Source organism: Macrosteles quadrilineatus, unplaced genomic scaffold (genome assembly GCF_028750875.1).
Source record: "Macrosteles quadrilineatus isolate MER2022 unplaced genomic scaffold, UCM_ALF_1.0 Scaffold_2__2_contigs__length_208266976, whole genome shotgun sequence".
Classification (NCBI taxonomy): Eukaryota; Metazoa; Arthropoda; class Insecta; order Hemiptera; family Cicadellidae; genus Macrosteles; species Macrosteles quadrilineatus.
The window spans coordinates 175,403,284-175,624,948 of record NW_026542595.1 but is presented as its reverse complement, the minus strand read 5'-3'; the positions used below and the strand labels follow the sequence as shown (position 1 = coordinate 175,624,948).

At 35.8% G+C, this 221,665-nt stretch overlaps 5 protein-coding genes and 1 long non-coding RNA gene across 8 annotated transcripts; 2 read left to right on the top strand and 4 right to left on the bottom strand.

Annotated features, from left to right (window-relative positions):
* Positions 1 to 4,150: 4,150 nt before the first annotated feature.
* On the top strand, positions 4,151 to 6,937 carry LOC128983915 (uncharacterized). Its single transcript, XR_008489971.1, has 3 exons — positions 4,151 to 4,301; positions 4,868 to 4,927; positions 6,773 to 6,937. It is a non-coding gene; the product is annotated as an uncharacterized LOC128983915 (long non-coding RNA).
* Positions 6,938 to 8,381: 1,444 nt separating this feature from the next.
* Positions 8,382 to 179,731, top strand: LOC128985917 (protein PALS1-like). 3 transcript variants are annotated; one of them, XM_054405902.1, is made up of 19 exons: positions 8,382 to 8,512; positions 21,288 to 21,893; positions 33,731 to 33,840; positions 43,554 to 43,611; positions 85,527 to 85,663; positions 105,730 to 106,076; positions 127,453 to 127,684; positions 137,117 to 137,350; positions 150,127 to 150,343; positions 159,825 to 160,048; positions 164,479 to 164,724; positions 166,884 to 166,982; positions 172,057 to 172,206; positions 172,729 to 172,928; positions 173,455 to 173,630; positions 175,718 to 175,882; positions 176,911 to 177,224; positions 177,420 to 177,611; positions 177,929 to 179,731. In XM_054405902.1, the coding sequence occupies exons 2-18, from the start codon at positions 21,800 to 21,802 to the stop codon at positions 177,600 to 177,602; spliced, it is 3,186 nt and encodes a 1,061-aa protein (XP_054261877.1). In that variant the 5' UTR covers positions 8,382 to 8,512; positions 21,288 to 21,799; the 3' UTR covers positions 177,603 to 177,611; positions 177,929 to 179,731. The 3 variants fall into 3 exon arrangements, with proteins under 3 accessions (XP_054261877.1, XP_054261878.1, XP_054261879.1); XM_054405903.1 differs by lacking the exons at positions 8,382 to 8,512; positions 21,288 to 21,893; positions 33,731 to 33,840; positions 43,554 to 43,611 and adding an exon at positions 45,179 to 45,316; XM_054405904.1 differs by lacking the exons at positions 8,382 to 8,512; positions 21,288 to 21,893; positions 33,731 to 33,840; positions 43,554 to 43,611 and adding an exon at positions 45,179 to 45,320.
* LOC128985926 (ras-like GTP-binding protein Rho1) lies at positions 35,647 to 39,547 on the bottom strand. Its single transcript, XM_054405916.1, has one exon. The coding sequence runs from the start codon at positions 39,265 to 39,267 to the stop codon at positions 38,686 to 38,688; it is 582 nt and encodes a 193-aa protein (XP_054261891.1). The 5' UTR covers positions 39,268 to 39,547; the 3' UTR covers positions 35,647 to 38,685.
* An 856-nt stretch (positions 179,732 to 180,587) lies between the features above and the next one.
* Positions 180,588 to 202,166, bottom strand: LOC128985918 (uncharacterized). The gene is made up of 9 exons (XM_054405905.1): positions 202,048 to 202,166; positions 200,709 to 200,823; positions 199,867 to 199,946; positions 197,570 to 197,626; positions 196,708 to 196,856; positions 194,898 to 195,060; positions 184,199 to 184,388; positions 183,659 to 183,722; positions 180,588 to 183,086 (listed from the first exon to the last, which is right to left on the bottom strand). The coding sequence occupies exons 5-9, from the start codon at positions 196,786 to 196,788 to the stop codon at positions 180,855 to 180,857; spliced, it is 2,730 nt and encodes a 909-aa protein (XP_054261880.1). The 5' UTR covers positions 196,789 to 196,856; positions 197,570 to 197,626; positions 199,867 to 199,946; positions 200,709 to 200,823; positions 202,048 to 202,166; the 3' UTR covers positions 180,588 to 180,854.
* Positions 202,089 to 212,226, bottom strand: LOC128985921 (uncharacterized). Its single transcript, XM_054405911.1, has 8 exons — positions 212,072 to 212,226; positions 210,935 to 211,189; positions 210,541 to 210,582; positions 209,633 to 209,785; positions 208,672 to 208,944; positions 208,006 to 208,240; positions 207,318 to 207,425; positions 202,089 to 202,213 (listed from the first exon to the last, which is right to left on the bottom strand). The coding sequence occupies exons 1-8, from the start codon at positions 212,147 to 212,149 to the stop codon at positions 202,173 to 202,175; spliced, it is 1,185 nt and encodes a 394-aa protein (XP_054261886.1). The 5' UTR covers positions 212,150 to 212,226; the 3' UTR covers positions 202,089 to 202,172.
* A 4,442-nt stretch (positions 212,227 to 216,668) lies between these two features.
* Positions 216,669 to 219,557, bottom strand: LOC128985162 (uncharacterized protein K02A2.6-like). Its single transcript, XM_054404544.1, has one exon. The coding sequence runs from the start codon at positions 219,555 to 219,557 to the stop codon at positions 216,669 to 216,671; it is 2,889 nt and encodes a 962-aa protein (XP_054260519.1).
* Positions 219,558 to 221,665: the final 2,108 nt, after the last annotated feature.

Below are 221,665 nucleotides of genomic sequence, written 5' to 3'. Positions count from 1 at the left end.
CCATACTTGCTGATAATGACAAAATCGAGTCAAAAAGTTAATGCCTCCGGTAGGTTACGAACCGGCTACCTCTGTTAACCCGGTGCGCTATCCACTACACCGAGACTGTTCACCGGTTGTTCACCACTCCGGCTGTTCACCGTATCGTTGCGGTAATGGTGTTCGCTCGAGCACGAGCAGTGGTGGAACAGGTGGGCGGTGGCGGTCGGTCGGCAAGGGTTAATCTCAGCTGAGACTGCCGTAGGAGAAAGGAGTGATTGGGGTAGAGGGGTGGCTCCCAAGGTCAACCGTCGGCCGGTCGGGCGAAATATAAATAGAATACGGCAGCTACGTGTACAGAGCAACACCGCGAACCGCAACATTGTAATATTAAGATAATTAAGACATTGCAATATAAAGATAATTAATTTGGGACAGAGCCTTCAAATCAACAGTGGAGTTGATTGTTTAGGCTATTATTACTAAATTTAATTCAATATTATATTGATATTTAATTTGAAAAACATTGCAAATTATAAAGTGATTGGTACCTATCAAATAATATTTATTTGTTCAATAAAGGCATACAACGTAATATTCAACATTCAGTTACACACACAAATAATAGAACTAGTATTTGTGGTTATACATAACTTTCCAAAATACGTTATGTGCATCTAACTTTTTTTTAATTTGTTGCATTACTTTTGCCGCGGCGCCCCCCTGACCGCGGTCGCCCTGGTCGCCCCACCCACGCGACGGCCCTGTTCCTGTGGCTCGGTCCCGCACGATGGATTGATTCAAAGTCATACTCCTGTAACCTGTAACCTTTCTATCCATCTTGCAACCTGTCCTTCAGGAGACTTAAATCTTAGCAACCACATCAGTGCGGCATGGTCCATTCTCAAGAGAAACCTTCCATACAAATACTTATGAAAGTGTTCTATGGAGGTTCTGGGCCCCTATTGATGTAGTCCGTTGACATGGATCTATTGTCTATCACTGGTGCGCTCGTAGAAACCGGTGTTGACAAACAATCCTTTGAGACGGTGCCTGGCTATTGTTGCGCGGGGCTCCTGACTTGTAACAATATCAACAGGTAGGGGAAGGTATTGGGGGAATGGAATCCCCCAAGTAAACAGTGATGCCAACATGCGTTTGTGAAAATTACCGTGGGCCTGTCAGACCGGGGTTTCGGTAATAGTGTTAAAACCAAGTAGCAGTTATATCTTGTTACTATGATTTTTTTATGATTTGGCTATTTACTGACTTTATTATGTACACATTTTGAAAGAAACTTAACTCTCATTTATGTTTTTGTGTATCAAATACTTGCACACCTATGGATGTTGTGTGAACGTACGTAAGCTCGTGGAGACAAAGTATCTTTACTAGGATTTGTGGTTTTGCTGGTGCTGTTTGGTCAGAGAAGGCTCCGATTTCTAATTTGTATTACAACAAATCGGGTTTTAGGAAGTGTAAAAAATGTATGACCTGTTGTTTTTACCATGTTTGTTGTTTTTAGATTTTGTTTTCTATGTTGCTGTTACATTATATTACATTTTTATGTACTACTTAGCTATTTATTTTTTACAATTTGTACAGTAGGCTCTCGAAAACTGGACTAAAAAGATGGAGAGCTGATTTCCCAAAGCCAGTCCCAAGAGAGTAGCATAGTAATGAAGCCAGTAGAATCTATGGCCCTTTTTGGCACCTTTTTTTGTTAACGAGGTCTATTGTAACATCTGTTATTTAATGACCAATAAAGATTTATGACTTATTGTACATGTTAAAAACTCTGATATATTAACTTGAGATATAGTCCAGTTAGTACTTTAATACACGTTGTAGATACAAAATCCTCATTATAACTCCCGGGGACATTTCCACTTCCCAGTATTAATACTAGGGGTACAATGCAGTTGTCGGCTTGCAATATTGAGCGGGGAGAACATATTTATCCAATACTCAATAAGTCAATGCTACATCTGGTTCAAACAAATGAGATGTCTGCTTGTAGTATGCAAAGTCAATGTGTGTATGACCCCCAGTCTATGTGAGATGAATCCTTGCAGTATCCAAAGTAATCGATTAAATTAGCATAGGGAAAGCCCTGTAGTCCGGTTTGAACCATTTAGGATTTATACCTTCCCATGCTTGGATGACTGCTAAATCGTGTGGATTGCTTCAGTCATTCAGGAAGAGTATTTGTAAAACAAAAGCAGGAGTGTAGTAAAGGAGCTTTGCTCGCTCCGCTCAATAACCCACACCTTTTATAACATTACGTAATGTGTAATACTAGAATCAACGTGTCTTTGCAATGAGGAAAATAGCTTGGCACAAAAGTTCCAAGTATTATCTTAAAGATTTTTTTATCATAACATTTCCTTGATTGGTCCTGATTAATGAGAGTCTACTGTATAAAAAATAAACTGACTAACAGACTATTTCTCTACTTATCAATAAATGTGTGTCATTTAGTTTTACCACTTTAAAAAAACTATCTATCGGGAAATTCTCATTCATGTAAACTGTATAGTTATTTTAATAAATTTTTATTTCCACCGACTAATCGACCCCAACATTTGATCAAGTCAAACATAGTAAAACTCATTGAAATTCATTTTACAAGCCATTGCCATTAAAAATTTTATTCACTTATACATGTAAAATTATTTTTGTTGAGTTAAATAATTGATAGGAAACCATTGGAGGCAGTATATAATTTATTTGCTGCGAAGAAAGGAAATTTTTACTGTACCTTATAAACCAATTATCAAGCATAATAATAGTTTTAATTAGTTCATTTAATAATTAATTTGTAATGAATAATGATTATTTTTTTAGATTTAAATTTAGTTTAATCATAGATAAAACATACTCCCTTAGTAGATTTTTCATCCTTATGGAACAGCTGAAGACAATATTATTGTTAGTTCATGTACGGTTTATGTAGAGGTCGTGTTTTGTTTACAATTTGTTTCCCGTTATTACAGCCATTTAAAACCTCGTTTAACCAAATAATACGATCTAATCATAAACAATAACTTGCCCCCTGGTTATATAACCAAACAGTAAAGCACAAATCAAGAAATTAACCCTAAAATAATGGAAACAAAGTTTCATCGACACTGGCGCCTTTGTGTCACGTACATGAACTAGACAAAATTTACAATGGGATGAGAAGTCTACTTGTGTTTAATGCATAATAAAATTATCAATCCCCTTTGATTTTAGCCAAAAATTAAAATCACATGTTGGCTGTAGGATACTTTATTGATTGCTGCCTTATATATTTTTTTACTTTTATTGTTAAGTGCATACATACATTAGTTAGTTGTACTTAATTGTGTAATATTTTAGTTGATCTCAGTATGTATAGTTTATTGTATATCACAGATTGTTTAGCCTCATCTCGGACCATACATTTAGTGTCGTTCCTTTAAACTAAGTAAATCATTTCTCTCTTTTTAAAGTTCCTTGTTACGAATAAATCAATTTCTTATTACTAGTATATCGATGTTATTGGGTTAGCTAAATGTTTACTGTTATTATAAATGGTTTGTAATTATGTTGATTGATGTATTTAAAGTTTTATCTAATAAAATACAGTTTGTCATCAAAGTCTGAATGTATTGTTTCCCGATGGTATTTTAAACGGAGAGGAATGAGGTGGCCTTCATCAGGACTATTCAACATTACAATTATCGAGGAAAGCTGGGTCCAGTAATGTACTAGGCCACAAGCTACCAGGCTTTTCTCAGGATCAAACCGTCAACCCTGTGAGCAGTATAACCACTCAGCTGCCCAGATTAGGCTATGCTAGGGGATGAATGTTTAGTAATCAGTAATATTTTCTAGGGTGTTTTCAATACAATTTTCTCAGTTATTTTAATAAAGATAAAACAAAATATAATCCGGAATATTTTGATATAAGTACCAAAGTTAGTATTTGGCATCGGTTTTTAAGTTAGTATTTGGTTTATGAAAGAAAAATTCCATTGACGTTTTAAAATTATTAACAAGTGTACTTTATTTGCATTCCTTTTACCTTCCGTCAAACTAACATTGGCTTAACAGCAAAAAATACAGTTCTTTGCAAGATGTTTATTTAAACACCTCGCTGTTAATGTTTGCATAGGTGATCCAACTATTGAAACTTACGTAAGCCCCAATTGTCAATTCTTGAGCAACTCAAGTATTTTTTGTAAGTTTTGCCAACATTATGGTGTGGTGTAAGTAAAACACTATAAAACAACAAGAACATCTGGGTTTAGGTAGGTGGTGAGTCAATACAGTAGCTACAAGTCAACTTTACGCAGGTAAGTGATGGAATTTTATTCACATTACAAATAAATTGTATCCAGGCTATTTCAAACAATATTTTATTAGATCCATTTTTTACCATAATTATAAGGTAAATTTATTTTGACTACCAAATCTGCTTGAAAAGCTGAACAAGGCAAAAAAAACCTCAAATGAAGACCGTACGTATCCTCTTTGCTCAAGGAAAGGAGTGCGTCTGGTCAGCCCTACTCACACACATGAGGGACTTTCAAACACAGGCACAAGGGATTAGGAGTGTGTGTAGGTCCCTTGCAGGTAGTTGTCCACTTTCCCTGAACAATCAGAATCAGAATATAAGCTTAAAGTTAAGAAGTTCTAAAGTCTGGTTCCTTCTTAAGAAACATTACAAATGAAAGCAAGAAAAAATTAGATTTGTTTAAAGTCAAGTAATTCCTTTTTTAATTGAATTGGGAAAATAGTTTTTTTTGATTGTACGCTCTTGGGAATTGTATAACAAAAAAATTTCAACTAATTCCTCACTTTACTAATTTAATTTTGTTCCAAAGTAAAACTATTGTATTGTTCTCTATTTTAATTTCAGACAGTATGAAGAAGATCTATGACACCTATCTTTTTGCCCTTGTTCTAACTTTGATCTCAGGTAAAGTTATAGTGTTGCATGACTTCTTAAAAGTTAAAGAAAATAATGTGTTGTTTAAAGTCGAATACACAAAAATATTTAAAATATTCAATTTGTTTCTAACTTGTAGAAACTTGTATTAAACCGATGAAATAAAGATTATATTAAACAAAAAACGTTGGCCTATTTGATAAAAATCTTAGTAAGTTAAATCGTTATATTAACAATAATATGAAAGTACAGTAACTAAATATTCCGGGGCAAAATTTGAATCACTGATTGACATTAAATAGATAAAGCCAACGACGCATTTTTATTTTAGAAAAACCACTAACCAGAACGAAAATAACTAAAACCATTGCCTAAGGAAAACTGAAGTTGTATTATTTAGTCAAAGAGTATCCAATAGTCAATGGTCAACGCTAAAACTGCCAAAACTAAACTTTTAGCAAGCTAGGAAACAATATTGGACTTTTACCGTTGACTATATTTGCATACTGTAATAGTCAATGCTTTTACCCACCCCTTCGTCGACCGTCGCGTCGTAGGTCGTAGCCTACTACCGAAGAAACGTAGCCTGTAGAATAAACATGTAAATATTTATTTTTCAATCAATTACAATACATTTCGGTAGATTTGGTTAACCCCTACCAGTATTTTCGTAAATACATTATTATTCGAGAAATTTGTTGAATTATAATGTGAAAACAGTATAACCATACATTAAACATGCTCACAGTATGTTTAATCTATGGTATAACTGTTACTCTATGGATGAAAGAGTTAAGGAGCTAAGTCGTTCTCTTTGTCTCTAGTAAACAACAAAATTGTAGGTCTTAAAACGTAAACAAATAAAAAGAAGAAGAAGGTAGCTCTTAATGTTAATCTTATGGGACGAAATTATAAATGTTTTTTTAAGATTTCGTAATAATTACGGAACAAATATTTTTCAACAACGAAAGGTCGCAAGATATTGTGGTATAGAATCTTTGTGCAAAACATCAAGTTCATAACTTTAGTCATTCTCGAGTTTTCGGACAACAGAAAGATGCATCTCACTCTCGCACCAGTATGAGAATTCACTTCGTTCATTCAAAGAAATCACTTCGTTCATTCAATTAATATTAATAAAAGTCTACCTACATACAGCAGATCTAGGGACACATAATAATTGTTCTCTTTAGCATTCTCAAGCTGCTTGCCATTATTTTCAAGGAACCAAAATTGTCTCTTCTCTTCTGCATCTTGACCCTGTTACAAGGCACGGGTATAGTGGCTAGTTCCTTTTCAATATGAATAATCATAAGGTTAACATGGGGAATTCCAGAGCCACTGGGGCGGAGCCCGAAAGAGTTTTTGAGATAAGGATAGGCTAAAATCATAGACAAAATTATACACAAGTAGACTTTCCGTCCCATTGTAAATTTTGAAGATCGTATTTCGTGTCGAGTTCATGTCCGGCGACACTGGTGGCTATAGTGTCGATGAAATTTTGTTTCTATTATTTTAGAATTAATTTCATTGTTTGTGCTTTACTGTTTGGTTACATAACAAGAGGGTGAATTATTGTTTATGATTACCTATATCGTTTTATTTGGTTGTTTTAAATTACTGAAATAAGAAACAAATTGTGAACAAAACACGACATCTACAGTGCACCGGACAGAACTAACAAAAAAATTGGCTTCAGCTGTTCCATAAGGATGGGAAATCTACTGAGGGAAAAGAGGGAGTATGTTTTATCTATGCTTAATAGTCAAAGCTTATATTTAGAATTTATTGATCATCGTAAAAATTTGGGAAAAAATTTCAAAATTTATTTACAAAATAAGGTGTGTTATTTAATAGGATTACTATGTGTTTTAGTGATCTTCATATCACTGGCAAATGGACAAGATCAAGACTCAGTAGACTCAGGCTCTGTGGATGTTCCTGACGATTCGGAATCACAACCTATAACACTAGACTACATTTATACCCAGGGTAAAAATTCATAAAATGAATACTTAAATAAAGTGCAATATACTGGTTTTTAATTATTTAATTCCATAACCCACGTTTGGATAGGCTCAAGATAAAAAAATTGTCATGAAGATAGGGCCGTTGGTGGACAGCACAGTTAGTTGTCTCCAAGATTATGAAAACCTCGAAGATGAAAAAAGAGTGAGTACACAATGATTTTGATCTTAATGATACTTTTTTAACCTTTGATAGAAAAAATCAAGGGTTTTAACCATTTCACCGTTCCCTCATAACATATTGTGAATACAGTATTTCCATTGGCTAGAAAACACTCAAGTAAAAAATAAACATACTTCTCTAAGGTCTAGGTATAGCCTACATTTCCCAGTGCTTTATGCACAGTTGCATCACACTCTCAGACATGTCTCGATTGATACATAAATTATTATTCGTGATAACAACTAGAAATCACTTGTAATACCCCCGTTACAGCAGAACTGGAAACTCAATGAGTTTAGAACTGATTCCTTGATTATTTTTATTTTTATAAAAACCCAAAATATTTTTTGGAACTTGGTACCATACTTTTTTCCTGGGCTAAAACACGCGATATTATCGCGGAAGCGGAAGAAGTCTGCGAAGTTTGTGCGATATCACATGAGCCCGGCAGTTGATTGATTACGATGTCGCTGCGATCACGGTTGTATTCATGACGTCACTTTACATTCCCGTATCGTGCAATCCACTTGCACATAATTAAATGCGTTCTCGATTGTTGTTGGCACTTGATTGTGATGATTGCACCGATTGCACTTGACTTATGATGGACATAACCAGTTTAGATTATGGTTAGTATTATTCAGCAAATATAATATGGTTATAACACGTGAAAACTACAAAAAAATTCTTATTGGCTTAGTCCTTTAACTATCCTTGAATTTTTATACTGTAATTCTTGAATTTTGTTACTCCAAAAACCAGACCAGCTGATTATTGATTTGAATTGCACAACCCGTATCCAGAAAACACTGTATGATTTTAATTTTTTTTCTATTTAAATTAACTATTGTTTTGTTTGCTCCTGTTAGGTAAGGTCAACAGTTTCATATAGGATAAAATATTACATAATAAACAATTCCTAGTGATCTAAATAACAATAAAAAAAACAAGTTTGAGAGGCAACGCCATTTTTTGGTCCGTTACCTTACAAAAACGTACCCTAAATTATTTGACTTAAAACTAGGTAAACATTACCTAACCTGTCCAATGGTCAAGCCACATCAATATAATTCAAACTATGAATTGGGCTCAAAAACAAAAATAATTTACTAGATAGTCGAGAGCAAAGATCAATGAAAAATACCAAAACTTACAACTTGAATCACAAAACGCCAAATAGGAAAAAATTGGCGGGAGTCGAGATTGAGGTTATGCGATCAGCTGGAGGGCGGGTGATCACTGATCAGCTGGTACATACAGCGGCAGGGAGGCTGCTGTATTGATCAGCACGAGACCAAGCCCCAAGTCCCAGTCAGTCAGTGTGTAGTGCGGCTCGCGTTAACACCCTATATTATCCGTCTCGCGGTTATCCGTACTTCCGGTCATGTAGTGAGCGAGTGTACACCCGACTCCTGCTGGATAGATGTGAGTAAAATGTCTTGTAAATTATAAGACGGAAAGAGTGGAGATGAGAAGTTATAAGCAGCACCGCCCCAGAAAAGCGTGCTTAAACACATGTCGGGGAGTTGTGCGAGAGATTTGTGGCAAATCGTCTACTATCGGTTCTAAAATTAATCAAATGTTTTAGAATATTACAGATGATTCAGGGATAATCAATCAAATTTCTTAAGGTTCCGCAATGAGTTGTGATAAATTCATTGATATTGAAATGGTCCAGTAAAACAATCAGAAACATTGTATCATAGTTAGGGTACACTTCTGTTTGAGGGTGTTCGCGTCCAACAAATTAATTCGAAAATTTTGGTTTTCATTAGATTAGGTACTAAATTAGAAATTGAAATGTGTGGTTGGTAACTATTTCTGACGACGAATGCAGCGTAATTTACATGCGAGATAAAATTGTGTAGGGATTTATTACAAAATGTTTTGTTTTGCTGTAATTTCTTCACTATAATAGAAGTGTTTTTTATGGAAGGTTCCTGCTATCACTAAAGATTCTTTTTGAACTTAAGATGCATTGGAGATAGATAGCTAAATCAAATCGTCAAATGAATGTTTTGACGAGTCTTGGTCTAGTATACCTATTTCAAAAACTATTTTTTACAAAATAACACTAACAAATTATGAAAACTGAGATGAAGTATTTAAGATCTGCTAAACGCTAACTTAGAGTCGAAGAAAGTTGTATTTGGGCGAGTATACCTCGTGTAGGTACTAATAACAACTTGAGAACTAAGATTGTCATAATAGCCTATCACGTTGTCCACATTTTTTTAGACTGTGTTGTATTTTATTTTATTAAAATTGCAAGTAAAAACCAAATAAAATTAAATCTAGAGAGTAAAAATGCTACGTTAGACCCGAAACGCATGCATTAAAAACGGTTATTCGCTGCAGTATGACGAAAAATCCTTTTAGCAAATTTCCCATATAGGGAATAAGCTATTAGCTATTTTTCATTTTATGTTGTTTGTTGTTGTTCCGGATCGGTATGACATTCAATAAAAGGTTAAATTACCTGTGTCCGCCGGTCGATCCTAACAAAGCTGTGTCCTATGACAGGAGATGCATTTCGGCAGAATAAATTGCCATCATCAGTCCTAATATAAGTTCTTGATCTTCCCCATTGGGTGCGTCTTGAAGTTTTGAAACACGTACACGAACATTACACTTAGATACATCATGATTAAAACATAAAAATACACGGACTACATGTCCGTCAAGCTCAAATAAAAGTAGGCCTACCGTGTATTTTTATGTTTTAATCGTGATGTATCTAAGTGTAATGTTCGTGTACGTGTTTCAAAACATCAAGACGCACCCAATGGGGAAGATCAAGAACTTATATTAGGACTGATGATGGCAATTTATTCTGCCGAAATGCATCTCCTGTCATAGGACACAGCTTTATTAGGATCGACCGGCGGACATTTAACCTTTTATTGACTATTAGCTATTACCGTAGGTCTCATGGTAAGACCTGGACCCGGGGCAGATTTACTTTTTAGTTTTGGGATCCCCAGATCCAATTTTGAAGAAATTTGGTATAAACGCGTAAACCTACATTTATTCGAACGAGTTCGCGAACCAGCATGATCGGACTATGAGAACAGAGGTTTATGGGGGGTTTTTGGGGTAAAAATTGATTTTTACCATTTTCACCCTATAAACATAAGGTTTTGCAGTTTCTTTCCAAACCATTTTGTAGAGCTCAAAAACATATAATTTAGAATACTAGGAGCATTGTTGTACTGTATGTCTAACGGTTACGGAAGAAAAACCCAAAAAAGTCTAAATTTAAAATTACCATGTTATTCTTGTGGAGAATAAATTAACTGTTGTAGCTTGCTTGTCTATGGACATATTTGTAATGAAGTTTTGTTTACTTTATACTAAGCTATCAATATTTCAATAATCACCCCCCCCCCCTATTTTCTTCCCTGTAGCAGCAAATCTAAATACTCATCAAAATTAATGATATTTAAATAGAAAATAAATCTGACAATTTTAAGGGAATAATTTAGTGGTATTCCAGACAGGTAGATGGAAATTCGCTTAGTCTGCAGGTTTGCTGCGGCGGGGGTATTTATAGTCCATAGGGAGTAATAATCAACTATTGTTAACTTCGATTGTAAGCAATCGCAAGTATTGAACTTATTAATCGATTGATTTAATAGGTTCGCTCATTGTTGCGTTCGTCTTGTCAATAGTTTGATATAGTGGTTTGATACATCGATAGTAGCCTTAAACTACAGTACTACTTCTAATAATCACTTACGAAATCAGCTGATTAATAATGCATTAGCAAAATTGAACACATGGTGGAAATCGATTTTCGTTTTCTAAATAGTCTGTTAAATAATGTTGCAAAATGGCGAAAAATATAGTTCAACCACCTGAGCTCAGTTTCACTGAGGCAATAGTGATGAAATACTATTGAAGAGTTGTGTCTGAGCTCTTTAACGGGACTTAAAGTACTTCAATGAAACCCCGTTAGATTTTACAGCAATTCAAAATAATATTGTAAGTATTCCAATTAGCTGCTTGGTGACTCATATCATATTCATATGGGACGCCACTTATGTGCGCATTTTAACCCAAATATGAGTGAATGATGAGTGTGAAAATGGAGTGTGGTGCCTTGTGTAGCTTTTTGACTGACTAAGGCCAGTTTTTTAAATAGTCAGGACCATTATTGAAAACATAATGATCAAGAACAGCTGGATTCAGTTTCGAACTTTAAAAAAGCTACGCACTTTTCTAATGCCCCCAGTACACTCTCGCCGAGGCGCCTCGCCGAAACGCTCGCCGAGAAATTCGGGCGAGGGCTTAGCCCCCCAGTACACTCTCGCCGAGGCAAGGCGAGCGTTGGCGAGTGCGAGAGTGTACTCGGTGCGTTCGTCTTCTCTCGCCTTGACTCGGGTCGCCTCGCCTCGCCTAGCCTCGCGCTCGCAGGCGCTCCGTCTGGAGTCGGTTTTTTGACACGAGTCAAAGGACCCGAGACTGCACGAGAGCCGAGCACTACTTCCACATCGAAGTTTGCCTCCATTTCGACTGCGAGACAAAGCGAGGGTGTACACGGCTACCTCGCATAAGCCCTCGCCCGAATTTCTCGGCGAGCGTTTCGGCGAGGCGCCTCGGCGAGAGTGTACTGGGGGCTGCGAGGTAGCCGTGTACACCCTCGCTTTGTCTCGCAGTCGAAATGGAGGCAAACTTCGATGTGGAAGTAGTGCTCGGCTCTCGTGCAGTCTCGGGTCCTTTGACTCGTGTCAAAAAACCGACTCCAGACGGAGCGCCTGCGAGCGCGAGGCTAGGCGAGGCGAGGCGACCCGAGTCAAGGCGAGAGAAGACGAGCGCACCGAGTACACTCTCGCACTCGCCAACGCTCGCCTTGCCTCGGCGAGAGTGTACTGGGGGCATCATGCCCCCAGTACACTCTCGCCGAGGCAGAGTGTACAGGATCGAACCAGCGACCTTTGGATTACTATGTTAGACAGAGTTTTCAATACAAATGAAGTAGATCCTTTAGAGCTTCCTGGAGAACTATGGAGTAAACAACCTCTCATACGCCATATAACCATTGAGTATTGGATATACGTAGAAGTAGAAATCCCATCTATATGGCTCGATCAGCTGTCGACAATTTTTATAAAAAAGAACATGTGAGACAGTGCCAGTCAGAGAATGCGTTAGTGTCTAAAATCAAAATGTCATTTTCTACCATATTCTTTTGTTTCTGACCAAGTTGATAAGTAATTACAAGTTATAGCCATATGCAAATAGTAGGCTATTTAATACTTTAGTCTATGCTAACACAAGAGCGTAAGTTTTCCGCAAGAGCTACGTGGTGCATATCCCTAAATAATTTGTTTCAAGACTTAAATAGTCAACAATTCAATCAATAATTGTATTTGATTATTGTAATAAATTGTTATGTTAACCATACTGTACAAATACCTACCACATTGGTTTTACCTTGTATATTCGATGATAAATCAATCAATCATGTACCTATATTTAATCTAACACAGTATTTAACTTATTAAAAATCTAAAACATGAAGTTATTCCTCATCTGCAGGATGGTAATGTAAATAGGAGAGGTAGAAATAAGAAACAGCTGCTCAACATTGCAATATTTAGTAGAGTACAAATTATAAATCACATCTGTCTTGGGACGAGGAAGGAAGATCAGTCAGTGTCGAGACGAGTTGGAGTTTGAAACTGATAAAAATGGCGGAAACACAACTTTGATGGGTGACATATCGTGTACAAGAAACCAATATTGATCCAATAGTGATCTACGTCCTTTTATCAGTATACATTTATTATTTATGAACCTAAGTCTTAAGTTAAGAATGGGGATTATGTCGATCTCCACCTTAGCAATTACTGAATTTCATTACAACAACGAAAACAGCTGATTAAGTTTCGTGTATCTTTGTTTGAATTAATTTACTGTTCTCAGCATGGTACTATTTGAAAGATTTTTTCGCCACACTATACTGTTTTTTTAATCACGAATATTATGAATATTATAACAGAACTCTGTATGAATGATAAACATAAACAAATTACGTAACTGGTCCGAATCCTACTAATAACATTAACATTTTTGGCTTAGATAGTTCCATTTGACCATAACACCCGATGAGTTTTCTTTGGATGTATAAAAACTCTAAAAGCCAAGCAAGTATAAGTTTTGAATTAACACAAAATTAAAGATTTTAAACATATTGTTTCTACATTACACTATATTTATCAATGGCGGTTTTGGTTAATCTAAAAATATATAAATCAAGCTGTAAACATTTATCATTTGAAGTAAAGTTTGTCCTGTTGGAAAGTAGGGTTGCAATATCGTATCTAAAAGCTATAAAATGTGTTACAATGCCTCGGACACGCCCCTGGGTTGTAAGAGGCTACCTTTGTTGTCCCCCATATCCTCCCTGCTAAGTTGATTGGTAAACATTCTAAAAGTTGTTTAACTAACTTATTACTTTATTTTCCACCGACTCTTAAAATTAAACACATACAAATTTTGTAGCGTGTAGATTATAGACTTTTTCATCACTGATTTTAAAACCATAAAGTGTCTGAAATACGAAAAAAAATCTTTGATAAAACACCCAAATATTGACAATATCAACGTGAATGATTTTATTTACAGTAAATAACCAATTTGTAAAATTACAAAGAACATTCATACAATAATTAGATTGAAATAGAAATGGTAAAGCCTACAAACTGTTATTGGCAATACCCGCAATACATAAACGAGTTGAAAATGCAGATAGGCTCTCCAAGGCGCTTATCTAGAGTACCCTTGAATTACCAGCTGTTTAAATCCATTCAAGATCGGAAAAGAGTTTCTTTTAACGCAAATCTAAAATTAGCTCAATAGATTTCACAAAAAATATAATACCCCCGCCGCAGCAAACCTGCAGACTAAGCGAATTTCCATTTGACTGATTGGATTTACACTGAAATGTCTACTTAAAATATAACATTTATTCCCTATTTAAATAGAATTAGTTTAACAAGTACTTAGGTTTGCTGCATCAGGGAGGGTAAAACTGTTCTTTTTTTTGTAAAATGTTAATAGTTAGTAAGAAATAAAAATATTTTTCAAATTTGATCAAAATATGTTCATAAACAAGCAAACTACAACAGTTTACTTATTCTCCATAAGAATAACATTGGAATTTTAAATTTAAAATTTTTTGGAATTTTCTCCGTAACCATTAGGCGCATAATAACGCTTCAATATACTAAATTATTTGTTTTTTTAAGCTCTACAAAATGGTTTGAAAAGAAATTGCTAAATTTTATGTTTTTTGGGTAAAAAATAGGAAAAACCTATTTTTACCCCATAAAACCCCCCGTAAACCCCCGTTCCCATGGTCCGATCATGCTGGATTGCGAACTCGTTCGAATAAACGTAGGTTTACACGTTTGTACCAAATTTAATCAAAATCGGATCATTTTTGCTCGAGTTATCGTGCTAACGGACACATATATATATATATATAAATATATAAATATATAAATATATATATATATATATATATGAATTTGAACGGATGGTGTTTTTGGCCTCTAGGGACCTCAAAACGAAAAAAAAAATCGGTCCCGCGTCCAGGTCTTACCATGAGTACTACGGTAATAGCTTATTCCCTATATGGGAAATTCGCTAAAAACTATTTTGATTTGTTTGTTATTATTGTAGGTTTTTTTGTTGTTTATTTTTATAATGCTGTTTGGTCAAAAATTAATTTCCAAAATGTGATGGTAAATCTTTTGTTTTAAGTTTTTCTTTTTCTAAGTTTATTGTATTTTTTTAATCAATAGTTTTTGAGTTATTTAAGAAACAACATTTTAAATGGCCGTATTTTCGTTATATGAATTTAACATTTTTCATATTTTTTTTTAGCTTTATCTAGTTGTCATAAATGTTTGTGTAATGTTTCAATTTAGCCCTGGCAAATTAGTCCAAAAAATTGGGGGAAAGCTGGGAATCATTTTAATCTGCTCTGGAGATCCTAAATAAGCTAAAAATGAGTTTGCGACGGATTCTGAAATGAGCTAAGGATATGGGGGGCAAAAACTAGACTGATTTTGCTCATTTTTTTAGTTTTTCGCTTATAACCAAGAAACAGTGCATCCCACAAAAAAGTGAAAGAACATTAAATTCCGCGTAGAATGACGTTAAAATCATTAAAATCGGTCAGGCGTTCAATTACGACAGGTCGTCAAAGTTCAGTAATTTTAACATTCTCCTTGTCATCCTATTCTAGATGATTACAGCGTGTTCTGCCAGATGGCAGTGTATGCTATAGTTTTCGGTTAAAATCACTGAATTTTTGAAGACTTGTTATAGCAGAACGACTGAACCCGGAACAGATTTTAAAGATTTTATCCTCATTCGACGCGGAATTTCATGTTCTTAAGAATAGTATGTAAACACCTTTTTGTGGGATGCACTTTTTTTGCTTTATAAGCTAAATACCCCCGCCGCAGCAAACCTGCAGACTTAGCGAATTTCCATTTGCCTGATTGGATTTAAACTAAAATGCCTCCTTAAAAATATCACATTTATTACCTATCTGAACAGAATTAGTTTAATGAGTACTTAGGTTTGCTGCAACAGGGAGGGTAAAAAAGTTTTTTTTTATGTAAAATGTTAAAAGGTACTGTGGTTTAGTAAGAAATTAATGTATTTTCAAAATTTGATCAAAATATGTTCATAAACAAACAAACTACAACAGTTGACTTATTCTCCATAAGAATAACATGGGAATTTTAAAATTACTATTTTTTTTTTTTTTTTTTTTGTAACAATTAGGCGCATAATAACGCTTCAATATACTAAATTATTTTATTTTTAAGCTCTACAAAATGGTTTGAAAAGAAATTGTGAAATTTTGTGTTTTTAGGGTCAAAATGGGAAAAACCTATTTTTACCCCATAAAACCCCCCATAAACCCCCGTTCCCATAGTCCGATCATTCTGGTTCGCGAACTCATTCAAGTTTATCCCGCCTTACACCTTCAAACCAAATTTTATCAAAATCGGACAAAAATTACTCAAGTTATCGTGCGGATGGACACACACACACACATATATTCAATCAGTTATATTAGTTGTAAAAGACCTATATTACAACCTATACTAGTAGTACGCTTATTCTGCACGTAACAGGATGAGTGAACATGAGCGCAATACTGAAAGAGTTTACCCACACCTAGCACACTTACCGGTGTCACTGGTGTACACAATAATGTTATTTGTATGGGCAAATCAACCCATGAGTCGGGGCAAATAATGGTGAGTCGGTGACTCAAGTCGGTAGCGTCACGCGAACTTCGGGCCCAAGGCAGCGATGTCGTGAGTTCGGATCCTGGTCACTGCCACTAAATTTTATCAGTACAGTTCACCTTTGTACTGTACCGACTCACCAATTGCTTTGCTGTAAACGATCCACGCACGGGCGAGGTTAAAAGAGGCTGGACCAACCTCTTAAAAAAAACAAATCTCAACCAACAACAATCCTAACTTCTCGTCCATTAATTAACCAAAGTCATTGGTAATATACGTAACGTATTTCCTGTTTCCCTCCCTTCTCATAGCATTTTATTATTGCAGATACGTTAATCTAACTGTCACAAAGAGTTCCCACACTCTGGACTGTTCACCTTGACTACTTCCTTTACCACTTCCTACGTCGTGGACCTGTTTCCCTCTCTTCTCATAGCATTTTATTATTGCAGATACATTAATCTAACTGTCACAAAGGATTCCCACACTCCGGACTCATCGCCTCGACTACTCCCTTCACCACTTCCTACGTCGTGGACCTGTTTCCCTCCCTTCCCATAGCATTTTTAGAATTGCAGATACTGTACATTATTCTAATTATCACAAAGGGTTTCTACACTCCGGAATGCTCGCCTCAACTATTTCCTTCACCACTTCCTACGTCGTAGACCTGTTTCCCTCCCTTCCTATAGCATTTTAGAATTTCAAATAGATTAATTTAACTTTCACAAAGGGTTCCCACACTCCGGACTGTTCACCTTGACTACATCCTTCACCACTTCCTACGTCGTGGACCTGTTTCCCTCTCTTCTCATAGCATTTTATTATTGCGGATACATTAATCTAACTGTCACAAAGGGTTCCCACACTCCGGACTCCTCGCCTCGACTACTCCCTTCACCACTTCCTACGTCGTGGACCTGTTTCCCTCCCTTCCCATAGCATTTTTAGAATTGCAGATACTGTACATTATTCTAATTATCACAAAGGGTTTCTACACTCCGGAATGCTCGCCTCAACTATTTCCTTCACCACTTCCTACGTCGTAGACCTGTTTCCCTCCCTTCCTACAGCATTTTAGAATTTCAAATAGATTAATTTAACTTTCACAAAGGGTTCCCACACTCCGGACTGCTCACCTTGACTACATCCTTCACCGCTTTCTACGTCATGGACCTGTTTCCCTCCCTTCCCATAGCATTTTAGAATTGCAGTTACATTAGTCTAACTATCACAAAGGGTTTTTACACTCCAGAATGCTCGCCTCGACTACTTCCATTACCACTTCCTACGTCGTGGACCTGTTTCCCTCCCCTCCAATAGCATTTTAGTATTGCAGGTATATTAATCTAACTGTCAAAAGGGTTTCTACACTCCGGACTGCTCGCCTCGACTACTTCCATTACCACTTCCTACGTCGTGGACCTGTTTCCCTCCCTTCCCATAGCATTTTTAGAATTGCAGATACATTATTCTAATTGTCACAAAGGCTTCCGACACTCCGGACTGCTCACATTGACTACTTCCTTCACCACTTCCTACGTCGTGGACCTGTTTCCCTCCCTTCCTATAGCATTTTAGTATTGCAGGTATATTAATCTAACTGTCACAAAGGGTTTCTACTCTCCGGACTGCTCGCCTTGACTACTTCCATCACCGCTTCCTTCGTCATGGACCTGTTTCCCTCCCTTCCCATAGCATTTTCGAATTGCAGTTACACTAATCTAACTGTCACAAAGGGTTTCTACACTCCAGAATGCTCACCTCGACTACTTCCATTACCACTTCCAACGTCGAGGACCTGTTTCCCTCCCTTCCTATAGCATTTTAGTATTGCAGGTATATTAATCTAACTGTCACAAAGGGTTTCTACACTCCGGACTGCTCACCTTGACTACTTCCATCACCGCTTCCTACGTCATGGAACTGTTTCCCTCCCTTCCCATAGCATTTTAGAATTGCAGTTACACTAATCTAACTGCCACAAAGGGTTTCTACACTCCAGAATGCTCGCCTCGACTACTTCCATTACCACTTCCTACGTCGTGGACCTGTTTCCCTCCCTTCCTATGGCATTTTAGTATTGCAGGTATATTAATCTAACTGTCACAAAGGGTTTCTACACTCCGGACTGCTCGCCTTGACTACTTCCATCACCGCTTCCGACGTCGTGGACCTGTTTCCTTCCTTTCCTATTGGAATTTAGAATTGCAGTTATATTAATCAAACTGCCACAAAGGGTTTCTACACTCCGGACTGCTCGCCTTGACTACTTCCTTTACCGCTTCTTACGTCGTGGACCTGTTTCCCTCCCTTCCTATAGCATTTTATTATGGTAGATACATTAATCTAACTGCCACAAAGGGTTTCTACACTCCGGACTGCTCGCCTTGACTACTTCCTTTATCGCTTCTTACGTCGTGGACCTGTTTCCCTCCCTTCCTATAGCATTTTATTATGGTAGATACATTAATCTAATTGTCACAAAGGCTTCCCACACTCCGGACTGCTCACTTTGACTACTTCCTTCACCACTTCCTACATCGTGGACCTGTTTCTCTCCCTTCCCATAGCATTTTTAGAATTGCAGATACATTATTCTAACTGTCATAAAGGCCCCCCACACTCCGCAGCGCTCGCCTTGACTACTTCCTTCACCATTTCCTTCACTACTTCCTACATCGTAGACCTGTTTCCCTATCTTTCCATAGCATTTAAGTATTACAGATACGTTAATTTAACAGTCATAAAGGGTTTCCGTACTCCTTTCTTTTCACTGCTCACCTTTCCGCTTTCTTTACTACTCTCTACGTCGGGGACCTCTCCCCCCCCCTTCGCATAGCATTTTAGTATAAAAATATACCAACATTTTTGAATATTTAATATTCAATGCCAACATTAAATTGAATAATGTAAAAAGCTGCTTTGTTCTAAATACATACATACCTATATACTTTTAATTAAAAGGCGAAATTTTAATACTGAACATAAACGGTATATAACTGCCGACTAATATTGTTAAGTTCAATTTATTATTATGAAAGTTGTAGGATTTAATTAGCTTAAATAACATTATTCTGAAAGCTGTGAAATTATAATGATATATATATATTCATAGACGCCAACTGTTTACTCCATGAATGAAAGAGCTTAGAGTAAAAGTCGTTCTCTCTGTCTTAAGTAGACAACAAAATTGTTGGTCGCAAAACGTAAACAAATAAAAAGAAGAAGAAGGTAGCTCCTAATGTTATTCTTATGGGACAATTTTAAAAATGTTTTTTAAGTATTTTATAATTACTACTGAGCGGAATCGTCTAGAATTTTAATGGTGTCTTTACACTGGTGTCATAACTATTTGTGCAAAATTTGAACGCTATAAGTGCAACGGTTCTTGAGTTTTAGGTGCGAACACACACACACACATACTCCAGCGGACAACTTTTCTCCGACTCCGCTATACACGATACATAGATTCGTTCACTTCGTTCACTCATCTATTATAGATATTATTATTATTATAGACCTATATTATAGATATTAGTTGTTGTTATTGTATATTAGTTGACCTGTTGTAGTTAGTTATATTAGTTGAATTTTTAAATTGAACTTCTCCCTAATAATTAGAAACAAATTAGGTTACTTAACTTACCAAAAATTAAATTCCACCTTTATTACCACACTTATTTACGACTTAGGTAAGGGATTTTCTAACAGATTATTTTTTCAATTAAACATCCAATGTTGATTTAGATTCAAAGTGGGGAGGGAAATAAACAAATGGGAAACAGTCACGCCAAATTAAATCATTAGTGATGGGTCATAAGCTGAACACCAGATGATCTTGGGGGATGGGAGGGAACAGAGGGGGGTCAGGTGGGAGTCATTACATTTTTCATCCAAACAATGCTCAATCAGGTATTGCTCATCACTACTGGACCCTTTATTGCAGCCATAGTAAATGTTTACTGTTGTTCCTCTTTTCCCAGTTAAATTTTAACCGTTTTAAATAACTGACCGAGGTTGTTTTAAGTATTCAATTATAATTTAGTTGTTTCTTTTTATTGGGAAAGTTAATAAAAATTTACCATTTCTTAATAAGGATTAATTGCTCCAATAATGTGATTTTATCCTCACATGTGTATAAAACACACACACCCCAACTCGATTGATTCAGTATTGTAGCGTCACGACTTCAGGCCCAAGGCAGCGCGTGGGTTCAGATCCTGGTCACTGTGGCAAACATTTTATTAGTACAGTTCACGTTTGTACTGTACCGGCTCACCCCTGCTTTGCTGGATATGTTCCACGCACAGGTGAAAAGTCTATGTGGACAGGAAAATGCTAGGTTAAAAGAGGTCGCCAATGTCTTCTCTACCATTATTTTTAAAAAATAATCAAAACAATTTCCACAAGCTATAAATGTTAAATCTCATTTTAGAATACTGATATCAATTTTGTTCTATGTTTTTGCCATCCATTTAATTGAACTTTTTTAGGGTCTACCCTAACATAGCAATAACCCTAACTATGCATAAATAAGAACCGAATACTTTAAGGATAAGATGTTCAATCCCCTCAAATTGTCTTAGTTTGCTGTGGATCGGATCCGTCACTATCAGCAGCTAACCACTAGGATAGCAACACATCCATCTGCTTTGAGTTATCTCACAAATTTATAGTTGACAAGCAATATAAATATAATATTCAATATTCAATCCACTGTCCACTTCTTAGATAGAAGAAAAATTACTCCATGTTTAAATGAAATGAAATAAAATATGTTTATTGTCTGATGAATTAAAAAAAATTATTGACAATGTCATAAAACAGCTAAAATTATAGCATAGTCTGTAAACAACTAAAATCGGTAAATAGGCAAAAAATAGGGAAATTTGCTAATACAAAAACTTGATTTGTTTCAGGTGCAAACTTGAGGTGGAGAGCGATGTAGTGAGTGAGCCAGTTGCGATGGAGAGCCCCCACGTGACGGGGACCAGTGAGGACTGTGCGACAGACGAAGACGAAGACGACCCCAGTAGTCGATGGTAGACTGGCGTGCTTTGTGAGACGACCCTAGTGGTCTTCGGTGGACTGCCGTGTTTCGTGGGACAACCGCAGTGGTTGACGGTAGACTACCATTCTTTGTGAGACGACCCTAGTGGTCTACGGTAGACTGCCGTGCTTTGTGAGACGACCCTATTGGTCTACGGTAGACTGCCGTGCTTTGTGAGACGACCCTAGTGGTCGACGGTATAGACTGCCGTGCTTTGTGAGACGACCCTTGTGGTCGACGGTAGACTGCCGTGCTTTGTGGGACGACCCTAGCGGTCGACGTTAGACTGCCGTGCTTTGTGGGACGACCCTAGTGGTCGACGTTAGACTGCCGTGCATCGTGCGTGATGTGGGCGCTGAAACATGCCTCGGGACTGATGGAATGGAGATAGCATGTCCAGAAAATATAATGGTGGACCTCAGCGGTTATGTCATTATCATCGTAGAAACCAAGGACAAGAAAATTCGACTTTATGGTGAGTACGAATAGTTTGTAAGTATTTTATTTGGAAAACTTATCTTTTAAACTTTGCTGTCATTAATAGTTTTTAATAATTTTGTCTGATTTAAAAACCTGGCAAAATGGCCAGGTACTCATTTAGTTGATATTTAGTTTGTGGGGGTGATTCTTTTATAACCTGAGTTGGGAGATATCTATTCTTGTTTCCCAGATAGGTAACCCTAACCCTCCAGGTAGGTCACATAGGGACATTGTTATGTGGTATCACGTGGATATATACAATATTTAGCCAGGAGGATCTGAAACTGTACCTTATGATCAGATGTGAAACAAATGAAACAATTGATGGTTTATTAACATGGTTGAGAACAAAAACTGATAAAATGTAAACAAGTAAGTAAATAGATCATAACAATTAATGTTAATGATAGATAGTATGATTGATTAGATTTTACAAAATAAAAGAGATGAAAAACAATTTACTTATTATTCTAGTATAGAATAGATTGTAAATAAATACTTGTTAAAAAAAAAATGAAAAACAATTGATGGTTTATTAACATGGTTGAGAACAAAAACTGATAAAATGTAAACAAGTAAGTAAATAGATCATAACAATTAATAAAACATGTGATTTTATCCTCAAATGGCAGGCAGTAGAGAGTATACATAGAGTACTTCTAACACCGGTTATCATTCAATAATTTGAGTAATCCATATTTTAAATGGCTTTAAAAAACAAACAAAATATTGTCTTCCTCTTTAACTAATAGTCCAGTCAAGGAATGAGGTGTAGAGTGCGTGTGCAGGTAACTAAGCGATTCCTTCAGAAACTTGTTCAGGGGGCTTAGGGTGTTAACATACCAAAAGTCCTGACTCCTAGGTGGTGAGCCAGGGGGTGGAGGGGGGAAAAAGGGGGGGGAGAAAGGTACGCATTTTGGGTTTTTTTATTATATCTCGAAAACTATCAACTTTTTGTATACTATAGTACATTATAAAATTGAAAAAAATTAAATTTTCTACAAGAAAAGTATATAATGTGTTTATTTTGGTTCAACAGATTACGAGTTATAACTTATTTAATTGATATCTTATTAAAATACTCCTTCCATAAGAAATACATGTAAATTAGTATGCGAAATGGGGCGAATCCTATCCGCCCAAAGGAAATATAAATGATATTCTGGAAATCTTGACAAAATTTCCAGTAATTTGACACTTTAATCATTAAAATTGATCCAAAATTAAGGCGCGGGCGAGGTAACAAAATGTCGAGTTTTGGTGTTTTTTTATTGGAAATATAAAAAAACCCTTAAATCATCTCATTTTCAAACGCTCACCCTCGCTTTAATTTTTGACAAAATTTCATGATTTAAGTGTCAAATTACTGGAAATTTGGTCAAGATTTCCAGAATATCAGTTATATTTCCTTTGGGCGGATAGGATTCGCCCCATTTCGCATACTAATTTACATGTATTTCTTATGGAAGGAGTATTTTAATAAGATATCAATTAAATAAGTTATAACTCGTAATCTGTTGAACCAAAATAAACACATTATATACTTTTCTTGTAGAAAATTTAATCTTCTTCAATTTTATAATTTACTATAGTATACAAAAAGTTGATAGTTTTCGAGATATAATAAAAAAACCCAAAATGCGTACCTTTTTCCCCCCCTTCCCCCCCCCCCTCCACCCACTGGCTCACCACCTAGGAGTCAGGACTTTTGGTATGTTAACACCCTAAGCCCCCTGAACAAGTTTCTGAAGGAATCGCTTAGTTACATGCTCACGCACTCTACACCTACTTTTGGATCATTCATTGACTGGACTATAAGGGGTGGTTGCATTAGTGGATCAGTGGAATTTCACCACAACAAATTATCTGCAATTTTTGTAGCTTATTTATTGCAATTGAACAATCCCTTTAGTTTCAGAGTGCATTGTTTAGTAAAAATTAATTAAAAAATACTGTTCCTTTTATGTTTTAAGTTTATACATACTATATCTTTTATGGTATGCTAAGCATTTTTTACCTAAAAACTTTTGATATATTACTTAGGAAAAGAGTAATTTATGGAAAGGGGACAAACAATTTAATACGGATCAAACCAAATTCCTTCCTCTTCCTTTAAAATTGCTTATTTATTATAAAAACCAAGGATAAAAACGAAATTTCATCAAAATCGAGTGAAGATCAACAGAATTGAACAAACCGTTTCATCAACGGCAACTTTAAAGCTTTTCATTCTTTTTCGCAGTCGGGTTGTAAAACAAATGGTGGCTTGGCAGACTTAACTACTGTCATCAGCACTTTGCTACCCTCCAAATTGTTGAATTTCCACAAAACATTTCTTTCAGAGCAAATTAAGTTATGAGTAGTATTAAGTTAGTTGTAGTAGTAGTATTAAGTTAGTAGAATTCTTTTGGGTCTCATCAAGGGAATTTTTGAAAATAAACGTAACAAATATATATTTTGACCTAAGCAAATGAAATGTATGTATTTTTTTAAGTTGAGCTTTAGTTTCTCAACTAGTATTTTTTTGTCAATTAAGATATTCAGGCAAATATATTATTTAACTATTCTAAGTCCATCTATGGAACAAAAACAAATTTAGCCTACTACAAATATAAAAAGAATTTTGACATTTTTCACAAAAACAAAAAAATTATAAGACTAAATCATTAAAGCTTGTCAATCCTTCAGCTCATCATTAGCTAAAATTCAAACAATGAGGTTTTATATAGAACAGTAATTTTAATTGGTAACGTACTGAATCGTTAATGTAAGAAAAACTAGTAAAAACTTTAATTATTTTTACAAATAAAAAAAATTATAAAGGTTAGTATTTCCTTAGAATAAACAAAAACTGGTGTTTCATTTGAAGGCATTAGTGTTTATTTATTCTATTCCGGTAACACCCAGTTGGTGACAGATTTTCTTTTTATATGATTAACTTGAATTTAATTTACTTAGTGACAGTATTAACTCATCTTCCCATCAATTTTTCATTCAGTTTCACACAATTAACTTTTTAAAAAATCAGAGTAGCGGTCTTCATTTATAATCCATCTCTATTTTACCATTTGCATAGTTTAAGCTTGTCTTGAGTCAAATTAACTCGTAAAAAGAGACCAGGACTTCAGTAATGAACCTCGAACCTCGGAGTCCGTTCACCAATGGCTCGGTAATATGTTGTGCCTCAAGTGCCTCAATGGCTTATGATTCGCCTAAAGAGACAATGTACCCACATAAAGAATTTCATTAACATCGAACAACTAGTGTAAAATGTAGCTCTGTACACATTCACATACACAAACATCACTTTTTTGGGTTTTAGGAGACTCAAAACATAATACATTAGTTTAGTCCATATCTCATGTCTAAAGTATCTACTTTGTAGGATCGTTATTCTACTTTAAAGCACTACAGTATAGCGTCGTAGTTGCATCACTATGGCATTATAATACCCTGTGTATGCATCACAGTACATTATCCGAGCCCTGTTCCATTAACCTCGCCATTATTGTTATTCAAGCATAGCCGTGAACACATTCAAATTAACGGCCCTTGTTATTATTATCTCAGCAATATATCCTTTAGAATAGTTGATGGCAGTGTTAATGATTACAAATGTTAAACATTCTTTGAAATTTATTTTAGGCATTACATCATTTTGATATTTGATAATTGTATTTTTTTTGTATTAATTTATCTAGTCCTTAATGGTTTGTTCAAATATTTTAAAGGTATATTTAGTTATTTTAGTCTCGCTCACTCAAATTAAAAGAATTCAGGATTAGTCGCTGCAGCAAACCTGCTTACTTTGAGAATTTCCATTTGCCTGGTCAGATTTTCAGTAAAATATTCCCTTGATCAAGTTAGATTTTTTGCCAATTCAAGTAAAATTAGGTTTAGTGAGTACTTAAGTCTGCTGCTACAAGGAATGTCATAATTTTTTTTGTTAATTTTAATAGCTTGGTAAAAAAAAACATTTGCCACATATTAATCAAGAGTAACCTACAACAGTTTACTTATTCTCCATAAGATTAACAAGGGAAATTTAAATTGATATTTTTTAGAATTTTCAATTATCAATTAATTATCAATTATCAATTATTTAAGATGGGGACGCCACTATGTGCGTATTTTAACCCAAATATGAGTGAAGGATGAGTGTAGGATGAGTGGCGCGATCTTGTAGTCTTGTTAGTGACTAAGGCCGACATGTTCCTTAGACACACAGCTGTTAATTAATAGCCCATACAGCTAATGGCAACTAAGGGACCTACAGTTTATAGTGGAATCCGAACCACATTTTTCCTTGTAATTTACGAATTGGTCTAATTATCAGGATAGTACTGCGGATAGTCGTAGTACTCACTAGTGCGGACGTTAATCCACACCAGGGAGCATCGCATCCACAGTGCATTCCTATAAATATCCACAATTCTACTACATAATTTTCTCTACAACTATTTCACGTAGGCCTACAATAACACTTCAGTTAACTAAATTATTCATTTTTGCGCTCTACAAAATGGTTTGAAAAGAAACTGTGAAATTTTATATGTAGAGGGTCAAAATTGGGAAAACCCCTGTTTACATTGTCTGATAGTTCAGGTTTGCAAACTCGTTCAAATAGCCGTAGATAAAATCGGATAATTTTTATTTGAGTTATCGTGCTAAACTCAACCTCTGGAAACATAAAAAAAAGTAAATGGCCCAGGGTCTAGATCTTACCATGAAACATAGGGTTATAGCTTATTCCCTAAATAGGAAATTTGCTCTTCCTTGCACCCCCAAGAAACTTGAAACCTCGAATGCCTGTGGGCCCGAGCCAATTTACTAAAGCTAGCATCATAGAACAATCTGACAATAAATCAAAGGCCCTATGGCAAGTCATAAGCAATGGAAAAGAATGTAATATGTGAAGAAACACCTGAGAATAGTTATTTTCCTTTTCCTACAGTTACCTAACAATGTACATGTTCTCTCACTGATTTGAGAAAGCAAAGTGGCCAATTCGCTCATCAGTGAGACAATGTTAACATTGTCTCACTCTAATTACTTTGTCTCACTCCAGATTTGCAACGTGACGGCACGAAATAGTGAGCGCGTAACATGCAGGCAATGTCGTATGCGCGCGAAATACGTTGGCAGCACTGGCTGTAAATCAGCTGGTCAGCTGTTGTACTGTTGTATTTGTCACTTCACATTAAATATTATATTAAAAGTTCACTTCTGTGTAAGAATAGGTTATGTTTCTTCACAAATTATTTGTTTTATGGTAACTGTAGGAAAAGTATAATGTGCAACTCGAGTTCAAAGTACAATTGACTCACTCGAGAAACCATTCCTCACTCGCCTACGGCTCGTGAGTAAGGATTTCTCTCGAGTGAGTCAATTGCTCACTTTTCTCACTAGTTGCACAAATAACCAAGTTTTCCTAAAGAAAAAACAGAGCAATGACTAAAGACCCAGGAACTACACTCAGCACAGAAGAACCCATCTATCTAGCACTCCTCATCTTAACTCCATTATCCTATAAGAAAGTTAAAACCATTGTAAATTCCCTCGATACTAAAATACCAAGTGGAGTAGATGAGTTTCCCTCAAAGATGATAAAATATTGCTCTCAAGAACTCATCTTGCCTCTATTTACCATACTATTATAAGTAAAAATTGTTTAGAGAAGGTGAACTTGGAATTCCTGTTTGGTTTGTAAATGTAACAAAAGTCAGCAATGTATAACCCACACACAAAAAATACCAGCTAAAGATACTTAAAATAACAGACCCATCTTCCTCATTTCCATTGTCTCTAAAATATTATAAGAAATTGTTTTGACTAGATTAATGCACATCTTGCTCATTACAATACAGTAGAACCCCGGTTAACCGAAACAGTTCCATAAAATGGTACAGGGCTAAAATATAAGTATAGTATGTAACCTCAGTTGTTTAGTTTAAAGTACTGTATTGTCTAGCTCATTGTAACATTTTTGTAGCTGAAATAAAGTGTGCTATACGGCAGTTTTCAAATTTTAAAACAATTTAAAAACATTGCCAGGCCAAATTTATATACAAAAATGTGTAATATGAACAATTTTGTAACTAAAAAATGTTTTAACACCTTTATTGAGGGTTATTCCATACTGCCCCAGACCCATTATGGTCCTTATTATGTATCCTTATGGTCTTATGGAAAAGTTAGAAGGACGCTTATGCTTGCAGACAAGCTTTCTTCAACATTGAAATACTTACAGTGGTGGCTCTACATTTTCAAAAACAAAAGCATTTAAAAAAACAACCCTCTAAAAAACCACGAACTACACCACTTTAAAGCTTGTCATGGCTTGTCCTTCTAATACACTGAACTAATCCTTCTTACAGCAGCTGTAATCTGAAGAACCACCTCAGACTGCTTGAGAGATGTGATTGGCAAAAAGGTGTATCAGGAGCCAAGGAAGTGGTTGATCAAAGACCCGCCTATTCACTTTTTTTTAGGGAGAGGAGGGAAAATGCTTTTAACACATAGGTAGCCAGCCTGTAGTGTAAGACTACTAAAATTATCATACTACTCACTAAAAAATCCCCTCTACTCTCTGTTGGACCTGGAATTGTTTGTCACATTACTTCAAGCTTCAAGTCAGGCCAACATGTGAACTAAGCCCTCAGGGCTCGCACCGTTTCTGGCATTTGGATTCTTTATGACCTACACCGCATCATGGTCAAGGTCGAGCTTCTTGGCGCGGAGAATACACTGGATGTAATGTGACACACAGGTCCAATTGTTCTCAACCTCCGTCATCATCGCTATGACCGTGTCCACCGACAGCAGTCCTACAAACTGTTGAGCCTCCAGACGGGGCCTTTCCCAATGCTGGCAGTGGAAAAACGTATGTTCCACTTCATCGGGAGTGCCTGGACAGTATATGCGATCGGGTGACACGGCTTTGCCCATCCTGAACAGGTAAGACCGAAAAAAGCCGTGACCCGTCAGGAATTGGGTGATGTAGAAATTCACCTCTCCGCACTGCCGACTAACCCAAGGTTGGACTTGCCGTATCAGTCGCCTGGTCAAGCGTCCCCGTGTCTCCTATTCCCAGCTCTCCTGCCACAGCTGGTAGATGCCGGAGCGTTTCTCTGTTCGTGCCTGGTCCTCCCCACGGCTCTGGTAAATTGCCTTTCTCTCCGCTGCTAAAAGTTTGACGGGGATGACTCCAGCAACCACCAGGATGGCGGGCTCGGACACTGTTCGGTAGGCAGATGCCGCATCCTGTACACCTCCTTATTGAGAGCATCTGCCCACACCTCCGCACCACTGTACAAGAGTACGGACTGGACCGAAGACATTAATAGCCTTCTACTAGAAAAAAAACTTAAATACGTAAAATGTTTGTTAAAAAAGGACCTTTCACGTGGTATGAAATTTGTTATACCTTGCTATTTAAGAATTTTTAAGTTTTCAATTTGATTTTTTAAAATTAGAACATAGGTAACATGGAAAATGCCCTTACTACAAGTTATCTTTAAGAGTAGCTCAAGAATAAGCTTCGAAAGAAATTTGGCGCTGTTCTGTTCAGTAGTTAGGGTAATACAGTACTTAACTTCAAAGTCCTTTTTTAAAACGTTTTGACCCACCCTGTAAATACGGTTAAAGATAATTAAAATTTGTTTGCACCAAAATGATTGGGGTGATTAGACCTTTAAATTGATGTATCACACAATCCATTTTTACGTTTTAAAATATCTAAAAAAAGCACTCCTGCCCTTGGGTATCTCAAATTGGGCCCTTTTGGGGCATTTTTCAAAATTGAAAATAATTTTATTGGATTTGGCAGGTACAAATTAGGGGGAAATGAAAACAAACAAGTGTTAAAAGCCTTACCTTTGCACACAACAGATATGGAAAGTTTTCAAATGACCACCCTATTTGAATTACAATCACTTTTGACAAAAATAATTTTATATGGTAAATAACACTCTTCAGGACTGTTTGACATTAATCCAAGATGGCCGCCAGCCTGTATGGACTTTAACTTTTAGTAAAAATTTAAATATTTTGTGTAAAATTACAAATTTAAACTAATAGAAACAGCTAAAACGAAACAAATAGCATAATCTACCCAATTACAAGTTGTAAAAAAATATGCCCTTTAAAATTAAAACAGATAATTTAATGATTTGTCTATACAGGAACCATGGGGACATGAAAATGCTATACATAATATAATAAAGACCATATAAGTTAATCATCAAATTTATTACTTTTATTCTTCAGTTTACAGAAAATTTTGACATAGTTACAGAAGCTGATTTGGACATTTATTGACTTAAAAGAAGTTAGGTATCAAATGATGTTCACTAATATTAATATAAATACCTTTCTGTGGTGTCAAGTCCCAAAAGGAACCTTTACTTCAGGCCTGGTCACAAAATTTTTCTTCATCTGCATGATCAAATTTGGAACTATTTCGAGCCTTATTTCTTAATGCCTCAATTTTACGGTTTTTTCTAGAGTTGCTCATTTCGTTGTTTGTTAACATGTTGGTTAAAAACTGTTTATTTACTCTTAAAAGTGGCTTGCTCCCAAGACCGTTTTTTGACAAAAATTCCGATTTTTCAGCTTCCATTATAAATTCCTTTTCTGCAAGTGTTTCCAATTCTATAGATTCATTTCTTGACATGACTAAATTTCACAGAAAGTAAAAAAAATAGTAGTAGTAGCATGAATTGAGGTTAACTTTAAGGTGGATGGCCCCAGCTGTCTTTTGTCATTAGTCAGTAGGCTTTTGATAAATAATAATGGTCCTGAGTAAAGAAACCATAGAGATGAATCAATGAATAGATTATAACTGAACTGGAGCACAGAAAACATACTAGCCTACTATAACCTTTGGCTTAATAGTACGTTTTCTGTGACTGGAGTCACTACTCTACTCTCTGGTTCCTGGTAGAAAAAAAGCGTGCCATCAAGATGGCCGCTTGTTACCTTGTTTTGTTGGTCACACTGTCTCCTTTGGTTAAACTTTTCAAATTAGAGGCAAGATGGTGTCATCATGTTGTTGATAGTAAACAAATATGTCGACATTGTTATACAAATACATCGACTTGACAATAGGAAAATAAGTTAGTATTTAGTATTAAAAACAAATTGATAATGTTTCAAAATTCACACTGGTTTTAATGTGCAATATAGTTGTTGATAAATGTCCATCAAGTAACCCCAATTAAATAGCATGGTTGGAATGAATTGAATTTGACAGCATTCCTACCAGCCAAAAATATGGTCAACATAACATAACAACACGAAAAACAGAAAAAACAGCAAAAATGGTGGCAGTGGCATGCTTTTTAAACACCAGTGGTGACTGCATTCTATTCATCTCTATGAGAGAACCAGGTGATCTTAGTCAATAACAAAGCTGTCATCTCAGATGAAACCATAGGGGAGTATGTTTTATCTCAGATGAAACTGAAATTTTTGTATTCTTCTTTTCAAATTGTGATAACTCTTTGATATTAGTTTTAGGCTAATCAACTAAAAAGGTATTTATTTAAAGAATTCAATATGCATTTTAACATTATTTTCAATTTGAAAACAACTGCTCTGCAAGCAAAATGTTGACTCCCACAATACATTGTAAAATATGCCTTCAGCACAATATCTTTGCAGACAAAACTGAACTTACAGTACAATCTTACAATCTATAATCTTGTCAAACAAGATTTATCAATTTTAGTATGCTTCTACTATATCATATTAGCAAAGGGTTTAATGTTGTTGCGTTTCTGTTCTTCTTTTTCAAATATTAGCGAATTTCCCATATAGGGAATAAGCTATTACTGTAGGTCTCATGGTAAGACCTGGACCCGGGACGGGACTGATCTACTTTTTTGTTTTGATGTCACAAGTGGCCAAGAACACCATCCGTTCAAATTCGTATATGTGAGTCCGTTAGCACGATAACTCGAGGAAAAATTATCCGATTTCGATGAAATTTGGTACAAACATGAAAACCTACCTTTATTCAAACGAGTTCACAAACCAGCGTGCTCGGACCATAGGATTGTGGTTTTATGGGGTAAAAATATGTTTTTATAATTTTTTACCCTCAAATATAAAATTTCCCGATTTCTCTCTAAACCATTTTAAAGAGCTTAAACAAATAATTTAGTATCAGCGTTTTTGTTCGGACTTGTTACGGATAAAATTAAAAAATTGTAAATATTTAAAATTCCCATCTCATTAATATGGAGAATAAGTAAATTGTTGTTGGTATGCTTGTTTATGGATATAATTTGATTAAACTTGGCAAATTGATTTATTTATTTTATACCAAGCCATTCATATTTTCTATAAGACACACTTTATTTCATTCCTTGCAGCAGCAAACCTGGGTGCTCGTTAAACTTAATGTTATTAAAATGGATTTAATTGAAAATCAAATCAGGCAAATGGAAATTGCAGGTTTTCTGCGGCGGGGGTATTCTATAACTGTCATGTAGTCACTATGTTCATATTGTAAAAATGGTGTACCAGTTTACCGTGCGATAAATAAATCTTTCAACCGCTAGTATGAGAATGCGAACATTGCGTTTCTTTTCTCATATTCCTGATTAAAAACAATGTTTAAAATCGAATGGTCAAAAAAGCGCTTTCAAAGGACAAAGGTCAGTCATAGAGGAGTTAGCCCGAAGACAGGCCATGGAGTAATGGACTCTTCATCTGCGACTCGTTTATTCTTCCGCCTCACAATACCTCTTCACTCAACGCCACTTTAATTAGACACCCACTCACTAACTGTGTTTGGACTGTTGCTTTTGTGTTCTCAATTTTCTATACTGTAGTTAAATTTCAGTATCAAACATTATGTTTATTCATACAATACATAGGACCTCTTCACTCAACGCTACTTTAATTTAACCCACTCAATGTGTCCGGAACAATCCGGACACATTGAGTGGGTTAATGTGACCGTAGGTGGGTTTTGGATGGGTTTGGTAGTTAATGTGTGGGAAACAATTCTTAACTTTTAGTTCCCAATTTTCTATACTGGGTGTTAAAAAATTGTCCAAATCACCAATGGACAAGCGATAATGCCGCAACCCCTGGGTCCAGCCTGAAGTAATGTGAAAAACAATCCCAGGCAAGTACCTAACATAGGAGAAAGAAAGGGGTTGTCTCTTAGCCAGTTGATATTCACTAGTGGGAGGGTTATAATTTTTTCTCATGACTCACAGATTAACGTGTATCTTATGAGGAGTTCACCCATATCTAGAAGAGCTTTGTGAATCTGGCGCACCTAAAATAAACGTTGGATGGCTAATAGATTTGTGATTTCCACCTCAAATGAGATATTTTTCCACCACTTACATACTTACAATTCCTTTTCTGTGTGTCATTTAAAAACTTGTTTTCAAAATGAGTTACTTTTGTTCACAAGATAAATTATGATATACTTAATTAAATTAATCAATTTATAGTGGCTCAAAGGGTTTCCTAAGTCTCTTGCTCAAACTTTACCCTATCCACTGTATTTTGTTCTTTATTTTGATGAAATATCTGAAAAAATTGAGTTTAAAAAAATATTAAATAAGGGAGTGCTTGTAGCCTGTTGAACTATGACTTGTTTAACTATATTTTAACTTACTACTTATCAAAAGTGTTGTCCCATGTACCCTCCTCAGCTCCTGAAGCACACTCATCCCAAGCCCTTGATCGGCTCTTAGGTTCTCATCCCCTCTCCTGCCTCATCGAACTGATCCAGGTGGCGCTCATGTGTGAATTTTAAGTTTGAGCGACATATCGGCTGGTCGCTTCTAAACTGTGGTGGTTTTGCAGGATCGCCCGCAGACAGAGCAGAACTAGAGGTGGCCGACGAGATCTTGGAGGTGAACGGCACCACTCTCGAAGGCTCGTCACACACTCAAGTTATCGCTCACTTATACGAGGTGAGACATTAAAGATACCCTAACCTAACCAAATTTGTGCCCAACATTCACTTCCACATTCACTGTGTAGTACGGAGTGTCTATAAGCCATGTATATCAAATGGCAATTTCAGCAACACTAACCATTCTAAAAAAAACAGGATCAGCAAAACACTTACAGGAGTCCCACTGTTTCTTACACTTTATACTACTGGGCTAATTTTTACTATACCAAAATGTCAATCTATAAAAAGAATCAAACAAGTCAAATGCCCATCCCTTCACATGAGTCATTGGATAGTTGACAGAACTTACTAGATGTTTCCAGTAATGTTGATAGCAAGATTATGGAGTAAGACCTGTATTGTACATTGATCATTTGATTAGGCATTATAGTCCATAATATTTATACTAACAAAGGACCTTTAACAGTTTTGCCCCAAAAAGGCTAGCATTTCTTTTTGAGATCAGTAGGTGTGTTATAAGAATAAATCATAGGATTCATTTAATACTTTAGTTTAAAGCTGAGTAAAACATTTTAAAACCTTTTAGGAGCAAATGTGATAACTCTAGCCTCTCCTCCTAATTCTTGAGCATGTACTTGAACCAAAAACCTCTGTGTAAGTTTGGTTATAAAAAAAAGTCAGTATGACACACTCTTTGTCTGAAAACATTGTCTAGTATGCCCAAGAAATAGTAAACAGTAGGCTACTCTTATCTGGCCTTTGCATAAAAGTAAAAATTTTGTCCGGTTAGTGCCCATCTGTTTTTAAAACACAACACCATGTAAATTTCCTTTTAGCGAATTTCCCGTATAGGGAATAAGCTATTATCTTAGTACTCATGGTAAGACCTGGACCCAGGACCAATTTACTTTTTTGTTTTGAGGTCCCTAGAGGCCAAAAACACCAACAAAAAATAAATAAATCCGTCCTGGGTCTAGGTCTTACCATGAGTACTACGGTAATAGCTTGCTTATTCCCTATAAGGGAAATTGGCTAAAAAAACCTTTTTGACTGTAAAGTGTCTTTAATTACTTATTACGAACCTATTGTCTAAGGCTAAAGAACTCAGAAACAATAGTGAGTCAAATAAAGTTGAAAGTTTTACACCATTAACAAAATTTAGGCGGTTTTAGGGGAAGAAATTTACCCCCTCCACTTGATCTTACCAAAGTAATAGCTCAACAGCTGGATGTCAATTAACTGCAACATATATAATAAGAAACATAAGTAGCGGGGAAACTTCCCCTCAAACTGCCTAAATTTTATTAACAAACTATAGTTTATGACAAAATAGGAGGTTTGTAACTTTTTTCTATAATTCACCTAGTTGAGGAAACGCAAAAAAATGGTGCAGTTTTTGGGTTATCAGACAAATCGTCAAATAACACAGTACCGTAAGTCAGATAAGATGTTGATAACATCAGGTACGGTAGTTAGAAATCCACTGCACAATCAGAAATACCATGAAACTGAATCATCTGAACTAAAGTGATAGCGTGTAACTTATGAATCACTCATTGTAGGTGAAGGTAACTATAGCGTATAAAACTGTATAATTATAGTGTTAGAAGACTTTTTTTACAAAATTTTATAGGTAGGCCTATCTTATCACAGTTTCCATTAGTCTTATACAAAAATCAAATAGATGACACGACCATTGTTTTATCCGAGGTTTTGTATAATTATTCAAAATCTGTTCTTCTGCTAAAGACTAATTTTGATATTAGGCTATACTCTTTAATTTTGAATCGTTATATGGGCAAAACTGATTCTATAATCAAATAAGATTTGATGAGAAGGTTTTTAAAATAAATAAACTATGTAATATGTAAAATTTATATTATAACAAATATTCATATACATCTTCAATGATTTAAAAATCCTTTAAATCAACACTTCTAAAATGCAGCATGATTCATTCCTTGGGTTTTAAATATCCATCTCTATCCATCGTTTGTGCAATAATCACATAGGGCTATAATAAATACATATTTCTACAGTTAGGTTAATACATAAATATGGTAGCCTAATTACAAAAAAACTAATAGGCCTACAGTTAAAATAAAGTGCTAAATATGCGCTCGAGAAAATAATAAACTTTTGTTAATATACAACAAAAATATTCACATATAAAAATATAGAAAAAATAAATATTGCTCATCGTAAACTATAAGTGTAGGCAATTTTTACATTGAGCAAAAAATTAGGCCAAAGGTTTGGATTTGATTTAGTTTACAAAATAATTGACTGCCAAGTTTGCCTGTTTCCCAGAAAATAAGTGTACATCACTCCTCGAAAACCATATGGCTTGTTTTCTTTTTAGATTCAAGCTTACCAACGTATTACTGTATTGTTAATTAGTTGAAAGGCGTATTCCATGATCCCAGCTAGATTTGAAAAAATAAATTTTACCTTTTGGTGGATTTGCAATTTTTGTATCAATGAGGCGATGGAAATATATATCCATAAAACTGTGGTAATTTGTAAAATGCATGAACTTCTCTGTTGGTACAAAACAAGAGATGTTTTGAAAGTTAAATTGAAAGGAACAAGACAGTTTCGGTTTTTTACCTAAGTGTTTTCCTTGAGTTTTTTGCAAGCTGAATCTAAAATACCATGTTAGTTTATTGGTTGTTTTTGTTGGGAACAACTCAATGAGTTCAAAAACTAGTTAAGTTTAGGAATCCATCCACATGGAGAGTTTAGATGAGTCTAAGTTGTATGGAGAAGTATGAGAAGAGTAAAAAGTTAAATGATAAACTACTAGTAACAAATCAATATTTAAACAACAAAAACTAGGTTTAATAGACTCGGTCAACTTAATAGGACAGATTAGACTCACAGTAGAACCTCAATATCTCTTAACTGAGGGGGCTGAATGGCAAGAATTCAAGTTAGCCTATTGAGTTTTTCTCCTAGTACTAAGCAAAGTTCGATTTACCAAAAGGTTTAACAAAAAATTCAAGATACAGAGGTGTATGTATATCATGTTAGGTAGAACTGGACTTTTAAACGCTAAACCTTAATTCGACTTCAAGCTATTTCTACGTAATGAAGGGTAACTGTAGAAGCAAGATAAACCGTTTTTTGTCCATACAGGGTACAGAATTTAGGTACTATGGAGCCATGGACATAGGCCTAAGTTTTTAGTAGGCTACCGTAGGTATGGAATAAATGTAAGGAAGTAGGAATATATTTTTTGTAGGTACTGTTTAGGCTAAACAAAGTTAACAACAAAAACATTGGTTCAGAATGTGAAAAATAAAATACGAGAACACAGAACAGTTAGATGTAGAAATAAAATTCTGTTACTTATGTAAAATAAACAACAATAAGTAGCCTAAACATAGGCATCCGCAATACTGTATTTATCCACAATACTGTATTTATTATAGCAGTGGTGTAATTTAGGTTAAACATAAGTCTAAATCGTTTGACTTAAGTCTTTGAACGTCCATGTCTGTAAACTCAAAGTTTTTACATCGCTTAACTATAACAATCGAACTTCAGCCTCTTAACGGTTTTCAAAATCGTTGATAAGATTTAATCCAGAATTCCACATTCCACAAAAAAACTAATAATGCTGAGATTAAGTTGTACGGTACCTACCTACTTAACATGTTCGCTTTCAGGTGGCCACGAGTGGCGTACCAATAAAAATTAAAGTCAAAAGTAAATTTGTGTACGAAATACAATAATTTTCATAAAATACAAGTGTGTTTATAGGAATATTTCTAGATAGCCTATATAATTAAAATTATTTATCATCTGAACACTGAGCCTAGGCCTCCTTGCACAGTTTCAGTAACAAAATGAGAGAGGCCTAATAAAATTATGCTAATTAAAGCATTTATCAACCCGTTGAAAATAAGTTACATGCTATGAACTTACAAACAGACTTTGAGCAGTAAAAATGACTTTTTAGTTCAATTTTTAAAATTTAAAACTAGGCAGTTAGTTTTTGTTGTTGAAACAAGTTAAAATAAAAACACATTTTTTTTAACTTGGTGTTTGATTATTAATGTAGGCTAACTTGAATTCGGTTGTTCATGTAGGTTACCACCCATGGACACATTTCAAGTGGCTTCTACAAACACGAATGCATAGTAAAAACACTCACAAAGACACGAAATGTCGTTTTGTTGCGTACAATTACCGTAGGAACAGTGCCCACTGGTGGGGCACGTCGGAGTTTTGGGGGCCACTGCGTGTACCACCGGCACACGTCAGTTTTTTTAAAACTTAATAAATCAGTAAACAAGTTATTGGAGCGAACGATAAGATTTATGACTAGCCTATAAAAGCATAGATATCTTATGGCAGTTGTTATCAATAAGGTAGACAATTCCGAGTCTGATCTAAGGAAATTATTGGGACTAGGGTGACCAAGCGTACTGTAGTAATTTATAGGCTATAGGCTATCATTAGAAACTAGATTTTTACCTGAAAACAATGGTGCAAAGATTTTTCTGCAGTCACAAAAACTGAATAAAATACGATCGTTTGGATTTTATTAAGTTACTGTAATGCCTCTTGTCTGCTGGTCTCTGTCACCATCTTTACTTTGAATTGACTAACACAAACATGAACGATTGAAAGGTCACCCTAATTGCAATAATTACCAAGCATATCATGGCAGTTGTTATCAATAAGGTAGACAATTCCGAGTCTGATCTAATGAATAAGCATTTGTTTGGATTTATAAAGAATAGTTTCATTTCAAAAAAGGCCTAAGCTAACTTACGGTTTCTGTAAGTACTTAGACAAATAGGCTAGGTTGTAAAACTTTACAGGTTTTCGGGGTTTTACCAACCTACACTTCGTGAGAAAGTTTCTAGCCTATAGGCTATAAGTTACAGTCTTAAAAGATCCTACATTTTCCCTTCCTCTTCTTTTTCTTCTGTTGTAATGCCGCCCTTGTTGCAGTTTCGAATACTTGTCGTACGCCTTCCTTGCTCTTGGCCGAACACTCGAGATAAGCGTAAGCATTTATTTTGTCAGCCATGGCACGTCCCTCCTCAGGCTTCACAGGTTCTTGTTTCATTTTGGCTAGTTCTTTAATGGTGTTCGGATCGTTTCGCAAATCTTTCTTATTACCAACCAAAATTATGGGTACATTAGGACAAAAGTGTTTTACCTCTGGGGTCCATTTTTCTGGGATGTTCTCCAGTGAATCTGGGGAATCGATGGAGAAACTCATCAAAATAACATCAGTATCAGGATATGACAAAGGGCGGAGCCGATCATAATCCTCCTGACCAGCAGTATCCCATAGAGCCAGTTCCACTTGCCTGTTGTCTACTTCAATGTCAGCTACGTAGTTTTCGAAAACTGTAGGAACATACACTTCAGGAAATTGGTCTTTACTGAACACTATTAGTAAACAAGTCTTACCACAAGCACCATCACCTACAATAACCAATTTCTTTCTAATTGCAGCCATTTTGAAAACGAAACTAACTGACAGCGATTTTCTCTAACCCTACTTTTGAGGGAGGAGGAACTGAAAGCGTCCTGAAAACTTCACAGTGAAGGTGAAAACCACATTCGAATTATACAGTACTCTGGAGAACACTTAATAATATATTGTTTTTGTATTAAAACACTAAAACTGCATTGACACAACACCGAAAAGAACAAAACACGTATCACTAATCAGTTTCTGCAGAATGAATCATCATCAACATAGTCACGGCGAGTGATTCCACATACCGCCGCGCCGATCACAATAGCGCTAGAAGTACACAAACGCAAACTGCAACTCTCCGAGCGATCGATAGAGTGCGCAGGTTTCTACATAAAATTTTCAGCATTTCAGCTTTCAGACAGCTTTGAAAAATCAAAAATGTGGTTGTATGATAATACGAAATCATTATCAAGGGGTTTAACATTATGTGAAAACTAAATTTCATTGACTGTAAAGTTTATTTGCAGACAATTTAATGCATAGTGTAAAACAAAATGTTCACACTCCACCAAGAGAAGTAGTAAAGTAGCAAAAACCTTTTTGTTTTGGCTATATCCTAAAATAGATTACAGGTTCTTGTTTTCTCTGGATAAAACATAATCTTTGTTTGTAACTCAAAAACCGAAATCGATAAGGACAGAGATTAAAATAAATTGTAAGTTGCTTGGAATTGCTTTACCTTTTGAATTATCAATGATGAGCTGTTTGACATATTAGGTTATTTGTAATGTTTGTGTTTTCACTATAACTATTAAAAAAACGGTGTCTTATTACTGAATTCTATACAAACAAGTAAACCTGGGTTTTAAAAGGCATGATTGAAATTTGGGGACGGGGGCTTTCTGAGGTAAAACTTGAGATTCCCATTATTTGACTATCAGAATATAAAATTTTTAATTTCTTCCCAAACTATTTTGTAATTCAAATTTGGATTACTTAACAAGATAAATTGCACCATAATATTTTTAGTAATTTATAATATAAAAAATATTTTATAAAATACTAGCTGCACCCGAGGGCTTTGCCCCGTTTTACTTCATAAGTGAGCTCGTTCGCATGGCTCAATCACGTCCTGGTTGAAGTTCCCGCTCACTCACCTTTAGCTTTAGGTTAGAGCTCGTTCGCTGCGCTCACTTGCCTTCAGGTTAGCTTGTTCTCTATGCTAACTCGCCTCCAGGTTGAAGTTTGTTCGCTACGCTCACTCACCTTTTGGTTTCAAATTAGCTGTTGTCATAAATTAAAAAAAAAAAATAGTGCTGCACCCTGTTGGTAATCCTTGTAACTTTAATGCTATTGAACATCATAGAACAGAACCAACTTGTTTAATTGAAACAGCTGTTAAGATTCATTAATTCCATTTAAATATGAGTACTCATAAGGTTAACATGGGAAATTCCAGAGCCACTGGGGCGGAGCCCGAGAGTCCGATCAGAATAAAAACAACTTAGTTTTCCTATTTAATGCCTAAAGAATCAGTGTACCAAATTTCAGCCTCCTAGGTAAATGGGAAGTGGGAGAATTAGTGATGAGTGAGTGAGTGAGTGAGTCAGTCAGTGAGGGCTTTGCCTTTTATATATATAGATAGGTCTATTTATAAAAAACCCCGCCGCAGAAAACCTGCAGAGTGCAGACTAAGCAATTTTCCATTTGCCTCATAGGATTTACACTAAAATGTCTCCTTAAAAATATCACATCTATTCCATATTTAAATAACATTAGTTTAACATTAGGTTTGCTGCAACAGGGAGGATACAAAGGTGTTTTTTTGTAAAATGTTAATAGTTTAGTATGAAATGAATGCATTTTCCAAATTTGATCAAAATATTACCATAAACAAGCAAACTACAACAGTTTACCTATTATCCATGAGAATAACATGGGAATTTTAAATTACAGTTATTTGGAATTTTCTAGCTGCATAATAACGCTTCAATATACTAAATTATATTTGTTTTTTTAAGCTCTACAAAATGGTTTGGAAAGAAAATGCTAAATTTTAAGTTTTTAGGGTAAAAATGGGAAAACCCAATTTTTCCCCTAAAACCCCCCATAAACCCCTGTTCATAAAATATATGAATTTGAACGGATGGTGTTTTTGGTCTCTATGGACCTCAAAACGAAAAAGTAAATCGGTCCCGGGTCCAGGTCTTACCAAGAGTACTACGGTAATAGCTTATTCCCTATAGGGGAAATTCGCTAAAAAGTAATATTTATAGTAAATCCATAGGCCATTAACATGGGATTTAATAAATAAACTGCAGTTGTAGTTTCCTTGTTTATCTAAATACTAGCTGTACCCGCGGGCTTTGCCCCGTTTAACTTCATAAGTGAGCTCGGTCGCATGGCTCAATCACGTCCTGGTTGAAGTTCGTTCGCTACGCTCACTCACTTTTAGATTGGAGCTCGTTCGCTGCGCTCACTTGCCTTCAGGTTAGCTTGTTCGCTACGCTAACTCGCCTCCACGTTGAAGTTCGTTCGCTACGCTCACTCACCTTTTGGTTGCAAATTAGCCGTTGTCATAAATGTGAAAGAAATAATAGTGCTGCACCCTGTTGGTAATCCTTGTAACTTAAATGCTATTGAACATCATAGAACAGAACCAACTTGTTTAATTGAAACAGCTGTTAAGATTCATTAATTCCATTTAAATATGAGTACTCATAAGGTTAACATGGGAAACTCCACAGCGGAGCCCGAGAGTCCGATCAGAATAAAAACAGCTTAGTTTTCCTATTTAATGCCTAAAGAATCAGTGTACCAAATTTCAGCATCCTAGGTAAATGGGAAGTAAGAGAATTAGTGATGAGTGAGTGAGTCAGTCAGTGAGTCAGTGAGGGCTTTGCCTTTTATATATATAGATTGTTTTGATAAAATTCGGGAGATTTGTTTTATTTTGTTATTCAAATTTCTATTATTTGACGGCGTAAATTCTGCCATAATATTTATAGTCAATTTATAGTTTACTTCAGCGGATTATTAATTTAAAATTTACGATTTCGTCTTTACTTTTTTAACGAACAACAGTAAGAAATCTGAATTTTCGCAATATAATATATAATATATAATATATATCCTTCTTGAGATATATCTCAGTGTTTTTTTTTATTTGTAAATTCATTCAGCATTAGTGGCAATGTCATCAATGGAGCATTGGTTGGAAAATTGCGCCAATACGCCGACAAGGGGTTCCGCATCTCTTGAGATAATTGGTTTCAAATGGCTGCGATCTCGGATTGAGATAAACAGATGAGATGGATCTCAAATTTATTTAGACGCAGTGTCTTTTCCTTGTAGCTTATACCTACTTGCAAAGTGAATATTAGGGATTGCATTTTATTCTTGATAATAATACTTTATACTTTTCAATGAAATGGTGACCATACCATTGGAGATGAGTGTATGAGTGGCGCGATCTTTAGTCTTGTTAGTGACTAAGGCCGACATATTCCTTAGACACAACTGTTAATTAATAGCCCATACAGCTACAGTTAATGGCAACTTAACTAAGGGACCTACCGTTTATAGTGGAATCGGAACCACGTTTTTGCCTTATACGAATTGGTCTAATTATCAGGATAGTGCCATTGACTATATACTGTACTGCAGATAGTCGTAGCACTCACTCGTGCGGACGTTAATTCACACCAGGGAGTATTGCATCCACAGTGTATCTATATAAATATCCACAATTCCTGTTCTCCTAGTAGCTGGATAATAATAAACATCTATAAGTATTCACTTGTTGGTAACTATCGGGCGCAATTATTTTATTTCCTCTATTCTTCATTTTTAATAGCCTACTGCGTAAATTTCTTTTTACTTTCTCCCCCTATACCTTAGTATATGGAAAATGTATTGTTCTCGTCAAAATTGTATAAAGTGCCATCATAAGTTACACATAACATTTGTATTGCAGCTTAATTATTATTTCATGGGGTTCGCTCTTTTTCTATAAATCCAGATCTTACTTAAGGTGTGTTAGGGTTTACCTGATGGATTTGCAGTTTAACCAATGTACAAATCCAATACCTCTGAATAAAAAGTGAGAGAGGGCATAGAAACAATTTACACAACCTAATATCATTTCACTTACATAGCGATAGCCAGTAATGTTACCTAGGCATACCTATAGGAATGGTGTTCAGTCAATAATATTCTTTGAAGAGTAGATCGATTGGTTATCGATGTTGAAAGTAAACTAAAAGATGTTTCACACTATAGTGTGTTTCTTCTGGAGACTCATGTTTTATATCCTGTTTCAGGCAATACAATCAAGGACAGTATGTCTTCGAGTACGACGTCGGACCGGCAACCGCCTTGGTAAGAAAACATTGTCTCGAATGCAGTATAATGAATAAGGCATGATATAGTTTTAGACTAATTCGGTAGTAAAAAGGTTCAAATATCCGCTATTTAGGCAATCCAAATGTTGTTGTAACACAACTAGTTTCGGCTCCTTAAAGGCTCCATCATCAGGTTGTACAAGGAAGATTTCTATCTTCATACGAAGAGCGTCACATTGTTTAACACGAAAAAATAAAAGAACATTTAAACATTACACAAACACGAATACGAAACATTAAGTTAATGGTCAGTTAAGAAAAGAAACAACGCTAACCCGAAAACTTCGGGTTAGGCGTTAGTGTCGTCTGTTTGATTGGAAAAGCAATTGATACGATTAGACGAAATCGCAATGATCTTCCGAGATCGCAGCAGCATCCGCGATCACCCAGTGTAGTTGTTTAGTTATTTGTAGTGTGGTGATTTTTTACTTGACACAACAGCATTCGAAACGCCTTCAGTGAGTGGCTTTTGGTGCCGATGATTTAAAAAATAAAAAAGTCGCTTAATTCAAATAAATTCAATCTTTAAGTCTGAAACTCATGACTAGTTCGTTTTCGTAGAATGTTTGGTAGATCTAGATGTCACTCCAGTTCCAGGTTCCAGTACGTGCAGATATTGTAGTCCTGCCAGAGGCAGTTTGGTTGTGGTTGTAGTGTAGTGTGTAGAGTGGTAGAGTGTAGGAGAGTGTGGAGTTGTAGGCCATGAGGTCCTGGCCGCCATCATGGACCGGTTCCACCTTTCCAAGTTCCACGTGCCCCACTCTCAACCCCGTTCTTGGTCTTGGACATTCCACGACCGGCACACTTACACATACACATGCATATGGTGAGGATTCGGAAAGTGGATGCGATCGACTTTATGTGGTGTGAACTGCCCGACTTGTCAAATGTGTATTGACGAGTCCGGTTACGCTCCTTCTTAGTATCTTGATCTGAGTACAGTACGGTACACAGTACAGCGTGCTCTTCATTCTATGGTGTCTATAAAGCTAACAAGGAATACGAAGCTTTGAGAAAACCGTAAGCCACGCTCTCATCATCTGCAAACCTTAATGAAAGACCTTGATGATACACTTCCCCGAAAGAAATATTAGTTTTTCGATGAACTAACCCTTAAGGACATGAACATCTAAGAGTTGTATTTAAGGAATGCACGATACAAAAGTTGTATTTAAGAGACAGCATTAGGCCTACCTCATATCTAATATTACAATAATTATTCTCTGTACTCATGTCATTATTATGCCTATTCGTAGTCATAATACATTCAATTTGTGTCTAGATAAAGCAAATTTAAAATAATACATATTACAATGTAAATACTACAAATTTGGTTACTCAACGGGATCGGTAGCAAAATAGTAACGCCGGTTTCACGTTTTAAATTCAATTATGGTTCAATTTAATTACCAACATTACCGCATTCTGTTTGCGAATTCCCCCGAACCAGTCGGCGTGGCTCGGCTACCTTCGGGAATGTTCGGCCAACCTCGTGTGCCATCGTGGCTCCGCTCAGGTCGTCAGGTGAGTAATACAATCGCAATCGCGCCGAGGTGTTTTCGTAGTGCGCATGTGCAGTTGTGTGTTTTTCTTGTAATTTGTGGTGCAAATCAGTGCTGTGTTGTGATTAAACCTCTCACCTGGTGGATATTGATTTGATCTTCGAGCGGATTTTGGAAAAAGTGAGTAAGTATTGTTAGTAATCTGGAGATAAAGGTCAACGGGAGGTTATCGTGTGGATAACCTCGGAACGGAACTTTCTGAGGTAAATTAGGTTACCGGTACGAGTCGCGTAGTTTTCGTTTGTTAACATTATTCAAATTCATTTCTGTATGAGTACAAAATTGTGGTAGTCAAGAACTGCTCGAGGATGTCTGTAAACTCCTAATTAAAAGTCATATGTATGCATATTCTGTTTACGAGAAAATAATTGTCTGTGCCAACCAACGAACCAACACTTGCAGTATCATTCGGATAAATTATCTACATAGGTCTGGAATATCTGTGAATGATAATAATCCACATATCGGACTAATTCACCAAATTTGCGATTGTTTGACAAGAACGATGGTGAAATTATAAATCTTTGTAACACAAGTGTTATTTGTACTCAGAAACAATAGCACTACGCAGTTTTTACAAATAAATTCAAATTGAAATATTGGAATTTATTGGTATTTTAGAAAGCGTGATTTTCCAAGTCGTAGGTATTAAGCTCAAACTCAGAGGTGTTGTTAGTGTAAACCAGGTGACACATGCTCGCTAAACAGCTGACTAAGACAACGGTGTAGGCAAAACAAACATCAAACATGTGTCATCATTACTAAACATTGGCTTGCTACAATACGTAAACTAAAGTGGGATTTAGGACATCTTTAACATCACATCTTGATGCACACCTGAAGCTTTAGTGAGTTATTTGTCATTCCTTAACATTTCTTCGTTACAGTAGGTACCTATACATACATAGACCTACTGCATTATGTGAATTTTTTATTTAAAAAGCTTTTTAAACGATTTGGTCTTTTAAAATGTTCTGCAAGCTTCGAAAGGCTGCACTTTAGTTTATGTCCTGCATTTACTAACACTAATTACTTTAAATGAAATATGACGTTTTAGCTAATTCGAATCAAACAATTGACGTGGAATTCAAAACATTATCATCAGACACACAGTTCACAGCATGTAACCTCGCGTGGTATTTGATTCTATTTAGCTTTGATAATTAGTTTTGTACATCAATTAAGATTGAATTACTTAACATGTCAACAACGTTTTCCTGTAATAACCACACGGATATTACGACACTGTAGGCACGTAGTACTGTCTCATAATGGGGAATGTACCTTTCAGGTAATTTCCCGGACATATTAACATTGCAAAATAAAACATATTTGTATAATGCTCTATTCTATCTGCATAAAGTTGTAAAATAGTACAAGCATTCTACCCATATTTAAATATATATTCTGGACAACAATTATTTTCGCGAATGAGAAGTTCGAATATATAACAGTCTATATAATCTATTATGTCCGTATTTAATCTCATAAGTAGTCAGTGGATTACTTGTTTCCATTATGACACAAGTAGCCCAATCCGTTAATGACTCATAAAACTGAAGAAAGACTTAGGTGTGTTAACCTCGATGTTTAACTTTAGCCTTTATGCCTTTATATTACATAATATTATTCGGAACTGTATCGAAACAAGTTTAATATTGGAAGGTATCTCAATTTGAATTTCAAATGTGTCTGAAAGTAAATTAAAGTTTGTTCAGCAAAGAAGGTATCATGCTACAGCGATGCTACAGTCAGGAAGCCAATGTTGACATACAAATTTCTTCTTTTTACACATCTATTCTTGTCTTGAAGCATATTTTTGTTTTTCCCTGTATATTAAATTGAATAAACAATTTTACTAAGTGCTACCATAGATTAAAAGAAGTAGACACTCTACTCCTTTTATCTAAACACAATGAGTGAAAGACAATTATAAACCAAACAAAATCACCGTGTAATTAAATACTGGTATTTTTGCGGGGGCACGATAACTCTAGCAATTTTGGACTGATTTTCATGAAATTCGGCATGAGTGTGTAGGACTGGGTTCGCGATTAAGCAAGATCGAGTCATGAGAAAATTGTTTTTTGTTTGAACAAGAATATTTGTTGTAAACCCGCGTGCAAATTCCGCCGGTTTACACATTGTCCGAAAATGTTTTTTCTTTTTCAAAAATATATCGGTCCCTAAACATGAAACTGCAAAATTGTCATTACAACCATCGTCTAGTTAGAGACTAGAGCTTAGAAAAATAATTTAGTAGGCAATTGCGTTGTTGTATAAATTATTATGAAAAAAATTCCAAACAGACTTTTTTAACTGAAAATTTTTAATTCCCATGTTATTCTTAGGGAGAAAAAATAAACTGTTCTAGTTTGCTTGTTTATGGATAGTTTGTGATTGAATTTGGCAAATGTATTTATTTTATACCATGGTAGAACTCATCAACATTTTTAAAAGCACTTTTTTCCTCCCCCATAGCAGCAAACCAAGGTGCTCGTTAAACCCAATGTCATTCAAATGGGAAAATCTGTCAAGTATAAATAAGAAATATTTTTAGTAAAAATCCAACCAGACAATATCCAATAGAAATTCGCCTAAGATCGCAGGTTTGCAGCGGCAGGGGTATTATTTACCATGTGGTATTCTCATCAGTTTGTTCTGTAGCACGGCCCCTATGTGGTAAACCCTTACACAAGGAACTATTTGCTGTTCCCCATCATAAAGCACATACGTTATGTGGCTACTTTGAGTTGAGCATAATGATAATACTATACTATATTTGTATAATAAATAATTGAACTGTTGATTTTGTATCAATAATGCAATCGTTCTACTGCTCATTATATCGTTAGTGTTTTGAATAGCTATTTTGTATATTTTGTATATCATGTGGCATTAATTACATCCATTTTTAATCACCCAAGTAAGAGGTAAAAATACCTAAATAAATAGGTATTTAACCCTTCCAGGGCTAAATTAAATGAAGGGCTGGAGCTTAATTATTTTTTGCCAAAAATGAAAAACTAAAGTGGTTGTGTTTTGTATTTATTTCACTTGAAATAATTCATGGATCATAAAAAGATTTTCCTTAGGGCTGAACTAATTTTTGTACAAAAGTTATGAAGAAAATAAAATTTGATTTGACGGATATATCCGTCTTTGGCCCACAAAAAACATAAGGTGGACGGATATATCCGTCTGCCGCCCTCAGTGATAATCACAAAATATGAACACTGCCAATAATCTTGAGTATTCTTGTGGGCGGTAGACGGATATATCCGTCAACCTTAGGCTATTCCTTCCCTTGTTTTATTTTTATCCATAAAAATGTATCTATCATTCTGAAGTAAATCTAAACCACTCAGTTTTGCTCCCATGTCCTCAACCCATTCCCCGCCAAGACTTCCACTACGTAAAGACTGTTCTTCAGGTGCATCATATCCATCACATTCCATATTATTATTTTCCCTGCCAAGTATAAAACCCCTCTCAGACATACTTTTATTAAGCATCTCAATAACATCTTCAATTTTCAGATTGTTTGCATTAGTAACTTTAGCTCAATAACATAAAAATAAAGTACAAAACACAAAATGTAATCATCACTCACTTACAACCATGTGTGAAGTGACAGCAATATTTACTTACGCACACTCTATGGTGCAAAATAGCCGAAACAGCTGCGGCAATTGTTATTGCCAACCACAAAAACAAAATAACCCATTTATAATGCAGTGTAATGTTTATTACCGTATTATAAACATTGTGTATCAATTCGCTTTTTGGACGGATATATCCGTCTTTATCCCAGAAAAGAAATTTCTCGGGACGGATATATCCGTTTTCAGCCCGGAAAGTAAACAAAGATTGACGGATATATCCGTCCATAGCCCTGGAAGGGTTAAAAGTGGCTGTTTTTGCTTCAGTATGGCGAAAAATGTTGTTTAAGTAGAAGTAGTTGGCCAAAATGTTAAAACATTTGTGAAGACATTAGACATAAATTATAAACATTAGATGTTAGAAATGGTTTTTATAGTGCTCGCCTGGTGAAAGGTTATCAGAAAATCACCATTTCGAACGTTCAAAAGTCACTAGCCTTTTCAATGAATGGATGATAGATAAATGATCCTTTACCGAAACAGGCAAAGTAACACTCACGTGCCTCTTTCTTGCACTTAACCTGAAAAGTGTAAACCAATACCCAAGTTCCCTGTCTTTTATAGTTCTAAGAGGGCCTTTTCCGTTTAATTTGAGCTACTAAGATAATGTTTGATGTGGTAAGATGCTACAGTTTACTTTAAACCATCTTAACAAATTGGCTTGGTTAAAAGTAGGCTATGATGTGTATTTAACAGAAAATATTAATAACGTCTTTTTAGCATCGTACGTGTTGTTAAATTACCTGAAAGCACAAAAGATAGGCCTACGTCAAATAACACTCGTAATAATATATTTACACTTATACTGTTTACTCACAAAGACGGTCAATACATATTAAAGATGGTGATCGATTTCGATTGGACTCTCCAATCATCATCAGACCCAATAGGCGAATGACATGACAACATGAAAATTAGGCTAAATGACAACATTCACCTATTGGGTCTGATGATGATTGGAATGTCCAATTGAAATCGATCACCACATATTTGATATGTATTGACTGTCTTGTGAGTAAACAGTATAAAGTGTAAATATATTATTACAAGTGTTTTTTTACTATTTTTTGTGCTTTCAGAAAATAAAAATCTATAAATTACAGCGCAACCTGTCCCCTTCTACCTGAGACTAATAAATAGGTAGTTAAAATTTACTACACTGTCTGTAATACACGATGTCTACTTCTACCAATCTGAAAATTATAGTACCAATACTATACCTCAAGATATTCTGACTAATCTGTCTGCCAGAAGAGATCGCCTTACCTCTTGTTGGCCGAACCGGTTGTCATGAGGCAGAAGGCAAAAGGAGGCCGAGCAGGCAAGTGTGAGCGGGGAAATTCCTGTCTGAGGAAAGTTATTTGGAAATAACTCAGTGACTCGCGAGTCGACGTTCCAGACGATCCGAGGCCGACGGACCGAGGCGGGGAATTAGAAGAAATAACTGCCTTTTGTTGGGTAATTGCGTCGGTGGTTTTGTCTTCTGTAGATACATATAGTGTAACTTTTTCTATTGGCTTAGCCATCAAAGAAGTAGCTGAGGAATTGCTGGGTAGCTGGTGGCAACAGTGGCTACATGAACAAGATTGCCCCTACGATCCTAAGAAAAGTCAGGAACCTTTTGATGGTTCTAAACTGTTCCCTAGTGTTCTTGATTGTTGAGCTTTTGATTGGTTCTGGCTTAAGAAACAGCTGATTGTCTGTAAAAAAGGCACACCTTTCCTCACTGATTAAAATACGCAAGTTGAGTCCGCATCTTGATAGTAAACCTGGAATGTGAATCAAGTATTTATCGATTTTAAACCAAAATAATAAAGACACTGTTAATACTACACTATTCAAGGCCCTAAACAGGGTTTCCTCGCTTATGCTGTGCAGACCATCTAGGAAAAAAACTGCAAGACAGTAATGATCATATTCAGATAATTATGCTTCTCTATAGTTTGAGACTGCTCTGCAACCAAAAGACCTATCATGTGTTTTTATTTAAACTTCGAAACTTTTATAATACCTGTACAGTCCCGCACAGAAGCGTACCTGACGCGTCATAGTTATGTCCACTGATTCCGAGTAATGTTTATTCCTACTTCCTGATGTGGCTGTACCGAAACTGCCACGACGTTTTATGATCATAATCCATACCGAAACTGCCACGCCAATTAGTGAGGATTATAAGGGTGTTTTTGAGAATGCTAGAAACACTGAAACTGCCACGGCGGATTCCTCAGGAAGGGGAGGTTGGTTTGGCAACGTGCAGGGAGAAACGGGAATGAGAATATCCCTCACTCATCACAGTGACGATTTTGAAACACAACACTTTACGTTGCTCATAACTTAGTTAAATGCTTTTCATGTCGCTACTTAAAAGAGGCCATACTAACTTTGTACTTATTTAAATCACGTATCAATAGAACAAGTCATTTAACTACCGATGAAGTCAGAAATAATTAAATAATATGTTCTAAAGGATTAAAATTGCAATGGAATGTAAAATGTTTCTTACTAAATGTATTATATGAATGCTCTTAACCCGTTATAGTGAATTACTGGCGTTAAAGAACTCGATAAACACATATTTTATCATTAGATTTGAAGTTTTAAGTTTATAAATATACCAAGGTGTAGGTAGGCATCGTCAAAATTGCACAAGAAGAAACATAATCCAATGCAAATAATAGCACAACAGGATATGTGTCGGAAGTATAAATAAAACACAATTGTGATAAATATGTTGAACATATATGGAAAATTTTAGTAAGAATCCAATCAAACAAATTGAAATTCACTTAGTGTGCAGGTTTGCTGGGGCTGCGGTGGAGGTAATATATTTAGAAATGAGCTGGGAATACCATGAAAACATGCTTTTCAGCAATGAGTTGGAAATACTGAGCGCACTGCGTTCCAATTGTCTTAGGAATTGGCGTCGAAGTATGAGATCCTTTGTGATGACTACAATACACAGAATTGAGTTCGAGTCTGTCCAGATTTTGTTTAGTACGAAATACAAATAAAATACAAGACTAGGCCAAGAAATATACAGATACCATTATACTTGTATACATAAGGCGAATAATGTGCAGGTTTACATTAATAATACCAGATAAAAACTTCATAATTGATAAGTATACATTTTAGATACGGTTGATAGGCTACTTGTAGTGATAATTCAGGGTCACCTAATTCTGCCAACCTAGAAACCGGGAATAGCACGTGAATTTTAACTATCAGGAAAAAGTCCATGAGTTGTAATTTAATTTAGTAAGAAACCGGGAAATAAAAATGGTCAAATATTTTCCGTAAAATCCACCCGAGAACACAGAGTTTACACGTTTTGCGTAATCGAAAAACGCCATTGCGAGAAACTACTGTAGAAATGACCACGAATATTGGCGCAATATCGATAGATCACTAAGCCGCAAGTGCAAGATGATCATTAATTTTTCGTCGATCGCGAAAAATAGTTACGGGTGTTAAAATAATCGCTGGAGATGAATGCGAATGTTGCCGCAATTGTGAAATCATCACCGGTCATCATCATTGCTGTCGTAGTTTACCATCACAGTTATTTCTGTGTTTGATCATGTTTGATGGCGAGAAATTATCACGGATTTGGCCACGATCGCAACATACGATCACGGATGTTCGTTAAAGTTTCTTACGACGATTCTCCATTTTTAGGCGTTTCCGTGATCGCAAGTAATAATCTCGGTCGTTTCTATGATCACAGAAAATTGTCACGGATGTTACGTCTGGTGGGAAATCAACACGAATTTGCTTCCCATTTTCTCATGTTTAATTATAATGAAATGAGACTCGGTGTATGTTTTTGCATATTTATTTAGTAATATACCTCAATTATAAATTTTGTTTATTCACATATACAGGGCTGGGCAAAAGTATGGACATCACCAGTTAACTTTTTAATGGGTTACGCCAAGAAAACAAAACTCTGTACACGTCTCTATATCACGCAAGTGAACTTTTTGTTGTATTCAAATTTTGTTATTAAACCCAAAAATGGGTTATTTTGGTCGTGTAGTCCTATTCCGCCCGAGTTTTATTTCGCCCGGAGCCTAATTACTCCCAATTCGCCCGCGGTCCCAGATTAACCCCTATAATCCTCAGCTCTACCTGCATCAGGAGTCCTATTCCATCCACGGAGGCGAAGCCCCGCCTCCTAGGACCCCACCCACCCCCAGATAATGTAGCTATATAAAAGCCCTCCCCTACCCATCACCCCTACCACTTTATAATCTGGAACTTTCCTTTGGGTTGAAACGATTCAACAGTAATCTATATTGATAAATGCTTACGACATAACAGATTAATAAAATTGACTGTCCATGAACTGTTAGTTACTGTACGGCAACTGTATGTTTCTGTACGGCAAACAGAAACATATGAACACTGCAATCCAAGACATGGCCAAACAAAGGCCACTAGTTAGCTGCTTCTAGTGTTAAATACCCAACTGCACACCTTTGAGTTTTCTTTATTATACAATGTAAATAATTCGCCTATTGGGTTTGATGATGATTGGAGTGTCGAATCAAACTCGATCACTATTTGCCATCTTTTATGTATATTTATCGTCTGGTGAGATAACAGTAAATTGTTTGACAAGGAAAATGTTATTCAAGATATTGTTTACATACCTTTGCCACGGTTATGTTGTCTTCTTGTCGAACCCTCTTCTTTGCGTTAGCAATAGCTTTTTTCACTTCCAACTTTGCAACGTCCGGAATACACTCATGAGCTTCTTCCCTCAACACTACTTCTTCCTTAACAATCACCTTTCCAAGACAACCTCCGTTATACGATTTACTACGCCACCAGATCACTTCACCTGATTTATTCTCGCGTTTTTATAATAGCCATACCCGTTGTAAATAAGACTAAGCTCACCTCTATTAGTAGTTGTGTACTCCATCGCGATGTGTAACAGTCAACGGCACATATGGAAATGAGATTTAGCTCTCATCTCCCCAAAAAGAAGCATACCGATGACGAATCCATGATGACCACCCCTCTTGGAAAAATGCGAAACTCTGCTATTTCTCCCCTGTTATTTCTCACGGACAACGCTTGGACATTCCAAGTCAACATCTCTCGCGCTTCATTCTCATCCAGTCTGGTTATTAATAAGAAAATATTGTCGTAGGTAAAGTAGTGTACGCAACTCGCGTAAAAAGAGTAAACGACACTCTTCTTAACGCATCTTAACGCATTCCTTGCATAAACTACTATATTAAATTGTATATTAAAAGTAAAAAAAGATAGCCTAATAACACTTAAAACTTTTGTGCTCTCATGCTGTTATCTCACCAGACGATAAATTTACATAAAAGATAGCAAATGGTGATCGAGTTCGATTCGACACTCCAATCATCATCAAACCCAATAGGTGAATTATATACATTGCATAATAAAGAAAACTCAAAGGTGTGCAGCTGGGTATTTAACACTAGAAGCCGCTAACTAGTGGCCTTTGTTTGGCCATGTCTTGGATTGCAGCGTTATCTATCATATGTTTCTGTTTGTCGTTAAACGCAATATTAGCGAAATTTCCCTATAGGGAAGTAGCTATTACCGTAGGTCTCATGGTACCACTTAGGCTCGGGACCGATTTACTTTTTCATTTTGATGTCCCCAGAGGCCAAAAACACCATTCGTTCAAATTTTTATATATGTATATATACATATATGTATATATATATATGTATATATATATATATATATATGTGTGTGTGTGTGTGTCCGTGAACACGATAACTTGAGTAATTTTTATCCGATTTTGATGAAATTTGGTTTAAAGGTGTAAGGCGGGATAAACTTGAATGAGTTCGCGATCCAGCATGATCGGACCATGGGAACAGGGTTTTATGGGGGGTTTTATGGGGTAAAAATTGGTTTTTCTCACTTTTGACCCTCAAAACACAAAATTTCCCAATTTTCCTCTAAACCTTCTTAAGGAGCTTAAAAAAACAAACAATTCAGTATTTCAAAAAGTTTTTGTATGGTTATTGGTTACGGAGAAAACTAAACAAATGGCCAATTTAAAATTCCCATGTTATTCTTATGGAGAATATTGTAAAATGTTGTAGTTTGCTTGTTTATTGATATCTTTTGATCAAACTTGGCAAATATATTCATTTTATACTAAACAATAATTATTTTACTTAAAACACACACTTCATTAGTTTCCTTGTAGCAGCGAACCTAGGTACTCGTTAAACCTAATGTTATTTAAATAGATCAATTGAAAATCAATTCAGCCAAATGGAAATTCGCTAAGACGGCAGGTTTGCTGCGGCGGGGGTATTTTAAATAATTAATTGCTTATTTGCACATTTTGGATAGGGAGACAAACATACAGTAACTAACAGCATATAGGTAGCAAATTTTATTAATCTGTTATGTCGTAAACATGTATCAATATCACTGTTGAAGCGTTTCAACGCAAAGGAAAGTTCCAGATTATAAAGATTTAACATATCTTTACAACGGCTACGTCAATAAGGGCACATGCCCCTTTATATTTTAGTGCATAAAACTTCGTCTTTAAACTTTACATTAATATAAAGGAAATTCGCTTGGTTTGTCTGGTTTGTCAAATAAATATTTTAAGCTTAAATAACCGTGTAGTCGGAGGTGGATAACGGGGTAATGGGTAGGGGAGGGCTTTCACATAGTTGGGGGTGGGTGGGGTCCTAGGAGGCAGGGCTTCGCCACCGTGGATGGAATAGGACTTCGGGCGTAGGTAAGCTGCTCCCCCGTGCCTGGGACGCCAGCGAGTGCGTCGTGCAAAATGCTTGTCTTGACTGTACTCTTCCATTCCTGACCTAATCTCTCCCTTCCTTGCGGGTGTGAGTAAACTGAATTCTCCCTTAGCTGTTGCATACATTTGATTTATGTTCACTAAACTATTGAGTTACAGACTAGTTAGTGTTTAATTGTGTAATATAATGTAAGTAATAAGTTGAGGTAACAAATAAATTACAGCAACCCGTTCTAGCTTCCAAACACTATGGCCCAATGATAGTCTTTAGAAAGTAAAAAAATTGAACACTGCTTAAAATTGTATAACTACTGAAATAACAAATATTGAATAATCAAATTTGTGTTGCTCTTGAATAATGCACAAATTAGCATTCCACTTATAATACTTACGTTCAAAAGTTTACGAGTTTTAGGGATATATTAAACTAGCTGTACCCGCGGGCTTCGCCCCGTTTAACTTCATAAGTATTCGCATGGCTCATTCACGTCCTGATTGAAGTTCGTTCGCTACGCTCACTCCCCTTTAGGTTGGAGCTCGTTCGCTGCGCTCACTTGCCTTCAGGTTAGCTCGTTCGCTACGCTAACTCGCCTCCAGGTTGAAGTTCGTTCGCTACGCTCACTCACCTTTTGGTTGCAAATTAGCTGTTGTCATACATTTAAAAAAAAATTAATATTGCTGCACCCTGTTGGTAATCCTTGTAACTTTTATGCTATTGAACATCATAGAACAGAACCAACTTGTTTAATTGAAACAGCTGTTAAGATTCATTAATTCCTTTTAAATAAATATGAAAAATCATAAGATTAACATGGGGAACTTCAGAGCCACTGGGGCGGAGCCCGAAAGGGTTTTTGAGATAAGAATATGCTTTAATGTTAATCGGGAATATGAGCTATCATCATGCCAAATTTCAGCCCAATCCGTCCAGTAGTTTATGCGTGATTGAGCACCAAACATGCACACAAACATTCACACAAACTCACAAACTTACAGATTTATAATATTAGTAAGATAAGATAATTGAAAACGTTTTTAAATGGTAAAATGTTGTATTTCCTTGTCTTGTGAAATATTAATGAATAGTTCACACCAATCATAAATGTAATCAAACGATCTTTATGATCAATAAAGATCCAATCTATAGAAAAGCTCAAACTTAAAAAAAAAAAATTGATTTCTTATCAATAAAAACATCAATGATGTTATGTAAGTAAACAATGCTGTTTTGTGAAACTTTTCAATTTTAAGAACTGAACTGTAACGGCATTAAAAAAAAAACGGTCGTAGGTAAAATATCAAAATAAACTCTTGAAAATGATTAAGGTTTATCACATGAACGAAGCATGAACGAAGTCAGTCATTTTTTTGCGAATCGCTTACTAGCGATTTGAACGAAGTATTTCCACGAAATCGCTCCACTCAAATAACGTTCTCTTGCAAGGTTTACTTAGTTTTTTCTCTTCCTGTACTGTTTCCCTCCATTCTCCCGTGGCTTGTCTTGTACACTATTGATCTTAACATACTTGGAATGACACCAGCTCACTCACAAAGGGTAAACACATATAAATATTCTATAACAAAATACCGAGTATATCATAATAGTATGCTCATTATCTTGTAGGTATAAAAATCAATAGTGTTTATCAATGTTATTAATAATTTTGCATTTAAGGATACCGAAATTAAAGGTTATACACGCGTACTTACAGTAACTGTTAACACAGCATCTACGGTCCTACTACCGTTGGTACGGTCATAATACTTTAGATCCATTAAGGAAATTTGTAAACAACTTACCAACTCTGGGTCAGATGAAATCTGCAACCAAAGATAAGTACAGTGGTCACCCATTGCAGATCGAATCTTCTTAAAAAGAACTTCATAATGTTGTTTCCTTCTTATCAGAAAGTAGGGTAAACAGAAGTGGATGTAGTGTCCATTCTTCACAGCAAAAATGGTAAACATCTGCTTGAAATTGTCACAGCAATAGTCGAAGGTTCCATCCATTAGCAAAGTCACTGTCTTTTAGCATTTCTAAATATCTCTCTGTTCCAAATATCACAATTTTATTTTCCTTATCGTTGTCTAAAGAAAGTTCTCTCCCCGGCCGGTTTCAATGTTCATGCTATCCAGCGCCAGTTGAGTTTGAAGTAAAGTTTTAGGTAGAGGTGGCAAAGATTTTCTTCTCGCATTGTAAATATTCTTCCTGACCTTCGAGATATCTTTTTCAGTGACTGTTTCCTTTCCACTACTTAATTCTACCAATTTAATGATTTTCTCAAACAACTGTTCTGATGCTTTTCTTTTGCAGCTATTTGATATCGCTTGGACTGAATATTTGCTTTCGTCGGGGTCATGATTATGCTGTAGATTGTGCTCTAATACTGTATGTCAGTTGTTTCCGCGGGAGTACCGCGCACGGACGTTTTACCTCAAGACATACCACACAAAATCAATTGTTTTCGTATTATGTTATCACCAGAAATATGCATGATTGTTTTCCATGCGAAAAGAATGTTAACGGTGCAAATTTAATGTTTCCTATCATATTTTTTATGTTGTCGACGTAAACAAACAAACATTATTTGTAATTGTTTGATAAACAGTTTCAATTTGCAACAACCAAAACTGTACAATCAATGTAAATTTAGACTTGTTATATAAGGCCAAGGTAAAAAATGTCTTTAGTTTTGAAGCTTTCGTAACTGGATTAAAGAAATTCAGTATTCCAATGAATGTTTTTATTTAACAAGTAATTAGTCTTTGTAGTGTACCGAAAAATAACGTTGAAAACAAAAGTGAAAGTGGATAGTTTATTCTCAACCCTATTAAAAAAAATAAATTACTTCGAAAAACAGTTTGCTACAGAAACTTAACTGGCCTAGGTAAGATGTAATTATTATGTCAAACAAATTGTGATGAAAATCACTCCAAAACTCCCGCCGCGGGCATGGTACTTTCGGTGTGGCATGGCACAAAAACCAAATTTGATAACGCACTATATTTGCGTAGTGGTACGACAATCATTGTAGCATAGTGTTTGGAAGCCAGAATGGGTTGCTGTAATTTATTTGTTACCTCAACTTATTACTTACATTCTATTACACAATTGAACTCTAACTATTCGGTAACTCAATAGTTTAGTGAACATAAATCAAATGTATGCAACAGCCAAGGGAGAACAGTTTACTCACACCCGCAAGGAAGGGATTAAGAGATTAGGTCAGGAATGGAAGAGTACAGTCAAGACAAGCATTTTGCACGACGCACTCGCTGGCGTACCAGGCACGGGGGAGCAGCTTACCACCTCCCAGGACTTCTGACGCAGGTAGAGCTGAGGATTATAGGGGTTAATCTGGGACCGCGGGCGAATTGGGAGTAATTAGGCTCCGGGCGAAATAAAACTCGGGCGGAATAGGACATAACCTATTTTGGTGACCCCATCGAGTGGGTTACCTCCCGCTATCTCCGCGTCCCGCTATCTCCGTGTACCGCTATCTCCGAATTTCAGAGTGACCCCTATAATCCTCGGTTACTTCCTGCGTTAAGACTTTCCGTTCAAACCTAACCTAACATAACTTAACTTAACTTAACTTAACTTAACCTAACCTAACCTAACCTAACCTGACCTGACCTAACCTAACCCACGGGTTAAATTTTCATCAAATCTTCCATCCACGGGGCTTCGCAGCCGTGGATGCAATGACAGCTAACAACACAGTCAGTGACTGGATTATAAGGGTCACTAAAGAATTCGGAGATATCGGGACAGATTTGGGTTCGGAGATAGCGGAACGCGGAGATAGTGGGAGCACACGATCGAGTGACACCTCATATTAATAGGCCATTAGTCGAAGAAAGAAATATATATCGAAGAAAGAATATCGACAAAAGCTAGAGGTCTCTATTTAAACTCAACCCACTACAGTGACTGAAGAATGGTACGCGTTAAAATCGTTTCAGTTACTGTTACTCGTTGTTATATATAATCTGTGAAGCATTTTGCTCGACATCCTCCCCGATTTTTTCTCTAACAATACCACTTATTAACACCACACTTTGTATAACAAAACGGTAGCCGTCTACTAACAACGCCGCACCCCTTCTCTTCGTTTCAAATATCTTATTCTCCATCGAAAGACTATCAACTAAGTATAACTAACACACCAACACCCTTACTACTAACTCTCTGAAGGATGGCACAAAACTGTTGAGAAATACCGAATTTGAAAAATATTACATGAGTCAAGCTAATAGGAGGGCATTCCACTGAGATTCCACGTGAACGCCCCTCTGCAGACCATGGAGGTTGGTACAGCATTTGTAGGTTCTGCAACCTAGCGTCTTGGGCGAATAAAACTATTTTTGAATATTACAGTTTTACAGTATTATATTAGTATTTGATCACCTCTAGTGTAATTAAAAGCGTCGATCAGATCATATAAAATACAGTGTTATATAAGTGGTAAGTGAACATAAAACTTGTTTCTTAGTGGTAAATAATTATTCGTTAAAGTAAATAATATTCTCAAGAGACGGAATAAATACTTATAAAGTAAATACTCTAACAGTCGCAACACTAAAAACTTAAATAAACATAAAAATAACTCCTAAAATATAAATACGAAAGGGCAAATCAATCACTTATTTTTCCAATCAACGTATTATTGTGAAAGAAATTAAAAGGTTAAGACAGAAATGGGAATTTTAAGTCTCCCGTTTCTCCCCGTCTATCTGGGGAATCCGCCGTGGCAGTTTCAGTGTTTCTAGCCCTCTCAAAAACACCCTTATAATCCTCACTAATTGGCGTGGCAGTTTCAGTATGGAGCATGATCGTAAAACGTCGTGGCAGTTTCGGTGTCCCCTCCTGATGTAGGGTTAGAGTAGAGACCTACTAAGAAGGTAATTCCAGATTACGACCTCAAAAAGAGTCCCATGACTAGTCTCAAATCCATGATTATCTCAAGGAGAGCTATCACAGGGGGAATTATAATGTTACCGCAGATGAAGGATTGATTATTTATGTTATGGGATCTTAATTGACTACCTCGACAAGTAGAATGTGTAGGATTTGTGAGTTGATAAAATCTTAGTGTGCAATCCTGGAAGTAGCCTCTAGTCTTATATCAGTTAGTGAGGAAGAATATTGCAAAGACCTAGATTCTGTGCAATGTGGCAATTTCTGCTTTCTCGATTGTAATAATTACAATTACATACATCACATAGCACGTGGATAATATTACACATCTTGTTTTATCAATCATTTCGAATATGGCTTTGATGATAACAATCTATTCATTTTGTGCACGGTAGGTTGGCGTCACAATTTGCATCAGTCTGCTTTGGTGATCACGGCATCAAACATGGCGGAGAGAGGAGTTATCAGAACAAAGACGGCGAGAGCGCGGTAATGGATGTGTGTTTAGGCTCGACAGATATCAGGTGCAGCCGTAGCAACACTCCTCGTGTCTTCATCCTCAGACCTCAGTCAGTCTGTTAGTTCCTGTAGTACAAATTCCTCCTGTTGTGTATAGTGTTTGTGTTCACCTATATTGGCAGTTTCACGTATCTAAGGAGACATTTAAACCCAAGTCTTGGTAATATAACGTCGAACGTTTGCTCATTGGTCGTGCATTTTGCGCCAGAGTTCCTTTATTGCGCAAAGCCCTCTAATGGTCCCAAAAATGTCTTTAGTTGCGCCAAGCTCAAGTCAGGTAGGGGTGAGTTGCCGGCAGAAAGAATAACTTGTTTTCGTGTCATCCTAATCTATCCTAACCTAACCTAACTTAACCCAACCTCACCAATTATAGTCAAACTTGCCATTTGCGACCCCGATGAACTTATCGGGTGGTTTTTTGGGAGTAGTTGATGCAATTCAGGAATACCCGAATACCTGACTCAGAACAATCTGAATACCGAATACCTGAATAAACTGACCAAACCCTAGTCTTGGTAATGAACTTTTGCTCATTGGTTAATTGCATCAACAACAAATTACTTGAGTCCAATCGATCTCGAAATCAAATGTCAAGAGTAAATCCAATGCTTACATACACGTGAACGTGTGAAATTGAAAAGATTTTCAGATTTACTGAATCCAGAATGAGTCTAGGTCTAGACCCTAGTTTGAGTAACCCACAGACATGAAGAGGAAACCTCTAAACTAGGCCACCCTTACAATTTATACAATTTAAAGTTAAGTATCGTTGCATAACGAAGTTGTGTTTGAAGTTTATCCATCGGATAACGCCAAACATGCCCCTCTTGCTGTAAGGAACTAAAAATAGCACGAAGAAACAACTGTTTACGAAAGTTACCAGAATTTCTTCAAAAGTTTTTAATAATTGAGCCTGGTTACCTTGGGTGATGACGTATGAGATGTGGAATTCATCGCGATGACTTCACTTGCACAAGTCAACCTTGGAGACACGGGGACTGTGACTGCACAGTATCACTAATGCTGTACACGTATGTGCATTGCATGTAGACTACCGAGTGTCGAGTGTCGAGACACAGTGACCCATAGTCTGGACAATCGTAAACATCAAGACCATCTGCTGGTAACTTTGATAATGGTTGAAACTGTAGGTCGGGCATTAATTGCGCCAAACCCTCAAATGGTCGAAAAAATGTACCTTGTTGCGCCAAGTCCAAGGCAGATAGGGATGAGTAGTGATGGGGCAAAAGAAATGTCCTTGTTTACGTTCCATCAACCTAATCTAACCTAATGTTAACCTAACCTAACCTACTCAATTATACAGTCAAAGAGGGCCGCGACTTGGTGTAGTTAGGGAACGTATCGGGTGGCTGTGGCTCCCTGGAGTATTTGGCGCAATTCAGGAATACCCGACCTGACTCAGGTCAGTTGGCGCAATTAATGTCCTCACAAACTGTAGAATAGTCGTAATCTTGCTATCAACATACAGAAGTTGCGAATCGCGCATAGTTTGAAAGTATCATTAAATTTGTGATAATATTTAAATCAGGTTAGGATTAGTGTAACTTTCCCTATATAGTTTTCTGACAAATCGATGGAACAAGATTGTCAGATAATATGGATTATAACCGTCTGCCTCTACACGTGAAAGTCGGTACCATGACTGCTACTGATAGTGAGACATTGACATAGATCCAATTAGATTTCTCTGTTTATTGATTCTATTAGCGTGACAGTTAATTGTGATAAGAAGTTTAATCGAGTTGATCGTAAAGTAAAAGTACCTGGTGAAGCTTAGTACCTACTATCACAGACAATAGACAATTCATTGGTTCATTGGTTAAATATTTTGGTATACTGAGGCGTAGTTGTATGCCTAACGGTTACGGAGAAAATCGTGTAAAATTAAAATTCTTACGTTATGTATTTGGAGAATAAACTAGGGTGGTCTGCCGTTACACTTTAGACGCATAAATGAGCGAAGCATTATTTAAAGATTGTCAATGGCTAAAGCAGCTAACACCCTACAATATGTTCCCATTCAACAGATTCACCGTTTGTTTGCCCGATATTATTTAAGTTCTAAAGAATGACAAATTTATCTGACAGTTCATACTGTACCTTTGTAGTGAAACTGGCCATCCTGACTATTTGCTTGTACTGTACTTTGTAAATGGGCATAGCAGGATGTACTCGTGCAATCAACATTTGTTCTATTATTGTTTTGGTCAGTTAATTCGTTCGAGACATTTGACTCATCCATATTATTTAACGCCGTGAATATAGTTGCATTTTAACGACTCCATTCTACACTCATACTTCACTCATATTTGGGTTAAAATACGCACCTAAGTGGCGTCCCCATCTTAATGATTGATAATTGATAATTGATAATTGACAACGCGAACAAATCGGTGATTGGTTTGAAGCTGTTAGTTGTTGGCGATTACAGTTAGTGCAAGTATAAAATTGTAGTGCATCTAATTCATGTTGGAATTGATTAGCTAACTGCCTATCATTATTAGCTTCTTCCGCCACTGCTTCATCTGGTTCTTCTTGTTCACGACGCCACTTATCTTACAATATTTGCATTATTGGTGCGACGACCAATATTACGACGTGGTCTTTGAGCCATGCTCAAAACAAATATAGCAATTACTGTTACTTCCATTGATAAACTAACTTTAACCTAGGATGAAAGTAAACATTGAAATGTAAACAAAACAGTTACAAACAATTAACATATGTTTATCTTAATTAAATAAAACAAGATAAACCCATATGTCATAAACTGCATAAACCCAATATAATTTTTCTTTCAACTTACATTAAAATAACAAGCGAAATTGCGTGACCCGTATAATAAAATCCAGAAGGAAATTTGCAAATATTTTTTACCAAAACATTGTGCTCAGTATTCTTTAGCTTTTGGCCAAATTTCATATCAATTGGTCAAGCCATTACATTCTGATGCTCTTACAAAGAAGTTACAAAGTGAGGGAAAGTGAGCTACGCTCGCTCCGCTCGCTTCGTTCAATAAACTCTTATTATAGTTTGATACAATGGATATATTTCAATTGAATTTTGTTAATTTGTTCATTTCATAATAACCTATCAAATTTTCAATAAAACCCATTCTACCTTCCTTGTAACAGCAAACCTAAGTACTCAATAAAATAATGCTCAATAATGCTATTTATATATGTAATTAATCCGAACATTTTAAGGGGATATGTTAGTGGAAATATAGCCATGCAAATGGATATTCACTTAGTCTGCAGGTTTGCTGAGGCGGGGTTATTTGACTGTTCTCAATACCGATATAGGTTTCACTACAGTGGATGGAATCTATAGTTCCTCTAGCTTAATTAATCATCCGTGGACCTATAGATTGATCCATATGATTAAACGGTTGGGCATTCATTGCGCCAACTGACCTGCGTCAGGTAGTCGGAAATTCCAGAATTGCGCCAACTACTCCAGGGAGCCACCCGATACGTTCCTTGACTAAGCCAAGTGGCGACCACCTTTGACTGTATAATTGAGTAGGTTAGGTTAGGTTAGATTAGGTTAGGATAGGTTAGATTAGGTTATATTAGATTAGGTTAGGTTATGCTAGGTTATAGGTTGGGTTAGATTAGGTTAGGTTAGGATGACACGTAAATAAGGGCATTCCTTCTGCCGGCAACTCACCCCTACTTGGCTTGGGCTTGGCGCAACTAAGGCAGATTTTTTGGGACTCTTTGAGGGCTTGGCGCAATTAATGCACGACCGATTTAACAGTTTGTGCTCCGTGCACTATGGACTATTGGGCCCCAGGCAATAGAAAGGAAGACCCCGCCAAGCCAAGGTTGCAGTGTTTAGATTCGCTACAACCACAAGACCATGGATGTCTTTCATATCATGGCCACTGGAATTGAACGTCTCTTGTATTGTAATCGGTGATACTACAATTATCCACCTCTACCTTAAATCATAACATTAAGCTACAGTATACGTTTTAAAGCAGATTAACATTTAATACTACAGTAATATTCGTGTGTGTGTTAAATGTCATGAGTTTTAACGGCATTGGATTTTTTACTTTTCAAGGGAATGGTCCAAATCCTACTAACTTCGAACTTTTGCTACATAACATCATTAATTGATGTTCAATATGCGTCCAAGTCTAGAAGCGACTTCGCTTGGAATCGAAACAGCAACCTTTGGATTAGAAGCCGAGTGTAACACCTGGGCAGTATTATTTATTGTTTTATTCAAGATATATTGTCTACTGAGAAAAATATCGATTCTTTAAAAACAGCGAGGTTGTTTTGTAGGTGAAAATAAACTTCAACGATGGGTGGAACTGATGATGTTTGTTAAAACGTTAGAGTTTCAATAGGAAAAGTTGTAGGTGCAATAAGACGGGGTTTTAGACAATTCTAAATTCAAGGGGGGTTTAGGAGGGTTGTTTTCGGTGACATTCGACTAAATTTAAATCTAAACTTTAAATTTTGGTCGTGTATAACATGAACCAAAGCATTGATATAAATATCTGATAGAAAATCGTTGGTGCGGAGTCAAATTAGCCTATATACAACCATTATACAACTTAAGTGTACATTTTCCCCTCATGTTATGCCTCAAAACAATATAGTTCCCATTTAACCACGATTACCAAACTTTCTTTAACTAGATGGGCAGAGGTTTTGATAGGTAAACTAGCAGTAATCCGTGGCGGTCCGGGCACACCGTTAGACGACGCCGGGTACTGTTACAACTACAGTGAGAGAACCTCACTAGTCTGCGGCACTTTCTATATACAATCAATATCTACCAATATACAAACACAATATCACGGCGGGTTGAACAAATCGAATGGTCAAGTGGAAGTTTGCAAGAGTTTTGCATTTTGTTGGATCCCACCTATCCGGCCCGAAGGACCAAAATCGTTTTCTGACACTCAAAGCATTAAACATTTTTAAATATCTCCGACATTGTTATTTTACCAATAACGAGTTCAATGGACTAAAAGAATACAAATGAACTAAAATATGTTAAATACAAATTTTACTGTTTCTCAGCATATTGGTTATTTATTTTTATCCAGTAACCAATACAAAATGAAGGGTTTTATCGCGCCCCTGTATTTATTAACTATGATGATAAGCTACAATGTGAATGTATAGTTTCGAAGATCGGTTGTTTATCTTGTGCCGGGTTTGGGATGACACGGGGATACAGAAAATCTGCCATTTGAAATGAAAGAACCGCGGCACAGCATCACATCCGGTCCACTTCCACCTGTTCACTTCCGGCGCGGATATGTCGTTACCGCCCAATCACACTGACCAACAACGCAACAAAGTTACCAGCTACAGTACTACGCACCTGGCGAAACTAAATGGTCAATTGATATGTAAACTATTGCCCAATTGTTCTAATTTGGAATGATCAGTACGGATCTTTGTAGTAAAAAGTTCTCTTTATCAGTAATCGATTTATCCATCGTTATTTATACGGTAGAATCGCTCAAGATTGCACATTTCTGCACTGCTGACGCTAAAGTAAACAGATCGCGTATTCAGCAAGGAAAGGCCATCTGATGCGCCCCAAGGTCAGGTGGCCGCGCGACTGAAGGTTTGTTGTGCAAGAAACTGTGTTTAGAAAGGTCACCACAGCTCAGTGGGAGATTTACTTTCAATTACCTAACCCTATCGTCCCGTCCCTAACTGATATGTTTATGTATTTAGTTGTTGTGTTTATACATTGCCTTAATTCGTCAGAAGATTCTACAATCCCGTTGATCTAATGTTTATTGTTTACAAGAGCTAATGTTGGTTACGTGCAAGGTTTTAAACAGGACAATTATTGGAAGTGAAAATATAGGTTTGGAAATATGTATTTTCATAATATTATTTTAAAGATTTGAAATATTTGAAAGCTCGGACCAATCCTTCTGCTCTATACACAGTTGTTTCTTGAATAACTGGAGAGACCCACTGAAGAAACCGATTGTAGGTGTTTAGGGTATTTCCAAAATCGGTTGAGGGGTTTTATTGCTGGTTTCTCAGCAAATCTACAGAGTAGAACTCCACTTTTTTCTAGAGTTTTTATTCAAAAAAATGTTTACAATACGGTAAAAGCAATGTACTTAGGTCCTCGATCTAAATGAATAAAATTGGTTAAAATGAATACGTATGGATACGTACGCTTCTATGTATAGGCAATACTAATTCTTGTTCTAAGTGGATATTGAAATCTGAACACAACGAAATCCATTTAAGTAACCAATAGCAGAAAAAAGTTAAATGTATTAAACTATTTTTTCCAGACTATTTGTGATGGTAAAATATGTTTAATACTTTTGGTTTTGTTTAACGCACTACCCCGTCAAACCGAGCTTTAGGTGTTTGTATAATTGTATATTCTAAAACGAGAATAAAGTACGCTATAGTAGTCCCATTTTGGATTTTCCACGAAGACTATGGTAACAAATACTTTCCAAGAGGGAAATTTGCTGAATTTGATTCAACCATCGGTAATTATAGGTTGACTGCGTATGTTCAGAAATACGTAAAGGGTTATTCCGAAGACGTTTCGTATTATCATAACCCGAATTGCCCACATGTCCTAACGTGGTCCTAACTATTTCCTATATGTGTGTTGAGGAATTGATGATGCTATATGCTATTTCCATTCAATTTCCATTGCCAATTATGATAGAGACGCAAGTAGCACATTTTAACTCAGATAGGGCGGGCATTGATTGCGCCAACTAATCATAGTCATGTAGTCGGGTACACGATAATCACTTAGATAATGAGAGATGAAAGTGAATATTCAGGAAACCGTGCAAAGTTCTTCCAAAGAAGCCGATTATCGTAAACCAACCGAATAGAAATATCGAAATAGCTATCGGTGAGTGTATTGAGTAAGCTGCAGTTTATACATGCTTGGTGTTCCAATTGATTGTCTTCAGAAGACCTACCATCTAGTTATACATTTTAATACTTGAAGTTTAAATAGTAATTTTTCATGGATCACTATACTGGTGGTGGTTTTGACTGTGATAGCAACACCGGTATCGGCGGGAGTGGCTGTGTCAGTTACCGAGAGGTCATTACACCGCAGCGCAGCCTCGCCTCCGCTGGAGCCCTGAGCCCAGAGGTTGGCGGAGCCCGGGGCTCACCTGGCACACATCATTACTATGTAATTCCCCCGGCGATGTTGGATCTGTAATTGCTTTTTGGCTCTTTGTTTGGGTCTAAGGGACCATTATTTTACAATGAGTTTACCAATGTCTGCGTTGAACAAATTTGAGCATCTTTGGGGAACTTCTCCCCAGCCCAGGGAACTTCCATGGAACGTTCTCTAAACTGTACTTGATACTCGAGAATTTATATTCCAGTTACTTTTCATAGTGAAATTACCGCTAGAAATAATTTTAACAATGAACTTAACCAACACTTCTTACACAGATCGTCTAAACTGCATTTCATTCTCAAGAGGGCATATTTTGCAGAAAATCCTCATTCCTCAAATTGTAATTGTGAAGTTAATATTAAAAGTAAGCGAATGCCAAGTTTAAATTTACATGACAAAAGAGAGTGCGAAATGTACGGATTAAGAACTCCCATAAATTAAGCATGTAAATTTGCAGGTGTCTAGATAAAGTGCCTCTACCACGATCATAACAGCTTTTACAAAATCGCGAGTCTCTCATCGCAAAACGTGACAAAGTTCAATTACCGTAGCCTAATACAACCGTTCGTTTATACAACCGTACATACAAACACCAAGCAACGATTCTTCTGGACCAGTTACTGGAACTGGATCATCCTGGATTCTTCACCGTCTGCACGACGCCATTGTGCAGCCAGAGTCCAGTTGTCTGTGAAATCGCTAATGTGCAACGTCAACATTGTGATAATTGTGTCCGCCCTACACCCGTCAGTCAATCCAGTCGCTTCTAGTTCTACTGGATTAGACTGAGTAGAGGAAGCAGAAATCAACAATTATTATTACCAACTAAAATTGATAACGGTACAGCGTTTTACAATGAGATGAAAGGTAAAGAATGAAGGTTTTAATGTACAACTTTAACCTAGCCATTGCTTTGTACAATGGTTGTCTTATACTTGCGTACACTTTATAAGACTTTCCCCCCGTGAAAGTCGTACGTGTGAAGTGTGACTGTAGACTGAAGCAACCACGACTGCTACTGATAGTGAGACATTGACATAGATCCAATTAGATTTCTCTGTTTATTGATTCTATTAGCGTGACAGTTAATTGTGATAGGTTTAATTGAGTTGATCGTAAAGTAAAAGTACCTGGTGAAGCTTAGTACGTACTACCAGTCGCGTCTAATTCATTGCTACTGGATGCGACTTCGTTTACAAACTGGGGGTTTCTTTAAGAAATTTTATTGCTGGGTGTTTTATTTTTTGGGGTCCCTGCAGAGATCTTGTTTCTGATTGCCTGGTAGCTGAGTGATAAACACATTTTGGTCGAGTGACGTACGACATTTTACGCCATACCTCTAAGCTAACTTAACAATCAAAATATGTACAAATCCTTATAAATTCCCGCTTGAAGGTAATGTTTTTGTTTATAACCACTCATTGACAAACATAATCAGCTGGTGTCCGGTAAAAACTCATTACAGTACAGTACTACGTAATGAACCTCCGTTTGATTAAGCTGGTGGCAAAAAGGTGTTTCCTGGACTAAATCCTAAATCCTTGCGTGGGAAGTTTGTTACAACAGTGTAGTGTGGTTTAAACCAAGTTTTGCTGTCTGAAGAGTCGCCGCCGACTGGTAGAGGACACTCCCTGGAGATATTTACCAAGATATCAGGTTTCTCAGTCACAGCTGATTGTCTTCAGAGAACGGTGTTGTTGTCCTTGGTGACTACGGAGTGACCTCGCCGTATGAGATATCTAGGGTACTTGCCACACTGGACCTACTGTCACAGCGCTTACACCTAGAAATTGATTGTTTACATGTCCCCCTCTTATTTCATAAGAAAAGTGTATGATGTTGTGTAGTGCCGTTAGTTGGTCCTAGTTTAGGTATCGAGCCAAGGTTAATTTTTAATTCGAATGCCATGCAGTTAAAACTTAAAATCTGTAATCGCTGAGGATGATTCAATACCGTAGAGTCCGTCTTGAAAATTGACCTTTAGAGCTGAAACCATGGGTGGGCATTAATTGCGCAAACTGAACTGAGTCTGGTAGTCGGGTATTCCTGAATTGCGCTGTATAAATTAGTAGGTTAGGCTAGGTTAGGTTAGGTTAGGTTAGGATGACACGTAAACAAGAACGTTCCTTCCAGAGAGCACTGGTTCCTTCAGCCGGCAACTCACCCCTACCCGGCTTGGACTTGGCGCAACTAAGGATAATTTGTTGGGTCCCGTTGAGGGTTTGGCGCAGTTAATGCACGACCTTTTCTTATACTTGCATACACTTTATAAGACTTTCCTGTGTGTTGCATGACCGAAACCATAGTTAATCCAAAATGATTGTCACCTTTAGCTAGTTAAAATATGCATTGGACATAGGTGGGGGAAATTTGTCTCCTTTATCGCATTGTTGAATTATTATGTATACCAACTAAATTTAGAAAATACAATCCATTTAGAGTCTTTTGCAAAAGAGGACCACAATCTTGTAACTTTCAGGGCCCTAAAATGAATGTTAACTTATACGAACAAAAGGCTTAGTCTATTTTAAAATAAAATAACCTGACCCAGCCTATCTAAACTGAAAAAGGTATTTTAATTACAAAACTTATTAAAAAGGATTATTCAAAATTGTGGATATTACACTACAACATATTATAGTAATTATTTAAAAATATTTAGTTAAAAATGTAAGGTATTTATTACAAAAATAACTAAAAAATAATAATACAAGTAATACACTGGCAAAAGCCTTTGATACTATATACAATTTGAAAGAAATCTGCAGATATTTTACATTAATGAATTAATAACTGTTGCAGTTTAAAAATATGGGATGTATCAATAGCTTCTTTAATTTCTCTTTAGCTTGTTTATATATTTCAATTCCCTTATGGTAGTTCTGTATTAGAGTATTTTCTTGAAGTTGAACACACAATTTATTTTATCTCAACTCCATGGATATTTTCATGGTGTGAAACGTCTTTAAACAAACCTCCCGTTAAGTACAGAAAAATGGAATGTTACATGCAGAACGTTCTCAAACCACCCATTTGCATGTGTTAAATACCAACAACAATGGTTAATGCCTTCACCTGGCACTTGGAAACGTGCTTAGGCGAGTCGTGCCATAAACTTTACTTACTGAAGTAGACATAATACATAATATGTCCACATAATGTGGCATAACATAACATAGCCACTACCACTACCATTGATAAAACCCTCCTAGTTATGCAACCAAACAGTAAAGCACAAATAATGAAAATAACCCTAAAATAATATAATAAAAATTTCGTATACACTAGCGTTCAGTGTCGGTGTCGACGTACATGGACTAGACACGAAAAACAAGCTTCAAAATTTACAATGTGATGAGAAGTCTACTTGTATTGCTTAGTCTATGATAAAATATACTCCCTTAGTAGATTTCTCATCCATGGTACAGCTGAAGCCGATTTCATTGTCAGTTCTGTCCGGTGCACTGTAGGGGTTGTGTTTTGTTTAAAATTTGTTTATGGCTATTTCAGTAAATCAAATAAACTATGTAATCATAGTGTGGTATTAGTAAAAAAATAATACCGGTAGCTTAAAAGAAGATAAGTTAATTCGCTAAGTTTGAATAAAATATCATATACTCTTATATGATCATTTTTTGCTCGTGTATGCTTCCTTGCTCGCACAAAGATCTTGAAAACGGTTGCAGCAGTTTCCTTCGAAGGTTGTAAATCATTTATTTCTGACCATAAAACGTGTTTAAAGGCCAGGGGGCTTGGTCTCCAGGTACAACATAAACAAGCAAACCATAAGAGTTTACCTTTCTTCAATTTCCCGGGGGCTTATGGGGGGCCTCTAAATTTCTGTCCAAACCATTTTGCTTATCGTATCAAACCCAAGTGATGGGTCATTAATTACTGTGGTTACCCCGCACCCTTTAAATACAAAAATATACAGCTTATCCTTGGCCCATATTTGTCTTAACCCACGGATACAATACTTTAGTCTCTCGATTGTATTGAATAAAACCAATTCTCTCTGTAGAATATTATGTTTCCTGTTCAAGATATCCTTACTGATTTAACCTGACATGCATCGCGTTTAAAGGCGCCAAATACATGATGCCGTAAATGTAAAACATTTTACTCATAAACGGCGCAAACACAGAGTTAATCACAACATGTTCGATACCCGCATGATCGGTTGATTTATTGATCAAATTCTTACAAAAATCAGAGATAAATAAGTTATTTCATGTTTATATTGTTATTTTTGGTGGTCGTGATCCACTGTTTTCGCCGAGTTACCTTAACAAACGTCAACAACATATCAGCTGATAAGGCTAATGACTTCGTTGGAGTTTCACCCAGATAAACAAAATGTGTTTTCAGCTAATTAATCCGATTTATATAGGCCTACATCCGATTAAGATTATATCCTATTGGAAATTTTCCAACTCTAGAATAGACTATCTTAATGTTGTTTAAAAGTTTGAAAAAAGTAACATTGCCAAACTTATAGTGTAAACAAACATGTATAAATAGATGGTAATAAAACAAAAATATCTAAAATTAAATGCCCATGAGAATAATATGGAAAGTTTTATGGATTACTAGCTGCTGTACCTGTGCTTCGCAATGGTAAGATGTACTATACCGCCTAATCCAAAATCTTGTCCTTTAGTTTGAATTTATAAACAAAATCCCCAAAATTTGTACAAAAAAGTATGGCCTACATTGAATTGTCCTACTGTTTACATTAAAATGTATCAATAACATTATTGTCATAACTTGCGGTTATAGAATCTATATCTATTTATACTTATTTAATACGCAAGCATGTTTTTTGTGACAATTACTCCTCCGAAACTACTGAACCGATTGGCATGTTTTCGGTGTCATTGGAAAGAGCGTAACGTGAAGTTGTGCAGGAAACTTCCTTTTTGGGGAAATAATTAGAGAGTGAGGCCCTGGAACCCTTTAAAGTTTCGTATTTCTCCATAAGATTAACATGGGAAACAAAAATTGTTATGAAACTCCAGCTGTTGTCAGAAGTTAAAAGTGAGAAGAAGAACATATGTTAATTCTAAACATTCAATAAGTTTGCTAATACAGTTTGCTACAAACATTTACTAGAAATGGAATATTACTATTTGAATTTGGGTTAGTGTAAATATTACAATGGAAAAAAGCGAGAGAGCCTGGATAAATTGATATAATACTGTTATGTACATCTTGAGTATTTCCATAATCTTTTGGTCGAATCTTCTAAAGTCATCAGAAATTATGACCGTTAATCCTTTTAAAATAACGCTTCTAATACTTAGCAATTGCTCGAATTCGAGCAACAGGGACACTAGTACTTATTTAATACGCAAGCAGATATTTTGTGACAATTACTCCTCCGAAACTACTGAACCGATTGTCATGTTTTTGGTGTCATTGGAAAGAGCGTAGCATTAAGTTGTGCAGGAAACTTTCTTTTTAGGGAAATAATGAGAGTGTGAGGCCCTGGAGCCCTTTAAAGTTTCTTATTTCTCCATAAGATTAACATGGGAAACAAACATTGTTATGAAACTCCAGCTGTTGTCAGAAATCAAAAGTGAGAAGAGCAAAGGTAATTGTAAACAGTCAATAAGTTTGTTAATAAAACAGTTTGCTACAAATATTTGCTGACTTGGTTGAAGTTCGTTTTAAAATAACGCCTGTAATACTTAGCAATTGCTCGAATTCGAGCAACAGGGACACTAGTCTTTCTTTAATTCCGTAATCAATGACATAGTTTTAAAAATAATTGTGTAAAATATTTTATTTTATTTGTTTGGATCAGCTGTCTGAAATTGTCTTGTAAGCATTAATAGTTCTTATTGTTTACATTGAAATGTCAACACAAAGGTAAACAAATGTTGTGAATTTCTCATGCTTTCATCTCTCATGGAGACCAAATAAATAATATTTACTTTTGAAAACCTTGTCTCAAAACTTTGGACATAAAAGGTGGCGTAGAGGAACTCAGGTAGGTGAATAAACCTATGACATTCCTAGATATGTGGACCTCTTTGTGCATAATTTTGGCTGTATCGGTTTAGAATTTTAGTCGTGGCAGCCGTACAGACAGACAGACACCAACTGAATTTTATAATAGTATACATAGATGATAGGGAGCAAACCTTAAAGAAAAATCATTATGAAAACTGTCTAACTGTTCCATTTTGTAACCTGAATAATGAATATAGGCCTACTAAATTTCAGCCTTTTAGCTAGTCGTGAAGTTGGAGAATAAGTGATTAATGAGTGAGGGATGGCTTTTGGTTTTCACTCACTATGTAGCCTTTATTTATTTTGAACGTCAATTCCGCTTTCCTTCTGACCCCTAATGAGAATCTAATTAAAGATATTTCGTAATGGATGTACAGTATTATTTCTTGTTTAAAATTCATTCGATCAAATAAAACCTCTAGTTTTCCCTGGTTACTCCGACAGCAAATTATTACCATAAATTCGTACAGTCTGTGACTTGACTCTTCTCGATATGCTGATAATGGTTTGTGGCGGGTAGCCGATCAGCTGGTCAACCATTCTCCCGCCATAAATAGAAAAGTGCCGGTAGCCGGTAGGGGCGTGGCGAGAGTACGTCATGGACCGATGGTGTTCCCACCATACCACTACCAACATTATCACCACTTAGGTAACTACAAATTTGTTGAAAGTCCCCACAACACTTTGTTGAAAGTGTTTTAAGTAGTTTTTTCGTTGCTTCAAAGATTATTGCAGACGTTAGTAAACACCTGCCAAAAAATCGCTTAAGATAATCCAAAAACAGCACTCATCAGTAAAGTTGGGGCGTTGACCCGTATATGTAATGCATCAGGACAATAGACACAAAAATCTAACGAACTGTGTTTATTGCTCATGGTTTGTTGTAAATATCTCGAAAACGGCACCCCCTAGTGAAAAAATCTACGTATACAAAAAGAAAGAACGTTATATTTTCAACAACCATGCTACTGGATCAAATTACACGCGGGTTGTACCAAAAGAAAGGTTATCGGCCCTATATGTGCAGTATTTATTTGTATTTTGAGAATATTTAGGTTAGTTGGGCCAAAAATGGAAATTCAACTTTTCCTATGGAGGTCTAACATGGGACTAATCCTACTGTATAGACAAGCATGTTTATTAAGACTCCTTTTTTCTCAGCCTCTGTGAACAGCAGGGAAAATCTACGCTTACTGTTAGAAATATATTTGTCCGTTGATGTGCAGAGTCCCTTTATAAATTAAAATAGGCCAATAAAACTAGTTTTTCTGAACGTTTTATTTCTTATACCCCTGTATCTCGTTAAGTATTGATTTTGGGAACATAATGTAACAGACTTTACTAGAGCTCACCCCGTGGTCGAAAACTCGACCAAAAGTATGTATTGTGCCAACTTCTCTATTTTCACCCCACGCTGTAAATAAAACATGTGATTGGATTTCTTTCCATTCTGTTTTGATTTTCTGTTTATATTTTTTGTAATTTCGTCCCCAACGTGGCAACCCATTTAAGGCCCTTGTTATTTTTTTATATTTCCAATCAAATGTTTTATTTACAGTGTGGGGTGAAAATAGCAGTTTGCACAATACATACTTTTGGTCGAGTTTACGACCACGGGGTGAGCTCTAGTAAAGTCTATTACATTATGTTCCCAAAATCAATACTTAACGAGATACAGGGGTATAAGAAATAAAACGTTCAGAAAAACTAGTTTTATTGTGGTAAAGTGATTGTTTTAGATTACATTAAGGGATATACAGGGTGTCCATAAAAACGTTTCAGGACTTTGGGAAATGAATCCTCATACTAAAAGGAAGAAAAAAGTTTATGTGAAGGTATGTTCGAAAATGCATATTTACCCAGTATTCCGCCACTTTGTTTTTTATACAAAAATATTTTTATCTGTGAAGTTTTTCATTCGATGATTATGACATTTTTCAACCATGTTATACACAAGAACTATTATAGAAAAAATAATAAAGTTGTTCCGATTGTAAATTTCAAAATGGCGGCCGTTTGAATTTTTATAACTTAAATACCTCAAAAACGGCTAACTCTATGAAAAACTGTCAATAATACTTTGTTTTTGAATTTTCAATTCCCTATCAAACGATACCAAGATAAACAATTTCGGACAAAAGATAACTGAAATATAACGTTTTTGTGCAAAAATAAGGCAAATTTAGTCGGGGAACCCTTAATTTTGCCTTATTTTTACACAAAAAACGTTATATTTCAGTTATCTTTTGACCGATATTTTTGATCTTGCTATCGTTTGATAGGGAATTAAACGAGTTTTGAGTTATTTAAGTTATAAAAATTCAAAAGGCCGCCATTTTGAAATTTACAATCAGAACAACTTTATTATTTTTTCTATAATAAAGGGTGATTTTTTTATTGGTGCGGTTTTTAAAACTAAATAAAAATATGAAAAACAACCTGCATTGACATAAAAATGCATTTATTTGAACTACAGTGTCATGACATTAACGTTTAAAAATGATTTCTGGCATATGGGCTCCATTCCGTTCGCGTAGAAAGCCCAATCGAAAAGTCCAATTTTCGAATACTCTTTCCAGCAGCAGTGGTTGAATTCCGCCAATAACTCTACGAATGTTAGCTTCCAAGTCATTTAAAGTTTCAACGCTATCGGACAATGTTACGGGACTTTTTCGTTCCTCATCTAAACGAACTTGAAGTGGATTTAGAAAATAATGTCTGGTTCCAGCAAGACGGCGCGACGTGCCACACGGCAAACGACACAATTGGCCTCTTGGCAGAAACATTTGGTGAACGTATCATCTCATTTAGAGGTAGTGTCAACTGGCCCCCACGGTCGTGTGATATCACGCCAACAGACTTCTTTCTGTGGGGATATGTTAAGTCTCAAGTATACGCTGACAAGCCACAAACTTTAAATGACTTGGAAGCTAACATTCGTCGAGTTATTGGCGGAATTCAACCACAGCTGCTGGAAAGAGTATTCGAAAATTGGACTTCTCGATTGGGCTTTCTATGCGAACGGAATGGAGCCCATATGCCAGAAATCATTTTTAAACGTTAATGTCATGACACTGTAGTTCAAATAAATGCATTTTTATGTTAATGCAGGTTGTTTTTCATATTTTTATTTAGTTTTAAAAACCACACCAATAAAAAAATCACCCTATATTTCTTGTGTATTTTAACATGGTTGCCAAATTTCATAATCATCGAATGAAAAATTCCGCAGATAAAAATATTTTCGTATAAAAAACAAATTGGCGGATAACTGGGTAAATATGCATTTTCGGATATACCTTTACATAAACTTTTCTTCCTTTTAGTATGAGGATTCATTTTCCAACGTCCTGAAACGTTTTTTATGGGCACCCTGTATAAGCTAAATGTTGAACTATGATTCGCATGTGCTTTCTTCTAGGCGTTTTACCTGTCCATAGCACAAAAGCACTTACTCCAGCTACCGATGACTTATCAAACCCTTTAGTGTTTCTCAATGTGTTGTGTACCGTATGAAAGTTGTTTAAAGATATTTTCTCTTTGTACATTTTGAATGTACACCATTGCTGTTGACTCGTCAAACATTTAGTCGGTTTATCGCTAAAACCACATGTAACACGAATAATTATTGTACTCTGGAATTTTTTTATTTAGACAAATTACCACGTAAATTTTGCTTGTCACATGTGGCACGAATTAATGGTTGAGATAAAATTAACGCCATGTTCGAGTTGGCAGTTCAGTCAAGGAGTTGAAGTTGAGATCGGTGGAAGTATTTCACTCATCACAATAGAAGAATTTGTGTGTATCATTTAATTCAAACTTATCTGTGTTAAAATACTGTACTACACAGTGATGTGGAGTATCTACGTGTTGATGTTGGCAACGATGTTGACAGCTGTGACCGCGCTGCCGGACAACCCACCAGACAAAGTTCTCGGAAACTATCTGAATAAGGAATACCGAGCAAACATGAATGAAGAAAAGTTCATCACTATTGTGGAGACAATAGGTTTCACGAAATTTTATGTATATCTTTTAAGCCACGTTTTCCACACATACGTTTTTAAATTTGTTGCTGACCGAGAGGGAAACCTGTATATTGACAACCGCAGTTGCAATAAATTTGCGATTGCTTTAGTTCCTTTCGGCTTAGGTCCTATCTACCATAATAAGGAGAAGATAAACTTCAATGAACTATGGGCTCCTAATAACCGGTATTCGTACCAATACTCTAAATCTGAAGAAGCCAACAAGCTGGTCGTCACTATTAAGGAGAGCCGTGGTTACTATGAAATAAAGGCAACTGGGACATTCTCTGACGAAAAAGTGGACCTTGTTGTGGAGTATACCGATAAGGAAGATACTTCAAAGAACATTGATAGCAAAATGACATTCAAAAGGACAAAAGGAAAAGGATGCTGAGGCCAGCCTATCACGAAGGGAATGGAGGATTGTAAAAGAGGTATATTGTACATCAACTTGCTAATAAACATATTTTGTTTAATTTGCACGTTTTTTGTTCTACATACCTGCAACTTGTTGATTAGCTAGTGAATTAAGTCATACGGTGTGTTTTAGACGGTAGTGTTATGGGCACAATTTACTATACGGTAGAGTATTATTTCCTGGAACTTGAAGGTCTGTGTATAGATGTTGTGAACGTGGGCTGTTATGAACCTGGGGGTTATGTATACAGTAGTTCAATGTTAAATCGAAGTGATTATTGCGGTTCGGGTTTCACAGTCCGTTCCACACTGACGTTAAACGCAAAATAAGTCTACTTTTCCCATGGAAATCATTTGCAACTTGATGAGTTGGATGGACGCTGATAGTGAAGATCAAGAAAGGTTCATTTGGTTCCAAGACTCAGTAAGATATCTCCACTATTTGGTAAATGTTGAAACATTGCTAAACTGTATTACTGTATTGTAATTTTGTAGCATGTTTTTATTTTTTTATTTATAATTTGGACGTTATTATTTTTCTAATTTTAAATAGGAGAAAACTACTAAAAATTAGGCCAGAGAAATTCACTTTCTATTTTTTCTCATAATATGTATGGTATCCTGCGATATATGTAGGCCCAAACAACATTTTTGATATATCTAGCTAACCTGTTGCTCGAAATAGAGCAATATTTAAAAGGTAGCCTAGTTAAAAATTATAAGATCTTCAATGATATTTTTATTTGCAATCACAATCGTCGGTCTTTCATTATTGCATGGACAGCCCAAAGACTTAGAGTATTTTACTTATTTGATAAAGATAAATTATTTCTAATCTGAGTAAAAATTATCTTTTATAGAGTAGATTTTTACTCTTTTACAGAGGCTACTGCGTTTGTCTACAGTTACTAAAAAGCATAGAGATAATAAACAAATGTTAGGTTAGGTTAAATCCTATCGTTGAACGGAATGGGGCTGCACCAGTAGTCGTAGAATTTTTAAATGTTGTCAACTTATTTTCAAGCGTACACGTATTACTTGCCTAATAAACGCTCACGGTTTCTGTTGTTTGGTTGGAATACTGGAGTGCGGCGAAAAAAGATTGCGGCAAAAGTAAGTAAATGCAGTAATTAGCTACTTTGCGCGCTATAATCAGTACAAGAAAGCCCGCTTTTTCAAATAAATGTAGGAAATTTCCTTTTGTGAATTAGTTGGTTAATGGTGTGGTGGCAAATTAAACAGTTTATCAATTAAAATTTAATTTTTACTATTGCTCATTCTATATTAGGCTTCTTATATTCTGTATACAAAATAGAATAAAATTTGCCTACGGGTGGTCCATATAGATATTTTTTAACTTTTGTCTTAGCTTAGCAATCCTAATGTTGTCGGTCCAACGAAATCGATTTCAAACCCAAAGGTTCATCATCAGTCGGAATCTAGGATGGATCGACAACATTAGGATTACTAAGGCAAGATATGATCATATCAATTGTATATAAGCAATCCTGAGGGTAAAATTATTTAAAATTTGACCTCTATCTTGACGTATAAAAGTCAACTAAGTAAACGGTAAGAAACGGATAGTTGGAGCGAAAAAGCAATTGAAAGCGATGAGTTTTAATTATGTTATAAAATATTTATTTGTTTTTAGGCCGAATAGATAAGTGTTTGAGTTATCTTTTGGCCGCGCGAATTTGAGGATGGTATGAGATGACGTGTTAGCGTTTGAGAAGAGTTCGTCGACCTCCATACACAATAACGGCTATAATGTACATTGTACTTGATCATACAATGTACATCACAGACTACAAGATGTTGTAACACAGCTGATCAAAGATAAGGATTGCGATGACAGGGTGAAATAAGAAATGAATTCACCTCTCACTGCGCCAGAGGATAGATAAGTCATCCTTGGATCAGCTGAGGAAGAATTAAATTATTTTCCCCTCTTTTAATACTCGAATCCTCCGCCAGCTGGGTCCGGCACTCGACTCGTTAAATTGTTTACACTGATCAAGTTGACGGTAGAGTACTGACTCGCCTTTCTAATCGCCCTTTTACTTGACCAATGTAAACCAGACTTAAGGTGTATATTTTAATACATTCGCTTACTTACCATTATCTCATCTACTTGAAAACTATTCATACCAAATATCAGACCCATGACTATATACCTTGGCATGTATGTAGTCAATACTATTGCTTTTCCTCTGGTGTTAACAAAAAAAAAACAAAGTTAACCGAAGAATGAAGCGCAACGCGTATAATGCCATCAAATAAGAGAAACACACGACACCTCTTTCCCAGTGGCTTTACACACAAAACACAAGCCGAACATGGTTATTTACAATAGGATCAGAAGTTACTTGGGTTATCTAGAACTTAAGGAGCAGTCCGAATAGTACATAGCATTTGAATGTTTCCTTTAAATTACCTTGCTAAGACTCGCGTCTAAAGAAATCTGATGTTATTGTTTTCACGTACAAAAGCTTATATGCATGTTTTCTAGAGGACGCTCACAGCAATGGCCCGTGGAATAGTTTGCCTGAAGAAAACTTATTACTTTGTACATGCGTGTAACGTAAACAAAAAACATCACAAACCCCTTATGAAATTTTAAAGTTGTTACTCCGTTCAAACAGCCGTGGCACCTGACGGATTAGGAGACCCCATGGAAACCCTTGGGGCCTCCTAATCCCTCAGGTGCCACGGCTGTTTGAAGTATTATGAAATACTTGTCTACGATTTCAGTGTCAAATTCATGGTTTGCTAAGTATTACCAGTATGCTTTATCTATGGTATTACCGTATTACAAATTACCCATTGGCTATTAAATAATCTGTTTCCCATTAGTTTAAGCATAGACAAGGTTTAGGCCAACAGTGCTGCAAAACCCCACGTATTGATGTCGTAATTTTTACGACTTGAAAACAAACGTCGTCTACAAATTTACCCTCGACAATCGATAGGGCGATAAATTTCACTTTAGACGAGAAGAAAACTAATTAGGGAATATTGGCTGAGACCGAAGAGAATACGAATGAGATTAGGGACGGGTAAGATGTATATTGGCTGGGAAGAAATATAAACGTGTTAAATGGCGACATTTGTTACAGAAACTGTATAACATGGAAACATCACGCCTATTAGTAATAAGTCTCGTTCTATTTTTGTGCATGACCTCAGGCACGATTTTGACTACTTGACATATCCTCGCAAAATCTCGAGCATGAACTGGACAACATTGTCGAAAATGGTCAACGGGAATGAGATTGTAAAAAACGTTATTGCCTTATTCGGGTCGTGCATTAATTGCGCCAAGCCCAAGACAAGTAGGGATGTGTTGCCGGCAGAAGGGATGCCCTTGTTTACGTGTAATCCTAACCTAACCTATCTAACCTACCATAACCTAACCTAACCTAACCTACTCAATTATACAGTCAAAGAGGGCCGCCACTTGGAAAATATCGGGTGGCTCCCTGGAGTAGTTGGCGCAATTCAGGAATACTTGGCTACCTGACTCAGGTCAGTTGGCACAATTAATGCCCGCCCCTTATTCGTGCTAAGTAGTATTAAATTAGGAGACTAACTCGCTTGGTCACTCTTGTTTGTGGCTTAGTGGTGGCGATTGACCATTCGGTGTCGGGGCAATTGCGGATTCGGAACATTGCGGACACATCTTTAGCGGGCGATTGCGGATACCATGGATTTATTTAGCTCAGTACCATCTCAAAGGGGTTTACAGTTTCCTATAAATATTTCATAGTCGGGAAAATGCAGATATATGGATCTACTAGCAGAGTACCCGTCCTTCGTACGGGATTGGCATAAATGTATACAATGTTTATTGCAGTTATACTCAAGCTTTGCGTTTGCAATGGGGGAGGACAGTTTGATAAAATATTTACGGTATACTATAGTATTACACATCTAACATAGCCATAATCTTATGGATCTATGAATGGGAAAAGGGTGTAATGGACCTGCCATGGTTTATAGATTTCTCCCCAATGAAAAAATTCACCGAATAAGGTCGGTGTTTTTATACATGGAAACATTCAGGAAATGTGGGCCTCTTCTGCAAAAGGACCACACGAATATTAGCAGGCGAAATAAATATTTTTGGCTACCGTTCTCTGTATAATAAGCGTTTTCCTTGGGTTTAGTTAAGCTGTGAATTTGCTGTGTATTATTTTTTTTCACTAACTAAAATCACACGGGAATAACTACTCGTATTGTCTGTGCTAAAATAAATCTTTAAGCTTTCAAGATTAAATACAAGTTTAAGGGTCTCCTGTATAAGTCTCAAAAGAAGGTGAGTCCGAGTCCAGGTCTGCAAACTAGATGTTTATGTCTATCTTTGTAGTCCTGGGGTCCTGGTCCGAACCGTGATGAAGACGACGGAATGACTGGCAGCGTCAGGGGCGTACAGTCAAGGATAACAACTCTGCACCGTACTAAAAACATCACCGCAATAACACCCGGACGGAAAACATGGGTCAAACCGGTCCAGAGGAGGTTGTGATCACTCGTCTCATAGGAGCAGAGAGTAACACACGTGGTAGGCTGCGTTTACATTGGAGGCACGCTTGGGCAAGTAAAATGGTGGTGCACGCTTGGTCAAGCTTGCCCTTTCTTTGAAACAAAATTGTAGCATATTACGGGAAACCTGTGGCGACTTGTCTAGGCATGGTTATACAGTAGTGCTGGCCACTAGCAAGCGCACGATGGGACAAGCTTGCGCTTCTCAAATCACGAAACAAATTTGTTTCTTGAAGCAAGCGTGCCTCAGTTTGTTGTGGTCCACTGACAAAGTAGCATCGGTTGTGTATCTTTAAACTGTATTTTTTTTTATTTATTTAACTGTTGTTATACGTTTTTAAATTGTTCAACGTGGATACTGAGGCGTTAAATTGACGTAGTCGTAGGAGCGGACGTACATTCCAAGTTTGCAATACTTAGTAGTTGGTATACTCTATTGCTATTTGCTCGCCTTCAAATCTGAAGGTTGCTTGTTCGATCCCAAGCTGGACCAAGATTTCATTTGTCATAGAGCCATATGACAAGTCCAGGGTTCGCTCCATCTAAAGAAGCGAAGTGCACGTGTATCTTTTGAGGACTCTTTCTTTTCCTTTTATGTCTAAACCCTTGCGAAGTCCGTCTTTTATATTTTATATCTAGTTTATTAATTGAGAATTTCAAGTGTGTTTTGCAAATATACCCAAGGTTACTGAAAAGGCCATGAACCATACCAGTTTTCGAAACACTTGAACTAACAGCGAAATTATAATTGAAATTCTCTGTGACATCTAACTAATCGTTTGGACGACGTTAATAAGATAATTAATTTGTTATTGGTTCTTGTAACCAATGGGGAGCTTCTACATCGACAGCAATTACAGCTGTTTAACCTAATACATAAATTGTAATGATTATATCGTTTAAAAAAGTCTACTAGCATAGTACTGTGTAGTACTCTAGTACAATTACTCTAAATCGACCATCATTCTGCTAAGCTATAGCGAAATTAAAAGTTTTATTTGATTTAATATTAGATACACCTTTTTTAATAGTTTTGCACCCCACTGACTAGTCAAGTTGACCATAGATTAGAATTATTTTGTCTATGATTTGACTTACCGTACACTTCACTTGAATGCTATCACCGTACAGTTCTGTGGCGGTCAGTGTGGGTTTAAATTTTTAATTTTTTTTAAACTGTATTTTGCAGAAGATACTCGCACAGCCAATTAAACCTCTTAGGTATTTTTGTGTGTGTTTAAAATGTTATCCATAATGTATTGAAATAGTAATTTGTGTAACTAGTATACGAAGTGGCACTTTGCTGCACATGAGAGAAATGTTTACGCAAGAGCCTCAGGCGAATGTGGAAAGTTTCTCGAGTGCAACAAAGGCAATTTGCACTCGTTTACACATTATATTTTTCTTACATTAATTCTAAAGCATAGAAACACTTAGTCTTTCAAACACTAAACAACACGTTTTAGGTTATCCAAGCGTTGAACGAAATGTGAAACACTGTAACAACTGATCGCAGTCGTAGTATATTTAAGTGTTGCCTACTTATTTTCAAGCGTACACGTATTTCGTACATAATAAAAGCATACGGTTTCTTGTCGTTTGGTTGGGATACTGGAGTGCGGCAAAAAAATGAGTGCTGCAAAAAAATGAATGCGGCAAAAGTAAAATTATTGCGAAATAAGTAAATGAAGTAATTAACTACTGTACTTTGCGTGCAATTATCAGTACAAGAAAGCTCACTTTGTCAGGTAACTGTAGGAAATATTATTTCCGTATGCTCCGCGTAAACTTTGCAGAAGCACGATACGGTTACTCTATAGTATTTGCCTGTCTCAGCGTCCTCTGACCCCTGACCTGCCTCAAGGTTCTGAACTCCTGGAAGTCTCGGCCACCAACCACATCCCGTGACGTCATCAGTCGTGACTTCCGCCTCAGCAGCCGAGATGTGTGCTGGTTATCACATCTGTAGTCATTACAAGTACAACACATACATTTTTTGTCCTAGGCACGAGCCCGGGATTGTTTTTCACATTACTTAAGGCTATACCTATAGGGTTGCGGCATTATAACTTAGATAAAATCTAAGTATCTAAGATAATAAGTAATCTAAGATAAAATCACTTAGAACATAGACAATATAATTAGTATAAAAATAATTTGGAACAGAATTTTTTTCGTAATTGCTCAATATGTGAATTGAAGTTTATATTTTGTTCTATTATTATACATTTCTTAGTGTAGCGTTTTGTTTCAGCTTTGGATTTGGCCCAGAACAGCAACGTCCAAGATGCGTTTCTCATTGCGGTGGAGCAGCAGGCACGCGAGCGGCTCGAGCGCCTCTCAGCGCTCAAAAAGATCAAGCCGGTCGACATGAGCAAGCTGTCACAACAGGTAATGTGGTGGATCTATTTGGAAAAAGCTGTTGGCTGTATCACTTTTGTTCCGAGGCTGAAGGCAAATTTCTTCACATCACTTTTGTTCCGGCGGTCAGCAGGTAGATTTCGGGACCGGCCGAAACATCGCTTTTGTTCCGCCGACATCTTTCTTGTTCCGCGAGATAGGGGGCTGTACTCTCCCTCCCCCAAACTCTCTCTTTCGCCCTCCTTCTAATTCTTTCATTCATGCGGGCTTTAAAACTCAACAAAAATACCAATAATTTAAATAATAACCTATCCTTACCTAATGTGACCTAACCTAACCTAATTTACAAAAGAAATAATTAGAAGGAGAGTGAAAGATAGGTTTTGGGGGAGGGTTAATGTAACTCCCTCTCTCGTGGAACAAGAGAGATGTTTCGGCCAGCCCCGAAACCTACCTGCTCATCCCGGAACAAAAGTGATGTGAAGAATTAGCCTTCAACCGTGGAACAAACGTGACACAAGCAGCTGTTAGTTTGTAAAAGACAGGCGATGCAGGTTTGGCTTATACAGGGTTAATAAAAACCTGGAGACCCCTATTAATCGGTTACACCAGGAAAGCCAAACTATGCAGCACACTATATAGCATAGAAGTGCACATTTTTGTTGGCATCCCAATTTCGTCCGAAAACCCAAAATTGGTTATTTTGGGGGCAGCTCAAAAGTTTTATATGTAAAACCCCATAAATTGACAATTCATTTGAAAGGTAATTAGTTTAAAAGAATGACGGTGAAAACTAGAGGTCTCAATCTCAACCCGTTACAAAATGGCAGCCATTTTCATTTTTCATCACCCTGAGAGACGCCATGTAAAAATATACATCAATATCCCCTATTTTTGGGGGTTGTACAAGGAAAACTAAACACAATTTTACTGTAACAAGAAACTAAAACTACTTTTTGGTCGGAATGGCAATTTTGCCCATGAGCCAAAATGGGGTGTTTTGGGGTCAGTTCAATTTTTTTAAAAATATAAATCCCCCTCAAGTGACACCTCTTTTTGAAGGTCATTAGTTTAAAAGAATATCGTTGAAAACTAGAGATCTCTATCTCAACCCAATACAAAATGGCAGTAGTTTTTAGTTATCCAGAATTTTTACTAATCCTGTATATGATTTATATGCGCTATCGATAAAGATAGGTTTACATGAGTGAGATTAATCATGCAAACCATTATTTGAATAGGTTGGATCTATTTTGGCTGTATCTATTCTGTAGGAGTAGATTTCCAATGGAAGCTTAGCTTTTTTGAAATATATACGTGGTAGGTAGTGATCAAAAATAAATTGGAGATTTCGAAATGTAAATGAAATGCCCTTTTCAATGGGCCAGTTAGGAATAGTTATTGTAGATTGTTGATGGAAGATTGGCCATTTGAATGTGGTTTCTATGTGACAACGAATTTAAAACAACGTGCAGGTCATAGGTACATGATTTATCGGGCGGGCATTTATTGCGCCAACTGACCTGAGTTAAGAGTCTTCCGTAGTGGAAGCCATGTTGGATTTCTTCCCCAGGTAGTCGGGTATTCCTGAATTGCGCCAACTACTGCAGGGATCCACCAGATACGTTCTTTAACTAAGCAATGCAGCGGCCCTCTTTGACTGCATAATTGAGTAGGTTAGGATAGGATAGGATAGGTTCAGTTAGGTTAGGATAGGATAGGATAGGTTCGGTTAGGTTAGGATGACACGTAAACAAGGGCATTCCTTCTGCGGGCAACTCATCCCTACCTGGCTTGGCGCAATTATGGAACTCTTTGGTGCAATTAATTCACGACCGATTTCAGAGGGAACGAAAATGATCCATCCGTCAAATTGATTTCTTACAGATATTTCACTCATGCCTATAAAAATGAGTACAACATGACTCATGGTGTTCTTACTAATAGGCATAGACAGTGTGGGTTGAACATATGGCTTGGTAATCATACCGATGGGTAATGCCACACTTTATAAATTCAAGGTTATACCATAGATTAAACATACTCCCTAAGGAAGCATGTTTAATCTGTGGTTATACATATATTATATTCTTTAGTGAATGTTTAGGTTTAAACAGATTACCCGTGTGTGTTAATATAAACTAAATACTGTTAACACTAATATTATTTCAATTACAAATAATGGAATTAAAGTACCTACTATTTTATAATAATCGTAAGTTGGGGGTGTATATATTTAGATAATGTATATAAGGATTCCATGATGTAGTTTTATTTTAACTGTACATTTGATAATGGATACTTGTGTGATCCCAGTTAATGATTGTGTTATCGCGATTGTTATGAACACTTTAATAGGACAATAGTAGTAGGCCTACTTTAGTACCTATGCCAAGCATAACATAAGATAACAAAAATGCTAACACGTCACACTTACCAAATTCCAGCATTATTTGTCATTTGTTTTACTACAGACTAGTTCTTTTGGTTCAGAAAATCAATCATTATTTTGCATGTTTGAGCTTTGCTATGCCTTCATCATAGTGGCCATAGACTAATTAAGTGTTCTGCTATTGTATACATCATATGCAGTCCTGAATGCCGCTAAATATGCATCATATGGTGAAGTGGTATACAGTATAATCAACGGTATGACGTGTATATGAATGTTTGCATATCGTTGTCATTCAATGCATTTACCTTAAACAATCAATCAATCCCTGTGGAAATAAACGTATTTATAATAGAACATAAGTTCTGTACCGATTAAAGGCAAAATTTAAATTGTGTACGCATACATTAACAACCCATGAAAGAAATCAACCAGAACGTAAAAACGTAAAAAAGAGAATCGGATGTTGAGGCTAACTTAGTTGAAACAAAAGAATTTTAGATATTTTTTTTACAATTGGACGTTTTAAGTTAGTTGTAAAGTAAAATAAATGTCAATTGTCTATTCGCCAGGTGGAAACTGCGATAACGCCAGTATTTGATGAGAATTGGCTTTGTTGAAAGCGGGTCGTTTGGAAACGGTGTTGAGCTCCAAACAATGAGGGATCTAGAGCGCTGCCTTGTATGCGCTCAGACTTAACACTCATCTTCGTATTGATTTGTGATGTCATCTGTGTATCAGTGTGCTGATCGAATTCAACATGTGATCACATTTTATGGAAGTTTTCTTACTCCTTTAAAGTACACTAGTGTACCTGTTGCTCGAATTCGAGCGATTGTGAAGCATTACAGGCGTTAGTAACGAATAGTAGTCATAATTTCCGATGGCTTTAAAAGAGTTGACTCAAAGATTATGTAAATACTCACGGTGTACATAAAAGTTCGATATAATCAACATTTCTTATAAATATTATCATTTTTCAAAAGCAGATCTGGTTTATTATTGTTTTCTACAAATGTTTCCCACTCATAGCCGCATTAGGTTGTCCATAAAAACGATTATAAATTCTAAAAAGTATATTCCCATTTCTTCTACTTGGTGGTTTTCAATGACTTTCCTATTTTTCCATAGTTTGCTAATCGGCTCTTTCAATGATTGCTCAAGAAATGCAGCACAGTGTTAATTCAGTTTTCTTTTTAGTATATCAAATTGTCCAAACTTTCTCGCTTTTTTCCATTGTAATATTTACGCCAAACCCAATTTAAAAAAGTATTAAAATATATACTTTCAACCAAGTGAGTAGGCCTAAATGTTTGTACCACACGTTTCCTTAAATTTGCAACTAAAATATAAACAGAAATTAAATTATCCAGCTGATCAAAATTTAAACAAATATGTTCTTCTTAACTCTTTCAGGGCTATGCAACGATATATAGTTTTGTTTTTTTTTTCCTCTAAGGGTTATAGAGAGGAAGGTTATTTTAACAAAAGGTACCAAAACAGCCATTGGTGACCTGCATGCTCATAGGATACACTAACAACCACTTAGCTAAATGATTCACCCAATCCGAACTGTAACTGGGCCAGTACCGGGTTATACTAGGCCAGTACTGGGTTATCCTGGGCCAGTACTGGGCTATTCTGGGCCAGTACTGGGTTATACTGGGCCAGTACTGGGCTATTCTGGGCCAGTACTGGGTTATACTGGGCCGGTACTGGGCTATTCTGGGCCAGTACTTGGTTATACTGGGCCGGTACTGGGTTATACTGAGCCAGTACCGGGTTATACTGGGCCAGTACCGGGTTATACTGGGCCAGTACTGGGCTATTCTGGGCCAGTACTGGGTTATACTGGGCCAGTACTGGGTTATACTGGGCCAGTACTGGGTTATACTGGGCCGGTACTGGGTTATACTGAGCCAGTACCGGGTTATACAAGGCCAGTACTGGGTTATACTGAGCCAGTACCGGGTTATACTGGGCCAGTACCGGGTTATACTGGGCCAGTACTGGGCTATTCTGGGCCAGTACTGGGTTATACTGGGCCAGTACTGGGTTATACTGGGCCAGTACTGGGTTATACTGGGCCGGTACTGGGTTATACTGAGCCAGTACCGGGTTATACAAGGCCAGTACTGGGTTATACTTGGCCAGTACTGGGTTATACTGGGCCGGTACTGGGTTATACTGGGCCGGTACTGGGTTATACTGGGCAACCTTAATTTTTTGTTTAAAGGTGTAAGGCGGAATAAACTTAAATAAGATCACGAACCAGCATGATTCGACAATGGAAACGGGGTTTTACAGGGGGTTAATTCCTCTCTATATCCCTTAGAGATTAAAAAAACAACGATATATCGTTGCATAGCATCGTTGCAAATCTACACATCTAGACGAATATTTTGGTATATATTATGTGGGGTTAAATCTTAAAACAAAAAAGCCTTATTGTTCATAAAGTTTCATGTAGCGTATTAATAATATAGAAGATTGTATTTAAATAAAATGTAATGTATTTTAAAATGGTACTTAGTTTTGAATTATGTATTTAATTTTCAAAATAGTAGCTCTAAACACCACAATTTTCATAATATATCTATATTATTTCATAAACTGTAATAGGTAACAGAACGCAACAATGCAGAACATACAGCGCCTGCAAATAACTGAAGTTTCCGCAGCACATGCACGTGCGAGCATCACTGGCTACTTTAGCCAGGCGCTTTCATAAATGTCAATATATAAAAATGTAGCCTAAATAAATAACTGTGCTTTTGTAAGATTTTTTTTTATTTTTTGCTGCATCAGCACAGTTATTGGATTCCACAACATGCATACACGTTTTAATTTTTAAATTGACATTTCCTTATACAGTATTCAGTACAATACAGCAGTTACATGTATTAGTTTTAAAATGCATGATAACATAAATGTTTGAGGGAAGTAATTCAGAACTGTGAGGGTTGAAAATTGCTGTTTGTGTAATATATGTATAATATTGTTGTGCGAGAATATATTTTTATATTCAGTGGCAGATTTTTATAAAAGTTGTACACAAACCCACAAACCTGTGTGTGTAGTTAAATAATGTTTCATTAATTTGCTACACTTCGTTAGTGTTGGTTTTGTTTATCACTAGGAAAATATATTGTCATTAATTTTAACACAATCCAGTTTCAAATTGGTCATATATTATGACATATTAGGCAAAGGTAGTTTTTGTCTACTAAAACATTAATTTAATAAATCAATTGCCTTCTACGCGGGTTTAACATCAATTGGACAACATTTCTAATTTCAGGCATCGGCAGTTATTTTTTGGGAGGGTGTGCATGCAAAAAACAGAGCTGCAAATCTGAGCTGCCAAGCACCTAACCGAACCTGCTAAATTAGTCGAGAGGTAGTCCGTGCTCAACTCTTGACCTGCTTCGTAAATATTGTCCTAAAAATATTGGTTGTCCGTGTTTGCAGAGTACTGAATAGCAAGGATTAAAGTCTTTATGTTAAGTCAGTAAACTCTTTTCAACCTACTAAGAAAATATCCTCAAGTTAGTGTGCAGCAAAGGTTGCCACTTTCATATCCGCATCTTATATTCGAAAACTTACGAACAATCGTGTAAATAATGTCAAAGAATTCACGGATTCATTTACACACCCTTCCCTTTCTAGCTGCTATGATTTCTCTGTTACATCGATTGTGAGGGCGTTCATAATTGCGCCAACTGACCTGAGTCAGGTAGTCTGGTATTCCTGAATTGCGCCAACTACTCCAAAGAGCCACCCGATAAGTTCATTAACGGGGTCGCAAGTGGCGACCCTCTTTGACTATATAATTGTTTATAAGCTAGGTTAGGTGATGTTAAGTAAGATTAAGTTAGATTAGGTTAAGTTAGATAAGGTTAAGTTAGGTTAGGTTAGGATGACACGTAAACAAGGTTATTCCTTCTGCGGGCAACTCACCCCTACCTGGTTTGGGCTAGGCGCAACTAAGGAACATTTTTTGGGACCCTTTGAGGGCTTGGCGCAATTAAGGAACTCGTTGGCGCAATTAATGCACGACCTATTGTGACACTCCAGTTAGCAATGACTGTCAGTTTGTTCACAAAGCTCCTTTCATGATCCCCGTGGAGATGGGTGTGCCGTGTGACCGTGACCCTGGAGTCATGGAGATTAACATGGGGATTTATCCAGGGAGATGGAGATTAAGCAGTACAATGGACATTGTAGTCTTCAGAACTGACATAAGCGGCCAAACTGTTCATTGTCAATGTTTGAACTGAGTTCGGATTAAGTTTGGTGATATTTTTTTGATTGGATTGTATAAGAAATATGTTTTTCAGTTGGCTAACAAGCAGATACATTACTTAGGCAGACTCCAAATTTACTTTGTCATTTGTTAAATTGATGTGCATTTCCGAAGGCTTGAGGTCGTAGAGTTGAGATGAAAGCAATGTTGTGTTAGAATTACTTTCTGTGTTCGAATCGAGATGGACTAATTCTTTTTGCCTATGGACTAACCAAGGAAGAGGAAAACTTTTTGAATTTGTGGACGGAACACACATTTCCACATCCCATCTTACTGGCGGTATTTAGGTGAAAAGGGAGAATGATGTAGTCCAAGGATCAATATTGATTTGATGCAATGTTTGCTACAGTATGCGAAACGTCCTTCATAAGTGATTTAGTTAAGAAACCTGACCCTAGGGTAGGGTTTGTGACAGAGAGTTAATTATGACCCTCTCCCTATAACTGACCATGTGTCTGTGTCAAAAAACAGTGGGCGACGATGATTCTTATAAAAGAAATAAAACCTATATATATATTTTTTGTAAAAGCATTGAACTTGTTAAATGAAGTCGTTAGACGAGTTTCACCTAGTAAACTAAATCCAGGGTTGGGAATACAAATACAGGTTAATTGAAAATTTTAGCATAGACAAAATTATAGCTGACAAAAAAATTATACCTACAAAATTATACCTTCTATCTACACCGAGCCTTGATTCATATTCCGATTAAATACGCACATTGGCATCTCTCTTAAAATCTTGAAATAATAATTATAAAATTTGTTATCCATCGTTACTTCCCCATAGAATTCTGTATAGCGTTGATGTAGGCAAAGAAAACTAACAGGTGTCAGATTTAGGTGCAGAGATAAATTTGGTTCATTGACACAATTGAATGAAACCGTTGAGAACATTGAAGTTTTCGATTCATAAAAATGAAGCTGAACTAAATGTAATATATTTACTCTTCGATTGGTAAAAGAACATAGGTTAGACTCCTTGTTTTTGTTCATAAATTTGATGTACCGGTAATATAGAAAGCCCGTTGAATTCCGCAACAATGAGTAATGACTAATACTGGTACGCAATGACTGTGCATTACCAGGTATTGCTATAGCACCCCCCCCCCTCCTCACCCCCCTTTGACCAGCCTCAGCTCCAGTAGGATTGTACAACACATAGCAATGTAGCATAAGTAGGTTAGTGTATTTGTCTGCAGTTGTATAGTGAGGTATAAAATTCAGTGTAGCAATTTGTTGTCGCCACTCGCCATACTCTTTGAAATAAAATGATGTGATGTGATATGATATGAAATTAAATTAAATGAAATCTCTTTATTTCTACAGGCAAATTTCCTTTGTTGCATATTAATTTTATGCACACTCGATAAAAAAAATAAAATAAAACTACTACAATATCCCACGAATTACGGATATATGAAAAGTCTGACATAGGACTATTGTATAATGGAGATAATGTTTAGGTACCTAAATTGACCTGTAAGATTTGTCGATGCTTAACAAAATAAAACCAAATTTCCATTGTTCTTAGATATTACAATTTAATCGTCAAAGATGATCAGCGAGCCTAAAATCGGGTTTCTTTGTAAAACAAACACAGACCGACAGACCCGATGAAACGCGCTAACCCCTTCTGATGTTTTATTTAGTAATCTGCGTTTTTTGGACTACATATCTATAATAACCTTTCTTTGATTTTAATGTTGAATGATGGATATGAAACGTTAAACATATAAGATCTGAGCTCTCTACATTGTCTATACAAAGCGAATCCGCGTCTTCAGGTAAGGTAAGAAGTTATCTATAGAAAGGTCAACCGCCTCTGATCTTCCTATTGTTTCCTTAGTCACGCTGCACGTGTGATGAACTGAGGAAAACTACAAACTCCATCAAAACCCACATCGGTGTCGACAACAAATGCCTCAATTCTCCTTACAAGTTTCCGCCCCAGATGTCGTCAATGAAATTTAAGTTTTGGGATTGTTTTTATCTCGATTTCCGTTTCCTGCGAGAACAAAAGCCCCGTCAAGGAGGCGCCGAGGTATATGGGCTGAGGGGGGGGGGTCAAAAACAAAAAACTGACCTTCGGGTCAGAGGTGACACTTGCCCTTGGGCTTGGAGTTTCAAAATGCCCAGATGTGGGTCCAGCTAGCTACAAATGCCGCTAACTGGACCTCAATGGGACAAACGAGTCAAAAATGACAGCCCTTCAAAGATTTCTTGAATCTGCCATTTTGAATTAAACGGCATCATTTTGTTTGCCCAGTTGTTCTTTTGAGCTCAAATTTGCTGCACTGTATTCAACTAATTAAAGGCCTTTAGTTTGATGTGCATGTCGACATTTGCCTAGATTTACGATTTTCTTCTATCTTCTACCTGGCCCCTAAGCACAGACTACGGAAACCGTACAATATTACAGTACTGTATTACATTGTCTGTGCCCTAAAGAGGTAGCGTTTGCAAATAAATTCAAAGAATCTTTGAACCGCTGTAATTTTTTTACTCGCTTGTCCATTTGAGGTCCAGTTTGCGGCATTGTTTTTAGTTCAACAAGACCTTTAATTTGATGTACATATCAACCTATGCTTACCTTTAAGATTTTCAACTTACTCCATATGGGCCGTCCCCCATAGGTGTTATTCCAACGATCACATAAGACCAACGATCTTCCATCGATCACATTGGTCTTATGTGATCGTTGTGATATTCGATGACCATATACACAAAAAAGTAGCTTACTAATTATTACCAGTAATGATATGGCAAATTTGGTTGAGATATCTCAATTAGTTTTAAAGTTGTAAAGTCGTCCTAAGACTTAATTGTCACTACCCATATATAAATCCCAAAGTACCAATGACTTTTCGAGAAAACTACACACCCCCATTATAGATCATATACTGAAAATGTTCGTCATGACGAGAAACCTTGCGCAAAAATATCCATTATTTCATAAATCGCCCTTTACAACCCATTCTATCCAAAGGGAACTTTCCATATACTTAATGTCAAAAATACCTCAGATGTACTACAGAATTTGTATGTTATTCTTTCAATTTACTACCTCATTAAAATCAGGTGTGATTATTTGTTTGTATTACCGGTACTGAATTCTGTTTTGTTTAGTTCAGCTTAACTTAACTTTAACAATGTATTTTTTTACACTTAAGTGAAACTATATGGTTTTAATATGTTCGAAAAATTTTAAAAATTGAACGCATTAAAATTAAAGTGAGTAAATTTAAATCTAAATTAAGTGGTAGGGCGGTGCCCACGGGTATCACCTAGTATAATCTACATACAAATCTTACTATATAAAATTTCTTATGTCCATAAATTGAACTACAGAATAAACAAAGATATTGACGCGTAACTTATATAAGCAAATGGTACACTACTTGTTTGTATGAATTGAAAATTAATGCTATAACCTTGTCTGCTTTATTTTTGACCACCCAGCAATTTAATATTTAATGTAGAGTAAATTGAGTAACATTACTGTTTGCAATAGTTCAAAACGAGCTCGCCAATGAGGTAGGTCAGAGTGGCTATTTGCGGTTGTGATATATGTGATCTGTCCCCGACAACTCTAATATTTCCTGCTGTTGATGGTCCATTTACTAATGTCTATTAACTTTCGCTGTTCAAAACATCCTATCGTTTGTCATTAACCTCTGGATGTATTCTAAAAATATATATACCGGGTGCCTGAAAAAGAACTGAAGCAATTTAAAGGCAAATACTGATACCAAATAAGAGACTATACGTTATATATGTGTGTTTAAATATTAAATTCTCAAGTTTTATTAGAAACTCGATATGAGCACCATTAGTTTCCCGGCATAAATCTAATCGAAATTTCACCTCTTCCCAGGTATTGGTCTTCGCGACTATTCTCTGTCGGAGGTGATTAAGATCCCGAATCTGTACCGAGTAGACATTCTTTACTGCCCCCAAAGGAAAAAGTCCATAGAAGTCTTACCTGGACTCATGAAGGCCATTGGATGAGTCTTTCTGTTCAATATTACTTAAGTAATATTTATAATTAAACAAGATTAACTTGGATAATATTAATACACCATGCTTAAGCATTGAAGTACATTTATTACATCATCATAAGTTCTTCTTACATTGAGTTACAAAAATAGTACACCCGACACCACAGCCTTATGTATCATAGAGTCCTTTAATAACATAGGTAGGCTACTATATATAAAGTTATTATAGGCTATACTATTATGTAACATCCTCCTTTTTTAATCAAAATGATTTAAATCCATAAAGACAAATGTTGATTAAACAAATGAACAGACAGACTTAAACATATTCCTTCAAATGGTTAGGCTTTCTGATGGTTCGACCGAATCTAGTGGTTTGGTTTGTTACTGGCCTATTAGGTAAAACATTAGGTACTGGTACTGGTATGTTAACATCGTGTAGTCCTATTCCGCCCGAGTTTTATTTCGCCCGTAACCTAATTAGTCCTAGTTCGCCCACGGTCCCAGATTAACCCTTATAATCATCAGCTCTACCTGCATCAGGAGTCCTATTCCATCCACGGAGGACCCCACCCACCCCCAACTATGTAAAAGCCCTCCCCTACCCATCACCCGGTTATCCACCATCGAATACACGGTTACTTAAGCTTAAAATATTTGTTTGACAAATCAAGCGAATTTCCTTTATAGTATTAATGTAAAGTTTAAACACAAAGATATCTGTAAAATATTTATAAAATTTACTGTCCATGTACTGTGAGTTACTGTATATTTGTCTCCCTATCCAAAATGTGCAAATAAGCAATTTAATTATTTAAAATATTGCGCTTAACTTCAAACAGAAACATATGATAACACTGCAATCCAAGACATGGCCAAACAAAGGCCACTAGTTAGCTGCTTCTAGTGTTAAATACCCAACTACACACCTTTGAGTTTTCTTTATTATATAATGTAAATAATTCGCCTATTGGGTTTGATGATGATTGGAGTGTCGAATCTAACTCGATCACCATTTGCCATCTTTTGTGTACCTATATTTATCGTCTGGTAACAGTATAAGAGCACAAATATATGTTTTAAGTGTTTTTAGACGTATTTTTTTTACTTTTCGTATACAATGTAATATACTGTAGTAGTTTACGCAAGGAATACGATAAGATAGTGTTGTACGATACGATAGTGGGGGTGGTTGGGGTCCTCCGTGGATGGAATAGGACTCCTGACGCAGGTAGAGCTGATGATTATAAGGGTTAATCTGGGACCGTGGGCGAACTAGGACTAATTAGGTTACGGGCGAAATAAAACTCGGGCGGAATAGGACATAACCGTTAACATTATTCTCAAACTCATTCTGATTAGGCCTTTCAATATTTTCTAACCCAAAATTAGTTTGTGCGATTAGATCAGAATAATCAGACTGAATAACCTTAGAATAACACTTTCTTAACATAATTCTATTTCTACGATACACTTGACCATATCTATCCTGAACAACATAACTTCTGGGGGGAAAGTTTAACTTTTCAATGACTTTACCACTTATCCACTCTTTACCTTTTTGAATCAAAACATTATCACCTTTATCAAAATGACATAGTGACTTTGATGTCCTATCGTAATACAACTTAGATTTTTCATCTAACCTATCTCTGTTGACATGAACTATTTTTGGATTTAATGCCTTTGTATTTATAGGCATTTTTGACTTCAATACTCTATTTAAAAATAACTGTGCTGGACTAACATTAACATTGTTAAGGGGAGTGTTTCTATAATCCAATAGCAACAATTCGATATCTTTACCACTGTCCTTTGCCCTTCTCAACAGATTTTTGCATATCGCCACTGCTTTCTCAGATCTACCATTACTTCTTGGATAAAAAGGACTACTGGTCACACTTTCAAAATTATATTCATTTGCAAACGATTTAAACATGTGAGAACTAAAAGGAACATTATCTGAAACAAAACGATCTGGTACGCCAAACTGCGAAAAAATATGTTTTAGAACTCTTATGACACTGTTAGCTGATTTGTCAAATAGCTCTCTTAATTCTACCCAGTTAGAATAAGCATCATTTACAACCAAATAATTTTTTCCACCATACTCTAGTATGTCACTATATACAAACTGCCAAGGCCTAGTAGCTTTTTCATGATTTAACAATGGTTCTTTGCCATTTGCAAACCTATATTTTTCACATATTTGACAACTTAAAACTAGGTTTTCAATGTCCCTGTTTATGTTAGGCCAAAACAAAATTTGTCTTGCTCTAGCTTTGCATTTAACTACACCAAGATGTGATTCATGAATTAGGTTTAGCATACTTTGTCGCAATACAGAAGGAACAATGATCTTGTTACCAAAAAATAGCAAACCATTTTCATGGGAAATTTCATCCTTAATCTTATGATAGGGTTTCAATGCATTATCCAATACTTTATAACCAGGCCACCCTTCATTAACGTATTTGATAACCTTGTTCAAAACTTCATCATTTTCAGTAGCAGTTTTAAACTGTAGCTTTTTACTCTCAGACATACTTAACTGATTACTTAGACTATGTACCATTACAGATTTTTCAAGTTCACTGTTTAAATAACTATCATTCTTATCATTCATGTTCTTATCAACTTTCCTTGACAATAAGTCTGCTAGTACATTAGATTTACCAGGTAAGTATTTTACTTCAATGTTATACTTGAGTAGTTCTAGTTTAAACTTCTGTAACCTATTGGAAACTTTATGCATGTTCTTGGAAACAATCGAAACTAGAGGCTTATGGTCAGTATACACAGTAACCTTTTGACCATAAATGAATTTATGATACTTAGACAACGCAAAACACATAGCTGCCATTTCTTTATCTATTATTGGATACCTTAACTCTGTATCGGTTAGTGCTTTAGACGCAAACGCTATCGGACAGCCTTGCTGTAAAAGACATGCTCCATACCCATAATTGGATGAATCAACAAAAATTTCACAATCTATTTTAGGATCAAATATTTTAAGCGATGTCGCTTCAGCAATCTTAGACTTAAGTATCTCAAATGCTTTTGTATGATCTTTTGTCCAAACAAAATCAACATTTTTCTTTAAAAGTTGTCTTAAAGGTTCAGTTAACTGACTCATGTTATGAACAAACTTAGATAGATAGTTAGTTGCCCCTAAAACACTTTGTAGCTCTTTTTTACTTTTAGGCTCTTCTAATGCAATAATGCTTTTTACACGTTCTGGTTCTGGAGTTACACCTTCTTTTGAAAATATCATGCCTAGATACTTAACACTACTTACTTTAAACTGTAACTTTTTAGCATTGAACTTAACATTGTTTTTTTAACGCTCTTTCCATTACATGATTTAAGACTGTGTTATGTTCTGTTTCTGTTTCCGTAGCAATTATAAAATCATCAAAATAGATTCCTACATTAGGAATGTCACCAAACATTTGAACATTATATCTTTGAAAAATTTCTGGACTTACTCGTAACCCGAATGGTAGTTTATTGTACTTAAACTTTCCAAAAGGAGTTATGAATGTAGTTAGCAAGCTACTTTCATTATCTAATTCTATTTGATGAAAACCATCTTTCATGTCAAGTACTGTAAAATAAGACTTTCCTCGTAACAATAGTTCTAACTCATCTGACGATGGAATTGGATACGGATCTAACTTTACACATTCATTAAGCTGAATTGGATCCAAACATATTCGTAAGGACTTGTCTGGTTTTTCTACTATTACAATATTATTTACCCAATCAGTTGGATAATCAACTGGTTCAATTACATTATATTCTGTTAGCCTATCAAGGGCCTCTTTAAGCTTAGGCTTGACTGATTCAGGAATTCTTCGGACTGAATTTACAACAGGTTTAGCACCATCTTTGAGCTCGAGATGTAATTTCTTAGGAAATTTACCTATACCAGTAAAAACTTCTTTATGCTTGTCTACAAACTTCATTTTAGACGCTAAACTCTCTGAATCTAACTCTAAATTATTAATTCTTTGAAGTAAATTTAACTTTATGCAAGCATTTAACCCTAGTATTGGAACACTTTTAGTTTTGACCACTACATATTTAATTTTGTATTTGACTCCATTGACCTCCGAATCAAGAATTACATTTCCTAAACATTTTAACTCCTGATTATCATAGCTTAGGATTTTGCTATAATTAGGTTCTAAACTGACCTTGGATAGCTGCAACTGATCCATTACATGTTCAGGTAACACATTGCACTCAGCACCACTATCTAGTTTAAAACTAACACTTTGATTATTAATTTTAACTTGTTGCATCCACGATGACACTTTCACTTTATTGTTCTCCATGCTGTTGATCTTCTCGACGACCTCTCTGGACACATCTTTGAACTGGACTCCTCCTTGGGCTGCATGCTGCGGACTGGACTGTGAACTTGTGTCTTCTTGGAATAGGGCACTTATAAAAATATCTCCCATGTCCTCTAACCCTAGCTTAGCTTCATGAACAGTTTTATTATGATTTGGCTTACTTTTATTGGCACTTCTTTGACAACCAATGGCATAATGATTCTTAAGTCCACATTTTTTACACGTTCTTCCGTACGCTGGACAGTTAGCCTTTGAATGTTCAGTTCCACACTTATAACACTTGTACGTTTGAGCTGTCTTTTTATCTTCACGTACTGTAGAAGACTGGTAGCTTTGTTTTTGATTAGGCCTAGTATTACTAGCTTTATTCTGAGAACTAAAACTTCTTCCATTATTGTACGACTTAGGTCTTGTATTATTAATGGCATGTAAGCCTATGCTATTATATGAACTTAGGCCTACCTTACCTTGCATTATTTGCGCTTGCTGTCTACTTAGTTCAGCGGCTCGACACTGATTTAAAGCTTTAGTCAAGGTTAGGTCACTTTCTCGAAGAAGTACTTCTTGAAGCTGTTTATCCACTATACCAATCACTACACGATCACGAATTAGACTCTCCTCGTCTTCTTTAAACTCACACGGCTTTGCTAGACTCTTCAGAGCAGTTACATAATGTTCAATTGATTCATTTTCTTGCTGAATTCTTGTAAAAAATTTATACCTGTTATATACAACATTCTTCTTGGGCATGAAATAATTATCAAACTGTTCATTTACCTTCTGCAGTGTATCAGCTTCTTCGGGTTTAAATGTGTTGTAGATTTCTATCCCTTCATCACCTATGCAATTTAGCAGCATAGCTATTTTCACCTTGTCTTCCTTGCTTTCATTCCCTGAGGCGAGCAGAAAGTTTTTGAACTTTTGTTTAAATAATGTCCAATTGTTAGCAACATTATCGTCAATTACTAACCCACGCGGCGGCTTGAAATCCATGTTAGGTTAGTTTCCAATTCATTTACATTTCTATAACAAAGTCTTTAACATCGATGTTATGTAGATGAAAAAATAACACCTACGCCACACCTACACCATGTTCAATATTACTTAAGTAATATTTATAATTAAACAAGATTAACTTGGATAATATTAATACACCATGCTTAAGCATTGAAGTACATTTATTACATCATCATAAGTTCTTCTTACATTGAGTTACAAAAATAGTACACCCGACACCACAGCCTTATGTATCATAGAGTCCTTTAATAACATAGGTAGGCTACTATATATAAAGTTATTATAGGCTATACTATTATGTAACACTTTCCCTGCCAATCCACCGATCGTCGAAACGGGTATCCAGCGTTTCTCGCACACGTAAACTGCTAATATCGAGTTATACTAAGTTTTTAATAAAACTTGAGAACTTCAGCTTTTAATACATATATAAAACATTAAAAATAGTATCTTATTTGGTATCAGTATTTGCAGTTAAAATGTGTCAGTTCTTTTTCAGAAACCCGAGGAGTTTTTTAAATATATTTTCTTAGTGGAAAGAACTTGAAATGTATTTAGATACATGTTTTATGACAGCCCTTGTTTAACAGAAGTTCTATAGCCAATCGTCCTACTATACACTATTCTCCATACGGAGAATAGAGTATAAATTGCAAGGGCTAAGTAGCCTACTAATAGAAACGTAACTCAAAGCCTCTTTAGATTTTTGTATATCTAATGTCAAACTGAACTACTGCATTTTCAACAAAATATATTAAGGGTTTATTGGCTGTCAATCGTGATCAATCAATTGTTTTACATTTTACATGAAAATTCATTGTTTAAGCCGTCTAGTCGGAATACTACAACCGCAGCATAGTTTTAGCATAGACTAACCATGGTTTTAGGCTGAACAGCTCTTTCCATGTATTTACGAATGTTTTTAGGTAAATATATATTTTACGTATTTCCTTATTTGTTTTGAGAGCTTAATACTTCACATCACTGATAAACTTTAGTCCAACTTAATTTTTTAGTAAAATTCCTAAGCCCGAAATTTCTTACTTTCGACGGTGTTACCAACTTAACAAACTGTGTTTGGTGTGTAAAGTTTCAAAACTCAAACTTCACATCTAAACTGTTCTCCCAAAATGTAACTTTAAAGTTATACAACGTTTAAATCATAATATAGCCATCATAAAACATGCTAATACTAATAGGCACGATCATTTGTTAATATTTAAAATTTTGTCTAGTGTTTAGTGTTTATTTTTTTAATTCTAGAAGAAACCCGTGAAATCGACAAACACAAGAATAGACAAGTGTTGTAGTTTTGTTTCAAAGTGTAACATGCCACCAACACAAAGATTTTGAAGATGCACTAGAGTAGGAGTCTAGCCAACAAGGAGATGAGGCTATCAAGATGTCTGAAATTGTGCCAACCCTGCCTCTCTGGGGGATTTGTATAGAGGTGAAACAAACAAGAGAAAATGCAACTTAACTGTAGTAAACCAAACTACCTTGATCCATCATAGTATTTTCTAATCTGTTAAAAATGGGAATTCAGAATATAGTTTTATTGGCCGTGCATTAATTGCACCAAAGAGTTCCTTAATTGCGCCAAGCCAGCAAAGGGTCCCAAAAAATGTTCCTTGGTTCGTTGCGCCAAGCCCAAGCCAGGTAGGGTTGAGTTGCCCGCAGAAGGAATGACCTTGTTTACGTGTCATTCCTTATAATAACCTATCCTAACCTAACCTAACTTAACCTAACCTAACCTAGCCTAACTTAACTTACTTAAGTATTCAGCTTAAGAGGGCCGCCACTTGGCGCAGTTCATGAACGTATCGGGTGGCTCCCTGGAGTAGTTGGCGCAATTCAGGGATACCCGACTACCTGACTCAGGTCAGATGGATTTATACAATGCGTGTATTTGCAACCAATAAAACTGCTGCGTTGGAGATATTCGTTGTCTTCAGTACATTACCAACCTCCCAATTATAATTATACGCATTTCAAGTTGTGTCATTGTAATACAATAAAACTGATGACTCCGATTGTATTTGTTGTGGACTAATGATTTTACACGCGTATATTGTAATTTAAAGTCAGGGTTACAATGAAAAGTGTGCCATTATAATGTAGCAAAACGTTAAACGGTCTGTCAAAACTGTCAGTCGTTAGTCAGTATCTAATTTTTCGTCAGGGATTTGAACAAGTAGTATGAATTCCCCTGACCTTACTTACGCATTCAAACCATAATGACATAATCTGTACACATTTGTATGTTAGAAATTCATTATGATTTTATACATACCGCATTTGCTTATACTGTAAATAGTTTATATTTTTATACCAAATTATCTTCAGTTTCATCCTCGGCGTCTTTTCAAACCGCCATTCCCATGTATCTCTCCTCATATACCATTAGCCTGTAATGATCTGATGATGGTGAAGGTGACGTATTGTCACAGCATTATGTGAGTTGTAGGCCATACTGTACTTTCTATACACTGTCTCTACTGATGGTTCAGATTCCATTCGTTTCTTTTATTCGGAACAAAACCATTTCCTGATTTCTTTTACGGGTACAATTGGTGCGTTGGTAGTTGGTTTTCGATGGATTGGAAATTTGAACTATAACAAATTTCATTAACTCACAAGGAATTTTCAGAGAAGAAAAGAGGTATTTTTTTTGGAAATTTCGAAGAGGAAGAAGTTATATTCTATTCGTCAAAGAAAATAAAATCTGGCGCACAGTTGTGGATAGAATTTAATTACATTTCATCCAAGGAGTTTTATAGGTTGTTTTAGTTTCATTTTTGTTGTTTTTTGCCTCCTGGTCACAATATAAATTATTACTAGGGGTTAAAATACCTTATAATCCGTCAATTTGATTCGATTTGTGGCCACACATGTTTTTAGTCAAAAATGTGTTTAGGTGTAACTGTTCTTCGTTTAGTATTGACTTTTCGACGACCGCTTCGCAGTAATTATGTGTTCATTCTTCGCCTGAAGATAACCCCTTTCATGGGTTGAAACCGTTCGCCTTTCATCGGTGACATGATCACATTGACGGATTATAAGGTATTTTAACATCTAGTAATGTTTTAATTTGTTCAAATCACACTTAGTTCGTAACACCCGACATTAGATTAATGCAGCGACATTCAATATCCACATATTATCATCTGACCGATCAAGAAAAAACTTTTCTTCGTTCAACATGTAAAGAATCTGGAGAAGGGTCGTGTTGGACAGAATAGCGTCATATTTGATGCAAGTCTCGGGTGTTTGGAGGGAAGGTCTGCCACAATTCCAGTCCCTAGAGTCAGCCCCGGGTTATAACTTGGACTCTGCATTGTGTCAAGACTCAAGACCCAACTTTGGCTCAAGTTATTCATCGTGACTCAGATTCGTTATTGCGTGACAATTATTTAATGTGTTCTCATAAGATACAATTATGTATTAATCGCAAATATCTGTACCAGCATTCATATAATTCAGTTTGAAGCGCGCATTTCAAAAGTGTTGTCTAAAAAGAAATTTAATAGTAGTGAGTAAGGATAATCGCATACTAAACCATTAAGCATTTTTAAGCTTTCATGTTGGGAAATTCTTAACTGCAACCTCATTCCCAAGGGTGGGCATTAATTGCGCCCTGAGTCAGGTGGTCGGGTATTCCTGAATTGCGCTACCTACTCCAGGGAGCCACCCGATACGTTCCTTAACCAAGCCAAGTGACGGCCCTCTTTGACTGTATGGTTAGGTCAGGTTAGGTTAGGTTAGGAAAGGTTAGGTTAGGATAGGTTATGTTATGTTAGGTTAGGTTAGGATAAGTTAGGTTAGGTTAGGATGACACGTAAACAAAGACATTACCTACTTCTGTCGGCATCTCAGCCCTGCCTGGCTTGGGCTTGGCGCAACTAAGGAACATTTTGAGGTATAATTAAGGAACTCTTTGGCACAATTAATGCACGACCATTCCCATTGCTCGAATTTTCCAAAGATAAAACAATAACAATCTCTCTGTTGTTTCAGCTGAACAAAGAAGCCACTTCCAAGTCAGAGTCAGAGCAAGCGAACGGTTTTATAGAGAAGACGCCGATCTACGTGACAGCCTATCCGCCGAGCCAGACCACCACTTCCACAACCACCGCCAAACCATCTACAGCCAGCAGTCCCGGGGCTCCTCCCACCCAGGACCTAGAACTGACCCAGGAGCTACCCCCGGCTTCTGCCCCGACGCCAGCCCAGGCACCCGCCCCACCGGGTCGTACAGAGGTGCTCATCGGCCAGGATGTTACGCCTACAGACACAAAAGTAAAAACCACCGCTATCGTCGAAAACCACCGAGGTCTCTCCGTCACTGACGACAGCGCTGCTAGGTGAGTAGAGTTGTTATACTGTATAGTAACTTGATTATCTTTAAGTGTTCCTTTGTGCTAGCGAAGCACTGATATGGTGGCTATTATCTACCAAAAAATTAAAAATAATTCAATACTCTACTCATTCATATGAATATGTCACAAACATTTTTAAATCGTGATAATCTGTTGAAGTTGATACTTTTGTCAAATAAGACTTAGAGAAAAACTGACTCTGCAATTTTTTTTGTGGTATCCAACACGATAGTTTAACATAAACAGCAGGCTAATTTACGGCGCAAAATCACTGCATACTTCAGCAGCCATAAGGATCGATGATTGCCTTTAAACAAATTTTGATTCGAAGACAGATTGTGTTCAAGGGTGATTCGATTAAAGAGTATATGTCTTCTAGTCGACACCTTTAATCTTTGGTATGCTCTACATCTAACTCGACAATAAACGTAAACAGTGCAATATAAAACGTGCACACCTTTTTCCTTTTTGCAGTCATAAGGGTCGACTTGTCTTTTGATTGGAAGACAGAAGGTTCAAGGATGATTTGTATACGGCTGGAAGGACACTGGTCCAGGTATGTGCGATGTTGCCAAGTCTCCCGACCATTCGCTACACGTCAAGCCACATGTGCTATGGTCAATTTGAGGCTCCAAACAGAGACTAATCTCGGGAAATATTGACATTCTGAAGAGATTTTAGTGGAAAACAGCTTTACAAAAACCTGTTGCGTTCATTTTTGCATGCTCTGTGTGCTAGAAATATAAGGAACCTACAAATCACACAACCTCCTAGGACAAGAGAAAATCGGGGGAAATATTCGACGTTTTGAAACTAAACGTAATTCAAAAAGACACATTTCAAACAAAGTGAATAAGTTATTCACAAGCATCTTTGTTTATGTGACAAATTTATTTATTGACAACCCAGGTGAAATCTAGAGCGTTTCGACGGTAAACTTAAATAAACATTGCCACAAACGAAAAAAGAACCTCCTCCTTTGGTTGGAAGCACGATTACTAGAAAATACCTAGTAATCGTGGTTGGAAGTACAGGGTTGAAAAAGATATTTTTCCAAAACCTCGAAAAGTTGGGGTTTTAACAAGCTTTGTTCCCACGAATGCTAGCTTTTAAGTACATGGTACTTATTACGATTACATTTTCTTCGGCCAACTCAATGCTGATTTTAGAGGTGAATTTGAGGGAGAATTTAAACTTTTGGGAAAGGCCTATACACATTAGGGTTAAAAATAAGTGAATAAGTTTTTATTTGTTTCAACGAGCTTTTTTTTGTGAACAAATAGTTTTTGCATAGGCCTACAAAGTAATTCAGTTCGGACCATACATGCTGTAGCCAATTCAAGACTTCATTAACAAAGAGAGATAAACATCATGAATCTTTTGAAATTAATTTTACATTTGACAATCGTGTGCTCAATGATCATTCTTGTCAAATATTTGCAATGTAGCCTTTTAGCATACATAAGTATTTTACTATGGTACAAATATAAAAACGAACTATGGAAAAAAACAAACAAATTTTATTTACTGCCCAACTACCCTCTCTATCTCTGTCTTTCTCTCCCCTCTCTGTGTTTGGGAAATCAACCACAGCAGATCACAAGGCAATCGAACATGAAGACGCCTTTAATTTACGGTGTTTACCTCTATTTGAAACGAGTTATTTTAGCCCCTGACAGTTGGTATGAGGAAGTGAGCGAAGCGGGGGTTGGTAGCCATGCCAAGGGGTTGGGAGCCACAGGTAAGGTGGGGGGGGCGAGGACCCCACCTGCATTCTTGAATAGCTTTGTACCCTCTGTATTGTCAAGCACCTTCCTCCTAGACAGGTGTAGTAGGGCCTTCTACCACCTGACGCCTGATTTGGGTCTACGGTGTTGGTAGTCCGTTTTGGGGAGTTTGGCTGAATGTACGACATTATTTTACTACACACAAGCAAAGTAAAACATACTACTAAACAGTAGTACCTACTAGTGTATGTTTTCTGTGACACAATGACAATATACCAAATTTTTCCAACTATGTCATATTCTTTGGTTGTGGGTAGTCAGATTGAATTACTTTAAAGATAAAAAATAAATTTATTTATTTCATAATGAATGGATTTGACGTTTGAAATGAAATACTTGAAAGTCAACGAGTGGTCAGTATGAACGGTTGTGATTGAATTTATCTGCATGTGATCAAATTCTCTGTAAGTGATCAAATTCTCACTTTGAAATTCTACGAATATACCTACCTTAAAAACGTGTCCATCTCATTGACATGGTAAGAAAGGGATTCAGGCAAGTTTATAGCAAACAAACTCTTGGTATCCACACTTCTTCTTTGCGATCCGTCTTTGAGAAAACTCAAAACTGTGATGATGAATGGTCATTTAGATCAACAGTAAATTGATTGTACTTGACTCAACAATAGACGAACGAGTTCGAAATTCTACTAGAAAACCCTACACTCGAGTAAACGCTGAATAAATATGAAATCTATCATATGAGTAATTTTCGACTCTCCACAGTCCACAGGACGACAGGAGATCAGGACCGAACAAAGCACATTGTGGAGAGTTTTTGTCGCCAGACGTGATGTTATTCCTCATACACCGGGTGGATAACCCCATGTGAAAAACATGGGTTGGACAATTTTCAGAAGAATGCAATATTATAGAAGACTACTTCCATATTAATCGTGCTTTATAATCTATTGTAAATTTTTAGTTCAGTTGTATCAGTATCATTTAATAGTTTTAGTGTACTTTGTGTTAGCCTATACGTTTTTGAAATCGTAAATTGAATTCAGGATAAGTAGATTTGAAGTGGCTTTAGTATTGTTAAGTCCAAGATAAGCTTTTCTATAATCCAGTAATCCAGATCCACCCTTTAAGTTCAGCGATCAAGGATAACTGCGTTTTTACATCAATCACTAAGTTAGTATAATTCACTAATTAAAACAAATATACAAACCATGCATTTGCTACATACAACCACATCATTCTTACTCAACCTCACTTCTCGTTCAACGCTCAGCTTATTTGGTCAACAATCAAACTCGAAATTTCACTTTCATTAATTTCCCCCATACATTACCCAATTCCGTGATCACGCGCAGCTAAATTATGGTACCAGACGACAAATTACCGTACCTCTGCATGCCTAGCTGCAGGTAGCGTCGTGGCGGGGAGGGGGAAGCCTTATTGTTGTCGTGGTGGGGGGAGAGGTATGTTATGTTCGTTCGTCGAGCGAGTCGACCGGCGCGATTGTATTCTACCGGATGTTTTCCTTTACAAGACTTTTGGATTAACGAATTCGCCGTGTTTTCAGCGCGTTTGTGCTACTGTGTTGTTTTTGTGCTAGTTTCCTGTGATTTTGGATGGATTCTGCGCAGTTTTCTTGTGATTTAGTGGTTTGTTTACCGTGTTATCGTGCGTGAGCATCGCAATATTCTTGTTTGGAGTTGCCCAAAGGTAGTTTGGGTTGATTAATTGTGATCAATATGCATTAGTTGTATAGTTAACATTTTATACTTAGGAATATCAATACGATTAGGACGAAAACTTACACAATGAAACCATCTTTGCATTTGCCTACATTTCAAAACTATGGACATGCACTTTTAGAAACACTTAATTAATTGGTTACTATCATATTACTTTGTTGACGTACTTTATTGATCACTATTTACAGTACATCTCCTGACAAAACCGAACCTTACGATATAGTTTGACTATGTCCATTCATTCTATCATTTAGTGGAAACCCATTAAAATATAGATAAACTTATATTCCAAAATCTTTGTTCCAAGCTATGATTGTATTCAAGCCTAATAGCAAATCATATGTTTTTACCGCTCGACTGTTGCAAATATGCGAGGTTAGGTTTGCCAGATGTTGCTGGTAAACAAAGAACAGCTGATAAAGTGGGCGGAACCAATGAAATAACTTATCTATCGCCGAGTTGTTGGTTATTTGGCAAAATTTGCTGTAGTTTTGAAAACTAGTAGGTGTTTGGTTTTTGTGAAAACATTAGTTTTTGGTAAATATAGGGGATTTAAGATACGTATTTATTTGTTTATCTAACGATTCGGCCAACAGTTAAAGTGAGTTACTTTTTTACATAAATATATGTCGCGTCGCATAAATGAGTTAGCATGTAACTAAAATTTAGCAGATTTAAGCCATTAAAAAAAATATAAACTCTGAAAGTAAACACGTTATAACAATGCAGACAAATAATGGACGATAAATTAAATATAGGCTAAGTCAATTTAACTGCACAAAACTTTCTGGTATTCACGAGGAAATGTCAGGAATAATCGAGTTTGAAAAACGACAGGCTCAAGGCATAGGCAGAACGTTTCTGTAGGTTTCTGAGAACTTCTGCTTCTAACCATAGGACAAGGACAAGGGCACCTGGGACAAGGTATGCCACCTTTTGTGTTTCGAGCGGATCTCCTATTGTAATATTAGGAGAATATAACTTTTAGATAGTTTTAACGACGTTAGAAAAAAACTTTATCCTTGCTGTATATTTTGAGATTTGTGATAAGTAGGCCTAATATGAAACTAAGCCGTTTTCGTATAAACTTAACACCTCGAACAATCTCTGCATCTGCATTTAAATGTTACGTAAATTCCAACAATTTGAGAATGAACTACTCGATGGATATCATTTAGAAAAAAAGATGCAATGCTAAATACATCTAGGCTACGGAAACCATTAGTATCCTATTATCGATAATGTTGTTCTATATATTAGTTGAGGCCATTTGAGTTCGTTAATTTTTTATAGCCTCGTACAGTTTGATTAGAACCTCAACACTATAATATGTTAAATCAGTCAAGTTATTGTCGCTAATAAAAATCCAAATGGCCAGTAAACGTTTAATTTAGTATCAATATATCACAGGTCTAAAAACTTTCAAAGTAATTAGGTTTGATGACAATACAACATTTGAACGTTTTTTGGCTGATGAGTGCCAAACAAACAATAAAAACAGCGAATTGTAATAGATAATAGACTTTAGTTTAAATTGAATCTGCGTTGAACTATTTCATATGTGAATAAAAACAATTATTATTCATTAGATATTGCATTTTGGCCCTACTATTTTTTCGGTACTCCAAAAAAGATTTTAAAAGATTACATGGTAGAGTATGTGTTTATATAAATTTCTTATAAAACTGTAAAAAAATCCGTCAATGCCGTCAATGTCATGTGACATGGTTATAAACGTAATAACTTGTATTTATCAATGTTCATAAAAGGATGTGTAGAATATACAAAATGATAATCAACCGTAATTAATTATCCTTAAAAGTAAGAGAAGGCATTACTAATTACTACGTGTTTGTCAGTATTTCCAATATGAGTAATACGACACAGATGACGCTATAGTCAAGATGTTGCCACAGCAAAAACGTTATCTAATTGATTGGCGACGGTCGTTATCAAGGTCGCACTGGCTTGCTTTATTTACCTTTGCAAATAGACACTTTATTATCAAACAAAGGTAATATGTCATACTGCAAATGCACAAACTGTTACGTTCGTCATTCAGTGATTTCATCACCAAACAATGTGTAAAAATCGGACTCAAATAAGATTAGCAAATCTCATATTTGGTAATTCAGTTGATAAAATAGCAATAAACTATTTCCAATAAACTAGGTGAAACCCGTCGAAATCAACGATTACTGTTGAGGTTTCAAACAATATAATTTACCTATCAATCGATGATAAATAATTCAATTTTTGGAACAATTTGGCAGGGGTGCCCATCCCCCCCTAGACTCATGACGCACCCCCCCCCAATTGAGAAACAGCCCCCCCCACCATAAATGATGTACACAACAAATGAGAAACATTATTTCCCCGCCCAGCACTATTTGTAAAACTATAAAAGAAGTTTTATAAATTTTATTAGATATTTAAAATTCAAACCAATCTATATAAATAAAGTTATAGTTTTGTCTGTACATTGCTCAGAATTATACATATTTTGGGTTATTTTTACGTTTTATACATTGAAGAAGTTGAAACATGTCTTATCTCAAATTGTGTCCGTCTGTCACGGCCCAGAAGGCATTTTACGCAGCCTACAAAGAAAACTAGAGTACCGATTATGATTATAATGGTTTAATTGTATCCACAGGATTGGCGAGAGTGTCCTTATAGCCATTAAAATATGGCCTCATCATTTTTTAAATAAAATAACGGACGTTCAAAAACCCAGTTTTGTGTGATTTTTCTAGTTTATTTTCTCCATGTTTACTACATACGTCATTTATGAAATACTAATAATCTGTTAAGAGAAGACGTCATATATGAAATTACGAACAGCTGTTTTGATAAAGATTCCTTTTTCTAGCTGTCACTGATATGTTTACATCAATGTTGTTTACGAATACTGTGTAGGCCCTAACCATTTCCGATCACGTTTGTAAGCAAAACCAAAACCAAGTGAGATTAATAACCGTGTGGCTTTGGCTTACATAACGGGTTTGATTTGTCACGGGTTGGGTACTAATATGTAACTGTAAATTAAATTAAATAACTAGCCATCATCCAGGTCGGGAACCGGAGATTCGTGTGTATCAAGTTGTACTTGTATTTTGATTACCAGGAAAAGACCGTGAATCAGTGTTGTACAGGACTGGAAAACTTATCTTTCTATATAAATAAAATTAGAGTTTTATAAGTCACCTCAATTTAAAGATTTTTTTATTGCCAGAATATCCATATAGCGTTCGTAACCTCTGCTTAACGAATTGTCAGCGTCTTCCTCTTGATATAACGATCCCCTCTCCCTCCCTTTAGAAACATCACAGCTCCTTTGATGAAAATGAAATGGAAACAACGCTTGCGCCAACAATCGTCTGCTCCGTTTTACACTTCTGTCTGCTGTGCGCTATGTTACAACGTGTTATATAGTTCGATGGTCACAACAGATTTCAGATACTGTACACCAGCTGTGGAATGATGACAATATAATGCTTAGTAAACTGTGATTGAGTGATCAGTAACCATGGTAACTTTAGTAAGGCTGTGATTGGCCAATGAGTTAGTAGGCCTAAATATGGCGACTTGTTTAATTTGTGTATGAATTGAAGAGAAACCTATTAAAGAACAGAAGAACAAAGAAAAAGAATAACAAGATTGTTCTCGTTACATTCTTGTTTAAGAGTGTTTTAGTTATCTCGAAATATAATTTTACACTTTTTTATCAGACCTACTTATCTATCAATTCTTATGCTGTGATACAGCACCTTGGTAGCCTATATGTCCATCATGAGCAGTACCTTATAACACTTTTTAAAGGTTCCTTTAATATTTACGTTATTTATAGCAATGCAGTGTTTGGCTAGATATTAGTTGAGTTTGAGTTAGCTATAATTTTAAACGTTGCCGTTTGTACAACTGAACCAAGATAAATGATTTGAAAAATTTTAAAATAATAATGTTATTGCACAATAATAATGATTGTGCAATATTGAATTTCGTTTATAAGAATGCAAATCGTAACGTTAATGGCTGTTTACAGCGTTTTAATGGGTTTGTCATCATTCTGTTTTTATACTAGCCTATATTGGATTAACCGTATTTTTCATTACTCCCCCTCCCTATTAACTCAGGTAATCGAGTATCTACACAATAGTGCAAAGTATTATAGCCTATGCTACTTGATTGTATTTGAACTAGCTTTATGTCAACAAAGCGTTCTGGGCTAAGTCGCGGTGTAGCTGGACGACTGAGGGACGTGTCTGTACCATGCGTTATCTTTTATCTATCACATCAGTTGAGCCATCCCGTGCGCTCCCTCTTAGATCTCACGTCTTGCTAATCTTGAATAATAACTTTCTACACGAATCCTAAACTATCCTAAAATCCTATTTTAACTAATTGAATTCAATAATATAGCTATTGTCATTAATTAATCCACTTTCTATATGGCGACTTCGTAATATATTTTGGATTGTCGTCACGTTGAACACTGTTGCAATTAGCTTTAGCCACCCCCCCCCCCCATTTGAATTTTTGAGCCCCCCCCCAAGAATTTCAATGACGCAGTCTGCGTCACAGCCCCCCCTTGTGGGCACCCCTGAATTTGGGTTGTTCGTGATTTAGGAGCGAACTTTAGGTAGGCTACGTCCGATCTTAATAATTAATAACTCAAACGAAAGCTGGTATATCACTGAAGGGTTTTAGCACAGCCACCTCTAATACTTAATGTATTAGAGGTGGCTGTGGTTTTAGACCAAAACATAATGGGATATTGTAATTATAACTAGTGAAAAACATCTTTAATTGATGTAAGAATTCGGAAAAATCAAATTTATGTTTTTAGTCGAGTAATACTACAGTAGTTAAACGAATGCCGATGCTTGGTGGCAAATCTGTGCGTACATAATTTAAAACCGAAATTATGAAAATCGGCCAGGTAGAAGAGCCGAACCGACTCGGAAAAGAAAAGCCAATATTTTTAAAAAAATATATAGGCTATAGACTATTTGCAATAGGCCTACTATTCACTGTGTTTTTTTACAAACGTGACCTCATCACTAATATAAAATTGTAAAACTCCTCAGTTGGAGTCAAGGGAAGTAAGACTCCAGTCTCGGAAACACCGTCGATTATGAAACAGAACTTGAAAGTTTCTAGTGGAAAAGTTCAACTTGGCAGTTGTTTCTTGGGGGAGGGGTCATGATAGAGTATGTTAATTTAGTTGATCACCACACTACCGGGTTTAAACTGCGCCACTTCTTTAACAATGGTGTGATGTTAATGTTTCATGGCGAATTTTATCAATTTATAAATAAGAATACGGTTTTGTTTAGCTTTAGCGTGTGTTCAGCTCTCTACACTAGGTTATAGGCCTAACTTCTATTGTCTGATACATCCTTACATATTAATAAATATCCAAAAATTGTTTTATCTTCGTACTTTGTACTGTATCGTGTAAAAGGACCTGCTATGCTTATATTTTTGTAAATGATGGAAAAATCATAGGCCTATAACAACGAATAGTCAGTAAATAAAATATGAAAATGACATATAGTGCGAGTAGTAAATAAAACCGAGTAAATATTTCATACTACAAGCTTAGTAATGTAACTTTTGCGGCTGAAGTAAAATCAACGTTTATTTAGGCTAATGATTGTCACTGCATTATGTGATAGTCTTGTTTATAAACCATTAGCCAAAACTGGTCATGGGAACTGGTCAGAGTTGTGGTGATTCACTAAATGACTAAATAACTTACTAATATATCATATCACTTCGTCATAGAAAAATTGCGTATTGTAATTAATTGTAAGTAAAAAGTGCGCTAAAAACTATGCTTTAACTAGTTAAAATGTGTGAATTGTTTAGTATGAGCAGATATGAAAAGTGTACGTCTTTATGTAGGTGTTACGCCATTCATATCTTATTTCAATGAGCAAGATAGGCTAACTCTTGACAAAGAAAATATAATTTTAAATATACTAGATACATTTCCAAAAAACTTTCAAAATTAAAAAGTTCTTAAGGTTTTACTTTATTATAGATCGTAGTTTGTGATATTCGGCCAATTTTGTTCAAACTTTGCGATATATTTCTAACACTAACTGGGAAAGAAGTTTCCCATAACTCTATCCTCAGATTCTCTTTGCTGTTTTGGAAGAGCCAATACGTCCTGAGGGTGGTTTTTGAGTGGTGTAGTTATCTGAGTGCATCAGAACAGCGGTTTGCCATTAACTGTGGGAGCGCGCAGGCTGCTGCCGCGGGGGTCTCTGGCAATCTTCAAGCCCTGACCCGGGGTAAAATATCGACTGTTGGCAAATGTAACTTTGATAACTGCTTCAAGAATGGCTTCAATGAGAAAACCGTATGTTCTTCGATATTTTGTTACTAAAAACTTTGTTAATGAAACAATTTTTTGAAATGTCAATTCGCCTAACAATTCCAAAGCCTAGTGGTTTTTCTTTATGGAGTGTGTTTGTTTTAAACAAAGGTTTATATTATAAATTGGTTTGAACCCACAAATTTTAAATAATTTATATTTTCTACATAAGACTAAAGGGAATTTCTTTAGCCTCTAATGTGAGAATATTTTCTAAACAATATTCATACTTATGGAAATTTGATTCTGTACATGTTATTTTTCCAGATTTTTTTGGAATCGTTACACTACTTTTTTACAAACTTTTCTTTTTGTATTGATTACCTTACTTAAAATTACACCACAAGAATATTATAGTGTATCTTCTGGTTACCATACTCATTATGGTAGGATAAACTATTTAGTACTGGCAAATAAATGAATTTGCAAATCGTCAGAAGGTAGTACTGTACTGCATTTACACCATTGAGTAAATTAACTTCATCCATGGCAACTTTATAGTCAGTACCAAGAAATATTGCTGTAGAAAAACACAGATCTGTCAACGAACCTCTTCCAACCTTGAATCAAATGAGATTGTGGTCGTCAATCTTCTTAAGCGGTCTAAAAACAGGGAATAAAGAAATGAGATGACCCTGTCATTGCGCTTGGAGCTTGTGATCATACAGAGAGTGGTGTCATTGTTTGAGAGGCGCTGCATGAAGGGGAACTGATGCTGAAAGCTGCTGAAAGTAGTAGATACCGGACATAGATAAATTTGAATATAAATATCCCATGCGGGGCTCAAGACTGGCTAACCCAAGAGGTCGAAAAATATAGACATCAATCACCAATGACATTTTTTTATCATCAGCTGAACCAACATATAAAGATGAGACAGTGTTAAATTTTGTAATAGAATTTCCATTTATAAACAACCTTAGATTTTAGGAGATATTAAGTACTGTAGCCAATTAATAACGGACAATGAGACAATTTTAATTTTTGCTATTACTTAAGTAGTGTCAAATCAATGGCTCATGAATTCCCTAATGAAACAAATAGTATGTGAACACAAACTACAGTATAATGATTTTGCTATAAACTTTAGTTAATATTTATTCCCCCAAAGCCCTATCATCTTTTGGAAACCAAGGGCAGTACAATATTTTTTTCTCATTTTCAGAAGCTGTTTTGTTGCAATGACGTTTTTAAGAGACATGTCCATAAATTGTCGACCGAAAGACAGGTGATGAAAGTTCTTACCCAACTTAACGCGCGTAATCTGACCGTGAAAATTCAAAATCTCTCCGTGTCCGTGTCGGGAAAACGTCACTTTGGGAGTCGGGCAATCGGGTGTGAGGAAAGTAAGTATTCCGACAACTATTTTGGTTTTTGAATTAAGTACTATGTAGTTTTTTTTTTAAATTAAAGCTATTTCTAAGTACTAGCTTTATTTTGCTTGGATTACAGGTAGGCCTATAGAAATTTACCCCAATTCTCGTGATTTTATGTTTTTAAATTCACGTTTATGTTGTGACCGATACTTTAGCCAATTACTGTACAGCTAAATATACTTCAGTCATAAAATAACAATAAGAATTGCCACAACTAGAGCAGACAGTATTGTCACGACTGAAACTGAATTACAAACGCTTGGCTAAAGAGTGTCAAGGGGATCTCTTGATCTCTTTCTGATATAATTCAGATACGTACCTGGACATAGTCTAGGTACATAACTAAAAATCAGTTCATTGATAGCACTCAGTTTGGCTTCAAGTTAAATCATTCAATGGCCTGATATGACAGTAGAGGACACAATGGAATTACGCTGGAATTTAATAAAAACCATTTTAACATTTCTATTAGGTCATTTTTGCTGTACGTTTGAATTTCCTTCTTGAGGCTAGTGATTAGGGAACTTTCGTTATTACTCTTGTTTAAAAGAGTATAGCTTCGTGTTTAAAGTAGGGCATGGTTCTATTATCAAACTATATAGCCTATAAGGTATGGCGTAGATCATTTGCGGCGATTTGATAAACCCATCGACAGATCATCTTGCATAGAGATTACCGGGTGTAAGTTTTATCCACAAGTAAATACCTAAGAATTCCGATGACAGCTAAATATACTACAGAAGGGTTCCAAAGAGAACTACAGTAGGGGTGCGTTCACAAAGAAAGCTGGTTACAAGTAACTTACTTTCAGTGCTTGTTCCAAGCGCTTGAGAATGTTGTTGTGTGTTCACAACAAACGCTTGCATTTCAAGCTCAGTGTAGTCTCAGCTCTGGTTGAGACGATACCTTCCTTAAGAGATGAAGAGTTATTTTTTATTGAAAATGTAGAATTGAAAATTCGTTGAAGGAAAGTAGGTGTTCATTCAATGTGCGGAAGAGGTAGGTTCGGGGAATACCACCATCTATCTCCTAAATTGAAAGTGGACAGAGTGAGGTCTTTTTCTCATATGAGAATTAAATGGAGTTAACCACGTTTAATTACATCCTCAAAAAAATTGTTTTTAGTGAGGTTTTAGGGGAATTGGCATAAGCAACCTATCCATGCACCAGAACGAATTTTGGACCTATAATAATACCTAAAAAATACTCGAAGGGAGTTTTAAACACCCTATGTAGCTGATTAATTATGATGCAAATAATATTGTGAGATATATTCAAATGTTTTAATTTTCTAGGTAAATAAAGTATACAAGTTTCATCTATAAAAAATCCAACACTTAATTAATATTGAATTAAATGTGTTAGTCTATCATCTTAATACATACATGTTATATTTGTCCTATTGGCTACGCAATTGAACATTCTAGGGAAAACCCTCAATACTTGGGTAATATATTTTTTTGGAAATTGGAAGCTCTAAATACTTGAGATATCAACTCATCGACATTCATACTGCACTGTTAGTAGTTTTTAACTGACTGGTTCGGTCAACAAGCGCCGAAAAACAAGTACGAAACGTTCTTGCGTGCTTGTCAGAGCTTGTAACAAGCGCTTGCTAGCCGGTACAAGCTTTGTCTGTGAACGCACACGCTTGATACTATGTTGACTTTTTTCACGCCGGTTCGAGCTTGTAAGCGCTTGCCAACAAGCGCTTGTAACCAGCTTTCTTTGTGAACGCACCCTAGTTTATTCATGAAGAGATCTACCAAACGCATGTAGGCATGCGTTAATCCATAGCCTTCTCAGAAATGGCTATGGATAATCTCATCTAGATAGGAATTACATTACTTTTAAGTTACTGTTGGGAACTTCAATTATCACAATATGAACAATTCTATTTACGAGTATGGAACGTTATCTCGCTAAATTTTGACTAACCTACGTGAAAATAAACTAATTCCTTGGCGTTGAAGACTTGAGGAACAATACTTTCTTCCTCTCATATCACCCTGTACTCTTTGTCCTCGGACTACGCCCACCTGCGTCCCTTGTTTTGTCTGGCTCACGCCCGGCCACAGTAAAACTGGACGATTATTTCTCCCTGCGTGGTATTGTAGGCCTGCTATATGGTCGTGCGAGTGGCGAGGGCGAGGGACGTCTCGCTTCACCGACTGAACACTGAACAGTGGAACACCTGTCGTGCGTAGTCCGGGAAACCGGTGTAAACAATCTGTGCCGTATGCCAGACATATGACGTCATAGGCCGTTCTGTAGTGCTTGGGGTCTTAAAACTTTTAAAGAGGGCCGTCACTTTTTTACAATGCGCTATGGTGGTTAGGTTATGTTTTTTAGGTTAGGATAAGTAGTGTTAGGTTAAGTTAGGTTAGGTTAGGCTTATGATTATGGTGAACAAGGAACCGTTTACAAAAAACAATGTTATCCTGTGTAATTTGGTTTCAAATGAACAAGTATTGTCATTCATGATTGAACCTAAATCAACCTGCCGCAGTGGAAGATAAAGACTGGCGATTCTCCTGAAAAGACACGACTTTTTTCGTAATAAGAAAGTATTTTATTTGCACCCCTTTGATATATGAATTCGTGGGTGGACAACTTGTTGCCTTGTTGTTAGGTACAGTACAATAAATTGTTTCTTCCTAACGATGAAGGGGGCATTGATTTTAGTTCTCGTAAACTATTATTTCATCTTAAAAAGATTATCTACTTTAATTTCTTTTTTACTATATGTTTGTTGGTGGTGTTAGGTGTTTGTCCTTGATAAGTGATTCTTGATACACTGACTTATTATTTTTACAGGATCGGAGTATTTTTTGTATTCTCCACGTATATAAGGGTTTCCTTTTTTAAATTACAGTATAGCAAAATTTACTTTTATATTGAGAAATAAGATTAGAAAATGTCATATTTCTTTTGTTAAACATGTCATATAGGCTACATATGTATAATAAATAACACAGCGATAGCATGTACACCTGTTTTGCGTTAACATTGTTCACTGTAGTCATAGTATTTTTATAACGTTTTGAACCAACCTGTAAAATTATTTACGCTTAAAACGTTGTTTTTACCTTCACATACGCACATCATAAAACTAGGTACACCACAATACTGAACTAGATTCTCAAAATCCCTACATTAATGCATACAACAAGAAATACAAAACTAAAATTGAAATAAACAACAACCTAAGTCTCGCAATGTCTCCAACTACACCTTGAACGATCCTAACTTAACTACTAAGTAATTCTTTAATACTCCTTGCAAGAATACTGTGATGTTCAACACAATTGTGATGTTCAACAGTGGTCTTCGTAGTGTTATTGTTCAATACAAGTGAATGTGTGAAATTCAATGTTCAATGTTATGTGATATTTGTGACAAACGGATAAAAGGATACCCTCACCATGCGGCTTCTGAAGTCTTACTGGTAAGTAATATAACTTTGGTCATGTACCTACTGTACTTGTAAAGATGGTGTGTCTCCCGTAATCATATTCATCAATCTGGCAGTTTTTCGCTGTTTCTATACTATCATATACCGGCAGCAGTGCTGCAGTTAGCATAAGTTCTGGCGTCCACCGGTGGGAGCGCAAGAAGTTAAGGCACGCGCGGTACGTAACTACACGGCGCTCCCAGCGGTGTACGCCAGAACTTGTGTTAACCGCAGCACCGCTGTCGGTCTATATTTCGTTTTATTTGTTTAATCTTCTACCCTCGATGTTGCATTCACATCACATGTGTCGACGGCTGCATAACCTGATGAAGGGTTGTATGTTCGGCACGTGAGTCGCATTATGGCTTCATACATCCCCTACAGGCTACACTCGACTCCCCTATGTTGTGTTGTTAGGGGATGACTGATGATTGGCTCCGCCACAACCCCTGTCTGCTGTTCCGCTGTTTCACCTGCCACTAGAGTCAGGTGGAACGGTGGACTGGAACGTGTCTGTGCATTTGCATTACTAATGGCGTTCTAAGTGGGGACGTGGGAAACGGGGACGTTGTTCAGGTGGAACGTAGGGTGGCTTGTCTTGATCATTAAGACATTATAAGACACCATATAAGGTGGCTTTTGCCGTAGAAAAGTAAATAAATAAGGTGCACATAGCCAATGTTGTTCATAGTGTATTATGCACGCAACGTTTGGTTTGTTTTAACGTGGAAAATATTGTGAAATCCGATACTGTGGATGGTGGCATCGTATAATGAAAATCGATTCGGAAATATAATGGGCCTGAACATAAAAAAAAAACTTCAAAATAGACTTCAGTCATATTATGTGACAACAACCAAGTCCGTGCTCTGAAGCCTTCTACAACTAAACGTAGGTACCCCCGTGCAAGCTTGTCCAGTATTCATACAGTAGAACCTTGATAACAAGACTAGTTATTATAAAATAAGACTTGTTATCAAGGTTGACTTCTTTTTGAGGGTCTTGTAATCGAGGTTCGACTGTACTATTTAGTATTTTCACCTTTCTACGCTGTTTATTCAAAGCGTACTTTTAGTAAACACCATTTTCCTCCTTATGCTATGTAAAAATGGGGCGTGGTCAAACTAATTTAATTAGGCTACAGTTCAACTTACTTATCACAATTTAAAAATGCCACCCTCTATTTTTCCCAATTGAAATAGCTTGTACTACATCTCCTAGCTTAGCAAGTGTGTACTGCATGTGTGTGTCGCACTGTCACTGCGGAAGTTTACACAGCAAGAGTCTACAGCGTTGTACATGATTTACCACATAGGAATGTGTTATCATAGACATACGTGACGGCGGAAGTCGTTTTCACGCTACGGAGAACCGGGAAATATCTAAAAATACATCTGTAATGTGGTTAAGATGTTTGCGTCATTTGTCTTGGATTCTTTGGAAAACTATTAGTTTGGTAAAGTGTTCTCGGTCACCTACTTCCAATTAGCTAGTGTGACGATGACATGGATCATGGCTAGTGTTCGTACAATGATTGCGTAAGACTCTCATTATTGAGTTCTCAGTTTATTCCAGAAAGGTTCAGACACATACGATCATACAAATTGCAATCGTAATCATTCTAACATACTGCACATATATCGGTTTGCTAGCAGCTCCACTGCTGAGCCCTTCCATCGTCGTGCTTCTTGCAAAGCTCTGCATCTTCCATTTTATCTTGCAATACATGTTTTTCTTTTAGCAATATTCTGTTGCCATTTCTTTAGCGGTCTTCGAAGGACTCAATTATTGTGCTGTGCTTCTCTACTTGTTTCAACCAAAATTCTGATCTTAATCATCACCGTTCCGTTGTAATTATCGTCTATCATCATATTTAGCCACTACGTTCTCCCGGACCCGCTGATAAGCCTCTTCCATACTCCCTTCTCTAGCTAAAGGATGCCCCCTCCACTCGCCTTCCTATTTTTTCGTGGTCTTCTAACTATTTCTTTTTCTCTAGTTTCTATCTTCAGTCAAATTCTATTGACTGTTCACTATCTTTACTTATTGATCAGACCATCCTTGACACTTATTCGCCAATATAGTCTCGTGATATTGATCTAAATTCACCTAAATCTATAATTTGAATTATTTTGTGTGCATTTTATTATTTAAATGTATAGACACGAGGAGACCTTTGCACAAATCGCGCATTTTAACAGGGTTCAAAACATAATTCTTCCAATATAATAATAATAATGCAATACCCTTTTACTTTCCCAAGGATCTAGATCTACACCATAAAGACTGAAGATTAATTTACTAATGTTTTAGTTAAAATTTGTAGAATTATATTCTGATAGCAAAGGCCTTTAATTCGACGTACATAACCTATGCTCCTATTTAATATTTCCCTCTGACTCCTCGTGGGACGTCCCCATGATATGACAGAGAACTGATAGTTCTTTCAAATGTAGATTTTTAGGTGTCATGTTGATGTACCAAACCTTATTGATTTATCTGTTATCGTTCAGAACATATTAAACCCGTGCGAGACTTTATACTTACAGACAATGGCCTGTTGGATCGTTCAATGCTCAAAACAGAAGTCGCTAATTTTTTTTAGCTTAACTACGTGTAAAGTATGTTACTCGCGAAGGAAACACATAATTTTCATATTGGAAGTGTGGTAAACCAAAGAAACCCTCTGGGTTTGTAAAGTGGATACGATTTCTGTGACGATCGTGTAAATGGATTACTTCTCGGCGACAGATCAACTCTCGATCTGTCTCGACACTCCAGTCCATGTATTCTGTCTATCAAATTGAGTGTTAAGATTTGTATTCTTATTTAACTGTTTGTGTTCCTGTATCAATTGCGTTGCATTTATTTATGGAACGCGCTATTTAAGTTCGTGGCTGAAACTAGTGAAACTTTGTGATTTGAAGAAAGAGAAGTATAAACCATAGGTATCTGTCAATCTTTACTATGGCATCATAAGTATCGAATCAGCTTATTGAGCTATCGAGATGGTGACTAATTTATTGCATAAGTAAATGTGTCAATCTTTACAATCGCATAAAATTTATCGAATCAGCCTATCGAGCTATCGAGATGGCGACTAATTTATTGCAGAAGTAAATGTGACAATCTTTACCATCGCATCATATTTATCGAATCAGCCTATCGAGCTATCGAGATTGCGACTAATGTATTGCATAAGTAAGGAGCTGACATCTCCGTGTGACGTACGATTTGTCACCGACGATTGATGGATTCCAAGACTCTTTCTTTAGGTACAGTTCCGTGTTGGGAGCGGGTGGGGGATCACTGTCACTTACATTCTAGACTTTGTTGAGGAAAAAATTTTTCTGGCAAATCAGTTGGTGAGGAGATGAGATGGTTGAAAAAATTGTTAAGTTTAAATTCGACTCCAAAAACATAATTAATAATTAGTATGGTGATTATCCTGATTTCTATTGCTTGTAGACTAAAATACTAAAATATAAACAGAGACAGCATTTTTTGGATGCTGTATTCCTGTGTAAAAACGTTATGTTTACAACCCTAAGTAGGATTTATAGTTATTAATTGTACTTGTAGATGTTTTAATACATTGTGCCACAGAATGAATCATCTCAGCCTTCGGACATAAACATATTGTATCATCGTCTTTAAAAGGATGATAAATTGGTATAGCTTAATAGTAAATTCCTAATTCCTGTAACTGCAAGTTAAATGTGTGGTTAGAAAAGTTATTTTCATTTTCATAATTTCCACAAAAAATCACATTTTTGATTAAAAATGCATTTACCAAATAAAAAAATAAACTATCAACCTGGCCCTACTTGCAAGGAGTTCCGGACAGCTAACGGATTTTTAGTGATCTTCATCATCTTCATTAGTGATTATACGGTTTGAATGAAATACTGATGTTTATTGTTTTTCAAACCAATGCTACATATTTCAACAATCTTTCCAGCATATTGTTGTTAAGATTGACCGACTACATGTTCTCCGAACGAAAATCTAACAAATAAGGGCGGGAATTAATTGCGCCAACTGATCTGAGTCAGGTAGTCGGGTAATCCTGAATTGCGCCAACTACTCCAGGGAGCCACCCGATACGTTCATTAACTGTGCCTAGTGGACGGCTATCTTTTTGACTGTATAATTGAGTAGGTTAGGTTAGGTTAGGATGACACGTAAACAAGGACATTCCTTGTGCGGGCAACTCACCCCTACCTAGCTTGGGCTTGGTGCAATTAAGGAACAATTTTTTGGTTCTTTGAGGGGTTGGAATTAAGGAACTGTGGTGCAATTAATGCAAACAAAATAATATGCAATAATCGTACGTCGATAACTGATAGATAATGTTCAGATGAGGTTTGTGGGGCACTCGTAGGGATTCCTTGGATCCGGTTAGACAGAATCCTCGTAGTCGACCTTGAATGTGACGTCATCTTGCTGATGCCACCAGACGTAGTTGCAGTTCTGCTCACTCAACCGTGCAGCTGAAACGTACAGTGACGCCATAACTGTGAATTTAATAAATACAGTAAATATTCCCTGTTAAATAGTCAAGAGAAAAATTGTTCCTGGCGGAATAATCAGCTGGAAGGGCCTTGAACTTTGACCGCGGGGTGTCTCTCAGAACCTGTATATTCTCTGGTCAGTTATCCATAGATTAACTTATTCTCAACCCGTCGTCTGTTCGTATTTTGATTATTTGTATTATTAGATACAAAATATGTGTAGGTAAAAGAAGTTTTTAGGCCAGACATAAATAAAGGGTCAGAACTCAGAATAACAAAACGAGCAGCTATAATTTACTTTATCTTCTTGCCATTGAACGAAACACATATGTTATTGACTTACATCTTCTATAATATCTCATATGTAGGCTAAACAATTATTACACGTGGATATATAATGTTTTTATGTCTCCCTAAAGTGTTTTTGGTGGTTAGGTTCACATTTAAAGGCCTCCACACAATTATGTGCTCTCAGATGTAGTTATCATTTACAACATCAGTCGTAACCCAACAGTAAGCTTCTTGTTTTGTATCCTGACATATTTAATAATATATCAGAGTTATTTACTTTCTAAGGTACCTATTACTCGGTTCCGGCATGCTAAACATGTGTTTTAAAATCCCAAACAAGCTCCAAGTTGACGTAAAAAACGTACCTCACAAAATAACTCTCAATTATTCCACAACGTCCTTTCTGAAACAAGTTTTCCAATGATAACAGGTGACGCTTTGTTAGTCTGGATGGTTGTGCAGATACTATTGTATAGACTTTTCTATTTCTTGAGCACAATGGCTTCCCAGAACCTTGCTGAGTCCTAATTGTAGACAACCCTTCATTGTGTCCTCAGTCAAGGTCAAATCAATTAACCTCCATTAAAGGTAAACTTGCTCACCGCGGTGTGTCATTAACGCCTTAATTGTCTGCCATTAAAATAGACATTCTAGCTCTATAAATGTTATGAGTTTCCACATTCCTCGGGGAAGTACAATTAGGCTCTTGCAGATTAGATAACTGCAAATGCTGTTATTGATGTAGTTACGGTTTATTGGTTCAATTTGCAAACAGATTTAATGTTGGATATTGTTCAAACAATTTTCTGTCATATATGTTTAACCCAGTTACCAGTAGGGTTTGTTTATTACAATATAGTTAGCTCTTGTCCAGTTGTAGGATTACCTTAAATTTCTTTGCATTTTGAAAAATCAAATATATTAGACCTAGTGTACCAATGAAATCTGCTGAAGGTTATGAAGGCTGATATAAGTCTTTGTTCAGTATTAATGCCTTACTTTCATCTTGGTTTTTATCTGTCTTCGCCCATCTTCACATTGAACAAGGCATCCATGATGTGTCGGCATTGCACATTTCTGCAATTCCCGATTCAGTAATCTACTAAAAGGATCTAGGGAACAATCTTGGTCCTAATTCTGAGTCAAAGTCCTTATTTACTTTGTTGTTACACTCATCCTTCTCCACCTTCCCATTGATCTGCTCGCCATCGTATGTCAACAATTTAGTAATCTGCTAGAGAATCTGAGTTTATCGGCTTTGCTCACCCATTGCTCTACAATCCAATGGCCAGTATTATAAACATCCCCCATGCTAGAGTAAGCAGTGTCGTCGTCGTGTGTTGTGGTGATCGTGGGAGCCGAGCCACCGCGGTGACCTTGGTGTGTCGCCGCCGGCTCTGCCCAATACTGGCCTTGGATCATCCGACGTTGCCAGATCATCCATCCGGAGTCCCGCGTCCTGCGCAGGAAAAGGATACATCAAAGTAGTGATATATCGAGACTCTTCAACGTCGCATCGTGTAGTTGCTTACTCAAGTTGATAATGATGGCTATGATTGGTAACTTGAAATCTGGAGTCATATGGTAGGATTAAATTTGTAAAAGCCCCTTCAATTTTACGGGGTTTCACTCACTAGTCTGAAACTTTTGTTTCCGCTTCTTGATGCTCGTATACCAAACAAGCGTCGTAACTCTAACAATATCATCACATCTTTCAGCTATTTTTTCACTGCACATTTTATTCCTTGACTCCCTAAATGGTTATTGTTTGTCGCAAATCTCGACAGTGTAGTGGAAGCAATAGTAATGGTCATAATATTCACTCTCACTAAGCTACCCTCGTCTGTTACAGGCCGCGACGCCGCAGCGGCAGCAGCATCGTCGTAGTAGGCCAGGAGGACGCCGAGCCCGTGAAGCGACCACCAGATGCTGAGACGGACGATGCGTACAAGATGATGATGATGATGGCTGCGTGCGATAATGGACCTCACCGAGAGATGGCCGTGGACGTCCCGGAGTCTTGGGCGCCCAAGAACAAGACGCCGCCTCGCTACCCGCCACCCCGGCCACAGGCTAGGATACAGGTGAGAGGCAACCACTGACAGTTGCAATTAGCCATAGAAAGGTGATGGAAACCAACCTAACCAAACCTAACGTAAGCTTTCTTGGGTAGTGAACATTTTACCAATGGTGGCCCCATTCTTGAAAAGTCCCGAAAGCAATATTTTAAATAGATTTTTTTTAGTTTTTTTCAAGATTGAATAAATATAGAAAATCTCTGTTCCTTTGACCGGCGTGTGATTTCAATTTGACACATATTTTTGACTACTCTTGCCATTTGTCTTCTAACACATTTTGACAACAACCTGCAGGAGAAGGCCATAGGGCTTGCATGAAAAAGCACCGACATCCCCATTGTGTAATTTAGTGTTATGTCCCTACCTAGTTGAAAAGGGTGCCCGTTAATGCTCTCGGTTTAAAACCCTTATTGATGCTGTCGGTTTCGTCTCCAGCTCTGTATCATGCCTCTGGCTCTTAAGACAAATCAGATGATAAAACGTGAATTACAGAAATTCTAGAATACAGTGCCAGTAATGTTTCAACGTAAGTAATAGAAATACTGTGTGCTGATCAGATTTTACGTAATACTTTATACAGTATACTCGTCAACAAAGGGGAGCAGCATGATCTAGGAGGGGACACTTCCAGTTTTGATCGGTATCAGTATTATCCGTAGGTTCCGATCCTTACGATTGGTCTGGTTGTTTGAGCCATTAAAAGCAGGGTTTTTGCCCTGGAGGCCTCAGTTAAAATTTTGCCAATGACCATTGGCCACTTGTCAGCCCGACCATAAAAAAGATAGACACAGGCTACATTTAATTGAGGGAAACACGCTCTTCGTATCGGATTAATCCACAAAATGTAATTTGATTTTTGTTCGGGTATTAAAATACAGATTGTTTTTATTTGTGGCCTTTCACATCGCCAATCTGTCGATCTTTCTTTTAAATGTTTGAAATTTGCTATGTTTATTTATTCACTCTGTGCAGACCTGTTTTGTCGTACTCATACAAAATACCCCGTGTATGTCAAACAACACAACACCTTAACACCTTAACATAATATTTTATAGATTAAGATCCTTTTGATGTTATTGCCAAAACAACTCAGTCGATGCGCTGAAGAATAATCAATCTATAACCTGATCTGAGGAGGATGTTTCCCTGAACTTTTAATCAAAATATACGATGTCGTAAAAGTTGTTAGTGGTGTTTGAAAGTGATTAAGATCCCCCCTTTCGTAATTGAGTGGCAATTATTTCCTGTATCCTTTGAAATTTAAGAGTTTAACGTTTAAGAAGTAAGTTTAAGTATTTTAGGATTAATACAATTTTAATCACAGTATACGGTTTGCACGTAATATGAAAAGTGATTGCACTTCATTTATTACATAATTGATAGATGAGAATATCATTTTGGCCGAAACTTGAATCTAAACGGGCACATAGGGGAGTTTTATATACATTTATATATCTTATAAGTTTTAATAGTTATTTGTAGAGTAATACGTATGGCGCGATTACTCACGAAGCTATTTGTATCCCTTTTAGTTGAATCAACGCGAACTTTCATTGGCTTCGTTGTGGAATGCGACAACCACCATATCAACTTCCTATTGATTAAACTACAACAGTAGCACAAAGTTTTGTTCACACAAATATGCATGGCATTTTAGTTAGGAACCGTGAGTTTTCATTTTAGGAAGCAGTTGAAAACAATTATTGGATGTATGTGGAGGGAATCTCTATAGATGAAGAGTTATCTCAGTCGAAGACACCTATAATTATTTCTGTTTACTTGGTAGGCGGAGCTACAGATTATGTAGATCCCCGACTCACGGTATCGGCATGTTGCCTTTTGCCAACGTGAATTTAAAGGAGATTTGGGTGATTTTAATCCTCAGGACGAATTTCTTACACTCAAACCGTAAGCTCAGACAGAAGGATTTTTTGAGACGGGTTCACTGTTTAAGAATTAATCTCGATTGCCCACAAGAAATTATTCACGTACACTTAATGTTCAAGAAATTCGGTACATGAATACTTCCTCCTATTTGATACAGGAAAATTTCCAAAGTAACTAAAGGAAATACCAAATCTTGCAGCTTGTAAAGGAAAGTCATATTTTTGGAGGCCGAAAACGTCAACCCCGTCTCTACCGTGTCCGCGAACTAAACGATCGGCGAGGTTTAGACATTCCTATAGAAGGGTCTTCCCCGAAGAAGGTAGACGACCTTTGGTTGGTTTCACTACCTGTCTTCTCTGTTGCTGTCTTCGGTGCACCGAAACTCCCCCGCATACTATCTCGACCAAAAGGGTTCGCTAATCCCCTAACCGAAACTCCCCCGCGAGGATGGCAGGTACCTGAGCCCACCAGGTTTGTCATACTGCGTAATGACTCAGGAAACCACGACTCAAGAAAAACATAATATAATTTTTTTAAACAAGTTACAATGTTTTTAGAAGTTAAATAGCTTGTTGTAATGGGTATTACAGTCCAAGAACCTTGTATTAATGAAGAGGGTGTCTTGCTTAAAATCCATTAGTTCTGAATTTTTGTAGACTTGTTCGGGATATCGGCCCAATTGATAATCCAGGTTTGTGACCGCGTGCGACCACCGCAACCTTATCGTAAGTCAAAACAATCGCAAAATTGACGACTTGCTGTAATTCTTTGATGATTTATTTTGAAGACGTTGTTTTTATTCTATGTAAAATTTTTCTTGTAAAAAAATGTTTGTTTATGTTGTTATCTCAGATTCTCAACTAGACACGACACAAAGGTTGTTTTGGTCTTAATTATTCACAAACCCGTTTACACTTGGTGCATTATACAGTATCTCGACCCGTTGCCTATTCCAATGCCGTGGAGTCAGAAAAATCGGGAGCGTTTCATAAACTCCAAATTTCACAAACTCCAACGCTTAAAATATTAAATGAACAGAGCGGTTCATAACCTCCAAATTTCATAAGCTCCAAATCTATAACATTCAAATAATCACTGGTTCACAATGTCCAAGTTTCACAAACTCCAACGTTTAAATATTAAATAAACAGAGCGGTTCATAACCTCCAAATTTCATAAGCTCCAAATCTATAACATTCAAATAATCACTGTTTCACTATGTCCAAATTTCACAAACTCCAACGTGAAGATACCAAATAAACAGTGCGGTTCATAATGTCCAAATTTCATAACCTCCAACGGTACAGTCTGAGCCAGAAGTCTCTGCAGTGGTTGCCACAGCTTATTAAACGGCCCCAAAACTCAATGTTCCGCTTCAAAATAACTCGACATTTAGCCTACTTAGACTTAAGTTATATGGTTGAAACTTCGTATGAGTGAAGTCAATAAGTCTATGACACTATTGGTTTTAATTAAAAGCTTAAAAGTTAGTATTTTCTATTTTAAATCTTCAAATAAAGTCGGTACTTTTAAATGAGTTTTAAAATATGACATGAAAAAGTTCGTCGGCTGCTACTTTTTTTATTTTTTGGTCAGGTAAGTTAAAAAACGGTGGATTTTGTAGCTAAAGAGTTGAACCTTTTGGATCATATTTTTTTAAATTTTTAGCTGGCGTAGTTTGGTTGTAATTTAAATTGTAATATAGGGGCTACCCGCCGCGCCGCGTGGCGTCATGCGGGCAGATTCTGCCTACAACGTCACTTGTAATACAGTTTAGATACTCAAATTTGGAGCTATACAGGAAAGTTACTAAACTAATTAGAAAAACACGGATTACGAGTCACACTCAGCTGTGTGACTCAAATATGTGTTAGCACATAATTTGCAAATCAAATTACATATTTATATTTTTAATAGCTTTAATTCAATCTTTCAGCTGAGTTTCTTAACTGTTCCGTCTCTCAATTAAAAGCCATTACAAATATCGTAAGAGATTTTTTTTACCGATGAAAAATTTTAAAACATATAAATTTGTTTTATAAGTATATTTTCTATTAGCTGTTAAAATTTCATGATGATTACATCAGTAGTTTTTTTTGTTATGTGTAAAAATAGCCCTTTGTTAGAAAAGTGCCGAAAACCTTGTACTTTATTTATTCTACCCACCAAAAGGACGAGAGTTAAAACAACATAAAAAGGTAGAAACTAACATACATAAACGCAGAAATACATTTTTATAAATAGGATTTAACTTATTCATCATATTGTAGGTATACTGGTCAAGTTTCAATAAAAGTTCATACTCGAGTATTTACACTTTTTTACTCGACAGCAGTCTCGTTTTCTCCTTGCAACTTAATGTGGGTAGTTCAATAATGTTAAAGTTTTGACAAGGTGATAATTTATATTTGGATTTGCCTTTTCAGTGGAGAGTTAAGCATTGTAAACCTTTTATTTACCAAAAAAATGCGTAATCACAAACAGCTAAATAATTCATGATAAAATTTTTGTTGATTGTGTGAGTCTAACAGTAGAGGACGAAGATTATCTCAACTTGAACATAGTGCGTAGTATCTATGAGCAGAGGACTTGAAAAATTATATTTAAGTTTTGATATAATATCATACGATAATCAGGAAAAGAACCTGTATCCAAGAGAATAGTAAAAAGCTCACGCGCGCGCACTGTTTTAAGTATGTTGTGTACATTTGCGACTTTTCGGGTGCTTCATATTTGGCGCCAGAATGTGCCTTGTTGACCTTCATTATTTTTTTCTCACGCCCGTCCATAACGGATTTATAGTACATCCGCTTGACTAGTTACTGATATTTTAATTCACTCCACAAAATTCTGCCTTAGTACAGTATTTTGTTAACTCGAGACTTCTTTGATTCCTAACAGGACCAAACAGGTGAACAGGACAGTTAGGTGATAGGTCATACTGTCAATATACCTGATTATATAAAAGTAATATCGATAAATAAAATAAACTACAAATGTCATGTTTTATTTCCTGAACCACGAATAGGCAATAACAATACATTAAGAATAAGATAACAGCTGGTTGAAGTGTATGTAATGTATGTAACGCAACTGCAGGTTTGCTGCGGCGGGGGTATTTTCATTTTAAAACATATGTTTACGAAGTCTACAAAATTATTTTACTTTGTTTACATGTCTTCATATTTCAAGCGTATTATTGTGTTGAAGGAATGTTTAACAATCAATAGCCACTTTCACTAATTAATTATGGATTCAATATTAAATGGAAAACTCCTGCTTTGTTTTTATTTCAAAAACATTATAATGAGATGATATATTCTAAACGTTTCTGTTACACAAAATACAGTTAAAATACAAAATACAGTTGAAGCATAGACATGAACATTTGACGCTTACTTTAGTGTTTAATCAATATTTTGTTTAAAGTGGAATGACCTCAACGGCTACTCTGGAACTAACCTGAGAATTAAACTAAAAAAGTTCGTAGAGACAATATATTTTTTCACTAAAGCAATTACTATGACAAGTTCCAGTGAGCGGGATTTATTAATTTTGTTTGGAGAAGGTTTTAACTAGGTACATTCTGTTTCTCAAAGGAAAAGGGGTTAAGATCATATAGACTAGCATGCATAGTATGAATAAAGTACAGGGCAAAACCTATAACAATAATATTTTGAGGTAGTTTCCTTTTCTTTATATGCATGTCAATGCTGGAGAAACGTAATTTCGTGATTGGTTTCGACAAATGGGTAATCAAACCCTAACCATGCACTGCAGTGGCAAAAATGTTAGACGTGAGCCGTTGATTAGCTTTTTCAAATATAGATGAATATAAACTCGTTAAATGTTTTAAAATAAAATTATAATATATCAATTGAATATAACATGTAATACTATCTAACAACTAAATGGCTAAAGAGGATGAAGAAACAAATAAATAGGTATTGTAATGTGGTCTCAACCATGGTCTCAACTATGAACCCGCTGAACGTTTTAAATAGGCCTATTTGGATAGAATGTAAAGTCAATCGCACTTTTAGCAGGAATTCCACCACATAAACTTAGAATAAGAGTAGTTTCTATTTTTGTTTCTATTATTTGGACCAGAACCAAATCTAGGGTAAAGTTTAGTCAAAGGGATGCATTTACACTAATTTAGTTTACCTTAACGAAAGGAGAATAAAAGTAGAAATAATAACTGGGCCAGGTCGCTAATTCAGTGGGTTTTACCAAGAACTTAAATTATCTCCACATTTCACGAAGACAATTTCCGAAATTACAATCGGGAAAGCATTTATATCAAAAAATTTTGTTAACTATAGACTACCGGTAAGCATTAAAATGCACAAACATACGCCTGTAAATTAAGTTACCATTCTTCGTAATGTAATGACATATTTGATGTAATATAATGATGATTAAATGCTAGAAACTCAGTTTCTATATCCCGCAAACTGATGCTGAGCCGGCCAAACTCCTAGCGCCAATGCCGCGCCAAGCGATTTTAGGCCTATTTTTAATCGCTTAAAAATGATACAAGCAGGCTCCGTATCAAAAAAAGCTTCAAATAAAAAATAAAATTCATACTTTGATCTAAAACTTTGCCGCAGGATTTTTTTTCCTGACCAAAAAATAAAAAAGTTCCTCGCTTACTACATTTTTCATGTTTTTTATGGTGTTAAAAAACAATCATCTGTTTTAATTTGCCTAAATAAATTATAACAATTATGTTAAGGTAAAAACTAGCTACATAGTAATGAGCACTGGTTTTTCCAGAAAAATAATATATCAATTTGAAATTTTTATGTTAACAAATAAGTGCAGCAGAGCAGGTTGAGTGAATGTATGTTTGTGTAAAACAGAGAGGTTCATTCGGCCCGTCCGCCTCGGTATCCCGATTGACTTATGGCAGAGACTGTACCATTGGAGCTTATGAAACTTGGAGGTTATGAACCGCTCTGTTTATTTGATATTTAAAAGTTGGAGTTTGTGAAATTTGGACATTGTGAATCGGTGATTATTTGAAAATTATAGTTTTGGAGTTTATGAAATTTGGAGGTTATGAAACGCACTGTTTATTTAATATATTATCGTTGGAGTTTGTGAAATTTGGACATTGTGAAACTGTGCTTATTTGGAAGTTATAGTTTTGGAGTTTATGAAGTTTGGAGGTTATGAAACGCACTGTTTATTTAATATTTTAGACGTTGGAGTTTGTGAAATTTGGAGTTTATGAACCTCACCCGAAAAATCAATTATTGGGGACAGGAAAAAGTGAAATGGAAAACAATTTGAACAAACATCAAATAACAATAATAAAGATTTAATAGTATATTTCGTACTTAGGCCCGAAAATGAGGTTTTGCCGGCTCGAGATAGTTTTAAGTTTGAAACGAAGTCGAGAACTTAAAACGATCGAGAGCTGCAAAACCATTTCGGTCCGTGGTACGAACGCTATTTTTCACCACACTATACCCTATTACCACTAGGCCCTATTCACAACAATAATAATGCACACTGATAGTCACCACAACTTTAAGGTTATGTGAAGAAATAATTCGAAGAATCAGCGAAAATAATAATAAATAGTTGCTAGGTAGCGGTGACAATAAAACAATTTTATCGAAATGCTATGGGTACTGATTGTGTATTTAATATGCTTTCATGTTTTAAGAAAGTAAGCGGGCAGCTGATTTTGCGGCCCTAGGGACGTAAAAACCTGCTCGGTCCCCAAATGACAATGACAGCTGGCATGGCCAGCAAAACGTAACTTTCAGCCACCAATTAACATATTTAAAACAGCTAAAAACATCATAGTGTGGTGATAAAGACCATCACACCTTTTTTAACATGTTAGGCTAGTACAACCTGTGGATCAGCTGTATTATTCTTATACGAATTTCACCATACACTCAAAATTGTTTATTGGTTTTCAGCAAAACCTGATTCTAATCACTATACAAAACTAGAATAAATAAATGTAAAGTCTTGAAAATTAAATTAAACTATTAAATAAAATCCTCTATTGAGTATAACAATCCTGCTGGCTTCCAACTTTAAGGTTATGTTCTTTTTAGGTAATTTTAGTTTGTGTTCCTTAAAGGACCACACGATGAAAAAAAAATAAATAAAGTGGTCCTGGTCTTATGTCTTATACCATGGTAATAACGTCTTCCCTAATAACAGGGGAAGCCGATTATAAAATGAGTAAATATCTTATCGCAAGCGGACGCATATTTTCTAGTTTCTATACTTGTTCCATCGCTAAAATAAAAAGTCTTTACAAAAACCATTACAAATATTTTATGAAAAATTATAAAACTTATGAATATGCTTAAAGGTAGTTTCATGACTATTGCATCAGTAGTAAGTTTGCTATGAAATGTTAAATTCTCCCGTTGTTAGAAAAACTCCGAAAACCCTGTAAATTTTCATTCAACCCGCTGAAAGGTTAAGTAGAAGCTGCATAAACCATTTTAAATCTATACACATAAACGGAGAAATGAATTTGTAAAAATATGATGTAGGCCTACAGTAACTTTTATTTTTCTAAGTCTACTGGTTACTTTGCAATAAAAGCTCAAACTCGAGTACTGTATATATACTTTTTGACTAGACAGTAGGCACTCTCTCTCCTGAGAGATGTATGAAGGGTTTTGGGAGAATCTCCGCATTCTGCGATGACAACGAAAACTCTCTCCCTTTAATTACCTCCCCTTGGATTCCAGGAAGGACAGCGGGGGAATATCGGTGCGCCACTGGGGTGGGATTACGGGTCGCGGGGGAGTTTCGGTGTCTACCTGGATTTTGCGGGGGAGTTTCGGTGCGCCCGCTGTCTTTTGTCTCACCTTTTCTCTGACTTTCTACGTGCCGTGACTCGTGAGGGTGCAGTTTTGGTGTCTCTAGTAGGCAACGAAATACTACTACAGTACTACATATTGCGATCCATTACCATCTGTTGACAATTAGAATCATGGAGATTCATGACTTATTTGACAAAGTAATCTCACACATACAATTCATTCCGAGTTACGATACGTGTTTAACACCTGCTCCATTTTTGCACTATACATGCAGTTGGCCAGGTCCCATTCATCTTTTGTGTAATTTTTAAATAGCCCTAACTAAATAAGAAGGTTGGATTTGAATGGCTAAATGTATAACTTAAAATAATTACACGCTTTTGTAGAGTTAATAACTTGTACGGTGCGTTAAATTAATATCTAGAGTATCTTCAAAACCATGCAAGTACCATTTTGGTGAAGGCGATAATCAACTAAACTTCAGTTTAACCATGTCAATACAAACTGAGAAGGGTTATGTTTACTAGTTACTGCTGTGGCTCTTGATGCGTGCTAGTACCCAAAGTGGTACTTTTCCTCACCACCAACCACACTGTCTCCTCTTCCCTTCTTTCCACCCCTCTCAGGTTTCCTGTGAACTGACTTCGCCATAGCTGCTGACCTTCATGCTAGTCTTCAATTTTATCAGTATAATTTCTTTTCTTTTCTCTAAAGGCGAGTTTACCAAATGTATTTCCTCTTGCAGCCGGCCGTGAACGGGACGGCTCGCACGGACCCGGACGTCGGGGGTGGCAAGCCTGTGCCGCCTCCCAGAGACCACCTCAGGATAGAGAAGGATGGGCGGCTAGTGTCCAGAGCGCCGCCACCTCAACTACCCGCCCGTCTGACTGACAATATCAACAACAATACACCAACGACGCCGCCAACGCCGGCACCTGCGCCTACCTCAGCTGAACTGAACAGCATCAGGAAGTTCCAGGTAGGCCACACACTTATTGATGCCCATCTTGCATGGTATGATAAGGCCGAATCCATAGTGGTTTTCGGTATCAACTGAGTCCGTCAGTTTAAGATTGCTGCCAAACGTTTATACATCGTTATCAAGAGGTGTAGTCAGTAGTTAGTCTGAGACTTACATCTTCATAGTTAGACATCATAATTAGTCTCAGCCTTGTCACTGAGGATGCCTCATTTGTTTTTTTATAAACGTTCGATAATAGTTCATAGGTAACAATTCTGATAAGCTTCCAGTTTTTTTTTGTCCAAAACTAAATATCCACTGCAAAAATCGTCAAAACATCTTAAAATAAAACTTAATAGGTTTAGTATGTAAACAAATTCAAAATCGCTCTACGTGAACAATGCACTTTATACATACATCTTATGATAAACATTGACTACAACAAAGTCACTCCTTAACTATTTACAACGGACAAACTATTCTGGTACGTGGTGTGTGATGGTTGGACAGTGACGTGTTACATGAATGGACATGTTTGGTCAATGAGGAGATGGGTGTACACCGGACACAGCAAGGTCACTCACTATTGCAACTTGGGTAAAAACACAGCTCTTCTACACTGGGATTGTTGTTACTTTGGGTTATATACACTTATACAGGTTGGTCAGGGTAGCATTTCGTGACAGAATTTGAACAGGTTCTTAGTGTAGTTAGATATTGTGGGAAGACGAAACAATTTAAGGTTCTTTGTTATCTGTTCCTAAGATTTTTGCTTTTTCAAAACTAAAACTTGTTTTGTTTAAAACCAACTTTCTGGTAAAACCTAATATTACCAAGTTTTCAAAAAAAATTAATTAAGACATAAATAATCTGTTTTGGCTAACAACATTACAAAGCATTGTATTGCTGGACAGATGATAAATATACAGGGTGTTGAAAATGTCTGGAACCAACATTATATCTCGTGAGTGGTTAAAGAAAAACAATTGATATTTTGTGTACGGATATACTATGGTTTTACCTATCTTTTGGTGCCTTATGACAATTTTTACCACTTATAGGGAACGTCCTGTGGAGGATGCGGTAAAAAGTTTTAATGGAAGCCTATGGTAAATGATACATCATTTTAAAGGCCATTTTTTTCTGAGTAAGGAGCCACAAGTTTCATCTCAAAAGGACCACCCTAGCGAAAATGGCGACTGTTTGAAATTTAAAAATTCTGGTACCTATAAGTGGTTTTTTAAATTTCAAACAGTCGCCATTTTTGTTAGGGTGGTCCTTTTGAGATGAAACTTGTGGCTCCTTACTCAGAAAAAAATGGCCTTTAAAACGATGTATCATTTACCATAAGCTTCCATTAAAACTTTTTACTGCATCCTCCACAGGACGTTCCCTATAAGTGGTTTTTTAAATTTCAAACAGTCGCCATTTTTGCTAGGGTGGTCCTTTTGAGATGAAACTTGTGGCTCCTTACTCAGAAAAAAATTGCCTTTAAAATGATGTATCATTTACCATAGGCTTCCATTAAAACTTTTTACTGCATCCTCCACAGGACGTTCCCTATAAGTGGTAAAAATTGTCATAAGGCACCAAAAGATAGGTAAAACCATAATATATCCGTACACAAAATATCAGTTGTTTTTCTTTAACCACTCACGAGATATAATGTTGGTTCCAGACATTTTCAACACCCTGTATAATACCCGCCTAAAAATCGATTCCCGGTTCAATATTGATAAAAACTCATAAACTTTTCATTTAAAAGTGGACCAATCTGTCTTCAAAAATGTTTTCATTAAATTGTCTTAACCAAAGAAAATGCTAAGTTAATCTTAGTCAGTAAAAAATGCTACACAAGTTTTTTCGTTACATTCTGCACTCTTTCGTTCACTTCGGTTAAAATACGCCTTAGATACCCCGCCACACTATACTACAATAGTAATTGATAAGGGATAAAACGACAAAATAATCCATCTATGTCGAAAAATATACACGCAGACAAAGTGTTGGTGGCGAGGCGCCTTCAAACAGTGTAACGCAATATAGAGGCTAGCGTGCGTTGTTGTGTCTTCACTGCAGCACACGGATCAGATAATGTTCATTTTACTGTGATGTACGTTTGGGTTGTGCCTTAATAACATAAACAAATTATACAATTTAAATACTGTACAGTATATGGTCTTAAATAGATTCTTTCTCATTAGCTTTTTTATTTTTTAACCAAATTCTTATATTTCAGTAATGTAGAGTCATAAACTTCATTATGAATTCGTCATTGAATTGTTTCATGCCGATTGTATATAATTTACGGAACTTTACAGTTAACTATTTTTTTTTTGTGTTAAAATTTCTGGAGTTATATTTAATCCAACTTGATTTGAAGCTATTAATAATTAATATACAGTTTTAATAAATTGAACTCTTATGAAATTAGAATACTTATTTTAACTTAACCGTTTCTGATTATTATTAACATTGGTTTCAATATATTTTTCCTAAATTTAACTATCATAATTTTGAAATGTTTGCCATGAAAAGGCGTTTAAGACAAACAAGATTGTGTAATAGTGTTGACTATATATAGTCAATGGTAATAGCAGCTGGCTTGATGAGGCGAGCGCAGGAATATTTGGTATTCGGAACTGTAAATGACATCTGCTGGGAACACAGGAAATGAAATCTTACGTCCATCATGGTGGACTAGGATCGGCGGAACTGTGAACGCAACACTACTTACGCAAATACAGCATTACTGTAACTGGAGATTGCTGTAATACTGTACTTGATGTCATGGCCAATACTGCAAATTTATCAAATTTTAATTTTAAAAATTTCTTTGAACCACGTTTGAACAATACTTTCGCCAATACTTTTTTATTTTAAAAGATACACATATTAATTTTTTAAAGTGACTTTTTCTAACACATTATCATCATTCAGTAATTTAAACCTAATTTACTCGAATGAAATCATTTATTCTATCCAATATTACATCTGAGTATACAACTGTTAAACCATTAGTTGTTATAGTATAAACCTAACAAATTAGTATTTGAATCTAAAATAATTTCCTTCTGAAAGTAAACAAACATCAATAAATGAGCCTTAATTAACTTTTGTAAATATTTGTGTAATTTATAGTAATTTTCATATTAAAATTTTTGCCGTGTACACGTTGAGAAGCGGTGACGTAATAATCATTAAGGTAGAGAATAAACTTCAAAATAAGGCTAATGAATGCTTCATTAGTTGCAAAGAGAACAGTTAGGAGGAGGGCTTCAGTTTAAACGAGGGCAATTAGACGACCCACACATACGTGGTTGAAACGTCAACTATCCGAACACACAATATCTGACGTCAACTATCCGAACACACAATATCTGACGTCAACTATCCGAACACACAATATCCGACGTCAACTATCCGAACACACAATATCCGAGAGTGGCTAGGAAGTCAACTATCCGAACACACAATATCCGAGAGTGGCTAGGAAGTCAACTATCCGAACAAACAATATCCGAGAGTGGCTAGGACGTCAACTATCCGAACACACAATATCCGAGAGTGGCTAGGACGCGAACGGGGGTAGGTTAGTTCCGCTTTGCTACCTACACTAATCCGGGTCCCGTAGGGTGGGTTATAGTCCGGTAGGTTAGTTCCGCATTTGACGGCTTAAACAATAGATATCTTGAAATTCTAAAGAACAGTGAAGCCAGTCAACCGAAATAATCCATAAAAATAAGCAAGTTCTGAATGAGTTAAAGTTAAAGTAGGATGTTTCAGTTGTAGCGATGTCTCTAGTTTTGTACCAAAGCTGATGCAGATGATTATTTCACCGATCCCAGCCATTCAAATCATTATCAACTCGGTATGTACCATTAAACTGTGTATTGCCAGCAACCTGTCCTGTGAAGCCGCAATCTTAAAACTAAAAATCACACTACACCAGCTGTTGCTTAAATACGTATATGTTACAAAATGCTAATAACTCAGGGGCCTGTTTCATAAAATGATATACCGTAAGCTTGTAATATAAGTATTTACCTGATAATATTAAATTATAATACTGGTATTGTGTTTCATATAAATATAAGCTTGTAAAACAAGTTATAAGTTTACCACATCAAAATACCAGTTATAATAGTGTTTACACAAATCTTGTTTCAAAAACAATAAAAACTTATATTATAACCCAAAAGTTTTGAGTAATATACTGTATTATAAGCCTTTTTTGATCCATAGAATTTTTACTTGTGACGTGTATCTTCTAGTAAGATGTAGTAAAGAAAAATATATTAATAATTTTATCAAAATAGAGATGCAATCAAGCGTATCAAGTGATGAAATAGACATAGTGATGGTTAGAAGACCAAGAACATTTATACAAAGGATTTCTTACTTTCAAATTCAATAAACTTACGAGTTTCATGAAAGGTATAGGATAAGTTTTGAATTATATTCATTAATCTATCATTTCAGCCTCTGGATTGCTTATATAATCAAATAAATAGTAAAGTCTTACCTTAACAATCCTTATTATTGTGGTCCGATATTAATTTCAAACCCGTAGGTTCATCATCAGTCGGAAGATTTAGGTAGACCAAATTTTGTTATAAAATCCACCCGATGGGTTTCGTAGAAAAGTTGACATTTAACACGAAGACACACATTACAGTTGACATAAATAATACTCGTAGTTTAGGGATAAAAACCATGGTTTTATAAAACAGTGGGATAACCTCACTTCAGTCAGGGAACACGCTGCCGGCAGAACTGTCAAACAGTTCTGTTCCCTGACTGAAGTGAGGTTATCCCACTGTTTTATAAAACCATGGTTTTTATCCCTAAACTACGAGTATTATTTATGTCAACTGTAATGTGTGTCTTCGTGTTAAATGTCAACTTTTCTACGAAACCCATCGGGTGGATTTTATAACAAAATTTGGTCTACCTAAATCTTCCGACTGATGATGAACCTACGGGTTTGAAATTAATATCGGACCACAATAATAAGGATTGTTAAGGTAAGACTTTACTATTTATTTGATATTCATTAAAGTTATGAAAATTTCAAAATTATTTAAATACAATCAAGCCTGCGTTACAGCACCCAACAAATAGGAACCATTCATTAACACCCAAAGAACAAAAACAAATTGCACTCATTGGTTTGGTAGTGGTGTACAATACCATTACATAGCAGATAGGCACGCCGTGTCAAAAGGGACAGTTTACCGCGTCATAAAAAATAAAATAAAACTAAAATAAATGCAATTATTAATGAAAACTTTTTGAATGACACTGTTTGCTAGCCAGAAGATGTAGGAGAAACAATCAATGCATTTAGTCAGTAATATCGCTGGCATGCCTCTTACATGTTCAAAAAGTTTACGTTTATTAAATTCTTCATTTCAGGTTTGCTTGATATTTTGATCAAGTTAAAGTTAAAATATTGTAGTTAAAATTAACCTTAAAAATCAAACAATTTATAAAATAAACAAGTAAAATAATGCAACAGCTGTCTTATAACTTATATTAGTATCAGTGTCATAATTTATTAGTTTGTAGATTTTTTTATGAAACAGAAAATTACCAACTTATAAAATAAAAATGTATTAGCTTATATTACTAGCTTATAATACAGTATTAGTACTTTTATGAAACAGGCCCCGATGGTAAACTAAACCTGTCATAGGGAAAAAAATTTAAACTTTTTAAGCATCTTATAACAAATTAAAAATATAAAACAAAACTAGTGCACCTGTTGCTCGAAATCGAGCAGTTTTCTAGTACCGGTACTACAGAAGCTATATTAAAACTAGTAGTCTTAATTTTCTATGAGTTTAAAAGACCCTACTAAAAGCGTATGCAACTCATGGAAAGACCTACGCTAATAATAACAGTTATAATAAACACGTCTTGTAAATATTGTATCATATTTCAGAAGCTGACCTTGTTTTTACTGTTTTCGAAAATTATTCCCGTCTTACCCATAGCCTAAACCTATACTGATTACAAATTGCAGTCATTTTTCTTAAAGAGATATAATTGTTCATCAAGTATTACTGATATCCTGCACTAACAGTCTGTCACAGTTTAATTTCTTCGATTGGTTGCTACAATAACATTAATTTTTGAAACGACATAAAATATATGTTCATAGATTTTCTATATAGCTATTAAAAATCACAACTATTCCTAGTGTGTACGGTATCTGTGCAGTATCTTCTATCTATAATATTAAAACGTGATAGGGTTTTTTTTATTTCACGATTCTGAATCAATCACTTGACGGATTTTCATGATTTTTGTGTTAAAAGAAAGATAATTTTGAGAACTAGGGAATTCGAAGCCATATTTTAGTTTAGGGTTTCAGTTTTTTGGAAATTAAGTTTTAAATTTTAAAAATTCTAGCAGCCGACGCTAACATTATACTCTAGCTTTTGGTATAATAACAACACTGTAAACATTCCGCGTTTTTCGACACAAATTCAGCCTTTGGATGAAAATGAAATGACATACGTAGAATTGACTTATTTAACTGTGTGTAATGATATAACCATTGATAGGTTTATGTAATCGGTAAGAGAATGAAAGTTTATTTAAATATACATAGTAAAATAATAGATGTTTTAATTTATTTTTTTGAGCAGTCTTTAAAATATTTAGTTTGTTTTAGTGAAATATAATTAGTTATAACTAACAGCTGGTTGAATAAAAAATATTCTATAGATTTATGAGGTTAGTTTATTTACTCTGAGATTTTGTCATTGATTATAGGAAATCAGTAAGATTCTATAACCATTGCTGTATACAAATCGAAGCTCACGAATCTTAAAAAAAAAACTTTTGAGAATTATTTTACTATTCGACTTTTTGAGGAAAGGTTGGGGAAATAACAATGATCACATGTTTTAACTCATCTTGGAAGCTTTTTCTTTATCAATTTTGAACTGCTTAAACTATGCCTGAATTAGTAATGGATACACTATATACAGTTTTAATGGACTGCTCGATTCCCGTACGTAGGACGGGCCAACAACTCGTTATTACTAAAAAGTCAAATCAGTAATTTTTTAGGATTATGAAAAATGATATGGTAAACTAAGGTAATTTTTGTTAACATTTATGAAACAGGTAAATTTCCTTACATCCCAAACCTAAAATTTGTAGAGTTTGTATCATTAATATTCCGAATTACTTATCGGATACAAGCGTATCCAATCTTTGGATATATAACTTTAATATGTTCAATATTCATTCTACGTCGGCTTTTAGTGAGGCTAATTACGTTTGCCTAATGAAGTGTAACCCACCTTTGTCAATATAAATGCGGATCTAACCTACCTACTTAAGGGGCCCACCAGATTCAAATGCGGAACTAACCTACCCATTTATGGCCCTAGGGTCATTATCTGCGGAACTAACCTACCACCACGCGAACTATCCGAACACACAATTATCCGAAAACGTGGATACTATAGAGGAAGGTCACCATGCAGAGACATTTTATACTATAGCCTAACTGATTTGAGCTATCTGTGCGGGAGTGAGACAAACACGATATCGAAGAGAGAAGTTATCTGTATGTGAGTACGTGTCTGATACTAAAAATATCATAATCTTTTACAACGCATCTGTACGTGATGAGATGTAGATTCTCTGAAACTCTCATATTATAGGCCAGTTCTTGAGCAATGCCATAGAATAAAGATTAGATAGATACTATAAACTGTCCTGGTACTTAAGTGTCCTAACTTTTCCCTTATAAATTCGAAAATCTAACCTTTACATTTACCGGCATAAGGATACTCATTGAATGTAACTTAGGTAGAACAATTTATTTTATTAATCCGTTCAAACAAATCAGACCCTTCTAAAACAGAAAGTTCCGCATGAAATACTGAAACAATATCACCATTGTTTTTACAAACGCCTGGTTTAATTTGCGGTTAGCTCGGTAACGCCTTGTCGCAGTGATAAACCAGTGATAATGTTGATAGCCGTTATCATCTACCTGACTCAGTGTGTGTGAGTGGGTACCATGGTCGACATCTTACTTGAGCCCATACACCGTTACACGGTAAATATGTACAATTATTTATGGGGTTTGTAGTTTTCACTCCTCGAGATAAGATATCAGATACGCCCCCCTTGGCTTACGCGTCGGAGTGTGAGTAGTTTTGGTGTTGCTGGTTAGTGATCAACGCACTATTGATAAGGTGATAAGTTGGGAAACAAAGTGAATGGTTTTGGATTTTCCGTAGTTAATTTCATTTTTAGTAATTCGGGTACGTGAAAGTTAGTAGTGTACACACGTTTGGAGCAGCGTTTGGAGTACAACAGAGAATGGGCTTTGTGGAACACATGGTGTTTTACTGGGCGGTTTGCCAAATTGCATATGTATTGAATGGCGTTCTGCCCCTGCCAAGTGTGTCACGTATTATAGAATCGCATTTGTTGTTCCACAATTTGAATGACGTTTATGTTTCGTGTTTGCAACTTTTTGTTCGGTTCGAGCTGAAAATTATACTGAATTAAGTCATGGACGCAATATGAATTAAACAAGAACGTGTATTTTGGTTTGTTTAGAAAAGAAATTTTTAAATTGAGGTTACTACTGCACAATATTTGTAGTTCATTTTGTGATAAATTAATTGTCTGAGTGCCCGAGTGAATGTAGTGCTCACGTTCAAGGTTGGTTTGATTACGCTCGGGATATACTATAGGTCGTGCATTAATTGCGCCAAGTCTTCAAAGTGTCCCCGAACATTATCCTTAGTTGCGCTAAATTAAAGAAAGGTAGGGGTGAGTTGCCGGCAGAAGGAATGTCCTTACGTGTCATTCTAACCTAACATAACCTAACCTAATCCAACCTAACCTAACCTACTCAATTATACCCTCAAAAAGGGCCGCCACTTTTGGCGAAGTTAAGGAACGCATCGGGTGGCTTCCTGGAGTAGTTGGCGCAATTCAGGAATACCCTATTTCCTGACTCAGGCCAGTTGGCGCAATTAATGCCCGCCCAGGCTATATTCTAATACTCCATTCAATAACTGACTTAACATTGATTTACTCTGAGATACGAATATAACGAATATTGTGTAATAATGGTGCATCTACGCAACTGCTTTAGGATTTTCCTTGTCCAATATTTTTACGTACAGTGATTGACTATATATACATTAGTCAATGGTACAGTCCACGAAATATACAGTCACTTTAAAATCAAAAGAAGAAAATTGCATATGGTCATTTGATGTTGGAGAGGCAATATAGTCTATGATGTTTGTGGCCTATAAACACGGCAGTAACCCTGATAATGTCCATCTCGGCCCGACCTAGCTATAGTGGAAGTCTTACTACTTGAGGTCTTGGGGTTGTAAAACTATCGTGACTGACGTGCTCACCAAGTGAACTTAATTACGCAGTAGAACACGGTGGAAATGCCTCTATAACGTCACTGAGTTTGTAGTAAAAGTAATAAGCCACACACATTGCGTAACCCTTATCATAAATTACCTGTTTATCTTGTGAATGTGGGTGTTCTTTCCTTAGTGGAAAAATTCGTATTCATATACATGAAGTATGTTGTGATTAAGGAAATTATACATTTTCCACGAAATACGCCAGAAAAAAATATTTTCAGAATATTTATACTTTTAGGTATACGGTAGTTAAGCGGTTTCTGATTTTAAATCGTATACTTTTTAACTTAATACAAACTTAAATTCCACATAGGCCACATTTAGTAATTAAATTAACTAAAATCAAGCATGTGCCGAAATGTGCGACACGAACACGATACTAAAAATCGTCCCTTGATTAGTTGTGGCCCCGCGGGTAAATTTGTTGCGGCGATGTTGGCAGCAATGTGTCCTTCGCGCCGGAAGTTCCGGATTGAGATGAGCGGAAGTGGAAGTAGCATCAGGTGTGGCAATGGTTCCACGCATCGGTCAGGATGCTGTGTCAAATCGTCCGTTCACTCAATTGGCTTTTCATTTGCAATTTGAATACGAGGATTGTCACGAAATGTTTGCTTAAAAATGTATTTCATATAATTTTCGAATTGTTTAAATTGAATTTTTATAACTTCTTTCACAATAATTTAATGTGTGTTTAGCACGAAATCATCTGTTAACATCATATTTTCAAATCTTAGCATGGTCAACGATTTTGGTTTTGTTATTGTTTAGTCAATAAACCCCTGCTAAAATAATTATCAACGCCAAATTTGCATTACGCAGCTGTCGAATTAAAACAGAAAATTTAAATCTAACACGAGTAAAGTGTTGGTAAATGTTCGTTATTATATTGTTGGCAAACAGAAAATTTCATTTACACTCAAACTCTTATGGAAATGTGAAAATCTATAGATGTCCAACATGGCATCTATGCTGGAAAGTATCGCATTTTTCATCCACATAAATTGTTTTTTTCGGCTTTTATAGTGTTAAACAAACCTTTCCTTATAGTAAATAAGTGCCAGTACCTTTTCCAGACACAAAGTGGGCAATACTCCTTCCTTCCTACGGCCAGAAAGAGATTTAATGCTTGTTTACTGAATATTGGAAGATCTTAATTATTCGTTGATATTTTTAACGTAACCGAAAGGTTTTAGGCTACATAATAAAATAGGAAAATACGCGGTTGTTATAAATGTATTAATCAATGACCACCGCTCTTAACACACCGAGCTGCTTTAGAATAATCTTCCATCCAACAAAATGTCTATAAACAGTACCATAATTATACCGACACCTTATTGGTCGAAACGTAAACATTCTCTCCTATTGTACCACCGACCGCAGGTATATTTTTCACGTTGGCACCACTGTAGGCCATATGTTGCGTGTTGGTACCATTGGTACACCTGATTCAACAGTCAGCTGATATGGTTAGTGACACCCCTACCTACTACAGGCGGATTGCCAAAAACTGCAACCAGGTAATATAACAACAGGTTGAATGTTGAACGTCCATTTATCAATCGGCGCATCGCTTTATTCTCGCTGACAGCGATTAAATTTTCGAAATCTCCATTTTGATTTATTCCGCGTCACTTTCGACAGCGTCTATTATTTACGGAGGCAATTTGACATTCCGTTTTGAAAATGAAGGTATTAAAAGTTTAAATTTTTACTTCAATTTTTTAAATGTATTTTCTGACTAATATAAGTAAAATATTACTGTTTACGTTTGTGAATTAGGTACAATTTTCGGGACACAAGTTAATTTAACACTTGAATGCTTTTCTTGTAAAATATAATTATATTTTTTGTGTCACCTATAAAATACTTATTATGCTATTAATAACGTTGCTTACGGTAAGTTACTAATTGCATAAAAAGACTAAATCGGGTTGAACAACCGTTTGAAACATTATCTACTGCACATATGATACCAACACATGCTTAATTATCAATGTACAAAATGTTTAAGGCATTTTAGTCTAAAACTGATTGTGAAAGTAATTTGTCGTTTATTTTAGCGGTAGGCTAAGTTGTGTTCTCCAATATTTCGAAGATATAAATAGTGTCAAGAAATTTAAAAAGAATTTGAACTCCGTCCATGTATTTCTGCAATTAGTTTTATTGTATGTGTCGTAAAATTGTCGAATTGATAATAACTTATGAAATAAATGATCATGCAATAACAGTTTGAAATTTGTTAAACGTTATGCTTTAAATGCAGTATTCTCCAGGTAAAATAAACGTTACTATGCAAATCATGCTGCAGTTTTTCACGAAAATATAAATGGACCTTTAAATCTCATAGGATGCCCGAGAATTCCCACATAAAGCAGGATATTTATGGCCTACTTAGACCGCCCTCCTTGTCGAATGTCTGTTACGTATTTTATCGAATTTGTTAAATCCATGCTTGCAATCGTACATAAGTTCCTTTATCATGTTTGGTTTCAAAATTACCGCGATTAAAAGCTTATGCTGAAATAAACTAAAAACTACATCGGTAAACAAAACTGCTATTGCAATATTTTATTTAGAAACATTTCTTACAATTCTAACGATACAAAATGTGAGGAAGTCTGTTACTAAATAAAGTGGAAAACTCATCCGATTTTAATGCCTGTCTAATTTTAAGGTATTTTTATAATTTTCTTATTTTACCTGTAACATTTTCTTATTTCAATATAACACAAAGATCGCCGAATACAAGCAGCTCGATATACAGTATATGTTCTCTCACAGCCTTGCCTGTAGGTACTGCTAGTAGACGACTTCTTATTTTAAAATCTGAATGTGTTTTGACGGGTGTTTAATGTCCGATAAACCTAGAGGATATTAAAGGTGAAGTGTATCTTATGTGATCGGAATTGTTACTATGCGTACATTATTTTGGTTACAATATCAGAGCATGAGAAACAGATTATTATTGCATAGCTTTATTCGTTCAAACGAGCTTTAAATATTGTAAAACAGCAATGAATAAATTTACCTCTCATTTTCGTTCATTACTGGAGCTATCGTTCGATGGATACATTTCGTTACTAATAGCGGCATTATTAGGTAATAGTGATGAAAAGAATGGCAAATTATATGTTTAAGTATTCTTTGGTGTCATAAAACTAGAAAATTCATAACATTGTCCGAATTATTTTATAGTGGGGGAAAGAAACTTTTCAGAACTTTTGAACAATTTACAACGATTTACATTACAACGCTACTAACTGAACGATTTTCCCCAAAAGCGGAAGTATTTTTCTAGTAATCGTGGGAAGAGCGGACTTGAATACTTTTCGTGCAACTTAATTTTTAACTTGTCCACAGGAGGTGAAGAGGAGAGAACGGGCTGAAAAAGAACGAGTCGCTGCCCAGAACGAGTTCTTGAACCGTTCCCTGAGGGGCTCCAAGAAGCTACAGGCGCTGGAGAGCGGCACCACCGGGGTGGACAATGATGCCTTCTCTCAAGACGAGACCCAGGTCGCCGACGCAGGAGTCTCTGACACGGACGACGTGTTCGAGGACACCCTGCATAAAGTCATCAGTGAGTAACGTTATTTATAGCTATTAGTATAGGGTTGGCTATCATTTTTGTCGTGCATTAATTGCGCCAAAGAGTTCCTGAATTGCGCCAAGCCCTCAAGGTCGCCAAAAGATGTGCCTTAATTGCGCCAAGCCCAAGCCAGGTAGGTGTGAGTTGCCGGCAGAAGGAATGTCCTTGTTTACGTGTCACGTGTGTCATTCTAATCTAACCTAACCTATCATATCCTAACCTAACCTATTCTAACCTAATGTAACCTAACCTAACCTATCCTAACCTACTCAATTATACACTCAAAGACGGCCGCCAACCGATTATTAACGCATCGGGTGGCTCCCTGGATTAGTTGGTGCAGTTCAGGAATACTACTACCACTACCTGACTCTGTCGTCAGGTCAGTTGGCGCAATTAATGCTCGCCCATAATTTTTATCTCTGAGGTAACGGGTTCTAATCCTGTTAATCACCAAACCTTATGTGTTATGGTGCCGCGACTCTATAGGCCTATTGATATGTATATCAGTTCTGGACAGCCGACCACCCTAGGATGTGTAGGTGATAAGGGCTGGTAAAATAAGGGTGTGGGTTAGTTTTAAAAGGGAAAATTAAGAACGGTTTTTACTCGTGACGTACAAAATAATTTAACTTTTCACTACACCTTTGACTATACATACACATAGATTTGGTTACCATTTGTTGCTTTACAGGGGGGTCGATATTCAGAAGTTGCCCTACATTTCCTCTCTGACTATAAATAGAATTAGACGTCTAATTTACGAAGATATATTTGAGCATAACCTACTCATTTTTATCTACAGGCATTTAAAATTGTGTCAATTTTAAGAGACAAGAAATTCTTCCTTTTTTCAATTTTCACTAGTCTCAAAAAATAGTAACATAGGCTAGTTATTTGTGGAATATGACAAATTTCAAAGAATTTATTTATGCCAGGACACGCTGTAAAACCAATACCTTTATTGTTTGGGTACACTTCAAAATAAATTTGTATAACTGCTAAAGCTGCCGTCAATACAACAATTTTGATATAATTTACAAGCAACCAAGCAAATAGTTTAGATAATCCCGCTCTGGTTGGGCTGCACAGTTTATGGCTTTATGGTAATGCGGTAAGTAAAGCGCCTGCAATTCTTTACTCTGCTACCCGCCGTACGCAGTAATGTTAAATTAGAAGACTGATTCATTGCAGGCGCAGTTGCATATTCGCTTAGTGCATCGCTGCCGTATACGCAGAATTATCACCAACTACTAAACATTTTTTGTTTCCGTATTTCTAGCATTACTTGAATAGATTTTGGTTTTGTCCTTGTATATACATTTGCAAAATATTGCACATTTAATGAGCTAGAATAAAAATAATAAATCGACCACTCGAAGAAAATATTCTTTCTATTATTTGACATAGAAACTATTCATTCATTAATATGTTAACGATTTAATTAAGTTACTTAAGTGGAATGATCGTATGGCCTTTAAGAAGATACATTGACCGATCTTTTCAATTCGTGATAGGTGGAACTTGGTGAGCCCTGAACCTCTGAGTTACGGCATTATTACATAATAGATCAAACTATTGGAGATTGTTGGGATTTAAACCCGATAATCTAAGCCTATTTGCGATTAGAGTCATAATTTGACGTCACGTGGTTGTTTCTCACCAATGGCGTGTCGTGGCGCGAAAGACGTAGCGTAGATTTCCCGTCATAATTAGGTCAGTAGTGATCCCGGAAGGGGGAATGATGCAAGACTCCCACCCCATCAACAAACACAATGATTTCATTAGCATATTGCTACTAAACGTCTACGGCTGGCGAACTGTACAAAGCTGAGGTGCTTGTTTAGAAGTTATAAGGTTACCGGTTCAATCCTGAGAGAAGGCAGTAGCTTTTTGGCGGTTCGAAAATGAGCTCAGGTGTCCTTTATCATTGGAGATTTTATTAGATGATCCTTACTAAATGATTTCATAAGTCCAAAAACCATCTGTTAAACTGGTCTAAACAATGCAGAGATCATCTAACCTTAGACTAAACCAAACTCACGTAGCATTCATTTCAGCAATACGTTGTTACATAGAATTGATAGCTGAATTGTTGATTATGATTATAGTGCTATTATTGCTCTCCTAACATGAGAAGGCCGCCAGTTTGATCCTAAGAAAAGTCAATAAGGTTTATGACACTTCAAAACTGGACCCAGCTGTCTTTGATTGGCTTTTAAATGGTCCTGGCTATTAACAGCTGATTTTAGTAAGCAACACATCAACACAGCTGAACAAGGTTTCTTCTTGCACTCATCCGTCACCTCGGGCTAAAAATAGTACAATTGTGTCCTCGTCTCAATGTAATAACAAGCGGCACTATTATTAATTTGCAAACGTAAACATTTTGTCCAGTAAACGCCCTAAGTGTTAAACCGCCACATTTTGAACACATTATGAACCCTACTGTCGACATATTTTCCACATATCGCCCAGCAAATGTTTATTTTAGGCCTGACCATATGGCGAAGAGGTGTTAGGTAGGTGTCAAGGCCTCCGCCATACAAAGTTCCTCAGACTTTTAACTGTTGTAGGTTTTCGGGTATTTGAAGATCTTCGCATTTTGTTTGAAAATTGCTATATCTCCGAAACATGTAAAATTGAAAATGGTTTATGGTAATACACCTGCAAGTTTCGGTCCTGTCTTGGAGCCATCTTCAGGCTGTCCACAGAAACTTATTTTATCCATCTTCTGCTGAAAATAAAAATATTTAAACATAGTGAGGTTAGAACCAGTAAAATATTGTATAACAATGTTTGTTAGGGAAACTGAACAATGTTTAGGTATGTAAACAAAACCTTCTCCAATCGAACTTAAAACTAAATCAAACAACCAAAAATAATTGTATTAGGCCTATGCAGTACTATTAAATATTAAATTTACAATCATGTTTTATCTGATTATTACATTTTATTTGGTTGTAAGGAAAACCGGGGTCTACGGCAACCCCCTAAGTTTTAACGCTGTTTCAATATTTTATTTAAAGACCAATAATTTGCGTAATTATTAAGGTCAGTTATGTTTTGTGCGCACAATCACAACATTTAGTCGGGCTATAACTTAGAGTAATATTTGAACTAAAACACAATTTAAAGTAGGTATATGTTAATTTTGTTGCAGTGGCCCATAGCCTTAAATGGGCCGTGACTTACAAAAGATTGCTCAACAAAGCCCATATTGATATACACATTGTTCCAAATCGTGATTAAATTATGCATTTAAACTGGTTTTAATGAGTACCATACTAACTAGCAGGTTAGAGGCTACGTTTTGTAGTTGTTCACTTAAAGCCCATATTGATATACACATTGTTCCAAATCGTGATTAAATTATGCATTTAAACTGGTTTTAATGAGTACCATACTAACTAGCAGGTTAGAGGCTACGTTTTGTAGTTGTTCACTTAGTTTTGGGTGTTGAATGCGTAAAGAAACATGTTTTATGTCCACCCAAAAAAGGCATCTGTAAAATCGGCAAATAATATAATAATTGCATAGTGATTTTCCGACCACAAGTCTTCATAACTACCTGAAATTTAATAGTAACACCACCCTGTAAAGTTCTAAATTAAAGAAACACTTCCCTTTTCACTTGTTCCAAAGCCAAATGAAACTATATCAGACTATTTCTACCTGTACAACATCCACTATCATTCCAAGGATAAAAACTCCCCCTCTTCACCTGACTAACACCCTCTACCTGTAACCTTTTCACCTGCCCTGGAGCGTGTCGTAACACTTCGGCCCAAGTAACACTTCGGCCCAGTAACATTTCGGCCCGAAACCCTCAGATGTGGCCTACGGTCCAACTCTCGACCTGCCCACTAGTAACACTTCGTCCCAACAAAATATTTGACAGGTTAGGTTAGGTTAGGTTAGGTTAGGTTAGGTAAGATTCCACCGATTCCCCGTCATGTGAGGTCAGAGGATGCAAGGGGTGACGGTTGGGCGACATTCCATCAGAGGGTGGTTGCAAAGTATACAGGTCATGTGCCTCTTACTACCTCTACCTAAACTGCGTTCCTTAACCCTTGTCAATTTTTCGTCGGGCCGAAATGTTACTCCATTAGCTTATTTAATCATCTGTAAAAGCGAGTGGGACGAAGTGTTACTGTTTTTCTAAGAAATTTGAGTTTGGCCGAAATGTTACTGGGCCGAAGTGTTACTACATCCCCTGGAGGCGAAGGCGAGTGTTTTGTCTGAGTTTTTGTCGGCACTTATAGCTCAGTTCTGAGGGGAAGGCGAAGTCATTTCGTATTCCGTGAGCGGGAAGGCACCTTACCGTAGGCGGGGCGAAGGGAGGGGGACGACAACAATGCTTGTAGATAGAGTGAGTGAGACAGTGAGTTTGTTCAGCGCTCACGTTTCGTAGGCACTCTTCTACCTTCGTACGCTTTCTTTATAGCAGTCTGTGGTGAGATCGGTGCAGTGTGTGTAGCCTCTGAGTGTAAATTCGCCTCAAAGTGAGCAGTGAGTGAAAGGGGTTGTGGCATGTGATAATAGTTTAGTGCGGTAGTCTTTCTTCGGAGTTTCAAAATTGTTAGTGTAATTTTAGCGTAACTTGTTTTTGGAAAATCTGGATGTTTATTTTGTTCGTAATTTTATTGGAATACGAGTTCAAGGGGGTAAAACTATGTCATGAATGATCTAGTGACAATGTAAGTTCACAAATTTGTACAGTGTTCACAATGTATATATACATTTTTATTTAGGAGTTTCTATGCAACGCCTAAACTCATATACACATTTATTTCAACCACAATGAAAAGACGTAGCCAGACGTGTTATTTACATTGCAACTACTGCAAAACATTTATCGCTGCAATCTGCTTTGCCGTCGCTCTTATCATGTGCTTATTGGACAATTAACACCAATGTAGCAATTTCTCGGTATGTAAATGCCTGTTTTCTCCGTGTTGAACTCAAATGACGTTTTCCGTCTCGGCTATGTTCAATTTCTGTTTACATAAATGTCCTATTGATACTTATTTAATTATTGAACACAGAAAAGGTACCTTACCGACTCGGTGTTTTCGATTCTTGTTTAAAGCCCTGCACACACCAGAGCGATACTCCGTGCGATACTGGAGCGGGCGCGATACTTTTTCTTGGAAATTCTCTTGCGATACCAGTGGTCCGTGCGATACCATGGAGCCTTATGGAGCCGCACACACCAGAGCGAACCGCGATACGCGATACCGAGGCGAATGCGATACCGTAGCGATAGTATCGCGGTAACGCTGCATGCACTGTTTGCAGCGCTGTATCGCGGCGATACCAATGTGGCCAAACTATGAACTACTCAGTTTCTTCTGTTCTCTGCAATTTTCAAGAAAACACTACCTTTATTACTTTAGTACTTTATTTATGTGCTTCTTGACTTATGATTTTATTTTACAAGATGTTAAACCAACGACGCTGGTTCCTTCAGGTCAAGTAACATTAATAACAAAAAAGTAACTAACTACAGTATTACAAAACTACATGATGTATCAAATGAAAATTAAAGATACTTTATATAGAATTTATAAAGGTATGAGATTTGATCAAAAATGTATCTATATACATTTACAGAAAAGAACAAACTGTATTATAGCAAATCATGTTAACTTTTCATTAAATCACGTTTTAGCAACTAGAAATTTAGAATAGGGTTCGTCTTTATTATTTGTTATCAAGCTGAGTTTTTCTGAAGAATTTACAATAGAATTCCCAAGCATTCACACATCTTGGATCAACCGTTCTTTATTGATGTCGTGTACCCACATTTTCCTTGCTCTTTCATCTTCTAGCACGGCTAGTAACAGCAAATCTTCTTCGTCAGACGATGTCATAGGTTTAAGTTTACACACTACACAGAGTACAGTATACAAACACTAACTATAAAACAACACTTTTATAACAACTAGAGAGTCTCACAATCACCGCACCCTACGCTCTGAGGTGTACTGGCTTTCCCGCGCGTCCCTTTCCCGCTCTGGTGTGGAAGCACCGCTTTTCGCTGCGATATTATCGCACAAGTATCGCAAATAAAATTCTAGGAATAGTATCGCGCCACTCCAGCGATAAAGTATCGCTCCGGTGTGTACAGGGCTTAACGCCTCTGAAACGAGTAAACCTTTTTACTGTGGTAACACTGTTCATTTTTATCTCACACAATTAAATTAGACTGTGCCTTACTCTAGTTCAATTCCCGTGTGAGATAACAGAACCATTTTAAAATTTCCTTTTATTTAATGGACCCAACATAATTTTATTACTCCTTGCGTTTATATTTTTCTATTTTTTCTTAGTTGGGAAATCTATTAGACCCAAACGACGCAATTAATTTATTCTTTCAACTTTCCTTAGTTGAAATTTCGTTAGACGACTTTGACGTCACAGTAACTTTAAAAATTCTATTTTAACAATTTTACTAGTGTACATGTTGCTCGAAATCGAGCAATTGCAAAGAAGTACAGGAGTTACATATAAACAAATGACTTGTTTAAAAACTGATAACAGTCATAATTTCCTATGATTTTAAAAGAGTCAACTAAAAGATTATTAACTAATGGAAATACTTACAATTTACTTAACGGTCCTATTCCAGTTTAAATTTTTAACTAACAAACTGCTAATGGACGGGAAAAGGTAAGCTTACAATTTAAGTCAACGTAAAAAATCTGTCAGCTTTTATAATTTGCCATACCTAAGTTATTTAGCCAATTTGTAGACAATAAGGTGTAGGCTACTTTAAACTCTACAGAACAGTGTTAGGCAAAAACTGGCAGAACTCTGAAATGGTGTTATTTATCATAGGCATACTTATATGCCAAATCATTAAAATAAAAATTCATTAATTAATAACTTATATCATTTATTATATCATTGTAATAAATAATCTATATATATAATCTATATATATAAAAGAGGATGTTTGTATATATATTTGTTTGTTTTGTTTGTTTGTTTGGGGGTGATAAACTCGGACACCGCTGAACCGATTGCCACGAAACTTGGTACATACGTGTAGAATGTCATGGAATAGGTTTATACACCATCAATTTCGTGATCCGTCCAATAGGCTCCGCCCCAGTGGCTCTGGAGTTTCCCATGTTAACCTTATGAGAAATGGAATTAATGAATCTTAACAGCTGTTTCAATTAAACAAGTTGGTTCTGTTCTATGATGTTCAATAGCATTAAAGTTACAAGGATTACCAACAGGGTGCAGCACTATTATTTCTTTTACATTTATGACAACAGCTAATTTGCAACCAAAAAGGTGAGTGAGCGTAGCGAACGAGCTAACCTGAAGGCAAGTGAGCGCAGCGAACGAGCTCCAACCTAAAGGTGAGTGAGCGTAGCGAACGAGCTCCAACCTAAAGGTGAGTGAGCGTAGCGAACGAACTTCAACCAGGACGTGATTGAGCCATGCGAACGAGATCATCTTGAAAATTAAGAAGTTAAACGGGGCAAAGCCCGCGGGTTACAGCTAGTCTATCATAAAGTTTAAGATTAAAATAAACCTACCACATAGTTGTTTTATTTTTTGGATCAGCTGTCTGAAATTGTGAAATAGGCATTTGACAGTTCTGATTGTTTACATTTAAATGACAAAGCAATTGTAAACATTGTGAATTTTCTCATGCTTCCATGGAGACCAATTATTAATGTTTAATTTCTGACAACAGCTGGAGTTTCAAAACAATGTTTGTTTCCCATGTTAATATTAAGGAGAAATACGAAACTTTAAAGGGCCCCAGGGCCTCACTCTCTTAATTATTTATCTAAAACGAAAGTTTCCTGCACAACTTCACGTTACGCTCTTTCCAATGACACCAAAAACATGTCAATCGGTTGAGTTGTTTCGGAGGAGTAATTGTCACAAAAATCCTGCTTGCGTATTAAATAAGTATAGATTAGTGGTGCTTTTGAAAATAGAACTACGAATATTATTGTACAGGGTGGCCAAAAAATGAGTAAAACAGAAAATAAAAATAAATCTAAACTTCTACTTACAATTATATTTTTGACGTTACTCCACAACAATGTTTAGGAATGGTTGAAAACATGCAAAGACGAATTTTATGTAATAAACAATGGAGGAAAACATGTAGAGTAGAGCAAGTTTGTACAGCTAATAAATAATAATTAATTGCCGTAAAATGATGAGTACTTTTTTTAGGGCCGCCCTGTATACGTATCTTTATTAAATTGAATTAAGTTATAGTTTGAAAACACTCCTTCAATTAAATAACAATCAACTTTTTAGTGTATTAGTTTGATTTCTGCAATACATTTTTTATGGCTCTTGATACTTAAATACAACCCAAGCACAATCGATGAAGACTTTTTCTTAGGCTTTGTCGAAAATGTTATTTAATCTTATCACGCCTATAGTAGTACTGTAATTGCAATTCAATATGCTTTGCACACAAGATGGGGGTCGTACATCATGTTTTGACGTTCGGGTTCCCTGTGCTCCACAAACGCAGGGTAAGTTAGTGCTATCGACGTCCTCACATTAAAACCGCACTTTTACCAGATATTTTCCGGTTAGTTTGGCCCTTTGTCTTGGCGCTCATTTGCCTCTTCATGGTCGGGGGGTTGCCTAACCAAGCAGCAAACAGAACCTTGTTGTCTTCTCATACGGCATCATGCGAGAAAAACATGTTGAGTAAATATAATCTGGGACAGCTTTGATCACACAGTCTTCACAGCTTCTTTCGGGCTTTCACGAAAATGTCTTATCTTGAAATGTAAAATTTGTGAGTTAGTAATTGTAAGTAATGAATTGCAATTGAATTTGTGAGGATAGACTTTTAAAGGGAAATATTCAGCAAAGGAAATCATTTGGTACTATTAAAATTCAGTCATATAAAATTTATACACTATGGAGGCAAACTAAGCAACAGATCTTGCTTTGGTTTGGATTGATTTTTTGAAACTTATTTTATTACCTAACTGATTTAAATATTATAGCTATGTACACAGGACTGTTTTTGACATTACTTCATGCTAGGCCAGAGGGACACTGCATCATCAAGTAGATGCAGTAAAATAAAAATCTATTGATTACTAACGGGATTTGAACCCAAGACCTTGGGGACTAGACCTGCATTCTCCTCCTAAAATAAAAAATGGAACAAAATGTTTTCAAAATGAGTTTTATTTATGATTTTCTATTTGTTTTCGTTCATAGATTCTTGGAGTTTGTCTCTTTACTTATGGGCATCCTGAGTAAAACATTCAAGTTATTTTTTCTTCCTTTGAAGGTAGAGGCGACAATTAAAAAAGGGTATGTATTTTTATTACGAAGTACAGGACCGCTTGGTCTCCATTGTCCATTCTGACTTTTCAAGATCAACCTGATTCCTAGGACAGCACTAATCACTCAGCTGATAGCTATATTATGTACAGAGGGTAACAACATCCATCTCCCACAGGCTATGGCGAGCTGGTGGCTAGTTTGCAGAGACTCCAGTTGCAGCTGAAGAAGGCCGGGCCAAGCTACTGTGCGCTCGAGGCACAAGCTGGCGCTGTGGCAACACTGCTGCTAAGTCCAGGGTTCGGCCGAGCGCTCACCGTGCACAACCGAGTGCAACAGACCTGGCCACAGCATCGAACCCATCGACCTGTCACCAGCAACTCCCAGACGCTTGTCAGAGATGTGAGTAACTTACTTTACTATGACTACCTATTGACTTTTCATATAAGTTAGTGCAACACGGGCCCTGTTTTCAGTTTCACTTTGCTGCAGCCTCGCACCCACCGACCCAACCCTTTTCCCTATGATCGGATGGGGCTGATTCACAATTTATATAAAAAAAACCACAAAAATATAAAAGTCAATAACTCTTGCATATGACTAAGGAGTTTACATAAAAATGTGTAAAGTAAAATATTCTGTACCTAAACGTTTACTATTATCTGGGAGGGAATCCTGGATCCCCTCCTCTCTTTACTGGGAGCTATTTTGTACCCTCAGACACTCCTGCCTCCTTATGGAAAAGTTAGATGGACACCCATATATGTATATTATATATTCTGCAAAACCATCTGAATGAACATATTTTCTGTTAAAAAAGTAAAGTGGACCCCACCTACTGTAGGACTTACAATTATGACTACTTTAGCTATTTACTGATTGGGAAGCTATTAAAAAAAAATAATTAACACTTCAATTAATACTTGTACATAAAAAGAAAAGTAATTAGAAGGGTAGTTATGGCTGGTTAATATTAAAGTGGTCACCGTCCACTAAGGGTAGTATGTCAACCTATTATAAATTCACCACCCCTCTGGCCACTGCCATTCTGTATGGAAAGGGAGCTTTATGCAAGGCCTGTATCTTGGGATTAAACATACCTTCCTTACTTTGTTTTTGTGTTTGGTTTGGTAAGACTTTTTTGTATTAATTTGTTAGGCTATTAAAAATTTATTGATAGGCCTACATGAAACTTTTTATTAAATTAATACTGTGTAGTAAGAAATATAGACAATTTAATGTATCTTTGTGATACTTTTTCTATTGTTTTCTGCAATAATTTGAGCGCAACTTAAGAATTGGATGTTAAGCTGGTATTAAGAAATTTAATGTTGAACGGATAGGAGTTAAAGGTAAATGGTAGGCTCTTATGTAAAAAGCACTCAGTTTAGAATTATTGTACTTTACATTTTTGATGTTACATATTTATTTGAACTTTTTCAACCATCACTCATTCATATACTCTGAACCACCTTTACATTTTAAAGGTCAACAAATAGTAAAATAAAATTATTTTAAACTATGGTACTGGTAATAGAAATGACCTAAGCCGAATAGAAATCTACTATGAGAATTAAAAAAAAAAATCTACTCAATCTTAAAAAAAAAAAATGTTAAAATCCTTTTTTTTTACTACAGTACCACCCAATATTCATATACAAAAACCAATTAATTTATGTAAACGTAACACTCTTGTGCTAAAATAACATAAAAATCCATACTTTCATTTAAAATGATGCCCAATCTTAATGGAATGTTACGTCCATGTCACTGGCCCGGCCATGACGGAATTAGTACATAAGAATTATGCTAATATTTAGTACCTATTTCGTACTATTTAGTACCAACAAACAAAAAATTAGTACCCCACTCGGTACCGGATAACTAATTAATTTAGGATTCCGGGCCAGTGACATGCTGGCCCGGCCATTTTCGAATTTGATCCTAATATGTATACCATCATTTAGTACCTATTTCGTACTATTTTGTACCTCCATTAATATAATTTGTACCTCAAAGAAAACCAAGCTACGGGCCCATTAACTGTACAGGTCAATGACCCCTCAGCCCGGCCATATCGGAACCTATGGTTATAAGCTATACTACTATTTAGTACTTATTTCGTACTATTTTGTACCTCCATTAATATAATTTGTACTTCAAAAATAACCAAGCTACGGGCCCGTTAACTGTACAGGTCAATGACCCCTCAGCCCGGCCATATCGGAACCTGTAGTTATAAGCTATGCTACTATTTAGTACCTTGTTCGTACTTTTTTGTACCTTTCGAGGTAAAAAAAATACCTCAAAGATAAACAAACTACTTATGTTACATATTGTATGTGTAATCATGTTATTGTTAGTGGTTAATTACCCCTCAGCCCGGCCATGTCACAGTTTCTAGTTATAAGGTATGCTATTATTTAGTACTTAATAATTAACAAGTGATGCAGTTATTTGGTGGTTATCTCCAACTATTTAGTTCTTCATATTAAACAATATGTACTACTCATACAACCCAAGTAATCAATGTGTCGAGGTTTAGGCTATTTTGGTGCGAGGGTACTGTGGTGATTTTTTTATATCATTCAACATTAAGTTCACAACTTTGTTAATTTTTTCTTTCTTTTTTCTTAATTAATTTATGTTGTAAAACTTAACGAGCTGTTGGCCCGTCCTACGTACGGGAATTTAGTAGTCAACTAAAACTGAAGTAATATCAATATTTCTAGAATGTAGAATGTTAGCGTCGGCTTACAATTTTAAACTTATCTTCTAAAAAACTGAAACCCTACACTAAAATTATGGCTTCAACATTCCCTAGTTTTCAAAATTATTTGTCTTTCAGTTTTTTTAGTAGTTTTTTTAGAAGTACAAATTATATTAATGGAGGTACAAAATAGTACGAAATAAGTACTAAATAGTAGTATAGCTTATAACCATAGGTTCCGATATGGCCGGGCTGAGGGCCATGGATCTGTACAGTTAACTGGCCCGTAGCTTGGTTTTCTTTGAGGTACAAATTATTTTAATGGGGGTACAAAATAGTACGAAATAGGTACTAAATAGTAGTATAGCTTATAACCATAGGTTACGATATGGCCGGGCTGAGGGGTCGTTGAACTGTACAGTTCACGGGCCCGTAGCTTGGTTTTCTTTGAAGTACAAATTATATTAATGGAGGTACAAAATAGTACAAAATAAGTACTAAATAGTAGTATAGCTTATAACCATAGGTTCCGATATGGCCGGGCTGAGGGGTCATTGACCTGTACAGGTAACGGGCCCGTAGCTTGGTTTTCTTTGAGGTACAAATTATATTAATGGAGGTACAAAATAGTACGAAATAGGTACTAAATGATGGTATACATATTAGGATCAAATTCGAAAATGGCCGGGCCAGCATGTCACTGGCCCGGAATCCTAAATTAATTAGTTATCCGGTACCGAGTGGGGTACTAATTTTTTTGTTGTTGGTACTAAATAGTACGAAATAGGTACTAAATATTAGCATAATTCTTATGTACTAATTCCGTCATGGCCGGGCCAGTGACATGGACGTTGGAATGTTCAAATGTAACAACAAAATGCAATAACATTCTTGTGCTAAAATAAAAATAACATCAATGACAAACTCATTTTCAATTATACCCAGTCGTAGTAGGTGTTCAAAAGCACAGTAATCTTTTTCTTCAACATTTAAACTGTTGTGTTAAAACATGAATGGTCAGTGATAGCAGATGATAGCAACTGCCCACTGATGTCATTGTAGATTGTTGTCCAGCTGATTTGCGGTGATAATTAGCTCACAATCAGCTGACACAAGTCAGTTACACATTACTGTTGGTTGTGTCTTGTTAGTTTACTTGTAACAGAGTCTAAGAGTCTAAGCCAGAAGTCGAGACACTGACATCGAGTTCGATTTAATCAGTAAGCAAACATTTATTTATCAATGTTTTATTTAAAGCTTGCCAAACATAATTGAACCTTTCCAAATTATTTCTAAAGCTAAAGCTTTTGATTGTAATTATTTAGCAGGTTTACTTATTTAATTATCAAATAACTATGATGGGGTTAATGGGATTTACCTCAATATGATAAAAATTTGAGATGGGTAGAATCACAGAGTAAAGACCTGACCCAGAATTCTCACTTAGCCAATAGAAACATTGTATTCGAATCTGTTAGTGTCTACATCAGAATCTAAGAGCACTGTTACTGCTGTAATATTATAAAGGTAGTTTATTTTACTTGTGATAAGCTGATAGCAACAGTGTAGTGAGGTCACTTCTCTCTCCTACCACCCCCACTGTCTAGTCTAGCTTGCAGGCCAGTGACAGCAGCGCTCCTAGATTTTAGTGTAGACACTAGCAGATTCATACACATCGTTTTTATTTGCTCAGTGAGAATTCTGGGTTAGTTTTTTTTTCTGTGGTGAGATGCTATTTCTATGAATCCTATTCCTATATTTTTATAATAGGCGACCAATGTTTTTTCCGGGGTCGACATTGACTAAATGAGTTTTTACAATATAAAGACCACAAGTTATACATCTCCTGATATGGCAGTAAAACCATGAATACACACGGATCCACAGCTACCTGCAGATGCGATGAAATCATTAACGTCTTCCATGTTCTTAGAGATATCACCATGTCTTCCAAGATTACGTCAAAATCATGGAAATCCCTTGGGATGAAGTTGAAATCGTAAACATCTCCCGTAGTCGTGGCAAAATTTTTAACATCTGCTGAACACGATGATCACAGCAATATCGGGAACATTTTGCTACCCAGATAATCAATGTTGTAATGTCTCTCACTATGTTACAGTGTGTGGAACTGCTACAACCGAGTACACAGCCGGAAGCTGCGGAGCTGTGCGAGCTGTTGATGAGGTATGAGGTGGAAGGGCTGTTGTACACTCATGACACCATCACTAGAGAGCTAGAAGACCACAGTCCAGTAATGACTCCCAACACCGTTAATCACTCGCCCCCTCCACTACCCGTCCATGAACATGAAGACCAGGACTCAAACATCAAGATCATCAAGATCGAGAAAACCAACGAGCCTCTGGTACGATTAGGTTAAGATATAATCTTTAATTTAAATCAATGAAAATTATTTTTATTGAGGGAAACATAGGAACATTGTCCTATCTCACGGTTAGCTCTAACAAAACAAGGAAGTTAAATTTAATTGATTTATAATGTCTTTTATTTGAATTTGTCAAAATTGATCTCTTGGTAAAGTGGTTGACATATTTCCTGGAAAATCCTTACATGCAGACATGTACTATCTTTCATTGTTAAAAGAAGGAGAAACCTCTTTCCCATGTAGAAGGTGTATTCAGTTTTAGAATGAAAATAAACATTGTTAAATTGAACCCCTGGCAGAGTGGGCTGCTATCAATTAGTTATGGTTGTCAAATACATCTTTTCATCTAGCTAAACTGAAAAATCTTATTGTAAACTTCAGCATGTTTTATTTAATATCTATTTACATGGTATGAGAAAGTATGGAAATGAAAGTGAATTTGATAGTCCAGGATTCTCATTTTGTGAGAAGCTCATTCAGCTGTGCTATCTAAATAAAACTTTTTGTTAAGCTGGTCAGTATTATGGTATGTCTACTTTACTACCAAACGCCGATGGTACTGGATAGCAAGCGAGCATAAGAATAAGAATATAAGAATAAGAATATATTTATTTCCAAAATTACAAATCAGTGGCTTAAAACAATGTACAAAGGAAAGAAAATCCCCACAAAGACTGTACATCTGCGTGTGTGGAGAGTCTTCTTTGTCGCTCACCACTTCACAGACAAGATAACAAAATAAACAAATAATTATTTAAATAAAAAGAAGTAATTTTTATTATTTTTTTATTTTTTTTTCTGTATTGTTGGCAAAAAAGACTAAATTGAACATAAACAATTATTGAAATGAGTTGAACAGGTCTATAATATAATAAACTAAGAATACTTGAACGAGGGTGCCAGTACTGAAGTAGTTTGGAATTGTTAGCATAATTTAGTTTTGGAATTGTTATCGACTTTCATTATATCCTGTACTGGGATCTGATGAGCTCTTTGGCAGCATCATCGCTCAGTCCGAGAAGTTAGAATATATTTTGATATTAAAATTTCAAAATGTGCAGAATTTATACACCTGTTTATTTTTTGTAATAAAACAAGCATGTAATTCTGAAATGGATGCTATGTATACCCTTTTCTTAACCTGTTCGTTTACAGCTATATTCTCTCACTACTTCTTGCATTATTGCATAAAGGCTTAGTTAGGCCGAATTTAGAATATAATCCTAAGAATCTTTGGCCTTCCTGTCCCTTGTAATCCTTGTCCGTGCCTAATAATGTTAATCTGTTGACCAAATTGTGTTATTGTTAAACCTGTTGTGATTGTTTTTTAAAATAACCATGTTAGTAATCTAAAATTATAGTTAAATCTGTTTTCCTGATAGCCACAAAATGTTGAGAAACCAAAATACCTAATAACTGAAATTTTTATTTTGACTAAAAAATCTACATTTTATAATACTTAATAAATTAAAAAAAAAACTGTCAAAACTTTTTTATTGTCTGCTTTGTCTACTTTATGTCACTATATGGATATAATGGACTAATTAAATCACAGAACCAAATGTAAGAGTGATTCAATGTCAAATATTAAATAGATATTAGATACTATCATTACTTTCTAAAAATTCAGTTTTGAAACGTTATTCTAAAATGGCGCTCTTGCACACCAGTAGATCACAACGCATCTGAATATCATATTTGTTACTTAATGGAAAATGTCCACAATGATCACTTAAATAACAGTAATTCACCATCGCCAAAAATGAAACTAAACACTACATTTGATTCTCGGTATGAACCCAAAATAAGCAATCAAATTAGTGAACCAAAACAAAAGCACCTTAAATTACTCAACCCGTTACCTGTTAGACTTTTTTCATAAAATGCAAGCAAAATCGTTAATAACGAGATGGAGAATGATTGCATTAATCTCTTAAGTGACATATACACACCAACACAAAAAATGAATTTTAATTTACGATCTAAATATCTCCACACAGGATTTACAGGCAGATATATACAAGGAAAGTTTTAATTGCCATCATACTATACCAATCATGACCTAATAAAATTGTCTGAAAACTGTTTTGTTGTATACAAAAAAATTGTATCGTAATTATTTATTTATCCATTGACAGGGAGCGACAGTGAGAAACGAGGGAGAAGCTGTTATTATTGGTCGAGTAGTTCGAGGCGGAGCCGCAGAAAAGAGCGGACTCTTACACGAGGGAGATGAGGTAAATGAAGCTAACTTGTATGTGTAATTTAATTTACTCTTTACTGTAGTGCTTATGCCAGTGGTATCTTGTGTGAATCTCAAACAGTACAAGGGTAAGTGGTCCAAAATGTCTCAAATTTTTGCCGGCAATCGAACATGCACAAGTGTTTGGGATGATAACATGAGAATAGCGTTTCATACCTCTTTTTCTTCTCTTTAAACCCATTACTTACACGGAAAATGGACTTTATTACGGTATAGTAAATTTATTGTTTGTCTAGTAACTGAGTTTTCAAATTTGTTTTTAACTTGAACTTGATTCAACATTTCAAGTGTATGTAACACTTTTTACTCACTGTTGGGTTCCCAACCATTTCAAAATAATCGCCCAAATCTTTTCCCTGAGAGCACAAAAATACATCAAATAACACATGTAATAATATATTTACGATTATACTGTTTACTCACAAGATGGTAAATACATATAACAGGTGGTATTTACCGTTTTGTGAGTAAACAGTATAATGTAAATGTATTATTACAATTAGTGTTATTTGAGGTGTTTTTGTGCTTTCAGGTGATTTAATAACACGTATGATGCTTATAAAGAAGTTATTTACCAAACTTGTTTACTATGACTATAGGCTAGGCCTTTTAGGCTTTTACCTGGGCAAAATTAATAACAAAGCAAAACCAACTGGAATGTGTTAGGCATGCTTCCCTTAACATTTTGTGAAAATTCCCAACTTTTCCCACTGTAGCAAAATCTGCCATCTTGGAAAATGGCGGACAATCTGTAAAACACTGCAAGGTTCCACTTAAAAACTTATTGTTCCCAAACCATTCCATCTAGAAAAGTCTAATTAGTCTTAGATTCTTCGGCATAATATTATCTACAAGAAAATACCATATTAAATAATAGTAATATGATTGTTAATAGTGAAAAAACAAATTAAACTTTAAAATATGTAAAAAAATAAGACATATTCTTACTTTTTGGGGGTTTTCGCCATTATTATTGAGGAAATGCAGATTTTACCTTCAACAATCATGTAGAGCTCTAAATTCCGCTTCATTTCCATACATAATATAACAATGTTTGAGCAATATTGACGTAAACGGCGAGTGTCAAAGTACACTCTCATGTAACGCACCTGTGGGACCAAAATGCATATAGTGTGGTTGTATGGTTGTATAAAGTGGCAGAATACTTCGTTCTGGCGGGGAACATGCAACTTGAGGTGGTAGCATAGTATAGAAGTCCCTGAACGTAAAACTGCCCAGACCCCAATTTTTAAAGACCTCTGTCGTCCGTAATGACGTCATCAAGATGGCGGCTGTAAAAGGATGCTGGGTCGCCATGAATCGGTTATAACCTCCAATTGCCTGAACCGATTTTAATGAAATTTGGCATACAAGTGCTTGAATACATTATCTCAGCCCAGGTAGTCTGTCAATGGTCGAGTTTGATTAAGTCGTTTCAAAATGGCGGCCGTTAATAATTAAAATAATACAAATGTTTCGGTTTTTCGTGTTTTCAACTCCCTCCAGAGATCTGAATCAACCTATTAATATTCCTTGCAATCACAGGTTGTGATACCGTCTCTACTTTTCATGGAATTGGTTCCCCCACCACAGCAAACCTGCAGACCAAGTGAGCTCCATTTGCCTATTTTGATATTCAATTAAAGCTATTTCAATAACATTCGTTTTCATGAGTACCTAGGTTTGCTGCCACAGGGAGAGTTATAAAGTGAGTTTTTATTAATATAATAATAGCTTAGTTTAAAATAAATAAATTTGCCTAGTTTCATCAAAATATATCTCCAACCAAGCAAACTAAAACAGTTTATTTATTATCCGTAAGAATAATTTCAAATTTACAATTCTTTGAATTATCTCCGTAACCAATACCCGTACAAAAATATATCAGTATACTAAATTATTTATTTGCCTAATTTCTTCACAATTTTTTAGAGATAAATTAGGGATTTCTATGTTTTGATGGTCAAAAATGAGAAAAACCAATTTTTACCCCATAAATCCCCCAACCACCCCGTTCCCATTGTCCGGTCAAGCTGGTTCGTGAACTTATTCGAAGAAACGTAGGTTTACACGTTTGTACAAAATTTCATCGAAATCGGATAATTTTTGTGTGATTTATTGTGCTAACGGACGCACACATAAACAGGGTGTTCAAAAACACCTACATACCAATTTTAGGAAAAATAATTACCTTGGTCCAATCCAAAATTTCAAAATGGCGGGCATTTTAATTTTTTAAATCAAAATTACTTAAAATGGCAGATTTTATGAAAAAGTGTCAAGAAAACTTTTGGTTAGCATTTAAATTTCCTATCAAACTACTTCCAGTTCAAAACGATTGAATAAAAATAATTTAAATATTAAGACTTTTAGTTGTAAATTGAAAAAAACCTGGCTAGCTTAGCCTCATTCCGACTATATTTACAACTAAAAATCGTGACATATCAGTCATTTCTCTTAAGATTTTTTTGAACTTAGTATCGTTTGATAGGGAATTTTAAATGTTATACGATTTTTCATAAAATCTTCAATTATCAATAATTTTGTATTTAAATTAAAACGCCATTTTAAATTTTTGAATTGGACCAAGGTAATTTTTTTACCTTAAATTGGCATATTCTACCTTTACAAACATAGCAAGTTTCATAAAGTTCAATCCAAAGATACAAATTTTAATAAAAATTACAAAACAGTGGATATCTGAACGAAACTATGTTCTTCTTATTTTGGCACAAGGGATCAATTTGTAAATTTTGTTCCTACCCTTTTTGAACACTCATCCGATTTTGATGACATTTGGTACAAACGTGTAAACCTACGTTTCTTCGAACAAGTTCGCAAACCAGCGTAATCGGACCATGGGTACGAGGTTTTAGGCGGGATTTAAGGGGTAAAAATTGGGGTTTCTTATGTTTAAACCTCAAAACATGACATTCTCCAATTTATCTTCAAACAATTCCAAGATCTTGAAAAAAACAAATATAATTTAGTATATTGAAGTGTATTTGTACGGTTATAGGTTACGGAGAAAGTTCAATTTTTTTTTTAATTATTCCCATGTTATTCTTACGGAGAATACATAAACTGTTGTAGTTTGCTTGTTTATGAATATATTTTTATGAAACTTGGCAAATGTATTTATTTTAAACTTTGCTACTATTACATAAATTAAAAAAACTTGCTTTATTACTCTCCCTGTAGCAGCAAACCCAGGTACTCACGAAGTCTAATGTTATTGAAATAGATTTAATTTAAAATCAAATCAGGCAAATAGAAACTCACTTAAGTCTGCAGGTTTGCTGTGGTGGGGGTATTTTGCCAATTCCATGAAATTTAGAGACGGCATCACAACCTGTGATTGCAAGGGATATTAATAGGTTGATGCAGATCTCTGGAGGGAGTTGAAAACACAAAAAACTGAAACATTTGTATTATTTTAATTATTAACGGCCGCCATTTTGAAACAACTTACTCAAACTCGACCATTGACAACCTGGGCTGAGATAATGTATTCAAGCACTTGTATGCCAAATTTCATTAAAATCGGTTCAGGCAAGTGGGTGTTATAACCGATTCATGGCGACCCAGCATCCTTTTACAGCCGCCATCTTGATGACGTCATTACGGACGACCGAGGTCCTTAAAAATTGGGGTCTGGGCAGTTTTACGTTCAGGGACTTCTATACTATGCTACTACCTCAAGTTGCATGTTCCCCGCCAGAACTGAAGTATTCTGCCACTTTATACAACCATACAACCACACTATATGCATTTTGGTCCCACAGGTGCGTTACATGAGAGTGTACTTTGACACTCGCCATTTACGTCAATATTGCTTAAACATTGTTATATTATATGTGGAAATGAAGCGGAATTTAAAGCTCTACATGTTTGTTGCAGGTAAAATCTGCAATTACTCAATAATAATGGCGAAAACCAAAAAAAAGTTAGAATATGTCTACTTTTGTTTTCATATTTTAAAATTTAATTTGTTTTTCCCCTATTAATTACTATTATTTAATATGATATCTTCTTTTACATAATAATATGGCGAAGAATCTAAGACTAACTAGACTTTTCTAGATGGAATGGTTTGGGAACAATAAGTTTTTAAGTGGAACCTTGCAGTGTTTATAGATTGTCCGCCATTTTCCAAGATGGCGGATTTTGCTACATTACATACATACATTTCTTTGTCATGAGAGCCGAAGCCCCCTGACTACATACCCGGTACTTATCGTGTGACATACCCGGGCCCCATGATGTAGGCCGAAGCTTACGCATCAACCTTTAGCACATCATGGGCGGATGACTTAAGGCCATCAAGCTCACCGGCTGCCGAAGCAGACCCTTCGGAAAGAGGGTTGCTCCTCAATCCTAACCAGGGATTCCGGCTACTTGTTTAAGCGTCACTCCAGTTGGGTTCCACCAGGTACGACACCCTGGAGGACCATACTGGAGCGCCCCGACGCATTTAGTGCAAGTAACACTCGGGACCTATCTAATCCCTGACAGGCAGAACCCGCCATCATAGCCAGAAGGAAGGGGCCGTCAGCGAGCTGACGGGGGAACCCCAACCTCCCATTTACACAGTGGATTTTGCTACAGTGGGAAAAGTTGGGAATTTTCACAAAATGTTAAGGGAAGCATGCCTAACACATTCCAGTTGGTTTTGTTTTGTTATTAATTTTGCCGAGGTCAGGCCTAGTTTTATGCTACTGGTCTTAGACTACTAAGGATTATTAGAGAAAGTTTTATTGGTCATTAGTAAACAAATAAAATTGATAGAGTGAAGGAGCGATTTATGCTCAGAAAGTTTTGTGAATAAATTTTGGTCATATACCTTGGCAGTGTAACAGTTAACAGAAGGTAGATATTTAATGAGAAGTAAAAGGAACATAAGGGCGACCCCTTTCAATCTTCACAACTTGCACAACTTTGGCAGTTTGGCTCCAAAAATATTTAGTACCTAAAGATTGCATGTAACACTACTTAGGAACTATTTCAACGTGTTGATTATTTTTAATCATAAATGAACATCTGTTTAGGTTCTGGAGGTGAACGGTATAGAGATGAGAGGCAAGTCAGTCAATGATGTTTGTGATCTGCTGTCTACCATGACGGGGACTCTGACGTTCCTCATTGTGCCTAGTCAGAATCGAACCAGTCGACGCACCTCCTCAGCTAGGGACAGCATTGTAAGTACACTTGGGCATGGAGTTAGGATTGTTCCGTTAAGTAAATGGTCATTTATGGAACTAGCAAGCTAAGTAGAACTTTTTAATTAAAAAAATTATCGAGTTTATAAAGAAAGGCAAATTTTTATTTTCAACAGTGGCCTTAGTTAACCATGAGGCTTGAATAATTGGTACTAGGATAAGCGGGACTCTACTGTACTATATTTTAGCACTTAAATCTTGAATGTCTCTGTACCAAATGTTATAAACAATCATGCAAAATACTCAATTGTATTTTTTAAACTCTACATATTAATTGTGATGATGGCATGTTAATGCCGAAACGGCCGTAACGGAAGTTACAACGTATTGAGCTGTAGACAAAAGGTAAATACAATTTTTTAGTTACATCACAGCTCAGGGGCTAAAAATATGGACTTTAATATTAATTGTAATGGAAAATATCATTATTGAATTCACCCTGATCTCACCTAAGTCACCACTTCTGATTTGTCAACTAAAGCTAATCCCCTCGTTCCACAGGTGCATGTAAAAGCACACTTTGACTACGACCCAGAAGACGATCTCTACATTCCTTGTCGAGAGCTCGGTATCAGTTTCCAGAAGGGCGACGTACTCCATGTAATCTGCCAGGACGACTCTAACTGGTGGCAAGCCTACAGGGAGGGGGAAGAGGATCAAACACTGGCCGGCCTCATACCCTCTCGCTCCTTCCAACACCAGTGAGTAATGATAATTTGATAAGAAAATGTTTAACAGCTGATCTCTGAATGAAGTGTTCAGACTGTAACTATGTAAGTGGCACAGCTATTTGGCACTTCCTGTTGTTAGTTTCCAGGCCATTGGCGTTTTCATTTAAGGAACAACAAACACTTTTGGACAGGAAGCGGTTCAAGCCCATCAAATCTTTGGCGATATTCCTGGGATCAAACCCGTCCCTTCTGCAAGGAAGTCTCGCTAACATAGCAACTTTTGGACACTGAAGAAGATATTTCATCTATATGGACCAGCTGTTGCCAATTTTTTATTCAATTATAGAAAATAGTTGAATTAGCCACTCATACAGTAGAGTGCACCACTGGTAATATTATATTTTCATGCTTAATCTTTGATATCGTTCCTTCAAGAACGTATTCAAAATACATTACTTTGTTTTAACATTGTAGCGTAGAAAACTTTCTGATGTCTGTATATACTCTGGCTTTTCTGACTAGTTGATAGTTACCCAATTAATTGATTTTATTGCAGGCGAGAATCTTTGAAGCAGACAATCACTGGCGATAAAATAGGGAGAGAAAAGTCTAAAAAAGCTGGAACGTTCTTGTGTGCGAAGAAAACTCCTAAAAAGAAAAAGAAGAAAATGCCTTATAGTACTAATTACAATGACGGTGGCTATCCCATCTACCACACTACTTCAGCAGATGGTAAGTACAGTATTCTTGATACATTAACAGTGAGAAGCTAAATCCATTGCAATAGAGATTCAAAATAATATCTTTTGGAATACTAACTGTTTGAGTGTTTTTAAAAACACTCAAACAGTTAGTATTCCAAAAGATATTATTTTGAATCTCTATTGCAATGGATTTAGCTTTTTAATGAATAGAGTTCATCTAGCTTGTAACATCAGTGTCCAGGGGTTAATTAGATTCACCAAAAAGGTCACAAAACATAACACCAATATTTCAACATGTAATCAAACTTCTGCAGGGGGCGGAAGATTGAATGGAAAGATTTAAAAGAAATGTCAGCTCAAGTTCAAAACTTAAGTACAATTTTGGCCAGCACAGAAAAATTCACTCATTAAAGATATTATTAGAAGCATAATATATTCCTGTAAATAAAAAAAAAGGTTTTAGGGATTCTCACTAACACTTAAATGGTAGTTTTATAAAGAGCATGCTTAGAGGAGTTAGTTGATTAAATTGAGGTTAGGAGAATTTCTTGAGGTTAGGAGTCAGTAAAAAATAGTAAAAATAGACTCATTCAAGGCCACACTAAAAAAACAGGCCGTAATGCTCGTCAAGCATGACGTCACGATAGAAGACGGCAATGACGTAATGTTTGCCGTTCGTGATCAGCTGCTTGTTTTAATCTTTGCTTGGAAAATAAATAAATACGTCATTGCCGTCTTCTATTGTGACGCCATGCTTGACAAGCATTACGGCCTGTTTTTTTTAGTGTGGCTTTGGCTCATTCCCACCTTCTCTATGACAAAAATATTGGTCTTTCTTTAGGAACAGGGCTTGTAACAGGTTATTTTTTTTTGTTATTTTTTTGCTCTTGGTTATTTTTTGTTATTTTTTTGGAATTTGGTTATTTTTTTTATTTTTTGGGGGATTTTGGTTATTTTTTTTTTATTTTTTAGGGCAATTAACTTAGGTGTTTATTGATCAATTTTGATGAAGCTCGTAAAACTTTTAAAACTCATGAAATGCCCCCAATGAAGTGGGGTAGGATTAGCAACATAAACCAAAATGAACATAGATTTATATTCTTGTCTTTGTACATTTGATTCTGTATTTAAGACCTGTGACTTTATACATATTTGTATGTGTACATATTGTTATGCTATTTAAAATTAACAATTTGTTTAAATAATTAATACCTGTTTTATTTGGTTTATGATACTTGTCAACCTGAACTGAGGGGGAAATTTCCCGCTCCAATCCGTTTATTACAGATTGTAGTTAGCGTCAGACTAGCCAGTTTCAACAATTGATGAATGAATTAAGTAGATTTTCTGGCTGGTTAACCAACTTAACAATATCAAAGTGTTATAATATTTTGTAACTCTCTCGTTCTCTGTATAAAGAGCAAGAGATTTACAAGATCGCGACATTAAGTTCAAATGTATATAATAATTTATTGCTATTTCAAGCATTGTGAATTCGCTTGTACTTCTTGAAATAGTTTGTAAAGAACCTATAATAACGATTCTGTTTTTTTTTTTCAGACCTAATAATTAAGAGTTATGTTTGACTTTGATGTTTTATTCAATATATATTTTTAATTTGATGTTAACATTTATCTAAGTAAAAAATGTTAGTATTAGGATATTAATTATATTTGTTTTTGTATTTTTTGTCTAAATAAATGTTTGAAAAGGAAAAAAATGGAAAAAAGTAAGGGGGAGGATGGGAGGACTTTTTTCAATTTTTCCATTTTTTTTATTATTATTGCCTTAGTAGATTATCACAGTACCTAGTTCAAAATTATCCTATGTAATTTTTATTGCCCACATATTTTTAATATCCCAATAAAATGCCGGTTTTTGTAATTTTTAGCGACACTTTGGGTTTATTGAAGGTTATTTTTTTATTATTTTGGCTATTTTTTTTTATTTTTTTTTACCTCAAGAACTGTTACAAGCCCTGTAGGAATGAACTTGATATCCTTGGTTGTGAAGCAAGAATACTAATCTTCCCTTGTCTTTAAGCAGGGATGACTGACTATAAGGTTCTCTTGACAAGTCTTTTTTCATATTTTATCTTTGTTTCAATTGTTTCAGAATATGAAGCGGAAGAGATTCTAACGTACGAGGAAGTGGCTTTGTATTACCCACGAGCCAACCACAAGCGGCCGATAGTCCTGATAGGACCTCCGAACATAGGACGACACGAACTACGCCAGAGACTAATGGAGGACTCGGAGAGATTTGCTGCAGCCATACCTCGTAAGTCTTGGAGCAACAGTTTTATTTTAACTCTTAAAATAATTTCAGTAAGTTTTAGAGCTAATTTTATCGTTAACAAAAAAATGTATGCCTCTAAGATGGCAGGATAAACTATTTAAGCTCTAACTGAAGAACAACAGGCTTTGGGAATATACTGAACAACAAATACTGAAGTAGATGTTCAATTCATATGGCTGTATCCACTTTTTTTAAATAACTTCTTGATCAGCATTGTACGTGTTATTAAATTTACGGAAAGTAAATAAAAGAAACGTCTTATAACACTTAAAATCATCACTTAAAATTATTTTAAGTGTTATAAGACGTTTCTTTTATTTACTTTCCACTTTTTTTATAAATAATAAAGTAGTTCAACGAGTCACCCACAGAGTGCAAGTGCACTTTGGTCAAAAATTAAGTTTTCTGCCTAATTTTATGTTATTGAGATAGTTTATGTATTATACAAATTTCTATTGATTACTATCAGTCTTGCTGTTGGTTTGACTTGGTTAAGTTGGGGAATTTGACTGAAAAAAAGTTATTTACTAATCACGCAAAAATTTAATTGGCATTTCTTTTACAAAGAAATCCATACTCAGTTAAACTTATAAATAGAAGATGAGTATCGTCAATGCTAACTGAATCCACACCCAAAAAAAACCTTTTTCTTACTGTGTACTTTACTCATGTAATTTCTTTAGTAATAATCTTCATTTGGTGGGCAAAGAAAAGCGTTTTTGTGAATTCCTTCAAAATCTAGAATCTAATTATAAGATGAGATAGGCTACCTACTTCAAAACTCATGATTATTGAGTATTCCAGGTCTAAGAGTAAAAATCTCCTCTTAAGGATTAAATAAAATATGTTACCGAGGAAAAAATATAGTTTGTTGCAGAAAGAGAGAGTAATTCCAGGAAATGTATTCCACTATTAATTGTTCTTTCATTTTACATTCTTTATATTGTAATGAATGGAGTATGAAATCTTTATTCTGCACCGTTGAAAATCCTCATAATTTTTTTTTCTAGACACAAGCAGAACTCGCAAGGACGGTGAAGTGGATGGGCAAGACTACCACTTCATCACAAGAGCTCAGTTCGAAGCCGACATCCTCTCCCGCAAGTTCGTAGAACATGGAGAGTACGAACGAGCGTATTACGGCACATCGCTTGATGCCATTCGTTCAGTCGTCAACGCCGGCAAGATCTGCGTGCTCAATCTTCACCCGCAGTCGCTCAAAATACTGCGAAGCTCGGACCTGAAGCCTTACGTTGTGTTTGTCGCTCCTCCATCGTTAGAGAAGCTTCGACAAAAGAAGATACGAAATGGTGAAGCCTTCAAGGTATGTGAGCACTTATTGCAAGTAGATTTTAATTTTTTGCTCTCCTTTCGGCTAACACAAATTTTTTTGTTGGCTAGTCCGACTTAACATGGTTGTACTTCATTTTTTTCGTCTGCTAAGCCTGAAAGAGAGTACATGAAGCTTAGTCTATGGATAAGTCTCAGTTTTATCTAACTACGCTTTACCTGTCACCAGGAGGAAGACCTGAAGGACACGATAGAGAAAGCACGAGAGATGGAGGACAAGTACGGTCACTTGTTCGACATGATCATCATCAACAATGACACAGAGCGAGCCTACCACCAACTGCTTAACGAGATCAACAGTCTGGAGCGAGAGCCTCAGTGGGTGCCTGCATCTTGGCTCAAGTCTCTGTGAGGAATATTGGTACGTCTGCGAGGTTCAAAAAGCTTTTGTTTAGAGATTTGATAGGTCAAAAGCCTTCTGTCATTGGTTGTTTATCTTCAGTAGTGACGTTGTAGACACAATCATACATTTATTTTCTCCTGTCTCTCAGAATAATATCGAAAAATATCGACAGTATCTATCAATCAAATCAATTTTTGTCCTAACAAAAAAACTAATCAAACTTGTTTGGTATTTTACTCCTAAAAAATCACACGGATATATTGACGTATTGGAAGCTTAGTTATAGATGTTAAATTGGTTGACCAGCTTGTAATGTCTGTGTTTGTTTGTTGCAGATTGTGGGCAGTGAAGGCCGAGACGGGCCGAGCTAGCGTCCACACTGGCGGCAACTCTGCCGCGTTCCGTTCAACTGCGTTCTGTCACGTTCTAATCACATGTTTAATCGAATCTTCGTGTTAGCTCTAGAGCCTATTAGTGCCGCTGCCGTTAACATTTAGATACATTTTTCTATTATACAAAATGATAGATTCGTCGATCCTTTCAATTCGTAAATGGATTAAAATTTGTATGTGTGTTATCAATTTTTATTCCCGTTAACGATGTTTTATCGATCATCCCTCCAGTCAATTTTATTGAAGTTTGTGAGGAATCGATTTGTAGATTTTGTTCTCAATATTTTCTTGCATTTAAAACTTTTTATTACTGCAACTATGTATGGAGAAAGTAAACTTAAATATTTCTCAAACGGTTCCTTCATGTAATATCCAAGGTGAATGCAAGTTTGATCCCTAATGAAAGGAATTAAAATTTTTTAAAGTAGTCTTTCTGATCGAATGTTTAAACTGGGAAATAAATTGACACAAGATAAAACCGTAGATTAAACATGAGCGTGTCGGTGCTAAAGTTCACATTCTGTAGTGGTTACCTTAATACTCCCTGTTATACAATATAAGCGAAACAGTATTTTTGTTATCTTTATTTAGTTTGAATGTAATAGAGTATATTATTTATGAATTGTGACATCACTCGAAAGACAATATCTTTACACCTACCTAGCTCGATTAAGGCCATTTTACTTAGTCTTTATTTATGGGTTAAGCGAGAAACTTTTAAGGTTTTTTAAACAATGTACAGTTGTATTATTTACTGTTATAATTCTTGTAATGTATAAAATTGTTTTATAATTTTTAATCACTTCTCGTACATTTTGCTGAGTTCTGGTTTTCCCAACTGTGTGGTGGAACAGTTTTATAGAATTGTACAATAAATAAAGAATTTGTCAACTCCTAAGTCCCTATCTTGTCAATTTTCAGTAGCAGTTTGAATAGTTGGTGTTTTACAGCTGTTTAGTTATCTAATTTTTAGAGTTATAAATTATTGTGGAGTTGTACAGGAAAGCCACAGTGTGAAATGCATTTAATATGTTTGATTTATTTTTCTAAATGGCAGACTTCCAATGATTTCAAGGGTTATTTATATCAAGTTTTAATATTTATATTCAGTACAAAAAATGTTTACAAAATTACAAGTTTTATTATTATTTTAAGCCATTTTTACACTGATAACAGATTGTGAGTTTCTTGAGTAATTTTAAATTATTAGTTGATTTTAACAGAAAATGTAAGTTACAAATACAAATTTTATCATAGGTCTGCTACGTGTTAAGTCACGTTTGTTTCAAGTATTTCATTACTGGCGATTAGTTTGTCTAATGAAATTTGTTCTATAAATGAAACTGTAAAATTTAGCCTGATGAAAGCTTTAAACTTGAGAGAAGTGAATAGCAGAGACTCTAAGTGTGTGCCAAACTTCAAGTAAAGACTGACGAAACCAGCAGCGCAGCAATATAACCAGAGTGGAGCCCAAGGAATTTATACTGTTGTACAGACTTGTTTTATTTTGTGTGTTGTTTATAGATTCTACTAAAGTGTGTGTACAGTTTATCGGTAGCCTTCATAATGTGATTTTTATTATAGTTTCCACCAACCCCTCTCGGGCTGTATATAACTTATCCAGAATGTTTATATTATATTGAAAAATTGATATTACGTTAAAACAATAGAGACTTTGTTCTACAAAGTTATACACAACATATTGTAAATCTTTGTTGTAAGACCTTAGTAAATGGTACTGATGTATGTTGGGATTGTTATTTGTAAAACCTTGTATACTTTGAATCAGAAGAGGCTCTTATTGTACCAGCTTCAATATTGTTTTTATGGCAGCAATTTTGTTTGAGGATTATGCAAACATAATGTTAGAAAGTAAAATAACTTTACCTAAATCGTATTAGTTTCGGAATTTGTGTTGACATGACAGAGAGGAAATACCCTTTTTACATTTTACAAATAATCATCAGAGGAAGATGTCTCAGACCCCTCACCACTTATCAAAATATCAAACGAATTTTACTGTCGATTATGGGTGCTAACAACAGATTTTGACCTAGACAGGTTCTACCTGTAGATATTAGTGCATTGGTACTAACCAACACACCACAACATAATTTACAAAACCATTCAGTTTTACTGAGCAACCCTATGACTGTAAGAAAAGCCAGTTAGAGGGCTAAACAAATTATGTTTAGGTATTGGAATAGGGAAATCACAGTTCCTGTACCTTTCCCGTCTGTGAGCGAGCTCTTGACTCAGCCATTGGGTATGGAATATTTAATATTTCAAAGGGTAGAAATCGGTTAAACTGTTGATGCTGGGTACTATATTATAGTATTTCATATAATGAGAATTTGACCTAATGTTAAATTTATTTGAAGGTTTATATGTTCATTTTAAAACATGAAGTTTGCTGGTTTATTTCCAAGCGAGATTTTAACTGGACCCAGATGCCAATAGTCATTGGGCTACCAATTAATGGTGCTAAAATGTATTAGTCCTTACATTAACATAAAAAAATGCAAAAGGTGTATACAAAAAAATTTGAGGCAATGAAACACACCTATAAATTTATATACATATATATATATATAATGTGTAATCAAGTTTACAAAACAGTCAATTAAGCAACTGTCAATGTACAAGGTAAAATATATTATCAATTTGAAACATAAACCAATTCAGTGATTTGGTTACAACCATTACACTACGTCCTATAAAGGGAAACAAATTGTTTAACTGGTATTACTACCAGATGTTAGTCAGTAAAACAATATTAAAATAAAAGCATTTACTTACTGTCTTTACACAAGCAACTGCTTCCTAACAGATATTTGTCACTAAGACATATTAAAATCTAAGTATTTTGTTAGTTAATGTCTTTATGCAAGCTCGGATACCACTTTTTCTGATTCTGAATGCTACAGTGTGACTTGGTAGAAGAGCTGGGTTTATTGGTAGCAGCAGCTTGTGGTTGACTTTGACTATGGTATGGTAGACAATTAGGAGGTCCACCTCCAACCCACAACCGTGGTTCTTGAGGTGCTTTCTCGTTACCACAAGTCTTGTTGGGCTTCCACTGTTTCTTAGGTCTTTCTGAATAGATCTTTGGCCGTTCTATGACAGTTTTGGGATCAATACTCTGATTAATTTTATGATCACTTTCATTTTTGGCCTCTACTGTTTCTACACTTGCAGAAGGCAGTTTTTCAATTATTTTTGGACAGCCACTTTGTACAGGGTCATTTATTTCACTGACTGTTCTTTTCTCAGTTGGATTTTGGTTATCTTGATCTTGTTTGTTGTCTAGAAGTGCTCGATGCATCTGTAAGAGTGCATCTATTTTTTCTTCAACTTTCTTTACCACAAGTGCTTGATCTTCAATGTTTTCTTCAATTTTCTTTGAGTTACCTTGTTGTTCTAAATTACAAGACTTTTTTTCTCCACTCAGATTTTTTGTTTGATCAGTTTCAGAATTACTTAACATTTCTGAAGAGTTTAAGGCCACCTTTTCAATACTTGCCAGAAAGGCATTAGTGTTTTTAGAAGTAAATGTTGATTGTGTTTCATTTTTTTGGATGGAATTCAGTAATTTGTTAAACTTACCTACTTCAGAATGATTTAAGCTTTTACAAGATCCCTCATGATTAGTTGGCTTGAAAAAATTGTTGATAAGTTTTTGAGTTTCCTGAGTTGGCAAGTTTTCATGTGATGCAACTTGATTTACTGTTTGTTGTTCATCATTAGGAGAAGGTTTGCTTACAGTTTCACAACTCTTTTCACAATGTTTTTGAGTCGTAGACCTTTTCTCTTTTTCCATTGCAATTTTAGCAGCATTTCTTTTAATGGACTCTTTCATCATTAAATCTTTTATATCAGGTAACTTTTCAAGTTTCAACTGTAACAATCCTTTTAATGAATCTTTTCCATCGAGTGGAGATGACTTTTTAACACTGACGACAAAATCTTGCGCTTGGGAGACAAATATTTTGAAATCATATCTCATAGAGTTCATAAACCCTTTGATCAGTTTATGTTGTGTCCTTTTTACATGAACGTTCATTTTTATCCCCTTTGATTTTGCTGACTTCAGCACTGAAAGATTTATAGTAAAAAAAAATGGTTTGTTATCATTTGGGTGAAAAAGAGTGTTGGATATACAAACCTCTCTTTCAAACGAATTCAAATTAAAATCCATTCTATTCAAAGACTTTTCCTTTTTCTTGCGACGTTGCCAAACATCGACTTTACAACAACACTCAAATATTTGGCTATCTTCATGTGTAGAGTCAAGATTGTGAACATCCTGTGATGACTCCAATTTCTTTACTTTCTTAAAAACCTTTTCTTTTTGCAGGTTGACATCCAATTTATAAATGTGTTCCAAAACTAACATTATTGACTGTTTGGTCATCTGGCACCATTCTGTAAAGGCACTGTCGGAAGTCTGTGAACCATCGAAAGACATTTCTCCACAAGTAATGTTTATACTCAAATCGTCACCGAGATCAAGTGAGTCTTTATCAATACTGAACAAACCTTCCAACAAAGCGTCATCCGCTTGTTGCTCGCACAGCTCCAATGACACTTTGCACGCTTCTTTGAAAACTGAACAGGTTTTGTCTACAACGTTTCTAGTTATATTAAGGCACAACTCAAACGGATCTTGGACCCTGAAGGTTGTATCTGTTTTAAACTTGCACTTCGGGTCACTCTTGAGTCTTTCTTTGTACAACACCATTTCCTCGGGAAGTTCGCTTCCGTCTTCAGTCTCGAAATCTTTGACATGAACAGATCTTCCTAGGAGAGGACAGATGACATTGTCGAGATCGAAGTTGTAGTAGAACTTGAAGAAGCCAGTCAGTAGTTGTCGCAGAGACATGTTGTTTGGAGGGAGACATTGGGACTGAACACTCCACTCCTCATCACAGAAGCTGCACTCCCAGCCGAGACTGTACTGCTTGTGTTGACACATCTGCTGCAGTCGTGCGATGGTTGGCAGCAACGGCTCGTCAAGCTGTTGTAGGTAGAATATCACCAGCATCACCAGAGAATACGTGGTGAACTCTCTATGAGCACCGGAGTCAGTGATACCACATACCTGCAACACAACCACAATGCATGTTACACAATTGGCTAAGACATTCCGTTCCCTTGTTAAAGCTGTAGCTAGTTGAGTGACCAGCAGAAGAGCGCTCAAGTCAATCACTGATTTCTGTTTACTGTCAACTTGTTAAACAAGCTAAACTGACAGCAAAATTTATCGTAATGCATTTGTTATGTCACTTTTACTACTGTAGTAAACAAATTAAACTAGGAAACAGAAATAACTTGTGAACTAATAAGAACTTGCACATTAGCACTCTTAGTCAGTCTCATTCGAATTCAATTCATTTTTCATTAGAATAAAAACTGTCGACAGCTAGTTAATATAATTCGGACGTCTACTCCAGACTCCAAAAGTAAATGGTTACATATCAAGTTTATATTTGTTTTTTTTTTTTAAGTTTTCGTGGGAATGAGATTTTGAATCTAGACAGTATAATATCAACTTTGCTGATCTTTTTACTGTGTTTCAAAAGGGCTACTAAAATGTTTAATCAATTAGGCCTACTACTGCTGAAGATAGACAGTAGACAAAGCTACTAATTAAATAAAAACCCATTTACTCACCTTGGCCCAATATTTGATGATCATAACTAAAGGCTTGATACGATGATCCAATGAGACCAGGAACCTGAATTAAAACAAAATACTGTCAAAATTGTGGAGTTAATAGTGTGAGGCAACAATGGGAGGGACAAAGGCAACACAGTTTTGGAATTTACAAAGGTTTTTTTTAAATAAAGTTTTGATCTAAATACTAGCTAGATACTAGGCTAGGTTTTGAGGCTAAATATTAGTTGATGCTTTGACTGCTAAGGATATCTTAAGATCTACTCATGCAAAGCAATCTCACATTCTCCTGTTGGGCCGGTACTCCCGCTGTTTTCTAACCTATTTCGTATGCAGTTATTGAAGTTTCTGAGCGTTCACATTTTTGTATCACTTGTGACATAGCAAGATCGTTACTTTTTTTAAATGGCTTCAACCTCAGACACAGCAAATATAAAGATTGAAGAAAAGTCTGCAATACAACTGACTTGGGTGGATCAGTACCTGACAAAAAAAAGGCCCAATGTATGGCAATGGCTACATATCAGATGTACTGACCTGATGAGCCGAGTGTTACAGACACCCAGCTGACTACTGGCTGTCAGGTCACCTTGCCAACCAGTCTTGACATGTTGGAACTTGATGATGGGAATCCTAGCACTCGGGATGTAAACAATGTTTCTAAAATGTCGCGATCTGTACATCAATCTGCCTTCCTTTCGCACAAAGTTCTTTAAAGGTTCTCCATCTGTTGGACAAGTGAAATATGAGTAGAACCCTTCTGGATAAATATCTCTGAAAGAGAACATTTTATGTAAATATCTCTGGAGAACCTTCTAAGTAAATATCTCTGAAGGAGAACCTTCTACGTAAATATCTCCGAAGGAAGACCTTCTACGTAAATATCTCTGAAGGAGAACCTTCTACGTAAATATCTCCGAAGGAAGACCTTCTACCTAAATATCTCTGAAGGAGAACATTTTATTTCAATATCTCTGAAGGAGAACCTTCTAAGTAAATATCTCTGAAGGAGGACCTTCTACATAAATATCTCTGAAGGAGAACCTTCTACGTAAATATCTCCGAAGGAGAACCTTCTACATAAATATCTGAACAATAATCCTTTAACGTAAATGTATTTGAAGGATAACCCTTCCATGTAAACATCTATGAAGGATAACCCTTCCGTGTAAATATATCTGAAGCAGGACTCTTCTATAAATTTTCTGAAGGAGAACTTACTTTCATGTTAATCATGTTGGTAGCCTCTGAATCACTTTAACATAATACCAATTTTGACTCTCATTGGGAGAGTCTTCTTCAGGTCACACACAATGACACATGATGTCAATTTTTGTTAATTTAGAATTAAAATTAAAATTCAAAACTTCATTTGTTTCATGTACAACAATACAATAAATAGCGTCACAGTTCCTTAATCTAACTCAGTACATTGTTGAATTGTTCAGTTATGAAATTGACAGTTATCTACATACATCAGCATTCACATCAGTTAAATCATTGACTATATAACACTACTAGATTGAAAGCCCCATGCATTTGGTTGTGAACAAGCAATCAGCACACTCTGGCGGGAAGGGGCGATCATAGCGCTGACGTCACCGACCAGTAGGTGCTGCCACGATGTGGCGGGCAATGAAAACATAGTGCTGAGTGCTGTCTGCTGTTACGACGCAATGTACAGACAGCCGACAGCTGAGCCATGCTACCCGCGCCCACGTGACTTGCCGGAACTGCACATCCGCTCCCCGCTCGCCTCGTTGTTAGAAGTGAAGCGCGACTGATCATTAATTTAACTGCTTCGCTAAGAATCTGAGATATTAGACAGGGACTCGTATCCTAATATTTATCGTGATATTTTAGTGGTTAGTGAATTTGATTGATAAAAAAGATGACCTGTAGAAATGTATGAATTTCCTATCTAATCAAATTTAAAACGCCAATGAGAATAACTTAAATACAAATTTGCGTTATCAAACGCGTCATGTTGTAAATGTTTTGTTGTAAGAATTTATAATCAAATATTTAATTGGAATTGAGAAAGTGTGATATTTTATCAATAAATAAATAAATTGATTTATCCACATATCACAATTACATTTTAATCTATTAAGTATAGTAGAATACATCCACCTAACACTTTGAAACTAGTGAACGAGCTTGAAATAACGACCACACAAAACGCCCAAAGCAAATAAAAACTGCAAAATGTGCTCAGAGAAAAAGAGAAAGTGAAATGACAGAACATGGGGGGTGGCAGAGCGTTCGTTCAGTTCGGGTAATGGCATTGCCTTCACACAATACCCGACAACCCCTAGGCTACACTATGATTTACAACATCTGTCTGCTATAGGGAAAAAGGCACCAGTTGATGTGTCAGTAATATGAGACATTGCTGCTGTAAAACGGGGTTAAATATTTGATAGGCCTATGGTAAGCCTCAGTTTTAATTTAGAAGTCTGATATAAACTGTTACACGTCCTTTAGTTCCGTTATCAGCCAATTTTATATTTATAATAAACTATCGCCATAGGGGTTCAGCCTGTGATCGATTTACTTTTTCGTTTCGATGTCCCCAGAGACCAGAACTCCATCCTTTCTCATTAAAAAATATGTATCTATACTACAGTATTATAAAACGTGGTGGTGAGTCAGTCTGTCTCCACTATATCACATCCATTTTTTGCAACCGCTAAAAATGTTAAACCGATGTAGTCAATATGAAGACCTATGAAAGTTTTAGATTTATTAACTACCCTTACTTGGACAAATGTCGTACGTGGAAAGTCTATTAAAACTGTGTAGTGGGGAAAATATCATAATTAATTTGGTTCTAAAACATGTTACTATTATTATATGGACTTTAAAAAAAATAATACTGCAAGCTAAATGTTAATTATTATTACTTTAAATGGTAGGAGTTGATCCAACTCCAGAAACGTTGAGTATCCCAAAACACAAGAAACATTGATGAAGCTCAAATAATAATAATGGTGTAACAATAGTCTTGTGAATATTTGTTTACGAAACCAGTAGGGAACTGTACAAAGTGTCTGTGTTTTGGACGATTTTGATATTGTGATATCAAATTTACACTGCTTAACGTATAATTGAAATAGCATTCAAAATACACAGCCTTTTATAATACTAGATGTTTATAAATGTTCACAAATCAATGGGAAAAATAACCAAAATGGGTATTTGAATTTTTTACCAGTGGGAATATATTACAAACAATTAAAACTCCGAAACGACCTTCACCCCCAACATGGTGATTTATTATATCACAAGTGCGTTTCATACATAATTGAAGTTCATTACCTAAACAATATCCTTTGTTTGGTGATTTCAGAGATAGAATTGACATTTCGCATGTATACTTCTCCACTGTGTACATACAGCAGAACAACGTTTACATTCTTTATTTTTTAAACCATTGTTCGTATATATTAAGTTCAGGCAAAGCTAGGGCTTTGTGTAAAATTATGGACAAGCATATTAGACCCAATGCTTTCGATAAAATGAAGGTAAAGCTGGCTACTCAAATATTTAGCAACAGCGTTAAAGCAGGTCTTTTAACAGCTGTGGATACGAAACAGCTACCAGAAGATGCACAACAAACTGCAAGCTTCATAAGCAAAGTTAATGATATATTTGATTGTCTTAACAGCAAGACACTATTTGATAGCAACCCGCTGAGATGTGCAGTGTCCTCCTTCGATGCGGGAAAAGTAGTTCTACGCTACTTGATGCTCTTCCTTGGCTTGAATCGTGGACAACGCTTGTCGTTTCGTCGAGGGAGAAGCAGAGACCTCCATGTTTTGACGGTCTGATAAGTGCTATCAGAGCGGTTGACATGCTGTGGCACGAATTGAAAGGTGGAGGCTACAAATTCCTATTAACAAACCGACTGACGCAGGACGTCCTAGAAAATGAATTTTCAATAGCTCGGCAACGGTGTAGTCAGTCACAATGCCGTGCGTAATTATAAAGTAAAAGTATTATAAGTTTGCGGCAGTAATTTTAATAAATGACAATTTCAGTTCTTGTATTTAACTTAGATATTTAGGATCTAACAAAAAATTACATAATATCTTGTTATTTAAACAAAGAAAATACTTAGTCCTTGGCCTCTACCGTTACAACTGCTCTGGACTGACAGTGTTTTTACATACATAGCCTATTATAGACTAAATAATAAATATTGATTGAATGAAAACCGACAATTTTCGTGAGGCTCAGCTGTACTGAAATGATCTTTCCTTGTACATAATCTATAATATTAAAACGAAACAGGGTTTTTTTATTTCACGATTCTGAGTCAACCACTTGACGGATTTTCATGATTTTTGTGTTGAAAGAAATATAATTTTGAGAACTAGGGAATGTCGAAGCCATAATTTTAGTTTAGGGTCCCAGTTTTTTAGAAATTAAGTTTTAATTTCCAAAAAGTCTAGCAGCCGACGGACGAGTTAAAGTCGTTTTAGTGGTGGTTTAACTAACAGCTGGTTTCTAACTGTCATTGAAATGTTTATGTTACAGTTGTTTGTATTCAAAAATATTGATCCAGAGTTTGCCTACACACTATTTCACTTTAAAATGCAGTTTATTACCTACCGTAAAAGATCTATGTTATCAGGAGATTGTGTAATTTTGAACTAAACATTTTAAACAAATAATCAAGTTTTGTCATAAATGCAATCCGTCTAAGTATAAGTGCTTAATCCTTTAAAATATATAAGTGGTTTACGTGTTGATACATCTTTTTCTAGATGTTTAAATATAAGTATGACTGCATACAGTACACATGAAAATGTCAACCGGTGTAGTAGGTCTCCAGAAAACTGACCAGTAAGCTGCAGGGTGTCAGTAGAAACCAAAATCGATTCATACCATATCATAACTATCCCAGTATGATTCAGAAACTTGATAAAGGGGTACATTCCAAAAGGCTCAGATCTCGGATGGGCTGGGCAGGCTTTGCATGGCGGAGAGAAGATACTTCAACTTTTATAAGTGTATTCAAAGGAGTACTACAAGGTAGACGACCACTTGGAAGACCAAGTAATGAAAGACATCTTCAGACTGGTATCTTCCTTAGAAATGGCAGGGGATAGAAGAGAACGGGAGGCCAGGATCATTTTAGAGGTTTCAGTAGCCAAGGTGGTAAAATACGATAAGGTACGGTAAGTGATATGATAGTAGGCCTATGCAGTGGAAGGTACTATGTAACTACTGTACTCAAAGTCAGTGTGTGTGAATCGGCCACCAAGTTGTAAACTATCTGTTCTGAATCATATACTACTCGATTCCCGTACGTAGGACGGGCCAAACAGCTCGTGTATATTATTTTAATTATGTATGTATATTATTTTGTTGTACAGCTAAGAGGCTGTTTAGTTCATTTATTTTAGTTCATTTGTTTAGTAGTGCCATTTGTGACGGCGATTTGGCTTAACGTTAAGGGGCCGAGCATTACTTTGTTGTTCAGTTAAGGTCGAGGTAGTTCAGTTCTTTTCATTTATATTAAGGTACAGTACTGCAATTTGTGACAGTAATTAGACTGAACAGTAGGGGACCGAGCATAGTTCGATGTTATTTAGTAGGTTAACAAAGTAAAATATACGGCACTTATTTATGGTTTAAAACTATTTAAAAGTAAAACTTACCATTACTAACCCATTAAGGTATAAAGTTACTTGGTCGTTTCGTTTGTATTTACAAAAAATGACAAACGTTGTTGCCACGTTAAAACGTGTTTTCTTCAATTGTTTTGCAAAAAGTATTTTAATGGTTGCTCCTGATTGTTTTGAATGTTATTACTTTTTCATTAATAGGTTTAACTATTACTATTTCAGCAATTTTGAGTATAAACGCTTTAGCATAAATCTATTTATTTCATTGGTAAAGTACATTATTGCTAAAGTTTCAATATTGTTTGGAGGTTAAGTTAAAATTATTTGAGTTCTTAACCAAATTCTTATTTCAAAGCTGGTCCGTTAGATAAGGGTTAGTATTATAGTTGTTACATTTGTATTATTCGTGACTTAATGGGTTAAAACAGTACTATATACATATATTTATATATATATATGTTATGTGATTGTGGCCAATTAACAATACTTGTGTTGATAATGTTACTTGTAAATATTATATTGAAATACAACTTATATCGTACTATATCTCAATGAATGCACTTTGAAAAACTACGCTATTAAGTAAAATTTGTTTACTTTTAAGGTTTTAGTAACACACATCTAATAATTTGTACTTTACGTTTTCTTACCGCGACAAGACCTGTATTGGTTTTTTTGTTTTCTATAAGTCTCAGTTATCTTTCAGAGGTGTTACAGTATACGTATTAAACTTTATGGGCTTTATTAAAAAAATGATTCACATATATTATTTTAGGTAACGCATTTAATTTCATTAAATAAACACAAATGCATAGTATTTTTAATATAATTATTTAAAAATTATAAGCCAATTCAACTAACCTCCTCAGTGCCTAAAATATAAAAAATCGTCTACAATATAAACTATATTCACGATTTAAATTATTCAATCGTTAATTCACTATTTTTTTGCTTTTAGTAACTGTAGATATGTGCTTTGGTCTTTGTGCATGCTATTATTTATACTTTTTCATTACTATTTACACTAATTATATTCATGGTTATACGTAATAAATATTATTTTTACACAATTTTTTTTTAATTTCATTTACCACTATTTCAATTTAAATTATCACATCACTTTGTAAAAAGTGTAGTGCAAAATGCCTGGATTATTTTGCAATGCAGATTTGTCACATTATTTTTCCAACCAGATAACGAGAACCCAAGCGTATGCAGGAGTATATTTTCTTTTAACGCATGAAAAAAACATTTATTTGTATACAGCAGAACCAAATTTTTGACCAGGGTGTTTTATATTTTTATACATTGGGTTGTCTGTAGCTGCCGATGTGGGGTCTTCATTTGCTAAATCATATGGCCACAAACGAGGGATCGTAAACTTTCACCGTACCCCAGCTTACACAAGCCTTTAGTAATTTAAGCCGTTAGTACAAATGTATTTAGAATGAATACATTTTGCACTATTTGCTTTAGAATTATAAGGACCATCACAGAAGAATTTCAATCAGAATTGATTTTTTTTTAAATCCATTTCTCGGGTTTGTCATAGTTTAATGGGAAAATAACATAAGTTTAAGAACTTTTGAACCGTAGTTTTTACCGGAATATGGGGCTGCACTAGATGTTGTTAAGAATAAAAAGGATTATCACATACGAGTACTTAATTCAATCAAAACAGGGGTTTTTCTTTAGAAATTAACATTTTTTCTTGTATTAAGGGATATTTTGTTGAAATACCATTATTTACAATAGAATTTTAACCGTAATTTTTAGGAGTTATACTATTTTGTTCTGAGTTACAACATACTACAGTACTATTTTTTCAAAATCGTTCGGTGATTTCAGACATCAGTTCAGTGGATATATCCACTCAAACTCATATTCGAAAATGTTGGGGTAAACAATACTTTATCCATGTACTAACTAATATGGGGAGAAATTAAAAATAAGTTGTCAAAGATTTGCTATACCCTCCTGAATAAACTCGTACCGTACCAAGCATACGGACGGTACGTGCAAATGAGTAAACAAAACGCAGTATCGCGCGCGCGCGCAGCAGTAGCCTACTACATCAGGAGCAATGACCTACATCGCATTCACACAGCTGCGCCGCCGCCGCCGAGTACATCGCGAGCGCGGGCAATCGTTCACTCCTCATCGCCGAGTCTAGTCCAACAGTTTAGTCTAGTCTAGTCCGCCGCTAAGCTCAGTCCAGTCCAGTTGGCAGCAACTGCAGCGCGCCAGGCGACGGTTCCATGAACTTCGTGGTGACGGTGCTGCGATCTAAGTAGAGGGGTCAGTACTACGTGCATCCACCGTGCACAACACAGTACATTGTAGAAATTTCCTGTTCACGCGTCCTCCCGCATAGTCTTCAATCTAGTAGTGTTATATAGTCAATGGTTAAATTAACAACTCTTCAAGAGAGTAAAATGCATTTCTGATCAAAAAACTTTTGAGTTCACTTTTGAACTTGTTTTGATTTTCTGTGTTCAATATTTCTGTTGGAATATGTTTTAAGAATACAGAACCGGCATAGGATGGTTTCTTTTTATATAGCTCAGAATTATGAAAAGGTAAGACTATGTTTTTTTTTTATTTCTGGTGTTGTAGTTATGTATATCTTCATGTGTTGTAAAATTGACTTTATGTTTCCTGACATGCATAATACACTCAAGGATATACAAACTGTAGACGGTTAATATATTTTGGTTAGTAAGATGCTCCCTTACAGATTCATCAGACTCAAGATTTAACATGGCTCTTATAGCTCTTTTTTGACTAATTACAATTTCAGAAAGGTTTTGTTTGGATGTACCTCCATACACACAAACTCCATAAGATATATGGGATTGCACGTGGGCATGAAAGACATTTTAAAGAACTTTTGAATTACAAAGATAATACAATTTTTTTAAAGCATAAATTCCTGAGTTTATTTTAGCTAAAAGATAGTCTATATAGGTCCAAACTAAGATGGTTATCGATATAAACTCCCAAAAATGTTGACGTATCTACCCTTTCTATTATATTATCATCAATAAAAATGTTAAAATCGTTCTTGTTTCGGTTTTGTTTTGTGGTAAAACGAATGTGATTAGTCTTCTGCGAGTTTAATATTAGATTATTAGAAGAAAAAAAGTCCTGAAGTTGACCTAATTCTTTGAATGAATTTATTTCCATTTCCAAGCCAGTCTTTGCAGACATAATAAGATTAGAGGGATCTGCATATAGTATAAGTTGATTTTTTATGTCCGTGAGTTTACTTAGATAGCTTGGCATATCCCTGATGTAGCTAATAAATAATAAAGGTCCAAGTATTGATCCTTTTGGTACCCCGTGTTCGATCGGTTGCAAAATTGATTGATATTTTATAACTTGATTTCCTTCTGTTTTTGATATTTCTACATATTGACTCCTATTTCGAAGGTAACTTTCAAACCAATTTAAATATGAGTTTTTGACGCCTATACTACTTAATTTTTCAACAATTTTGTTATGGGATATGCTGTCAAAGGCTTTAGATAAATCCATAAAAATTCCAGTAACTATGTTTTTCTCATCCATTGATTCAATTACTGACTCAATGAAACTGATTAGAGCGGTATTTACGGATTTGTCCTGTCTAAAACCATGTTGTTCTGGGCAAAAGAGATTATTATCATTCAAATGTTTTACCAATCTTAAATACATGGCTTTTTCAAAAAATTTTGATATCAAAGGTAAAATAGAAATAGGACGATAATTTTGAATTTCTGTGTCATCTCCCTTTTTCAAAACTGGTACCACTTTTGAAATTTTGAGTTGCTCTGGAAAAATTCCTGAAATGAACGAAGCATTGACTAAATGAACTAAAGGCTTAATGAGTGGATCCCTAACAAAATTTATTACTTTAACAGGTACTAGACCACTAGACCACTTATTTTTTAGTGAATCAAAAATGGCTATTGCTCCTTTTCTTCCATTGGCGGACATCTAAAATTTGGAATATGATTATTAAAATCATTATCATTATCATGACAACCATCCTGTGCCGGTGTCTTTTACCATGTTATCTATTATAGTTACAAAATAATTGTTAAAACTATTGACAACTTCCCTGGGATTTGTAATTTCACAATTATCTGACCTTAAAGTATAATTATTTTATTCTCTTTGTGTGTATTCTTTTGTGTTTCTTTTTTTATGAAGCTTTACTTATATTTTCAGAGTTTTTAATTTTATTGTCAAAATAGTCCCTTTTTGACTTTAATAGATTGAATTTATATTGTTGATTTTTTTCCTTAAATTCAGCTTTTAGGATTTCTGAGCCAGAAGATATTGCCACTTTACTAAGTTCAATAAGATTTTTTTTCTTCTTTTAATTCAAGTATTACACAATTGTTTGTATTTTTTGTGATTTTTTTCTGAATAACCGGAAATGATAAATCAAAATAGTGAAATATATTATGGAAGGTTTTATATTTGTCTTCAATTCGCGAATTACAGAGTGATATCCAGTTTTCATTTGCCAAGAGTGATTTAAATAATATCATATTATCAACAGAAAAACATCTTCCCTGAAAGTGAATGTTTGGAGGATTTATTTTGTTAGGTAATAATAATAGTTCTATTATTTGCGCATCGTGATCAGAAAAAGCAGTTATTACACCCTTTACTTTTACGGTTTCTTTATGAAAATTTGTTAAAACATTATCAATACAGGTTTTAGATTCATCTATGACTCGAGTTAGAAAATCTATTAAATAATTCATACCATGTCGTGTAAGAATATTCTTTAACTCCTTTGATTCAGGTGATACAACAAGCATATTTATGTTAAAATCCCCCATTATGATTAAAAAATTATTTTTATTTAACAGAATTTCAATAAGAGAATTCAAACGAATTAAAAACTCTGAATTATGTAATTGTGGTGTTCTATATATCCCCACAAATGCAAAACTGATGCCATCAACATTAAACTTAGATACACTACACTGAAAAAGTTTATCTTCAGTCAGATCCTCAACACTTTTTAAATTTAAAGGTTTAGATTTTAGACTCGCCTCTGATAATATCACCACACCTCCACCTGAGGTCGTGGTGCGGCTGTATTCAGAAGTTACTATGAAATTGTTTAAATTGAAACGTTCTTATACGTATTTCTTCATGTTATGTTCCGTTAAAATTACTATGTTAGGTTTTATTTCATGTAGAACATGTCAGTAGTTATGATAAAACAGTAACACACCAAAGTACACAAATGACCACGGATAAAACAATGAAAGTAGGCCTACAAACATTCAGTCAAGTACTTAAAAAAATAAATGTGCAGAGACGTATATGGCATGGAAGTTTTGTCCAGTGTTTTTTATTTACATGTTTTTTGTCTGTGATTGTGTGAGCATTTTTATGTGCTCACAGTAGTGTATCCATAGAAGAGTTACAACTTTTCGACTTTCAAACTCAATACTTGAGAAGTTACTCAAATACTCAACTTTAGTGGTAAAAAAACACCACTCAACTACCCCAATAAGTTCATACACACTATTCATATACATACGTCCACATAAACTGTACACACATTAAAAGTTATTCACTTGACAAAAACATACCTTTTTGAAGGAATAGATCAACATCACTATTTTTGAATGCCAGAGTTGAACCACAGCTGCCAAAGACAATGGCTTGACAATACGGAATGACAGGGTGGAAAAGATTTTCTATGTCAGATTTAACCTCTTCCAGACTTTGATACATCTCTGGCGATAGTTCCACCTAATATAACACAATTGGAATGTATTAATCTCTTTTTGTTACAATATACACTGAGGTTGTTTTTGACTCATCCCACTATTTGTTATTGATTCTGAAACAATTTGTTATTCTTCTTGAGTGGACATAGACTAATGCCTACTTGCTTCCTTTTGAGAACTTTTGTTTAAACCATTGAAACACTATGGAATATAAACATAAATTCAATGGAATACAGTGGACTCCATTCCCATCACCTAATCTTGCTGGTTGTAAACTTGTGAAATATAACTCCAGGCCTACACATTTATGAGAAAATTGTTCAAAATCACTAATCAGATCACAAATATTACAAATTACCTGCCTTATAAAAGAAGCAGTTTTTTGTTTACTTATAAAAAAGGATTTTTGCCTTTTCGGGCCAACAAGACAAAAAAAAAAATAATCAGTACCAGGTCTGGGTGTTACATGCCTCCTATAATACAGCTACTTCCTATAGGAGAAATTCGCTACAAAAACATATTTGAATAAAATATTTGGCAAGGTGTGCTGAGGTAATATTTCCCCCTCTTAATTGAGTTACTGTGATAGTTTATGTGAAATAAGTCACATATAAGATTATATAGTTAAGTTATTGTTTCAGTTTTGCATGGTTAAAAAGTTAGGTCTTATCTAAATGTACATCTGTCGATGGCTCAAACTCAACTACAGTAGACCCCCTCTTAACCGACCTCGTATTAACCGATAATCGGATTATCCGCCTTTGATCGTAAAATAATACGGTTTGTTTTAACCGACCTTTGCTGTGAGAGCAGCTCGGTTTAACCGCCGCTTTCTAGGAATCTCGGCATTTCCGGTCCCACGCTGGGCAATGAGAACTGAACCATACGCTTATCTCCACAGGATATGACTAACAATAAGTTATTTTGTGTTGATCACAAAAAATATAGCATAGCCTATTGTCAGTTTGTCATCATCGTTCGTAGCTCGAGCACATCTGATCTGATTTGTTATCTGTGCGGCAAATTTATAACATCATAAAGTGCGTTACGATTTTGAGAACTGATTATCTTATCGCCGGAGTAAACAAACAGCGCAACTTGTAGGGAAGGGGGGTTAACAACTCCAAGGTCAAGATAGTTTTTGTGCCTCAAGCCTCCAGTGAGAGGCTATAAATAAACGTCCTGTTTTGTAACAAAATGGTTGCTTGTATCTTTAATGTCGACAAAAGGTTCTGTACTGTATTACGATGTATTTGAAAGCATCAATTAATAAATTACAGTACTAAAGTTATTAAAATAGGAATTTTATTGACTCTTGCCTAGTATTATAATATATTCTACTGAAAGTAGGCCTATTTGACTTAACCGTGTTTTGTGTTTATTTGTGACTTTTCTATCAATATGAAAAAGGAGATAAGAGTAGTTTATTTGATAAATAATGACTTTATTCCTATGACTTCAAAATAATCTTACTAATATTATGATTATATATTTCCAAATGAATAGCACTTCATTATGTTATGATTTTAGGGATTGTCCGTTTTATCCGACCTTTTGAGTTATCCGACCTAGGTCCGGTCCCATTAGGGTCGGTTTTGGGTCTACTGTACTTCCATTTTCATTCTAAAACTGGTTAAAGGTTTATCGTTGGAATAGAATGTCTTATTACCTGAGAGACAAAGTCCGCAGCCTGCCACAGAATGGCGTCGTCTGCAGAACACAATCCTAGGTCAGCCAATTTTACAGGCATCTCCTTCAGTCCTATCTTTCCTTCTGGCAATTCTGTACCCTCCACTTGTGACAAGGTTGAACTAGTCTCTGTTGTGAAAAAAATAAGCCAATATGATACAATAAGTATTGCATAAAGCCTTTTTGATGATAATGCAGTTTAAATTGATTAAAATTGAATTATATTTCAACTAGGAATGTGTTGATTCTTGATACCACCAATTCATAGATATAGGATTTTTTGAGAGGATAGCAGGCTTACCTGATTCCTGTGCCAGTTGGAACTCTTTCCCATTCAGTTAAGCCTGCTATCCTCTCAAAAAATCCTAAAAACCTAGACCCTTGTGCTCTGTGTTACACCCTTAATTCATGGATAAGTGTATTAAGTATCAATCATAAAAAAGTAAAGTGTATTTTTAAAAATAGAGTTTTTAAGCAATTCATTTTATCGCGGCAAACAAATCTTATTTGCTAACTTAGAAATATTTTAAATTACTCAATGCTGATGTCATGTTGTGACAACAATAAGAATAATGTCTTTGTTTAGCTTCAACGGTTTAACAAGTAAACAACAGTGCAAACTTGCTTGAGAACCTTTGGCCAAACTCGTATTCTTTATTTCAAGTTATTAAAATTAGTATGTTTAAAAATAAGATAAGCATAAAGAAATAGCTAAACAAAGTCGAAATAAGTAGGTTTAGCTTAGTTAAAAAACCCTATTCAATCATTATTTACTCAAAATTAGGATGAAATTATGTTGACAAAATCTGACACTCAAAAATGTATAAAAGCAAATATCTTACCAGATAAGGCCCTTTCTCTCTCTCCTCGCCTTTTGAACTCCTCTTCTGGTCTCACACCTGCAATCATGATAGGTGTTTTAAAATAGGAATTGTACTTTTAGTTTAGAAGTGTGATTTTTCTTCCTGTGCAACTACTTAAATTAGAGTTTATTTGAAAAATCTTGAGTAAAATTCTTGCAAATGAATAATGGAAAAACGAGTTCAATTTTCAGCCATTATTGGATTGGTCCCAATGTTATCATGACTGTAACCTGTGTTTGTCACCGGTGATTGCTAAGACATTATCATTGTCATCCGCCATAGACAATTTGGGAACATTTCTCGCGATAGGGGAGACATCGTCATCTTTTCCCTCAGCGTAGGTACAATCAAGATCATTTTCTGCAATTGTTAGGAGAATTTATCTTTGTCATTTCGCGATTGTGGAGACATCTTAGTCACTCGTGATTGCATAAAAATTGTATACGGAACTACTATACTGTCTAGAGAAAATCATGAATAAAATGTAATCTTTCCCAAAGACACACAATGTTTAGAATTATATTCAACCCTTTGAGTACTAGGAAGAAGAACAAAACTAACTGAAATACAGGTGGCACTGGAGTGAAGAAGAAACTTCATGACTCAAGTCAGTTTTATTTAGTCAGTGACAGTGGAAACACTAGCCAGCCTTTACATTTTTAACCAGTTTTATTACTTTTTATTCCATTTTAATTATTGGATCAACTCGACAAGTTTTGATTACTGTTATTTTGAGAGTATTTTAAAGAATTTTTTTACATACCACAAATGTATGTATTATGATGATGTGGTTGCTTACAATGACCTGAGGATGTTCAAAGGAACGAAACTAGTTGTCATACCAACAACTGTGGTTGGATAAGGTAATCCTTTTATTTTACCAAAATAATATGTATTTTGTGAGACTTTTTACCTTTTAATTATATTACCTGTTGTTGAATTGTAACTGTTTTGTACTCACTATTTTACTAACCAGGCTAATTTGGAATAAGACAATAAAAAAATATATAACAAAGATAAGTCTTGGTATTTGCAGTAAACGTTATATAAAACGGTGTTTTCGTTGTACATTTTCTAAGTGTTCTTTTAATTGTAATTTTCTGATAGCATTATTTGAAACCAAATTATGATAAAATCAAAAGGCATCTTGTTTACAACTTAATCTATACCATAGTATAAGTAACGTTTGCACACAATGATTTCAAAAACGGCTCCTATAATTTCCTCCAATTTGTTAGAAATATCTTAGTTTTATGCCAAAAACAATATCCGTGCAAGGCCATGTTCTGTTTAGGGGTTAAGTTCATTAGATTACATAAAACAAAGTGTGTTTTCACCAGTAAATATATCTTTATTAAGAAATATTGCTTTCAGTTAAAGGTACAGTAGACGTAGTTGTAAATAAAAATAATTATTAATCAATAATCACCGATATAATTGTTATTGGAACTACGAGGCATGTTTTTTAAGTAAGTACCGTTTTTAAATTTCTCCATTGCAGTGCTGCGATTGGCATTTTGGACACTTTCGCTGTATATGTGCATCTATTGGCAAGCCCTAGCCGGAAATTCGACAAAAATCGGCCGTGTTTATATCCGGTATTGAGCATTCAAAATGGTGCCGCCAATTGAGATTGCCGCCGACTGCGAAGTGCGCGCTGTAATTAGAGTTTTAAGTGCTAAAGGTGTGAAAGCCATTGAAATTTATCGACAGATTAGTGAGGTGTATGGCGAGAACATTTATGAGTGACGGAATGGTACGCAAGTGGGTAAGGGCCAGCGAACACAGAATGGCATCTAAAGACGGCCCCACCAACGTCCATCATGAGCAACGCACTGGGCAGCGTCACTGTCCCCAGTACCCAGTGCGTTGCTCATCATGAACGTTGGTGGGGCCGTCTTTAGATGCCCTTACCCACTTTTGTACCATTCCGTCACTAATAAATGTTCTCGCTATACACCTCACTAAGCTGTTGACAAATTTCAATGGCTTTCACACCTTTAGAACATAAAAATCTAATTACAGCGCGCACTTCACAGTTGGCGGCAGTCTCAATTGGCGGCACCATTTTGAATGCTCGATACTGGATGTAAACATTGTGAACGATTGTTGTCGAATTTCCGGCTAGGGATTGCCAATAGATGCACATATACAGCGCAAATGTCCAAAATGCCAATTGCAGCGCTGGAACGGAGAAGTTTAAAAACGGTACTTACTTAAAAAACATGCCTCGTACTTAGGACTACATATGATTTAAATCACTGCATGATACTTACTGTAATCTTTATATTGGGTCACAAAAAGCCTTCTCCCATGGACAAAATCTCTTCCTTTCAGGGCCTTTTGAACTGCGTCCCTAAATCGACCATAATTTATTTCTCACTAAATATAGTACAAACATTTGTCTTAAACAAGTCGAGAAACATGTCAAAGTTGTTCAGTGTATTTATAAACAGTATTTTACAAGAAAATCTCATTTAAAGGATTTGTTAGTTAGGAGTTGTTGTTTTGTTAGGAGTTGTTGTTTCAAATACCTTGTTATTATTGGGTATTGTGTGAAAATAAAATCTGTTTCCAATTGAGAAACACCCACTTCACAAGTAAGCCTGCTCTTCCAATCAAAAACAAAATCAATCATATTAGGTATTAAATCTTAGATATTCATTTGGGTAATTTTCAGTACAGTAGACATGTCATCCTTTATTTTTTATTTGAAGCCTGTTTTAAGTTCAGTTATTATAGAATATACACGAAGACTAATCGACTAGACTAGATGTTTGTCTTCATTTCAGGGAAGCTTTTTACAGTGTGAACTTTACTCTTCCGATATAATAACTGAGGGTGTGCATTTCTTAACTAACGGATAGTTATATTTTAAACAAAGAAAAGTAAAATATACCTGTAGACAAAGACAAGACATCAACACTCAAGCAATGTCGGAAGTAAATGCCTTGTTTATTTAACCAACCTTGACGTTATGTTTAATATTATTGTATTTCTATTGTAGGTCACACAAAAAAGCTGTTATACTGTTAGAATAAAGAAACAAAGAAATACCTTAAAACTGTTATTTTAATTAAAGGATACATCTACATAATGCAAAAATGCTCATACTTACTTTTCGATAAATTGGATGAAGACATAAGTCTTGCCTTTGAGTCTAGTTATTTTGGAAATTTTTCCATACTTTGAGAAAATATGCTCTAAATGTTTTTCACTTACAGCATTGGCGCCTGAAAATAGATAGCAAACGGTAACTGAACAGGTTCAAAGTAAAATTCTCTTTTTAATGGATGGAGTAAAGTATTTCAATTAGATACTAAATTCTGTCTCTAGGCCTACCTCTGATTTTCAAGGCAAATTTTGGAGTACACCTTGGTTAATAGTTGTATATTTTTATATGCAAGCATAATTCAAATGATGGCCAATTTATTAGCGAGTTATTTTAATCATTACCAGTGTACCCATCAAAATACAATTATTTCCGTGCAATTACGATTTTTGAGTCATTAGCTTTGGTTCAGATATAAAAACTGTAATTCAAAATCACAGTCTAATCAAACTAAAAATTTTCCAAACACTGTGGACAGCAATAAATCACGTAAATAACAAAATAAAAGAGTCTAGTAAGCTACTGCTACATGCTGTTTCAGGACAGAGGAATAAGAAAGATAAAAACATTAGATAACTCATAAAAACCTAATAAAACTATACAATCCTAGTACTTGAAAATAAAAACACTCTTCAATATAATATAACATTGAAATAGAAACATCCTTTATTCTTTGTCTTTGTTCTATTCTTTCTTGGGTTTTTTTTTTCATCCGCACATTCTACAAGTTGCCATGGTTACTAATCAGGCAACCACAGGCTACCAAAGTTGCCATGGTTACTATTTACAATCATTATGTCATCATCAGTTGTGACAACGTACTCCTTACAGGAGTAGGCTGTATAAAAAAGGTTATGTAACATAATTTTAGAGGTATCTATTACAGCGGTTAATCAAGGTTCTACCTTTTCTACTGTACTAGTATTCCGTTTACAAAATTTAGGCGGTTTGAGGAGAGGTTTCCCCACTACTTTTTGTGCTTATTATATATATGTAGCAGCTGATTGACGGTTTGGCAAACCTCAGCTGTTGAGCTATTGTTTTGACAGTAGGATGAAGAAGTGGAGGGGATAGATTTCTTCCCCTAAAACCGCCTAAATTTGTGAACGAAGTACTGTATAGTATAATAGACTGTTACACCAAGACACAGCATTGTAGATCCTGTCTCGGTCAGGTCTGGTCTCACCTGACTGTGTCCCCTGTATTAAAGTAAACTGTTCAGGTGCAATCAAACAGATGTGAGACTTTCTAAATTGTTTCAATAAACAATTCCCTGAGGCTCAAAGAATAACTACAGTTCAACTGTTTTCGAAAACAACTAATTTTATTTTAATTGAGAACTTACCAGGGACGAAAATAGTTTTGTATCTTTTGTCAAATTGCTGCTGATTCCACAAATGCCTTTTCCCATTTATGTGTTGATCATACAAATTTAGATGAAGTGTGAGATTGCATGCCTCACAAAAGAAGTTATTCTCCATCATCGGTTCCATCGGAAAAAAGTAAGTCCCCTGAAAATGTAAATCAAATGATAAAAACTGCCTCTAAAAATGTATTGCACGCCAAAACCTCAAGCTGGATTGTTAGCAGAGTGAATTAAAATTATTTGTTCTTAGTGATTTTTTTTAAATTCACAGTAAAACCCCTCAACAGTATTTCGAATTAGTAAGATTCTACTAGTATTCTTTCAGTATTTCAAGATTTTTTGTGAAGATTTAAAACAAGTAAACCAATAATAGGTACAATATAATACAATATAATATTTCAAAAGCTGAAAATAACTTATCTATGTTTTTGTTTATTTATTAATTTAATATAATACAATTACATCAATTCTCTTGAAATGTGATTTTTCACAAAGTCTAATACTACATTTAAAATAATAAAATAGCTTACACAAGAAGAAAAAACATATAGGCAAATAGGAAAAAAAAACAACAAATAGGTTACAAACCTATGGGAGAAGTAATATTTTTTTTAAATATAAACACCTTCCAAATATTTTTCTAGTTTCAGTAAAATGCTCTTTCCAAAATACATTTTTTAAAGATAATTAAAATTTAGAGAACTAGGCAATTTTTTTTAGCTCAGCAGGTAATTTGTTGCAACATTTTGGTAATTATTGTTTGTTGTAAATTTTTGGCCCCATATACTGAAGAGATATATTAGAGCCTATGTTTAACTGGTTTTATAATATTTCTGGATCTTGCGTTATGTGGATGAACTTGTTGACAGTCCAAGAATGTGCCAAAATCACTTTTAACCAATAATGCCAATTTGTAAGTATAAGAGCTAAAAAAGGTTAAAATTTTAAATTAAACAAATCAGTCTTTATAATGTGTTCCACGGGGGACTCTGGCCATTAATCTTACAGTTCGTTTTTGGAGAATAAATATTTTTTGCTTGATGAGCCCCATACAGTCATCCCATAGCTCATAATCGATGAAAAATATGCGTGATATACATTTGTGTTTGTAGATTAGTAGTATCCCAAATTATTGTAAGAACCAGTAGCGGCGATAGCGGGCCCTAGGGGAGCCCGTGAGCCTTGACCGGGATTTTCACGGGCCCGCGTTAGTGTGACAAGCTCAGCCACACAGGTCCCATTTATATGAGTTATGAGAATTATAATATGTTTTTTTATGATGAAAATTTGATCAAACCTATAGTTCAAGTAGTGTACAACAGCTAAACCAACACCATTACTTGACCGATCGATATAAATTATCTACCAACCTAAGTAAAAGAATTGTCATCAGTCATGCGATGCGGGTTGCATTAACTGTCCTCGTGGATTGTGTGAAGGCGCAGAAAAAAATTGGTTGCATAATAATAGGGCCGTATTTATAACCAACTAGTTAACCGCCCGTGCTCCGCCACGGGAATATTGTCAGCAATAAAAGAAATAATAATTAACAAATACTGTTTATCTTTGTATTTTATTTAGGGGTTGTTTAATTTTTTTCATGAAATAGAACTGATAGTTTATCTGTATAAACTATTTTATGTTAATCAAACTGATAGGCTATATTATTTTAACCAAATGAATGTTTTATATTAATTCGAGTTTCATTTGAAAAATAAATAGTAGGCCTATACGAACTGGGCGATGCTGATAACCTAATAAGCAGCTATTTATGCTATTTAGATAATTTGCTCAAGTATATTCCTATATTCGTGGTTTTTTTTATTACATTTGTTGTATGGAATAAAGATAGTCACATAGCCTACATGTAAATCACGCATCAGCAGTTGGTCGCATTTTACGAATCTTTACCCAAACTGTGAGTAAAAGCTGTGTTTACGTCGTATATATAAAGTTGGGCATACTTTGTTCAATGTTAGAGGGTATTAACGGTCCAATTCGATGGAAAAGGAGTCGTGGATTTTAAAACTATGTAGACTACCACTACCAGAAAGATGTTGATTCAAGTGAGACTTAGAACTGGCCATTTCAAATGCAGATTTGTATTATATTTTACTCAAATAGTTTTTTGTCTCTTTTGACCCTCAATACTTTTTTTTATAGTCGCTGTTGATAAGATTTTCCATAAACTTAAAATGTTGATAAGGAGTTCATTTTACCTTCCCCTTGTGACAACATAAGTAAAAAATATTTGTGTCCCAGTTAGTCTGTTCTGACTCAAAATTCATAGATTTGCAGTACTGACAAATCCAATCTAACGAACCCAATTCAAAAAAATTGGAATTTTTTAGAAGGGACTTCCAGAGCACATTGAACACCATCACTGCTCTTTACCTTTTTAGTTCGATGGTTCTCTACGTGTTTTTTCGTTCTGTATGTTTCTTTACCTGGTTAATGATTACCTTTTCTTTTTCTTTTTGTACTTTTCACATCCTGGGGTTAATGATAAAGTTTTCTAACACTGTAATGACCCGAGTCAACATTGCCATCAATTATATGTACAACTTGCAAGATTATTCTGGTGGCCGTAGAGAATAAATTATATTGATGAAAACAATAAGTTTCCGTTCCCTACTATGGGTATTATTTCACATTCCATACTCAAACTTAAACTCAATTACCACTTTCCTTCAGATCACTTTGCAGGAAAACTAAAACATTTCAAAAATAAGTTAACAAATACACTTTCCTTGATCAAAATCGTGTGTTTATAAACAGAAACTCCAAGTTTAATAATTGCATACTGAAAGTGAGGTTATAAAAATAATAACAAATGTCTGACAAACATTAAACAGCTGACGAATAATTTATAAACTGTTTATTATATTCTTCAATAAGAATTGTATTGACTCGACCTTTAAAGGGCTGTAGGTCGTAGCCCTTAGAAAAAACGTAAATTCTAAGGAAGTTCGGCAAATCTACACACTATCCCCTTTAATTTGAGACATAAATCTTGTAGATCGGTCCAGTAATTACTGAGAAAACAGTGTTACAACAGTGTATTAAATATATAGATATGGCCTCTGGCCTAGGAAGATAAACATTAATGTTAATCCTCATAGCCCCCAGCGGGTGACACCATAGAGGATCCTCTATGCTGATTCGACTAAATAAACTTGACAATTTTGTTGCGACGAAATCGGCAAATTAACCTAGGTGGCTAGGGCACTAGCTAATAAATAATTCCATTATTAAATTGATGCTAAAGAAGGATTTTCATTACATGTCTTACTATTAGGAGGCTGCCCTTTAGATTTGCTTACTTTGCAGTTTAGATATGTTTACATTGAGTCAGGTAAGAATGTTACTTACCTAAGGGCCTCAGGTCAAATCAGATCGGTTCAAAATCGGGTTGCTTTGGAAGCGGTTGATTTTTATAATAGGCCTATAATGTCGATTTTCGGGCCGAGCAGAGCCTGGACTAAAAGCTTGAGAGATCAAGCACAAAGTCAGAAAATCAAGCTAAAGCCGATTTTCACAGTATTCAATACAATAATGCACAATTAAAAGTAAAAGCTTTTACATCCGTGAGGATCACGCTCACGAAATTGAAAGATAGGCATAGGCTTTTCTTTGCCGCGATCGCGGATATAGACGAGAACATTTCCTCTCGGGTGACGATGACGATGTCTCCGCGGCCACAGATGTTCAATATTTTGCCACAATTACGGAAGACGATAATGACGTTTCTTTTTTAGCGAGAGATATATCTAGGATTTAGCCTTGATTACGGAAAAATGATTTACCCGTCACCACCGACGGGTCCCGGGGAGATATTAGGCCTTGATATTAGATTGGGCCGTGAACGCGGGAGACGATGATGCTGCTATCTAATGATGTCATAGGTTGTTGCATTTGTAATCACGGTAAACTATGATAATCTTTCTTCCATGACTTATGACTACCGGAAATATTTACGATTTTGCCGCGATCATAAGACGATAATGACGCCTCGGGAGATACCTTGTCAAGTTTATTACAAAATTGCAAGTTTAGGCGGGAAAATGTTTTTAAAGATTATTGGAAGAGGGGGGCCCGGCGAACAAACTTGTGGGGGGGCCCGCGGGTTCTTTTCGCCGCCACTGGTAAGAACAAATGTTGCTGAGCGTAGTCATTTTGATAGGGTTTTAACGTTTTTTTTTGCCAATTTCGTTGTGAATCAATATCGATTCCCAAATAACTTATTGACTGGTGTGAATTAATATTTTAAAGTTAAAGTGGTTAAGTTTGTATTTTAAATGATTTCTTAGTTAATATTGGTAATATTTAATGCAGAAAGCTGAATTAGTTGAGTTTTTGCCACATTTATGGACAGACCATTTACTGTAAACCAGTCCCCAAGGAGTTGAAATTCCTTAATTATTAAAGCTTGTATGAACTCATTGTTTTGACCTGTACAAATTAGAGCGGTATCATCTGCGTATTGAAAGGTGGACATCTTAGTAGCATTGCACAGATCATTAACATCTGTAATAAATAAACAAGGGCCAAGAATGGAGCCCTGAATAACTCCACAGGTGTTAAGGTTCCGCTCTGATTTATAATTTCTCTGGATTTTTGTACAACAAGTCTTTGTTTTCGTGTTTTTGAATAATATAAACCATTTTAATTCAGTATTTTTTTATTCCATTATGTTTAATTTGTTTCGTAGGACTTTTGTTTTCACGCTCTTGTTTTTTATGGTCGGTGACAACCCTGTCTATTGGCCAAAAACAGTTATCACTGACATCGAAATTGGTTATCACTTCAAAATAGTTAGTAGAATGATAATTTAGAGGTAATTATAAGATAATACAAACAGTTTAATCACGTTTTACATTCATCAATGAACTTGTAAAAGCTCATTAAAGCTTTACCGAGACATTTGTCATTAGACACTAGACGGTCTTGAGAACTTTATCTTGGACAAGTAGTGAAATATGTGTTAGGAGTATTTACTCACTTTACACTAAGAGAACAGTAGTTAAGAATAAGCTAGTTACAAACACATAACATCAGAAAAACAGCAAATACAATGTCAACAGCTGATAGGTCTTAAAGACATTGTTGAACATACGTTTTCTTGAAAGCAGTAGTATTTTGTTGTTACCTTTGAGAATTGAGAAGATTAAATTAATAGTTCATTGAAAAAAAAAATAATGATTTAACTACTACCATCGACTAATAAAATAGTGAAAGCTACTACTTACCACTTTTGGCCTCAATAACTTTTTTGAAATATTGAGTCCTTATAAATCCGTCCTTGTCTCCTTTGGTAGCAACAGAATATTCTGGTGTTAGAAAAAATTCAATGCCATCTGAAAAAAAACTGAAATAATGTTTTTTGCATAAAATATTATAGCACCTAGAAAAATGACAAACATTAAATTCCAAATCCAAAAATACTTTCACACATGTGTAGATTACATAGGTAGGTAGACTTCAAACTTTTGTGGGCTCTGACTACAGATCACATGGCAATATAACAGGTGTTGTAAAAAGTATTGTGTACTGGATAGACACAATCATCAGTTGTAGTTAGGGGTTTGACCAGCATTACGGGTAAAGTATAAGATTACAACCCTGATGTAGTGACAGGTGTCCAGTGAAATGTCAGGCTTGAATTGTCCAATCCCAAAGTGGGTGACTATCTGAAATTTTAATTTCTCCCTTATTTCTTGATGATAATTTATGTGACGTAAAAGGTGCTGCATATATACATAATTTTTTTCAATTTTGTTTAGTTCAAAAGATTCCAAATTTGAAGTCGGTAGTTTACATCAGTGTATACTGCTGGTGGCTCAATCCAATAATGTCAATTTTGTTTCTAAAACAGCTACAACTTTAACACGGAAATAGATCTATCAATAGTCCAAGCTTGTCCCGAGCCACACTAACCTCGCATGGCGGCTCCGCAGTCGATGTGAATGTATATGTCATCATATTTGGTCACCCCTCGTGTGTGCCAACTGTCAGCAGCGTAGTACGGAGAGCAGTAGAGGTACCCTGTCTTAGGAACCTTCAGACCGTGTTCTGACACAAAGTCCCAGTCAGACCCGTTGATGCCGTGGATAACAAAGCCCAGCGGAATATACAGCACATCCGGTATAACAGACCAGTCCTCTTGCTCTTGCTAAGATCACACGGTATTAGTAGTGTTGAGTGAAAGATGTGCGGACGGAAAGGTATACTCAATGACAGGTACAAGCCAGGGTTGGAGTATGAGCAGGTGGAACTTAAATTTAAATATTTAACTAAAAGAAAATGTTCGTTAACATGTTGGTTCAGACAAACCTGGGTTTTCCACCTACGGCACTATATGCATGCATCAATTTTTGTTTTATATATTTTCTTATAAATTGAATTAATAGATTGATCGACTTAGTGAAATTCCAGCAAACCTAACCTCAATAATAACGAACCTTTTTTAACGAAATCCCCGATATAACAAATTATCAGTTCGGAACCTATCATGGTTAGAAAAAATCCTATTTGTAAAAATCCAACCAGGCAAGTGGGAATTCACTTAATCTGCAGGTTTGCTGCAGCATGGGTATTATTTACCTTGATAGGATGCTCCTTCCGAGCTCGAATGTACAACTGTTGTGTGCTCGGTGATTCTCTCAGTTTAAAGTTATGAGGCTCGTTGTTGGCTACAGTGATTATATCCTCTCTCATACATTTGTCCTTGAAGTGGGAATGGTTCATAAGCTCATCCACGGCCACATAACCGTGTCTCTTCACAGTCAGACCTTCTTTTTCACTTCCGTAACGCAAAATCCACAACAAGTTTTTCTTCAATTCAGGATATTTCATAAGACTCTTGTAAACGTTTTTCTGTGAATAAAGCAGTTGTGATTATTTGTTGCTGTTGAGTTTTCCAGGAACTAAATAGATCCCAAACATACTCATTGATGAAACATCTAAAAATAGATTATACAATTCTGTCAACCAACATTTCAGTCTGCATGTAGATTGTAGATGCCATCTCAGGGTGACTTGACTTCCACGCAGTTGACGCACAATATGTGAAGCTGACACACTAGACCAATATTGAAACGTTTAATGGACAGAGAGGTTTCAATTATTTTAACTTAGTTATGATAAAGATAATCTCACTCTTTGCAAGATGGAGCACACGCTAGAACCCTGGTTGGTTTGAGGGGAGGAGTAAACAGACGTTAAAAGTTATTTGATTCTCTACTTTTGGACATGTGGCAGAAACTAGTAAGACTGCTTGCTTAAGGGTCCGCTCTACCCCTGCCGGTATTTAAAACCCCGTTTATTGTTTTTCACTAGCATGTATGTAGCATGTATGTACGTAGCATGTATGAGCTTACAAAGGCAGTTGCCGTGAACCTCTGCAACTAGCAAATTTGTATCCGTAACGTACCGAACCTACCGAACGCAACATCGTACTGAGAAATCCGAGCTGAGGTAAGGTGCACCCTTAATCTATACAAATATAAATAACAGTATTCAATCACCAGAACTAATTACTAAACAATCAATATGTTACTCTCACCCTTCCTCGCTTATTGTTATTTTCTTTGTCAGCTATATTTCCAACAGGAATATTGTAGTTCTTCAAAAGGTCATCATATTTGTTGTTTTTAAATTGTTGATGGTTATAGTTTTTTCCAGATTTCAAATTAGTTTGAGGATATGTACGACCTCTCTGAAAATAAATAATTACCATAAACAGTATTGTCAAATGTTAAAAAGTTTGAGAATGTAGCATGCACAAAGTGTAGGTGAATTCTGGTCAAACCATTGGAAGTCTGACGTAAGGTAGCCATTGGAGCTTCAAGTAGAGCTCATAGGCAAAATGGTGAAGTTAATCAGGTAAAATGTGATGTAATGTGTGTCACAGTCTACCGCTGCTTAGTTAATCAACCGATCAATGTTAAAAGCTAACTATGCTATTTCTTTTTCCAAGAGAGAAGATAGATTCACAAACATGGATAAAACAATAAATAAAAGTTTATCATACAGCAAACACAAGTAAAAAAAATATAGTGTTAATAGCTGTACCTGCCAACAATAGTATATTTCATAACAAGAGTAGAAAGTGAGTCATTGCATATTTGAGACCAAGTTTGAAGTGCAGTAAACATTCTTTTGCCATAGTTAAATGTAATTTTCACAGGTGATAAACATGTACCGAAATCAGGTCATTTCACAGTAGTGTGGAAAGTGATTGCTCGATTGAATGAAACATTAGCTCTGCTATGTCGGAAAAGAGTCTCATCACAATAGAGATAAATTATGATAATGTGATCTACAGAGATGATAAATTAATTTGCTATAACCATAATTGTAGCTACTACAACATAAACAACTTATATTTCAATGTGTTCATTCAGTGCAGCCCAAAAATTAAAATGTAAACAAGCCTAATTAATTTCTTAAATTTTCATCATTATCACTTACCACTTTAGGATCAGATTTTTTGTTGCCTTGATTATTCCTGTCCTGAAAAATGGAAAATTGTCTATTAGGTTATATTATCAGGTTAAAAATCGACTATAGGCCTAATTACAAAGATCTAGTTAAATAAACATTCTTTATCTTGATATCCTTGTGGTGAATTGAAAGAAGCGGGACAAAGTATCAAAGTAATCACAATATAGGGGGATCTATAGGCCTACTTGTAAAGTACGAAAGTTTGAAAACCCCCTTCTAAATCTGGAAATAATCTGTCGGCGATCTATTCCAATTACAAAATCAGCAACAGTGTAAGCAGTTTAACCATTAAGGCTTAATAAATCTGCTTCAAAACACATACTTATGTTATCACAGTCGTGACTATATAACCATTACTCGCCTTGAACGTGTGGCCGGAATTGGCTCTTATCTCGTAAATACCAGTTACAGGGTTTGTCCGGAGTGTGAAACGGTTCTTGCAGAGATTGACAACTAGTCTGATATCGGTCGGAGTGTAGCGACGAGCGAACAGACGATGCTGTAGAACCTCTTCTAGCTTGATATATCCGTCCTCACTGACTGTCAAACCTTCGTCAATAGCACCATGACGAAGTAGCCAAGATAGGGCCTTGCTCAAAGAAGCGTCTTTTGGAGTCTGGAAATAGGACTAATAATTCATTTATTTGTTTATTGTTAACACCTTTTTATACAATATGTACGAATTTGGGAACCGATAATCATCTATGCTAACAATAACATCACCAACAGCTATAAAAACTAAAAATAATAAAATCATACTAAGCCAACCAGGGTTTAAGCTGCAGCATTTTTTGCATTTTGCTATACACAACTTTAAAATTCTACATTACTTTTGCAGGCTATAACAAATTTGCTACAAATAAAATTGAAGATGTAAGTTAATGTTCAAACATGTAATATTACTAGCAATTTTTTTAAACGCTTAAAGAATATTTCTTTTGCTACAGTTGTCTGAGAGTTTGTAGCATTTGTGCTCAAACAAATTTCATCACATCCTAATGAAATTCATGCCAAGCATTTAAACAATAGTTCATTTTGTGAACATGGTTTTATTGTAACCACAAATAGCAGATAGCACTTTATTAAAACAGTAGGTAACACAATATGTGTAGATATTTTAAACTGACTAAGAATGAAAATTGAGTCTAAAATCAAATAATATGACTTGTTTCGCTTTGTAACTGATCAGCCGTTTCTCAACAAGGACTATTAAAATCCCAATCATCAATGACAGCTTACATGTTTCAAACCATGACAAATTTATTGACTTTTCTCTGGATCAACCAGTATATATTTATCCTCATAATGTCAATTAAATATTAAGCAAATTACTAATCTAGAGTTTTACTGCCTATTGGTGAGGTAAACAAAAAGTCAATAACAAAGATTCCTTAAAAAAATAATGGCAACCAATTAAAAAAGATATAGTAAAAAATAATATAATTTTTCTGCATAGTTTTGTAAAAATTCAAAAAAATTCATTGTAAATCTAATTTACCAAATTTTCTGCTGTTGATACTCCTCTCAATGACAATGAGTAGAACACAAATAAAATGTTTAAAAATACTATAAGCATTATTCACAAAGAAACTGAAACATTCAACATCAGATGTTGTCACTCATATTTACAGATGAATTTTGCTGAAGACCTTAAGAACAATACTCTGCAGGCCTACTATTTTATTTCAATCTCAAATAATCACAAAAGATTAATCTAGTGATAACAAGTAGCAACAAGAAAGTAGATTAGAACAAGACACAACAATTAAGACATTTTTATACCATTATTTTAAGTTGTTTATGGTCAGCCTTAATTTAATAAAACATCCATTTACAAAAAAGGCTTAAGCCATAAATAACTAACTGGCTAAAAAACTAACATCCTCAATTTTGCTAATTTGTTAGGCCTATAGCCTGCAAAAGCAATGTAGCATTTTAAGTTGTGTAGGCTATAGCAAAATGCTAAAAATGCTACTGCAGCTTAAACCCTGGTTAGAAGTCTTTACTTAGTATGATTTTGTTATTTTTAGGATTTATAAAATTATTACCGTTGTTGATGTTATTGTTAGGAAAGCTTATTATCAGTTCCCAAATTTTTACATATTGTATGAAAAGGTGTTATGTGAATTACAATAAATAAATTCATGGTGCTATTGACGAAGGTTTGACCGTCAGTGAGGACGGATATATCAAGCTCAAAGAAGTTCTACAGCATCGTCTGTTCGCTCGTCGGCACTGAGGTAAGACTGTCACCGCTCACCGCAATCACAGAAAAATGTGACTTTGTTTCTGTCACCGCAGGAGATGATGATGATGTGTCTTTAATACCGAAGAAATATTCAAGATGTTGCCACAGTTGTGGAAAAAGATGATTTTTTTCTGTCAAAGCAGGAGACGATGATGATGTGTCTTCAAGACCGAAGAAGATACAGTAGAACCCCTCTAAACCGACCTCGCATTAACCAGTAATCAAATAGGCTAGATCTGACAATTTAAGGGCATTATTATAGTGAAAATAATAATAATAATACCCTGGCCAGGGTAAATGGATAGCCTATTCACTTAGTCTGCAGGTTTGTTGTGGCAAGGGTATTATTCTAATTAGCCTACACAATAGGCCTAAGTTTACTCCTACTGGGAATCAAGAATCAAGATCTTTATTGTCATTGACCTTTTACAAGGAATAGACATAGTCAACAATAGGAATAAAAACTAAAGCTATAAAATACAGTGGGTTCTAAATTAAAAATTAATATTAACATCAGAAACTAAGTACTCTGTTATACAGTAAAATGGATTTTGGATGAGCCACTCAAAAATTTTAGACTTAAATCTATTAAAAGGAACCTGTTTTGCTGCCAGACCTAATTTATTAAAAAACCGTATGGAATTGATTTTATGGCAGTTATCTGTTTTGGCCAATCTATGAGCAGGGATATCTAGATTGGATTTGCCTCTTGTATTGTAAGAGTGTATACTCTCTCTACAAGTGAATTGATGAAGAGCTTTAGTGTAGAGGAGTATGTGAAAAATATACAAATTTACAACGGTCATAATTTTAAGGTCTATAAAAAGAAGTCGACAGCTATCCACAGGGCCAGCCCCACAGATTGTTCGTATGACTTTTTTTTGTAATAAAAGAATTTCATGGGTGTGGGGGGAAAGTCCCCATAGTATAATCCCATAAGAAATATGAGATTGAAAAAAACCAAAATAAGTAATCCGAAGGTATTCATTACTAACAAAATCTCTGAGTTTCCAAATTAGATAATTTATTCTGGAAATTTTTTTACAAGTGATTTATATGTGCTCTTGCCAATTAAATTTTGAATCAATTTGGAATCCTAATAATTTTACAGATTTTAATTCATTGTCAAGTGGGGATAGACTCAAAAGAATTTTCTGTGTTTTTTCTTGATTACACGTCAATTTATTTGAAGAAAACCAATTTAGTGCTGATGTTATTGATTCATTAGTAATTAAATCAAGCTCATGGATATCTCTATTTGTTGCAATCAAAGTTGTGTCATCAGCATATACAGGGTGGCGCAGGGCGCAGATGGATCGGGTGGTTTTAAAATACTTGCCAAACTGTCAATTTTAAAGGTATTGGATTGAAATAAAGTGCAAAACGTGTAGTTATAATGGAAGTTTACAGACAAAAAATTAGTTAAGTTAGTTTTTAAAAATTACATCCATCAAATGCCTTCCTTCTTGAGCGACGCATTCTTGGAGTCGGTCCTTGAGGTTCTGCATTGCTCGCTCAAGCACATCACAAGGAATTGATGTGATTTCGTTGTGATGCAGCCTTCAACTCCTGAAGAAAGGGTCTACATGAACGAACCCCGGACCATTCAGGAGTTGAAGGCTGCAATTCACAACGAAATCACATCAATTCCTGGTAATGTGCTTGAGCGAGCAATGCGGAACCTCAAGGACCGACTCCAAGAATGCGTCGCTCGAGAAGAAAGGCATTGGATGGATGTAATTTTTAAAAACTAACTTAACAAATTTGTTGTCAATAAACTTCCATTGTAACTACACGTTTTGCACTTTATTTCAATCCAATACCTTTAAAATTGACAGTTTGACAAGTATTTTAAAACCACCCGATCCATCTGCGCCACCCTGTACAACAGTGTCTACATCAACATTCCTCGGCAGGTCATATATCGAGATTAAAAACAAGAAGGGTCCCAAAACTGAGCCCTGTGGAACACCTACTTCAACCAATCTTAAGTTAAGACTGACTGCCTCCAACAGATACATACTGCTTTCTATTAGTTAAATAGGATTTTAAAATTTTTAAAGTTTCACCTTTAATACCATAAAATTCAAGTTTTTTTTAATAAAATATCAAAAGGTACAGAGTCAAAAGCCTTTGTAAGATCAAATAAAGTTAATGAAACAGTTTCTTTATTTTCAAATGCATTTAAAGATTTATTAATTACTTCTAAGACAGCTGCAGTTGTTGATTTACCCACTCGTAATCCAAACTGTGAATTAGTCAATAAATTGTTATTTTCAAAATATTCATTCATTTCATTTCCTTTTGGAATTGAGTTTGTTAATGCATGAGACATTCAAACATTTTGGAAAAGATTGGCACTATTGAAATAGGGCGATAATTACTAGGAAGATTTTTATCACCTTTTTTATATAGGTACTGGAATAATTTTAGAAATTTTGAGAAGGTCAGAGAAATAACCAATTTTCAAACATTTACTAACAGTGGCGGTTCTAGGACCTTGCCAAGGGGGGGCTACCGGGGGGTTTGGGGGGTGTGGAGCACCCCATAATAAAGCAGGGGGCCAGGGGTTCCCCCCGGGAAAATTTGGAATTTTCAAAGCCGTCTGGTGACTTTCTAAAGCCATTTTTAACACCTAGAAGCGTGCCCAATTGTCCATAAACTCCCATTTCACCTGTTGTTTGCCATGAGCAAATAGACATTATAAAAATTAAATACGATTGCATTCATGAATTTTAAAACATACTGTAGCCTACGGCCATATCCTCCTAAAAGCCACTGGGTGACTTTCTACAGCCAGTTTTAACATCTAGAACTCTGTGCAAAACCTCCCATTTTCCCATTTATTTGTCATGAATAAGTAGACATTTTTAAAACTAAAACTATGACGGTTGCATTCATAAATCTCAAAACATATTGTAGGCTACGGCCATATCCCCCTAAGAGTTGTTTACTAACTTTCTAAAGCCATTATTAATGTCTATATCTGTACAAAAACCTCCCATTTTTCACCCGTTATTTGTCTTTGTCAAGAGCAAGAAGACATTTAAAAAATCAAACTATGGTGAATTTCATGAATTTCAAAACAGGACTACTGTAGATTAATAAAGTCATACAGTATCTCCTAAAAGCCGTTTGGTGACTTTATAAAGCCATTTCTAACGTCTAGAACTGTGCCCAATTGTTCTAAAACCTTCCATTGCACCTGTTATGCCACGAAAAGCAAGTAGGTAGACACGTTTTTTAACCTTACGTTTTTCTCCATTTAATAGATCTGTCACAATGGTATAGTATCGAATTCAGTAATAGCATTGACCATAAACTTTAACACTAGCTTAGTCAATGGTAATAGGCTACTGGCTACTGGTGCTACCGCTGATTGCTGATTGATGCCTGTGTAAAGTTAGTGGCTAGCAGACAATTTGACAACTAACTATGGGACATCAGGAAATCAGCTGTTTCCCAGTCCTCGCTCGCGCGCTAGATGCTCCCGCCTTGGCCCTAGCATGTCAACAGCTGACTGCTGTAAAAATATGATCATGCGTACAACTTTCCATAGCGTAATTTTGTTTTATTCATTGTGCTATATTGTCCACAAAGTTTATCTATGAGGAACTTAATAATGCTCCTGCCATCGCTTATTAAGTTTAATAAAAACTACATTGATGTCTGTGTAGTGTTGTGGTTTATTATATTAATAGAATAAAATATTTTGACATATTTTGAAAACATGATGTGTATTCTAAGTGAGTAAACAAACAACTGAACTGTAAACATATCGACAATTAATTCATCTTAAAACATGTGACAATAACACCAGCTGGTACACTACACATCTCCCCTTCTTCTAAGAGCTGACTGCCGTTCGCAAATGATCTGCATGACATCTCCGGTTCACACCATGGACGTTTACAAGATATGAATAGGGTCCATTTACTTTTACTATCTTGCCTCGCTTGAATCCAGATCCGGACGTATTTAACACCCAGACGTGGTCATTCTCTTGAAATACTTTTAATTTTGATTCGTGTTTGTCCAATCGTTGTCTAACTAATTCTTTATCTAATTTAGTATCTGCGTCAAGGATCAGTAGGTCTAGTTTTGTTCGTAGTTCACGTCCAAACATCATGAAAGCCGGTGATTTTCCGGTTGACCTTTTTGGAGATGTTCTGTATGCGAACAAGAAACTTTTGAGCTTTTCTTGGACGGTTACCACATTGTTCTGTGATGCACTCATACATTCTTTAAATGTTCGAACACACCGTTCTGCTAACCCATTGCTTTTTGGGTGATATGGTGTTATACGTGCGTGCTTGATATTAAGGTTTTTGCAGAACGTCTGGAACTCATGAGATGTCAACTGAGGACCGTTGTCACTGACGATAGTTTTGGGATAGCCTAATCTTGAGAACAATTCTTCTAAGGCATTGATAGTGGCTTTTGAAGTTGTTGTCGACATGGGTATCACTTCTAGCCATTTTGATCGTGCGTCTACAACAATCAACCACATTTTACCTAAGAATGGTCCCGCAAAGTCTATGTAGATTCTTGACCAGACTTCTGTTGGGACGGTCCACGAGAAGAGAGGCATCTCCATGTCTTTAGGCCTGTTCTCTTGACAACCAACACAATGTTTTGTATGTTCTTCCAGATCTTTATCTAGACCGGGCCACCACACTTGAAATCTCGCTTTACCTTTCATGGCGACTATTCCTGGATGTCCCTCATGGAGTACTTCCATTACTCTTGGTCTCAGTTTTGAAGGTATTACTATGCGACCGAACCAGAGTAATATTCCGTTTTCAAAAGAAAGTTCTTCACGCTTGTTGTAATAAGGTAAAACTTCTTTGTTGTTGGTAACATGATCTGGCCATCCACTTCTAAGGTAGTTTATTACTTTAGCGAGTATTGCGTCTTGTTTCGTTGCTTCTTGCAAGCTCTTTGAGGTCAATGGTAAATCCTGAGACCTGAGATGAAATAGATGAGATCCGTTGCAATCTCCTAGGCGTTCTTTGTTTGATTTTGTTTTTGATTCAAGAGGAAATCTTGAGAGCAAGTCTGCAGTTGTGTTTTCCTTTCCTTTTTGGTAGGTTATGGAATAGTCGTAGGAACTCAATGTTAGAGCCCACCTTGCGATTCGGTTTGAAACAACCTTAGGGATCGGATCATGTTCTCCAAAAAGCTTGATTAAGGCTTTATGGTCTGACCGTATTTCAAAATGTATGCCATAGAGATACTGCTCAAAACGTGTTACTCCAAAAACTAATCCAAGAGCTTCTTTTTCTATCACACTATAACGGGTTTCAGCAGAGTCGAGTCGTCTTGAAGCGAACATCACCGGCCTCTCAGTCCCGTCCGAATATCTGTGGAAGAGAGCAGCACCCAGACCAACCTCGCTTGCGTCGGTGGCTAGTATCAGCGGTAACGATTCGTCATAGTGAGCTAAAGTGTCTGCTGTAGTTAACAAGTGTTTCAGTTTTGTTGCTATTTTCTCGTGTTTATCTGTCCATTGCCATTTCTCTCCTTTCTTTAGTAGACCATGTAAGGGAACACACAATGACTGCAAATGTGGAACAAATTTACCATAGTAGTTGATTGACCCCAGAAACAATCTCAATTCTTTGACATTTTTAGGGGATGGCATGTTTTTCATCGCTTCTAAGTGCTCATTTGTGGGATGTATGCCAGTTTTGTCAATCATGAGACCCAAGTATTTGACTGAATCCTGTAACCATCTGCATTTTGACATTTGTGAGTGGATGCCCATATCTGTAAAACGTTTTAGCACCTCTCTAACTCGACGTATATGTTCCTCTCGTGTGGGAGCTGTGATTATTACATTGTCGAGAAGACATGCAACTCCTTCCAAGGCCGCCAGTACTTGATCCATTTTACACTGAAATGCCCCTGAAGCGATTTTAATCGAAAAAGGAAGACGGGAATATCTGAAAAACCCTTTGTGTGTGGAAATAGTTAAATATTTTTGTACGCAAGTGTCAACTTCCATCTGTAAGTAAGCATCCTTGAGATCGATGACTGTGAACTCTTGTCCTCCAGTAAGTTTCGCTGTAATTTCTTCAAATCTGGGCATAGGATAGTTGTCTGAAATCATATACTTGTTGATCGTGTTTTTAAAGTCAGCACATATGCGTATTGCTCCAGAAGGTTTTACAACAACTATAGGTGAAGACCATGTAACAGGCTCCTCACTCGTATTCACTGGCGTCAAGACTTGGTTTTCAACTAACCGCTGCAGTTCGTCTTCCACAGCTTTGCGTAAGGAAAAGGGCACAGGACGTGGTTTTGAAATAACTGGAACTGCGTCTTGGGTCAAGTGGAATACTACGTTACTGTTTTTGATTGTGCCTTGAGAAGGATGAAACACTTCTGGAAAGTCAGTAACAATTTGTCTTACCAAATCTATACTATTCACACAAGTGGTATTGTTCGGTTGCCGAGTAACTGTACATACTTCAGCACCTGGTGGTAAAGGAAGATTGAACTTAAGTACCCAGTCCAACCCAAGTAGAGGAACATCATTTTTCTTGACTACTATAAGCTTTAATTTTTTTGAACTACCAAATGCAAGAAAACTAACCAATGTTTCGCCTAGTGTTTCAATTTGTACCCCCGTGTAGGCAGTAAGATTTTCACAGGGGTAAAGTGTTGGTGATCCCACCGATTTCCACAGTTTTTCTCCAATAATGCTGTAAGCTGCCCCTGGATCGTAAAGCATTTTTACCTTACGTTTGTTCATTTCAACATTGATCATTACTTTGGAACCCTTTTCCAAAGTTCGTATTTGGTCAATGTCTGAATACGGAGCGTTATCCTCATCCAAAAAATTTTTGATTTGATTTAACTGTTTTGGTCTAGCAACAACCGCATTTCCTGCCTTCAAACATGCACGAGAAAAATGATTATTACCATTACAAGCTTTACAAACAGCACCCATAGCAGGGCAATCCTCGTGATTTGCATGTCTCTTGTTACCGCATTTAAAACATTGTATTCCCTTGTTGAGTTTAAGAATAGGGCTGTTTCTAGTATTTATTTGTTTTGAGTCTGATTTGTCTTGTCTTGTGTGGATGTGTCGATTTGTATGGTGTATTGGGGATTTTACTCTGTTAATTTTTATGTTGCGCATTTCCTGTTGTTGAGTATCCACATTTTCAAGTAACGTTGCCGACTACTCTAGACTACTACGCTAGAACTACGCTACTACGCTAGAAAAAGACGTGTTTGTAGATGCGTGAATTCTTAAAAGTTCAAACTGCCATTTATCATTGTTAATTCCAAGGATGAACTGATCCCTTAAGCGTTTGTCCAGACCATCACCAAAAGCACAGTGTCCGGCTAGAGACCTTAAGGATAGTTCAAACTGGTTTACAGATTCACCATCGTGTCTGAATCTACTTGTAAAGCTGACTCTTTGTGAAAGTGGAGCGGTTTGTTTGGTGTAGTATTTATCTAAGATTGCTACAGCGTCGTTGAATCCAATATTACTTACGGGTGTAGGATGCACCGAGTCAAATACAATTTTGAAAGGTTGTGGGCCTAAGTGTCCTAGTAAAATGTCTCGTTTCTTGTCTTCATTCTTGACGTTTTCGTTCCTTAATCTGATCTTCAATCGTTCAAACCAGTAAACCCAATCTTCGGTCGTCCCGTCAAATGAGCTACACTTAAAATCAGTATTTTTCGACTGCGCCATTGTAGTGTTGTGGTTTATTATATTAATAGAATAAAATATTTAGACATATTTTGAAAACATGATGTGTATTCTAAGTAAGTAAACAAACAACTGAACTGTAAACATATCGACAATTAATTCATCTTAAAACATGTGACAATAACACCAGATGGTACACTACAGTCTGTATGACATTGCGGGTTTTAAGGACGAAATGCACGTTTAAATATATTTTTTTCAGGGTCCAAGGGGGGGGGGCTATAGCCCCTGTAGCCCCCCCCCCCTGGAACCGCCACTGTTTACTAATACAAAATACCCCCGCCGCAGCCTCTGCCGACTAAGCGAATTTCCATTTGTCTGAATTGATTTTCAATTAAATTTATTTAAATAACATTAGACTTAATGAGTACCTAGGTTTGCTGCTACAAGGAAACTAATAACGGAAAGTTTATTTTTTAGTAAAATATTAATAGCTTAGTGTAAAATAAATAAATTTGCCAAGTTTGATCAAAATATATCCATAAACAAGCAAAATACCACAGTTTACAATATTCTCCATAAGAATAACATGGGAATTTAAAATTTACAATTTTTGAATTTTCTCCGTTACCAATAATTGTACAAAAACACTTTGATATACTAATTTATTTGTTTTTTTAAGCTCTTTAAAAAAGGTCTAGAGAGAAATTGGGTAATTTTGTGTTTTGAGGGTCAAAAATAAGAAAAACCATTTTTTTACCCCATAAAACCTCCCGTAAAACCCCGTTCCCATGGTCCGATCATGCTGGTTCGCGAACTCATTCAAGTTTATCCTGCCTTACACCTTTAAACCAAATTTCATCAAAATCGGACAAAAATTACTCAAGTTATCGCGTTCACGGACGTGTATATATGAATGGCTCCCTGGAAAAACGTTCCATGCGCCGTTTTGTAAACTTTACAGAAAATAAAAAAAAACGTTAAGAGAGTAATTTTTTAAAGATTATTTTTTGATTTTTTTAGATTCTACTTTTTAGGTCTAGTCATAACAATGTTATAAGGATTTTTTTCAAGTAAAAACCAAATTATTAAGCTTTTGACATTTTAAGTGTAAATGTAGTGGAAAAACGTTGCTTGGGCATAGTTGATATGCACAAGCAACGTTTTTCTACTGG

Bases quoted from the DNA above. Each gene is read 5' to 3' on its own strand.
- LOC128985917 (XM_054405902.1), top strand. From the start codon at position 21,800: ATGGAGATAGCATGTCCAGAAAATATAATGGTGGACCTCAGCGGTTAT. The intron at 106,077-127,452 runs GTGAGTAGAGTT...CGTCTGTTACAG, and splicing joins ACTGACGACAGCGCTGCTAG to GCCGCGACGCCGCAGCGGCA. The intron at 172,929-173,454 runs GTGAGTAATGAT...ATTTTATTGCAG, and splicing joins TCTCGCTCCTTCCAACACCA to GCGAGAATCTTTGAAGCAGA.
- LOC128985926 (XM_054405916.1), bottom strand. From the start codon at position 39,267: ATGGCTGCAATTAGAAAGAAATTGGTTATTGTAGGTGATGGTGCTTGT.
- LOC128985918 (XM_054405905.1), bottom strand. From the start codon at position 196,788: ATGCCTGTAAAATTGGCTGACCTAGGATTGTGTTCTGCAGACGACGCC. The intron at 195,061-196,707 runs GTAATAAGACAT...GTGTTATATTAG, and splicing joins CTGCGGACTTTGTCTCTCAG to GTGGAACTATCGCCAGAGAT. The intron at 183,723-184,198 runs GTCAGTACATCT...GTTTTAATTCAG, and splicing joins TGTAACACTCGGCTCATCAG to GTTCCTGGTCTCATTGGATC.
- LOC128985921 (XM_054405911.1), bottom strand. From the start codon at position 212,149: ATGCTTATAGTATTTTTAAACATTTTATTTGTGTTCTACTCATTGTCA. The intron at 209,786-210,540 runs GTAAGTGATAAT...ATTTATTTTCAG, and splicing joins AAAAATCTGATCCTAAAGTG to AGAGGTCGTACATATCCTCA. The intron at 208,241-208,671 runs GTAAATAATACC...GTGTGATCTTAG, and splicing joins GGAAGGAGCATCCTATCAAG to CAAGAGCAAGAGGACTGGTC.
- LOC128985162 (XM_054404544.1), bottom strand. From the start codon at position 219,557: ATGCTTTACGATCCAGGGGCAGCTTACAGCATTATTGGAGAAAAACTG.